Source organism: Phodopus roborovskii, unplaced genomic scaffold, assembly GCF_943737965.1.
Source record: "Phodopus roborovskii unplaced genomic scaffold, PHOROB, whole genome shotgun sequence".
Classification (NCBI taxonomy): domain Eukaryota; kingdom Metazoa; phylum Chordata; class Mammalia; order Rodentia; family Cricetidae; genus Phodopus; species Phodopus roborovskii.
In genome coordinates this window covers 514,405-772,899 of record NW_026126461.1, presented here as the reverse complement: position 1 = coordinate 772,899, position 258,495 = coordinate 514,405, and the positions used below count along the sequence as shown (strand labels likewise).

Below are 258,495 nucleotides of genomic sequence, written 5' to 3'. Positions count from 1 at the left end.
TAATGATGCAAAATGCTTGGAGAAATGTCTCCCAAGACCCAGCACACAACTGCCATACCCTGCTAGAATATGTAAAGTGCCAGCTACACACCAATTTGACTATAGGAGGCATTGTGTCTACATCTTAGTCAGTCTTGTCTGCTGTAACAAAATGCCACAGACTGAGGACCTTAAACAACACAAATTTACAGTTCCCAAAATTGTGAACTTTAAGATCAAGGCATTGGCAGATTGTCTGGTCAGGACCGACTTCCTATTTCTTGTCTTATCCTGATCGGACAGGAAAAGAGCTAATTAACGTTCTAGCTTCTCATAAAAATACCAATCCCGGGAAAGGGCCGCACTTGATGTGCCGAGTGTGTATCCCTGCAAGGGGTGGAGCTGAAGATGGCGTCCGCGGTGGCTTGCGGGCTGGCCTGGACAGCAGTCCGACCAGGGGGCTATCTGGAGTGGGCTGAGGGGGAAGAGAGGTGGTGATTTCTCCGTCGTACTGGGCAGCTCAGGTCGCAGCCTGGTATCGTCGAGGTCAGTCACCGTCACTCGCCATTTTGCCCAAGCCGGTGAAAATGTCCTTTGGTCTTCTTCATGTGTTCTCCATTATGATCCCCTTTCTCTATGTTGGGACACTCATTAGCAAGAACTTTGCTGCTGAGGATGGCGACGATGATGATTAACAGATCCTGGCGGAAGTTCAGAAAGGAGAAAGCACTAATAGATGAAGTGGTGGCACACTCAGCTCCTTCCCTATTGGCAAAAGGATCAGGGAAAGCCCCCAGCCTCATCTCCTCATGGTTTGTGACAACAGCCCAGAATCCTATGCATTGGGAGGTTCCCTCAAATGTGCTGTCCACAGAGCACTGGAAATAACAAGCAAGCAAATTATGAGTAACATAATAAATATGAGCTGTGTATGACTGAAAAAAAAAATACCAATCCCATTTTGAAGGCTTCACTCTTGTGGCCCAGTCACCTTTCAAAGGCCCCACTTTTGAAAGGTGACTGGTTTTCAGAATATGAATTCAGGAGGACATAAACCTGCAACCCACAGATCTGCTATGAATCCCTAACTCACTGATGAGTTACAGCGTTCTAGAGAGGTGCTCTCCAGACCTCCGTTTTGTTTTTCAAGACAGGGTTTCTCTGTGGCTTTGGAAGCTGTCCTGGAACTTTTGTAGACCATGCTGGCCTCAAACTCACAGAGATCTGCCTGACTGCCTCCTGAGTGCTGGGTTTAAAGGTATGTGCCACCCAGCAAGTTTTGACATTTTTTTAAGGTTTTTATTTTTATTATGTGTACAGTGAGCTGTCTGCATGTTTGCCTGCAGGACATAAGATCCCACTAGAGATGGTTGTAAGCAACCATGTGGTTGCTGGGAATTGAACTCAGAACCTCTGGAAGAGCAATGTTTTTAACCTATGAGCTATCTCTCCAGCCCTTTCCAGGCCTTCTTAACCCTGATTTCTAAGCACCAACTTCCTCTGCCCAGGATTCGGTGCTAACATCTACCCAGGCATAGAGATTCCCCAACCTCACTTTCCGAGTCACCACATTCTTAAACATTCTGCCATGAGATGGTCCTAGAAGTTGTCTTTTTCTCCTCACCCAACACCATTGCATCAAAGACAGGGAAATGAGCAGTTACTAAGCAACTTGGGATCAATAAAAAAAAAAAAAAAAAAAAGTGTTGCAACCTCAAAGATGAACCCAGGTGATAAAGGCAGGGTATGCGTATGAATGTGTGGGAGTAGGTGTGTAACAAACAGTGCAGTGACCAAAGCAAACACAGTAAGAACTTCAAGGAGATAAGGCAGAATAAGTCGATTCAACAGCATGACTTAATTGCTGTGTGTATGCCGATTTCATCACACAGGAAATGAAGGATCATGAAAGGAGTATGAAATAGGTTGAAAACTGAAAACATTCCAAGAAGCAAAGTAGAGGAGTGCTTGCTAGCCTGAAGGAATCTGGGAAGACCTCAGATCGTGAAGACCATATATGTGGTCCTGTGGGTAAACAATAAAGAAGTCTCAACATCTCCACCTGGTCCAGCGTCCACCCAGACCACTGTTTCCAACTGGAAGCCATACTCTGTATTCTGCTTTGTTCTTGCTTTATTTTACATGATTTTTTTCTAATGTTGGTTTCTCTTTTTCTTAACTTTTAGAATGTAAACCCTACTAAAACATTCCTTAAAAGAAAAGATTCTTGAATCTCATTGCTTTACTATCATGTTCTTTTTTTATATTACAGTTCCTGTGTAAAAGTTTGCTAGAGCCAGACGTTGGTGGTGCACACCTTTAGTGCCAGAACTCAGGAGGCAGAGGCAGGTGGATGTTTGTGATTTTGAGGCCAGCCCGGTCTACAGAGTGAGTTCCAGAACAGCCTCCAAAGCTACACAGAAAAACCCTGTTTCAAAAACAAAACAAAAACAAAAAAAGTTTGCTAGAGAGATGGCTCAGCTGTTAAGAGCACTGGCCGCTCTTCCAGAGGACCCAGGTTCTCAGCACTCAGAGTGTGTCTCACAACTGTCTGTAGCACCAGTGCCATGCGGATCTCACGCGCTCTTCTGACCTCTATGGGTACTGCATGAACATGCATGACATACATGCAGGCAAAATTACCCATGCACATAAGATTAAAAAAAAATAAAGTGAAAAGCAAATAAACATAATTTCCACCTTCTAACCATTTTAACTATCAACGTATCATATTTCTAATTGTGTGTGTGCGCGTGTGTGCGTGGGCGGGCGTGGGGGGCGGGGGGCGCGCGGGCGTGTGTGTGCATGCGTGTGTGTGCGTGTGTGTGCATGCGTGTGTGTGTGCGTGCGTGCGTGCGTGTGTGTGCGCGTGTGTGCGTGTGTGTGCGTGCGTGTGTGTGCGCGTGTGTGCGTGTGTGTGCGTGCGTGTGTGTGCGTGCGTGCGTGTGTGCGTGTGTGTGTGCGTGCGTGCATGCGTGTGTGTGTGTGTGTGTGTGTGTGTGTGGTGTAAGAGGAAAGTGTCAGGAGTTGGTTCTCTTCTTCCACTTTGTTGTTGAGACAAGAGTCTCTTACTTCTGAATGACACTTCATACTGTAAGTAGCTGACCTGAGAGCTGGTTAATGCTGTCTCACTCCCCACCTCATCGTAGGAGTATTAGGATTACAGATGTGCAGCTCTGCTGCTGGCTTTTTACATGGGTTTGCCAGGATAAAACTCAAATGGTCAGGCCCGCCCAGAAAGTACTTGTACCAACTGAACATAATTTTCCCATGATTTGTTAGGTATAGTGTTCTTTTTGACGGCCTCTTATTGCTTTTTGTTTTACTGCTTCTTAGTGTCCCCCTTCTTTTTGAATTTCATGTACAATACTTTAAATGTGGGTTTTTGAGGCCAGCCTGGGCTACACAGTGACACCTAGCCTCAACACAAAAAAAACCTCCATTCTCACCCTCTCTCAACATCCTGTTTTATCTTTCTCCTGCCTCTCTCTTACACATCTCTTTGGATCTGAATGTTCTCTTTCAATCACAGACGTGTCTCACCAGCTCCAAGTGGCACCTAGTAATTGTTACACTCGAAGGACAGAAGAATGATACAAAACTCCCAAACCTCAGAGTGCTAGTGAGCACTTCACTGCAGAGAAAGAGCCTCCTTAAACAAGATTTTACTTTTCTTCTATACTTTGCCACCACCAGATCTTGGCTCCATCTGGAGATAACTTAACAAAAGGAGCCTGTTGAGCTGCAGAGTCAGGCACAGCCACACAATCTAACAGCCCTTAAAGCAGGGGGAGTGAACTCCTGGGTTGCATCCAACTCCTCTATTTGCTCACTGGGAGCTACTTACTCACTGTGTTGTTCCAGACAAGTTACTCAATATCTCTGAGTCTCCATTTTCCTTCCCTGTAGAATGTGGATGATTAGAGAAAAACATCTCATAATCTTACTATAAAAGATTTAAAAGAGCTAATAGATGTAAAACATTTATAATAGTGCCTGGCACATAGTAAATCTATTGTTGTCATTTAATAAAAAGCTATTCTAAATGGTGGCCACTCTCAGGAGTGTAAAATGACTGTGTCTTACAGATGGTGGTCCTAACAACAGGGATAGTATTTATATTATGTAGCAGGTTTGCCACATAGTTTGCCAAACCTCTTTTGGTACTTCTAATAAACGGAACACCAGCTTTTTAGTGATCACATAACCTAGGAAGCCTTGTGGGGAGTGGGGGTAAGTGTGTGCCAGCAAGCATTTGTGTTGTGGTAGCTAAGAGGGAAAATGCAAATTAATACTGACTATGTCTCAACCCTTTAGAACTCTACACAGAAAACATTTGATTGTCCAAAATCAGCCTCTGAATTGGGTTAGGGGTCGAGTCAACTGAACCAGGGAAACAAACTCACCCAGTAGTATTATCACTCCTCAGAACTATAATGTCTTCTGTTTTGGATGTTTAAGACGGGGTTTATCTGTGTAACAGTCCTGGCCATCCTAGAATTCACTATGTAAACCAGGCTGGTCTGGAACTCACAGAGATCTGCCTGCCTCTGCCTCCCGAGTCCTGGGATTAAAGATGTGATGTGTGCCACCACCACCTGGCAGGACTATAATGTCTTAAGGATGAGGGTGTATATGAATATCCTTAGGGTAGGGGATGTAGCAGGAGCATAGATAGGAAGAAATGATAACTTCATTCAAAGTAGACTGACCTCTCCACAGATATTAACATCTTAGAGTAAAGAGCAGGATTATAATGTATAGGCATAACAAAACTATAATTATCATATAGTAAAATATCTTACTGGAGGCAGCTAGATAGCTCAGTGGGTTAAAGCACTTTCCACCAAGCTTGACAACCTGACTTTGATCATCTGGACCCACAAGTTATCCTCTGACATGCATGATGACACATGCATGCACTCCAGTGTACACACATGTTTGCATGCACACAAGTAATTTGGGTTTTTTTTTTTTAAGCTGAGAAAATTTTTCATAGCAAACCAAAATAATTTGATTGAGGAGCTTTTGTAGAAATAAGTTCTTTAAGTAAGTCTTCAAGTAAGACTTAAATCTATGTATGAGAGAAAATGCTTTTGAATTTTAAAAAAATGTATGAAAATGAACAAGGGATGTTTTAGTTTAGATAATTGAAGACCATGAGTAAAGCTCCATGAAATTAGGTTCAGAAATGTTACATTTGATCTCTAAATGAATCTCAAAAACAGCATCTATAAGAAACCCTGTACTAAGTTTAAAAGAAAGCCAAGAATTTTATGAAAATATCGGATAACACACTCATAACAATTATAAGATTACATGTAAATGGACTAAATTCTCCTACTTAAAAAAAAAACAGAATCACGGACTAAATTTAAAAACCAAATTCACATCTATGCATTTTATAAAATACATATTTCAGAAAAGGAGGGAGGGAATGAACACTTGGCTGGGATAAACTACACTTACACAAAAGCAAGCATCGCATGTTCTAGCTTGATTGAGGAAGCTACGTTCATCCCAGGGTTCCAGCACACCTCAGCATGCACAGGACACCAGAGGGAGGACCCTATATCAGCCAAACGTGCACGCGAAGCTGCCCCCAGCAGAGAATTCCTTCTTCAGTCAAAGCAGAAAGACGACCAAAGAAAACAGGTGACCGGGTGCTTTGTGCAGTAGGGAGATTGAAGGAAGGGGGTGCTCAAAGTGTACACCACTTGGCCAAAGGCATCCCTGCCCTGCAGGTTTTCAGCAGAAGCACCACCAACAGGGGAGGGTGCCGTTGGAGCATGTTGGCATCGCTTCCCAACAATACTCCATTCATGAGTCTCAAACAGGCTTTGCCCCAACTCCGCTCAGGAATCGCCAGCAAGTCCCCACACCTCCTGCCTTAGCTTCTTCCACTGCAGACAGCTATGGGCGAGTCGGCCCCATTGGAGAACAACCTAAGAAGAGAGCTTTCCCAAAAACTGACTCTCGTTATTTCAGTAAAAATGATGCCATTACACAAATTAATTCGCTTTGAAAACAAAGATATTCTTATTAGATAGCATCAAGACTCAGAGACATTCACCTTTTGTTAGACTACAACACAATAAAATTAGAAAGAAGACCAGAATGCCATGTGACAAGATGTAAATGGAAGAAAGTCTCCAGAAATGGCAGCAGACATACAGCCAAAGCTGTGTTGGAAAAACATATCTTTTCTTTTCTTTTTTTTTTTTTTTCTTTAAATTGGAAACAAGCTTGTTTTACATGTCAATCTCAGTTCCCTCACCCTCCCCTCTTCCCCTGTCTCCCCCTTCCCCCATCCCATCCTGTTTCTGCTCCCCAGGGAGGGTGAGGCCTTCTATGGGGAATCTTCAAAGTCTATCATATCATTTGGAGCAGGTACTAGGCCCTCCCCTGTATGTCTAGGCTGAGAGAGTATCCCTCTATGTGGAATGGGCTCCCAAAGTTCATTCGTATACTGGGGATAAATACTGAACCACTACCAGAAGCCTCATAGACTGCCCAATCTTCTTAACTAACAAGGAAAAAAAAATATTTATATCTTTCAATACTATAGTAACAAGAAAAAAGACAAAACAAAGGGATCTACATCTAAAAGACACAGGTTTAAAGGAAGAGTAATAGCTATACAGTCAAACAGATTAGAAAAGAGACTGTCTAATATGCAAAATGAGATTTAAAACTTTATTTCAGACAGCAGGAGCCCAGTGGCAACCGCCCTTAATCCTAGCACTTGTGAGACAGAGGCAGGCAGATCTCTGGTAGTTCAAGGCCAGCCTGGTCTCCATAGAGAGTTCTAAAACAGCCCAAACTGCATAGTGAGACCTTGTCTCAAAAACAAACAAACAAATAACAACACTTCATTACAGAGAGTTCCTGCTGCCTTGTGCAGTCCCTGTGAGTGGCCATGATATCCAGTTGGGTCTGCCCACCTAAGTCTGCAACTTTTCCTTTCCCTGTTTCCTGTCTCTTTCAGAGGCTGGCCAAACCCAAGTATGCTTTTCCAGTAGCTCAAGCTTCTTCCTGCTTTCTCTAGAGCTCCCCCACTGTTTGTCTGCCTTGTGGTTGACCTAAGCACCTGCCTAATTCCAATGGCATGGCATTTTTCCTTTCCTTCTCATTAAACTGACGAAGAAACTAAAAATACATGTTTATGTTTACCACGACCCACAATTAGCAGACAGCTAGTCTTGATTGACAGCTTTAGAATCACCTAGGAGACAAACCCCAAGGCATGTCTGTGAGGGGGTTTTCAGAGAGGTCTGGCTGAGGTGAGAAGAGTCATCTTGAATACAGATGGCACTATTCTACAGGCTGTGGTCTCCATCAGAATAAGACGTTGGAAGGAGTGGGGGAGAGAATTCATTTTTAAACACCAGTGCTATTGAACTGAACCTCATGTAGCAAAGTGGTGTCTGGCTTCCCTCTTCTTGCTTAGCTTGCATACTTTCCTTCGGGACACTTCAAGACATTTGCTCCTCATCTAGTACTCTTTGTATTGTATTAGAAAAACATTCTAATATCCTAGATACTGGGCTCTTTTCAAATATTTTCTCCCAATCTGTGGGTAGGCTTTTCACTATCTGTTTTGTTTGTTTGTTTTTAGTTTTTTTGAGACAGGAGTTCTCTGTGTAGCCCTGGCTGTCCTGGAACTCACTCTGTAGACCAGGCTGGCCTCAAACTCAGAGAGCTACCTGCCTCTGCCCCCTGAAAGCTGGAATTAAAGGTGTGCACCACCACAGCCCAGTAGCTTTTCACTATCGTAATAGTGTGGTTATATTTCTTTCTTCCTTTTTATTAATTCTTCTTCTTTTTTTTTTTAAGTTTTGGTGATACCTAAATTACCTGTTTTCTTGGGTTGTTTGTGTTTCAGTATCACACTGAAGAATCTGCTGCCAAATCCAAAGTCACGAAGATCTGTACCCACGTATCTCTTTTCAGGAGTTTGATGTCACAATTTTGGTTCTTGATTTAGAAGTGGGTAGATTTCTTTTTCTTTTTTAAATGTGCTATGAGGTTAAGGGTCCTGTCTTTAGCCTTTTACATGACATCTGGTTACCTAGAACTGCACATTGAAAAGATATTCCTTTTCCTATGAACTCGGAACCCTTGTTGATATCACTTGGCCATGGAGTTATTTGTTTCTTCGGCCTCTCCATTCTATCCCTCTGGTCCTGTCTGTCCACCCTTAAGCCAGTACCACACTACCATGATGACTGTAGTCTTACAGTAAGTGTGTAAATGGAGGAGTTTGTCTCCCATTGGACCGTATTTAAAGACTTTAAAAATAATCTCTAAGTTCAAAATTTCAACACATTTGCACCTGTGTGTCCACCGTGTAATTCTTTTTTAATGTGTTTATGTATTCATCCACAGTACAATTCTAAAGCATCAACTTGCACATCTGTTGTATGACAAAACTTTTCTTAGGAAGGTGCAATGCACACGTCTACTAACCCCAGATAGGGATCCCATGACAGACCAAAGCTGAACAAATGAGTTTTCTTGGCATTACCTACAGGAGTATGGGTGAGGGGTTAATTACAGGAGCAGAAATAACTGCATCACCAAAGCCCACCCTGCGTGTGTGACAGCGCACAAGGCTGGGAGCCTGGAGCTCACTGCACAGCCTGCAAGCAGCTCATCAGGTTGGACAGTGTCCTTTCCATGTGACTCTAGTCTAAACCCCTTCCAGAATCTTCTTTGTAGCTTGGCTTCACTTCATACTGTTAGACATATAGGAATTCCACATCTTTTGTTATCCTAAACAATACTTAATGAACATCCATGTAATAATCTTTCACAGGTATTTCATTATTTCCTTTAGAAATAATCACTTTTTCAAAAATTATACAATAGTTAAATAAACTTGTATATAGTAATTACATTCATATTTAGCACTTTGAGTGATGAGGTAATTATATCTGTATATTTTGTTAAACTTCATGTGTACCATTTGCATAGACAAACTGAGGTTTATTAGTCACAGAATATAAACATTTATACAGTAATTGACCTGTATCAAATATACATTGCACAAATTTAATACTGGTACAAAACACCACATTTGTGTCCAAACTTGGCACTATACTGTTTAAAACTACTTTAGTGACTGAAAATAATGGCTTTCAATAATGATTGAGAAGTTATGCTTTAATTGCATTTGGGATTTTTTTTTTAACTTTTTGATTCATTTTTATCTTATGTGCTTGGATATCTGCCTGAATGTGTCTGTCACCATGTGTGCCTGGTGCCTGCAGAGCCCAGAAAAGTGTGTCAGATGCCCTGCCACTGCAATTAAAACTTTAAACTGCCATGTGAGTGCTGGGATCCAAACCCAGGCTCTCTGCAAGAATAGCAAGTGTTCTTAACCACTGAGCCACCACCTCTCAAGCCCCTCTAATTGTATTTGTATGGTTACTACATACATTTTGACACCTGCATACTGAACATGTATTTTCTCCTGACTGTATCTATTCTTTCCATTATTGATACTTAGCTGTTTTCTAAGGCCTTCAATCCTAGAGTTGTTTTTTTTTTTTTTTCCTTCCAGAATGTCCTATTACAGCCAGGCATGGTGACAAAAACACTTGTAACTTCATCACTTGGGAGGTGGAAGCAGGAGGATCAGAAGCTCAAAGTCATCCTCAGCTGCATGAGTTCGAGGCCAATCTCGGATACATGAGAACTTGTCAAAAAAAAAAAAAAAAAGTGTCATGTTGCAAATTAAAACCACAATAAGATTACCTCATAGCTGTTACAATGCCGATTAGCACAAGGGCAATCGCAAAGGATTTGCAAGCATGTGGAGAAAAGAGAGCCCTAAAACATTGTTGTGGGAATGTAAATCAGTTCAGCCATTATGAAAAACCTGGAATTTTCTCAAAAAATTATACACTGATCTACACTATGATCCAGCAATTCCACTCCCGCATATCTATCCAAAGGAAATGAAATCAGTATGGCGAAGACATCTGCTTTCCCATGTTTACTGCAACGTTATTCACAACAGCCAAAATATGGAGCCAATATAAATGTCTATCATTGGAAAATGCATAAAGTAAATGGGGGGACAAGAGTATGAATGAACTTAGAAGGGACCTAAGACAAGGTCTGCTTTCCAGACATACCCCCAGTGACCCAATTCCTACCTGTCAGTCACTGCCTCCCAATTATCCCACTGTATTAAGAACCCATCAAGGAGTTAATCCATTGTCAAGGCCCTTCAAAGCCCCTTCCTGAAAGGTCCAGCCATGAACACTGCCTGAATCAGGGATTGAGCCTTCATCACAGAAGCCTTTTGCAGGGAGGGGCAGCTTCAGATCTAAACCGTAACGATGTGCTGAGCTGCCACACAGACTTAAAAAGAAGGGAATCTTCTTGCTTGTAGCAACATGCACACACTGAAAGGACGTGATGCCAGGTAAGAGAAAGACAGGCGCTGAAAGGCAAAGAGCCCCTGGCTTACTTACACAGGCATCTAAGAAAGCAGAAGTAGAAAGGCGTGGTGGCTACCAAGGACTGAGCCGGGGATAGATTAAAAAGATGTTTTCTCAAGAGAAACGATATTTCTATAGACCTTCAAGATATAAAGCCATCATTGAGGAAGCTAAAGCAGGACAATCAGGGGTCCAAGGTCAATCTCAACTACATAGTGAATTGCAGATCAGCCTAGGCTATAATGAGACCCTGTCTTGAAAAAAAACAATCAACAGATAGAAAGACTAAGTGTCACAAACCTGTTGGATACCACGGTGACTGCAGTAAATAGCAGATAAATGGCTAGGAGAATTTGCTTCAGATATTGTCATCTTAAAAGACGTATAGTTTTTCGAATCCCCCATGACAGCGCCCCTTACCAGCAGGAAGTAGTTTGGAAAGAACAACGCCCAAATTCCCAAATATTGTGTATAAATGTTTGTTTTTATTTAATTGGACTTTGTCATATAAAATAAATTTTAAAAAAAGAAAAAAAAGACGTATAGTTTGATTTAGTCCTTCTACAATGTGTATAATATTTATACCATAGGTTTCAGGCCATTTTTATTTTTGAATTAAAAATGAAATTCTTGAATGAAATGAAGTATCACATTAACCACTTTTCATTACCCTTGCTGTAATCAATTTCCTGCCCGTTTTGTGCTAATTTTTATTTTAATGCATGGAAAAGAAGGGGAAGCCAGAGAATCAGGCTGTGTGTAGAGCATTGCCTCTGAAAAATGGACACTGAAGCCAAACAGTTTTTGTCCTTCAAAAGTGGCCTCCAGGGCTGGGACATAGCTCAGTCAGTAAAGGGCTTAGCACATGCATGAGGATCTAAGTTTGCTCCTAAAGACCCACAGAAAAAAATCCAGCTGTGGTGACATATACTTGTAACCCCAGGGCTGGGGAAGCAGAGACAGGCTCCCTGAAGCTTGCTGGCAGGTCCCCATAGCCTAACTGGTGTGCCTCTCCAAAAATACAAGGACAGCTCCCAAGGAAGGACACCCAAGGTTGACCTGTGGCTTACACACACACACACACACACACACACACACACACACACACACACACACACACTCAAAGGCAGCTTTTGGCCATTTGTGAGCTACACAAGGTGTATCTGCAATCCCAGCACTCACAAGGCAGAGTAAAAAGATCTTGAATTCAAGGTTAGCCTGAGCTGCTTAGTAAGACCCCTTCGTGAAGAAGTGGGGGCGGGGGTGAAGGACGGGCTGTAGCTGTGTTGGGATGCCCTGGGTTAGACCTCCAGAATCACAGAAAAGGCAGGGGCAGGATGGGTAAAGGCAATCAAAACACACTGTACAAAGTTCTCAAAAAACTAATAAAATATTTTAAAATTTCAAAGAAGTTTCAGGGGTGGGGGAGAGATTATAGAGGTGTAGCTCAGTTAGCAGCATGCTTGCAAAAAACAAAAACAAAAAATTTTCTGGCTTCAATCCTCAGCACCATATTAAAGCAGGGCGCCATAGTGGCTTGCATCTGTAATTTCAGCACTCCAAAGATAGAGGCAGAAGGACCAGAAGTCTCAGGTCAGCCTGAGATACATAGGAGAATTTTTGTTTGTTTAAGTGACCTTTTATTCAGCTCGAGGGAAATTGTCTTCTTTGCTATGTTATACATTTAGTTTGAAAAGTAACATTCATTTGGTATGATATTCCTCAATTACTAACCTCCCTCCTACCCCTGCCAGCAACAATCAGTCCCCTCCCTAGTACCAGTTTCCTCCATCTCCTCATCCTCCAGCCATCCAATCAACATCTTCTTGGTGTTTGCTCAATGCGGCTCCAAGGTACAGTGGCTCAGAGAGGTTTGAATCTCACCTTGACCCCCTGACAGCCATGCTCGAGTCAAGTCTCAGACTCATCATCTAGGAGATGGGAACAGTGACAGGTGTACGCCCGGTCATCAGCAGAGGCTGGAGCGTTATGAGACCGTGGTGAAGCAGTCCAGGAAAGCCCGTCCTTAGGACATCTGTCATGTGTCTCTCTAGGGCCTGCATCTCTGCACATTTCTGCTTTGGATAAAGCTTCTTTTTCTTTCCTTCCTTCCTTTCTTTTTCTTTCTTTCTTTCTTCTTCTTTTTTTTTTTTTTTTTTTCCTGTTGTCCTAGATTCTAGAATGTCCAGTTTTAATTTCCTCTATTGCAAAGAGACCCATCCATAGAACTAACTTTTCAGGACACCCTGAGACAGAAGGCTAGGGCTTCCTGTTGTCACAAATTGTCAGAGAATTTTTGATCAAATACTCAAATGTCACATTCACCAAAGTCATCTGGTAAGAAGCAGTGAAAATGTAGATACCCCCTTGGCATTGTGGGTACCACCTCAACACTGTGGGTAACAGGCGTTCTGCCATGGAAGAACAGTGAAGACAATGAAGTCACAAACCTTTTTCAGGGGCCATCATTTTCAGTCAGTGAAGTACTAAAATTACAACACTAGGTGACATCTTCACCACCAGCCATGCTCCTATTTGCAGAAAAGAGAAAAACTTCCTGTCTAACGTAACTTTCCTAACAAAATATTCACTTTGGCTAGCCAGCACACTGAGAGGACACCTTCTGAGGGCTGGATGAGTTCTAGGAGGTGGCCAAGGCCAAATACATTTGGGTGAGTGACAGCCAGAGGCCAGGCTCTGATATTCCTGTTTTTGATTCGTCCTGCTTCCAGGAAGTTCCCCAATGTGAGGAGGCAATGCTGTCTTCAAAGTGTCAGGTCCAAATGGAGGCTGACTTCTAACTATCTCCTCGTTTGCCCAAATCTCGGGTTTCAGGAAGCCTGGAGCAGCTCCTGGTACTGGACGTAGGAGGGGTTTGGACATGCCCAGATGAACTGGACTAGCCAGGTCTCCAGAAGAAACAACGAGCTAACAACTAGTGGAACCCCACCTGCAAAGTACATACACGGTCCTGAGCCCCCAAGACAACCCTGGAGTAGCTTCCAGGGGCTCAGGTTCTCTCCTGAAGTGGCTGTGGGAGTCCTAAAGAGGAATCCCCCATTTCTTTACCACCAGGTCCTGTGACAGATGACAGTGGCCAGTGGGCAGGGAAGGCCAGATACATCAGGGAAGCCACCCACTGGCAGGCAGCCTGACTTCTCAGCACAAAGAATACCTTATTAATATGTTCGCATTTGCTCTCGACTTAAACAATGCTCTATTATTATTTTAAATCTGTATTCCAATCCAGATGATCCAGATCCCAGGGACCTGAATCTGCAGACCTGATTCATCTCTAAAACTCCTGATCTATTTCTTTACCAGTAACACTGTCAGTTTGATAACATGTTTTTTTTTTTTTGTATCTCCAAGGCTGTATATAGCTTAACATTTTTTTAATTGGTATGTATTTCTCATTCCCAAGAGAATTGAGGATCAGTTGTTTGTTGTTGTTGTTTTTCAGGAGTCATTAAGATGTAGAAATCCTGTTAAATTTATGCAGTACTTAGCAAGTGTTAGCATCCAGTGTTGGCATCTTTTATCAGGGTAAGCCTGCCAAGGGAGACACATGGCCCAGCTCTTTGTTGAGTCAAGGGTTCCTTTACATCTATTTGTGCTTTCATTTTTTTAACAGCTTTTTAATTTTTTTTTATTTGTTTATTTCATAAGAGTGCTTTGCCTGCATGTATGTCTGGGACCATGTGTTGCCTGTTGTCTTGGAGGTCAGAAGAGGGCATCAGATCACCTGAGCCTGGAGTTACAGATAATTGTAAGCCATCTTGTGGGTTCTAAGAATTGAACCCGAGTCCTCCGGAACAGCAATCAGTGTTCGTAGCTACGGAGCCATCTCTCTAGCCCCTGTGGTTTTATTTTTGACATTGATGTTGTTAATGGGACTTTTTAAATATATACTTAATGATGGGTTACTGTCATATAAGAGTGTGTGTGTGTGTATACAGGTCCTTGTGTGTGTAAGTGCACATGTGTGCTCATGCATGTGGAAGCCAGAGAACAATTTTGAAAGTCATCAGATACTATCGGCCTTTTTGTTGAGCACTGACTCTCACCGGCCTGGAACTTGTCAAGTGGGGTAGGTTGGTTAGCTAGCACATCCATCTGTCCCCACTCCCACCCCCGCCTCCCCAGCCCTAGAAAGGATTCTTTTTAACCTTTTAAGTTTATTTTTTTAAGTTTGTTTGTTTATAGGCAGGTGGTGGTGGCACATGCCTTTAATCTCAACTTTGTGATATGTATATTTCTCCTCTTGTTTAAGTATTTTGTTTATATAGCTCATTTTAAAATGGAATGTATAATTAAGTACAGATTATAAATAGTTACCTATAATAGTCAAAACTTATAGTTTGGTAGGTTAGTTAGGTTTTCTAGATATACAGAGATATATTTGAGATGGATAAATACTCTTCAAACCTTTCAAAGAATATGGCATTTAAAATGGTTTAGGGTTTTTCTTAACAGTGAGGCACTTGCTCCTGGCAACACCACCTGCGTCAGAAAGGAAGATGGACATCAAAGAAACTCATTAAGAAGTTTATTCCCAATATGGCAAGACTAGCCATTTGGGCAAGATACTGCTCTTATCTGGACTATTTGACTTTAAACTGTATAAACTGGACATGCAGGACCCACAGGAAAGTGACTGCTGATACAAGATGGACATTGCTACAGAGTTCCTGCTTCATGGAAGAGTCTGCCAGACATTCTACAAGACACAGAGAAAAGTGACTGACAAACTGCCAATACAGGTGGACAGTTTAAAGTTCCCTGCTTTGCTAAGGAGTCTGCCAGATACACTGTGGCTTATGGGCTGAAGATGGAACATTACAGAAGAACTTCGGGTGATTGACCAGGCAAGATGTCTCTGTTAATTCTAGAGTTTATACACTATCTTCTGTGGTCTTTGTTGGAGTTGAAGATAGATAGTTATAGTTACAGTTTTCCTTAGTTAGGATTAAAGATAAGTTACTATAAGACTTTAGACTCACAAAGGATAGATGATAGAATATTTTATTTAATTCCTGATAATGTTAATGAACTAAATATTGTTAACTATAGCTCTTATTTAATAACCATTTTTGTTATATGTAATTTTACTATGTTAAAGTTAAATCCCTCCTTTTTATTTAGACAGAAAAGAAGAGATGATGGGAGATGTCATTCTGTAAATATGTTTAGTTTGTTGGTCAATGAATAAAATGCTGTTGGCCTATAGGGAAGCAAGATAGGTGGGACTATTCTGGGAGATGTAGTAGAGAAGAGTCAAAATGTAGGACGTAAGAGGAGTAAGAGGTCTGGATCCTCTCTTGGGTAAGATAAGACCATGTGGAAACACTTAGATTGATAAAAAAAAATGAGTTAATATTTTAGACAGAGCTAGCCAATAAAAAGCGCTAGTAACTGGCCAAGAGATTCATAATTAATACAGTGTCTCTGCATGTTATTTGGGGCTGACATGAATGTGGGACCAGGCTGGCAGGAAAGTGCTCATAACAAGAATTTTTTGTGGGCCCAGCATGATGGTGCATGCCTTTAATCCCAGCATTTGAAAGTCAGAGGCTGGCTGATCTCTGAGTTTGAGGCCAGCTTGGTCTACCACAGGGGCCCAGTCCCACAGAGCACTCAAGAAACAGTTGGTACTGATCTAGATCCCCACTGCAGATCAACTTCTCCCTTGGTGGTTTCTTGGAGAGGAGGAAGGGGAGGTCGCCTTCATTCACTTTGTCACAGGCTGGAAAACAGTGCCACCTTTCCAGTCCCCACATGGTCAGAGCAGCAGAGTTACCATAGTGCCAGCTGGCTCCATGTTCATGAGATGGGTGGGCTCATCCCTAGGGCAGCTGAGGCCCCTAGACAGTGGTGTGGAGACCCCAGTGTTGACCCCAGCCTAGAGCCCTCTCAGGACTCCCATAAGTCTCTGCACTATTGATTCCCCACATACCTCCTCCCATGGATTCTCTCCATTCTCTGCCCTCCTTGACCATGTCCTGTGAGAGTCGAAAGGTCATGTCCAGAAACTCCTTTATTTTACTCTCAGCTTTCTGTCGCCGTCCCTTTTTAGTTGTCTTACTTTGGGAATAAGTCGTGCCACTGAATTTCCCTAATAAAGTCTTGAGTTGCCTCAGTCTTGAATTCAAACCCCCTTCTTTGGACTAAAAGATAAAACCAATCTCTCTAAGATAAGACAGCTAAAGGCTGAGACACATTTGACCTGACTTAGAAAAAAAAAAAAAAATAGAAACACGTGGCCTTTCCTCTGCCTTATTGCTCCAGAGCTAAGTTGGACTCTACTCAAGTTTGAATCTGAGAATAGTTGGGTCCTGCTGGGGTTTGAATGTGTTCCCCCAAAACATGTGCTAGAAACGTAATGTCTGTTGCAGCCATGTTGAGAGGTAGGGACCTAACAGGAGATTGGTAAATCATGGGGTTTCATCCTCATCTGGATTATTGACAATGACAAACGGCAAGTAAGGGTTAGGGACTTAGCTTCACCATAGAGCTCTTGCAAGTGTAAGAACGTAGGTTCAGTCCCCAACACTGTCAGAGAGTTATACGGAAAAACAACAAGCAAAAGGCTAGAAGAAAGCCATCAGAGGTTGCTCAGTGGGTGATGGTGCTTGCTGCCAAGGGAAATGACCAAAGGTCAGTCCCCTGGCCCACCTAATAGAAGAAGGGGACCAGATTCAACATGTTGTCCTCTAACCTCCACATAAGTGTTGTGGCACTTATACACACACACACACACACACACACACACACACACACACGTGTTCATACATGTATGTGTGTGTATATTCTCCTGCGTGTGTAGGGGGGATGCAGTTCTGAAAAGGATAAAGACTAGATCTCTCCCTCTCCCCTTACCCCCTCTTCCCTCTGCCTCTGTCTCTCCCTGTGTCTCTGTCTCTCTGTCTCTCTCTCCCCCCCCCCCTCCCCTGCTCCTCTCACCATCACAACAAGAGAACCTCATAACGAGCCTTTCAGTCTTCAACTTTCAAGATATGGACCAAAGACACAAAACAACCCTTTTTGTTTGTAAATTACAGAACTTGTGGTATTGATCACATAAAATTCACTGGTCTTCTATAGAGGGAACCAGTTGGATCCCATCCTTTCTTCTGTTGGATTTGCATTGTGGAGACTGGACCCCACCTTTGTATGGACCAGATGCTCATCCTCTTGACTCCAGCTCACAGACACTGGCTGCTAAGCACATTCCCTGACATATTCACTGCCAGGAACATGAGAGGACTCGGTAAATGGCCAAGGCCACTAACCCTGTGAGGAAAAGATGACTAAAAATCAATCTGTTTGGGTTGTTTTTTTAATCAGCCTCTGGATTTAACTTCCTTCAGTTAAATGAGTGGATGAATGAATCCTGAGCATTTAATGTGTCTGAGAGTGCAGTGCACATGTGACTTTAGCCTTGATTACTGGGAAGTCCATATTGTCTAAAATTGGGTGTTCAACTTTTTACTTGGAATTCTAAAAAGTGCCATGGTAGGTGATTAAGAGCACCTGCTTTCCACTTTGCCACGGTGAAAACTAAAGCTGGATTCCTACCTCACACCTAATAAATGCCAGATGGATTTGAAGTAAAGACATATATTACACATCAGCATGCACAAAATTAGTCCAGAAAAGGGCTAGAAAAAGTAAGGGTGTGTTTATTTAGCTTTGAGGGGTGAGAGGAAGGCTTTTTCTAAAAATGACTCCAAAGCTAGAAAACATTTAAAAATGATGGATTTGACTACATTAAAAATAGAAATTTCCATATGGCACTCACATATATTTAAAAGCCAAAGCAGAAACCGAGGGTGTTTTGACACGTGGGAGACCATGGAAACGATGTTCTTTGGTAGACGAATAAACCTTACAAACCAGTTAGAAAAACAAATACTCCAGTAGAAGATGGGTGGCAGACATTAACTGGTTATCAATCAAGATTGACAAGTGGCCAGTGGGGAGTATGTGAGTGCTCACTGGAAATCAAGGGACATTTTCTTTTAAGAAGAATGAGAGAAAAATGAACACACACACACACACACACACACACACACACACACACACACACAGGTTACCACCACCTCCACAAAACCTGTGGGAAGCTCTTTTATTAGATTAGTAAAGGTGAAAGGGTTCTCACACCATGTGTTGGGGGGATGCAAAGAAGGGACACTCACTCCATGCTGCTGGAGGAGGGCAAGGCCTTGGAAGGGGGCCAGGGAAAAGAGGCTGTCAAGCCATATCGAAAGCCTTTCATATGGAAAGGCTTAGGTACCCCACAAGGTTGAGGGGAGAGGGGCCACTCCACACCAGGCCCCCTAGACTATTTCCTCCAGAATACAGCCCTAGCCCCTCTTCTCAATTCCCCTAGAAGAACAAAGAGCATTCTTTCAAAAGTTCCTAGGACCATGGAGTTGATACAAAGTATGGCAAACATCAGGGTCCATTACAGTCACTGTAGAAAACTAGACACCCCCTCCCCAGTCTCCCATTTGGGAAATCTCTGTTTCCAAAAGACTGTTTCACTGCCTACCCCAGGCATCTCCTTAAGACCCAGTCTTTCCCAGCCTCCCTCATAAGCTTCAGAGATGGATTTCCACTACTCAGAAGGCCCTAGGTACCAATGAAACCCCTGACAGCTAGAATTGGGTTTCTTTCAGTCACTAGTTCAAGGACTCATGGTCAGGCACAAAGAAAATGATAGTAATGTTCATATCCTACAAATATTATAGGTTATATTCTCTGACCACAAGGCAATAAAATTAACTAGCCATTATAAGAGTTTAAATGAAAATAAAAATATGGCTTATTAAATTAAAATTAATTCTATAAAAGTTTATAAAGCGATAACATTTATATGGAAAAACAGCTTCCAGGAAAATTCTTAAGGCAAAATCAGGGGAAATTCCTGAAAGTCTATTGGATGTAAATAGCAATTGTCAAAACTTTATGGTAAAAAGGAGCTGTGGTAGCACACACCTGTAGTTCCAGCACTCTGGAGGCCTAGAGGCAGGAAGAGCAAAAATTCAAGGTCATCCTGGTCTACATAGCCAGTCTGAGGACAGTCAGAGTTTATAGGAGACCTTATTTAAAACAAAACAACAAAAAAGAAACAACTGCATGGCATATGTGGGCACATTCATTTGTTTAAGTTAAACACTTCATGAATCAAGTAACACTCAAATGATGAGAAAAATTTACCACTCCATTAACCTGGGAAATGAGTAATAGCGGGGAACAAACGGCAGATAAGGCTTTACTTTCCAGTTACCACAGAACATACCAGACAAGCTGAAGCTAAACACACCCGTGTACACACATTCACACGGCTATGTTTGTACAACTGCAACAGGAGAATATAGAAGTTGCATGCACGCATTCTGTGGAGACTGTGAGAACGAAGGATGAACCTCACAGCAGACCCTACCCAAGATATCACATTTCTGAGCTCAGTTCTCCTCTGTACGGTTTAAATGAAAATGTCAAACACACCAGAACTGAGGCCGCTTTGTGGCCCACACTTGGAGTCTCTGGAGTGAACTTGCCCTTCCAGAGGAGCAGACCAGACCAGACCTCTGTCCTCCAAGGAGAGATGCCCCCTGGGACAAAGATGTGAATGAAGTGACCATATAAGCTAGTAACAAAGGAGAACCACAGTAAGTGTAAGGGTATAATCTACACTTGACCTTTGTAAAATAGAACGGAAGAAAGTGTCACGGTAAGCGTGGATATAATTATTAAGGATTTTTTTTTTGAGAGAGAGAGAATATGAAGTTGGGTGTGTATGGAGGTAGGAAAGATCTGGGAGGACTTGGGGGAGAGTAAAGACTATGATAAAAATAAATTATGTGAAAATTTTTCTAAATAAAAATTAATTAGTTAAAAAAAGATTTAAAATCTGAGCCAAGTACAATATAATCTGATTTTCAACATATTTTTAAAAGTCTTTTGAAACCACAGAAGACAACTCTTAACTCCAGCCCTAACCAAAGTCCTGAACCCTAAATCCTAAACCCTATCTCTACTGAATACAAATAAAATGCATTAGGGAGTTGGAAAGAGGCCACGGCCACTAAATAGATACCTGGCCAGCCCCATTGGCCCTGCACTGTTAGTAACTTCTAAACCTGAGTCTCCTGCCAGCCACTCTCTCAACCAGAAAGTCCTTGAATGAACTGGTAGAGGACTTGCATATTTTGCTGTTAACTTTCACTCTATCTTGCACTATATATGATTTTGATAAAATATTCTCTATCCCTCCCAAAAGGGACTGACTTTGGAGTCAGCAAGAAGGATCAGTGAGTAAAAACACTTGCCTCAAACGCCTGACAAATGGGGATGGATTCTCAGCAGATCAACTCCTGAAAGTTGTCCTCTGATATACACACATGTGCCCTGGCATGCCCTGGCATGCACACAGCCCTATATGTGTACTGATAAAAACAAATAAAACCAAGTTTTCAAGAAAAGGATCAAGAATGTTCATCATTGGCCACATTGTCTCAGAGCTGGATTCCTTGGGCTCAACCTCAAATTTCCAAGCGTGCTAGTGTGAGTGTGGATGGGGGCCACAGGGCCAGGAGAAGCAGCTGTGTCAGGCTCCTGGCATGCAAAGCCTGAGTATGTCTTATCGCATGAGGTCATGTGAAAGGGCCAGGCCTCTAGGTCCCCGGCGAACGCTTGTCATTCTTTCCCTGTCACTACCCAGCTCTGGGCTTGTGCCCGTGAGCTTACTTCTGGGCAAGTCCTCTGAGAGTCAGTTGCCTGCTTTTTTCCCAGCCTCTCGGTCCTGTCCTGGGCCTACAAGATATAGGGCTGCTGGCGCCCACCTTTAGAGTTTTATACCAGAGAACTTGTGAGATGATTCTCCATCTTAGGGGTTTGAGCAGGTTCTCTGACCCCACCTTGCTTCTTCCGGAAACTGCTCAGCCACTGGGCCCAGGCAGACTCCTCCCAGACATAAGGCCCTGCCCTGTCTGAGACACTGTCTTCTTTCAGTAACTTTGGTCTTAATCCCAAATTCTGTGGCAAGGTTCTCCTCCAGAGTAGTGTCAGCCCAAGGAGGCGTTGAGGATGGAGATGAACGCTGAGACTCTACTCCTCTGAACCCTGTCAAGGTAGAAATAGAGGCTGTGACCTTGGATGGCCAGTGTTGAGAATGGTCTCTCCAAGTGGGTCTAAGTTGGGTCTTTCATTGACCTTGAGGCCCAGGAACCCCACAACTTGCCTGACTGGGAGTCCAAGGCAAGGCCAGCATTCCTGAAGTGGCACCTATGGCCTTGTAGTCTCAGAGCCTTACCCTGGCCCTTCTCCCATATCCAGGACTCTGGCCTGACACCCATTAACCCACAGTGGAAGGCTGCCTTCCTAATACCAGAGGCCAGATCTTAACACCCTCTATGGCCACAGCATTCCCAAAGAGCCTGGTCCTGTCCTTCCCAGACCTCCCAGAAGTCAAATAGGAAAGAATGGAAAGCAAGTCCCAGAGAAATGTGACAAGGGCCCCAGAATCCTGAGGTCCTCTCCCCATAAAACAGCCACTAGTGACAGAGGAGAGGAGCTGTGTCCGGTAATCTGCCAGGCCACACACCACATTCCCACTGGAGCTGCTCTGCACAAGGTGGAGACAGCTGTCCTCCAAGCAGATGTTCTAGAAGGACCATGGGCCTTGTTCCCTGTCCCATGATTGACTGGACATCAGCCAGCTTGCCAGCTAGGCCTAGATAGTAATGAGGCCCCAAGAACAACTGAGGGCAGATGAGGAAATTTGTTAGGACCTTCTCAGCCTCTTCTGCAAAATGGACCAGCTGGTGGCTTTGCCAGACTTTCCCACTGCAAGGGCAGAGGCTGCATCTTCCCTCCCAAGGCACAGCATAGTGCTACTCTCCAGTCACTGTGCATCTCCTAAGCACCCACAGACTTATAGCCACTTTGGGGACCTGTGCTTATTGAAATAGTTGTAACAGTCCCCCGAAAAGATGACAGAGTAAGAGAAGGAGGGCTCGGTGGTAACTAGGACTATATGACAATGACATGCTCAGAAAGCTACATCCCACTCCATTGAGTACCAAATGTATTTCTCCAGCAGGGGAGAGCCATATGGAAACCAACAGATGTGGTTTCCAGCGGAGCAAAGCGTAGGGACTCAGAAGAGCGTTCCTGTCCAGCCTGCCTGTCGCAGACATGGTCAGAAGCCAAAACCAATGGCTGCTCACCCTCCAAGTGGCTAACCTTGAAGATTCTCCACGAGTAGCCCCATCTGCCACCCCAGATTTTCCACTGGCCCCTCAGAGTCCACATTTCCTCCAGACTACTGCAAGGGGCAGGGCCAGCTCTACTGTATGCTCAGAGCATCTGCCACTGTCCCTGACACCTCAGCCACCACCCAGCTTCTGGGATTTCTTGGAGTGCCTCACTTGTCTTGATGTTTCTCTGAGCTCAGGGAAAGAATCAATCCAAAATGTAAGAGAGCTCTGAAGTTACAAATACTTGCTTCGTTGAATCACGCCTGTGAGTATATGTCACATTCATTTCACCCAACTCTCCAGGAACCAATTCAGGAAGCATCTCATTCTGGAGACAGCACTATTCTTTAAGTCATCCCTTGACCATAATTCAAAACATACTCTTTTAAAAACTGGCATGGCAGCCCAGACCCTGCCCCTGAAGGCTGCCCACATGACTCACTCTGTGGGTTCTGGGAAAAGGCCACACGGTCCCCCCTACTTCTGCTTCTCTGCGCATCATCACCTTTGCCCAGATACTCATCGCCGTGTGAAGAACAGGTGTTCTCCAGATGTTCCCACCTTTACGTGAGGGCCTGTGTAAGAACAAGAACTCTGGCAGATGCACTATCCCAAAGATGAAAAGTAGGGCTGAAAGTATGGCCCTCTGGGAACTGTTTGGGGCTATGAGTAAGCAACAGAAACTTACCTTGGGGGTGGAAACAGAAAAGAGATGTGTTGAAACAGTCAGGAGAGACAGACAGGAGCGCTTGGAAACGGCCCACCCACAGTGAGTCCACAATGCAACCCACAGAGTGGGCCCAAGGAGAACCACTATGTAGCCTTTAGTCACAATATTTATGAGAATATTTGCATTGATGACGATCTTAACACAAGAGAGCAGATGCTCCTGACATGTCCCCTTTGCCCCCAGGAACTGTTCTAGCAGAGTGACAGGCATTCTCTATGGGCTGGCTCCTCTAACAACACAACAGCTAATTGGAGACTATGGGTGAGACCGTCCTATTCCAGGTTACACACCCAAGCCTAGTCTTCGAGGACACCTGAGAAAACTGCCTCTTGGCACTCCAGCTACTCCAGATACTCCAGCAGGCCAAGATCCCAGGCAGCCAAGATCGAGAGCCAATCCACAGGACAGGGGAATAAAGACCCCAGTCAGCAGCTTTACAGGAAGTTCCAAGCCCCCCGAGCCTTGGCTTTCTCTTAGAATTGTTTCTGCATGGTAAAGGAGGCTACTGACTCAGGGGAAGGTCGCTTCTCCTTGCCAAGCCCACACTGGGACATAAGGCAGGGACAGGTTGTTATATAATGTTGCTCATTGGGCCCCAAAACAATTCACACAGTCACCATGGTGGTTTTTATGCACTTCAGATTTCGAAGTAGTTTCCAATCCCCATGAAGCCGGGATTGCAAGTATGTTTCTTCCATGAGCATAGTCATGTGTCTCTGGACAGTTCTAGTTCTAGAAACTGACCACTCACTGGGGGCAGTGCACAATCACATGGGGGAAATGTCTACAGAGAACTTTCCGGATTCGAAAACCTGGAGAAATGGTTCCCTCAAGCTAACTGTGGCCCTATGTCCTGGATAATCCATCTCATGATCTTATCTGTGAAGAGGCCAATTTAAGGGCCTTCCATAGACACTTGGGAGTCCCTTCTGTCCTCCCGAAGTAACTTCCCTTGAAGATTATGGCCTCCAGCAAGTCTGAAATATTGTCTCTAAGATCAGATAACATGAACCTTCCTGTGGGTCCAAACTCAGAAGGGGCCCTCACAGCAGCTGAAGAGCGTGGCTCACTGCTTGGAAAGCTGTACAGAACCAGCATTTAATCACAGCCTAGCCAAGGCAAGACCTCGTCCCCAGGGCAACGGCCTGGCGGCAGACCCACACATCTGGTGCAGCCTTCCCAGGGATGTTGGGGTGCTGAGCCTGGTTCTGCTGGGAAGGCCCATCTCACTCTCTGATCACTCTCTCAGGGGCTAGGCCTCAGCCCTGCCTCCCTCACCTGCCTGTTGGCAGCCAGATGAGGAGCGCTTATTCCCCTAGAAGAACTGAGCCTATCTGTAAGGACCTATCTTTTCTTTTTACAAGGAAAAAAAAAAAAAAAGATGGGTGGAGAGGGATAAAGTCTGACGTCATGGGCCTGCGTAGGACAGTGGGGTTGGAGGCCATCTGGAGCAGGTGCTGGCAGGGCCCCTGGGAAAGGGGAAGGAGGGCAGCTGCCTTGTCAGGTGGGGGTGTCCTAGGGTCAAAAAAGACTCAAATCTTTCCTGGAATTACTGGCCTACAAAGGATGCTTGATGACATTTTCTTGGCCTCCCACTCGTCTCCTAAAGGCCAGACCCGTAGGTGAGGGCCTCTTGGGGGAGGTGCCAGGTCCAAGGAGACCTAGCCAAGCCTCCGTGTCCCCCACGGCTGCACACTATCAAACAGTCCCATTCATCATGTTGGGCCCTGCCGCCTGGAAGAGTGCGTACGTGTGAGCGGTGACATTCAGATCCCCCATCTGCCTCAGCTGCTTCCTGCCGCTCAGCCAGATTCACTCTGCCCCCGTCCAGGAGGCAAGGACGGCCTTTTCCCAATTACAGGTGGTGAAACTGAAGGCCCTGCACAATGATGAGATTTGGCCAGGATCCTGCTGCAATTTCCCTGCCTGGCCTCCCCAACAACAGCTCACAGCCTGTTTAGTGTCCTCTCTGAGAAGTTATGCAGCTGGAAAGGGGCCCCGGGATGAAATAATTGCAGAGAAAACAGATGGGCTTCTCAGTGATCCTCCCTCCTCTGAGGGCCTGAGAATCCACCCGTTACCCCAGGGGCAGGGGGGGCATAGCTGCCAGTGGACCCTGCCTCCTCCTGTTCATGACAGGGCGGTCCTATCGCAGTGGCCCTCACACAGCTTCCCAGCAGCTTCCACCTCTGCAATAAGACCTCTTCAGCTTTCCACCCTTTCTGGACTGGACAGCAGCTATCCCAGGAAAGTCCTCTGTAATGGGCACATTTTCCCTTCCCCTTCTTGGAAAGGAAGAGGGGGGATTGGGGTCTTTATCCTTAGGTCCCTGCCCTTCAAAGAGCCAGGAGAGAGAGAAGGGTCTTGGCCACACCACCCTCATCCCTGAGTTTGAGGGTTAGCATCCTTCAGTGTTTATCTGACTTACTACTCCCTGGTCTATCTGCCCCGCCCCACAGTGGCCACTCTCTATCTGCCTTAGCCCCCTGGCTCCCCCAGGCTCACTTCCTCTCCCACCCCAAGTACACGGCGACTTTGTGGAGAAAACCCTCTGTCACATCTTGCACAGACGCTGCTTTGGACCCCAGAACTGCCTCTCTTCTGGGCCTGTTTCCACTGAGTACCCTACCTAAAGCCTTCTACCCTTCACTCACCACCGTTAGCCTCCTGTCCATCTCAGCGGCACAGGGCTGTCTATTCAAAAGCTTCTCATTTGATTGGGTTTTGTTGTTTGTTTGTTTGTTTCTTAGATGATAGTCCTAAGCCCTAGTCTTCCAATAAACCCAATCTATCTCCATCTTTTCCCTGTGTGGGATGCTCAGTTCTGACTTCTTCTCTGGGAATCCTGACCTGCTGGCTGAGATTGAGAGAAGCCCTCTGGCATCTCTAGCATCGTGTTTCCCAGCTGATAAAGCCGGTGTCTATTTTGTGTCATCTTCTTTGCTGAGATGGAACTCAGTGACTAATGAGCAGGCTAAAGGGCAGCCATGAAGGCATTTGAGACAGTTGTGAATAACAAATGATCAGATGCCCTACAAAACTGCTAACCCTCCTTGAGTCCCAAAGGTCTTTTCTACCTCCTTCGAGTCAAGAGGAATTGAGGACTTTTGTTTATTGGGAGCTTTTTTAAATTGTTAATTTGTGTATGAGTCTGTGTCTGTGTGGGGGTATGTGCACATGAGTACAGTTGCCCGCAGAGGTCAGAAGAAGGCAATGGATCCCCTGGAGTTAGAGTTAGAAGTGGTTGTGAGGTTCCCCCCCTCAGCCATGTGCTAGGGACCAACCTCAGGTCCTCTGCAAGAGCAATACATGGCCCTAACTGCTGAGTCATCTCTCCATCCCCTGGGGAAATTTTTAACACTGAGCAGCCAAGACTGTACCTGATCAGTTCATTCCAGCTGCTCAGTGGGCTGGCACACTGCTCCTCACCTACACCTGGCCCCTGGAGCCAAAGGAAGGAAAGATAGAAAGGGAGCCAAGACCCCAAATCTAGGCCCAGGAGAAGCCATGAGGGCAGGGAACCTTTGGTCTCTAAGCACTTATGTTCTCACCGCCCTGCCCTAAAGTCCCTGCAGTTTAGCTCTGCACTTCCTGTCCACGCAGTTCCTGCCCTAGCAAAGTGGAATACAGTGATAGCAATTGAGGCAACAGGGAATCCTAGCCCAAGGTTAACTCATCCAGGCTCTGCCCTAACTGACCACAGCTCAGGGACCAAGAGCTGCAAGCCATCTGGAGTCACTTGCAGGTCAGTGAAATGGCTTACTGTGCAAATGCGCTTTCCTCCAGGAAGCCTGAGTTCCATCCCCAGGCTTCCTCAGGGTGGAAGAAGAGAAGTGACTCCTGCAAACTGTCCTCTGACCTCCACATGCACACCAGAGTACACACACACACACACACACACACACACACACACACACGCACACACACACACACTTAAACATTTTCTATTGAAGAGATGGAGAGTGGAGTGCAGGATGTAGTCCCACATGAGACTGAGGGTATCCGTTTTACTGTTAGTCTCAAAACTCCTAGAGAAAACCTAGTTATCAAGCCATCACCAGATATGCCCAGGACATGCAAGACAGGGAAAAACAAACAAACAAAGAAACCACCTCTGTAGACATTAGAAAAGAGGTAGCTGTCAGGACTGAATGTCCCCAACCTACCCTTAATAAGGGACCTTATAAGTCGTAACTGCAATCTCCAAGTGTGGATGTCACCTCCCACCACTTAGTCAAGAGAAGTTCCACAGGCCAGCTGAAGACCTCACCCTAGACTTCCTTGCTCCCTTCCCTTTTCAAATGCAATAAGGCTGTCGTTTCATAAGTATTAACATGGAAAGGCCATGTGTGGGAGGAGCATGGACGTGGGCAGCCAATCTTCCAGGGCTGAAAGGACTTGGCGTTGATGTCTAGATCTTTCTCCAGGTGACAGATATGCTAACCCAAATCAGGTTTTACCATGAATCTTTTTCCTAAACGAAAGGCTGGAAGGAGCTTGTGGTCATGATTTGGGGACTTTGGAGTGTCATGATGGGAATGGACAAGGAAGAATGAGACAAACACCATGCCCTTGCTTCCTCTGTACCTTCCAGAACATTTGTCCTCCAGACCTATGGTGACCCAGCAGGTCTCACTGCCTCTACCCCTGTCCTTCTATAAAATACTAACTCTGGCTCCTGCCCTCCAAATCCCTCCCCAGGGTTCTTTTCCTTCTGGAGACCATAGGCACCCTGTGAATGTTCCTTTTCCTCTCTCAAGCTTGAGTCCTGTCCCTCAGAAGGAACACAGACTCCTGAACATCACTTGAATCCTGAGACTACAAATTCTCTAGCGGCTGCTAAGTTACAGAGCCCCCCCATCGTCTGAGGGACCAAGATTCCAGGCCAAGGAGAGAAATTGTATGCAGCAGGGATAAATGGCCTGGTCTCCATAGCAAGAAAACAATTCTCTGCAGTCTGAAACTCAAAGGCCATAATGACCTGTCAAGGCTTGGAGCCGGGCAAAACCCCAGTACTGCCTATAGTTTCCTATGGTGTTCAGGACACTAAAGTGGACATCCCCGCCTGCAGGCTGAGTCAGTACACCATTGAAGGAAGGACATCTGCCTCCTAGCCTCCCAATGCCCCCTTAAACACCCCTCCACACCCTCCTGGCTCATACACGTAGATTGATGACATCTTCGCTCTTGTGAGTACTGGTTGATACTGTAGGCTAACACTTCCCCTTTTCAGCTACAGCCGGCAAGCTCTCCCACTGGGAATCGCTAGACTCCATCCTCTGCCTTCCCAGTGTAAGAGCCTTGTGGGGAGGAGGTCAGCGCTTCAAACCACACTAGCACGAGCCAGGCTTTAGCGAAGAGTTAGGAAACAGGGCGGTCTACTTGGATTTCGGGCTGCACCAACTTTCTACCTGTGTAATTTTGCATAAGCGACATTTCTTCTAAGCCTTTGCACCTGCAAGAGTAGTACACATGCATACCAGGAACATGCATACCAGTGCGCGCAGTGAGGACCCAGTCGGTCGGTACACAGTGCACTGGACGCCTAGAAGCCCAGAGCGAGCGCATTCTACAAAAGGAGTTCCCTTGTGCGCGCCGCTTTGTGGCTCTGAGCGCAGCCCGCCGAGCCTCGGGATCCTTTGGAGGTGGGATGTGGGTGGGGGCAGAAGGGGGAGCCCCCGCGCCCCCCTCCCGGCCGTCGATTCGGCCGCGTGCGCTGTGCCATTGGCCCTGGCGGCCCGGTGGGCGGGAAGATGACATCAGCGGCAGGTTGGATTATAAAGGCACCAGCCGAGCCACGGACTCAGAGCGCACCCAGCCGGCGCCCTGCAGCAGTGGGACCTGCGCTCGCCTAGCCAGCCTGCTCCGCATCCGCCTGTCCGACTGCTCACCGGCCGTCCCGGCTGCAGACCGTCTGTACCCCTCGGCCCCATCGGCACCATGCACCTCTCCCAGCTGATCGCCTGTGCCCTGCTGCTCACGCTACTCTCACTCCGGCCCTCCGAAGCCAAGCCCGGGACGCCACCGAAGGTGGGTGCTCTTGCGGGGACGCTGGGCTTGTGAGGGGCGTGGGAGGATGCGGCGCGCAGGAGGGAGCAGAGAGCCCAGAAAGGCAGATCCCTCGGACTTGTGCCCTCAAAGCTAGGACTTCTCTGATTTATTCCTCGGCTTCGGGAGAATGCCATGCACGTCTCCCGTGCCCCAATGTGCCCAACAGGACAAGCGGCATAGGAAGGGCAAGCCCCCCACCCCCCAAAGGAGCAGGAGCAAGGACTGCGTGGCAGGTGGATGCCGGATTGGGCTGTCCCACAACTGTGGGGATGAGCTCACGGCTGGAGAGGGTCACGCCACTCTGAGGCTAGCAAAAGTCACCTGCGCCTCATCCGTGCACTCTTTCACCCGCCCACTCTTTTCTCGGACAGGTCCCGCGAACCCCTCCTGGGGGAGGAGCTGGCTGAGCCCCAGGCAGCCGGCGGCAATCAGAAAAAGGGTGACAAGACTCCAGGCGGCGGGGGGCGCCAATCTCAAGGGAGACCGATCGCGACTGCTCCGGGACCTGCGCGTAGACACCAAGTCCCGGGCTGCTTGGGCCCGCCTTCTGCACGAGCACCCTAACGCGCGCAAATACAAAGGCGGCAACAAGAAGGGCTTGTCCAAAGGCTGCTTTGGCCTCAAGCTGGACCGGATCGGCTCCATGAGCGGTCTGGGATGTTAGTGCAGCGACCCCTGGCGGCGGTGAGTAATACCATGGGACGTTCACAGATCGCCTCTCTCTGCACCAGGGAGAACCTATTACCACCTAGAGCAGGTTGTTTGGTCTCCTTGACCCTTGTGTTCTGTGACCTTCCCCCAACCAATCCGGGCATGGGATCAAGTGTAAGCTAAACAATTGCCTGTTACGTCACTTATCCCGTTTTACAGATTAAGAAAATGAAGTGGTCAGAGTACATGGGCAAGGTCAGGGATCGGGTTCAGCTTAAAGGGCCATCTGGCTTCCTCTAGAAAAGCAGAAACAGGCTTATGTAGGCCCAGTCCCCACACTGGACTACAGACCAGCTAGCAATGTTAGCCTCAACTCAGCCAACTGGGAAATTGTTAGAGAGATCCTGGGAGAAGACCAGGGAAAGGCGCTCTGTCAGCTCTGCAGGCAGCCAGGACATCAAGCGCCAAGACACCTTTCTGAGCCCTGAAGTGAAGCAGGCATGCAGCTGTGCCTGCTCCTCTGCCTGGGGCATTCTGAATCTTACCCCTGCTCTAAACCCAACTGTGGGCAAACTGGTCTATCCAGGGTCCTGATGCTGCAGCCCTGGGGCTCCCGAGATGAACCTTGGGGCTTGTGACCCTATTTCAAGAGAAGCAAAGAAACAAGCTAAGTCTTATTTCTTGCTCTAACTTCAAACTCAGTATATCCTAAATGAGTTCTTTACCAACCATGTCCCCCCATCCCTCCACTCAGCATGGAAACTTTCATCTTACCAACATCCCCATCTGAGGCTACTCTGTGACTTAACTACGAATCTCCTCATCTCCATCCCTGCTGATGTGAAAGACAGAGCCTCACTTAGATAACCGTTGACTACTGCTTCCTAGCTTTGGCTCTTACCAGCTGCCGTATCTTGTCTGTCTCACCTCAGGGGTGAGGAGGCTGCTCTCCCCAACCCAGGGGCCAGTGGCCAGATTTTCCCTACAGGAAACAGGGACATCTCCCCAGTGTGTAGCAAGAGCCCTTTTTCACAGCATGAGAGACCTTCACAGAAGAGCAGCACTTTATGAACTCGTTTTGTGTCCCATACTAATTTGTGAATAACTTAACAGACCCTCGAGAACCCACATCATACCCAGAAAGGAATAGTGAAATAATGAGCAGAGAAATACATGCCCCAGTTCACCAAGCGCCCTGGCTCTAGACCTCAGCGGGCACTCTTCTCTCTACGCCCAGTCTGGAGCAGGTCTCACACTTTGCCCCCGTTCTGCAGGCTGTCGGGATCTCTACTGTCCTTCGTTGAAGGAGAGAACTGACTCTGGTACCTGTGGGCAAGCCTTGAAGCTGCCATTGTGATGCTGTTTGCTCTCTTCTATATGAATACCTAAGAGATGAAGTCTGAGGACTTAGGTTTTCAGTTTTTGGTTCAAGTGCCAAGAATAGACTTTGGAGTTAGTGAACCTCTCAATGGATGAGTGCCTGGGATGAGCTTCTCTGAAGATGCCTTGGGTTTTAGTTTTGGGCATCTGTGGGCACAGGGTGGTGAGAAATGCTAAAGAGGGAAAAAGTCAAGACAATTAAGGTGTCTGCACCCCCTTTGACCAGGGGAGGTCGGCAGCATCCTACAAGCTATCTTGGCATAAATGAACAGCCTTAGCCTTCTCTATCCCATGCCCAGTGAGAGGGCAGCGAGATCACCCTTCCAAAGCTTGCATTCTCCTGGTGGAGCAGATCAGTGAGAACACCTGTCCTTAAGGAAGAGCTCAGGGCTTGTTCTTCATTCTGATAAAAACTGCCAAGCCTGTGACCACATCTCCAACTCAGAGGTTGACTTTGGCTCCAAGCACCATCATAATGACTGTCGCTGATGGTTATAGGTTTTGATTATACTATTGACAGAGACTCAGGTGTGGCCAAGGCCTCAACAGACACTTTGCCTCTGGGCCCCAAGAGCATCACACTTGAAACAGACAAATGAGTTAGGGAGAATTGCCCAGACCATTACAGCAAGGTCCCTTTGTGAATGCTGCCATTTAAGATGGTCCTGCATGTCTGCCTTTTTTTTTTTTTTTCAGAACACAGAGCACTTGCACAGCCAGTAATAGGGACTGGGTACAGTACTTAACACCTTACTGTCCTTCAAACCCACCAATCCAACATGGTTGTCCATTTGCCTGGGCTATTGTTAGACACTAGTTTGCCTGCTGCAGAAGCAGACCTTGAAGTAACCAGTTTCTGAGACAAAGCTAGCTAGGAAAGGAGGTGCTCTTTGCTGCTTGGAAGCTGTGACCCAGACACTGCCGGTGCTTAATGTGTGGCCTTTTGTTGAATCCCAGCGCCAGCTCTGAGAGGTGGCTATTATCCATTTTATGGGTGAGCTCAAAGCTACTCAGGGCCATCCAGGAAGTCAAATCCAAGCAAGGATTTGAGCCCAGAACAGGATACACACACACACACACACACACACACACACACACACACACACACACACACTGATATATTCTTTTCTCTGCACCTACATGGCCAGATGAAAGAAACTGCCTGGAGTTTTGTCTTATAGCAAAAATGAGCTGGGAAATGGCCCCACTATTCCTCACCCACTGCTGAGTGCAAAGCCTGTAGTTAGAGCTTGGGGCAGTAGGAGGTGGGGGCGGGCTGGCAGACATTATGGTTCTACCTGTGCTGGGCCAGCCAGTGCCAATCAAGGACGTGTAGATCAAAGGTACAAGCGCTATGCTTTGTGCTACTGTAAGAAATGGGGAAAGGTTCTAGAATGCCCCTGTGGGCTGGACTTTCTCAGTTGAGAGGTCAGAACTGAGTGTCCTGTGTCCACTTTGTGTTTCAGGATTGGGAACTGCTCCGAACACTGAGGTCATCCCTGGTCATCCGCCTCCAGCATCTGGAAACACCTCCAACGCAATGTGGCTTTTACATTTCTCTTTATTTTTTTCCTCCTGGTACTGGCAATACACAACACCAGCTGTTTTATTATTATTTGGGGAGGGGAGGGTATGATTTTATTGTTTGGGGTTTTTTTTTGAAAATGAAAAATAAAAAGTTATATATTATATATATATTATATACATGAAACACACACTCCTACACCGACTTGATGACAAGGGACAGTTTTTAAAGTGACTGACAAAACCAGCTGTAAAACATTGCTGTTTGTAAATTCACGTCATGCATAAATGTATTTATGTTGTAAAGCTATTTATATTGTTTATAAAGAGATATTTATAAAAATTTTATTTATGTAACTAAATGAAAGAAGCCAACCATTGTAATGTTTTTGTCCTAACTAGTTGAAAAAATAAAAAAAAAAAAAAAAAAAAAAAGCCATTCCATGAACATCTTGAAAATTGTCTTTATTTATTCATTGCTTTTTATTTCAAAAATTAGGCTGAGCAGAGAGAAAGAGAGAGAGAATGTGAAGACAAGTCATTTGCCTCCAAATAAATCTGTCAGTCAGATCCCCAACTGTGGAAATCCCTTGGGGAACCTGGTAAATGCAGATTCCTGCCCCTATCTATTTTTCGATCCACTGAAGGCAGTCTCTAGGGACTGGGCTGGCCATGTGGACCATAGCAGGATAACTAACTGCCAGGTCTGCCCAGCACCTGGGAAACTGATGTCAGAAGTTAAACTGAAGTTGGTCCCCAGTTCCATCCCTCCTGCTCCCTGCTGTGAGAAAAAAATGTTCTAAATTTGCCCTCTGTCTCAGCGGTGAAGTTTCTGTGTGCCCTGTGGGATTTTCAAATTGCCATCTATAAGCCTCTTTTATAGACTTGCTTCCAAGTCTTGGGTGGGCAGCCCCCGCCCCGTAAGGACTGCAGTGGCCAGATGGAACCTTAGGCCACACACCTCTCAGAATGAGCAGGAATGGCCAGATTTTACATGCACACTGTGAGGTGTGTTTTGTAGGGAAGCCTGTTAACAATCACAGCTCCAAAGCTTTGAGTGTGAAATTATGAATAATGATTTGGAATTCATGAATATAATTTAGATTAGAATCTCTTTTCCTGAAATCAGAAGGAAACTTTTAAATAATTCAGTGGTAATCTCACCACATCCTCCATTCAAAGACACAACTGTGCCAGCTTCCCTGATGTCTGACCCCTTAGAGGAAAGCAGAGCCATAAAGAGCCCCCCCACCTCACCAAAACCGAGTGTAGTGGCACACTCCTGTATGCCCAGCACTGGAGAAGCAAGAGAATTGTCACAAGACTGAGTCCAGCCTGGTGTACAGAATAAGTCCCTGGCCAGCCAGGCCTACGGAACAAGACCTGGGGGAAAGAATAAAAAAAATAAAAACCTTGGTGACATCACTTTACCAGGTGGATTGGGAATGTGTGTGGTCCTGTGTCATGGAATCAGCATGAGTTCCTAAGAGTTCCTAAGAGTTCCAGGAGACAATTGCCACTGGGGGGAAGGGCTGAAATACCTGGTAACACCTGGTCTTTCTATGGCCACCCAGGTCCATGACCTTGTTGACTCCTAGGTGGCCCCCCAGCAGCAGGTTCTCACAGATCTGGATGGCCAACACAATAAGATGCAACCCAGCTGAAGACAGCTGGAGCCCTTCCTATCTTCTCAATTTCCAGGACCCTAGGGGACATTCCCAATCCCCTCCTGGGGGGGGGTCAACTGACCAGTCATGGGTGTGGCTGCCTTCCTTCATCTGTCTCGCTCCCAAGTCTATGGCTAGAGACCCAGTACCAGTGTCAGGCAGGGTAAGGGTTGTAGTATCCAGACTGCACAAGTGCCTCAGCTTGCTGTGTAGGTGGGCACCTAAAGCCTGGTAAATAAGAATCTGGGAAACAATATGCTGATGGATGTTTATTCGGGGAGAAATCACTTACACTAGAAACAGATGACCGCCACAGGTTCCTGTCCCAAGGATGCTCTCTGTCTCCAACCAGGAAGTAAGCGAGAGAGCTGGGGTTCCAGACTCCAGACCTAGTCCCCCCATGTCACACCCACACCTGTCCCCTTGCCCCAATGGGTGTGGTCAGTGCAGCAGGTGGGGGTAAGGTAGATATCTCACTACAGGCACCCCTTAACAGAGGAGGCAGAGGCCAGAGCCTTGCCGGTGGCAAGAGATAGGCAGGAGGTCAGACTTTGGCTTTGGTGGTGATGGTTCAGATGCTTCTTCTCCAACCCAGACAGAAGGGGCCAGGAATTCTGTGATCCAGGGAATTACCGCTAGAGACAAAGGGGCCTTTTCAATGATCATCCTGGAGGCAGCCAGTAACTGAGGACAGATAAGTACTCATGAGTCATTGCTACAAACACTGTCCTCCTATGTTGCCTTCCTTCCATGTGTTATCCCCAAACAATAGGCAACGCCCACAGTTGGCAATATCAACCCTCATCAATGAGGCCAGACCCTCAACCTGTTGGCATGGGTCCTAGATGTTACTAGACAACTGTTGTCCTGTGATGGTTAATGTTGTCAACTTAGTGGGATCTGTTATAGAACTGCTTAGGAAATCAGCCGCTGGGCATGTCTGTAAAGGAGTTTCTAGATTGGTTACGTGAGGTGGGATAACCCACACACAGGCTGGGGCTCTAGATAGAATAAAACTGGTCTGAGCTGGTCTGATGGCTCCTTGGTTAAGAATGTGTATTATTCTTGCAGAGGACTAGAGTCTGATTCTCAACACCAATATCAGGGGGCTTTCCTGTGACTCCAGCTCCAGGGGAACCAACACCACTCTGGCACATGAACACACACAGACACATGCATGCACATACTAAGGGAGAAAGTGAGCTAGGAACCAACATTCATCTCTACTTCCTGACCGTTCCCTAAAGCCCGTGAGGGGCAGTGTGTGTAATCTGTAAGTCCAAATCAAACTTCTTCTCTCCTCTGGTATTTTGTCAGAACAAGGAAGTAGGTAACTAATGTAAACTTAAAGCCCTGGGTCTGCCTCCTTAGTAGCAACAGAGAAGTGCCATCCCTGGGAATTGTGCTAGAAACCAAGAATGGTTGACAAACATTCAGTAAGTAACTGGAAACGCTTGGAAGGCTCAGGTATTCCTTAGTGATATAGCCCAAGAGCTTGAAGCTTCCTATCCTCCTCCCTGGTTCCCAGCATTCCATCTCACGTTGCTTCTCACCCACATGGAAGAAGACAGTAACTGCCAGTATCTGGAGACATGGCCCCAGTGATGGGGCTGGCTGGAGTCCTGGTCCTCTGACCCTTGACAGTGTTAGACACCCCTGTGCAGGGCCAGTTGGGTGGGGTGATCCAAAGTGCAGCAGAGAAGCAGAAAGTTCTAGGTTCTAGAAGGTCTCAGGCCTCCTGGTTGTCCCAGAGGACACCCTCTGTAGAAGCTCTCAGGGTGTGAACATATAAGGCAAGTGAGGTATGGTGTTCATACATGCTTTCAGAACAGTCAAAGAATAGACCTTCAAAATCTATCTGCAGGTCCGGGAAAAAGGCAGGGCACCCACCACCAGAAAGAGCACTTGCTGCACAATGTCCAGCACCCAACTAAAAAGCCACTCATGACCTCACTCAGACTTGTAACTCTGTCCCTGCCAAGAACTGAGGCAGGAGGATCACTGGGGTTTGCTGACTACCAGTCTAGCTTCAGTTTCAGTGAAAGATCCTCACTGAACTTCATGACAGAGTGGAACACCTAACATCCTGTGGCCTCTGGTGCATACACACTCACACACACACACACACACACACACCAGTGCAAAGAAACCTAGACCAGAGTTTCAACAAATTTTGGAAACCCTTTGTTGAAGCCCTCAAATATGAAGGGAGTCAGGGTGCACAATGAAGATGTCATTCCCAAACCTGCCTGGTCCAGGGTGTACAGCTACCAAAGGCAGAAGCAGGATTGGGCCCAGAAACCTGACCTTGGGCTCCCAAAATATCCGGAGCAGAGACCCAGGCAATCAAACCCACTTGAGAGTGGAATTCTGAAAAGTGGAATTCGGTAGTACAGAGGCGTGGGTGTGATGAAATGCTAGAGATAGATATTTCTAGGTCCCCAGCCAAATGAGTGGTTCCCAGCACTTGCTTCGCACACCCTTCAGAGCAGGTGGTGGGAAAAGGAGCTGTCTGTGCTGGAGAGGTCACAGGCTGGGAGTGGGGGGGTGAAGATCAGCAGAGGCACAATGTCTAGACACAATCAGAGCCTTGAGAAGAGCTCCCAGTCAAAGCAATAGAGTAGCCCACACTCGAGTTTGAGAAAAGTATATTAGAAGGGAGAATTGGTCAGGGTGCATACCACTGTAACGGAACACCTGAGCAGTGTTTTGCTTTATAAAGCAGAGTTATACTCTATAAAGAGTAGAGATTTATTTAGCTCATTGTTCCAATCTGGAAAGTCCACGAACATAGCAATAGTATCTATCTGGGGCCTTCTTTCTTCATTGTGACATGACAGAGGATACCATATGGTGAGACAGACAGCAAGCTAACTCATGTCTCTCTTCCTCTTCCTCTTACTCCTCCCCCTGCCCCTCCTCCTCCCAGGGAGTGGAAGTTCTCACTGAGGCATTAGGTCCAGACATCAGAAACAGAGGCTGCAATGCATAACTAACAAAAGTCATTTAAGGAAGAGTTTGTTCTGGCTCATGGTTTGTGAGTACAGTCTGTCATGGCAGGGAAATTGTGGTACAGACCCCTGAAGCAGTGGGTCACACTGACCCTCAGACAGGAAGCGGAAGAGTGGAGAAGCTTCCTCTTTGTTCAGCGTTCCCGCCCCAACCAACGCAATTCAGTTGATCCCTCACAGGCACACGCAGAGGCCTCGCTAATCTAGATGATCCTTATGGCTATGCTTATCTCCTAGGTTGTCAAGCTGTCAATCAACATGGGCCATAACACTTAGCACCGGCTCTGTATTTTTATCTGTGTGCTTGGTTGAGCGTTTATTTCTGAGTGAGGCTGTATCCACATCAAGAATGTGGGCCTGTGGCAGCCTCACTCCCCTACCTCAGCTGGTCAGGGCTGGTTTCACTGTGGCTTCTTGTGTTGTTGTTCATGGCATGCGGTCTCAGTACTCACACCTCGTTTAACTACCCATTTCTGTTTTCATCCATTGTGTAACGGGATACTTTGAAAATAAAATTAATGCATATTTAGGGGAATTCTGCAAATATCTGATGAATTTTGCCTTTTGGATTATACGTCTCAATCTTTTTTCCATTAATTTTGGTCTACTGAAGACTCATAATGATGTTGGAAAAATAAACTCTAATTTTGAGATTTTTTTTATATTTTGACTTGTATTTTAATGTTAATGGTAATGAATATTTGATACTAACATGTGTTTTAGAAAGAATGTATGATGTTATGATATGGTAACAAACAATACCCAGTTCTCACAACCTGAAAACTGACAAAGATTTAAGCCTGGTACACACCTGTAATCCCAGAACTTGAGAGACTGAGGCAGGAGGATTACCACATGTTCAAGGCCAGCCTGGGCTACAAAGTGAATTCAAAGCCAACCTTGAATATATAACAACTCTGTCTGCAAACACAAAACAAACACCAAAATAAAGTAAGATTTGTGTCTTGTCTAAAGATCTGGTGACAGTCACTTCAGGGAGAATTCCTTTGTTTTGGGTTTCACACTCCTTAACCCTAACTCTCAGTTCAATTTTTTCAGACATGGACATTGTCAGATCTGTTTTATCTTACAATGTTTTGAGAGAAAGTCTCATGATGTAACTTTGGTTGGCTGCAACTGGATATGTAGACCAGGCTGGCCTCTAATTCATAGCTATCTACCTGCCTCTGCCTCCCAAGTGCTAGGATTGCCCAGCTATTTTGTCTTATCTTGTTTTGCTTTGTCAGGGTTTTGGAGGGTTGATTTGGAGTGATTTGGAGTGGTTGTTTGATTTGAGCCAGGGTCTCATGTAGCCGAGGCTAACCTCAAACTCACAAGGTCACCAAAGCTGACCTTGAACTCCTGATCGCCCTGCCTCCACCTCCCAAGCGCTAGAATTACCGATGCTTTTACAAACGTGTCTGTAAAGATTGAAGAAATTCTGACTTTCAGTGAGGAGGCCCTGACGGTTCAGATTTATTGTCATTGCTTAAGCTGATTTTCTCATTTAACTTTGGGAATCTTTTTCAAGCTTCCTTGTTTTCTTTCCTCCTTTTCTTTTCTTTCCCCCTTGGGTGACTGTGCCCGCTTTCATCTTCTACAATAGCTTGCAAAGCAGACGTCCTGTTCTTAGTTGTCAGTGGTTCCTTGATGGGCTTTGGGTTTTTTTTTGGGGGGGGGGGAGGAGGTTTGAGCCAGGGTTTCTCTGTGGCTTTGGAGGCTGTCCTGGAACTAGCTCTTGTAGACCAGGCTGGTCTCTAAGTCACAGAGATCCACCTGCCTCTGCCTCCCCAGTGCTGGGATTAAAGGCGTGCGCCACCACTGCCCAGCCAGGTTCATTGATGTTTTTGGTGAGATTTATTAAATCCATACTTATACTACTATCAAAGTCAAAATCACAGACAACTTCAGGCCCCCTCGGAAAGGAGATACAAATAAGGTTCTCAGGCGTCCTGTATTAAAAGTCAGAGAAGGCCCAGAAGAACTAGTCCGCACTTAAGGATCAAGGACCCTCTTGAGACTGGCCCATCCCATGGCATTGGCACTGTAGGACCCGACACTGTCTGAATTCTGTACATGAGTGAGGAGAGTCCTGGCAGGCTCACGGCAGTAATGATTCTGGACTCACAGCAACTGGAACCTCTGAGCCATTCAGCAGGAGAGCTACTACCTGGGGAATGTGGGGCCCCTTTACATGACTTTAGATAACTATACCTAAATCCTGGGTATATCCAGTCTTTCTCTGTTCCACCAGCCAGCTCCCAAATCACAACATGGAGACGACTTATTATGAAAGCTCGGCCTTAGCTTAGGCTTGTTTCTAACCAGCTCTTATAACTTAAATTAACCAATGTCTATTAGTTTACTTTCTGCCTTGTGCTTTTTTTTACCTCATCTCCACAGTGCCCATCCTGCTTGCTCTACATCTCATGGGATCTCCACCTTCTTCCTCCCAACGTTCTCTCTGCCCAGAAAATCCTGCCCAGCTATTGGCTGCTTAGCTTTTATAAAACCAATCACAGTGACATTTCTTCACACAGTGTAAAGGAATATTCCATAACACCTGGGCTCAAGTGTCCCCAGCAGTAGAAACATATATATTCATTAATTTATTTGCTTGCATTTATAGTAAAAATGCTTTCATAATAGTAAAATTACAAGATGCATATATGCATACAAAACACCTATGCATCTGTACCTACACCCACACCCTCCCCCACAGGCCCAGAAATTGTCCTGTAGACACATCTCATACCCTATGTGTGGCACACAGGGGGCTCTCAGTATCTGTATTACTCTCCTCATCACAGTGCCCAGATATCTGAGAAGCAACTGTAGAACAATTTCTCTTGGCTTGTGGATATAGGGGACACAGTCAGTCCCATCACGGTAGGAACACAGCAGCAGTTGGTTTTTCACATTGCAGTTGACCAAGAAGCAAAGTGTTCAGACAGAAGTGGAGCATTTGACCCTTACACCCCATCTACCCAAGACTCACTTCCTCCAGCTAGGCCCCATGTCCCAAGACAGCACCACCAGCTGGGTACCGAGTGTTCAAACACATGAGCCTCTGGGGATTTTTCATACTCAAAGCATAGCGGTGTCCTGTGAAACTCCTGTCAGGAGCTGACATCTCCCTCTCCCAGGATCCATGAAGACTGAGAAAGATGGGCTTTCTCGAGGCAAATGTTTACATCATTTTTTTTCCTTTTTCTTTCTTTCTTTCTTTCTTTCTTTTTTTTTTTTTTTTTTAGGCTAGAATTGGAGTGACACCTGGAAGAATGTTTGCCAGCAGTGACAGTTACTATCTCAAGAGCATACACTTAAGGTAACTACAACTTATTAATTTCCTGTATGTTTCGGGTAGGACCTATAACGTACATGCACACATACAAATATCCATAGCAGACTTGTTCATAATTAAAAAGTAGGAAAACTGTGCAATCATCAACTGATGAACACCTAAATAAAATGTGTGGCATTCATACAAAGGAACAGCTTTTGGCAATTAAAGAATCTAAGGACATGTTTTGTGTTACAGCACAGATAAACCTTAAGAGTATCTGGCTAAGTGAAAGGAGGCAGAATGAAGGGCTGTATGGTCTATAATTCAGTTTGCAGAAAAAGCTAGAATAGGCAAACCTGTGCAGAGCCCAGCAGCAGCAGGGAGGGGATGGTAAGGGTAGTAAGCAGGAAGGCTGCTAATGGATATGAAACTTCTTTTGTGGGTGGGTGGAGGAATGGAATGCAGCCTAAGTGTGACAATGGTGACATGTATGACACCAAGATGATATAGGTAAAAAGTTCACTGAGCACGGACACTTAAAGTGGGAAAAACACACAGAGTGTGACTTGTGCTGCAAATGAAGTCACAAATCTAGATCCAGTCTGAGCTGTGCCACATCTGGTCTAAAAGTGGGAGCTCCTAGCATCACCCCACTGGCCAGGAGACGCAGCCTCTGGGAGATGGTGCTATGTGATGCTCCCTCACGGAGCTGCTGCAATGACGACCTGAGAGCATTGGTCACTACAGCACCAACAAATGCACATCCCACCTCACTCCATCACCCATGTTTCTCAACTTCAAGCAAATGCTAAAACAATGGCACCCAAGTCACACACAACACACACACACACAGGGAGAGGGGGAAGACCATCTGTCATCCAGGAAGCCCGGGGAGCACCTCACTTCCAAACAAGACAAACCCACACACCTTCTTCCCTTTTCCTCTAGAGTGACAGTCGATGGCTCACAAGCCTCTCAGGGGACACTGGCCCTGTCTGCTGTCCTCCAGGAGGATACTGCAGTGGAGCCATCCATCCTCAGCTTTCTGAGGACCCAGGCCTGAGGCTGGGGCTGGGATGGCTCTGGTCTCACATGGCCCAGGCAGTCCTGCTGGACCAAGTCCAGGGTCTTTATACATACCTGTCCTGTTACTGGTCCCAGCCACTGGGCCTTCCGTCCAATCACATTAATCCCTTATACTGAGAGGTGGGAGATGTGGGTGGCAGTGGCAGACTACCCAGCCATCCCCTCCTTCCTCCTCAAGTCCTTATCTCTGTCCTTTGAAGTATCCTTAAACCTGCACAACAACCCCCAAAATTCTTCCTGCTTCTGCCAAGAAAAGGTCACACACTCCCCAATGCCTGTAAGCAGGCAGCTGGAAGAATAATTGTCTCCCAGGTGCAGAGCCAAGATGTCCCCCTCAACTCCAAAATGTTCCAGATTCCTCATGGCAAGACTGGGGTCTCATTTTCATGTTGCTGACTCAGTGGGCATCTTTAGTCACCGAGGATGAGCCAAAGGCTCCTGCTCTGATCCCTTCCCATAAGAATAGGGATGGCAGCATCACAGTGCTGTCATGGTCCTGGAGTGACTAGGGGGATTGGCTAACAGAAGGGACAGAGGGTCACATTCTGTTATCAGCAACTGAATCCATAGTGACTGCATCCCTAGAGATGGCCTCAGAGATGCCCAGGGCAGCAGGTAAGAAGTTTATATAGAAGCTGGGTGTTGGTGGCACACGCCTTTAATCCCAGCACTCGGGAGGCAGAGGCAGGCGAATCTCTGGGCTGTATGATAAAACTTTTCTAAAGAGAGAGAGTTGGGAGAGGGAGGGAGAAGAGGAAGAGGGAGGGAGGAGCTGGAAAGGGCCCTTCTCAGCCCTGGTTTTCCTTTTCTGCAGACTTCCAGTTCAAAAATAACGCAACTGCCTACGTATTATCTGCAATGTCAGAACCAAAGTTCTAAGACTGACTGCCCTGGTGCACAGCCTCCTCTGCCTCCTAACCACACCCCCACTCTGTTTCCTGCCTGTCTCTGAGACCTTTTGCCCTAAGGCCAACACCTGGAGATTGTGACGGGACAGATGTCCCAGCCTCTGAGCTGCAGTTTATCTATCATAGGACAGGGTGACAGGACCGTCATGAGGGGACAGGGGATCTTGTCAGTTGGCACACTCAGTAAGTAAAGAGAACAAGGTGTGTGGGGGCCTGCTCTGAGAGTGTGCTGAAGCCGGAATTGGGAAACAACGGTCACTCCCAGATTATACAGCTCCTTCAAGGCGTCTATGTCTCCGCATCGGAGTCTTCAGCAGGAAACCGGAAGCTATCTCTTGTACTTGCTCCCCCTCATCTAATGCAAACCGCCTGGTGCACTCAGCCTGTCTCTATGCATGCATGCCAGGTCTCTATGCAAGCTTGGCCGACCTCTGCTCAGGCCTCTTCTGTCTGTTCCCAGCCAACAGCAAGAGGCTCCTGGTGACTACCCCAGCCTCCCATATTGCTCCCTGCTTTCTCCACAGAGAAGCCGTGATCCCTCCAACCCACCACGGCCCCTCCCAACAAGAGCCTTTGCGTTTGTCGATTCCCCGGTCCCTCAGATACTGCCATGTCTTGGTAATGATCCAAGGGTGTCCCCAGCAGCAGGTGCTCTGGAAGGGCCCCTGTGTGGCAGTGTAAGAGGGGGCGGATCCTGCACCTGATACCGGAAGGTGATTGGTTCTTACAGGCCGCTGCTCCCGTAGGTGCTAGTTGCTTCTCTCTCTGAAGACAGCAAGCTGTTAAAGGGTGAGGCTACCCCTCGCGTGCAGCAGTCCCTTCCACATGCAGCCCTTTCCCTCTTCCGTCTCTGCCCTGCTATGTCCCAGCCAAAGGGTTCCTCATAAGAGGCTGAACAGGGGGGCCCAACTGATCCCAGATGTTTGGGCCCTGGAACTGTGAGTTTAAAAAGCAAATAAATAAACCCTTTTCGGTTGGGTGTGGTTTATGCCTGTAATCCCAGCTCTTGGGAGGCGAAGTCAAGAGGATCGAGCCTTTAAGGTCATCTTCGGCTCTGTGAGACTCTGTCTCAAATAAATGTAAACCTTTTCTTTTTTCATAAAGTGCAGTCTCGAGTGTTTTGCCACAGACTAATCCACCAACTTGTTCCGTTCACACCTCTATTCAGGTGCCTGTTCCTCAATCGGCATTTCGCAGCCATGCTATCTAGAGGTTGTCCTGGTATCACTCACTGTGGCTCTGGTTTCCCCTTGCTCTGTCTTCATCTATTCTGCTGTGGAAAAGGCAGGGTTTTGACCTGTTCACAATGAATGTTGAGCATCCAGGCCCCAGGGCATTTTAAATACCCAATAAAATGTGTGTTGAGTAAGTAAAGCACTGTGCTTACGGCCAAGTCTTCAATAACAGCAGAATTAAACTAAACAAACGTAGAATTTAATGGATGTGATTTTTAGTCATTTCTAAAAACTTGATCTGTCCTTTCACGAAACCCATATAAAATCCCCACAAAGTCCTGCAGGCAGGAATAAAGACCTGTGTAATCAGGGAGGTCCCTGGCAGGCTTGCCTAGGGTTCTATAAGCCTCCTCTGGGGTCTGAGTGTCTCAGACAAGAAAACTCAGGCGCAGGGAGGAGAGGATGCAATGAGTATTATCACCCTTTCCTCTCACTGAATCTGGAGCTCACCAATTTGGCCAGAGTGATTAGCCAGCAAGCCCCAGGGACCCTCCGGTCCCCACCTCTCCGCTGCTGGGATGACAGGCACGGGCTGTTGCCTGGCTTTTTTTTTTTTTTTTTTTTTTTTTAACATGGGTTCTCGGGGATTGAACTCAGACCCTCACACTTGTGAGAAGAGGGCTTTACCAATTGAACTATCTCTCCTGCCCAGAACGCACTTCTAGAGACGCACTCCGAGTATCTGTGTCCTAAAACAGCAAGAAGAAAGAAACCTAAAATTTCCTCCAACCTGCTGTTCAAACCTGAGTACCTCATACCCGACAGCCACACCTGTGGATGTCCTGATCCTCCTAGCTGTAAACATTTGCTGGGGCCTGACTCGCCCAACCACACCCAAGAGTCCACAACAACCTGCAGAAGTCAGCCATAAGAACTGCAAAATCCAGCAGAACTCTGTGACTAGCATTAAGTATGCATTTTAAGTTTTTATTTAGTCAAACTACTTATCACTGAGTGCCCAGTGAAATACTAACTGCAGCAGGAGTTGCTGGCGGATATAAGCTGATTCTCTGAAATGCAATTATAGTCTGACCAATAATTCTTTGCATGATGTAGGAAAAATATTTAGACTTTAATGTTATGTGAGATATTTACAATGTTTCCTGCTGTTATAACTCTGGTCTATTTATCAGAATAATCTTGACTATTACATGAGACAGGAATTATAAATTCAGAATAATGAAAGCTACACTGATTTTTTTTTTTAAGTCAATGGAGTGGTGTCTACTTTTGTCAAAATCCATCAAACTTACAACATGTCTAACACTTCCAGTAGGTACACTTGTATGTTAATTATACCTTATTTGACATTTTAAAGGGGAAGTGTTTGGAGGGAGCATGGGGCAGGGAAAGGAAGGAGTCTCTCAGGACAGCCAGGGGACCCTGCCCACAGTGGAAGGAAGCAGGGGTTGTCGGGGAAGGTGAAGGAAAGCGATGGACGCAGGGGAGCTACCTCCCATCTTTCACAGAGTCCTGACTTCTAATAGAGCACCATGCCTATTTCTGATTCCAATGCCAATGTTTTCGTTTTGTTTTGTTCATTTCTTTTCCATTCCAAACAAGTGCTGGCAAGTAGGTTCTACCTCCGTAGAAACATTCTGGCTCCACAGTTAGGCAAGGACTTGCCCAACATAGTCCAAACATGAGGGCATTTGTGAACTGGGACATTAGCAGTCCAGACACCTGTGACAGGCCTTTAAGGAAGCTGAACAGTGATGACAGGTGAAGCACAGCCAGATGGTGCCCTCTGGTGGTGAGGTGTCATGACTGCATGGAAGTACAAAAATGCAAGTCTGGTTTTCTAGAGCACATACTGCTTTTAAACTAATTTGTTGGGTCCCACCCTCTTTCTAATGTGGGCATTCTGAGATAGGCCTAAGAGAATTTTTTCAAACTTTCCAGTAACAGAGAGAAAAAGTTCCTAGAAGACTCTATTGCTGTCACTCCTTGAATAATCAATTCGGTGATGTAGACAGGCGCTGGTGTCTATCCTGACGCTAAACTGAATGCTGAGAAATCATTGAGCAATCATTTGCTACACCTCAACAGCAGCTTGGAGGTTTCTGGCCTGCTATTGTCTGTGTGTGTCACCCAAAATTCATGTGTTAGGAAGTGGGACCTTCGGGTGTCGTTCAGGCCATGAGAATTCTATCTCATGAATAGAATGACACCATTATAAAAGGATTTCCAGAGGAAGATTGGTCCCTTTTTGAGGACAGCTTTTTTCTCTGAAAGGATTTAATGTTCAAGGTACCATCTTGGAAATAGACTCTGCCATGACAATAAGTGTGGGACTCTGTCATGGCAATAAACCTACCACAGACTTGACCTGAGACTTCAGAACTGTGTAAACTGCGTAAAAATATATGGACACAGGTGTTTCATTATAGCAGCACAAAATGTGCTAAGCCACAGACTGCTCCCTGATGGGAGGTGAGCACTGGACATCTTTGCAATCCTACCCATAGAACTCAGCTCCTCACTCATTCCAAGTCCCCCTCATGCATACCCGCTTTGTCTACAGACATGCTACCATAACCCAGGGGCTCACAACCCCACAGAGCCCTGGGAAACATGTCAACAGATGAATACCGGACAGGCCTGGAAACCTGCAGCCTCTCCTTCAGGAGGGGTCCCATGGTTATGGGGCTTCTGAAACCTCTGTGGCTTCTAGAAACCAAGAAGTAATATCCACAATTGGAGAAATTGATCGCAGACCCCATCCAAGATCTGGGTCTCCAGTGTAGTTGAGTGATTGTGAACACCATCAGGCTCCCCAGCCATGTGCCAGATTCACCCTGCAGCCCCACCATGGCTTGGAGGCAGAAGACTGGCACCCAGAAATCTGTGTCCTGATCCTAAAATCTATGAACATATCACTTTCCATTATCAAATGCAAATCATTCCTCTTGGTTTCTTCAGTGTCTGGTGTGGCTTGCCCTCTTGTCCTTACTGGGTGTGGACCCTGCTCTACCGCAGTGGTCCAGGGTGTGAGCCTTTGACCTCCAACTACACACGTAGAGACACATGGGAAATGTCTGTGGGTATTACCAGTGTCAGTTAAATAAACAACTAACAAAAATAACTTGCCCTTATCTAGACAGACTTTTTCAAAAATTTGATGCTCAGTGAAAGGGAAGGGAGTTGGCATAGCAACTGTTCCAGCAGGAGGTGAGAACCCTCTTAGGAGGATGGCTGCCTTTGTAGAGAAAACTCACTTGGAAAATGTGAGGCTGGAGAACATGGGTAGCCGATGAATGAAAAAGGAGGGCATGACTGCTCCAAGGTGTGGTTGAGAAGGTTTACTGTAGCTATGAGGGAGTGCATAGGCAGAGGCATCTGGAAGAGTCCAGACTGAACTGGGATGTGGGGGGGGGTGAGGAAGAGGAGGAGCAAAGAGAGTAGATGAGAGTCATTAGAACCAATAATGCCGAAAGGGCTGGGTCATATAGGAACCAGAGGAGCTTCGGGAAGGGAAGCAAAGCCCGGAGGCTGGAGAGGTTTAGGGTAGGGGTGGAGTGTACCAAACAGGACGACTCTATGTCAGCCAGGTGTTGCTGAGGACTTGGTGGCCAGCATCCACGCTGATATGTTAATGGACACCTCAGTTAGCCCTTTGTCCTGGATTTCTTTGATACCTAACAACAGATACAAATGGGCTGGAAGGAGACAGTCATCTGACTAGCTAACTGGCTAGTGCTTCTGTCTGAGCTCATAGGGAAGATTCACCTTTCTCTAGAGAGATGGGGTGGATGAGGAGAGGGGAAACTGTGTTGCCAGGGAGGGAACAAAATGGCGGAGGCCAAGAGTCACCCGAAGGAGAAAACGTGATGTTAACACAGCGCACATCTAATAGTCAACTTGGAGTTGAAATTGCTGGGATGTAAGTCCCTCCACTTGCCTGGGTGGGCTTAGAGAAGGTGGGGTCGAGTCCTACACCTTGATCCCTGCTTGTAGAGCAGTGTCCACGCCCAACAGTGAGGGAAGGGCAAGCCATGCCAGACACCGAAAATCATGAGCAGCACCTGGAACCCCTCTGGGTGTGGAATGAAAAACCAGGCTGAGATTTTGTGTTTTTGAGACAAGGTCTTATATAGTCCACTAGTAATTTCTTTTCTCAGGGTTGTGACTAAATAGCTGACAGAAACAACTTACGGGAGAAAGGATCTGTTTTGGCTCACAGTTTGAAGGTGCTGGGGAAGGCATTGGCAGCAGGGACAGATGTCTGGTCACAGTGCAGACACAGGAAGTGGAGATGGATGAGTGTTGATGCTTAGCTCACATCCTCCCTGTTACTCAGTCTAGATAGAACTCCAGGTCATAGCATGGTGGACTCGATTACCATAATCTAGATAATCGCTCCAAGAAATACCAGGCAATCCTAGATCCCTTCATCAGCATTAAGAATCACAACTGGTTGGCTTCAAAACATATGAAGACCATGAATCCTGATTCTTCTGCCTCTAGCTCCTGAGTGCTGTGACTACAGGTATATGCTGCCATACTCAGCTCAAAAAAGATGGATACATGGCACCAGGGAGATGGCTCCGTGGGTAAGCCAAACCTCACCTGAGTTCAATTTCCCTGACTGACATGGTGAAGGAAGAGAGCCAAGATCTGAAAAAGTTGTTCTCTGACCTCCACAAGCATGCCGTGGTGCGCGCGCGTGTGTGCACACACACATACATTAAATATAATTTAAATGTTTATAAATGACATTGACACTTCCTGTACAGTGCACAAATGTTGAGGTCCCTACCACTTAATCTGCTCCATGGGACTTTGTCTCTTGAGTGCCAGAGTGACCCTCACTGGTCTGGGAGCCAGAAGGCACCATGTTCTTCGTCACCAGCCAGGGTTACAGGCACAGCTGGCATGGGATGATGTTGTGGAGCTAGGAGCACTGGCCTCCTTGAGCCTGCCATGGCCACCTGAGCAGCCCTCTTCATAAATCCCCAGGAGACTCAGGTCAGCCTCCAAAGTCCTAATAAGGAAGGTCCTCAGATATTCCCAGGCATTTTCAAGTGGGCTGTTCAAGACTGAATAAAAATAAAAAATAAAAATAAAAACTTTGGAACCAGAAGGTCTATCTAACTCCACAGAGGCCCAGACCACTGTCATATTTGTTTCTTAAAGCTCAGAGTCTTTGTGGCTGCCCTCCCCCAATACTTACTAATACCAAGTCAGCCCCTGAGCACAGGGTATGCTGTCCCACTGTGCTAAGGTAGATAGAGCTGCCCTAAACAATCTGAGGCATTTTCCTAAGAAGAGGAAAAAAATACAAACTTAGCCTCTAACAGACTACACTGACATACCTATAATCTTCAATTTAATTTTCAGGCAAAGATAGTGAACATCTTTGTGTACATTAAATCACAATGCATGTTTATTAAATTATCTGCTGGCTTATATCAAACATCGGCTGTACAGTCATATATCTGAGACTTCACCTAGCACAAACATTATTTTATTATGTGTCAAAATAAGATTAAGGGCTGGAGAGATGGCTCAGCAATTAAGCGGTGCACAGATACACATGCAGACAAAACACCCATACACATAAAATAAATTACCTTCAATTTTAAATTAAAATGATCTGCTCATCTCTTTGGCTGCCATGGTTAGTAAGTACCTGTCACATAGTAGGTATCTGTATTTGTTAAAAGAGGAAACTGTAGGCTATGTTAAATGTTGAAAGAGGAAATGTGATAGCTCAGTTAAGAGCACTTGCTGCTCTTACACAAGACCTGAGTTCAGTCCCCCCATAGACATAGCTCCAGGGAACCCAATACCCTCTTTTGGAATCTGTGAACACCTGAAGTCACACATGAAGTTACCACACACACACACACACACACACACACACACACACACACACACAGGCCACACTTAAAAATAATAAAATTACTAATTTCACAAAAAAACTTAACTATGATAATATACTATACCTGACAGCTTCCTTCAAAGTGAGTAATATAATGCAGCCATTTTGCATTGCTTTTAAACATCTAATATATGGATTCTGACTTACCTTAAATAGATTTAATGTTTAATTTAAAATAAGACTGTACTTTTACACAGGAAAAAACCCTGTCTTGGGGGTGGGGGAAGACTAGAGATTCTTACAGCATTAAATTTCTTTCCCTAGGATGACAGCATGACATATTAGCATTAATGAGTATGAAAATTTAGGACTAGTGGAAACTCATTGAAGAAGAAGCTGAGTTTATTGGTTGAAAGAAAGCCAAGATGTAGTAAACATTCAGCCAACTACATGTCAACCCCTGGTTTTGCCACATTCCATTTCCTTGACTGACTCTACAGACTTGTTCCTTGCAAAATCAAAAAGTAACACACCTTTCGCTGTCATGGAATTACTATGAAGATTAAGCAGGATCATAGATTATATCATTTTAATGTATTTTAGTTCATTTTCTGTTGCTGAGTAATTAACAAAGAATAGGTGTTTAAACCAGTGTAATTATGCATGCCTATAATCCCAGTACTCTGGAGGCTGGGGCTAGAAGATCACCTTAAAGATCACACCTTTAATCCAGCACTCAGGAGGCAGAGGCAGGCAGATCTCAGTGAGTTTGATGCCAGCCTAGTTTACAAATCAAGTTCCAGGACAGCCAGGACTCTGTTGCACAGAGAAACCCTGTCTCAAAACCTAAGGGAAAAAAAGATAGAAAACAATAGCAATAAAAATAAGAATAGAGTAGGGTGTTGGTGACCCTCTTAGTCTCAGTACTCGGGAGGCAGAAGCAGGCGGATCTCTGTGAGTTTGAAGCCAGCCTGGTCTACAAGAGTTCCAGGACAGCCTGAGCTGTTACACAGAGCGGGAGGGGGCGTTGGGGGTGGACAAGAATAGAAGTTCACTTAGCTCTTGGCCCTGAAGTCTTGGAAGTCTAAGATGATACCTGGGGCCCTTTCATGATTGGCACAACAGAGCAAGTACATGTTGATTCTGATCTCTCTCTTTTTTTGTTTTTATTTTCAAGTCAGAGTCTCACTATGGAGCTCTGTTAGAACTCACTCTGTAGACCAAGATGGCCTCAATCACATAAAGATCCACCTGCCTCTGCCTCCTAAGCATTGGGACAAAAAATGTACATGCTAGCACACCTGACCCTTCCTCTTCTTATGAAGTTACCGGTACCAACAGAGACCTCATTCTCATGAAATTGTCTAATCTTAACTATGTCCCAAAGGTGCTCTCCGAACGCCACTAACATGCAAACTAGAGGATTACGTTTGCAGCACTGGAGCTGAGGGCATGCAAACCATCACTGGGATCTGCTTTTTGCACGAATGTGGATATTCTCTTTTCCCCCTAGGTTTTTGATTGTTGATTTTAATGGAGGCAAGTTTATCACACACAACACACACACATAGGTCCGATGCTTAGAGGCCAGGTGCTGAGCAGATGGCTCAGCAGTTAGAGCTGCTCTTCCAGAGAACCCAAATTCAACTTCTTGCACCTGCATGGCACCTAACAACCACTGTTGACTCCAGTTCCGTGGGGATCTAACGCCCTCTCCTGGCTTCAGTGGGTACCAAGCATTTCCATGCTGCACAAACAAACATGCAGGCAAACACTCATACACACAAAATAAGAAGAACAGTAATAAAATCTGTGGCAGCCTAGGTCGGGACTACTCACCAGCTAACCGGAGGTGCAGGCAGACTGGCTACAAAGCTGTGTGGGGACTGTCATTGTGGTTGGAAAACCTACATTTTGACTTGGTTGGTGGCTACAGAAGAGTACAGCCTTTTAATGGATGGATCACTTTTCTAAAATAAATTGCGTCCATTTAAAATACGATAGCCCTCATCCTTACTTCATTGCTATCTCAAAAAAATTGCTTTCCTATCCTTACATTTTCCCAGGTGAAGTATAAAATATGTCTATTATTAATTTTTTATGATTTCACTGAGGGACTGAGAATGTAACTCAGGGATAGAACACTTGCCTAGCATTCAGGAAGTCCTAGATTCAATTCCTGACACCACAAAACAAACAAACAGGAGAGATGGCTCAGAGCTTAAGAGCATTGACTGCTCTTCCAGAGGTCCTGAGTTTAATTCCCAACACCCACGTGGTGGCTCACAACCATCTATAATGAGATCTGGCGCCCTCTTCTGGTGTGCAAATACACATGGGGCAGAACATTGTACATAATTAATTAACTAATTAATCTTTAAAAAAATAGAAAAACTACAGTGAGCTCTTGTTAGGAATTATAATGAATTTATGTTTGCTTTTGTTCAGGAAGGGCACTCCTACTGAATTGCCCAGGTTAGCCAGTTTGACTGTGGAAGCCAGGTGCTTTCTTAAAACAAGCATGATGCCCCTGCACCCACCCCTACCCCTGCCGGGTTAAGAAGTCTCCACCATTAACTTACATTTTAATTTCCTGGAAAAGGAAAACGGGTCTGCATCCAGGCTTGATAATATCCATGCCGTGCTATTGTGGCCACTTGCCAGCAGCATCAGCTGTAGCCAGAAGCTTGTTGAAAGATGCAAACTGGACTCCACCTCAGACATATTTGACCAGAATCTATACTTTCGCAGGCTCCTCAGTTGACTTTATGTAGTAAAATCCAAGGCACATAAAAGATAATTGTGTAATTAGTATCCTACTAACACAATGATCTCCCCCCCCCCTTTTTTGTTTGTTTGTTTGCTTTTTTGTTTTTTTTGTTTTTGTTTTTGTTTTTTTTTTTTGTTTTTTGTTTTTTTTTTTTTTTTTTTGTTTTTAGAGACAGGGTTTCTCAGTGGCTTTAGAGCCTGGTCTCGAACTCACAAGAGATCCGCCTGTCTCTGCCTCCTGAGTGCTAGGATTTAAGGCCTGCGCCACCACTGCATGGTGCGTCTCCCCATTTTTAACCACCTCTGCATTCCTGTAACCAGAGTCTGACTTAGTTCCCTGAGCCAGACTTGTCAATATTCTATTCAGGATATTTTCTCCAACACTCAATCTGTCTTCTTGTACTGACTCATCAGGTCTGAGTGTCGGGGAGGAAGAGCAGTTATTCCTCCATACCCCTTCCCAATCGAGTGTGTGTTTTCATGGTAAAATGTCACAAGATTTCATGGTTTATCAGTTTTTAATGAGTACTTTCTCTCATTCTATATGTTAATTCCCTGTTTACCAAAGCCTATTCATCAAGAATAAATGAATAAACAAACAAACAAACAAGCAAGCAAACTATTGGAAATAGTTCGTCACCATTTCACGCAGTTTTAACTATTGTAGCTTTATGAGGCACTTTAATGTTTATGGCCAAGATATTTTGGTGAATCCACTGAGCACCGTGAAGCTTTTCTTTCTAATGTTCATGTTCCCTACAGGCGCCTGGGAGAATGTCAGGAGACAATGACATCAGCTTGGAGAGGTTTCGGTGTGTGCCACTCAGATGACTGGCAGCCACTTGCTGTGTAGGTATGTGGGCCTCTACTCTGTCAGACCTGAAACACATTTACCTTCATAAATGCTTTTACCACATGCTGTGCAATCCTGAAAAGGAGCCTGGGATTCTGGGATCAACCCAGCCAAGAACACTCTGTCCCTTCTTCCGTCTTAATAACGAACCGCTGACTGCCTGCTAAAAGATGCACAATTTATTTTAAATATATGAATAGGATGATTGTTTAAAAAGAGTTCCAGCTGGTTAAATTTAGGTTTTTGCAATAAAACTCTCCTCCGGCACATTCTCTGGCTCTGGGCCCTGAAGGGCTGCAGGTCCTGCCTGCTGAACCCGTGGCTATGGTCTCTTAGCTTTCAGGTTTCCGGTGGTGGTTTTGACGGTCTGAGTTGGGGCGTCAGTAACAGCTTTGGCCTGGAGAGGGCTTCCTGCATTATTTGAGCAATCCAGTCTATGCTCTTCTTGCCAGTTAGGAAAAGTTTTAGTCAGTAAAATACTTGGAGCAGAACCTCTGGACAGAAAAGCAGGTGGCCTCTTTCCTTTACCATTATCAAACAAAAAGTCCCCCTAACTCCTCTGAATGCATTGTTCATCAGTTCTTGAAGGTCACCTGGCAGAACCCTGAGAGCCAGCGGGTGTCAAGACAGGACCCTCCTGGGCCTCCTTCAGGGGTCCTCAGATTCAGTTAAGGCGCTTGGCCCAAAGGCTGCCTGGCTTTTGCTTTTGTCTCTGCTGCCCTTTAAGTCTTGCTCCACTCCCTTCTGTCAACTTCTCTCCTGCCAGGAGCCATCCAGGTCTTGTTAACAAGAAGATGGACCAAAGAAGATGCTCAGATGTGGTCTGGGGATGGTACAGGGCAGGCAGGTCTTCGTGTTAGAAAGAGCCAAGTAAGAAGAAGGTAGGACTGAGCCAGACACCATTCAGAACCCAGGTGGAAGGGGAGGGACAGGAGGAGAGCATGAGCTTAAAGAACACCGGTGAGCTCTCTGTCTCTCTCGCCGGCAGCTTGTGTTGGGGAAGAAGGTGTGACTCAGCTAGTTGTCTCTGTGAAGTTTAGAACTTTGGTGGAGAAATGAGGTCAGTTTTAAGAGTGCCTGAAATCAGGGCTGGAGAAGTGGCTCATCAATTCAGAATACGTGTTGCTCTGGCAGAGACCCAGGTTCAATTCCCAGCACCCACAGGCTGGCTCACAACCATCTGTATGTAACTCCCTGTTCTGGCCTCTCTAGGAACCAGTACGCTTATGGTTTACATACATACATGCATCACATGTACATATGTATGTACATACATGTATACATATGTAAGCAAAGCACAAATACACATACAATAAAAACAAACAAATCTGAAAGAGCTTTTTAGAGGAGAGCCTGGAATGGAAGGCATGTCAAGGGAACGAGGAGGGAGAGGAAGCTGAAGGATGAATGGGGTGCAGGTGAAGGCAGAGCCCTCTCTGCAAAGCTGAGGAGGAATGGAATTAATAAAGCAGGCACTGGGGAAAGGGTGATTTAAGAGGTTTGGTAGATAACAATGTGTAGGATGTATGGAAGTGCATGAAGTCTCCTCAAGTTGATGTGAAGTTTTGTCCCAGTGAAACCATTAGAAGCTGCAAAATCGGTTAGCTGCATTCAATGTACCTAACCTTTGGACTATCCTGGCTTACCTACAGTGGTGCTCAAAATCACTGAGTATCAAATCCATCTAATAATCGATTGTGGACTATCTCATGCAACTTTCTGTACTGAGAGGGGAAACAGCACGCATACACTTACACGGCCTCGTGAAATGAGAAAACTGTAAGCACAGGTTTATGCAGACAGGGGCTATCTGTCTGCATAGGCAACCATCTGCATTGTACTATCCATCGTGACCATCCAGTTGAGCTTGAGAACACTGCATGAGTACCAGTCCTGCTGAGTCTTGCTGGGTGACAAACACGACAGTCTCAAAAGCAGACAGCAGCAGTCACCTCTACCACACTCGCAGGCACGCCTGCTGACTGGTGCCTCTCATCCAGGGACTACTGGCTACCAGGGCTGGTGTCTTCTCTTAGGGAACAGAGCTGGGGTGGGGGGGTGGGTGGCCGCACGTAAGTGGAGTTGGCAGAAGAGCATATGGTTCACTGTCATTTCTGTCCTTAGTCTAGGGGGGCAAAGCAAATCACAGGGCCTAGCCTGGCATCCAGGGCAAACACATGTCTTACTTCAAGGAAGGGCATGTCAGACTGCTGCCACCGGAATCACGTCTGTAACATTAGACGCCATCAGTTGATGACCACGAAACCCAAAAATCTCAGTTTATAGTTCACAAGGGGCAACATAGCATGAAACACTTCTGTTGGCCAGCGTCCTACACACTGATGGGTGCAATGATTCTTAACCAGGACTATGGGAATCACAGGGTTTCCTGAGAGCTGGCCCGGTTAACAAGAATCACAATACATGCCTGGCTGTGCTGGTGCACACTTTTAATCCCAGCACTCAGAAGACTGAGGCACGTGGATCTCTGTGGGTTCCAGGCTAGCCTGGTCTACAGAGAGAGTTTCAGCCAGGCATACACAAAGAAACCCTGTCTTGAAAAACCAAACCAGATCAAAACAAAGAAACAAACCAAAACACAAAAACAAAAAACACTTAAAAATTAAATAATTAAATAAATAAATAGTGGATAGATAAATAGAAGTCACTCTTAAAACACACACACACACACACAATACAGGGCCAGCAACATGAGTCATTGGTTTTCAGCCTTGCCATTGAGCTGATGATCTGAGTTTGGTACCTGAGATTCCTCCCATAAGTTGTCCTCTGACTCCACATGCATGCCATGATATACATGGGTGCGCATGTGCATGTTCTTTTGTGTGTGTGTGTGTGAGAGAGAGAGAGAGAGAGAGAGAGAGAGAGAGAGAGAGAGAGAGAGAAACTGGGGTGCACAAATGCTAAATGTAAGGAAAAAAATGCTTAATCAGAATACAAACAGAATTCTGTGACCTCTTCCTTATTTCACAGTCATTCATCTGGGCTCTATTAGTGGATCAGACACTATTTTGAACTAATAATGGTCTTCATTCAGATCTCCAGCTCACTGTCAGGGCTGTGAAACTGAACATCTCTCATAGTCTTCAGCCACAAACAAGACCCTGTTAACAGCCAGGGAGGGAGCCGACTTCTAAGACAAACAGAGGCCTATGGGAGGGCAAAATGTGGGTCAAGGTGAAGAACAAAGTGGGAAAAACTATGCCGTAACCCTTTCTATCCTGTCTCTCCACTCCTGGCATTTCAGAGTCCCAGGACAGCCGGGTACATGGAGTTTACGTCCTGGGCCCCAAGCACCCTATGGCAGTGCTAGTGGTCCATGTTGGGCTCTGAAGTTCCCTTTGACTTCTTCAGCATCAAAGATAGACTTCCTGATCTACTGCTTGCCAAAGGCAAGCAGTGGATAAAGGAAACCCCCCCCCAAAAGGTTACAAGAAAGGTTCTAAAAGGAGAATGACCGTCTAATGGCCATAGACCAACTAGTGCCCATGAAAAATGGGCAGAAGAACACTGTCCTAGTTAGTTTTAACTATCAACTCAACACATCCTAGAGACACCCAAGAAAGAAGTCTCAATGGTGATTACCCAGATCTGTCTACAGATTGATGTAGGAAGGCCCAGCCCACTGTGGGCAGCACCACTGGCTAAACATAAATGCATAAAAAGGCTATCCAAGCATGAGCTCACAAGGACACTAGTAAGTAGCATTCTCTATGGTTTCTGCTTTAAGTTCCTGCTTGAGACATACCTTGACTTACCTCGATGATGACATTCTAAAGACTGTGGGACTTTTAAAGTTGTATTGTGTTTAATGTTATGATAATAACATGAGCTCTTAAGGACAATGGGTTGAAAGCTTATTGCTTTTTTAGTATTCTTTGAGAATTGCATTCAGTGTGTTTTTATCATATTCTATCCCTTCCTTTGATTCCTCCCAGATCCTCCCTACCTCCTTAACTTCATGTTCTTTCTGTCTCTTTGTGGTGGTTTGAAAGAAAATGCCCTCCAGAGGAAATAGCACTATTAGGAAGTAGGGTCTTGCAGAGTAGCTGTGACCTTGCTGGAAGAAGTGTGTCACTGTGGAGGTGGGCTTTGAGGTTTCATATGCCCAAGACACCACCCAGTGTCACAACAGTCTACTTCCTGTGGCCTGCGAGTCAAGACAAAGGACTCTCAGCTCCTTCTCCAGCACCATGTCTGCCTGCACACCTCCATGTTGTACCATGATGATAATGGACTAAACCTCTGAAAATTTAAGCCACCACAATTAAATGTTTTTCCTTTATAAGAGTTGCTGTGGTCATGGTGTCTCTTCACAACAATAGAAACCCTAAGACATTCCTTGATAGCAAGAAAGGAAGGAAGGAAGGAAGGAAGGAAGGAAGAAAAAGAAAAAAAAAAACACTAAAAACCATAGAGCCCGATTTGTAATAGCCATCTACTCCTGAATATGATCCTGTCCTGCAGTATGGTTGACATACCCAGTGCCACGCAATTGAAGAAAATTGATTTTCCTCTTCAAGCAGGTATCATTTGTGAATAGCTTCTTGGCTAGGAACAATAGTTCAATGTCCCTACCCTGACTCCCCTCGATGGTGATCTGTAACCTGCAAGCTGATTCAAACCTTTCCTCTCCACTCTACTCTTACTCAGAGTCCCATCACAGCAACAGAGATGAAGCAAGGGCAATCATTGAAATGAGTGCAATGGAAGAAACCACAGTCCGCAGGACCACTGTGCTCCATGGTGCCTGGAGGGAGGCTAAGAGGCAAAGTGATGTGGCAACAGAGACATCTGCAAGACCATGACATTCCTATCCATGCCTTTCCCTGGAATGGCCAAAGCTGCTAAAGTTCTTTAATCCAAAATGTCGTGAAAATTCTCTCCTGTCTTACAACACTACAAATAAGCTGCATTTGCCCAGCAATTACCATATGCCGGTTCTGTTCCAAAAAACCAACTGTCTCACTTGATCCTGGCAAAACTCGTAGTGGGTGCTTCCTCACACAGGTTTTGTTTGTTATGTGTATGTTGTGGGGGGCTTGGGTGGTGTTTGTTAGTTTGTTTTGAGGCAGAATCTCACTCTGTGACCCAGGCCGGCCCTAAACTTGCAGCAAACCCTCCCATCTTCAGCTTCCAGCGCCGATATAACTGCCATGCCTGGCTTTGAAGTAGTCTCTATTCTTAACCCCATCTTACAGGCTCTGAACCACGCAGCAGGTAAGAATTAGAACGAGATGTCAAAGCCAGGTAGTCTTGGTTGGGATCCCACCCTTAAGTCCTTTTTCAAAACTCTCTGGAGGGACTTAGGACAAATACTTGGGAGTCTTAAACAAGCGAACGTGGGACTGTTTTTCAGGTGCTTGGAGCAGGAAGTAACTGTGAGAACAAGGAGGGGGAAGGGTACTAAAGAGGACAGTTTTTAAATACAGAAAGCAAAGAGGCAGAAGTCTTCCAGGCCCTGAGGATTCCTCCGAAGTGTGGGGGTGAGGTGGGTTTGGAGAGCTGCTAATGTCATCGCATTCCTACTGTAGCTCCTACCTGGCGAGGGCCTTGCATTTCCTGTGGGTTCTGGGATGGTTTGTATTCCATTCCAGGCTCATCTGTCATGTGGACTGGCCTGAGTGTGGGGCCAGGTGTACGGCCTGAGCACAGCTGACTCTCATTTGAGGGGCCTTCCGCCATTTTAGGGTGACTTCACTCCACTCCCTTAACTTCCTTGTGTGCAATCCATACCACTTGTCAAAACTCCAGGTGATAATTTATTGAGTCCACTTCATGCGCCATCCTGCCATGTGAGGGGTATTGCTGGTTTTCCGGATTGATAACTATTTCATGGGGGTGGGGGTGTTAGAAATATGTCTACTAAAGGGAAAATCAAAAATACTTTCTTGGGGGCTAGAGAGATGGCTCAAAGGGTAAGAGCACTGGCTGATCTTTCAGAGACCCTGAGTTCAATCCCCAGCAACTACACGGTGGCTCATAACTATCTATAATGGGACCTGATGCCCTCTTCTGGCAGGCATACATGCAGACAGAGTCCTTTTCATAATTCTGGCTACATTTGGACTTAGCCAAAGGATTCCTTTCCACCCTCCTGGGCCTCCCACTGCTACATTTGAAAGGCCAGTATATTATATGGGACTGAGGGCTAAGTAGTGGCTTTGGCATAACAGACCTGAATTTGAAACTTGCCTCTGACATTTAACAGCCTTATGACTTTGGGCAAAATAGGGGACAACACTGGACACTGTATTCCAGGAGCAGCAGGGAGTCTATTCTACGGGAAGGGCCACACCCTTTCTCAAAGAGGTAGCCTCTTTCCCAGTTTCTAGGTTCCATCCCACCCTTCCACAGTATCTAACTTCTGAAATTTCATGTGAAAGGAAAATGGAAAGTAGCTAAACCAATCAGAATATCTGAGGATTCCAAATATGGCAAAAAAAAAAAAAAAAAAAAAAATCAGGAGTGAATGCCATTGGATAGAAGGGTGGGCTAAGGTCCAATCACTAGCGAAAAGCTATGTCTCAGGTAGGCAGTAACAGAGCCTGGGATGAGATTCCCAGCTCGTCTTTATTTTGGGTTTGGTTTGGGGATTTTGTTGTTGTCTTAACTCAGAGCCCCACTATGTAGCTCTGGCTGTCATGGAATTCACTGTGTAGACTACGCTGGCCTTTAAATCAGAGCTCTGAGTGCTAGGATTAAAGGTGTGTGCCACCACCTGACTTCCCAGCTCATCTTTGACCAATAGCAGGACACCTGGTCGGTCCTAGGTCTTCCTTGAATCCAAAGCTCACTTCAGACGGCAGGTACCTGCCTTGCCTGTGCTTCTAATGCTACAGAACTCTTTTATCCTACTGTGAAAGATGGGTGACCCTTACCAAACATCATCATGAAAATTAACTCAAAATGGACCAAAGACAGAACACAAGGGCGCTTTGTAGAAAGGGACAACATCCAACTGTAGCTGGATCATTTTATCAACTGTAATTAGCACCATCCCAGGCATTTGGGGCAAGACCCCAAAGGTTAGCATTCATGAGCTTTTTGATAATTCCATTCTGCTACACAGGGGATATGACAACCACCCCCAGCTGTACCACACACTGGCATCTCCCCTTTAGCATGGCCTTCCATGCTAAATACGTTATCTTTTACTGTGACAGAATACTGGACTTTTCTGTTACCGGAGAAAGAGTGAAGGCATGGTGGCAGGAGCAGGATGCGAGGGGCTCACCTCTTGAGCCACACTCATGAAAACAGAGTTCACTGGGAATGGCATGAGGCTTTGAAACCATCCCGCCCCTGACATACTTCCTGTAACAAAGCCACACTTTCTAACAGCACCATCAACTGGGGTCCAAGTGTTCAAATGCCCAAGACTATGAAGGACATCCCATTCAAATCATCGTGCTAACAAAAAGCAGCTCAGGAGCCCAGGGTTTATTTTAGCTTACAGATCGGGGGTGTAGTCCATCATGATGGGACGGAATGATGGCAGGAGCAGGATGCAGCTGGTCTCACTGGTTCTGAAGTCGAGAAGGAGGGAGGAAAGAACACTAACTCAGCCTGCTTCTCCTTTTATGTTTGGTCTGGACTCCCAGCCCATGAAATGGTGCTGCTCACATTTAAGATGGATCATGACTGCTCAATTAATTCATCTACAAAATCCCTCACAGACACGTCCAGAGATTTGTTTCCATGGTGACTCGAAATCTTGCCACTTTGATCATCAAAATTAACTATTATATGTACCCTGGATGTTACGACAGCAAAATTGTGCTTGTCACTGAGCAGATGACAGAAGAACCCCCGATATGGCCAGGTGTGATGCTGCACATCTTCAGACCCCACACTCAGGAGGCAGGGACAGACGTATCACTGTGAGTTTAAGGCCAGCCCAGTCTACAGAGCAAGTTCCAGGCCAGCCAAGGCTTCACGGAGAAACTTGTCTCAAAGAGGAGAGAAGAGGGGAACCCAAAATAAGAGTGCAGACATGAGGTTATAGAATGTGTCACTTTGCTCCTTGCTGCAAACGCAGATGAACTGAACATCTGTGGAGGCAGGGAATCAGAAAGCAAACCTTAGTGTCACTGCCGAGTTAGGTTCATAAATCAAGCCACACCTCAAATGCATGCCCTCTTACAAGACCAGTGCATGGCCCTTTGTTCAGATACACTTTGAGGGTTTTGGACATTTTCGCTTTGAACTTGCTGTTTCTAAAATAACTTTTGTGAGAGAGATCCTAAGTCTCTTGATCTCACTGTAGAATTGAGGGGTTTGGAGCATGGTGTCCCACCCCAAAGCATATGCCTCTTTGGCATAGGATTATTTTCGAAATGGAGTCAGCATCACACCCACTCAGTCATTTAGCCTGGCTATCATAACTCACATTAGGGATACTGTGTAGAACAGGATGAACTCAAGCTCATAGACATCTGCCTGCCTCTGTCTCCTGAGTGCTATAGGCATGCACCCCCACACCTGGTCCCATTCGGGGCTATTCTGTCACAAACTATCCTACCTCCCATCTAGTCTCCTAAGGGAGTTGTCTTAGTGAAGAGTTCTATTGTGTGATAAAAACATAACTAACCAACTTGGGGTCATGTTTATTTCATTTTACAGCTGCAGTCCATCTTCTGGGAGAGTCAGAACAGGAACTCAGTGTAGGAACCTGGAGGCAGGAGTCATGCAGAAGCTGGCCTTTCTTCACAGTAAAGCAAAGGACCACCCAGGGACTCTAGCAGAGGAGTGTCGCTTACTAACTACTCCCCTGACTTGTTCCGCCTGCTTTCTTATGCTGTCCTGGACCCTCCTCTCAAAAGTAGCACCACCCCCCTGTATCATTCATCATTCAAGAAAATGCACCATACACTTGCCCATGGATCAATTTTGTGGGGACATTTTCTCAGGTGAGGTTCCCTCTTCTAAAATGACTCTAGCTTGTGTCAAGTTAACACAAAACTAGCCAGCACAGGAATCACTTATCTTTCCAAAAGGCCATGGGCTTTCCCATCCACGCCCTTCCCCCCACCCCCGCCCCACCCCCGCATTTCCCTTATAAGTTAGGTATGTAGATTCTATGGTCTCACAGCACCTGAGTTGCAGTCACTTGAGTTTCCTGTCTGTGTGCAGGTCCACCTGCTAATAACCTCTTGCTTGTCTTTCTCTCTTTAATCTATCTTCTGTTAAAATATATAACAACAACAAGCTAGATGGGTAGACAGGAAAGGATCTTTTCCTTCACAAGCTGTTTTCTCTTCAAGAACAATCTTCTTAAGTATTGGACTTCATTTCCCAGCCTTCTTTGCTGTTAAGTGCAGCCATGTGACTGAGTTGGAGCCAACAGAATGTGCCTGCTGTATGATATGTCTGGCACTTGAAAAATTCCTTGCTCTGTGTGTGCATGTGTTTATGTGTTTCTGTCTGTCTGAAAGCTTTGAAGTTGACATCAATAATATGTGTGATAAATAAGTCCTTTCCTAAAGCTGCCCAAGATATCTTAATTTTGCAAAGTACTGGAAGTTAACACCCAGCGCTAAGCTCATGAAGAGGAAGAGTGTGATCCCCTTTACCATCTGAACAAACAAGGAGCCATAGTGCTCCCTGGTGGGGGTGGGGTCTATAACAAGTTGACAACTTCTAGCATCTGGAAGTTCTTTCCTCTCATCAGGAGACTTCACACTGACATGGTCTCCAGATACATAGGGAGTGTGCTAACAGCTTTGTCTCTCCTGCTGTTGCTTCTCTATCACTACTGAAAACTCATCTTCGCAGCAATCTATGGGTGCCATGGTATTCCTCTGCTGGCCCTAGCCAAACCCAAGAATTCTCTTCATTTGGACTCCTAGGACTCTCTCTCCTAAGGTAGTCTCTATGGCTGTCCCAAACCCCACACCATCAAGGTGGCTGTGCCCCAGAACACTTAGCTTCAGCTGGGAGCAGCATGGTCCTTTCAACCAGGAGACCTTGGCCAGGGCCTTCTGGATGACCCTGCTGGTCTCCTGACCCAGGTCTCGGGGAGAAGGGGCTGAGGGTCTCTGTTCTTTCTTTCCAGGGGGCTCCAATTTCTTAGATCGAGATCTCTGTTCACCAGGGAGGCCAGCACCTGCTCTGCCTGGTCTACATTGACCCCCATCTGGAAAAAAGGAGCTGGCCTACCCTCTTCAATAAAACAAAGAGGCCACCCAGGGACTTTATGCAGAGCACAGATCTGCACCGAGATGTCCTTCTGCTGGCTTACTCTAAAGAGCAGCTGGGCGCTTTTTCTTCTCTATTAAAAACAATCACTGCAGATTACATCGAGTTGAGAGGAATAGATGATGAGCCCCTGGGAAGATATTAATTTCCATTTTGTTACAAAAACATACAAGCAGACTGCTGAGAATCCAGTCCTCTCATTTGCTTGTAAAACATATTTTGCATTAGTTCATTTCTTCTTCTAGAGTGTATTAATTTGCATTTGCTCCTTTTTAGAATTTAGCTAATGGCTTATTAATTTTTTTCAGTGCCTATAAGGGAGCATTCCCTTCAAATGAGCATAATATTAAACCCTATAGGCAGCCAAACCCCCCAAACCTTATGGGCCCAGCAGAAGCAGTGAGCCCACACTGGTCACCTACACCCCAGCCTAACTACTTCATTCTCAAGTGCTCTGGCCTGAGAGCAGACAAACCAAGAACTTACCTTTCTCTCCATCGGCATGGAATCTTGCAAAGAAATATGACTAAAGACTCGAGAGGGGGGGTAAAAAATACATGAGTAGTGTGACAACAGATGGATTGAAAAGCCCCCATGTAAGCCTCGTGGGGAGGGTCTCACTACTCTCTCCAGGCTCTGCCCTGCCTTCCCCATCAATTCCGGGTGCTGGGATGCATTCCTGATTTGAGCATTCTATTCTCTCCTCAAATACATCTGAGGAATTGGCTGGGGCAAGTACTCCAGTCTGAAATCCATGGCCAGTGGGTGGCCACAGGGCTGATAGCAGCCCATGCTCCAAAACCATTTACCCCCAGATAAATAAGAGATCTATAAGAACCTGGATGCCTAGCAGACCCTGCCCTCCCCATCCCTGTCACATACATCCCTCCTCTGCATAAAGGTCATTTCCTCCAGGTGCCTTTGATTAAGTTTATCAACTCGCTCTTTATCCATTTTGTTTAAATTTATTACTTCCCTTTTCTCCCTTCACTTGGTTTGTAGCTTAAAGGGAACAAAGTTCATCAAGCATGGACTTGATTTATTGTTTTCTCTTTTCTTCCCTCCCTAATGTAAGCCCTGGGAGCAATGAATCTCCTCTAAGTACTGCACTGGCAGCACCCCAGAGGTGGAGATGTGTCACTTTCGTGGCTGTGTTCTTAAAATATTCTGTGCAGTCCCGAGCGTCTTCCCTAATGAAAGGTTTGTTTAGGAAAGGATCCGCTCCACCCAGTGCAATGAGAAACTGCTGAAAACGAGGCAGGGCCAGGAGCAGCAGGAAGGAGCCACCACTGTCATTTGCTGAGACCAATTTCATACCATAATAATCAAACAAAAACACACTCATGTGATCTCATTAATTCAGAAGGCCGAGGCAGGAGGATCCTAAGTTTGAGACCAGCCAGGGCAACACAGTGAGACATCTCAAGAAAAATACTGATTAAAGTTTAAAGTGAATGCATACAAAATAAATATTCACAAATCAAGTCCTCTCCCCTTATGAATATTTAGAAGATAAAGAATGGTAGGAGGTTGAGGATATAGCTCAGTCACGGAGTGTTTGTTTAGTGTGCTTGAAGCCCTGCTTTCCATTCCCAGCACCCTAGAAACCAGCTGTAACTGTAACCCTGCCTGACTGTAACACCGGCACTAAGAAAATGGAGGCAGATCAGAAGTTCAAGGTCATCCTCCTATACACAAGGCTAGCCTGCGAAATGTGAGATCCGGATTTAAACAAACAAAATTGATGAAGCTTGTAGAGAAAGTTGTCTAATCCTGAAGCTCATCTGTAAAAATCCAAGGAGTTGTAATCCATGCTCACTCCAAGGGGAAGTGATGGAGGTCCGGGCTAGACTGGGGTTGCGGATATGGACGGCTGAGAAGAAGACAGGTAGAGGACAGCCACCACCCATAGCCTGTCTTTCTCTGAGATGTGGCTCTGGGCATTTCTCACTGGGCAGGACTTGAGAATATTCCAGCCACTCCGCAAGGGCTGGCTAGATACATGGCCTGATTGTAGGCGCAAATAGAACAAAGAAGCTGCCCTCCAGGCCACGGCAGGCAAGTCTTAGACAAGCAAGCACATGTGAGCAAAGGAGACCCTGTGGGGAAGACTAAAGCACCCTGGCAGGATGGAGGACGTGCTCCCTGCAGAGAGCTAAGTGGCAGAGGCCCCTCGGTGGGGCTAGTGTGGGGTCCTAACTGTGACTGCCTGGGTGGTAGGAACCTGGTCAGGAAGAAAGGGAAGGAGTCAGGCAGGGCTGTGTCCCACTCAGACACCACCCTACACCTTTGCAACCAATCCTCAGGCCTCCTTGATCAGATACAAAGTGACTGCAGAAGAATCTAGAAATGAAAACAGGACTGCATGAAGTTCTTGAGGAAACATAGGGGCACTGTGAGTAAGTGGGGAGTTGGGCTCTGAGCAGCTTGGGTCCAAGGCTAAAGGAGAAGTGGTGTGTGGAGAGGGGGCATGGGCCAAGGAGTGAGGAGGAGGCAAGACAGGGCTGTCCACAGTCAGGGATGGGCTTGCCAGGGTCTTCATACATCATACATCTCTGGGTCTGTGAACACCTTGTCTTTTCTCAGTTGGTTACCAAATGACCAACTTACCACACTTAGCCAGGACACTGGCTCCCCAAACACCATTTTATGAGTTGTCTCTTTAAACACTGTAAAATCTTCAGTTCTCACCAGTAATTTAAGATATGTTCAAACCGTTAAAAACTGGAAGGTCACTTCAGCCTTCTCCTGACATATACTCTTTATGTAACAGTATTCCAAATTTGTAAGGTCTCACAAAAGAACTTTTCAGTTGACACAGATTTCTCCTGAATTCTTTTCAAACCTGTTAGCATTTTTTCAGATTCTTTTCCAGTTTCTAGGAGTGACCAGCCTGATGAATTTAGCAAATGCACGAATGAGCCAGACTCCTGCTTCCTCTAGGTACAAAGCTGACAGGCAACCTGTATTTTAGGGAATGTTCTACAAGAATTTAAAAGCACGTTTGGTTTTGTCTTCAGATGGTATTTCAATGACTATTCAGTTTGCTTCTGTCCCACAGCTGGACGGAAGAGAAGAAAGAGGATGAAGAGCAATGATTCTGATGCAGGAGTGTGGGGTGGGATGTCAGCACGGAAGAAGACATGAGGCATCGGGGTCTGTGCACAAAGGCTGCCAGGAGAGGTAGATGTCAGCACAGGCCCACAAAGAAAGCAGAGTAGGGGCTGGAGAGATGGCTCAGAGGGTAAAGGTGGGACCCACCTCGTGGAAGGAGAGAAGTCACTCCCAAAAGTTGTCGTCTGACCTCTACATGCATGCTGTGGCATGTACACACACACACACACACACACACACACACACACACGTAAGAGGCTGGAGAGATGGCTCAGCAGTGAAGGGCTCTTGCAGAGGACCCAAGCTCAGTTCTCCAAACTCACATCAGACAGCTCACAACCGCCTACAACTCTAGCTCCAGGGGGTCTAACACTAATGTGCATATACCCATGTGCAGATACAGACACATACACATAATTTAAAATAATAAAAATGACTGGGTAGTAATGGCATGTGCCTTTAACCCCAGCACTCGGGAGGCAGAGGCAGGTGGATCTCTGTGAGTTCAAGGCCAGCCTGATCTACAAAGAGAGCTCCAAGACAGCCCGAGTTGTTATATGGAGAAACCCTGTCTCAAATAATAATAATAAATATTTAAAGTATTAACAAATAAATGTTAGAAAAAAGGAAGAAAGAGTGTCCCTGGAGAGTGGCCTCTAGCCAGGCAGCTGACCTGTCACCAGCTTCAGCACCCTCCGGAGAATCCTCATGTCTGTCTCTCTTCCTCAAGACTATGTTGTGACAAGAACCCCAAGAACATGCAATTAACTTGCTTGTTCATCTATCTCCTCCAGCGATATTACCTTGACTCTAACTGGGCATCTTCAGGATTATTTCCTTAGGACAGAATTTCTAGAAATTAGTGAACTAAAGAGTTAAAGTATCATGTCAAAATGGCTCCTGCTCTCCAAGGAAAAAGATGTTCTGGACTTATACCAGGAATGTTTGAGAGAGGCCATGGCTGTTCCCTCAATGCTCACTGAGCAATTGCTCAAATCCTCACAGGTCAATGTAATAATCTGTTTTCATTACTATGACAATGCAAAAATAAAAACCATAGCCGTCATACCAAAGGGAATAAGAGATAGCTTATTATGGAGCCAAATGAGAGTGAGCACAGCCTAGGAACAAAGATAAGTCACCCTATGTATTACAGTTGAACATAGTAATAGTTTCAAAAGGTTTCTTTCCTAACAAAACACAGAAAATCCTAAATCAAACCCCTTTTCAAATACATTGATGGGAATATCAGAGAGGTGGCTGCAGCAAAGTGGGAGAATGTGTGTTATAAGCCTCAAATGATGTCTAATGATGCTCTTGGCTTTGGGGTTGATAGAGCTAGGCCTCTCTTTGAACATTCCAAAAAGATTTACCCAATAGTCATAAGGATGCTAGTCAAGCGCGTGTGGAGAATGCATGACTATCTAACAGACTAATGACAGCCCAAGATGATTTGGCTCTAGACCCACAACATTCTTACTCTCTACAATCATTGAAGTTCTTTTTTAAGTATTTGCTTATTTTAATGTATACATGTGCTTGCATGTGTTTATGTGCACCATGTGTGATCAGGAACTTGAGTTATAGGAAGTTGGAAGCTGCCTGATGTAGGTGCTAGGAATTGAACCCAGGTCCTCTGAAAAAGCAGTAAGCACTCTTAACTACGGAGCCATCTCTCCAGCCCCAAGTCAGTTAGCCTTGTAAATTGTTTGATGTAGGAGCCCCCTTTTTTCTGGGAACTTCAGCCAACTATAAAATAAAATACTGACAGCCAGGCAGTGGTGGCACACACCTTTAATCCCAGCATTTGGGAGGCAGAGGCAGGCAGATCTCTGTGAGTTCGAGGCCAGCTTGGTCTACAGAGTGAGTTCCAGGATGTGCTCCAAAGCTACACAGAGAAACCCTGGCTCAAAAAAGAAGTAAATGAACAACAACAAAACAAACAAACAGACAACAAAAAAGCCACCTGACAGGACATAACTTTACAAAGCAAAGATGTTTATTTGGCTAATAGTTTTCGATGCTGAAAGTCCAAATAGCAGGTTTTTGCAAGTGCTCCCCACCCAACACCCCACATTACCCTTCAACACAACAGCCAAAAAACAGAGATATTGGGGTTCCACAGTGGCCCCCTCCTCCATACATAACTTTCACTAGACTCCATTTCGTTGGTTTGTTTTGTTTGTTTGTTTTTAGAGACAGTATCTTTTCTGTATAACCCTGGCTATCCTAGAACTCACTGTGTGACTAGGCTGGCCTCGAATTTACAGAGATCTGCCTGCCTGAGTTCTGGGATTAAAGGTGTGTGCCACCACCACCTGGCTTCTTCTTGTTGTCTTTTTTTTTTTTTTTTTAATGTTTTTAACCTAATGTGTATACATGTTTTACCCGCATGTATGTCTATGCAACGCCTTCAGAGGCCAGAAGGACGCTAGGAAATGGAGTTACAGGCAGTTGTGAACCACTATGTGGGTGCTGGGAATGGAATCTGGATCCTCTGGAAGAGCAGTCAATGCGTTTAACCACTGAGCCACCCCCTCCGGCCCCTGAACTATGTTCCATATAGGTTCCCACCGCCTCTGCATTGTCTTTCTGTGGACCCATCCCCAACACTTAGTCATAGCAATGTGACACTGATGTTCTCAGAAGAAGCTGCATCTCCATTGCTGCTGGGTCTTGGCTGAGTATGGTGATGGAGAGAGTATGTTTAATAGTGGCTACTCCTTGGTGGTTTCTCCTCTAACATCCATTCCCTTTGCCTGAATCCTAACTACTAGAGAAAGGCGACATCTAAATGGTTCAGGTGTTAACTGCTAAATAACCTTTCTTTAGATCTACGGAACTCAAAACATCTGGCATCCTCTGATGACGTCAGAATGTGAGTGTGTAACGCCCCTCCTTATTCTTCAGTTCTGAGTCAACTAACCCAGAGCAGGGAAATTGCTGTGAAATTTAACTTGGAGTAACTGAACAATCTAAAGTCTATGGCAACTACTTACCCCTGAGGTCAAGGTTAGTTGGAAACAGATGATAAAAATCGACATAGGCACTGAATGGCACATAACACACAGCATATGGTCTTCCTGTCCACAGCCCCCTGTACCTCCTCCCCCTCACTATAAAAGTCCTTTCATTGACCAATGTCCTTAAGATTGGTTGGGGGGAGTGGAGCAGATGCATTAGCTCCTCCATCTTCTTAGGATGCCAGCCCTGGGGTAAACCTGTTTTCTTCCTCACACCGCTCATCTTGACTTTTGAGCAAAGAGCAGACAGGCTATGTCCTTCCATAAAAGAATGTTACTTATTGGTCAAGAGCCACAACGATCCTAGTCTTTTGCCCTGTGATTGTCATCTACTTCTGCCTCTGGATCTGACCTGCCACCCTCGGGACTACTATTCAAACCTGCAGAATATATCACTAAGCTGGGAAGACCTCTGCTAACCTCTCAGCATGCGTCACTGAGCTAGCCTCTGCCAACTCCAAAGCAACAATGCCACATTGGAAACCTATAAAAAGATTTCCCCACCTATAACCCTGGTCAGTTAGGAGACTAAGACAGGAGGCTCTTGAGTTTGAGGTCAGCTTGGATAGCTAGACCCTACCCTGAGAAATAAAAAGCAAAGAGGAAAGCACAGGAGGGAGGAGGGAATGGAGGAGGCTAGGAGAGAAGGGAAGAGGGAGATGGTAAGAAAGGCTATAAAGCAATACATTTCCCAAAAACACTGGCGAGGGTTAGGGAGGGTTATGGCCTTTGATTTGTGGCTATAAAAGTTCACATAAGCTCCCCCCCATAGAGCATGTCATTCATGCTGGACCCATCAAAGAGAATACAGCTGCCTCCCTCCTCTGTCACGACCACACCATCTCACAGAAAAGAAGGCTTAGTAACGGCACACCTGGATGGACTCTGCCACAAGATATTGTCTGTTCCTCTGGCTCATTCCAATTCTAAAGAGAATCATTTTAGTCACTCTAGCTCATTCCAATTCCAAAGAGAATCATTTACAAGATATTATCTCTCTCTGGGGCTCATTCAAATTTCCAGAGAATCATTTACAAGCTAATTTCTGCCTCCTGAATCCATTCATCTTCCCTAAAATCATTTACTACTCCTCAAAATTACCTATAGTCTCCACCTTTCTCTGCCTTACAAAGAAAGTATTTATCCCCACTCGATTGTGCAGGCACCCACTGTCCTGTGATTTTCCCCTTGTGAGTTAAACACATTTGCATGACTTCTCTCCTGTCACGTTGTCTACTTTCAGTTCATATTATTAGCAGACCCTCAGAGGGTCAGTAATGGAAGACATTCACTGTATAGCCTTGGCTGGCCTGGAACACAGAGAGATCCATCCACCTGCCCCTACCTCTTGAGTGCTGGGATTAAAGGTATGCACCCACCAAGCCCAGCCTGTTTGATGACTCTACAGTCTCCCTTGGCACCAAAGAGAGACAGGTGTCTGTGCTAGTAAAAGAGTTTGATCAACAGGATAGAGTGAAGCTGAGGTTCTCTGAAGAAAACAATTTTTTTTTATTTATTTACCTATTTTAATTTTGTTTGTGTGCAGATGTGTGTGTATATATAAGGTGCATGCGCATGTGCGCATGAGTGTGCGTGTGTGTGCGCAGGTATGTGTGTATCCAGGGGTGTGCATGTGTATGCACTTGTGTATATGTAGCTGTGTGTGTATATGCAGGTGTGTATGTAGATAGGTGTATGCAGGTCTGTGAATACAGGTGTGTGTGTGTAGGTGTGTGTGTGTGTGTGTGTACGGGTATGCATGCCACACAGCAGTCAGAGGACAACTTTCAGGAGATGTCCTTTCCCTCCCCAAGGGTTCCCGAGGACTACCTGTGCAGCACATATTCTTACCTGCCAAGCCATCTTAGCAGGCCCAGCCACTCCATATAGAGCAGGGTACTTGGCCTGGGGATATGGCTCAGTTGGTAGAATACTCACTAGCATACACAATACCTAGAGTTTGATCCCCAGAACCATGTAAACTGGGAATGGTGGAACATGCCTGTAATCCCAGTGTTCAGAAGGTAGAGGCAGAAAATTCAAGGTCATCCTTAGTGAATTCAAGACCAGTGTCTAAGACTTAAGACTGTCTCAAAAACTGGTATGTTGGTGCAAGTGACTGTCCTCAGCCAATGAGTTCAAAAATCACTTGCAATATATCCAACCAGGTATGTTGGCTCCCACCTATAATTCCAGCATTCAGGGGAATGAGGCAAGAAAATATTGAGTTTGAGGCCAGCTACAGAGTGAGGAAAAAACAAACAAAACCATCTGTCTAAATCCCACATTGTTTTTGGCTTTGAAATGCTCTTAATGATTTAATGTGGAAATGAAATCATTTTAGAAAACAGTTTTTATCTGAGCAAGCACCAAAATTATAGGGTTTGATGGTTGCTAAGAGAATTGCTAGCTCTACTCCTGGACTGATAAGGAGTGTGTGTGTGTGTATGTGTGTGTGTGTGCGCGCGCGCGCGTGTGCATACTCATGCACGTGTGCATTCAGGTACATACACATGCACTTGATGGGGTAAAGGGGTTTAAGTAACCATTTCAGCATTGTTACTCATTACAAAACCATTTCATATTCACTGCCCCTCAAACAATGAGGAAAATACTCCAAAGCAGGTTTCCATCTTCATACTGACCCAAACTGAGAAACTGCCATCAACATCGGAGTGGAAAAATCTCAATATCCTCCAGTCCCAAGCAAGGCCTGATGGACCACCCCTGCCACCTCCCCCCCCCAGAGCAGATGTCGTGGTTTTGATGACACTCAAAGTATGTAGTCACCAAAAGACTGTAGAATGAAGGCCTGTAACAGCCCCAGCAACTGGGAAGCTGAATTCAAAGTCAGCCTGGGCTGGAATGAGATCCAGTCTCCCAATCAGCAATCAAACAACCTGTGGAGGAAAAGAAGGAAAGGACTGGCAAGGGGCTTTCAGAGGACCAGACTCCCAGAGAAGAGGCAACAGGGTCTTCTCAGCCCCAGACCTGTGGAGAGGCCTCCATCCACATCCCCCACGCTCTGCCCTACTCTGAAAGGGAAAGACCCCTTCCCACTCCCTAGTCTCACCTGCCTTCTGTTGTTATAGGGGACTGGAGGAAAAGCCTTGAACAACGCAGGAGAGAGGCCAGAGCACCTCAGCAGGAAACTTGGCCCCTAGGGTTGGGAGGCTGGGAGATTGGTGCTGGGAGGTGAACAGTCCAAGGGAGTTCTGCATTTCCAGAAGAAATGGATGCTCTAACTCACTATCCAAACACCCACTGTCCTAGTTAAGGTTACTATTGCTGTGATGAAACACCATGACCAAAGCAACTTGGGGAGGAAAGGGTTTATTGGGCCTACACTCTGTATCACTGCTCATCATCAAAGGAAGTCAGGGTAGGAACTCAAGCAGGAGCCGATGGAGAGGTAATGGAGGTATATTGCTAAGTAGCTTACTCTTGGATTTCTTTTAGGACTCAGGACCACTAGCCCAGGGATGACCCCACCCACAATGAGCTGGGCCCTCCCATATCAATCACTAATTAAGAAAATGCATTATTACAGGCTTGCCTATAGCCCAGTTTATGGAGATACTTTCTCAATTGGGGTTTCCTCCTCTCAGATGACTCTAGCCTGTGTCAAGCTGACATAAAATTAGCCAGCACACCTACTATGTGCCAGCAACATCTTGGTGTTTATGTAATAGGATAACTTTTTAAATGTATTCATTTTAATGTGTATGAGTGGTTTGCCTGCATGAAATGTGCACGTGTGCCTAGTGCCCACAGAGAGCAAAGGAGGGCACTGGATACCCTGGTACTGGATTTGCAGGAGGCTGGGACCCACCTTGTAGGTGCTGGAAAACAAACCCAGGTCTTCTGGAGGAGCAGCCAGTACTCTTAACCTCTGAGCCATCTCTTCAGCCCAAAGCTAACTTTTTTTTAGAGATGTCTCATATAGCCCAGGCTGGCCTCAAACTCTTTATACATATTCTTCTTTAAGTCGCTTTGGTCCGTTATTCTGCCACTGACAAGAATGGTAACTGCCTGAGGGAAGGAGGGCTCCAGCCCACACTCATGGCCCCCAGCACACAAAGCAGCAGCCCTCCCTGAAGTGCCAAAGCTCCGGGGCCCAGATGCACATACCCACACCTGCACCAAGTCCTGCCTTTGCTTCCACTGTGGGGCCTGAGTGTCAGGACTCATGGGGTCAGCTGGAAAAGAGGACCAGGGCCCAGCCCCAGCATTTGGGGAACTCAGCTGCCGTTCAGTGCTCGGCAGTGCCTGCCTCTGCTGCTCGTATTTGTGGGGCCATATGTCTTCTAGGAGCCATTAAAGAAAGCAAAATACCAGGTAATAAACTTTCAGGGTATCATTTAGTGACAAAGATGAGAGAGGTTTTTTTGATGACAGTGTGAAAGCGTAAGTAGAGTATTATACCCCTATATAAATTACGATTGAGGCCAGGTTAATTTTTCCTGGGGTTACATATGGCTGAGGAAAAGAGTGTTTGCATTTTTATGAGGTCATAGAGTGTCAGGACTGACTAATGTCTCTGAGTAAGCATCTCCTGCACAGACTTTAACCCTTTTCTAGATGCCTCTTGAAGACCACCCAGTAACTGTGAAGGCAGTTGCCGAAAACACACTTCCTAATGTGAGTGAGGACCTCTGGATGAGCCATGTGTCACAGAAAAAGTGATTACCCTCTTTGGGACTGGGGTACAGCTCAGCCAGCAGAGTGTCTACCTAGAATTCGTGAAGCTTTGCGTTAATCGCACACACTCAGAAATGGTGGCACACACCTCAACCGCTAGCTTTCCCAAGTCAGGAGCAGGAGATCAGCTCAAGTCAGTTTAACTACACAGTGAATTTGAGGCCAGCCTAAGCTACATGAATATTGTATCTCCTGTGAGAGTCCACATGCCCAGGCCAAACTCCTGTTGGAGTAGTTAATTATATCTGTATATCTGTATCTGTATTTGATGGCACACCCCACCGGTTGCAATAAAGCTTCCTCCAAACTCCCCAAGAATACAGAAGATGGGGAAAGACTGCCCTCCCAGAGTTACCAAACAGCACACATCTCACAGACCTAGCATGCATGGCTGCTGGGGTCTCTTACACTCTACTAGGTGCTCTGTGGACTGAACAATGTTTCCCCAAAGATCACATCCACCAGGAGGGCACTGGCCATGGACCACAGCAGGGCAGCGAAGGCTTACAGCCTCTGTAGTCCTCGCCCCTAGGAGAAAGCTGGCCCTGTATGGATTCTACACTGAGCCAATGTCATTAACTGTACATTCATTAGAATTCCTGTTCCAATTTCTTCATATAATCAGTTTATGGACTACTCTTCCAAATTCTAGGCAGCCACAGAGTAAGCAATTCACAGATTATGGGGTCAGGGTTGTCCCCAGTCCCTCGACAGTAATATTTCTCACCAAAACACTCAACTGTGTTAGCATTTAGTGATGCACTGACCTCATGGCCATGCTGGTCTTGCCAGCATTCACAGTGAAAGGCATGGAGTCATGGAGGTTTCCACATGAGTTCTGCAAAAAGTCTGGGAGGCCTTGCAATATACAATAGGTTGAAATCCTTGCAAAACCTCCTGAGGAGGCTATGAATGAAGCTGTGAGGGTAACAGCAAAGATGAAATAGTCTTCAGGGTATTTAGAAGAGAGGCACAGGGGCTGGAGAGATGGCTCAGAGGTTAAGAGCAATGATTGCTCTTCCAGAGGTCCAGAGTTCAATTCTAGCAACCACATGGTGGCTCACTACAATGAGATATGGTGCCCTCTTCTGGCCTGCAGACATACATGCAGACAGAAGAAGAGGCACCAAGGGGAGAAAGTCCAACAGAGAGCCACGAGGTTTAATAATGGCTGCTCATGCCTGTTGGAGCTGGCATCATAGCATGTTAGCCCAGTCATGGAGGGAGAGAACTCAAGGTTTGCCTCCTCAGTCTCAGTTGTGCACTGGAAGATTTCCTTGCTATCTATCACACTCTGTGCCACTGAAGCTTGAGAATACATACGTTATATTTTACAGGGACTCAGAGTGAAATCTGCCTTTAACCTCAGAAGAAACTTACAAGTTGGACTCCTGGACAAAGGTGGGACTATTAAGATTTGGGAGCTCCTTCAAATGCATAAAATGCATTTTGCATTGAGATGGTTCTGAGTCTTTGGGGGCCAACTGGAGGTTGTGACTTGAATAGGAAAAGTCCCCACAGGCTCATGTGTTGAATGCCTGGTCCCCAGGAGGAGGAGCCATTGAAAAGGTTCTGGAAATTTTATGAAATTTTGGGGCATAGTTGGAAGACGTGCCAGTAGGGGCACCTTTGAATGTGATATCCAGTCTCAAGTGACTTTGCTCTGCTTCCTGTCTGCCAAGAGCAAATGGCCTCTCCTTCGGCATGGTGCTTTGACTCACCACAGGCTCAGAACCAAAGGAGCCAAGAACCTTTGTTCTGTAACCTCTGGAACCATGAACAAAAACAAACTCCTTACTAATTTCTGTCCATTATTTTGCCACCACCAATCGGAAAGTAGCTGTGACATCAGTCTTACACATTTATCACACTGACCTGCTCAGTGTTGCCTTCTAGTGTTTTTAGAGTCAAGAAGCAGGACTCTTCCAACCATCTTCTTATTGCCAAGATTATTTGGGCTGTAATAGGCTCTTTGGGTTTCCATGTGAATTTCAAGGTCAGCCTGTCAATGTCTGCGAAGAAGACAACCCAGATTCTTGCAGGAACAGTACTAAATGTTTGGGAACTACTACAATCATAACAACATTAAATTGTTCCATCACTTGTTCAAATCTTTTACATATGGTAATATTATATAAAGAGTATGATCTGCAATTCTGGTTTTTCTTTTTTACTTTTATTTTATGGGTGTCTTCCTGCATGTTTATGCACCATGTGCATGCAGTACCCATGGAGGCCAGAAGAGGGCACTGGATTCCCCTGGAGTTACAGGTGGTTATGAGCCACCATGTGGGTACTAGAAATTAAACCTAGGTCTTCTGGAAGGACAGCCAGTGCTCTTAACAGCTGAGTCAACTCTCCAGCCCTCCTGTTTTACTTCTAAGCAATGTGATACTTTATTTTTGAGATGGACTCTCACTATGCAGCTGGTTGGTACTGCAGACATAGCTGAAACTTAAAAGATCTGCCTGTCTCTGCCTCCAAACTGCTGAAATAAACAGCATGTGGTACCATACCTAACTCTAAGAATTGTATTTTTTCTTATAACCTATTTCTTAATTTCATTATTTTCCTTTAAAAATGTATAGAAATGCAATTGTATGAATATGATCCTGCCTCAGTACTGAACTTTTTTGTTAATTCTATAGTATATCATAGTGGGGTATTTTGTTTTGTTTGATAGCATGGCAACAGAAGGACCATGAGAAGTTAGAAAAGCTTCCTTGAACCATCTACTTCTGAAATTCAAGAGAACTGATTTCATTTTTTAAAATGATGAATATAAATTCAAATCCCATTCAAAATGTCTATAAGATAAAGATCCCAATGCCAATTTTTTGAAATTATGAAGAACAAAAAGGCTGAGGTGTAGCTCAGTGGCAGAGATCTGTCTAGCAGGTGCCAGGCTACAGGTCCCATTTCCAGTACTATCAAAAATCTGGGCTGGGGATATAGCTCTGTGACAGACCAGTGGTTTAGCCTGCATGAGGCCCTAGATTCAAATTCTAGCACTGCAAAAAAAAATTAGCCTTACCAGATAAGACATGTAGTCCTAGGCCTTAGGAAGTAGAGAGGCAGGAGGATCAAGAGCTGGTTATCCTTAACATCTAACTTTGAAGCCAGCTTGGGCTACGTGAGAACCTGTGTCAAAATGTGTAGGGGCTGAGAGCATATAGTTTCCTATAGCCTGTAACCCAGGGCTGGGGGGAGGGGCAGAGACAGAAGAATCCAAGGGGCTTACTAGCTACCCATGCTAGCCAATCAGTAAGCTCCAAGTTCAGTGAGAACTCCTGTCTCAAAAAAAAAAAAAAATGAAATGTGGGGCTACTGAGATGACTCAGTGGTAAGGGCTCTTGCTGTCAAACTGACAACCTGGATTTGAAACCTGGACTCCACACAGTGGAGTCCTGCAAGTTGTCCCCTGATCTCCACAAGCACCCCCACACACACACACACATTTCAATAATAAATAAGATGGAGAAGCAAATGAGGAAGACAACTAAGGTCAACCTCAACCTCTGGCCTACACACACACACACACACACACACACACACACACACACACACACACACGTACATGCGCCCACCCTTGAGCACAGACAAATCTGGGTGTGGTGCACAGACTTGTAATCCCAATGCAGGTGAGAGGAGACAGGTGGTTTTCTGGGACTCCCTAGGATCCTAGCCTAATTGGTGAGTTCCAGAGCAATGAGAAACCTGTCTCAAGATAAGGTAGACAGGTGCTGGGGAATATTAGTTGGAGAAGTGTTATATTTGTTGATGCTATAGAATATTTAATGATACAAAGATGTGTTGTATTCTTTTATGTTGCATTTGTTTAACTCTGTGAAGCTCTGTTACTTTGTCTGTCTAAAACACCTGATTGATCTAATAAAGAGTTGAACAGCCAATAAGCTTTCCCAGGCCCTATGGAAATTCAAACCATAGAAAGTCAAAATAATGTTTTTATTCTTTACTCTTTGGGGGGTGGGACCACCGCCTCCGCTTCCAAATAAATACACAGAGACTTATTATTTTCTTATCAATGCTTAGCTTGGCTTATTTCTAGCCAGCTTTTCTCAAATTATCCCAGCTATCTTCTGCCTCTGGTTTTTTTTACCTTTCTATGTACCTTTATTATTCCATGAATTGCTGGCCCCTGATGTCCCCCTCTTCTTCTCCTTTTCTTGCTCCTCATCTTCTCTTCCCAGATTTCTCCTTTTTATTCTCTCGGCCCACCAGCCCCACCTGTCCTTTCTCCTGCACAGCTATTGGCCATTCGGCTCTTTATTAGACCAATCAGGTGTTTTAAACAGGCAAAGTAATACAGCTTCACTGAGTTAAACAAATGCAACATAAAAGAATGCAACACATCTTTGCATCATCAAAACAAATACTCCACAGCATAACCAAGTGTAACACATCTTTAACTAATATTCCACAAGGGATAGGTTTCCTGAGGAACAACACTACAGGTTGTCCTCTGGCCCCCATATGCACTTGCACACACACACACACACACACACACACACACACACACACGGACACAGACACATGGCAGGAGGTAATTACACATAACACATTGCTTGAGATCCATTCAGGAAAGAAAATTCATAAAGCAGGGAAAACTTTACTGCAATAAATTGCTAACTAAGGACTGGAGTGATGGGGGAATGGCTAGTAAGATTTCTGAAAATTGTAGGAAAAGTAGGGGGTAAGTGGAGATACCTCTACACCTATGGCTAAGACAGAGCCTAAGAAACAGTCTCCATGCTCCAAGATTAAGATCAAGACCTCAAAGCAGACTCAGGCCACAACTCATTGGGTGGTGAAGTTGGCTGATGTTTTTTTCAGCCTCCTGGGGGAGGGTGCTAAAGGCAACTGTTCACTGTGTGTGCTGCTAGCTGGCCACAGGGCACCGCTAAAGGGGACTACCACAGAAGCCCTACTTTGCAGGATGAATCAAAAGTCTGCTTTTCCATTCCAGTGTTCCTATAGCGCCCTCTACTGACAGAGTTGAATATCAGGCCTGCAGGCAAATAATTACTTTAATGAACACCAGATTTGCAGTTTTATATATAAGAGATTAACAACTGGTACATATATGTTATATTGAATATTCTAATGCCTGAGAAAATGACTCAAAATGAAAACACCAAGACATATTTTAGTAAATTTACTAGGTGAAAATTCTTTAAGTATCAAGAGGAGAAAGAGCAAGTAGCTTCCAAAGGAAAGGAGTAAGCAGATTCCTCGGCAGCATTGCTTTGCAGCAGAAGAAAGCAATAGAACATGTCTCAGGGAGCTTCTAGTCACTTCTGTTGCTGGGACAAATGCCATGACCAAAAGCAAACTGGGGGAGAAGGGGTTTACCTGGCTTACATCCAGGTCAGAATCCATTATGAAGGGAAGAACTGAGTACAAACCACAGTGTAATGCTGCTTACAAGCTTGTTCTCTGGATCATTCTCTTACAAAGACCAGGACCACTTGTCCAGAGATGGCACTGGCCACAGCAGCCTGGACTCCCCCACGTCAATCAACAGTCAAAACAATTCCCCCACAGACATGGCCACGGAACAATCTGACCTGTGCAATCCCTCAGTTGAGATCCCTTCTTCCCAAATGATGCTAGGTTTGTGTCAAGTTTATAGTAAATACTGACCAGCACAGCCAAGAAAAGTGGGGTCCAACTTTAGTCTCAGCACTCAGGAGGCAAAGGCATGTGGATCTTGGAGAGTTCAAACCTAGTCTCTACACTGAGTTCCAGACTATCCAAGGTAACACAATGAAACCATCTCAAAAGACAAAATTAATTAAATTAAATTAAATTAAAACTAATCAACTCGGGGAGTTGAATGTGAATGAAATATTTAATATCCAGGAAAATGGACTTTCACACAAACTGTTATCTATGTGTCAGGACTCAGACACCGTTTCTGTGATATCTTCCTGAAGAATGTATTAGAGATAAGCCTAAGGCTGCCAAAACCAGTAGTGTCATCAAGTGTTAGAGAACACTGAATACACAGGGACCTGTCCCAAAAGCATGAGGTGTTAAAAGTAAGAATGGCTTTGAGAATACTGCAGCCAAGCCATTAGTGGGCAGCCTACAAAATCCAGTGGAAATGCAAGCTCTAAGGTAGGCATGGGAAAGGAGAACTGTTATTGAGAGGAAAGATGTGTCTCTAAGCTGACAGAACGCAAGTGTGTCTAAGGAGGCACATTTGGGTGACAAGGCTATAAGGCAGGTGTGTTGGCTGGTCTTGATACTGGACTCACAAGCTAGAGTCATCTGAAGAGAGGGAAGGTCGATTGAGAAAATGCCTCCGTAAGATCCAGCTGTAGACATTTTCTTAATTAGAGATTGACAAGGGAGGGCCCAGCCTATTGTGGGTGGGGCCATCCCTGAGGCGGTGATCCTAAATTCCATAAGAAAGCAGGCTGAACAAGCCAGGGGAAGCAAGCCAGTAAGCAGAACCTCTCCCTGGCCTCTGCATTAGCTCCTGCCTCCAGGTTCCTGTCCTGATTGAGTTCCTGTCCTGGCTTCCAGCGTCAAGGAAGTGTAAGCTGTGCAATGATGAACAGTGTCAAGGAAGTGTAAGCTGAATAAGCCCTTTCCTCCCCACATGTGTTTGGTCATGGTGTTTCATAACGGCAATAGCAACCATAAGACAGCAGGAAAGTCACTTAGCACTTACAATTTCTTGGTATCACCAGAGCCCAGCAGGTCACCAGGCCAGCCATGATACACCAAGTTATACCAGCAAGTCCCTTGCCAGTAGCTCTGGCTGGGCTGGTGGGAAGGCAAGTGTAGATGAGAAGAAAATGTGCCACCATCCTGGGACTTGGGCAGTACCATGGTGACATGAGAAGTGACTTCCTGCTGAGGGATCTTGGATACCTCTGTGGACAGAATTCACCCCTCTGTCTGCCATTTACAGGGTTGGCCTTTCTTCTTTTAATTCCTTCTGTGTGTGCCACTGTGTGCACATGCAGGTCAGAGGACAATGTGTAGGAGTTGGTTCTCTCCTTCTACCACATGGGACTCAGGATGGAACTAAGGCTGTCTGACTTGGCAGCAAGTGCTTTTACCTGATGAGCCACCTCACTGGTCCCTTGACCTTTCAAAGTCAACTCTGTGGTCCTAAAGCACAGCACTGACTCCAATTCGGGAATTTAAACACTTATTCTAGATTTCTAAATCCAGGCTCAAAATTTGCCCAGAATGCATTGGTAAGCCTTAGGTTCCAGCCCATGTCATTATGGTATACTGCTGTCCTCTGCTGGCCATTTGTAGTACTTAAGACGAATTTTAAAAATAAACCTAATAGCAAAATGAATAAGTGAACAAGTCAACAAGAAATGCAATAGGGTATGTAAGTATATAATAGCACACATGTGTATGTATACACATATATGTCTATATATTTAAAGTTAATACTCATGGTGTGGCCATGTGTCTTAGTTATGGTTTCTATTGCTGTGAAGAGACACCATGACCACAGCAACTCTTTAGAAAGGAAAAGATTTAATTGGGGTGGTTTGCTTACAGTTCAGAGATTCAGTCCGTTATCATCATGGTGGGACATGGCAGTGTGCAGGCAGACATGGTGCTGGAGAAGGAGCTAAGAGTCCTACATCTTGCAGGCAACAGGAAGTGGTCTCAAACACTGGGCCATATCGTGAACATAGGAAACCTCAAAGCGCGCCTCCACTGTGACCTACTCCATCCAACAAGGCCACACCACCTAATAGTGCCACTCCCTTTGGGGACCATTTTCTTTCAAATCACCAGGAAGGTCACACAGGTTACAGCAGCTGAACAAGGTGCAAAGGGGGAGTAATTCTCCTCAGCAAGGTTGGATTTGTGGATAAGTGCTTGCCAGGTAAACCACAAAGGACGAGGCTGACAGAGCACAGTGCACACATGGGGCTTCAGCAATTCAGGCAGGAAGGGTTCTTGCTAAAATCGTTCATTGCTGTCCAGGACTAGGGCTCACTGTGTCAGGAGCACATCAAGACCACTGCGTTGGCGGGAAGAGTTTTTACTGAAAGGCAAGGTGCTTTGGGTTCAGACACATTGGGATTTTTATCATCTCAAGGAAGCATCCTTTAGTTTAGGATGTGCCATGAGACAGACGTGATAAACAAGGGGGGTATTGTCAAGGGTGCGTGCACGATTTGTGTGCCACAAGTGTCAGAGGACAATTTTATGGAGTCAGTTGTCTCCTGCCACATTACATGTTCCAGGGATTGAATTTAAGTTACCAGGCCCACATGGTAAGTGCATTTTTTACCTGCTGATCCATCCTGATGACCCATAAATGTTTTTTGTTTTGTTTTGTTTTGTTTTGTTTTTTCAAAGAAAAAAAAAACCATTTTCATTGGATTTTGGTAATAGGACTCAACTTGAAACTTTAAATTTTCTGTAAAATCGCCTAGTCAACTAAGGCTGGAAGGGGATGACTGAACCCTTGGTAACAAACAGGAGCAGGAGAGCCCAGAGCCCTCCTGAGGGTGCATCTCCCATGGTTTTTACTTTTTGTTGTTTGGTTTTGCAGAGCTGAACATCAAATCAGGGTGTTGCAGTCTATCAGTGAGCTACTTCTCTCCTCTGTTTCTTTTTTGAGACAAGGTCTCTCTCTTAGAACTCATTATGTAAACCAGGCTGGGTTCAAACTCACAGAGACCCACCTGCCACAGGGCACATGTGTTGGTCAGAGAACAATTTGAAGGAGTTGACACTAAGTGTGGGTCCCAGGATGGAACTCAGGCTATCTGGCTTGACAGCAGGCAGCTTTCCCTACCTTTAATTTCTTGGTCTCCTTATTTCATGAATAAATTATGATCCCCTTCCAGAAAACTGTCATGAATTTAAATTCATATTTAAACTAATAGTCCTAAGCTCTTGTGGTCCTCTTTGCTCATTTTGTTAATTGGTTTGGTAGGATTTTTTTTCTATATATTTAAAAAAAAAGGTTTGGGTTTATAATTTTGACTTTGCAGCTTACTTCTGCTCTATCATATATAATTTCTTTCCATCTGTTCTGCTGTTGTTTTAAGATTGTCTCACACTTGTAACCTAGTCTGGCCTGGAACTCACTCTGTAGCCCAGGCTATCCCTAAGCTAGTCTCCTGCTTCACTCTGAGTGCAGGGATTAGAAGCATCAACTACCACAGTTGGCTCCCATCTACTGTAATCTTACATAGTCTGACTTTCAGCTGTATTCCTAACAAATAGTAATGTGTACCCAAAAAAGGTGTTTAATTAGCCAACTTTCAAATGCTTGAAGTGGCAAGGGAGATAGGAAAAGGTTTAGTTGAAACATTAAGAATACAAGTCACTGGCTGGAGAGATGGCTCAATGGTTAGGAGCATTGACTACTCTTACAGAGGTCCTGAGTTCAATACCCAGCAACCACATGGTGGTTCACAACCATCTGTAATGAGATCTGGTGCCCTCTTCTGGCATGCAGGCAAGCATACAGGCAGAACACTACACAAATAAATAAATAAATAAATAAATCTTTTAAAAAAAAGAATACAAGTCAGTATGTCAAGTCAAATATAGTGTAAGGACACAATAGAATGAATCTCAAATTCTCCCAGCTAATGACTATCTATTATACTGTGTCTAAATTTTTGAAGACCTACACTTCAGTGAATGGGTTAAAATGGGACTTTTAAGGAGGCAAAAGTTCAGTGAGATCTTGAGGGTAGGACTCAGTCTGTACACAAAGAGAAAAGGTCCTGTGAGGACAGAGAAGACCTGAGGACAAGTGTCTGCACATGAAGGAGGCAGGCCTCAGGAGAAACCAACCCTGCCAACACACTGACCTTGGACTTGCAGCTCCAGAGCTGTGAGAAAATTAATTTCTGTTGTTTAAAACACATGGCCTGAAGTCTTTTGTTATGGCAACCAGAAGAAACTTGGATGGTGAACATCATTTATTGACAACAGATCTGGGAAATGGCCAACTGGCTGTGCTTTTCACACTGAATAGCCACAGATGGAGACTTGGGTATTAAAAGTGAAACTGACTGGGCACTGGTGGCATAGCTGTGTGTTGGTGGCACACGCCTTTAATCCCAGCACTCGGGAAGCAGAGGCAGCTGGATCTCTGTGAGTTCAAGGCCAGCTTGGTCTACACAGCTAGTTCCAGGGCAGGCTCCAAAGCTACAGAGAAACTCAGTCTCAGAAAACAAAAACAAAAAAAAAACAAAACAAAACAAAAAAAAAAAAACAGGGAGGGAGGGAGGGAGAGAGGGAGGGAGGGAAAAGTGAGACTGGAGCCACAGCAGTGAGTCACAATCTCACAACCTATGGAGAACACATAAAAAGCAAAATATGGTCACAACGGCTCCTAGCAAGCACATACGACTGGACTCCAAAGAAGATGCTTCTTGTCAGAGCTGGGATTTGTAATGTCCTCTCCACCTCAAAGGCATGTAGTTTGGTCCATGATGGGGGAGATACCAGGATGGGGGAAATGCTAGGAGATGGGACCTGACTGGCGGGGATCTTGTCCTAGGCCCCTTGCTCTCACTTTCTTCATAGTTGCCTACAAGTAAGCAATTCAGTTCCAGCATGATGCTCTACCCCACCAGCGTCCAGAAACAATGGAGACCAAGGACCATAGGTTATTTTGTCATTGCAACAGAAAGTAACTAACATCCCTGAAGAAATTTAGAGCAGGCAAAGAAACACAGGAAAGGCCTGGAGATGTTAGTGCTGTGAAAATTGAGAGAGCACCAGAGTAAGTGGGTTCACCAGTGCGAACTCACGTAAAGATTTAAAACTAAAAGGCTGACACTGTCAGAAAGCGGGAGGTCAATGGTACCCTGACCAAAAAGATGGGAGGAGGAGGAAAGAGGATGTGCAGAGGCAGGTGCAGTGAGGAGGAGGAGGATGTGCAGAGGCAGGTGCAGTGAGGAGGAGGAGGATGTGCAGAGGCAGGTGCAGTGAGGAGGAAGCAGAGACAGAAAAAGACAAGAGTCAAGAAGCCTAGTTGTTAAAATAGAAAAAGTTTGTGGCTAAAAAGGGACAATGGGTTCAGAAAGGATTTCCTGGGATTCTTTGTCACATATGGCCACTTGAAGATGGAATATGTAAAAATGCAAGAAATGGTGGGGTGGATTAAAAAAACGGCCCAGGGGTTGAAAATGAACCCATACAGAACCGCTCATCACAGTGAGAACAAAGGAGGCAGGCTACAGCTGCATTTACAGTTGGAAGAAAAGCTGGGTTTCCTAGCTAATGTTTCCTGCTTTCCCAACAAAGTAGAAGTCTTGTTATCCATTGACAATGAGACAAGTATGATAGAAAAAACCACTGTCACTGTCAGAAAATTGTGGAAAACAGGGCTGGAAAGATGACTCACCAATTAAAAGCACTGGCTGCTCTTCTAGAGGACCTGGGTTCAATTCCCAGTGAAACTTCTAAGAGCCTTAGGAAACAAGAACAAGCTGACTAACGGCACTGCATGATAGCGCAACAGCTCTGCAGACCTAGCCAAGGTTGAAGAGGATGGAGGGACGATGACCTCTGTTTTGGCTCATAGCAAGAAGAGCTGGAAAGAAAGCAAGGGTGAGCATGCTGGGTCTCAGGAGTGGGCCTCCCTCATCTTGCTGCTCCATGACTTACTCCATTGTCAGCTTCATTCTCAATCGAGGACAGCGATTTCTCTCATCTCTCACGGTAGGGGTCAATTTGAAAATGAACACTGCATTAGCTTTGCTAGTGTTGCAAGCTCAAGTCAAAGACAACCTACTTAATAAATACAAATGTATTCACTTATACCTGGGCATGGTGGTACACAACTACAACCCCAGTACTTGCACAGGAAGCTGAGGCAGGAGGGCGGTGAGTTAAGAAGCCAGCCTAGGCTACACAACAAGACCCTGTTTCAAAAAATCTACTTAATGAGGTAAAAAAATGGTAGATAGGCTTGCTGTTGCTGCAGCCAGCCAGTGGATGGTTGGTATGAGAAAATGGTATTATAATGCTGTAAGACTCATTAAGTTAATTAAAGATCATATGATATACAAGATGGAAGATATGAAAGAAGTTACAAAATTGCTTCCTGAAACCCTTTGTAATGACTGAAATGTTTCACATTAAGACAGCCCTGGGCCTGATCATGAAGTATCAGCTCTTGCCTAAGAAACACTGGATGAAATATGAGGAGGACAAATTCTACCTTAAGTCACATCTGAAAGTTATTTGGTAAAGAAAGGAGACAGAATGGGTGAAGGGCTAACTTTGTAGCTGAGGTCTGTGGATGCGCCTGGTGTTGGTGTATTTCTATGAACTCAGTTTAACCTGAACCACAACTGGAGAATGGTTTGCTCGGCAGATGTCTCACTCTAAATAAACTTACTTGTTAAAGCCACTAAATGCTCTAAGGGTGATATAAAGGGATATTCCAAACACAACTACAAGTTTCTAGTAAAAAGTTTATAAAGGAGACCAGCACTCGTGGCTATACTAAGAACCCTCAGAAGACGACGGTGCAACCAAATTGCCTAAAGGCTGCTATACCTGACACTCAAATACCTTAGGAAGAATGATGGGTCCAGTCCTTCAGTAAAACTCAAACAACTACTGTCTGCTTTAAAATAAAACTCTGGAGTCTCAGGCGGTTGTCAGTTAAAAGACAAGTCATCGGAGAATAACAAGCAAGACAGGGGCAGCACCAATGGTCAGCTGGAGGGCAGATTTTTAAACTGGAATGTCACACTAAGATAATGGTGGGACACATGAAGTTTAGCATCTGGAGTCCTCTTTTTTGTCACTTACCTCCAGGACCCTTTTGAGTTCCACTAATGTAAACTGAAGATAACAGCAATAACACTGTTACTGATCTCAAAAGATTGGAAAAGGACTGACTGGAAGTGGGGACGTTCTCTCAGAACTTTACCAGTGTATTGTCATCAGCATCACTTACAGGAAGCAGCAAGCTGGGAAGGTGATCCTTAGAGTGATAGACTGCCAAATCTGTGGCATACAAACCCCACTTCCTGCCCAGTGGCAGGGCAGCGGTGGTGGTGGTGAGTGCCTTTAATCCCAGAGGCAGGCGGATCTCTGAGTTCCAGGACAGCCTGGTCTACAGAGCGAGATCCATGACAGCCAAGGCTACACAGAGAAACCCTGTCAAAAAATGTTTTTAAGCCGGGCAACAGTGGTGCACAAGTTTAGTCCCAGCACTCAGGAGGCAGAGGCAGGCAGATCTCTGTGAGTTCAAGGCCAGCCTGGTCTACAAAGCGAGTTCCAGGACAGGTTCCAAAGCAATACAGAGAAACCTTGTCTCAAAAAAAAAAAAAGAAAAAAAAGTTTTAAAATTAAATTAAAAATAAACAAAACCCATTCCCCAATAGACCTGCCCAGTGGGGGCCAGGAGGAGGATGAATAGTAGCTTGCTAACAGTGTATCCTTGCCTGGGGTCTAGAAAAAGTAATGGGGAAAATAAATCTATGAAAAGCAAGGAGATGTTCTGCATCTCTTAGAGTTCTTGAGAAGTACATGTTTCCCAAAACTTGCTCAAAATATATTCCATTATAATACAAATACCCAAAAGGATCTGGTGGAGAAATCAGTGTGGATGGGTTTCATCCACAGGATGCATCCAAGACCTAAGTAATGAATTTCCAGTGAGGATATGGGATGCAGGGAGTGCCACATTTATTTAAGAATAGGACCACTCTCCTACAGAGATGTGATCTGGGGATTCACCAGATACACTTTAGGAATCAAACTTAACTTCTGGTTAGGCATAGTGTTATATCAGCACATGGACCAGCATAAAAAAGGAAAACAATACTTTTAACACTGGATCAATCCACTTTTTAACCATGCTACTAAAACAGAGTCATATTCTCTAAACCACCCAAATTACCGCTCTCCTAACCCACCCTTACAACCCCATAATCCACAGTCACGTATGCCAAATCTACACTTTTGTTCTTTTTTCTTTTTCTAAAATGTGCTTTTTCCTCAATGAAGTATAAATCAGTTCAGGGCCTCCACCTCCTCTTAGGAAAACAAAATGAAACACACACACACACTCACACACACACACACACACACACACACACACACACACACACACACATACACTTGAACCAGGTGAGAAATCCCCGGCGATTGGACTATAACAAATATTGACACAAAAGGAGAAAAAAGCATGTTGAAATGTATTAGAATCAACCTGTACAAAAAAAAAAAAAATTAAAATATAACCTGAAACTGTTCAAGTTCAGAAAGTCTAGTCAAGTCCTTTTCTCTGGCCAGGAGTATGATGTCATTAGAGGACTCAGGTCACCAGCCAAGGAGGGGGGGAAGGAAGGAGAAAGAAGCAGCAATGGTCATTCACCAGTCTGAGGGGCTTCGGCATCGCCATTCCTATCCCAAGGGCAGCCAGGAGGCATGAAAGATCTCAGGAGAGCAAATGTTGGCAGACAATCCCAGTGGGCAACTGGGCCTAAGTGCTGAGCAGTCAAAGACAGCAGGAGGAGTGGCCAGCTGAGGACAAGCCCGGAGAAACACCTTCTGCTACCCACAGACCCCAAGCACCCTCCACTTGTATCAGACACCAGAGGTTAGTCAGCCCAGTGCTCCCAACTTGATGAGAGATCCTGGCTGGGCTTAGGAGGCTGAAAACCCAAAGGTTTAGTAAACAGAGCCCAGCACCACATCCCTCCACAGCCTGAACTGGCGCTGCCAACAGGAGTAAGGCAGGAGAGGGAACACTGTGGCTACCTGACTAGACACTTGCACCATTGTGGGTACTGTGGTACATGGGGCTGGAGAAGCAAGGCCTCCTCTTCACTCAGAGAGAAGCCTCCTCCACAGTCATCCCTCAGGGCTGGATAAACTGCCTCCAGCTCAGAACCAGCCTGACAAAATGACACGGAGCAAAACAACGACTGGGAGGGAGGTAGCCCACACACAGAGACAGGAACCCCTGGAGGGAAGCTGGGCAGTGTCGGACCCTGTGAGGATGGCATCCGTTGAGCCCCTGAGTCTGAAGGGAACAACTAGGAAGGGAGGTGAAGGAGGAGGAGCAATCATTTTCCACAATGGTACCAATGGATGGGGAGGTACTGGTGAGGGTGGGCAGGTCTGGAACTCACTGCAGGTAGAGAGGGGAGGAATAGGCCCTGGGTGTCCCCTCCCCACCTGACCCAGGCCTGGTGAGTGCCAGCTGCCCCAGCCAGCCCTAGTGGCGGCTGGAGACCAGACCTTTCACTTTGGACATCTTCTTAGTGGGCTGCCTCTGCTCAGTATGAGGGGGACACTCTCGCTCAGCCAGCTGCTGTTCCATTTCCTGAGCTGAGGAGGATGCTGTTGCTTTGAGTGTCTTCTTGATGTTACTAACCTGGAAGGAGAAACAAAACTTGTGTGACCTGCCTATATACACCTGAAACTAACTCACCAAGTCCTGTTCTCACTATAAGGGCCACCCAGAGAAGCAGCTCAGATCCTCTGCAACACAATCTAAAATGATATTCAGAGAACCAGGGGAAGATAAACAGGCTGCTCATAGATGAGATGGAAATGAGTTCAGCAGAAACATGGGTGGAGCTAGGACCTGGGAAGCTGGCCCCAGAGGCTAGAAGAGGGCATCAGTTCCCCTGGAGCTGGAGTTACAGGGGGCTGTGAGTCACCCATGGTGCTGTGAACTAAACTTGAGTCCTCTGGAAGAACAACAAGCATCCTTACCTGCCGAGCCATCTCCCCAGTCCACTGTTTCTAGTTTAAGAATTAGTGTTTGGTACTAGTATAAACAGCCTTCTATTTACCTTCGCACACTGTGGGAACATCTTAGAGTATGCTTTCCAGATCAAAATGGATGCAAGTTACATAATGAATCAGTATTACTATGTAGGTTGACTCAAACCTGGGGTGTCTCAGATTTCAGTGCTTTTCAGGATTTGGGGATACATTTTACTGATGTTCAAAAGTTTTTTCAGATTGAGGCTGAAGAGATAGCTCAACAGGTAAGAGCACTTGTTGCTCTTGCAAAGGATCCTAGTCCAGTTCCCAGCGTCCACATCTGGCAACTCATAACCTCCCATAGTTGCAAGGGATCCGACAACCTCTTCTGGCCTCCTCAGGTACCCAAATACATGTGGTATACACTCATACAGACACACGATAGACACATAAATAAAAGTGAAATCTTTTTTAAATGTCTTTGGCCAGACATGATGGCACATGCCTTTAATCCTAATAATGGGGATATGAGGGTAGGCAGTTCTATGTGAGTTCAAGGCCAGCCTAATGTACATAGTGAATTCTAGGCTAGCCAGAACTACATAGTGAGACCATGTCTAAAAGATAGTCTTTTAATTAATAAAAATCACAACTCTGCTTTTTAAAAATCCACCTAATAGGCTAAGGCACATGTCAAGTAAAGTGCTCACTTCGCAAGCACAAAGACCTGAATTATTAACCCATACACAAAATACCAAGCATAATAGAAGACATTTACAATCCCAGTGCTCAGGTGGCAGAGACAGATCCCTGGTCCTCACTGACCAGTCAGCCTGGCCTTACTTGGAGATTTCCAGGCTAATGAGAGACTCAGTTTCCAAAAAAAAAAAGTAGGAGAGTACCCAGGAATGACACCTGAGGTGGTGTGCTGTGCACCTGTACCCACAAATATACACACAAAGGGAGAAAATGGGTGGCAGATAGAAAGACAATGACAACTAATGTTTCTGCCAGCAGTACTGGACTGAGTGTGGATACTCATGTCCAGGACTCAAGAATGGCTACCAGGCAGGTCTACCAGCTAAACCCATTTTAGCCTCAAAGACTTTAAGGTACCCAGTCGTCTGTACCATCATCTTTTGATCCCATTTGATAACAAGTACTCCCACATTTGTGTCTTCTTTGGCCTGAATCTTTCAGGTTTCCTTCCTCGGGGGACTGGTTTAGAGGCTACCTCTGTCCCACCCACACCTGGGAAACCTAGAGTTCATAGAGCTTTTCAAAGCACAGGCAGGCATCAGGAATTTCTCAGTGGGGCGCACCTGTTAACAAATTGTAGCCTGATAGTTTCAGAGATCAGAGACCAGAGACCCTAAAGACAAGAAAGAGACAAAAGAGCTCCCCAGGGGAGGAAATTGCTTTTTTTGGGTGTGTGGAAGGGGGGAGAGCTTGGGGCAGGTGTGGGAGATAGTTGTGTTGACAGGTAACTATAGTCCCAGTACTCCAGAGGCTAAGTCAGGAGGATAGGAAGCTTGAAGCCAGCCTGGAATGAATTTTAAAAAGCAAGCAAAAGCAAAAAAAGCAAACAGAAATCAAGCCCACAGAAAATGCTATGGAGATGTGAGCGATGGTGAGAATTGCTCTCTATTTGGTACCCAGGAGGCATGGATTTAGCACACTCTAACAACTTAACTCCTGAGGGATTTTCTACACAATAAAAAAATAGCACTTACTCTTGTTCTATTACCTATGTGAGGGGAACACAGCCTATTTTGTAAATATGCAACAATAGCTATATATTAACATTCCACAGAACACCATACACAGGCACATTCAAATATAAAGAAAAATAGATTCCAAAGGCAAATGTAATGAAGAGGGGCTTTGTGGTGTTGCCAGCCATGACTCTTCTCCCTCCAGATGCCTGCTCAGAGACACTGCAAGGCCTTGGAATGCTACTACTGTGTCATGTCTCCCCCAGGTACGCCGAACTATATTTAAATAATGTTATTTCTATAAAAGGCTAACAGGAGAGAATTCTTAGGCAGTTTGTCATAAGGTGACTGAACTCGGAGGGAGGCTCTAGGAAGCACAACTCACCAGAAATGTAATTTAAGGGCAAATGGAAAAAATATATCTCACCTACTCAGTTGAGAAAATGGTTATAACTCTGAGTCGAGCATAAGAGAAGCAACACCACAGGAGGTTATGACAGAATCCCCTTTGTTCTTTGTAGACATGAGTTCAGGTAAGGATGCCATAAGCTGAAGCATGGCTCAGCCAGGGGATGATAAGGGCCATCAACAAGGCTCCATGCTCTGCCCTCTGTCCTACATTGATCTACAAGTTTACTAGATAGCTAGTACTTATGGAGCCAGGATTTATCCCTAGTGCATCAAATGCTTTGTGGAGCCCATTCCCTATACCTTGCTCAGCCTAGATACAGAGGGGAGGGGCCTTGGTCCTGACTCAACACAATATGACAGACTTTGTTGACTCTCTGAGGAGGGAAAGATAGGAGGAAAGGAGGGAGGGGGAACTGGAATGGGTTTGTAAAATAAAATTTAAAAAATTAATTAATTTTTTTAAAAAAAATTAGTACTTAGGGCCAGGTAGTGGTGTCACATGCCTTTAATTCCAGCACTGGGGAAGCAGAAGTAGAAGCAGGCAGATCTCTGTGAGTTCTAGGCCAACCTAGTCTACAAAGCAAGTTCCAGGACAGCCAGGACTACACAAAAAAAACCCTGTTTAAAAAAAAAAAAAAAAAAAAAAAAAAAAAGAAAAGAAAAGCTAGTACTTTAATAGGTTATTTTAACTGGTATGAACTTGCCCTTTCCTCACATTTCTTTCAAATTTCAATATTTTTTAATAATTAATTTTATTTTATGTGTATGTGAGTGTGCCTGAGCGTACATCTGTGTACATGTGAGAGCCACGGAGGACAGAAGAAGGCATTGGGTCCCCTGGAACTAGAGTTTCAGGTGATGAGCTGCCATGTGGGTCCTGAGAGCCAAACCTAGGTCCTGCAAGGGCAGTGAATCCACTTAACTGCTGAGCCAGCTCTCCAGCTCTATCTATCCATCTTTAAAAGCACATCTCCAACATTTCTCTTCCTAGTAGCTGCAAAGTGTACGCACACTGGAGATTTACACTTCCTATAATCTCTGCTAAACCCCTACATTCCAGTACCAAACCCAAGGCATATTTAGGGGCTATTTGTTTCATTCACACAAAAGCACACGACAAAAACAAAAACACTGCACAGTAATATCCAGGCACACCCTAAAGAGAAGAACAAATGTCCCCTCTCTTTACCTCTGCCTCCACCTGCTGCTGAGTCCGGTGGTGGTTCTCTTTGTACTGGTTGGCTCTCAGAACTTGCTGTTCAATGCCCAACAGAACTGCCTCACAGCCATCACACCTGCAATGGAAACACCCCGGCATAAATGGCACTGAAGCCATAATGGCTGCCCCAGTCCCTTCCCTCCTTCCAGACAAGTTCACAGATACAGTGACTTGGGGCAGTTTCTTGGAATACAGCTCCAGTTTCCAGTCTTGGCAGCCCAGAAGAAACGGCTGTACAGACTAAGACTGAAGGAGGGACAAACTTTACAGGTAACACTGACTGCTCCCTCTCTACAACAGAAAAAATACATTTTCTAAAAGCATACTATTTCAGAGATTGCCTTTTGCTTCAGAATTTGAAGCTATTTTCTAGTAACCAACAACTTCTCACTTTTATTTTCCCACTTTTTCTTCAAAAATTTTAAAAACCGGTCTGGGCTTGGTGACACAACCCTTAATCCCAGCACTCAGGAAACAGAGGCAGAGGCAGACAGATTTCTGAGTTAAATTGGTCAACACCAACCAGGTCTACAAACTGAGATCCTTTCTCAGAAATAGTTTTACAAATGTAATATAATGAATATTCACATACTGCCTACTACTATTCATGTGGTCCAACATTTTCCCATATGTGTACTTATGTCTCAGGGTTTATAATTTACCTCTAACACTTGAATAGGAATTCTGAGAGTCTCTTTTAGTGGCTGAAGTGATAGCTCAATGGTTAGGACACTTGTTGCTCTTACAGAGGATCTAAGTTCAGTTCCCAGCATCCATGCACAAGCTCACAAGCATCCATTACTCCAGTTCCAGGGATCCAATCTGATGCCCTCTTCTGACCTCTGCAGGCATTAGATAAACGCACAGTGCACTTCTACACATGAAAGGAAGACACTTATAAAAATAAATGCATTCTTTTTTTTTTATTTTAGTCCTGAGACAGGGTTTCTCTGCATAGCTCTGGCTATTCTGGAACTCATTCTGTAGACAAGGCTGGCTTCCAACTCAGAGATCTGCCTGTCTCTACCTTCTGAGGAACTAAAGGCATGTACCACCAATAAATAAATCTTTAAAAAAAAAAAAAAAAAACCTGGGTGTGGCTGCACTTGGGAGGCAGAGACAGAGTTTAGGGCAAACCTTAAACTAGATTTAAACCACGTATCCCACAAACCTGGGATCCATAGTCCCAGGCAATGCTGGGCTACAGAACAAGTCCCTGCCACCCACTCCCCACCAAAAAATAAATAAATAAATAAAAACAAGTTTCCCTACCTCCCAGCATAAAGTTGTTCACTCTGCCTAATGACATACAGCATGCCTTGAGCCTATTTGGGACACTCTCCGCACTTTCAATAATGCTCTCTCCCTCAAAACTTCCTCATGGCTCCCTAAGAAGCTCTGGCTTCATAAGTTCCAAATCATTTAAATCCCACAGCAAATCCTTATAGAACATGTAATCACTTTTGCAAATATCAAATTCCACTGAAATAAGTCCCAGTTCTTTTCCTAAATTCATTTACTTTTTGGAGGCAGGGGATCAGCTGAAAACTAGATTCTCCAACTGGCCTCCAACTCATAATCCTTCTGCTTCAGGATGCTGAGGGCTGGGATTATAGGCATGGACTACCATACTCAGTTGCCTATTCTTTATATACTCAGACAATTGTCAAATAGTCTATGCATTTGTGTTCCAAATCACAAAGGCCCATTCACTGATATATCCCTTACAATGTCACCAGCTCTAACTAGCTTCACAAGTTACTGAAAAACACTAACTTCCTGAACTTACAAACTGAGTTTGTCTGGAAAGTACATACTTAGTGCCACACAGTTAGGATGCAGAGAGTCTACCACCTGCATCTCCACATGAATGGTTTATAGGCCACTGTTAAACAGCCCTGCTGCATTTAAAGTCAGTTTTATAACCCAGACACGAGGAAGGCTGGAATTATTCCTATGCCACACAGCTGTAGTTACAAATGCAACCCTACTCTCTGTCTCTGTATCCTATGGTCCCAGTTTTCCTGGCTGCCCACAAGGCCTACCACAAACCCTTGGCTGACTTCTGAAGGTCACAGTTTTGCAAAGAGAGGCACAAAGGGCATACTCGAAGCTTCCCTCCATCGCCCAGCCTCACCACTCATGCAAGGTCTTGACAATATTATTGATATCTTTCTTTCGGATGTCACGGCCAATGCAAAAATCCACTTCCAGGAGCTGATTTCGCTGATCCAGCTTGCCCTGGATGATGTCAGTGTAGACAGCTTCAATGATAAGGTCCTCTAGTTCCCGGAGATTCCTCATCTCCAGGTCCTTCAGCAGCACAGAGTAAGGGATACACTGTGGATAGGTCATACAACAGTTATAAAAACCACTTGACAAGCATGGAAAAAAACAAAACAAAAATATTCAAGTATTACCCACACAGGCAATAGCTGTCTCTCTGTGCTTAGGCGATGCAGGCAATATCTAAGACAACAGGAGGTGGATAAATAAGAACTGGAATCTGTGACACCCAAATAAGATCTTACAGCAACCAAGAAAACACCTTCCTAGTTCTCTATCATGGAATTTACCCAGCTCTCAACCTCCATATCCATACTCTGACAGATGCTAAACATGCCTTCCACAGGAAAGTATGTGCTACACTGCCACCTTATGGAGGCTTGAAGACTGCATAAAATGCTGAATGGTTGCAAGCCTCAAACAGATGCCAAACAAAACAAAACAAACAACAAACTGCACCCACACCAACAACACAAAATCTCAAACTCTTGCAACCAATATCAACTCTCCAATAACAGCCCTTCATACAAAGGAAAAAAAAAACAGTATCTAAATACTGAGATATCAGAACTAGTTTAGAAATAAAATGATTAAATAAGTAGAAACACAGCAATCATACCTAGAGGGTTTTTTTATGGACTAAAGCACACTCTCTAGGGATGGTGGATGGGTATCAAATGAAGGCTTCAAAAGAAGAAACTGGTCTTCCTACTGGTTAGCATGCTTGAGAAGCCCATGATAAGGAAAAGAAGGTACTTGCGCCCCCATCCACCAAGAAAATAGGGCAGGCTAGGCCACAAGTGTGGCCCAGCGGTAGAGCACAAGACAAACATGCTCAAGGCACAGAGTTCCAATTCCCGAGTTAATCTCTAGAACGAGAGAGGGAGGAAAGGACGAAAAGGCAGGAGGAGCCTCCCACCCAAAATACTAGGCTGACAACCAGAAATCCATGATTAGATCAGATACAATTATTTTAACAAGGAAAAGACAATCTAGGAACAAACACACAGCTCTTGATCATAAAGGAGAAAAGACACCTTGTCAAAGGCATATTCTCACAGAGACAGACACAGGTAAGGAAGAGGTAAGCCAAAACCAACTATAAACTAATAGAGTCTGGCCCTTCTCTGTTAAAAGCTGCAACGTACTGGCTGCAAGGTTTCTTCTAAATTGGCTGAGGCAGAAAACCTGCAGCTATGGTGTGGTGGAATTTGAAAGCATAGGGCCTAACGCTGGCATATGAAAACTAAATAAATAAAAATAAATTTAGTACATAAGGCAAAAAAAAAAAAATCCAATTAATGCAGTTTACCCTGACAATCCCAAAGAAAAACAGAATAGATATCTACCTTGCTAGGCAGGTACACACTTTTAATCCAAGCACTCAGGAGGCAGAGGCAAGTGGATCTCTTGAGTTCGAGGCCAGCCGGGTTTACAGAATAAATTCCAGAACAGTCAGGGCTACACAGTAAAACCCTGTCTCAAAAGAAAAAGGACTGGACTAGTGGTTGTGGCTCAGTAATAAAAAGTACTTGCCTAAGTACTTGCACAATCCTTGAGTTCAACCCCCAGTATCACAAAATAAGTAAAAATCTACTTAGCCAAACATAGCAAGCCTTTCCTTTAGCATGAGTGCAATGAATTTAGCACACTAGGAAATTCAAGAAGTTGTTAACTTGCTATAAGGCTTACTAAGGACTGGCATGGTGTGACACACCTGTAACCCATCACATGTGAGGCTGAGACAGGAAGATTGCCATGATTGTATGGTCAACCTGTGCTATATAATGAGGATAGCCTGGACCACACAGTGAGAGAGTAGGTAGCCCATTAATAAGAACAGTCAAAAAAAGATACTTGCTATAGATTTATCTTTTGAAAGCAGGCAAGCTGTGGGCTCCTGCTAATCTGGCAAAGTGCTTTACCTGCATGAAACCCATCACATGCCAGAACAGAGACCTGATGAATCAATCAATGAATGTTGGGTTTGCTTTTCCAAAACAGAATGAGGCGTGAACGTCCACAAATATTAGTTATTTTTTTTAATATTTATTTATTTGTTATGTATACACTGTTCTGTCTGTATGAATCCCTGTAGGCCAGAAGAGGGCACCAGATCTCATTACAGATGGTTATGAAGCATCATGTGGTTGCTGGGAATTGAACTCAGGACCTCTGGAAGAGCAGTCAGTGCTCTTAACCACAGAGCCATCTCACCAGTCCCTAGTTGTTACCTTTTTATCTGCCAAGTACATTTCATACATTTAGGATATGACTAGCTGCAGGTTCTTTCATTGATTTCAATAAGATACCTGAGCTGGGGTTCAGATAAGACAAGGAAAGTTTGGGACAATACCTTCATTCTTGATGCCAAACTCACGATGGTAAGATGTTTCAGCTTGTTCTGCTGAGCTGCACTCAGTTCTGGCAGGCTCTCCTTGTTGGCTGCTCAGTCCCACCCACCACAAAAATCAATATACAAAATAAAATTAGGACTTACTTTTATGATAAGCTCATCAACCCACACCACCACCACCACCAAATCTACTAGGTCACTGCCATGACTGTGCACTCACTCACTCACTCACTCACAGACACTCACTCGGCAGCCCCTACCTTCTCTGGGAGATCATACGCTCCCAGAGAGCAAAGACTCAGTCTCTACACAGGCGTTTAGTATGAAAGCCATGAACAAACAAAATGACATGATGAGCTATCTTAATGGAAGACTGTTGGTGCCCCTTGTGAAGCTCAATTAAGTTCAACAGACCTTCATTGAGCATGTTATGTGCAATGCACATATGTCTTACAGCGAATCGGGGAATCAAGGACGAATAAGACTCAGGGCTTTGTCCGGGGCTGCACCACAACTATGTGGAGTGGCATAACTCATAACCCTTAGATTTGTTTTGTTTTATTGTAGATCATTGTTGTTGTTGAGGAAAAAGGAGTTGAGACAGGGTTTTATGTAACATAGGCTGACCTGACACTCATTATGTAGTCAAGGATAACCTTGAATTCCTGATCCACCTGCTTTTGCCTCTGCCTTTAAGTGCTGGGATTACAGATGTAAGCCACCATGTCCAGCCTCAGTCTTACAATCGGATGTTGCAATAGCTACAAATGCAAAGTTAAAACTACCAGAAGAGATAGGTAGAGGGCAGAGAAGGCACAGAGGCTAAAAGAAGAAAAGAAAAAAGGAGACAGAGAAAGAACAAACAAATTTCATTTGGCAGGTACAAAAAAAAAACAAAAACAAAAACAAAAACAAAAAAAAAAAAACAAAAAGGTTTCATGGACCTTGAGGGATGAACAAAATTTTAGTAATTACATTAATGGTCATAGTTGCAGCTACACATGACAGTCACCATGGTCACATGGCATACAGTGCATGCCCAGATCCATTCATGCATGTGCACATGCAGCTCATCCTCATAGCCACTCCACAACCATAATTCTGGATTCCAAGACATTGAGTTTTGTTTTGTTTGGCTTTTGGTTTTTGGAGACAGGGTTTCTTCATGTAGTCCTGGCTATCTTGTAACTCACTCCATAGACCAGGCTAGACTTGAACTCAGAGATCCACCTGCCTCTGCCTCCTGAATGCAGGGATTAAAGGTGTGCACCATCAGCTGGGAAGGACAGATGGACAGGGAACATGGGACATGGAATGACATGCCTTTAATTCCAGTCAGAGGCAGGTGGATCTCTGAATTTAAGGCCAGCCTGGTCTACAGAACAAATTCCAGGGCAATCAGAGCTACACAAAGAAACCCTGCCTTGAAAAATAAAGCAAGGGGATGGAGCGATGGCTCAGTGGTTAAGAGTACTGGCTGCTCTTCCAGAGGTCCTGAGTTCAATTCCCAGAAACCACATGTTGGCTCACAACCATCCATAAGTAGATCTGATGCCCTCCTCTTCTGATCTGTAGGAGAACACTATATACATAATAAATAAATAAATCTTTAAAAAAAAAAAAAAAGACAAAATTACTCATTTTACAGGTAGGGAAATTGAGATCATTTAATCGACTAAAAGACACACAACTAGTAGAAGTGGAGCTAGAATCGAATGCAGGCAGTCTGGCTCCAGAATCTGTGCAATGCTGCCTCCTTAGACAGTGAGAAAATATACTCGTCAGAACAAAGAACAGGTCAGAGAAATGTCATGTACCCAGAAGCAGCACACTCTTCAATCAGACAGCAATACAGAGTAAGCAGAAGTGGTCAATGAGAAAGGAAGGAATGCCAAAGAGACAGGAGAGGGTCTCTTGAATAGCAGGCTACTTTCATACTCTCTCTGCCCAGGAGAGGGGAAGAAGAGGAGATGAAAGGAAAGGAAAACTAAGAAAGACAGAAAAAAAGGTAATTAGGAATAAAGGTAACATTTGGATATGCAAGTACCTCACTCCCAATTATTTAATGTTTCTTAATATTTTATTTACTATTATTGTGTGGGTGTGTATAATGTGTATGTGTGAGCACATCCATGCTACAGTGTACATGTGGGGATGAGAGAACAACTTTCCAGAGTCAGGGTTGAACAGAAGTTGTCAGCCTTGCACAGCAAGTGCTATCATCTACTGAAACATCTTGCCAGTCCACTCCCGATTTATGATTATAATAAAACCATTCAAGTGCCCTATCAGAGAAGCTTCTTCTTGCAATAGATGGTAATTAACACAGAGACCCACAGTTGGACAATGTGCAAAGGGAGAGAGACTTGAAAGCACTTGTCCCAAAGGGATTGTCTGCATCAGACTCTTCCCCCATCAAGGTACAGGGATCTATGCAGAAGAGGAGGTGGAAAGACTTTCAGAGTCAGAAGTGGTAGACTACTCCAAGGAAATGCTATCATCCAGACAGAACATGACTGATGTGCATATGAACTTACAAAGACCGACACAAAATCTGCACAGGTTCAAACCAGATGAAATCCAATACTGAGAGGGAAAACAGACACAAGGGCTCACACCTAAGTAACTGATGCCTGCTGGGAAAGGGAAAATGAGTTTTCTCCAATGGTCTGTCACTGAATATACCAACCGTACTCCAGGGCAGATTCCAAACCCAGAAGTAGGGAGGCAACACAAAATGGACTCCATGGTTTTTTTTTTAAGCTTTTTGCTTTGCTTTGTCTTATTTTTTTATCTTATTGTTTTTATGTTGGTTTTTATTTTTGTTTTTTTCTTTTTGAGAGAGATAGAGAGGAAAAAAACATGAAGTTGAGTGGATAGGGAGGTAGTGAGGATCTAGGAGGAGTTGGAGGGCAAAGAATATGATTAAAATATGTTGTATAAAAATTTTAACAAAAAAAATAAGTAAAGTAAAATAAAAACATCCAAATGGGCTAGGAATGTAGCTCAGTGGAATAGTGGTTTCCTATGAGACAGTAAAAATGAATGAAGAGATGATAGCACATATGTAAAATGAGAAATTGGGAGGCTAAGGCAGAAGAATCCAGAGTTTGAAGTCAGCAAGACTCAGACTTAAAAAAAAAAAAAAAAAAAATCAAATACCTTAAATATGGATTGGGCAAAGACCTGGGAAAGGCTGCATACATAGTCTAATTACACCTATATAACACGAAACAAGCAAAAGGGGAAAAAAATAAACACCTAGCATCATAATGCTAATGGTAACTTCATGGTATATATTGTTTTATTATTTTCCAAATTTTCTACAATATAGTAATCTTATTTTGGTAACATTCAAGTTTGGCATGGTAGTTCATCCTTATAATCTCAGCACTCAAGAGAATAAAGCAGGAAAGTTTTGAGGTCAAGACCATCCTATGTTATACATAACCCTATCTCAACAAAGAAAGCATAACAAGAATTTTTTTTAAAAATGTGTATGTATGTTTGTGTGTGTGTATGTGTGTGTGTGTGCGTGCTTGTATGCACATACCACAAGTGTGCATTGTAGAGGTCAGAGGACAACCTGCAGGGGTCAGTTCTTTCTACCATGTGGGTCCCAGAGATTGAACTCAAGGCATTAGTCAGTCAGGCTTCGTATGGAGTGCCTTTACCGGGTGAGCTATCTCACCAGCACCTCTCAAAAAACTTGATAACATTTAAAACCCTGGACTGCCAGGTATGATGAAGTATGCCTTTAGTTTCCTCACTCAAGAGGCAGAGTTAGGTGTATCTCTGTACAGTTCAAAGCCAGCCTGTTCCGTGTAGTGAGTTCTGTGCCAGTCAGGGCTACATAGTAAGATGTAAGAGTAAGAGGTCTCAAAAAATAAAATAAACCACTGGATTATTTTGCTGGTTGGGTGCCCCACAAACACTAGTTCTCAAGACACTGATCTAGGAAATAAAAAAGGGCTCTGTTCATAGATGCACACACACATAACCCCCATTTTATGCCTAGGAAATTAAAAGGTTATCAGGGAAATCCTTTTGTGAAGTTACCTTCAAAACACAGAAAACAGAGACACAGTCAAGTCAATAATTAGACCTACCTACTCTGCCCACACCCACACATTATAACTCAAACCTTAACTACCCTACAAACAGCTCAACAATTAAGACAATCTTAAAATCTTCTGAAGGATCTTAACCAACTCACCTATGTAATCTGGGTACGTTCCATAGGCAAACAGGTTCAGCAACTGCAAATATGCCGCATTAGCTCCTTCTGCAAGCTGAGGAAGGAAAAGAAAAGTTTACCACACAACAAATTTCCACTCATCACTACAATATCCTAATAGAAGACATGTGACCAAATGCCAAAGATATCATGGCCATTTCTTCTGTACTATTTGATTAGGTAGGGAGAAAAACTAAACAAGAGTATTTAAGTCCAAAAGTGACTCTTCTTCCTTCCTCAGGAAGACATTTTGCACAACACAGAAGTTGCTCATGTAGCTTCTTCCCTTTCTCCCTGCACCTATGCCAGCCACTCCACCACAAAGCTTCATGCACTAGAAGCAGTTCAAGTCTTCTCAGGATCTTCCCTGCCTTAAAAACAATACTGAAGGCTGAGAGAGTCTTGCCTAACATGCATATGGAGCTAGGTTCAATACATACTGCATAGCACATGCCTGTAATTCCTCACAGGTGGACACAGCAGTACCAGGAGTTCAACATCATTCTCAGCTACCTACTGAGTTCAAAGCCAGCCTAGATGACTTAAAAATGAGAACTTGTGTCTCAAATGGACAAACAAGAGTGTGGTGAACCTGTTTACATACCAACTTGGTATCCTTTTTGTTTGTTTTATTGTTGCTGTGTATGATGTGCATAAGATGTATATGTGTGGTCATGTATGCAGTGCACATGTGTACAATCACAGGACAACTTTGTGGAGTCCACTTTGTCCTCCCACTTTTATGAAGGTTCTGAGATTAAACTCAAGTCATCAGATTTATGTGGCACCTTTACCTACTGAGCCATCTTGCCAGCCCCCAACTTAGTACTGTGATACCACTGTCAATCAAATCTTAACAAACTCTATGGCTAGTTCCAAGTTTCATCACTAAATATGAACTATGAACCCTGGCAATATTAGCACAGTGTAAGTAAGGTGTGACAGAAAGGCTATACTGAAACAGAGTTATTTCCCTGAGTCAAATAAAAATGTTCATTAATTTATTTCACTTATGTTGGTGGCAAAATGACATCCACAGGGAAAATGCAAAGAGCAGTTGAGTCTCACAGGCCTGTAATCTCTGCTACTTGTAAAGCTAAAGGAAAGAGATCACAAGCTCAAAGCCAGCCTGAACTACAGGGTTGGGAAACTTAGCAAAACTCTGACTCAAAATAAAGTAAAAGGAAGGCTTGCACATAGTTCAGTAGCAGAGTACCTGCTTAGCATGTAGAATATTGTAGGTTCAATCCTCAGTAACATACACACCACCTCTTCCAACTCACCAAAGTCCATGAAGCAACACAAGAACAACACTATTCATTGTAACTATCTGAAAAAGAGTTCCAGTAATTGCATCCACAATTTCAGAATGCTGAAAAGCAATTAGCTTATCCCTGGCTCAAAACGGGAACAACAGAAACAGTAGGCAGATAAAGGTGATTTGCTAAGCCCCAGTAAGCACCAGTGTGAGTGCTAACATCCTTATAAACCTCAAGATGCTCTTTCAAGTCACCATAAACGTCCTCAAGTCTCAGGGTCAGAACAGAAGAGATTCAGTAAAAACCCTGAATCCAATCCCTACTTTTCAAAGCTAGCTGGAATAGACTATTTTCTCTAAGGCAGATACTCCAAAACTTCTCTGACTGGCTAAGTCTTGCCAGCTTGTTTGTTCATCATTTCTTCTTACCCAGTTTTCAACAGTCAAAAAAACAATTGCTTGGCATGTTCACTCAGGTTTTTCATGCATCTGAAGAAACACACTACAGCTGATCAGCTTTTCTATTGAAAAATGAGTCTAGCCAAGCACAGTAGCACTCTCATGTAATCCCAGCACATGGTAGGTGGAAGCAGGAGGAACAGGTTCAAGGCCAGCCTAGGAAACATGAGAGTCAGTCTCAAATTAAAAAAAAAAAAAAAAAAAAAAAAATGCCTAATTCCCAAATCATCCTCAGAGAATTATTGATCAAATCTTTACTGAAAGTCTACTATGTGTCAGGCTACATACTAAGCCCAAGCAAGCAATGGTGAGCACAAAAGACTTTACCCTCCCAGAACAAAAGTATAACAAGGAAGAGTTAAATAAAAATTTACAATTGAGCTGGGCAATGCTGGTGCAAGCCTTTAATCCCAGCACTCAGGGGGCAGAGGCAGGCAGATCTCTGTGAGTTCAAGGCCAGCCTGGTCTACAGGACAACCAGGACTTCATTGAGAAACTCTGTCTTGAAAAAAACAAAAACTAACCAAACAAAACACCCTTACAATTTACAAAATAAAAGTCAGTTTGGCTGGTAATGTGGCTCATTGGAACAGTGATTGCCTACCATGCAAGCATGAAGCCCTAGGTTCAATCCTCAGCACTAAATAAAACCATATGTGGTTATACACGCCTATGATCCCAGAACAGAAGGACTGGAAGTTCAACTCATCTTCAGCTAAGTTTAAGGCCACAACACAAACAAGATCCTGTAAGGAAAGGGAAGGAAAGGGAAGGGGAAAGGGGAAGGGGAAAGGGAAGGGGAAGGGGAAAGGGGAAAGGAAGGGGGAAGGGGAAAGGAAGGGGAAGGGGAAAGGAAGGGAAAGGGGAAAGGAAGGAAAGGGAAATGGAGGGAAAAGGGAAAGAAGAAAAGGGAAAGGGGGAAAGGGAAAGGGGAAAAAGGAAAGAGGAAAAAGGAAAGAGGAAAAAGGAAAGAGGAAAGGAAAGAAAATAAAATTAAGTGGCTGTTAGTATTCAGGCATCTGTACTGGCCTGTCCTTGGGGTTCTGACAGGATACGCCCTCAGCTGCAGACACTAAGCACCACCTGTGCACATTCACTATGTTTCCTTTTAAAAGGGTCCTGCCCACCTCCCATCCTCTCTCTTTCTCCTTCTCTCTGTTCTACTCTCTCCTACTGCTCCTGTCCCTGGAGGCCAGTCTCCCTCCCCTTTACCCTTCTTATGACCCCTTTCCCTAATAATAAAAAACAAACCCTCTGCTTAAACCCTGTCTCATGGCATCTTTCTCTCACATGCTGCTTTTCTTAAATGACAACAGTGGCTCCATTCCCATCTCTGGTCATCATAGGAGGAAGAGTCATGTGTGAGGTAGTCACATTAACTCTAGTTTCCCAATCAAGAGAAATAGGCAGACAAATAGTACTGAGCCCAATAACCTGAAAGCCCACATCTCAGGTTACAATTGGTTCTGACAATAAAGCTGACAATAGATGGCAACAGTGTCACGGTGGCCATGAAGGTAAACTACCTAACTAATGCCATCACATCCTATATGCAGACTACTACCACCAAGAACACCAGGAGCTACGTCCAGCTGCATCCAAACAAAACAAAAACAAACAAAACAAACAAAACAAAAAAACAAAAACAACTCATATCTAAAGTGAGAAGCACAAATTGTTTTGTTTGTTATTGTTTTTGTTTTGTTTTTATTTTTACCAGACAGGGTTTCTCTGTGTAGCTTTAGACCCTGTCCTTGAACTTGCTCTGTAGACCAGGTTGGCCTTGAACTCACAAAGAACAGAGATCCAAGTGCCTCTGCCTCCTGAGTGCTGGGATTAAAGGCGTGCACCACCTCAGCCTGGCTTTTTTTCCCCCCTAATGTTACCTTCTATGAAAAGTGGTCCCTTATCAATTTAGTTCCAGCCCCAACATCCATCATCAGTTTCACAACCTGGAGACCTCCGATCATTCTAATCTCTCCTGCTATTTCAGTTGCCAACTTCTTTCTTTCTTTCTTTGTATTATTTCATTTTTTATGTGCATTAGTGTTTTGCCTGCATGTATATCTGTGTGAGGGTATTAGACCCCCTAGACTTACGGGGCATTTGTGAGCTGCCAGGTCAGTGCTGGGAATTGAATCTGGGTCTTCTGGAAGAGCAGCCAGTGCCCTTAACCACTGAGCCATCTCTCCAACCGACTGCAACAACACCACTTGTGTCAAGACATTCACACTTTCTTACTATCCAAGTTTAAGGGAACACTGGATAAAAGAACTAAAATACCTTACCCTTAATCTCTCCACCAATTCCAATGAACACCAAACAAGTCCACAAGGTTTGATGCTAAAATTGGCTGGAAACCTGGAGAATCAGAAAAGTACAGCATAGAGAAGACAAACACTGAAAACTATTCTTACCTCCTGAACATTGGCCAACTCCAGCAATTCTCCAAACACATATACTCCAGGAGCCTCCAGCACCTGGCTTATGAGAGTGGTGAGGGCTGAGCCACTGGTACCTTTGGCTAATAAAATAAACTGCTCCAGGAGGTTGCTTGAGGGTTTCTGTTCACCTGCCATTCTCTGGTCTTGAGATCTGTCCAAAAGGAAAATGGGTCAGTCATTCTACCACCTTCTCCTGTCCAAAGTATGATTTTAATGCTGGATCAGACACAAGAACACTTTAGTTTCATAAACAGCCCCTGAATCTAGATACAATAACTACTTCATGAAATGGGCATACTTCACCACACTGGCATTAGAGATGTTTTGTCCTCAATCCTGAAGCTGTTCTGAAACACACCTTCTGAAAGATACTTTCCTACTTGTCCCCTCAGAAGCATCACCTTCTAAGTCTGTAAAGCTGACCAGGACACTGAGGAGTTTCTTTATATGTGTTTTGTATCTATCTCATTTCTAGGCTCTGGTTAAGAGTCAAAGAATACTGCCCATGCACAGAGACAATTTTTGTATCATTAGAATTCCACCTACAGGGGCTAGAGAGATGGCTCTGTGGTTAAGAGCACTAGCTGCCCTTCCATTGGACCTGGGTTCAATTCCCAGCATCCACATGGCAGCTCACATCTGTCTGTAAATCAGTTCCAGGGAATCTGACACCCTCACACCAATGCACATAAATTTAAACAGAAAAAAAAAAAAAAATCCCTGGCTGGGGAGATGGCTCAGAGGTTAAGAACACTGGCTGCTCCTCCAGAGGTCCTGAGTTCAATTCCCAGCAACCACATGGTATTGATGTGTAATGATGGCCTTCTGGTGTGTAGGAGTACATGCAAGCAGAACACTGTATACATAATAAATAATAAATCTTAAAATAAAAAAAATGGCCTTATAAAAAAAAAAAAAGAATCCCACCTACAGCTAGGCACGTATCAGAAACAAGAAGACAAGAGCCACACTTGATTTACTCAAAAACCTCATTTTAAGGGCTCCACATTAAATCAATATTTAACATACGGTACAATTTTTTTTTTAATTCTTTGATCTTACTGTTTGCTTTTTGGGGGCCATCCCCTCAGGCCCCAAACTGGACACGCAGAGAGAGAGAGAGAGACAGAGAGTGAGAGTTTTATAAATGTCTGGCCTTAAGTTGGCTTGTTTCTTGCCAGTTTTTCTTAAATTTAAATTATTCAATCTATCTTTTGCCTCTGGGCTTTTCCTTTCCTAAATCTGTATGCCTTCCTGTGTTTCTTACTCTGTGGCTTGCTAGGTGACTGGGTCCTGGAGTCCTCCCCCTCCTCTTGCTACTTCTTTTCTCCTCCCTTATTTCTCCTTCTATATATTCTTTCTGCCTGCCAGCCCCACCTATTCTTTCTCCTGCCTTACTATTGGCCATTCAGTTCTTTATTAGACCATCAGGTCTAACACGGCTTCACAGAGTTAAACAAATGCAGCATAAGCAAAACAAACACATCTTTACATCATTAAATGTTCCACAACATAAACAAAAGTAACACATCTTAAAATAATATTCTACCACAATACAAGGCACTGGGTTGCACAGCAATGGGGAAAAAGTCATTTCAACATGGGAAAATGGGAAAAATAATTACAAAATTAAACAATGATAATTCAGATCTAACTGGTAGGTAGTGGTGTACACCTTTAATCCCAGCACTCGGGAGGCAGAGGCAGTCGGGTCTCTCTGAGTTCCAGGCCAGCCTGGTCTACTGTGTGAGTTCTAGGACATCCAGGGCTGTTACACAGAGAAACATTGTCTCAAAGAAGGAAAAAAGGGAGGGAGGGAAGGAGGGAGAAAGGAAGGAGGAAAAAAAGGACAATTCAAATCTAGAAAATACATTGTTTAAGTCAGAAAATGCATCTTTTTGGCCTCCTGGGGACACAGACATTTTTTGGTTGTGAGGCTAGCCTTTAATGATTGAGCCACCTCTCCAGCCCAATAAAGACATTTTAAGAAACATGACTCCAGAACTTGTACAAAATTTTAATAACAGAATATGAAGAACAATGCAGATATTGTTTTTAATTAATTTATTTTATTTTAGCTACAAAAGCATTTTGTCTGCACATAAGAATGTGCATACCATGTTCTGTGTCTGGTCCACAGAAGCCAGAAGAGGGTATCAGATCCCCAAAGACTGGAGTTAACAGATGTTGTGAGGCCATCATGTGTGTGTTGGGAATCAAACTCAGGTCCTTTGGAAAAGCAGCCAGTATTTTTTTTTTCCCCCAAGACAGGATTTCTCTGGGTAGCCCTGGCTATCCTGGAACTCGGCCAGACCCGCCTGGAACTCAGAGATCCGCCTGCCTCAGCCTCCCGAGTGCTGGGATTAAAGGTGTGCGCCACCACTGCCTGGCCAGCCAGTGCTCTTAACAGCTGAGCCATCTCTTCAACCTCCAAAGCAGATATTGTATTGTCATGGTGAAGATATTAGGTTCAGAAGAATTCATCAATTGTGTAATATAAATATATTCTGTGTGTATGGACTCTAGAAGAATCCCACATGAGATTTGTTTTCCAGAAATGATACACACTGAAGAGTGTGACAAAATAAAAGAAAGTGGGTGTGTGTGAACGATGCAAAAAAAAGTCAAAGAAGAACCCTTTCAGGACATTGGGAAAAGTACGTTGCCTCACTTAGGGTTACTTAAGAAGATCCTGTCAGAAACAGAAAAACCGAAGTGCTAGAAAACAAAGAGTTCTGAGAAGAAAATAGGAAAGCTGAGGAATGGAAGAAGAAAACGCTAATGGGAGGAGAGGAAGACAGGAGAGAAGATGACTACGTAAGAAAATGAGAACAAAACCTGGTCCGCCCCGCCCTCGCCCCACCCCCAAGCAGACACAACTGAAAAGACTGATGGGACTCTCAGCCAAGAGACTAAGTGGAAGGCGCACAGTAGGAAAGGAGTTTGGGATGGGGAGAAACGTGGGTGCCTCTAAAGGATCTCAATCTCAAAAGCAGAGTCTGTGCGGATACCGTGGACGGAATAAGATGGTGATCAATGTTTTTCTTCTGAAGTGGGAGGCTCCTCGAGGAGGCGGATAGGGACCGAGTGGAGATAAATTCCCGTCTCGGGAAGACGCTATTCTGAAGCACCAAAAAGGGTCAAAGGAAACAGCCTCTACGAGAAGGGGCGCATCGAGGGCAGCTACCGCGTGGAAGATGACAGTCACAAGCTAGAGTGGACGTCAGTACCAGTGGGTTTGCTCCTAGCCACCAGCACACAGAGAGGACCTCCCGGCGTCCTGCACGGGGGCGGGGCGGAGTGGCCATCGGCTTTCTTGGCAAAGCCTGCGGGAAGGAAGCTGGAGGTCCAGCCAAGACCAGCGGAGCCTGCCCTCTTGCCGTCCCCTACCTGTCCGCGCCGACTCTCTGTCCTCTTCGCCGATGTCTCGGCCTCCCAGAGCCTGCCAGCAGGTTGTCAAGCTTCCATGATCAGCCGGGCGTCCGGCGCTTTTCTGTCTCCGCCGACCCGTCACCGGTGCTGTTCCCCCGGAAGCCTCCCACCGCTGCATTCGAGTTCCGCCTACACAATGTTCCCGCTCGGCTTTCACAATCTCCCACCTAGGATGAGGCTGAGGCTGGAGAAGAGGGTCCCTGCCCAGCTGCGGCCCCAGAATTGGAAGGAAAGGCAAGTAAAACAAAGAGTCTGAGGAGAAGAATGTGGCCTAGGGCTTATATAGTAGCTGTCATCATCACCACCCCGAGCCAAAAAGCACCCCTTTGGCTAAACTTTCTTTACAGGTGAGCCTTCAAGCAACTGCGGCTACCCTGGCGTTCTGATACACTATTAATGAACTAATTTTTTTTTCTATTTGACACATGTCCATATTTATCTTGCCAGGTTCTCATAAAACTATGACGTGTATAAAACAGTCTCATTTTCCGGTATGCTAAGGTCAACAGTTCAAGTCAGTAAGTGGCAATGTTGGAATCCAGCCTCACGAAACGAAAGACAATATTCTTAACCTCTATTCTGATAAGCATATGTAAGACTGGAGAGATGGTTTAGTGGTTAAGAGCTTTTGCTGCTGCAGAAGATTCAGGTGGGGTTCTCAGCACCTATATAAGAGCTTACACCCACATGGGAGCTTACACCCACCAGGAAGCCCACCCAGATCCAGAGAAATCCAACGCCCTCTTCTGGTCTCTTATGGACACTAGACATGCACACAGTACACATTCATACATGTAGGCAAAGCATGCACACATAAAGAACTTCAAATATCTGCTGTGCTCTAGCAGGGATTACAGGTTTTATTATGACAAAGACGAAGTACTGCCCTCAAAACGTCGTGTTCTATGAAGTGCCATGAGAAAGATTGAAAGCATAGAAAAGAATAGATTGGGAGAGAAAAACTAGATTTGGGGGAAGGGGTTGTTTGGTTTGTTTGTTTGGTTGGTTGGTTGGTTGATTGGTTTTGTTTGTGGTTAAAATATGGAAGAAGTCAGGCATAGTGGAGCATGGCTTTAATCCCAGTATTCAGAAGGCAGAGGCAGGCAGACCTCTCTAATGCCCCTTCTCTCAGTCTCATTTTGTTATTATTATTTTTACAATGTTCTTCTCTCATATTTTCCTATTAGAATTCTATTAACCATATACTCAGTGTTTCTTAACGTCAAAGAAAAGAGCAGTCTTTTTAAAAAAAAAACTTATTCTATTATATTAAATTAGTCATTTCTGGCTATAGGCAGTACTATAGTTATTGCCCGTCCTTCTGTTCCCTTACAATGTACTTAATAACTCTTTCTTTCTCTTAAAAAAAAAAAATGGGACTGGAGAGATCGTGCAGTAGTTAAGAGCTTTCATTGCTCTTGTAGAATACTCAATTTCAGTTCCCACCACACACATGACAGTTTGCAAACATCCATAACTCCAGTTCCAAAGGGATCTGACACCCTCTTCTGACCTCCAAGGAGACCAAGCACATGTATGGGGCATATACACATATGCAAGCAAAACACTCATATACATAAAAATAAATAATTTTGGCTATGAGCCTAGACTTCAATGGCTGAGCCATCTCTCCAGCCCACACATAAAATAAAATAAATCTAAAACATTGTTTTAAATCTGTACTGAGGACAGAATGTAGGTGAGTAATAAAGCTCTTGCCTAGCATAGGCAAGGTCCTGGGTTCAATCCCCAACACTGACATGACAACAAAAAGAGATAATTTATATTTCAAAACACATTAATAAGAAAATGAAGTCATGCCACAGACTTGGAAAAGATATTTGCAAAGTATATGTCACAAAAAGAAATCTGTAAGACTACATAAAGAACTACAAATCAGTAGAAAGACAAATGCCTAATTACAGAAAGTGGGCAAAAGCCTTAGGCACTTGGCAGAAAGACTATTCAAATAGGCAGTTAAGGTAGTCAGCATCAGAAAAATAGAAATGCACACTTTAATGAAATACCACATTTAGTCAGAGTGGCTAAAATTAAGACTTATGGCAAACACCCAGTGTCAACCAGAATGAACACCAACTAGAAGTTTCCTACATAGTGGGTGAAAGCCTCAGTTCTCAATCACTTTGGAAAACTGTCGATATCTACTACCACGGACCGCTCAAATATCTACAAGGTTAACAACGTTTTTCCTAAAATATATGCAACATGTCCACAAAAGGAAGCAAACGAGAACACTCACTTCAGAAAGTATTCCTGTCAATGATAAAATGCAGATGTCCATCAATTTTAGAAAAGGCAAACTCTGTAATTTATACATACAACTTACCAACTGGAAAAAAATGGTACAAACACAAAAATACAGATTAACAAGAAAGCCAGACATATAAAGATCTACATACAAATTCAAATACAGACAAAATATCTAACAGCCATAAAACCAGGAGAGTGGTTGATTATCTCCAGATATGAGGATGTAATACTGATTAGAAAGGGGCATAATGAGTGCTGGAAACGTTCTACATCTGGATTTAGGTGGTACTAATGGGTTTATATATCTTCTCTCACTGAATGTATGACTTATCTCAGTAACAAAGCTCAGCATAAAAAAAAAAAAAAAAAACTATCATGAGGGGAAAATCCTCATCCTTTAAGTCAGTACTTCTCAACCTGCCTAATGCTTCAACCTATTAATGCAGTTCATGCTGTAGTGACACCCAGCCATAACTTTATTTTCATTGCTATTTCATAACTACAATTTTTATAAAGCTTTTTTATAAAGCGCAATGTATTTTTGGAAATAGGTTGCTTAAGGGGTCATGACCCACAGGTTGAGAACCGCTGTTTTAAGTTAAAATGCCACTTCCACCATGAAATTTTAACAGCTGTTATAATCACTTCATCAGCATCTTTAAGTCATTCTCCACTTGATCTTCACCAAAAGTCCAAGAAGTAATCCTCTGCGGCATCCTCATGTCTTTTCTTTTATGCCATTTATTAGCTCCACCTTGAATCTTTTCATCTCCCTGAACAGTTAGGTATCTTCCAGATGACAGTGACACATATCTTTCACTTAACTCAGTACCTCAACCACCAAAGGGGGGGGAGGTTGCTGAATTACTTGAAAGGAAAAAAAAAATGGCTTCAAATGGGTATAGTGGGAACAGAAATAGGAAAGAAGGCCTAGGAAAGGACATAGCCATCTTTAAAGAAACAGAGATTAAATTAACTTTACCTACTTTCTGGAAAAATCATATTAAATGTCAACTTGAATGACAAAAAAAAAAAAAAGCAAATCAAAACAACAAGACCTATCTGGACTGAGGATATCACACTATCATACCATAGCTCCGTTCAGGTAATCCACCAAATAAATGCTTACCTATTCTCTGGGTGTTTCAATACTAGTTGGGAAAACCATTCATTAAGGAGAAAAACAATCACATTGCCATGATGCTAAAAATATCGCCTCCCTAGCTAGGGTAGTGCAAAGCGAGTATACTGCAGATCAGTAGACTTAAAGCCAAATTATAACTGTCTCAACTTGCTGTGATCTGTAGCCAGTCTCTCCGCCTCTCCGGTCCTCAGTTTCCCCATATTTAAAAACTAAAGGTAAAAAGTGATTGGGCTGGCAAATTCTTCTAAGTCTTCCTATACTGACATTGAGTGTACAATCCTTAGCTCTCCCAGCCCGAAGTTGAAACACAACATAAACCCTGCAAAACACGTAAAACTGCACCCCAGACTAATAAACCAGTACTTATTTGAGGAAGTCATTTTGTTCTATTATCTTTCAAGTCTTAATCCGTGGTTTTGATAGTTGTTTGCAGTCTTACCATGGTTTGCAGACTTCTGAGTTCCATGTAAACAGAAGTTAACTGTCGATGGGCTGTCATGTCCCCAGGGAGAATGAGGACCTTCCCGCCGGATACAAGTTACAGGATTCAGAAACGAACCCTACTGAAGGATTCCAAATTTGCGCACACTGCGCGGCACACTGGAGCCCAAGTTAGAAAGACTGAGCGCAGATTGTGCTGGGATTTGTAGTCCCTGGTTTCTAGTGGTGAGCTGGGATAGCGTACTCCCTGGGAGGCTGGGAAATGTAGTCTCTGCCACCTTGCACAGAGCAGTCTGCCATAGTCTCAGACCGCTAGTGTGCCCGGCGACGGGAGCCGGTTCCTCAAACCTCTGAAGATCTCAAGCCGCCGCTCCGCAGGGACAAACTCTAAGGCAACAACACGAATGAAAATTCTGTCCTCCGGGACTCCTCTGGGAGGGCCTTTCCCACTGACGCTCTTCGTCCCCGAGCGAAGCCGCTGAGCGTTGCTATTGGCTATTCGCGATGCCAATCGCCAAGGCTGGCTTGCCATTGGTTTCAGGGCGGGAGCTCCTGGACTAGAGGGAAGGAGAAGGGATCAGGAGCGGGAGCTGAGGGGAGGGAGAGGCCGGTTCGGGTCTGGCCGCTACCGCTGCTCGCCTCAGGTGTGCGGCCCGGCAGCAGCTCCGTCCTCGGTTCCTGGGTACCGTCTGCGAGGCCCCGCCGAGCCAGCGTGGGAGGGCCGCAGGCGGCAGGCGCCGCATCATGTCAGCCAAGGACGAGCGGGCCAGGGATATCCTGAGAGGCTTCAAACTGTATCCGCCCGGGAGCAGGGGCGGGGCCGGGGAGGACTTGGGAGGAGGCCGTGGCTTGCAGGAGCCGGGCAGTGGAGGGGGCGCCAGGTGGGCACCGGGCACGAAGGGCTGCGAGAGGGGGCCGGAAAGGAACGGCGTGCCGGGCCCCCCGGGAGGGACTGCGAACGGGAGGCGGGCACAGGGGCGCTCTGGGGGAGGAAGGGGACGTTGACGGAGCCTCCGGGGACAGGCGGAGGCGCCCCGGGACTGGCTGCGAGAGGTGTAGGCATCAAAAACCGGTGCCCTGTGGGGCTAGTCGGGGCCAGGAGGCTGGGAGGGGGCAGGGGTCCGCATGCAGAGGCCCAGGGGGTGCGTCGGGCTGGCCCCCTAGCCTGCCTGGAGCATATTTGGCGGGAAGCCCATGAGGGAGCAGGGGAAAGTGGCTCCAAGCAAGTGACCTTGTGTGGGATAACTGTACATGCTCTTGGGTACCCCAGCTCACTCCATCACCACCTCCACCCGTCCTGTTTCCACAACTTCTCCTCCTCACTTGTGGCTTCTTCTAGGGCTGGAGGAGTGGAAAGGTGGGGAAAGAGAAATCCAAGACCGACCCCACCTTAACACTTTCTTGGCCTGTGAAGCACTGGATGGTCCCTGTTCTCCTCAGCTCTCAAGTTCTCTTTCCAGCACGATGAGGAACATGAGCGTGTGTGAGAGATACCTTGAGGTACTTTGGTTTTGAACTGACTCCTGGCAAAACTATCTTTGTTCCTTGGCATTGTCGCAGTTAATGCTTTATTATGGGGGAGCTGTTCACAATTATTTGCGTTGAGGACACCGTGCCGTATAAGCAATCATTGCCTCGGCGGACTTGGTGTGGAATGCCTGTTATCCCAGTTCTTGGGCAAGAGAAGCAGGAGGATCAGAAATTCAGGTCATCCTTGGCTTCGTAGTTCGAGGCCAGCCTGAGATCCTGGAGACCCTCCTTCAAAAAGGAAGAAAAGTGAGGAGGCAGAGGAAGAGACCTAACAATTGCCTCATGCCTGTTGTAGTTAAAAGAGTGGCCTTTGCAACCTCTGTGTATAGTAAGGAAGGTTTGCAGTGTTAGTTTTGTTTTGAAGACAGGATCACAGTGTGTACCTCTGGCTGACCCAGAACTCAACATGTAGGCCAGGAAGGCCACCTTCCTCTCTGTCTCCGAAGTGGTGGAAGTGCTAGGATTCAGAGTGTGGGCCAACAGCTCTGGCTAGAAGCTTCGTGTTTGGTGGAATATTTGCCACCATAAAATGCAGATGGAGTATGTTGCATTTTTGCATTCGGCTGACCTTGATTTCTGCTTACATGCTTACATACAATATGGAATACTCATAAGTTCCTCCCTCGGTGCAATGTACCCGTCTCTTATTGAGCTCCTTCCTCCTTGAAGGTTTTGGAAGCACTGTTCTCTGAGCAACCTGTTGCATCTTCACAGGACCAGTTTCACCTCTTCCAATATTTCCAAGGATGGCCTGGCATGGTGGCGTGTGCTTTTAATCCCAGCACTCAGGAGACAGAGGCAGGCAGATCTCTGTGAGTTCAAGACCAACCTGGTCTACAGAGAGAGTTCCAAGAGGACAGCCAGGGATACACAGAGAAACCCCAACTAAAAAACAAACAAAAAAAAAAAAAAATAGGAAACCAAGGGTGATAGTAAAGTTTAGAATACTTGGCAGGCATGATAGATCATACATATAATCTCCACACTTGGTGACTGGAGTAGGAAATTGTCATGGGTTCAACACCAGTCTAGGCTATAGACTGAGAGACCCTAGACCCTAAGTCCAAAAAAGAAAAAGGACCAAAAAAAAAAAACCCACATTTTTAAGAGGGGTGGAGGAGTGGACTGGAAAGATAAACAAGGTCTTGAGTTTCCGTAGCACCAGGGAGAAAAAAGCAACACAGGAAGTCCTATGTGCAAAAATGAAAACTTTTCAAGTGCAAACTAATCTTCTGAGGTTTTGATGGTTTGCTCTTAAGGGCAAACAAGCTGAGTGTATCGAGAAGAAAAGAAACAGCTCCCTGTGGCTGGGAGGGGCCTGGAAAATGAGTTGTCCCTGCTATGCTTTTTAGAAACAGAAGGCTGCATCTCAGTACATATTGCCATTCATGATAAATGCTCAATGTTTTTAGATGTTACAGATACTTTTATAGCTCCATGGACGTTTCTGTTTGTCTTTATAATAAAACCCCTAATCAGATATGGATGGCTGAAGTGTTAGAAAAGCTATAGTATGCCGTCAATACCACCACACCCCACTCAGGCTTCTTGCTTTCTTCTTCTTTTTTTTTAAAGATAATTTTATGTTAGAAACAACTTGATATTTCGCCACCCTTTGTTGGAATTTGTTTTTTTCTGAACTGTTTTCAGATTGTTTTTGAAAAGGTTTTGTGCTTAATTACTTTTCTGTTGCTGTGATGAGACACTGTGACTGACAGAACTTAGAGAAGAAAGCGCATTGGGACACAGTTTCAGAAGGTTAGAGGCTACAGTTAGGCAGTCATGGTGGTAGAGCTTAGTCTGACCCCCAAACATTAGAAAACTAACTGGAAATGTTGAAGGTTTTTGACACCTCAAAGCCCACTCCCAGTAACACACCTCTTATAAGGCCACACCTCCAAACCCTCCCCAAACAGTTCCACAAACTAGTGGGCGACCAAACATTCAAATATGTGAGCTTGTGGAGGAATACCACATTGCTATTTTTTCCACGTTGCTGTTTAAGAAAAAGAAAGAACTACTATGTCCTCCCACCACCAACAGGAAAGCACCACTATGTCCCCCACCACCAACAGGAAAGGGGCATTATGTCCCCCACCACCAACAGGAAAGGTGCACTATGTCCCCCACCAACAGGAAAGGGGCACTATGTCCCCCACCACCAACAGGAAAGCACCACTATGTCCCCCACCAACAGGACTCAGTTTTGCACAGTTGTTTTTGTTTGTTTTGAAAATCTTGTTTCTTTGAAAAGAAAGTATATCTTTTTAAAAATTATATTCCTGCATCTCCAGCTCTCTGGGGAAAAAAATGTATCATAGTGGTTAAGTGCTCGGTGATAGTGACACATGCCTTAAAGCCCAGTGCTTAGGAGGCGGTGGGGTGGGGTAGGCAGATCTCTGAGTTGAGGCCAGTTTAGTTTACCTGATTTACATAGCAAATTCTAGACACCATCTCAAGAAAGAAAGAAAGAAAGAAAGAAAGAAAGAAAGAAAAAGAAAAGAAAAATGGAGAAGAGCTATACTGACCTGAGGAGCTTAACTGCCTGCCTTAGAATTCTAGTCTTATGTTCCTGAGCACTCTGGCCTCTTCTTAGGTAGAAAATAGGACTAACATAGTATCTGTCTCATAGGTCTCTTGTGAAATGAATTGATAGCTAAACATTTGGAAAAGCACCTGATACACATTGAGCCGTATGTCCTGGCAGTGTTTTTATCAATGAAGTTGCAAATCTCATATTTTTCAATTTTCTTCTCTTAACTATTTGTTAGTGTTTACCCATTTTATGGGTTTTTGTTTTTCTTGTCACTTTTTTGGGTGTTTATATATTTTTTTATACTAGCCTTTTGCCTAACATGTCTATGTACATATTCTGTCATAGTAAACCGCTTAAATCCTTGCCTGTGGTTTTGGTTTTGGGTTTTTGTTTCTACAACATTAGGGATAGAACCTAGAGTCAATGCTAGGTAAACACTCTGCCTTTCAAGGATATCCCCAGCTCTCCCTTTACTTAACTTGCCTGTTCATTTATTTATCCTTTGGCAAATTCATATGTGTATATAGAACACAATAGTCACATTCATCCCCACTTTCTCTTTTCTCCCTCCCATCAAGTCCTCACACCTTTCATGTCTTTTTGTTTTATTTTGCTGGTTGATTGGTTGGTTTTTTGAGACAGAATTTCTTTTTGTAGTTTTATAGACCAGGCTGGTGTCGAACTCACAGAGATCCACCTGCCTCTGCCTCCTGAGTGCTGGGATTAAAGGCATGCGCCACTACTACCTGGCCTTTTTGTTTTACCTTTATTTTTGCTTTGCGACCCACTCACTGAATTTAACCAGTGCTGTCCAGGGGGCATAGGTGTGGAGCCCTCCACTGGTCCACCAGTGTGTGAGTCACTGAAGACAATAACTTTTTCCCCAACAGCCCATTGTGTCTCCCTTAATCTTTTTTTAGACGTTTTACTTAGAGACAAAGTCACATTAAATTGCCCAGCCTGACTAACAAACCTTGAACTAGTGATCTTTGTTCTCAGCCTCTCATGAAGCTGTAATTCCAGACCTGTGCCACCATGCCTGGCTTCTCTCTCTCTCTCTCTCTCTCTCTCTCTCTCTCTCTCTCTCTCTCTCTCTCTCTCTCCCTCTCTCTCTCTCTCTCCCTCTCCCTCTCTTCCTTTTTTTTTCCAGAGTTCTTTTTAAGCTTTTTTTTTTTAATGTATCTATACTTACTTTCTAGTTGACTTTCGAATTTTTGTCTTATTTAGGAAGATCTCCCCATATAAATACTTTACCTTTTCTTAAAGTTTTCTATAGAGAGGGACAATTTTGAATCTTAACCCAATTTTTCAAGCTTTACAAAAGCAGAGATTTTTTTTTTAAGGTGCTGGTGATCTCTCTCATCCTAAGATTAATCAAATAACTTGTTTTCTTATTTTCAGTACTTAACCCTTTAACCCTCCTGAAATGTATTTATACTTGCAGTGTATGGTAGGAATAAGCTGTTTGGAAAGCTGGCTATCCCAGTAATACTTACTAGCTATGTAGACTACTCTTCCTCCATTGTTTTGGAACACTGTCTTTGGCAAGTAACAAACTTCCATAAGACATGGATTTCCTTTTAGAATATTGCTTCATTGGTTCATTTCTTGCCCCTTGTGTGTACATGCTTGGGATAAACCCCTAGTTTCACAGTATGGTTTAATATAGTTTCAGTGGGATTGTCATGACATGAGTATGTTTCTATAAAGTCATAAGATCCCAAATAAATATTTGTGTACCTTTTATTCACACATAAGTTAATTATTGATAGCCAATAAGCATGAATAATATTACAAAACTCAGCTGTAGCTAAGAGAATTCATGGAAGGTTTTGTATTTGTTATGTTACTTCAAAAATAACTTACCAGGATTTAATTTTCTTAGTATGTCTATCCCATCCCTCCTTACCTATTTTTAGCTCATATATACACACTAAGAGTCTTCTATTCCTTTATTAAAAGAATAACATTTCCTAATTGTAAATGAAAATTATGATTGGAATATTGGAGGGCACAAATGTGATTCTTCTGCATAGATTTTGGATTTGATCATTTTAAACAGCTGATAGAGTGTAAACCCCACTTTTCCCATTTATCATTTAACAGAGGTCTGTTGTTTGGCTTTTATGCACAAAGTACTCTACACTTAAAGGCTACAAAATGAATGAAAGGTTCCCCCCTTTATTTCCTTTTAGAAGGGATGTCTTTAACATGGTGTTATTACCTAGGCCTAGTGACTCAGAGACTAAAAAAGAAGCATTGGAAGTCTAAAACCTGCTAGGTGGTGGTGCACACCTGTAATCCCAGTGCTTGAGAGGCAGAGGCAGGCAGATCTCTGTGAATTTGAGGCCAGTCTGATTACAAAGTCAATTCCAGTAGAAAATTGTTTTGAAATATTACTACTGAGGTTTATCATATTCATAATTTCCAAAGATAGGTGCTGTCAATTGCTTCCCACCTCCGCCTCCCAAGTTCAGGGATTAAAAGACCATGCCCAACCAGGTTGTTTTTTTAACTTAGTTAATTATCTCCATTTGTTTATACTCTAGATATTAATACAATGTTGAGCTGGAATATGAATTAAGAAAATAAATGACTCAAAATAGATAAAGAATATATTGGATATATTAGAACAATGAATAAATGAAGACATATCCAAGCTTATTTAAACTGTCTTCTTATTGACCATTAACTACCTTGAACAACTTTGGAAGGATAGGAGCACTAATTTGCTTTCTTATGTGTGTATGTGGAGCCTCTATAGAGAGCACTTGATAACTATCAAATTTTTGTGTGTAACTGTTGTGCAAATAGAGCAAACTGTAAAATTGTGGGTTCAGACTTGCTACCTGCAGCCTCATGACCTTCAACAGAGCACTCATGTTCATCGTGCCCCAGTTTCCATAACTCATATTCTCAGGGGATTGTTACAAGAACTAGATGAAATTTAAATTTAACACAGTACCGAGCATATAATAAGTAATAAATATTAACAGCAGTTATTCAATCTATTAATAATTGTGAATAATAAGAGTAGTGAACTGGGAATGTAACTCGGTTATTGGAATGCTTGCCTAGCATTCATGAAGTTCTGGGTTTGACTTCCAGTACACAAAAACCAGGCATGATGGCACACGCCTATAAGTCTCAGCACTCAAGAGGTGAAGGCAGGAGGATCAGAAGTTCAAGGTCATCATCTCAGCTATATATTGAATTCAAGGTCAACGTGAGCTGCAAGACCCTATCTCAAAAAAGTAATACTAATATTAGCGCTAATATGACTATAAAGCTATCTAATCCTCTGAAATTTAAGTAATGTCTTTATACTACGGTTATACTTTGATCTGAGAAAATATAACTTTTCTCTTTTGGGTGTGAAGAAATAATTTTGTTAATGGGTGTTGTCTAAGCATACTATTCCAGTTGATGGAAGATTAGCTAAAATTAAAAAAAAAAAAAAATGATGCAGTTTGAACTTGTTTCTCTCAGAGTTTGGTCTTGAAGCTTCCTTGGCCTCTTATTACACTTTGGTCTTTGACTTTGCTTGCTTCCAGCCAAAAACAGTTGTTTTGGGCTGAGTAGTGCATCTCAGTGGTAAAGCATTTGTTTAGCCTATACAGGGTGCTGAGATCAATTCCAACCACCAAACAAAAACAGTCTTTGCTTCTTCCATATATTCACTAGACTTTCTTATTAAGTATAGTATACTATTAAGTAGATGTGGTAGGTCCCACTTGTCTAACTGAGAACTGCTACAAGTTCAAGCCAGCCTGGGCTACAGTGAGATAGTCTCAAGAATAAAAATAAAAGCCAGGCATGGTGGCACATGCCTTTAGTCCCAGCACTCAGAAGCAGAGGCAGGAGGATCTCATTAGTTCAAGGTTAGCATGGTCTACATAGCAAGTTCCAGGATTCTATAGAGAGATCCTGACTCAAAAAGAAAAGAAAGAAATAGTAGAACACTTCATTTCTCTTTAATGTTAATATTGTCCATGTCAGTGTTGCCTAAATAATTGCCTTGCAATTTAGAAATGATATTTGATTTCCTAAAATCATTTTTTAAATCAAAGAAAAATATCAACATATATATGTGTATATATACACACACATATATATACACATATACATAGGTGGTTGGAAGTCATGAAAAAAATTATTAAGGTATTTCACTATTTGTCTCATTTTCATGTAAAAGACAGAATTTTTGCCTAGAATTCTTAAAACCTACCAAATTCAAACAAAGTGACTGTAATTAATGACACAATTAGGTACATTACCAAGAGAAATTGTCTGCTTCTGACAGTGTGCTGTATTTTAGATAATAAAAGGAGATTTCACCCTAAAGAAAGGAGTTGAGTAATAAGTTGACTTATTTCCCATAAGACCTAATTGAACTAGTTGAGACACATGATATCATTTCCTATACCTCAGCCCTCAAACATTTGTTATCTAATTGTCTACTTTAGACAGTGAGATGGTTTATTATGACATGAACAGATGCCAGTTTGTCTCACTGATCTGAGATACAGGTTTTATTGTGCAAAACCTAGAATCTCATTTTTCTATCCGCATAGGTTTTTGACTTGGATATGTCACAAACAACTATGTACAAAGTCTATGAAATAAATATGTTGGGAGTATGACCATGTGTGTGACCATTAATAACAGAAGTTACAAAGATTAGAACCACCAAGGCAGCATGGACAAATTTATTGCTGTGGCCACCATACTTCTTATTCAGATCTCTCTCTCTTTTTTTTTTTAATTTAAAATTGAAACAAGCTTGTTTTACATGTCAATCCCAGTTCCCACATCCTCCTGTCCTCCCCTGTCTTCCCCACTAACCCCCATCCAATTCCCTTTCTGCTCCCCAGGGAGGCTGAGGCCTTCAAAACCATTTTTTTAATCTGTCAAATTCTTAGAGAGCAACCAAAACATACAACCCATACAACCAATGAAACTTACCACAGATTGTCTAATCATGGATTCTCTTTAGATTATGACCGGTAACTTACTTCCTCAGGCATTGTCTTATTTAGGATTTCTATTGCTATAATGAAACACCGTGACCAAAAGCAATTTGGAGAGGAAGGGATTTATTTCACTCACACTTCCATATTGAAAGAAAGCAGGGGAGAACCTGCAGGCAGGAGCTGGTGCAGAAGCCATGGAGGGGTGCTGCTTAAAGGTTTGATCCTCATGGCTTGCTCCGCCTGCTTTCTTACAGAACTCAGGACCACCAGACCAGAGATGGCACCACCCACAATAGGCTGGGTCTGCCCACATCAATCACTAATTAAGAAAATGCTCTACAGGCTTGCCTACAGCCCCATCTTATGTAGAAGTTTTCAGTTGGTGTCCCCTTCTCTCAGATGACTCAGAACTAGCTGTGACAGGCATGGATGCTGAGAAATTGTTAGTCATGATGAGTGAAATACAATGCTATCGACTGTGTTAAGATTGTGTGTGTGTATTCAAGTGTGCATGTGTGTGAATACAGGTGGAGGCCAATCCAAGGAGTTGATTCTCAGGCTTAGTCTGCCTTGTTTATTTGAGGCAGGATCTGGAACTCACCAGTTGGCCTAGGTTAGGTGGCCAGGAACCACCTGTTTTCCTTCTTCCCAGCACTTGGATTGCAAAGCCTATGCCATCATGCCCAGCTTTTTTGTGTGGATTACAGGATCAAACTTGGTTCTTACATGTTTGCCTGACAAGCACTTTACCAACTGAGCCATTTCCCCATCCCTAAGAATTCTTTTCTTGTCTTTTAAGATTATTTATATTTTATCTGCATGTGTGACTACATGAATGCATGTGCACCATGTGCATACTGGTACTCTCAGAGGCCAGAAGAGGATGTGCAATCCCCTAGAACTGGAGTTAGAGGCAGTTGTGAGCCACTTGATGTTGGTGCTAGGAACCAAGCCTGGGTCCTCTGCAAGAGCAGCTGTGTTCATAACTGCTGGGCCATCTCTCCAGTCCCCAGATTCATATTTCATTCAGAATTAGTCTTTTCTATTGTACTTACATCCTCTATGTTGTTTTTAGTTCTTCATCAGCTCTCAGCAAAGTTCAGCCTGGGATAAGAAAGAATTTTTTAACAATTAATTGACTAAAGGGGTAAAGAGATACTTCCCCAAAAGTACTTAAGCAGCAAATAGGTATATTTCTTTTAAAGATTTTTTTCGTGTGTGTGTGTGTGTGTGTGTGTGTGTGTGTGTGTGTGTGTGTGTAAGTACACCTAAATGTAGGAGCCTGTAGAGGTTAGAAGAGGATGTCACAACCCCTGCAACTGGAGTTAAAAGCAGCTGTGAGCTACTGTCTGGATTTTGACATTTGAACCATGATCCTTGGAAGAACAGTAAGCTCTTAGTCACCAAGCCATTTCTCCAGCCCCAAATGAGTATATTCTTGTTTGCACATTTTTTTAAAACATTTTAAACATTTTGTGGTCAAGAAATGGCTACTAACAGGAATGCAATTAGCAGCTTTGATCATGATGATATATAGGAGGTTGTTACTCAAATCTAATAAGCACAATATATGAGCCATTAGGTTTTACAGCAGAGTTGTAGTTGTGACAGATATCCTGTAACAGTGTGTAGTGACTATTTAGAAGACCATCTTCTATATAGCTCCAGTCACCTCCACTTCACTCTGGAATCTTGTCTTTAAACATCTATGAAAAGTATCATGGTGGGGCACACCTTTAATCCCAGTATTCGGGAGCCAGAAGCAGATGGATCTCTGAATTAGAGGCCAGCCTGGTCTACAGAGCTAGTTCCAGGACAGCCAGGGCTACAAAGAGAAACCCTGTCTCAAAACTCAAAAATAAAAATAAAAAAAGATTCCATTAATTATAGGTTGAGATGAGACTATAACAGACCATAACCTTTTGTTTTGTGTTCTTGAGATAACATCTCACTGTGTAACCCTGCCTGGCCTGGAACTTGCCATGTAGACCAGGTTGGACTCAAATTCACAAGTAGGTTTGAGTACTGAGACTTAAAGCATGTACCACCACCCCTACCTTTTCTATAATTTTCTCTCTCTTTTTTTTTTTTTTTTAATGTGATAAAGGCTAGAGTGATGACTCAATGGTTAAAAGTATTTATTGCTTTTGCAGAGGACCTGGGTTCAGTTCCCAGCACCCATGTGGTGGCTCACAAATCATCTGTAGCAATAATTCCTGGAAATGTGAACCTTCTGACCTTCACAGCCACCAGGCAGCATATGTGGTGCACATACACACATGCTAATGAAATACTCATACATATAAAATAAAAAAAAATATATATATATATATATATATTTAGTGTGCCATGTGGAAGATGAAGGGAAAGGGACCTAATACTATCATGGAACTAGAAGTAAGAGAAGTAAACCTTAATTGCTCTTGAGCTGTCTTCTACACCTACACAGAGTAAATGGAGAAGGTCTTTGTGTAGCCACTTGCTAACTTCTGCCTCATTTGTTTACAACTAACTGCAAGTGGCATGTCATCCGCTAAACCCAAGAAATGTAAAAATCATAAGTCTTCATGTCCATAGATTTCTTAACTGAGTGTGGCGTGCATCTATGTGATATCAGCACTTTGGAGTTAAAGGCAAAAGGATTGCCACAAGTTTGAGGCCAGCCTGGTCTATGCAACAAGTTCTGGGATATCTGGTGGTACATAATTAAAACTCTGTCTCAAAAAAAAAAAAAGCAAACAAAAAATGACCTCCAGGCTAGGGAGATGGCTCAGTTGGCTCAGCTGATAAAGTGCTTATCCTGCAAGCATACAGAAGTCCTAAATTCAGACCCCAGAGCCCATATAAAAGCCAGGTGCAGCCGCACACAGCTGTAATCCCTTCCCTGAGGAAGCAAAGACAAGAAGGTTCCTCAGGTTTACTGGCTAGCCATTCTGGCTAGTTAGTGAGCTCCAGAAGAGCTGCTCCAGAAGGTTCAGTGAGAGGCTGACTTTAAAAATAAGGAAAATTAACTAGGCAAAGTAGTGTGCCCCTTTGATCCCAGCACTTGGGAGGCAGAGGCAAGTGGATTTCTGTGAGTTCAGTGCCAGCCTAATTTACAAAGAATTCCAGGACAGCCAAGGCTACTTGGAAAAAAAATCCTGTCTCAAAAAATAAGATAAAGTGATTGAGAAATACAGTTAACATCAACCTCTAACCTCCCCAAAACTTGTACAAGGGAGAGGGGAAGAATAACAGAATGCAGTATGATGAGTGCATAGAATTATCATAAGTGCAGCTGGCACTCAAAATTACTACTGGGGGCGTTGTGGAAGGCTTCAGAATTGTCATCTAGATAGAATCTTGAAAGATAGGAGTAGGTGTTAAGGAGTTTAATCTTTCAGATACTGGGAAGTAACAGCAAAATGATGGCATGAACAGTTTAGAGGAGAATGCCAGAAGTGAGTTGGAGTCAAGCAAAGGAGCATAAAAATCAAAAGTCCTTGGAGTGATGGAAATTTCATTCAGTGACTGTTTGAGACTATACTGAGAGTGTGACAGCTTATACATCAGTAGTGATCTTCTTGAGACTAATATCTAAGGAAACAAGATTAACTATAATCTTCCAATATTAGAAGATGGGTAATAGAGGAAATAAGGTCAGCAAAAATACATTATTCAAGAAATCTGGTGACAGCAAAGTTTAGGAAGTAACTTGAATAAAGTTATCATGACTGGTGGGTGAATATATGTGAAGCTCAGTGGTGGAACACTAGACTAGCACACATGAAACCAGGGATTCCTTCTCCTGAAGAAATCAAGAGGATTCAGTAAAATAGTGAAAATCACCTTCTTATTTGTCCAGTTGTATGTTTATTGTTTGTTATCTGTAAGCACAGAGCATGGTTTTTAAAGTGGGATGGCTCAGCTCTTCAGATATATTGTGCTTACTGTTGTCATATTAGTCATTCAACTTTGCCTTCAAGTTTACAATTACTTTTGCAAATTTTTAAGTTTCATCTTTTAGGATGTTAAAAAAGCCAGACACTTGAAGATTCTCTTTAATGCTGTCTTAGACCTCAGAAAGATTCTTGTCATTAACCTGGGAAGTAATTGTCTTTTGCAGTGAAAACAGATGAACCCCCAATACTCTAAAAGAGCAGCCAGTATTCTTAACCTCTGAGCCATCTCTCCAGCCCCTCCTTTTATCTTTTTTAAGGGTTATACTTTAAGGAAATTGATTCCCCTCTCAGTACTTTAGCTCTTTTTAATTAGGTGAAGTTCAAGAATCCTTGAATATAGATTTTGATGGAATTCAAGTACATATTTCTGTGCTTCCAAATAATGTCAAGAATAGTAACCTTTGGGGAGCAAGCCCCTGAAAGGCATTTTCATCCCTTACATCAGGTGCTGGGGTGCAAACAAGGCAAAGTTAGTCTCTAAAAACCTTCCAAATGTTTCTCTTCTGGCTTGTCTGAAGCCAGCATCAGGGGCTCAAATGCAAATCAGTAGAATAGTGGACTCTAGAAAAAGAAAGGTTTGTTTCTTTGACTTTGCTAGTGAGAAGACTGTGTTATGTTTCAAGTGATGATCTCCTTCTCATTACTAAATTGCTTGCCTGCAGTTTCCCAAGCCAGTGTGGGTTTTGATTGTCTCTTTTCCAAACACAGTAGTGTTGCCAGCGCCAGAGTACTATTGCAGTGATAGCACTGCTTGTTACTGAATATTGAGTTTCAGGGATGCTAAAGCCTGGGTTCTCAGGAACCTGTTTATATGTCTCACCATGTCTCCTATAAATGGGAACACTGCTGAGAAATTATTTAGAAAAATTGGTTTAAATATGTGTCAGTTACCCAGGTATGGTGGCAGTGGTGCATGCCTTTATTCCCAACACTCAGGAGGCAGAGGCAGGTTAATCCCTGTGAGTTCGAAGCCAGCCTGGTCTACAAATCAAGTTCTAGAACAACCAGAGCTGTTACATAGAGAAACCCTGTCTCAAAAAATCAAAGTAAATAAATATGTCAATTAGAATTGGCTTTTAAGAATGTACTAAAAGATGGTCAGCAAGATAGCTTAGTAGTTTAAAACACTTGTTAGCAAGCCCAATCATCTGAGCTTGATCCCCAGGACCCACATGAAGGGAGGAAAGAATTGAATTCCACAGTTATTCTCTAATTCTACCTGTGTCCAGTGTGTGTGTGTGTGCACACATGCACACACACACACACACACACACACACACACACTGAATAAATTGAATTACATTTTAGAAATGGGTCTGTGACCAGCAGAGATGGCTTAGTGGTTAAGAGTACTGGCTGGCTGTGCGTTGGTGGCCCACGCCTTTAATTCCAGCACTCAGGAGGCAGAGGCAGGCTGATCTCTCTGAGTTTGAGGCCAGCCTGGTCTACAGAGCGAGTTCCAGGGCAGCTAGGGCTATCACACAGAGAAACCCTGTCTTGATAAAAAAAAAAAAAAAAAAAAAGAAGAAATGATAATTTAAAAATAAAATAAATGCTAAAAGAATATACTAAAGGGCCTGCCCTATGTAGCAAATCCTAGGGCAGAAACAGCACAAGGGCATTAACAGAGTAGGTATGAAAGCAAAGAAATTCAGGTGGAGAAAACACAACCAGAAATAGAAAAGCATTGCTATAATGAAAATGCTCAAGATGCCACCAAATAGAAGTCTCCTTTGTTCAATGCCACGCATTGCAGCTGCTCCCATCCCAAAGGAATGAGCAGGAAGGTTTCCTTCATGCCAGTGACCTTGATATGGAAGCCTCATACTGCTTTGGTCTGCAATGGCAGACATTAGCATAGATCATTATATGCTTAGTCAGCATTTTGCCTGAAAAAAATCTACTTACCTTAAAATTACTCAGAGCCCCATGCCCATATATAATTTACAAGTATTCTGCCAAGTCATGAATTCAGGCCTAAAGTAGAAAAGGCTTTTAAGGTCTGATGTGTTTTACCTACAATTCAGCTGACTTATTTAGGTTTCTCTTTAGAGACAGTGAGTGTTCAAGGTTTTTTTTTTTTTTTTTTTTTTTTTTTTTTAACTTTGTTTTAAGATTTTTCTAAATGATGTGTGTATGTATGCACATGTGTACAGGCACTCACAAAGGTCAGAGGCTCCTTAAAACTGGAGTTATGGGCAGTTTGAGCCTCCTGATGTGGGTGCTTAGAATTGAACTCTGGTCTTCTGCAGAGCAATATGCACTTTCTTTCTTTCTTCTGATTCTTAAAGATAGGGTTTCTCTATATAACTGCCCTAGCTGTCTTGAAACTCACTCTGTAGACCAAGCTGGCTTTGAACTCTACCTGCCTCTGCCTCCCGAGTGCTGGGAATAAAGGCATGCACCACCACTGCCCAGCTAAAGCAGTACACACTCTTAACTACTAAGGCATCTCTCCCATCCCTCCTTGGTTAATTAGTTTTTTGTGGTGCACCAGTATTATTTTTCCCTTCTACAACTTGATGGTCCCTGAGTAAGCCGCTGCCTGGTCTGCTTCTTAGACACTTTTTAGTAAGCCTTGCTTTCTGGTTGTTAATCTGAGGGAGAATTCCCATCAATCCTCTGATGTGCTCTCTGATGTTCACTTGTGGCTCACCACATATTTGAGTGTTATTGCATTGATTACTGAGAAGATGATGGATAAACCTAGGTGGAATTTGATTTATAAACTTAGATATACACAGCACACTGACACCTACTACAGTGCAGTTGGCCAGGGTCAGCAGATAACTAGGACAGCAATCTGGAGAATGGAGTGTGTGGGCTCACTGGCTTTCTCCAGTAAGCCTTTATTTTCTACCTTGACTTCTCCACCTCTGGTTAATAGCAGCTTATTAGCCTCCTGTTGTCTGTGATTTTTTTGTTCCACACCAAACTGTCAAACTGTCCTCTTTTTCACTGGTACTGGCTCCCTATTGTTATTGTCTCTTCTGTTGTCATCTTAACCTATTAGTTATTTGTTTAAAAACAAAAGAAGTCAGGCATGGTGGCACATGCCTTTAATCCCAGCACTTAGGAAACAGAGATAGGCAAGCCCTGTGAGTTTGAGGCCAGCCTGGTCAACATAGTAAGTTCCAGGACAGCCAAGGCTTCATAGAGAAACTGTCTCAAAAAAATAAAACTCTTCACCAGGCAGTGGTGGCTCATGCCTTTAATCCCAGAGCTCGGGAGTCAGAGACAAGTGGATCTCTGTGAGTTCAAAGCCAGCCTAGTCTACAGAGTGAGTTCCAGGACAGGCTCCAAAGCTACAGAGAAACCCTCTCTTGAAAAACAAAAATAAATAAATAAATAAAATTATCTTTATGGCCAACATGATGGTCAGCAGGTAAAGATACCTACTGCCAAGTCTGACTGTCTGAGTTCAGTCCCTGGGACCTGAATAGTGAATGGAAAGAATTGACTTTTCCATATTGTCCTTGATCTCCACATATATGCACACACACAAGCAAATAAATATTTTAGTTAATATTCTGTCAACATTCTTACAAAGCCTAAATCATATGTGTTCCTTAGATACTGGGATAGACTAGACTGACCTTGTCAAGAGCAGAGAAGTCTTACTTTTCCTATTGCCTAGAACAGTGCTACTTAAACTGTACTGCTAGAGAAGAATCTGATTTGTTTTTACTTCTTATCCTCCAAAAGCTGATGTTTCTGTCAAATGAATTATTAGAGAAGTAACATACAAAATAAAGGTGAAGATCTCCAATTATTCTTCTCAGTTGCCATTAATTTTTTTCTTTTCTTTTTTAAGACAGGGTTTCTCAGTGTAGCCTCTGCTATCCTGGAATCTCTAGACCAGGCTGGCCTTGAACTCACAGAGATCCTCCTGCCTCTGCCTCTCAGGCATGTGCTGCCCAGCACATTAATTTTTTTTTAATTATAATTTTATGTGTATGGAGTTTTTGCCCGAATGTGTGTCTGTGAACCATGTGCATGTCTGTTGCCCACAAAGGCCAGAAGACATCAGATCCCCTAGAGTTACAGTACAGTAAAACAAGTGGCCAGGGTTAGCAATGGAACAGACAGCGCTCTGGCTAATGGAGTGAACCTTCTGGAGAAAGCCACTGAGGCCAGGCTCTGCATCTACTCCGCCCAGAATAGTGTTTGTTCCAGTGTTCTATTGACCCTCACCACTTGTTTAACTTCGTGGAGATACAGATAGTTGTAAACCACCATGTGGGTGTTAGGAATCTTCTTGAAGAGCAGACTATGCTCTTAACTGTTGAGTCGTCTCTCCAGCACCCAATTTTTAATTTTTTTAAATTTATTTTTATTTTCAGTTTTATGTGGGTCTATACACATTCATGTGGTACCCATGGAAGCTGGAAGAGGGCATTGAATCCCCTAGAGCTGAAGTTACAGGTAATTTGTGCCACTTGATATGGGTACTGACTAGGAAACCAAATTCTGGTCCTCTGCAAGAGCAGCATGTGCTCTTAACCACTGAGCTGTCTCTAGCCCCTCCATTAAAAATGTAAATACCTGCCACGTCTGTAATCCTAGCACTCAAGATACAACAGCAGGGGGCTGCAATGAATTCAAGGTCAGACTGGTCAACATAGCACATTTCACGCTGACCAGGTCTACATAGTGAGACCCTAAATCCAAAAAAATAAAAATAAACACATTAGTGGCAAATGAATTCACAGACCAGCAACTACATTCTGAGTACACAGCCATGAAATCCCCACAGTTTGCACCTAGTACACAGTAACATCACTCTCTGTGTTCAGGAAATGAATGTGGGAATGAGATGAATGGCACGGTCACAGTATATGACCAGGTAGAACAGCTGAAAATGTAGAATTGGAGGAAATGATTGAGACTGCAGATTGCTATCCCGTGGGAAACTTTCTCATCACTTCTAGCAGCATCCCTTTGACTCTGTTAACAAAACAGATATATACAGTCTATCCCTGTATGGATTCCTGAGAAACAGTTTTGGTTTTGCAGTACTGTGAATGCAGAAAGAGCCCACTTGCTTATCTGAAGTAGCTCTCTGGAGTAGACCTATGATTGGCCAGGCTTGGTTTCAGGTATCGACCCCCTCTGAGAGACAGTACACGTCTCCATATGAAAGATGAACCATTCTGCCAGATGCTTTCCTCCTCAGATTGTCTGATCTCCTCTCTGTCTTCTCATAGCATTATCCAAACAGAGTAAGAGGTCTTTTTTTTCCCCAGAATCTTTGTTACAAGCAAACCTCTGTGTCAACTAAAGTAATTTCAGGTTACTTAAACATCAAACACAATAATGCTCAAAGGAGATCATTATTTTCAAATATTTACACTCAAATATTTAAGTACAGCTTTTAGTAAGGAAGTTTTGTTGTCATGAGTAGAATTTTGTTACCTGTGTGAATCTGTACAGCTTCAGTAATTTCATATTATTCTCTACTAAGCATATCCCAAGAGAATGACATTAGGAAGGATCAAAGGACCATTTCCATTGTATATTTAGGAGTCTGCTTGCATTTCTCACCATCAATTTTTCTAGCTCTGGTGACCTGTCTTTGCCAAGGGACCTAGCTAGGACCCTGCAGCTGCCACTCTCTTCCCTGGGGTATTTAGTATAGACAAACTTGTTTGTTTAAATGCTACCTGTTCTGTTTTTCAGCTGCAGTAAATTCTGTGCTATAGTTTCTCTCTCTGAGACAAATGGCTTGCGGGATAGCTGGTAGTGTCACAGAGATGCTAAGAGCATGGCCATTGGAATGGGGCAGTGAAAAGCCAACTTTAGATCTAAGCTCCTAAGTTAGTTAATGGAGTGTTTATTTAGCAGGAATGAAGCCCTGGGTTCAGTTCCCAGCACCACCTAAAACTTGGTATTGTGGGTTATGTAAATAATCAAAACACTTAAGAGGTAGGAGGCAAAAGAACCAGCAATTCAAGGCCAGCCTAAGCTGCATGAGATCCTGCCACCGATCGATGGATGGGTGGGTAGGTGGATGGATGGATGGATGGATGGATGGATGGATGGATGGATGGAACGATGAAGCTTTGCCACTAACTGGTTTTGAAACCTTTGACCTTTCATCCTAGGACCAAAAGTTGCTCATCAAAATAAGGATCATAATAATAATGCCTACTTCATAGGATTATAAGGATTCTTATAAATATGGAGAAAGCTTGTAGCATTTTAGCTGGCATAAAGTACCTATTAGCCATCCTTATACAGTAAATAGGAACTTGAAAGATATCTGTTTCTTCCATCTAAGAAATGTGTAGGATGGGTCACCTGATAACAGAATTTCTTCTCTTTTTCAGTTTCTTATGTTCATTAAAATGGAAATTTGCACTGGACATAGTGGTGCATACTTTTAATCCCAGCACTGGGAAGTCAGAGACAAGAACATCATCTCTATGAGATCAAGACAAGCTTGGTCTTCACAGTGAGTTTCAGGAAAGTTGAACAGAGAAACCCTGTCTGAAAAAGCAAAATCAAAAAAAACCCAGAAATTTGCTTAGGTGTGGCCCATTTGTTCAGGACAGTTTAATACCAAGTGCTAACCATGTTATGTAATTTCTCTGAATATTTTTTTCAGGACGGTTTTCTTAATTTATTCTTTTAGAAATTAGAAATCAGGCAGTGGTGGCACACACCTTTAATCCCAGCACTCAGAGAAAGAGGCAGGTAGATCTCTGAATTTGAGGCCAGCCTGGTCTACAGAGCAAATTTCAGGACAGCCAGGGCTACACAGAGAAACCTTGTCTCGAAAGAAGAGAAAAGAAAAGAAAGGAGGAAAGAAAGAAATATCTTCTGATAACTTGTGAGCATTTTTATACTGTTTGTTACTCTATAAATGATATGCCAAGCATTTCTAATTTCCAATGAAAAATCCAGGGAGTGAGCATTTTTCTTTTAGTCTGTTACAGCCTAGTGAAGTATATCTAGAAATTTAGAAATTCACAGAAGGGCATTGCCTGGAAGCTGCCAATTTAAGCTTCTGGGTGTTCTATGCACACAAAAAGAAGCATCTGGGCAAGTGGTTCAGTTTGTTGTTGGTTCCCAAAGCACTGCCAGGGAGACTTATACTCCTGGGTCTCTATGTCCTCAGGAGGGAATGATGAAGATGGCTGTTGGTTTGGCCCATCTTCACTTTATTAACTAACTGGACTGGTTCCCAGATACATTTCTAACAGGGAATAGGTTCCTACAGTACTCCTAGTAAGTATTTCTCTGTACTTTGCCATCTGTATAGCCAAGGGCTTGCTTTTTTTCTATGTTTTTAGATGCTTGATCATTGCCCCTCTCTGCACATCTGTCTTCTTCCCCATGCCAACTTGCCCTTCTTTGTACACACATGTACAAAACCCACAGTGGCTACTCTGCACGCTCCCTCAGAAAAATATGCCATTCTAAATTTTCCTGATCCCTTAAAATCTTCCTTCCTAGAAACATCTTTTATTCCATAGCCCCACTTTGTTCATTCACCATGACCTCCCTCCATGTCTGGTGATATAGTATATAGACTTCAGTAATTGCAATGATTGTCCTTTTGTTCTTTAAGATAACTTTCCTTCCAGAACCACACAGCCACTCAGAATTTGGCTTCTGGGCTATTAGCTTTATCCTCCCTTGGGAACTGGTTAGAAATAGAGAATCACAGTTCCTCGCTCAGACCCACTGAAACTGGTGATTTATGAGGATGAGAAATTAAGAAAGCCAGCCCTAGCTAAGCACAGTAGTATACCTACTACTGCTTGGAAGGCTGAGACAGGAGTATGACAGGTTCAAGCCATCCTGGAAAACTTAGGGAGATCCCTATCTCAAAATAAAGTATGGATAAGGATAAAGAATGGATAAAAGATGCTAGCTCAGTGGTAGAATGTGTGTGTGTGTATATGTGTGTGTGTATGTATATATGTATATATATATATATATATATATATATATATATATACATGTGTATGTATATATATATATGGCTTTGTTTTTCAAGATAGAGTTTCTCTGTGTATCCCTGGCTTGTACTAACCTTACTCTGTAGACCAGGCTGGCCTTGAACTCAGGAATCTGCCTGCATCTTGCTCCGAATGCTAGGATTAAAGGTGTGTGTACCACTACCATCCAACTAATACTTATTTTTATTGTATATGCCTGAGCGTGCGTGTGTGTGTGTGTGTGTGTGTGTGTGTGTGTGTGTAATATATATATTTATATGCGTGTGTGTGTGTGTGTGTGTGTGTGTATCATAAATGCAAGAGCCTGTTGAAGTGAGAAGAGGCATCAACTGAAGTCCTCAAGAGCAGTAAGTTATCTTAACCACTGAGCCATCTTTCCAGTCTCTACATGGAAAATCTTGAAAACCACTGATGCCTGATTTCTACCTCCAGAGACTGCAGTTTGATTGGTTTTAGTGAGGGGCTGATTGTAACAAGCAGCCAAGGTTGAGCCATTGATATTACCAAAATTTTTGAACAAGTCTCATGTGACCCAGGCTAGCTTCAGACAGGCTATGAACTAGAGATGTTCTTGTGCTCCTGATTTCTGCCTCAACTGCTGGGATTATAGGTATGCTGTACCACATCTAACAAAGGTGTTAAGTTTGGAAGGTTTTATTTTGTTTGTAATGCTAGGTATTGAACTTGGGGCTTCACACTTCCTAGGCAAGGACTGCTATACCTCTCTCTGAGCTATATCCCCAGCCTAGGTATTATTAAACACCTTTAGACTATCACCTGTGTGTCATTAGAGGGAATTCTGTTTCTAATTTTCCTTTCTAGGTCCTTAGTTTAATTAGAATTGTGTTCAAGGCCAGAAATACTTCACAATTTAAGTTCTAACATAGAAAGCTAGAAAATTCCAAGCTAAATATCTTGAAAACTTTGACAGTTTGTGATTGGCTGAACTGTGTGGTGATCCCGAACGTCAAAGTGACAGAGTGCTTGCCTAACTTGCAGAGGGTTCTGGCCTGAAATGACAAAAAGAATTCAAGATACCCTCTTTGGCAAACCTTTGGAAATAAGTGTCAGCCTCAAAAACACTGACCTACTGCCAGGTGTGGTGACACACACCTTTGATCCCAACACTCAGGAGGCAGAGGGAGGCAGATCTCTTAGTTTGAGGCCAGTCTGGTCTAAATATCAAGTCCCAGTACATCCAGGGCTACATAGAGAAGTGTTGCCTTGAAAAGCCATAATAAAAAATAAAGGAAACAATGATCTATTTATAAAGCCATTCTGAAATGAGCATGTAGCTCTGTGGCAGAGTATATAAGGCCCTGGTTCCACACTTCTCAGAAATGGACAGTCCCACAAAAGGTATTTGATTGTGTGTGCTTAAGTATGCATTATGCATATTGCGGGGCCTGCCACAGCATACTTGTGACAGTCAGTTCTCTCTGCCTTTTCACATGGGTTCTTGGGTTGTCAGACTTAGGCAGCAATCATCTTCACCCACTGAGATGTCTCACCAGCTCTCCAGCAAAACAGTGCCTTAGCCTCCTACGTGCCTGGTCCAGCACAGCTATCGCCCTTAGCTTACTCAGGGGAAAGTGTAAAAGTGGGTTTGAACATGTTCTCACTATGTAGCTGACTGGCCCAGAACTCATTATCCAAACTGGCCTTAAAGTCACATCAGTCCTGGCCAGGCAGTGGTGGCACATGCCTTTAATTCACTGCTCCGGAGGCAGAGGCATGAGATCTCTCTCTGGTCTACAGAATGAGTTCCAGGACAGCCAGAGCTGTTGTTACACTGAGAAACCCTGCTTGAGAAGAAAAAAAAAAAAATTCACTATAGACCTCTTGCCTCAGCCTCCCAAATGCTGAGATTACAGATATGAGCCACCATGTCTGGCTTTTTTTTTTTTTTAAGAAAGATCATACATTTCAATGCAGAGAGACTTCTGCAGTTGTACCTATTGTATAACATATGGACAAGATGTGAACTTGAGTAGTGCTTGGTCAGAATTTGTCTTTACCTGAAACTGTAGCCCTATCTACTTGGCTATCTTGTCCAGGTATGCAAATTGGAAAGAGAGGAGATACCTGGGTATGGCACAGGCCTGAAAGGTGATACAGGTTAGTGAGTGGATACTCAGCCTCAGGCATGTCTTAGACACTGATAGTTATCTTATCTCACAAGTCCTCCTCACAGGCAAGCCAAAGATGGTACTCTGTACAAGCCTCTTTCATAGATCAGGCTTCTCAGATCACTTTGTAATGGTTTCTCTGCCTGGAAGAGACTCTTAAGACCCATAGCAGATCATACCTTATTAATCATAGCCTGTCTTAGTCCTGAGCCCAACATTCATAATTGTTTAGTAAATGCTAGATGAATGAAATGCCCAATTAACCTTTAACAGCACAGCTTCGTCAGTTTCAAATCAGGATTAATACTACCTTTTTTCTCCTTTTTTTTTTTATTCTTATTTAAATTAAAAACAATCTTATTTTACATACCAGTCCCAGTTCCCTCTCCCTCCAGTCCTCCCATCCCCCCCACAACCTCCCCCCATCCATTCACTCCTCAGGGAAGGTGAGGCCTCCCATGGGGATCATGGAAGTCTGTTACCATTTGGGGCAGGACCTCCCCTTCCCTTTTGTATCTAGGCTGAGAGAGTATCCCTCCATAGGGAATGAGCTTCCAAAGTATACTAGGGATAAATACTGGTTTCACTGCCAGAGGCTCCATTGACTGCCCAGGCACCTGACACCTGTATAATATTAGCTTTTTTTTAATACAAAACATTGTTTTATAGCAGTTAGGGTTTAACAGCTGTAAAGTAGGTAAGTATTCTGGAATTCAGAGGGAAAAAATGGAAGAAAATTGTGAACTTTAAAATTCTATCAAACCTTTGATATTCTGTTTGGTTTTCAAGACAGAGTTTCTCTGTGTAGCCATGGCTGAGCTGGAACTCCTCTATAGCCCAGGCTGACCTCAGACTCAGAGATCTGCCTCCCAAGTGCAGGGGTTAAAGGTATACAACACATCCCTACTTGTTGTTTGTCTTTTTTTTTTTTTTCTTTTTTAAATATGCCTTGCTGGATGATGGTGGCAAAGGTCTTTAATCCAAACACTCCAGAGGCAGAGGGAGGCAGATCTCTGTGAGTTAGAAGCCAGCCTAGTCTACAAAGCTAATTCCAGGACAGCTAGGGCTGATACACAGAAAAACCCTGTCTCAAAAAACAAAAACAAATAAATAAATAAATAAATAAGACCCTGTCTCAAATAAACTAAAAGAAAAGAAACACAGGATATCAAAGTCCTGTTTATTTATTTCCCAGCCATTATTGTCTTATATTCATGAAACATTTAATTCTCATCACAAAAGAAATTTACTTTTTTATTGCTGTTATGGTGGTTTATTTTCTTTTGGCTGACTGTTTTGGAAGGGTTCAGAATTCAAATGTTTTAAGAGGTTTAGCTCAGAAACCATGTTTTTCCAAACTTTTTTCGAAGCTTGGAAATTTTAAGCGCCTAAACTGGGTGTGATGGTGTGTGTGTTTCATCCCAACACGATGGGGGCAGAAGCAGACAGACAGATCTCTGTAAATTCAAGGCCAGCCTGCTGCTATGCACAGCAAGTTCCCAGTCAGCCCAGTCAGAGTTACATAGTAAGACCCTGACTATGCTAGATATAGGTAGGTAGATAGATATAGATATAGACAGACAGGCAGGCTGACGCGATTGCTTATAAATATGTGTCTGTATGTCCTGTATGTTGATTTTTGACTAGAAATCGGTTTGTGAACATAGATATATTATCTAACAGTTTAGTTTCTTGTTCCTTTCATTTCAAAATGAATTCTTGGTACATGTAGTTATATTCTCTGCCCCAATTCAGATCAAGAAGAAATAGAGTGAAGACTGTCCTTCCCATGCCCTTTAAGGTTACTTTGGGGAGAGCTGGTCTCATTCATCCTCAAGAGGCTTGGCTCTAACAAAAGCTTATCCCTTTTGTCTCACAAAGCTGAAAGGATAAAGAGAGCTCTTTACTGATAGAAACTTGGGTTTCATTCTTGATACCGAGTAGCATTTCTGACCCTGAACTGATCTTTCTCGGAACAAAATGCAGGGCTTCCAGTATGCTTTCTTTCTGAAAGTCAGAGGCTAGTGGCACTCCCTGGAGGAATACCTGGGTTCTTATTGTCTAGGGAGTGATGTTGGAGCCAGAGCTGGTGACGGCGCTCAGCTCTCCCTGGGGAAATCTTGGAAGGGAAGAAAAAAGAACTGGCCCATTAGGGTTACCTGATACTAATTCATAGAAATCCTGGCACACTCTCAACCTTGCAATAAATCAACCCAAAGTATCACCTTCATCTTTGTCCTTCTACTTACTAGATTTTTAGTAGTAGGTAAAGTTGTAATATCTCCAAAACTTAATTTTCTCATTCAGAAATTAAAGCTAAAGGTAATAAAACCTAAAAGATTTTTGTGTTTGCAATTCATCTAGTGCAGGGTTTGGGGCAGCATCTGTTAAAGAGATAAAGTGTAAAGTATGAAACACATCTAGAATGTAGATGTTAAATTTTTAAATATTAGAGAAAAATAACTGTACAAGCTATTAGGGCAGCTTTGTGCCAGTACAGTGTAAATTCATGCTTTCTTGTTCCGGGTACTCTTTGTTTTTGTTTTGTACAGCTCAGTCCTGGGGCTTAAACTCAAGAACTAAGCAAGTGCTGTTACTGAACTACATCCCCAGGCTTTCATTAGTTTTACTACACAGAATCTTGTTAAATTTTTACAAAAGGCATGTAATTATGTATTACATTTTCAAGCTTAGGCAAACTAAGTGTCCAAAAGTTAAGGGACTGCAGAGGTGGCTCAGTGGTTAAGTGCATGTGTTGCTCTTGCAGAAGACTGGGTTTGTCTCAGCACCCACATGGTGGCTCACAACCATCCCTAACTCCAGTTCCAGGGAATCTGATGCATTCTTCTCACCAGGCACATGGTGCAAAGACACGTGCATGTGTAACAGTCAAAGCCATAAAATCTTTAAAGAAAATAAGTTAATTCCTGGAACTGGTGAGATTCTCAGTGGATAAAGGCACTTGCTAATAAAAAGGCTGGCAACCCAAGTTCAGTCCCTAAAGCCCTCACGAGGTAGAAGGAGAAAACTTTATAAAAATGTCCTCTGGCTCCCACATGTGTTCCCCCAGATACATATGATGGACTCACACAGTAATAATTTTTTTCAGACTATAAACTACTATTTTATTATATTTCTTCAGTTTATAATTTTGTATTATTTATTTTTTTGTCTTAATTTCAATATTGATGCCAGTTCCCTTTCCCTCCCTCCATCACTAATAGTTTTAATTTTTTTAAAAAGTCCCAAATCACAAAACTATTAAATGACAGAGCCATGATTGTCCCCAAAGCTAAGACTCCACATTTGCTGTATCTGATGGAGGAGAGGAAGTAGAGCTGAATGTAAAAGAATGCTGGGTACAAATGAGTAAAAAGAACAGAGGGTGAGAAACCCCCAGGAGGAAAGTATAAAAAGAATTAGGGCGCTCACGTGGTGAGAGAGACTGGTCAGTAGTTAGCCCTCTGGCTAGAACAGATGGTTTTTGAGCTGAGGTAGAAATAACCTAGTCAAAGGCATTACCTTCAGAATCTAACCCTGATGGAGAGAAAGGGACGGGGCGTGCACTGTAAGGTCTGAACAGTGAACTAGCATTAGATAAGTGATGATCAAGAAAGACAGCTCTGAGTCGATGGTGCTGCCTCACCTTTAATCCCAGCAGAGGCAGGTGGATCTCTATGAGTTTGAGGCCAGCTTGGTTTACAGAACAAGTCCCAGGACACACAGGGAAACACAGAGAAACCCTGTCTCAAAAAAAAGAAAAAAAAGAAAGAAAAAATCTGATGGCACTGAGTTGAAATGTAGACGGAAGGAATGAAGGAATAAAAGCAGTTCTTGCAGAAACCCAATAGTGATATGGGAATGTAACAACCGTTTCACTGGGAGAAATCCCAGGACCTGCGGTACTGTCTAGGAAGAAAAGTCACAGAGAGGTCATGCAACAGCCAGAGAGACAGTACGAACAGCAGGTTTGGCACCAAAATTGTACTCTCATATAGCAGTCCAGACACCTTGAGAACAGTCTATAAAATGATTGTCAATGCTCCCATCATAAATTTCCTGTACCCCCCAGCACCCAGCCCCTCCAAGCACAGTAATTTCTGATACTTCTTCCCCAAATCCACTGCCCAGCAGAACTTCCATTATAAGTTGGCCCCTGCCTCTCCTGCTCACATGTCCTGCTGCGCCTGCCCACCCTCACTGCAGCAGGTGAAAATGGCTAATGGTCATGCTATTCTTTCTTGTGTTAGTGTTCTTACAGTAAGAAATTTGACTTAACTTTGTTTTTAATTTACAGGTTTTCTGTTTTTATTTTCTGAAGTACTTTCAAAATTAAAATTACTTATTCAGGTGATACACAAATATGTTCTCCTTGGAAATTTTTAAACAGTATTTTCTTTTTTTTTCCCTGTAAATGGGTCTTTTTGCCTGTGTGTGTATGTCTGTGCTCCTCATGTGTTCCCGGTGCTCATGGAGGCCAAAAGAGGGTGTCCATCCCTTGGAACTGGAATTAAAGTTGGTTGTGAGTCACCATGTATGGGGCCTGGGAACCAAACTAGGTAGTTTACAAGAATAGCTAGTGCTCTTAACCTCTGAGCCCTCTTCTCCGGTTCCAAAATTCGTTGTTCTTTGTTTTTTGTAGGGTTTTTTGTTTGTTTGTTTTTTGAGACAAGGTCTCACTGTGTCACCCTGACTGGCCTAGAACTTGCTATGTAAACCAGGCTGGCCTTAAACTCACAGAGATCCAACTGTGCCTCTTGAGTGTTAGGAATAAAGGCATATGCCACCATACCTGGCATAATTTTTAAAATTACATTTGTGTGTGTATGTGTTACTTGAGCATGTGCTCAGGTGTCTGTGACAGGACATCCTTCTAGAGGTCAGAGGACCAATTTGTGGAGTTGGATCTCTCCTCCCACGTTTATGTGAGTTCTGGGGACCAAACTTTGGTTACCAGGCTTTCATAGCTAGCACCATTAGCCACAGAGCCATCTTCTGCAGTCCAGCTTTTGGTTTGTTGAGACATAATCTCCTTATGTAACCCAGGCTGGCCTAGAACATGTAATCCTTCTGCCTCATATTCTCCAGAGCTGGGATTTATAGGTTATGTGCTACAACATTCAGCAACTTTCATTCTCTCTCTCTCTCTCTCTCCATATGTGTATATATGTACATATACATACATACATACATACACACAGAGAACTTTTTTCCTGAGACAGGATTTCTCAGTGTAGACCAGGCTGGCCTTGAACTAACAGAGATCTTCTGCCTCTGCCTCCCAGGTGCTGGGATTAAAGACATATGCCACCATGCCTAGTTTAAAAGAAAAATAACTACTGTTTTACCTAGATAATATGTGCCCTATAATTGTCCCACAAGTTCATTCAGTGACCAGAGGTCACAGACTTGAAAACTCAGACTTGGCTTCCATAAGATGTTTTAAGTGAAACAGTGTTAAGTGAGGAGGGAAGGAGTTAGAAGTTGAGCAAAGCTAAGTGTGAAAGGAACTCTGTAGAAATCCCTGCCAAAGCCCGATCTACAGAATTTCCTTCTTCCCTTTCTCTTAGTGATACGTCCACGTTTGCCAAGTAGCTACCACCAGTTACAAGGCATATCGGATTGCTTGGATTATTCTGCTATTTGGCTTGCTCTGTTTCCAGGGGAAGAGCAGGAGAGGGAATCCACAGCCTCTGCTGTTGTTACCAATCAAAAGCAACCAGCTCCACAGCCCTCCCCTGTGACTCTGACTTAAGACAGAGGAAAATAATGGTGACAAATTGACAGAGGCCACGTCATTAAGTTACCATAGAACTTCGGGTTTGTTTTATCCTGGAAGTGGTTTCAAGTACAGATATTTTGTCTTGCTGCACAAGGAGGTACTGGGAGTAAGAGTGTGCTTATCATAAAAGGCACTCTGTAAGCCTTGATGCAGTTTAGATTCTATTGCTTGAAAAAGGAAAAAAAAAATGTAATCTATTGAAGAGATCAGATGGGGAAAAATAAACGTGGAAGGAAAAGGCTTGGTGGTGGTGGCACATACCTTTAACCCAGCACTCAGGAGGAAGAGGCAGGCAATCTGAGTTCAGGGCCAGCCTGGTCTACAGAGATAATTCCAGGAGAGCCAAGGCTATACAGAAGAACCCTGTCTTGAACAACACTTCTCCCCCCCCCCCCCCAAAAAAAAAAATAAAAAAGGTGTGGACAATTGTAGAGGTGTTTTTGGCTGAAGAATGCCTGAATACGCCACTTGTTTCTAAACTGCCAGGGATCAATCTCAAGACCTTTGCAGGTATTTTAGGATGACTCTGGCTATGATAAAATGCCATGCCCAAGCTAAACATGGTGGCATACGCCTTTAATCCCAGCACTTGGGAAGCCGTGGCAGGTGAATCCCTGAAGTTTGAGGCCAGCCTAGTCTATAGCCAAGGCTACAGAGGACCCTATCTTGAAAAAAAAAAAAAAAAGAAAAAAGCAATTTGGGGAGGAAAGAGTTTATTTGACCTACACTTGGATGACACAGTTTAGCATTGAAGGAAGGCAGGGTAGGACTTGAGGCAGAGGCCATGAAGGGATGCTGCTTACTGGCTTGCTCCTCATGGTTTACCCAGCTTGCTTTCTTATAGAACCTAGGACCACCTGCTCAAGGGTGAACCCACCTACAATGGGATGAGCCCTCCGAAATCAATCACTAATTAAGAAAATGCCCTACAGGGCTGTAGAGTTAGCCCAGTGGTTGAAAGATTGAAAGCACTTGTTGCTGTTAAGGAGGGCCCAGGTTCAATTCCCAGCACCCATATGGTAGTTCACAACCATCTGATCCAGGGATCTAATACCTTCTGACCTCTGTGGTACCAGGTACACATATGGTGCACATACATACATGCAGGCAAACACTCATGCACATAAGAACAAAGAAAATGCCCTACAGCTGGCCTACAACCCCATCTTATGGAAGCTCCTCCTTTCAGGTACCTCTAGCTTCAGTCAAAATAACATAAAAACTAGCTTGACATACAGGCACACCACTTATTACCTCCCCTTTCTTGTTGTCCCCAAGATCTCATATTAACGTTAACATCACCACAATATAAAACATTCCAACTCTTGGGAGTCACCAGGGATCTCAGAGCAATAACAATTTAAAAGTTTGGGGGTGGGCAGACAGAAGTGTGGCCCTCTGTCCTGCACAATAAAGTTCTGAAGCTCACTGCCCAAAAAAAAAAAAAAATTCAACTTTAAAAATTCAAACAGTTAAAAGTCCAAAGTTTTTTATAAAGATATTCAAAAATCTCTCTAAAACTAAAGTCTCTTTTAAGAGTTCAGAGTCTCTCATTTGGAGGCTCTTATTAAAATCATTAAAAATTATTAAAATCAAAATAAGTTAAACACTTTCATATTCCAAGAGAGAGGGACCAGGGCACAGTCACAAGCTGAACAAAGCAAAACCAACTCTCAACAGTGTCGATATAAACAGTTCCCATGTCTGCAAGTCACTCTTTTTGTGAGGGGGTTGGTTTGTTTTGTTTGTTTTTCAAGACGAGTGTCTCTGTGTAGCTTTGGAGCCTGTCCTGGAACTCACCCTATAGACCAGGCTGGCCTCGAACTCATAGAGATCTGCCTACCTCTGTCTCCTGAGTGCTGGAACTAAAGGTGTAGCACACACAGCATGTCTTCTAGGCTTCAGCTGGCCCCTTCCCACTGGTGCTGCTATTCTTGGTGGGCACCCATGGTATTGGTATCTCCAAAATGCTGGGGTCTCTGCTCTAACTGGACTGTACTTTCATCAATAGCCTCTCCTGGGCTCTATTCCAAGACCAGACCTCAACTTCTGTGTGTGACCACTTCAGTCCTGGGGTTTCAACTTCTACTAAGGCTTCACCTTCACCAGTGGCCTCTTAGAGTGCCAAACTTGAGGTGCTTTCTATGAATCCTTCATGCCTTCAAAACCAGTACCACTTGGGAGACTCTTACACATTACCAAGTTCAAATGTCAGCACAAGGTACAACCTTGGCCACTTCTGGAACACAGGTTCTATGTGTTGACCCTGAGGAAACCGTTTGCAGAAAATTTCACCTCAGTGATGGCTGGTCTCTTTCTTAATCACTACTAATTTCTCAGCACCTGCTGTCCAGCATCCATTGTCTCAGTAAAGCTAAGGTTTCACCTCAGTGGTACTAGTCTCTGAGCTTACTCAGCCCCCTCCCCACCAAATTGACCAGAACCTAGTAAAAGGCCTGCTAGAGTCTTTTTCCCCAAAGACAAGGTTTTGCTATGTAGCTTTGGAGCCTGTCCTAGAACTAGCTCTTGTAGACCAGGCTGGTGTCAAACTCACAGAGATCCACCTGCCTCTGCCTCCTAGGTGCTGGGATTAAAGGCATTCTTGTCTGTACTCTTCAGTAGATGAGAATGAGAAACAGGATGAAAATTAATATATGAGCAACAGAGAGAACCACAATAGGTTTTCTGGGAATCACAAGGAACTGAATGCATAAAACCACAACCAAACATGAAAATCACCTTTTAGTTACTTTTTTTAAAACTAGAGAAAAAGCAGGTATGTTGATATACGCTTAGTTCCTCAGCACTCAGGAGGCAGAGGCAGGATAGTTGTCACAAATTCAAGGCTAGCCTGGCCTACCTTGTTCTGGGCTAATCAGGACTGTACAACAAGAGCCTTTCATTCTCTACTTATTTTCCCCCCAACAAATAATAAGACAGTGTATGCTGTCTTAGAGAATGTGAAAATAATTGAAGTTATTTCCTCAGGGAGAGGGGTTTGGTTTATTTTCATTACTATTATTTTTAGCCATGTGTGTGTGAGAACGGGTTCCTGTTGGTGCCTAGAGCTGAAATCACAGGCAGATTTGAGTCTTCTCTTAGGTAGCTCTGGCTGTCCTGAAACTTAATATGTAGACCAGGCTGGCCTAACTCACAAAGATCCACCTGTTTCTTCTGGGATTGAAGGCATAGCCTGCCATGCTCAATGGCTTCTTTGGTGAGTTTTTGTTTGTTTGTTTTGGGGGTTTTTTGTTTGATTTGGTTTGGTTTGGTTTTTCGAGATGAGGTTTCTCTATGTAGCTCTGGGGCCTCTCCTGGCATTTGCTCTATAGACCAGGCTGACCTCAAATTCTAGAGATCCGCCTGCCTCTGCCTCCCAAGTGCTAGGATTAAAGGCATACACCACCACTGCCTGGCTCTTTGGAGAGTTTTTAATACTAAATAATTATAGTGTCCCACACTTACATCAAGTTCTATGATGTATAAATGCTTTTTTTTTTTTTTAAAGCATTTTGTGTAATGCTGTCCCAACCTTAAGACTCTGGTTTTATCTGCTGCTTGTATTTACTATTAAATACATAATACACTAAAATGGTATATTTAAAATGTAGTATATTTGAATACACTAAAACTAGGCTGGGTGAAGACCCCACACAGCTGTGTAGCAGGTGCTCTGCTCTAGTGCAATGATTATTTCTCTCTTGGCTTTTCCTTGTGACTGTACAATAATGTATCCTGTGGTCTCCATCTGTTCCTTCCTAACCCAAATAAAGGCCTAGATGTTTTATGCAGATATTTCTTTTTTTTTTTTAATTCTATATGTATAGGTCTTTTGCCTACATTTGTGTCTGTGTACTACTTGCATGCCCAGTGCCCACAGAGGCCAAAAGAAGGCATTCAGTCCCCTGGAACTGGAGTGACAGAGGATTAATGATCCCCAAGCCATCTCTCCAGCCCACCATTCCAAATACTTTTGTTTGGTTGGTTGGTTTGGTTTTTTGATTTTCAAGACCCGGGTTTCTCTGTATAGCCTTGGCTGTCCTGGAACTCACTCTATGGATCAAGATGGCCTCCCAAGTGCTGGAATTAAAGACTTGCACCAGCACCACCTGGCCATTTCAAATACTTTTAAGGAGATTGCTTACTATTGAAATTCTAGCTGGGTGTTGTTCATGCCTATAATCCCAGCACCTTGGAGACAGAGGTGGAAAGGTCATAGTTAAGTTTGAGGCCAGTCTGATTTACCTAGCAAGGATAACATACAATAAGTGACACAGTTTACATGATAAGTTACATGAAAATGTGAATATCTACCAGTTAAGGTTTTCTCAGGAGTTTAACAGTCCTATGCCCATTCCAAGAATCTTATCTGCCAAGAAAACCATATACTACTTAAATCTAATATACATAAACAAGAAATATGGAATTTCATCTGCAGACTTTCCAAGACTCCCTTTTTGTTCTCTTGTGTGCTGGCCCTGTCTCTCAATTCTGAGTGGGTGTTCTAGATGCATCTTCCCACTCCGTCCATTGCATCTTTATCACTCCCTGTGTGTACCATGTGTCTTTTCTCTTCCTTCTCTGACTTCCCCACTGTCTCTCTCTATTCTCTTCCTTTTTCCTAGTTTCTCATTCTTCCTTCTTCAACTGGCCCGTGAGGTTCTGGCATATGCAGTCAATCTGTTATAGAGAAATTTGATATTGACCATTTCCATTTAAAACTAAGACTCCTAGAACCAGTGTGTTCATCCCCAAATGCATCTAAGTGGCTGCTAGATGATACTGTAAGTTCTTTTAGCTCATTTCCTTCATTCTCATCTCTCAAAAAAATAGGCCTGGTCCTCCATTTCCCTGACTGGTTCCTCTGGTTTCTTCCAGTCCCCAAGCTCTCCGTATCCACTGCTACCTTCCTGCATCACTGCCTTTTACATTTCACCTGTAGCTCTTCCTCAACTAAATTCTCTTTTTAATTGTATGCATGAGTGTTGTTCTGCATGTATGTATGTGTACTACATGAGTCTAGGTGCCTGTAGAGGCCAAAGGAATGCCTTGGGTCACCCAGAATTGACATTTCAGATGTTTGTGAGCCACCATGTGGGTTCTGGGAAATGGAGTCCTCAGCAAGAGCAGGAAGTTCTCTTACCTAACCACTGAGTACCTGTCCAGCTCCACATAGACTCCTTAACACAAAAAGATTCATAAAACCTTCCCTTTAAGCTAAAATCCTCCCATTCTCTCATGTTATTTGCTATGTTATCTTTCTGGAGGCTCAGTACTTTGCAAGGTTTGATTTCGATCTGAAATTTATCATTTGGTTTTTTTTTTTAAAGATTTATTTATTTATTGCGTATGAAGGGTTCTGTCTGTATGTGTGCCTGCAGGCTAGAACAGGACACCAGATCTCATTATAAATGGTTGTGAGTCACAGGGTGGTTGCAGGAAATTGAACTCAGGACCTCTGGAAAAGCAGCCAATGCTCTTAACCTCTGAGCCATCTCTCCAGCCTGAAACATATCTTTTACTCTGGAACTTACTTAATTTTTTGTTCTTTTATATGTGTATGTATGTGTGTGTGAGCATGTGAATGCCACAGCTTACATCTGTTGATCAGAGGACAGCTCGTGGAAGTGGCTTCTTTTCCTTCCACCATGTGGGAATCCCAGGGATTGCACTCAGAGATCATCAGGCATAGTGGCAAGCACCTTCACCAGCCCTGAAGCTAATTTTAAAGCTGTTGGTGCTTTTACATGTGAGAGCATTTGACTTGGTCTGGTCCCAAATAAGAGAGCCCTAATACTGAGACATGCTCTCCTCTAAGGGGAGACTTCCAGTAGCAAAGGAATGTTCCTCTGCCCATCCTCCTTGCAAACACCAGGGAGCCTTTAAAAGAGAGATGACCTGGTTGACCCAGAGGGTGGTGTTTATAAATAGTACCCAACACCCCCTCCTTTAAAGCCTGTCTGCCTAATCCTCTCTCTAGATTGGAAGTGACTTGACCTTTGAGCCTTCAAACTTGGGTCATTTTTCCTCTGAAAATCCTGCTTAACAAAATGCTGTTGAAGCAAAAATGTTTTCTTTTTATTTCATAATTTTATGTGTATGGGTGTTTCACCTATATGCATATCTGTGTGACACTTACATGAAAGACTCACTGAAGTCAGAAGAGGGTATTGGATCCCTGGAACTGGAGTTAGAGACAGTTTAGAGCTGCCATATGGTGCTGGGAATTAAACCTGAGACTTCTAGAAAAGCAGCAAGTACTCTTAACTGCTAAGCAATCTCTCCAGCCCCAAAGCAAAAATGTTTTCAACCAGATGATCAGTCATTAGATCTTGTCTTTCATTTTTGAAAGCCAGCTTTTCTCGTTGTTTGGGGGAATTTTTGTTTGATTGATTTTTATTTTAGCTTGTTTTTGTTTTTGAGACAAGGCCTTCCTCACACTCAATCCTGCTTCAGCCTCCTGCATGCCTGGGAATCTGCTTGTTGGGGTAGGGGTGTGTGTGTGTGTGTGTGTGTGTGTGTGTGTGTGTGTGTGTGTGTGTGTTTGTGTTTGTGTGTATGTCTCAACTCTTAAGAATAAGCCCAGGGAACCCAGGACATTGAGAAGCTAGCCCTCCAGAGGCCCAGCCTGCCTTTCCACTCCTAAAGCCATAGAACTTGGAGCCTTAGTTACCTCCACTGCACCACCTTTGGATAGAACTCTCTTTTGTTATTTCTCTGGTTTCATTGTTATAGTAGATACAATCTAATACGCTTCTATGACTGTGGAATGAAACATTTGATATAGACACTGGCAGTTTTCCAGTTAGGGTACATGAAAGAAATGAAAATTGTTGAGTTAACCAAGAATTTTTTTTTGCATGTTTAAGTGTTTGCCTGCATGTATGTATGTGCACAATGTGTGTGTAGTGCCGTGGAGGCCAGAAAAGGGTGCCAGATTCCCTGGAACTGGGGTTGGAGGCAGTTGCGAGCCACCTGTAACTTCAGTTTTAAGACAACCGATGCCTTCTGGTCTGTCTGAGCACCGCACTTGTGTACACAGACCCACACAGAAGCACACACACAAGTACCCAATTAAAAGTAAGGTATACAAGAATTAACTCAGCCATTAAGAGCACAGGCTTCCTCTTACAGAGGACCTGAGTTCACATCAGGCAGCATACAACTACCTTTAACTCTAATCCCAGGGAGATAACCTCTGGCCTACATGGACACCCACACACAGACACAGAAACATACATAATTTTATTGATTTTGATTTTGGTTTTTCAAGACAGGGTTTCTCTGTGGTTTTGGAGGCTGTCCTGGAACTTGCTCTGTAAACCAGGCTGGACTCAAACTCACAGAGATCCACCTGCTTCTGTCTCCTGAGTGCTGGGACTAAAGGCGTGTCCCACCACCACCCAGCCATAATTTTATTTTTTGATATACATCATGCCCATCTTGCCTTTCCTCCAAACTCTCCCCAGTTGTACCTCCCCAGTTGCTCTCTTTCAAATTCATGACTTTTTTTTTTTTTTTTTTTTTTTTTTTTGACACGGTTTCTCTGTGTGGCCCTGGCTGTCCCGGAACTTGCTCTGTAGGTCAGGCTGGCCTTAAACTTAGAGATCCTCCTGCCTCTGCCTCTCAAGTGCTGGGATTACCACCCTGCTCAGCTGTCACTTTTTGTTAAGAATGTCTTTGCTGCCTGTGAATCAAGAATTATAGAGATACTTGCCATTTGTATTTGGGTTTATTTTTCTAATTTCCAGACAGTCTAGTGTGCATGTTGCTCTAGTGAGTATATAGGACACTACTGTAGCCGTTGCAAAGCAAGCCAGGTAATGACAGTCCTCTGAAAATCTGGAGCTTAAGGTATCTAGGCCATATCTGAGCTCAGAATGGGTTGACAGGGCAACAGTTCCACTTGTTCCCCATCTTAGAATAGAGAATCTTTCTCTTATATATACAGAGTTGGTAGGCAAATTTTTGGTACTTAACATTGTAAGCTATGATTTAAGTAGGAATATATACAGTGAAGTTACATTTAAATTCAGTTACTCAAAGGGTGGGAGTTTAGCTTAGTTGCAGAGTGTTGATTTAGCATGTGGAAAGCCGTGGATTCAGTCTCCTGCACGATTATTAGTTAATTCATTTCAAATGTGGAGCAGAGGAAGCGAACCAAATAGGTAAGGGTGAGTTCAGTGGCCAGAAACATTGGAGAACTGGTTAGGACCACACACCCAAAGAGGAAAGGCATGCATCACACAGGCTCCTGGCCTACTTAATAACCCTGGGCTGCTGGACAACCAAACTTGTCTTGTGTATCTTCTGTCACAGCAAACATAGACCTCCAGGTGCATGTCACCCTGTCACCCATGTGGTGCACAGCAGCTGTGCTGTGCAGGGCTCTCAGCTGACAAGTCAAACGAGAGTTCAGGAAGCATCTGCCTGAAAGGGCCACACAGAAAACTCCTCAAATGCTTTCTCAGTGCCAGTTTCAGGACCTCAGAAGTGAGGTCCCCAGTGTCCAGGCCTAGGCCGTGTGCTTGCCTCAGCTGCCCACGGCCTGGGGGGACAGAGATCTGCACCTGCCAGCTGCTGAGGTGCTGCACAGCCCCGCCTCCCCGAGGAGGGTGGTGACGGTGTTGTTGCTAACAGAGAAGGCACATGTGAACTCCCTCAGCTGCTCAGCCACTCTGCAGTGCTCCTTCACATCTTTACAGACCTCACTTCTCTGCTTCTGTAGCACTAATTTTCTTTGTCCACCATTTAAAAAAAAAAAAAAAGTTTTTCATTGAATTTTCCTGCTTTTGTGTTTTGTTTTGTTTTGTTTTGTTTTGTTTTGTTTGAGAAAGATAAAAGTCAGACTGGCCTCCTGCTTGCTAGGTAGCCCAAGCTGTCCTCACACTCAATAGGTAGACAAGGGTGACCTTGGACATCTGATTTCCCTCACAAGCACTGGGATTTTAGGTCTATGCCACCATGTCTGGCCCCTGTTCTGTTAATTCCTGTTATTAGATCTTTGACAATTCTCTATTTCTCATATCTTTTTTAATTCCGTTCATTTACATATTGTCTCTGTATGGGGGTGGGAATGCACTGTTGCCACGGCACAGGTAGGGAAATCAAGAGGACAGCTGCAGGAGTTAATCCTCACCTTCTACCATGTGTCCTAGGGATTGAATTTAGGTTTTTAGGCTTGGTGGCAAGCACCTTTACCCACTGAGCCATTCCTCCAGACCCCTTTTTGTGTCTTTATCCACCTATTTTGTAGCCTTTACTTTTTCTTCTTTTTTTTTTTTTTCCTTGAGTTTTCTTAAATTTTTCTTCCAACCTTAGCATTAGCTTTTCTTGACTCTGGCAAGACTTTTTTTCTAGTAGTCTTTTTTGGTTTTTCAAGACAGGTTTCTCTAAGAACAGTCCTGGCTGTCCTGGAACTCACTCTGTTGTTGTTCTCTGGATGTGTTATTACTATCTCACTTACTGTATCAAACACAGAACACAGAACACATAAATATTAATTGTGCATTGGTGGCGCATGCCTTTAATCCCAGTATGCAGGAGGCAGAGGCAGGTGAATCTCTGTGAGTTTGAGACCAGCCTGATCTACAAAAGCTAGTTCCAGGACAGCCTCCAAGCCACAAAAAAACTCTAGCTCGAAAAATCAAAAAAAAAAAAAACAAAACAAAAAAAAAAAAACAAAAAAAAAAACATAAATATTTAATTTAGAAGCCATTTTCTTACTAAGATTATTAGTTAACTAGCCTATAAATCATAGCAGCCATGAACCAAAGAAAATCACCAATACAAAATCTGTCATGTAAAACATTTGACATTTGGGTTATAGCATGTCTTTCTCATTTTTAAAGATTGTTAATATATCTGTTAATCTGTTATTTATGTGCATGTGTGTGGATCTGTATATGGATTCAGGTGCCCAAAGGGGCCAGAATAGGGGGGGCATTAGATCCCCCGGCACTGAAGTTACGGGCAGTTATGAACCGCCCCATGTGGATTCTAGGAACTGAACCCTGATATCTGCAAAAAGTAGCAAGCAGTTGGGGGTTATTTCAGTAGTAGATCACTTGCCTTTGGAGCACAAAGCCTTGGGTTCAGGCCTCAGCTCCTGGGGGGTGGGGGCAGGGACATAAAAATTTCAGCCATTAATCCTAGCACTCAAGATGCAGAGGCAAGCAAATCTCTGTGAGTTCAAGGCCAGCCTGGTCTCCTAAGTGAATTCCAGGATAACCAGTGGTACACAGACAAACAGTGTCTTAGGGGAAAAAAATAAACAATAAACAAACAAAAAAATTTTAAATAGCAGGTACTCATTTTTGGTTTTGTTTTTTAATGTGCAGTAATATTTTGCCATGGGAAGTTTTGGGTCCCCTGAAACTGGAGCTACAGACAGTTGTGAGCCACCATGTGGGTGCTGGGAGTTGAGCACTGGTCTTCTGGAAGAGCAGTCAGTGCTCTTAACCACTGAGCCATTCTCCAGTGCTATCTTTTGATTTTTTAATGTTCTTTTTTTTTTTTTTTTTAAGTTTGTATCTTCATCTGTTGTCCCTTTTTTCTCTTAATTGTTTTGGTCTGTCTTTCACAGTAAATGTCTTCTTGATTTCTGATGGTTCTTGCCTGGTGTGTGTGTGTGTGTGTGTGTGTGTGTGTGTGTGTGTGTGTATGCATGCACATGCATGCACGCACTCTAGAAAGTGCATGTATGCCACAACACTTTTACAGAGGTCAGAGTGGGAATTCATTCTACACTTCAGGCATGGGATCCAGAGATGGCACTCAAGTTGTCAGGCTCGTGCAACAAGCACTTTTACCTGCTGAACTATTTCACAATCCTTGGATGTCTTCTCACAATTAGAAGTAGGGCACTAAAATCTATTTGAGAGTCCCGTGCTGGTGAGTAAAACTTGCAGACTGTGATCTTCATGATGGGACTGTCTGTATGACTCAGTGCTTTCTCAGCACCCTGATTTCTGACCTCTTACTGTCTTTTACTGTTTTGGCTGATGAGATTCCTTTGATGCGTTTAGATTTTTTTTTTTTTTTCTAGCCCTTGCTTACAATTTCTAGCTGCTGCTCTCTTTGAATTTTTTTTTTCCTTCCCAATACTGGGAATTGAACCAGGACCTTGAAAATGCTATACAAGCTCTCTGCCACTGAGCTACACTGCAGTCCTTGTCTCTGAATTCTTAAGTAAGGTGATGTAGATAAAAATCTCTCTGGTGGTCTCTCCTCTCCTCTTTCTTTAGGTGTCTTCTGAACTCTCCTACATATACTTACCTGCTTTCATGGGAAATGTGACAGACTTGCTACAAAATAAACAGAGTTGATGGGAGCAGAGTAAGATCCTTCACTGCACCGTAGGAGTCACTCTCAGAGCCTTACTTTTCCTTAATCTTACTCGATCAGAAATTGGATGAATCTTCGGGATGCCGAAACAGGGAAGATACTCTGGCAAGGAACAGAAGACCTGTCTGTCCCTGGTGTGGAGCATGAAGGTACTTTGCAGCCCCTTGAATGCACAAGCTATGCCCAGTGCCAGGACAGACCCTGGCATCGGGGAGCTAAGTGAACCCACAGCCAGTAGACAGGTGAGCCATGCAGGCAAATAGAACACTTTTTGTTCCATTTTTACATTTCTTTCTCTCACTCCCCAAACCCACTTTAGCACTGGACCAAACCCGGATCTGGGTGTGATGACTCATACCTGTAATCCTAGCACTTTGCAGATTGAGACAGGAAGATGAAGAGTTGAAGGCCAGCCTCGGTTATATAGTCAATTCAAAGCCAATCTTGAACCAGATGAGACCTTGTCTCAGAAAAGAAAAGAAAAGCTATAAGCTAAGATTTCAACTTTTTCCAAAAGAAAATATTCATTTTTATCTCTCTGGAGAAAAAAAGGAAAAGGTAAAGGATTTCAGGGAATTGGAATATAGAAAAGGCCCCTGCACAGCCTGCTTAGAGAAAGGATACTCACAGCCTGAGCCTGCCAACAGCAGCTAGGTGAGGACTATGGAGACGCCAGATCTGGTGTTCCTTGGCAATGTGTCACATGTGTTGACCCATGAGGTCTCTGCCTTTAGCTGGAATATAATGCAGTTGCCAAGGCATTTAATGAAATTAAATAAACGTAACACGTTCTCAAGGCAACCAAAGGATTGCAACTCCCAGGAACCTAGAGCGTCATAGTCCTGTGGTTCTCATTTAGAAGGGTACCAATATCTTTCTCTCTCATCAGCCCGTGTGCCCAAGAAAATCCTCAAGTGCAAGGCAGTGTCTCGAGAACTGAACTTTTCTTCTGCAGAGCAAATGGAAAAATTCCGCCTGGAACAAAAAGTTTACTTCAAAGGGCAATGCCTAGAAGGTATTTTGCTACATGTGTGGCTGGAACCAGGGTGTAGGAGGATAGGGGCGAAAGGGAGATGCTTTGAGAATACTAATTTTATAACTAATAGAATTTCTATGTTCTGCAACACTGGGGAGCCCCAGTGAAAACAAACTAGACTGGACATAAAGGGGGCTTTGAGCTCTCTGACACTGGAAGTTTGGGTGCCTGTACCTGCTGTGGTATTACAATGTGGTCTTGGGAGAAGCAGCTATGATGGAGTGTAGTATAGAGCTGTACCTACACATCATAACTGTCACTACTAGGCACTCCCTGCACTGAGTAGTCAAAAAGGAAGAGAACATATAGGCACCATAAAGCTAAAATTCCAAAGGCCTTTCTATGTCTATTATAGTGCACATCCTGCTACTCCTAAGAAAATACTAACTAGCTGGGCAGTGGTGGCGCGTGCCCTGAATTCCAACACTCAGGAGGCAGGTGCAGGTGATTTCTGAGTTTGAGGCCAGCCTAGTCCATAGAACTAGTTCCAGAATAGAATAGCCAGGGCTACACCGTGAAACCCTGTCTTGGGGAAATAAAAAAAGAAGAAGCCTGTGGCACAAATCAGAAGATGGTCTGTGAAGGTCTGTGTCCTTTCGTGTGACTCTGGGTTAGGAGGGATAAGAAAGTCCTTTCATGATTCTGGGTAGGAAGAGCCCGCTCTAGAGGAGAGGGACAAATAGCCTACGGATCCCCATGCCCACAGATAGCACCTGCTCACTGGCTTTTCCTTCTTCCTTCAGAGTGGTTCTTCGAGTTTGGCTTTGTGATCCCTAACTCCACAAATACCTGGCAGTCCTTGATAGAAGCAGCACCTGAGTCCCAGATGATGCCCGCCAGTGTCCTAACGTGAGTGAGGTCTCAGGGAATTTCAAAGTGTGTCTTAAAACAGGCTTTCAGGCAGGTGGGACTCCTGGTCCTGTTCGCAAGCAGAGATCTAGAGAGAAGTGAGAGCAGAAGGATGTGCAGGGCCGTGTCAGGGCTATTGACTTTTTCCTGTGAAAAATAATAGGTTCAAAATCTTTAGACCACATTTTAAATTTCCAGTTCACCCTGATGACTTGTCTTGGGGTGATAATGGCTTTGGTTGGTTGGTTGGTTGGTTGGTTGGTTGGTTGGTTGGTTGGTTGGTTGGTTTGGGTTTTTTTGAAACAAGGTTTCTCTGTGTATCCCTGGCTGTCCTGAACTCACTTTGTAGACCAGGCTGGCCTCAAACTCAGAGAGATTTACCTGTCTGCCTCCCAAGTGTTGGGATTAAAGGTATGTGTGGCCACCACCAGGCTGGGTGATGTCTTACCTTGTTGAGCCTTACTTTCTCAGGTACAGTGAAGGTAAAAACTGAGACAGTACGGAAAGGAACCAGCACAAAACATGTCAAATCTAGCAATTTCAACCTCTCACTGAGTCTCTGTGCACTCTCAGGTCCCCTTACCACATCTCCAGAGTGTTCCATCTTAGAGGATGACATCTGGGCATAGGCTTCCAGAGGCTGACCTATGACTCCATAGCTGCTTCCCTTTGTGTTGTCAGAAGAGCTGCTAGTGGCAGGGGGCCTTTCAGCTGGCAAGAGTGCTTAGTGGGACACACCTGGTTCTCTGAGTTTGATCTCTGGAACCCAAGCCAGAAGAAGAAAATGGTCTCTAAAAGATGTCCTTTGACATGTGGTGTGTGCCACAGTACATGTGACACGTGTACCGTGGCACACACCATATGCTCCAGCACTAACACACATCATACATAGATACACAGTAATAATAATAAAATAAAAATCTAAAAACTTTGCCAGTAACTTCCCACTTAACATTTTCTCTTGGGGAAAGATCAAGTCTTTCAAATATTTCAGTAGGCCTGGGGAGGTAGCTCAGTGATCTAGAGCTTGCTCAACATGCGTGAGTTCTACACCCAGCACTGCCAAAAAGAAGTTTCAGTAGTAGTATTGTCTAGAAGTTTAGACCCACAAATAATTGTGTAACCCTAGGTCATCTGCCAGGAGAGCCTTCATGTAAGCCACAGCAAGTGTATGAAAGAGATATAGAGGAACTGGAGAGGTGGCTTAGAAGTTGAAAGTACTGAGTGCTCTGCCATAGAACCCAAGTTTGATTCCCAGCACCCACATGACAACTCTTAACTCTCTGTAGCTCCAATTCCATGTGATCTGATACCTTCTTACAGCCTCCAAAGGCACCAGAGACATGTATGTTGTACAAGTTTACATGTAAGCAAAACATCTATGCACATAAAATACAATAACTTTTTTGAGATAGGGGCTCTAATTAGCCCTGGCTGTCCTAGAACTTGGCTATATATAGACCAGGTTGGCCTTTAACTTAAGATCTACCTATCTCTGCCTCTTGAGTTCTGGAATAAAGGATATGTGCCACCAAACCAAGCCTTGAAATAAGTATTTTTTAAATTTTAAAACAAAATATTAAAATTTGTCAGAAGTGGTTTGGTATGGCAATAATATTCCATTTTATAAATAGAAGCACTGCCATTTATGGTTCAGTGGGAATGATTTTCCTGCCATGCACAAGGTTCTAGGATCACTCTCTGACACAGCCAGGAAAGGAAAAAGCAAACACAGTGGGCCACTCATATAATCATCTAACCCCATCCTCATTTAAGGCTCCTTGGTTGCAAACCACAGAAACAAACCCTGGGTAATCAACCTGAGTTAGACCACGCAGAAACCTCACAGCTTGGAAGAGACAAGGACAAGAATCTGTGATGTCTTCCTAAGGAGTAGCCCAAGGAGGGTGCTACTTAAGGGAGAGAATCTGATTGGCATGAATAGAATACTGTGACACCTCTTTGCAAGGTGAGAGAGGGGTCACTCAGCTGACCCAGAGACCAGAAAGGGGCATTGACCATAAAAGAAGAACAGGGTGCTACTACCCAAAGTCAGAAGAGTGCCACACGACAGGGAAGGGTACTCTAGCTGTCTGCTGCTACATGGGAAGTAAGATCCTCACTACAGGCTGCTTTAGTTAGCATGATAGGAAAAAATGCCTCTCTCAGGCCGGCCCAGGATCTGCAGCCATCCATTAATAATCCAGCCAGAGGTGTCCATGAGAGCTGTATGCAGAGCACTCTGCAAAGACAGTAGTGCACCAAGACAAAAGGCATGCTCTTATTTCTGACTTCTGTGCTTGATGGGAATAAAGCCGTCACATAAGTTAAACACTATGTAAGAATCTAATCCATATAAACAAAACTTTTTCATTTTGTTTTGCTTTGCTTTGCTTTTGTTGTTGTTGTTGTTGTTGTTGTTTTGAGATGGGGTCTCACTTTGCAGCCCTGGCTGGCCTGGAATTCACCATATAGATAGACCAGGTTGACCAGAACCTCACAGAGACCCACCTGCCTTTTCCTCCCTAGGGCTGGGATTAAAGGTATGCACCACCATGCCTGCTTTGTTCTCATTCTGAGATAGAACCTCACTATAGAGCCCAGACTAACCATGAACTCAGATCCTCCTGTCTCAGCCTTGTGAATACTGGGATTGTGGGTGCCCACCACCACACCTGACTCTGAATTATGATGGTCCAAACTAAGCTCTAGGTGGTACATGTGTATTGCATGGGAAATAAGATTCTGGGACACAATATAGACTGATGAATGTTTATTCAGGGAGAAATCACTTACACCAGAAACAGATGACGGCCACACACATACTCTGTTTCCGGCCAGGAAGTAAGAGAGCGAGCTGGGGTCTGGAACTCCAGACCTAGCCCCCACAGGTCACGTCCACACTTGTCCCCATGCCCCTGTGGGCGTGGTCAGTGCAACAGGTGTGGACAGGGTGGATATCTCACTACACATGTGCCCAGCCTGGAGAACCCAGATGGACACCGTCTGTGGATGCGGTGCCGTGGCCTGTGGACCTCACTTTCTTTGCCCTTCCGATTCTCTCCCACAGGGGCAATGTCATCATAGAGACAAAGTTCTTTGACGACGATCTCCTTGTGAGCACGTCCAGAGTGAGGCTTTTCTATGTCTGAGAGAAGAGCTGACATGCACTTGAAGAGCGTGAACGGGGCAGGGCAAGCTCTACTCTGCTCCACTGCTTTGTTTTGATACTCCAGCTGATTCCTTCAACACAGAACCCGCCTGTGGCGCCAGGAAACCAGCTCTGTACAGGTAGCCAGTTGGCTTTCTCTCCCAAAACCTCCATCTCCACTGACAAGACTACACTCCCAACCCCAGCCAAGGGCAGGGGACAAGCCTCACCTCCTTCCTGGTGCAAGCATGGGAACAAACCCATTCCAGGAACCACACTGCGTGGGTCACCTGCCCCGCCTCCTCTTGGGCCAAACAGGATTTCCTTGGCCTCTGGTTTTGAAAAAAAAAATTACCTTCCTGACCCACTTAGTTTTTTTCCTACCACCTCTATTTCATACATTCTCATACCTTTAACTTGTAAAATAGACGATGATATTATTATTACATAATGTAATTAAAGCATTAAAATATTCCTACAGTCTTCAGCATGGCCCTGCTTCCATCTCTTCTGGTGAATCTGTCTCCATGAAGGAAGAGATGTTTATCACACTGCAGGATTACAAACTGTCTTTCACTCCAGAAATAGATGGGTAGCTCTCAGTCCCAATGCCTGCTCTGCTGCCTCTAATAGTGCATGCCAGAAGAGTGAGCACGATGGGAACGCTGGGCTGGGGAAGGCTGAGAGGAAGCCAGTGTGGGAGAACACAGCCCCTTCTGCAGGGCTCTGGGGTCTGACACAGAAAACTAAAAGGAGTTCTTTGACAGGGACTCAACTCTGGGCCACAATAGCCTTTGCTGTCCTTTATAAAATATCAACAATTTCAAGTTGTCTGGCAACCAGAATGGTATACCCGAGGCCAGAGGGCACTACCTGGCTTTGTGGTGTAGCCTAGTCCCCAGGTCCCTCCTTCCTTCCAAGCCTGAGTCTCTTGGGTGAGGAGGGGGCACCAAAGATTCTGAGTGTGCCAGCGCTAACCTTCAGGGACACCTCTTGTCGCGCTACCTTGGAAAGCTTGTTTGTGTTTTTTTAGGCAGGGTCTCACGTAGCTCAGGCTGGTCTCAAGCTGACTATAGCTTCAAGGATGACCTTGAACTTCTGATCCTATCTTCACCTTCTCTGTAGTAGAATTACAGGTGTGTGGTACCACATACGGTTTACAGGGTTCTTAGGGTTTGAATCCCGGCTTTTGTGCATGCTAGACAAGCACTGTACCAGCTTAACTACATCCCTACCCAGAGAACCACTTTTTTTATATCCAAAACTAAATTAGAAAAAGTAAGGTGAGGCGCTGGGGATGTAGCTGGGTGTGGTGGACACACCTGTAATCCCAGCACTCCAGAGGGGGAGATGGGAAGATCAGGGGTTCAAGGCCAGCTCCAGCTACAGAGCATGTTTAATACTGCCCAGGTACATGAGACCTCACACACACACACACACACACACACACACACAGGTGGAGAAAAGATGACACCGAATGAAGGTTTCCTTTTGTCTTCTTGAAACGTCATCTCCTGTTTTCCTGAACCACATGTGCTCCCCAGAATCCCCTCAGGGAACGCCTACCAGTGCTGAACACACGACAGCAGAGAGTAAATACCTGAACGATGCTTCCCCAGGGTAGGTATGATGGCTCACCTATGCCTCGCCCTCCTCGCATCCAGCCAAAACATTCAGACTAGATCCTTTGCTAGCTTCTCTGAGAAAAATAGTCTCTCTTTGAAGCCACCTGTCTCTCTGAGGTAGAATACGCATGCTCAAAAAGCAGCTATCCGAAACAGCAGTGAGGACACAGCCATGCCACGAGGTTTGAGCCAATAGGACAGCAGGGTGCTGAGGGTTAGAGGAGAAGAGGGGCTAACACAGACCACAGACGAGCTCATGAGAACTGCAGGACTAGATCCCTAAGTCAGTCATCAGCATCAGCTTTTTTAACATACTATTTTTAATTATGTGTTTATGTGTGAGTATGTGCACACAAGTGCAGATGCCCACACAGGCCAGAGGTGCCAGATCCCCCTGCAGCCAGAGTTGCAGGCTTGATGGATGCTAGGAACAGAACTCTGCAAGAGCAGTCTTAACCTAGGAAGCCGCCTCCCAAGCCCCCAGACAGCTTAAGTAGGTTGGAATTGATACCCAGTCACCTGAAGGCCTGAGTTCTTTATGGATACTCTAAAACCTCTGGAACTTCATTAGAAGAAACGTGTAAACAAAGCCTGGCACAGGGTGTGGCCACTAGTTTTCAAAAATTGGTGGGTATTTGCTCAGGTCCCCAGAGAGTCTGATTGCAGACTATGTGGTATGACACCCTGCGCACAGAAGCACCTCAGGCTGGGGCTGTCCTCTGCTCAGCACTAGAGCTCCAGGTTCAATGCCCAGCACTGCAGGAAAAAGAAAGCATGCCGGTGACTGGTGTAGACAGTTGAAAGCTACATCCTAGTCCCACAGCCATTGAACCGCTAGAGACACATGGTGTACATGAAGACAGCCCCAGCCTGGCCCAGCTCTCTGTGCAGTGTGCTACTGTGCAGAGGCAGACCCACGTCTGTCCTTTGCAAACTGAGAGGAATAATTAGCTCGGGTCACTAAGGAGAGGAGGAAATCTCAGACCACACAGCCATGGGCAGATTTGAGTGAAAGAACAGTTCTCTTCAGAGGAAATTTGGCACAGCTTTGCTACATGTCATGCAGTAAACCCTCTCTCCTCTATCCCAGTTATGTTACTTGCCAATGTTTTGATCCCTTTAAAAACATTTGGGGGGTACTGTTTTTGTGTTTTGTTTGTACAGCAGTGTTTTAGAATGTCATTATGTAGACCAGGCTGGCCTCAAACTCACCATCCTCCTAACTCCGCCTCCCTCTTACTGGGGTTATACATGTGGTCACCACACCAGCTGAACATTGTTTGAATATTTATTTTGTGTGTGTGCACCAGTGTGGAAGTCAGAAGATGGCTTGAGTGAGCTGCTTATCTCCATCCACTATGTGGGTTCCAGGGATTGAACTTACATTGTTAGGCTTGGCAGCTACCACCTTTGAGGACCCCATGTGGTCTTTTGTGATGAGGGATGTACTAGGCACTGAGTTTGGCCTGCATGGGGAATGCCACACTCAGAGACCTTCTATCAGTAAGAGGCTGTGCTCTATCTATGTAGGACTGAGTTGACTAAACCCCTAAATATGAGGAGATATGAAAAATGGATTTCATAGGAAGGGAACTTGTAGAAAGAGATGTCCCTGAGGATTTTAAGATGCTAGGGATGGTCCTTATACACGCTAAGCTTGTGTTCAATTGTTGAATGACAGACAGCCCCCAACCCTAAATATATTTTTGAAAACAAGAGGTTCAGCCAGTTAGTAGTGGCACCCACAGAAGCAAGCAGATCTCTGTGAGTTCAAGGCCAGCCTGGTCTACAGAGCAAGTTTAAGGACAGCCAGAGATGTTACACAGAGAAACCCTGTCTTGGAAAGTGAAGGGAGAGAGGGAGGGAGGAAGGAAAGAAAAGGAAAGAAAAGGCTGGAGACATGGCTTAGCGGTTAAAATAGAGTAATACTCTTGCAAAGGAGCCAAATTCTCTTCCCAGCACCAGTACTGGCTGCCTCACCATTGCCTACAACTCAAACTCAGGGTATCTGATGCCTCTGAACTCCATAGGTATCTGCACTCACATACACAAAATTTTAAGACTAAGGGGACTGCAGAGATGGCTTGGCAGTTAAGAGCTCTTACTGCTTTTACAAAGAACCCCAGTTCCCAGCATTCACATGGCAGCTTGTAATTGTCTGTCACTCCAGTTCCAGAGGATCCCACACCTTCTTCTGACCTCCACAAGCACCAGGCACGGACATATATAGTGCGCATACATACATGCCGGCAAGATACTCATACAAAGAACTGTTTTTTAAAGAAGGGAGTGAGGGATGGATGGATGGATGGACAGACAGATGGAATAGAATGGAACCTTTGCTTACACTTTGCATCACCTCCCATTCCTGTCGCTCTATATTTCATGCTTTCTAGAAGTGTCTCACTCAACTCTCGTTGGCCTTCTTACTCCAAAGCCACTGTTGCCCCTCTGTCTCCCCCTAGTGGCTCCTTCCAGACTTGTTGCTTCTAGACTGCTCCTGACCCTTTGCCTTCCATGGAGAATCTTTTCTTGTTTTAAGAACCCCTGTCTGGGCACACTGCTCCTTGCTGCTTGATATCTTTTTGTTTCCCGTCCTCAGTGAGTTCTTTGACAATTTCATACATGCATGCACACACACACTGCAGTCTTCATTTGCTTCCTGCTCCCTTGACCCAGTTGTTTGATTTTATTTTGTTTTTTAAACTGTTGTGTGTCAAGAACATACCGTTTGACAATTCATTAAGCCCTAAACCCTGACTCATATTTCCTGAGCATGTCTTCAGGCCCTGAACAGTGGAGATACCTTGCTGGAAGAAGTGAGTCCCTCCCTCACCTCCCAGTAGATTCCAGTGGGGAGAGGGAGGAAGCAAAGAAGTAACTTCAAGTTCTGAGTCACACTTTAGGAAACAGAAAGAACCCTGTATCAGTGGCAGACCGGGCCCATAGGATTGATGGGTTCCCAGCAGGCAGCACACTGGAAGCCAGCTTTCCTTCCTTTCCCTTTGTAAAGTCTGGAAACTTGTCAGTAGTCGTAAGACTCTCTCTCTCTCTCTCTCTCTCTCTCTCTCTCTCTCTCTCTCTGTGTGTGTGTGTGTGTGTGTGTGTGTGTGTGTGTGTGCGCGCGTGCACCTGACTTGCCTCTGGACTAGAAAGAACTTAGTTGTGGTGGAGGGTAGCCACCACCAGGCTAAAAGGGAAAAGAAGGGAGTTGTGCAGAGGATGTCCTGAGAGGGCTTTGCCTTCCCACACTCAGATGGGAGGGTAGATGGACAGACACCTCCCTGTGGATGGGCTAGGACTAATATAAACATCATCTTCTCTGTCCCCCCAGCCCTTACTTTGGTCCCCCATAGCCAGCTGGTGACTAGGCACTGGCTGATCCCACCCATCCCATTCATACTGCAATGATAGCCAGAAAGGATATCCTAGATGCAGAACTGATCACCAGTCCCTTCTAGGGGGCCTTCCTGTGGCCTTAGCTGGAGGCAAAATTCTCTGCTTATTTTGTGAAGTTTACTTTTGGCCCTTGCCAGTGACCTAGTGGCTGTTTCAAAGCTCTCAAACCACAGAGCCAGGCATGGAGGCTGAGGCAGCCTGCCAGTGGCCATGCACGCCTCCAGTCCCAGCACTAGGAGGCAGAGGCAAGTGATCTCTGTAAACCTAAGGCTATCCTAGTCTACATACATAGCAAGTCCCAGGCCAGCCAGGGCTACAGAGGATGATCCTGTCTCAAACAAAACGAAAATTACTTTCTATAATTAATATGTATGTGTATAAGTGTGTGTGTGCCCGTAGAGGTAGGAGGGGCAGCCAGGTGTATGCATTTATGAGTGGCTGTCCTGGACTCAGAGATCCACCTGCCTCTGCCTCCCAAGTGCTGGGATTAGAGGCGTGTGCCACCACTGCCCGGCTTCTCTTGATATTTTTAAATGAGCTTCCCCTTACATTGGAGGGATGGCTCAGCAGTTAAGAGTACTTGTTGCTCTTGCAGAGGACTCAGGTTCAATTCCCAGCACCTATATGGGGGTTCACAACCATCCCTAACTCAAATTCTAGGGGATCTGATACCTTCTGGTCTCTTCAGGCACCAGACATGCATGTGATACACATATACACATTGAGGCAAAAAAACACACATAAATAAATCTAAAAAATTTTCAGAAGCAAACTTATGTGCGTGTAGTCCTAGAAAGGTACTGGCTGCCTGGACATTGGTGGAGCACACCTTTAATCCAAGCACTCTAGAACTAAAGTCATGTGGACCTCTGTAAGTTTAAGGCCAGCCTGATCTACAGAGGGAATTCCAGGACAGTCAAGGATACACAGGAAAACCCTGTCTTGTAAAAGAAAGAGCCAGGCATTGGTGGCACACACAGCACTCGGGAGGCAGAGGCAAGAGGATCTCTGTGAGTTCAAGGCCAGCCTGGTCTACAGAGCTAGTTCCAGAATGGCAGGGACTGCTACACAGAGAAACCCTGACTCAAGAAAAATAGAAACGAGAGGGGGAAAAAAGCCACCCAACAAATCAACCCAGTTCCTGAGTTATTTCTGTGCTGAGCCAGGATTGAGGGCATATAAAGCAATCTCTTAATGTTCCCGGCAAACACTCTTCTACCTGCTGAACAGTTCAGCATTCAGCCCTTTACTAATTGGTGACTGGGGAATAATTGTGTGGACATCTTTGGGTGTAGAGCCTGCCCCAGCAGTTCTGCTGTGTCTAAGATGGGTTCCTGGTAATGCCATTTCTTGGTAAAGAGTACATATATGGGGCCAATAGGATGGCTTAATAGGTAAACGTGCTTGCTGCCAAGCCTGATGACCTCAGTTCAGTCCATAGGACCAACTCTTACAAGTTGTCCTCTGACCTACACACACCTCCACGTGTGCACCCAAATACATGCCCACACACGAATAAAATACAGTTAAGGGCATGCGAATCTTTTCTGTTTTGTTGCTGTTTTATTTTTGAGATTAGGTATTACCACCACATAGCCCAGGACGGTTTAAAATTCCTAGTGATCCTCCTGCTTCAACCCCTTGTTGGTTCACAGTCGTGAACCACCCTTCCCAGTGTATTTTTTGGACCTTAATATAGAGGGTCAGACTGCTTCCCAGATAGGTGTCCACCAGTTCCCACCCTGTGCTGCCTCTCCTCCCGTGCTGGCAGCAGGTTACATCCCTGATCAAGGGCACACGAGCTACTCTCAGTACCACACACAACCCCAGACCGCCTGCGGCCACAGAAAAAAGCAGCCTAAGAAGGCTTCTAAGCTAGACTGTGGGACCAATTCCCAAAGGAATCCACCTCCTGCCTAAGTCAGCACATATCCCCTGAGTCCTGGTGAGGGTCTGTGTTTTGCAAGATCAGCTTTCTGGGGACACCAGTGTCCTTCAGTAAGTTAATAGGCTCTAGTGAAAAAAAAAATCCAGGTCAAATAAATTTAGAGAACTACATGTTAAGCCTTCTTGGAGACTCAGCACTCTCAGGTCTGTTAAAAGCCCACTGGGCCCTTTACAAGAAAAAAAAATAAACAAATAAAATAGCTTTTTCCTATCACTTCAACAAATGGCTCTCCCTTCCAGTTTCTCAAGTGTGTCTTCTTCTGGCAAAGACTTGCAACTGAGTTAGTTGAGGGATGAGGACACAAAGTGAGAATAAGGCTGTGAAGGCCAGTCACCAGAGTCACCAGAGGCTGAAGGAAAGGAAAGAAGGAGCTTTAGGCAGATTTCTGAGTTCAAGTCTAGCCTTGTCCCCATAACAAGTACCAGGCTAGCAAGGGCTATGTAGTGAGACCCTGTCTCAAAAAAATAGGAGGGGCAGTGGTGATGACTCGGGGGAACAGTGCCTGCTGCCAAGCCTGACAACCCAAGTTTGATCTAAAACACCCATGCAGCAGAAAGAGAAAGCGGATTCCTGCAGGTTGTCCTTTGGCTTCCATGTGAACACCATGGCAGATATGTGTCCATACACATGGATACACACATTAAACAAATAAGTAAATGTAATTGAAGAAGTAAAATAAGGGTGTGGGGAGATGACTCAGTTATGAAATTACAAGTACTTCCTGGTCTTCCACACGATCCCAGACCCCAGTTTGATTCCCAAGCACCCATGTCAGGTGACTCACAACTGTCTAAAACTCTGGTTCTGAGGTAATCTAATGCCACTGGCCTTCATTGGTACCTACACTCACATGTGTTTATCCACATATGAATACATACACAAACACATAGGTAAAAATACAAATAAATATCTTTAAAGGAAGAAAAAAAATAGTTGCTTAAAAATAGGTAAGTTGGGTCTGGAGAGATGGTCGGTGGTTAGAGCACTGGCTGCTCTTCCAGAGGGTAGGTTTGGATTCCCAGCACTCACTTCAGCATACAACCATCCGTAACTCCATGTCTTGAGGTGGGGGTGGGAAGGTCTGATGTCCACTTCTGGCTTGTGTAGGTACTACACACACATAGTGCATATACATACATGCAAACAAAATACCCATACACATAAAAATAATAAAGTAATATTTTAATGACAAAGAAATAGAATGGCTGAGCGATAGTGGCTTGTGCCTTTAATCTCAGCACTCACTCAGGAGACAGGCAGGCAGATCTCTATAAGTTCAAGGCCAGCCTATTCTACAGAGCAAATTCCAGGACAACCACTGTTGGCTACACAGGGAAACCTTGTCTTGAAAAAAACAAAAAATAATAAATAAAATGTAATTTTTGTTGTTTTTTTCACAACAGTTTCTCTGTGTAGCTCTGGCTGTCCTAGAACTTGATATGTAGATCATGCTGGCCTTGAAGTCAGAGTCCTGTCTGCCTCTGCCTCTGCCTCTGCCTCTGCCTCTGCCTCTGGAGTGCTGGGATTAAAAGAAGTGCACCACCACTGCCTGGCTATAATGAAGAAACTTTTAAGTTTAAAAAAAAAAAAAAGGGTACTGATTACAAATTCTTAGCCAGTAGCTCAGGCTTATTACTAACTAACTCTTACATTTTAAGTTAACCCACATTCCTTATTTATGCTCTACCACATGGCCATACCTTTATTAGCTTGGCACGTTCATCTCCTGCTCCCTCTGATCTGGTTGGTGACTCTTCTGACTCTGCCCTTCCTCATTCCATCATTCTCAGTTTGGCTTTCCTGTCTAACTTTATCCTGTTTAGCTATTGGCCAGTCAGCCTGCTTATTAAACCAGTCACAGCAACATATATTCATACAATGGACAGAAGAATTATTCTGAAGCACTAAGGCTCCCTCTGATTGGGTGTCTTGGGTCATGGGCCAACTCAGACCCACTCAGTGCAGCCAGGACCAAGTCTAATAATATCCTACCCCAGACCGGCTTAAGAGTTATATGAGGAACATTCTCCAGGAGGAAAAGGAAACACTCTATTTCAGGCAGTTATCACCAAAAGGATGGAGGATACAAATGTCTCCAGTGACCAGCTGGCACCCGTTGTTACTATGGAAGCAGCTTTGATGGCGAGCCTCTGGGCATGCATGCTTCCTTGCTTATGCTAAGAACGTCATGGGATCCATACCAGACACCAGCTGGCAGCATTTGCTCCAGGTCATGCTCTTATGGGCCATTCACCCAGCATGAGCAGTGGGCCAGATGGCTTTCAACTCTTTCTTTCAGCTATTTCCCAAGTTAGCCATCCATAACATCTACAGGCTCAAAGTTATGGTATCCAGAGAGGAAGTTCTCAGGTGACAGTCTGCCACCCTTCCGTGGGTGGCCCTATCCTTGTGACGAAGGCAAGCTGGTCATGATGTAACAACTGGCATACGCTTGCATCAGGGCTCAGCTGCTGAGTATGTCTGTCAGAGGAAGCTAGACCTGTGAGAGAAGCCCCAAATAAAGCTGGGCACAGGCCTTACATCTCCAGAAATCACTTTCCACCAAGAGGTCGGAAGCCTGAGGCAGGTAGGGATGGCCCATTTCTAGGTCAGGGACAGAGCTGGGTTGGCCCTGGGAGGGCACTGTGTACATAGTGCACCTGCAGTGAGCTGTCAATGGGCAGTAACTGCAGTGCTAGTCCCTGAGGACAGTCCAACACCTGTAACTCAGGGGAGGCCCTAGCAGCAGATGAGCCTTTTGGGGCCTTGGCTGTCTCTGAGGAGGCTTAGGGTCTCCCCTCCAGAAAAAGGACCAGGTCCTTGGAATGAAACATTAGTTGCCCTAAGGGGGTAACATAGGAAGTGACATTAACTTCACATTGACTAAGGTGCCAGCAAGAGAAGGAGGCACCTCCCCTGGGCCAGGCCCATTGAAAGGGCTCTTTCCTAGACCTAACAAATCTTGTGAGCCTCTGCAGCCCTGTGCCCACCAGAGGGCGCCCGTTGTTCAGAAATCTTCCAGTCCTTTCTAGGCATTGGTGATGTCAGCAGCAGGATCTTGGTGACCCTGAACCATTTGGAAAGGTCCCCAGGCAGTGGCTATGTGCTAGGCTTGGGACCAGGGAAAAGTATACTCCACGGAGGGAGGGTGGCAGTCCCTGGGACTTACCTGATGGAATAGGATGCAGAGAACTAGGAAGTCAGCAAGCCTCAAGCTATTGTCCCCATCTTCCAGAAGGCAAGATTGATGCCCCAGCAAGACTCACCTACTGGCTCCCTATTAGCATGACTGTCAGGCCAGTGTTTCCCACATATTGACTGCAGCCTCGGGGAACAGGTTTAGCGGCTGCCAGCTAGCTCCATGCCCAGCTGTGGATCACACAGCCCTTCAGACATGCTTTAGAGACCTCCCTCCCCTTCCTGGACTCTGGGGGGGTTTGGGAACATCACAAGATTGACCAACTGCCCTAGGATGAGCTTGGATTTCTTTCCTGGAAAAAGCAGCATAGATGACGAGTAGGTAGGTCAACAGGGTTCAACAGAAGCCCTGACCTGAGATATATTCATGCTCAGTGGTGCTGAACAGGCCAGCCAATGAGCAGGGCTTTTACAGCTACAGCAAAGTTCTGTTGGCCTCAAGGTAAGACAGCCGCATGTGCACAGGGGTGGGAGACTACACAAGTAGTACAGAACAGAGGCAGGTGCTGGGTCTCTCCTGCTGCCGTGTGAACCCATCTCTCCCCCTGGACACTCTTAACCTAACCATTCCTATCTCCCAGTATTTCCTCTGTGCACTGCTTCCTTGCGTCCAAATTTCCCTATCTCCCCGACTCGGTTCCCTTTATACTTAACTGGAGTACAAGGCGAGTCACTAAAGAATCTTGTTAAGACAGGGTTTCTGTGTGTAACCGTTTTGGAAATTGCTTTCGTAAACCAGGCTTGCCTCCCAGTCCTGGGATTAGAGTGAGCCACCACACCCAGCCAAGAATTTTAAATGAATGCCCTGGCTTGCTACTTGCTCCTCTGAACACATCTTTCTGGACCAGATGACTCCTTAGAGCAAATGGAGGACCCCTGAAGGTCAGCTGCATAGAGGGCCCACATAGAGGACCCACAATGCTTCCTCCCATTGGAAGCTGGATTCCAGGAACTGAGGTATTATCTTTGGGGGTCAGTGATCTGAGCCCAGACCTTTTCTCAACTAGCTATGTAACTGAGTGGTTAAGTCTCAAAAGCTGTGGTCAATGTTCTTCTTTGAGGGTTTAGTCAGTGTCCATCCAGTCACCCACTGCAAACTAGAAACTAGGGAAGCTCATCCCCCAGCCTTTAGCAGCCACCTTGAAGAGTTGAGGTATTCCACATGCCAAGCAGTTGTGCTCAAACTCAATCTGACATGGCACCCCCTAGTCTTCTCACCCAAGTCGGAAAAAGAAATCACCATCTCCTCCAGTGCCCTCCTTCAAACGCAGTATGTAAATAAAGTGCTAGCCAGTCTGTATCAGTCCCATAAGGTCAGACACTTTAGGGCCTAAAGGCTTACCTGACAAATAGCATGAACCACCACTAGGGGGAATCCACCTAACAGCACTTATTACAAGCCCAGGAAGAACTTGGCACAGGCTCTTGGCCTGTTCCATTAACAAGGGCTCCACATCTGGCACCCAGTGACCTAAGTGCAATTCCCAGGAGGAGACGTTGGTACCATGAGTAAGACTGACCCAACAAAATCTCCGCAAAGCCCTGTCAGTTAGCTTTATCCAGATCTTCCACCATAACTTTAAAAAAATACAGGTTAACATTTAACCGATTTTATACTTCTCAGTGAATTCCAATACCACCCTCTCCCCTGAAAATACATGGTAAACTGGCTGTGGTATACAACTCAGGTGATGCTCAAGTCACTCAGGAGGTTCAGGGGATGGGAGATATAGGAAGCCAAGTCTCACAAGAACTAGTATAGACGGAAAAATGAGGCTTGAGACACCATTGTTAGAACAACTCAGCAAAATAAAATTCCGGTTTATTGTTGGACATTGTTTCACACATACATCAAACAGGCCAAAAAAAAAAAAAATAAAACAGCAACTTCATAGACAAAAAAAGGAAGGAAAAAAAAGAAACCTTTTATCTTTGGCCTTTTTAACCATCTCATACAAACCAACTACTTATAGTACAGCTAGGTACATACACAAAAAAAAGTTACTGGAATGCTCGGAATAAGATTGTTTTTTTGTTGTCGTTTTTGTTTTTTTTTTACAAGGTTTTTTTTTTCTCCTTTTGAGATTATAATGAACATGGTCACACCACAAGTAAGGTCAGTAAGTAGGACAGATCGCTCTGAAGGCTGGTTTGGTCACCCGTTATCATTAAAAATGGCTGACCCCCTAACAATATGTACAAAAATATAAAATGTAAATAAAAAATACAAACAAATTTTCCTTTTAAAGTATTTTTAAGAAAAAAAGCAGGGCCTTGGAAGTTTTGGTTCTTTCCTCCCCTGTTGCAAATTCATGTTGTGGTTTTGGTGGGGTGGCAGAGAGCGCATGTCATCTGTGGGTGGCACTGCCCGCTATGGGCGGGCGGGGCCTGCTCCTCTACTCGAAGGTGACCACGTTTAAATTCTGAGACGGGAAGTGGAGGGTGAATAGGTCACGGTGGCCTTAAGTTTAGCTTTTCCTTTCTGCTGTCTAGTCATCCTCATCAGTCTTCTGCTTCTTGGTGTCAACGTCATCATCCTGTACAGAAAACAGTTTTATCAGCCCTGTCACTGCAGCTCCAAAGAAAGCAAGACTAGTCCAGAATTCCATGCCCCTCCCAATCTCACAAGAAGTAAAGCAGGGGTGATGGGATATCCCACTCAGAATCACTGCTGCCCAAACAGAAAGCCAGAACCAGCCTCAAGCTTTTGTACATCAGGAAAAATCTCACATCCCAAACCAGCAAGGCCTACCTCATCATCTTCAGCTACCCGCTTGCCCGTAGGAGCCTCAGCTTCCTCATCTTCATCTCCATCCTCTTCCTCACCTAGAGAATGAATCAAGAGCGACATTAACCATTGTCCTCCAACCACAGCCATCATCACTGGCCCTGACCTGTCTGTGCAACCTGCCAAAGTGGTCAGGCCAGGAAACAGATCAAATGAGGGAACTGTCCAGAAGAGGGCGGGATACTGGACTAAAATAAAAATTCAGCCTTGCCCCTTTCCAGTACACTACTGTTGAATGTGGTCCACTTGCCCAGAACCCAACCTCTTCTTACAGAAAAGGCCAAGGTAGGAATCTGAGGAAATAAGACTACTCACCATCACCTTCTTCCTCCTCCTCCTCTTCCTCCCCACCTTCTTCCTCTTCTTCATCTACCTCATTGTCAGCCTCCTGCTCCCCGTTTTCCTCATTCTGCTTGACAGAAAAGACACCTGACATTAGCCACTTCCAAAGCAGGACTGCATGTCTAATTCACCTTGCCTTCACCAAGAGAAAATGCGCACACCATACAGCTAACCATGCCACCTCCCAAATTTTGGGAGGTTTAACAAGAATCTGCCTGATGCTCCAACACCATTCAGCACTGAGTTAAGTAGAGAGCAGAAGCAGAAGGCTCTAGCGGGGTGGGCACTCACAGCATTCCCATTGGCTGGTGCGTCTCTTCCATTCTCTGCCTCCTCCACAACTTCCTTCTTCTCCTTCAAGTCCTTCAGAAGGAAGAGGAAACCCGTTAGACTTCGGAATAAACAAGGCCAGCCAAGGTGCTGAGGGAATGAGGTGAAGTTGGTCCATGACTACTGTTGGGAGTCATGGCTACCCTGGGGAATGTCAGAAGGATGGGTCATAGTAGATAACCTAAGGCCCGCGGTCCATCTATGATTTCCATCTTCTAGACAGAATCAATTCAAATGCCGATTCAAGCTTCCCAGCTACCATATGGTACCACAGCCACAAACCCGACAGGCCGGGCAGACAGGCTAGGGAACTGTCGCCCTCACCTGCACGCCCTTCGCTGCCTGTTTCCAGCTAGAGGGAGCTCCACCCCTCAGAAACCCTTCTTGGAAGGCGGTGGCTCTGTGCCGTGCCATAAATAAATAAGGTAGTGGAGGGAGGAGCCTGTCGATGGTGGGGCACTCGGCTCAGGGATGGATGTGAGAATCCGGATAGGGAGGAGGCACCACGGCCGCTGAAGGCCAAGACTTGTCCAGACCGCACGTCCCAGCAGCCCAAGTTCGACATAGGGACCTCCCGGCCTCCATGGCCCAGAACGTATAAGCTGGCACTCTGGGAACTGTAGCTTTTTGGAGCCACACCGATGGGTAACTTTTTCCACTCGTGAGGCTGACTTGACCACCCACCCAGGAACAGGTACAAGGTGAGGCCAGGCCGCGCTCCAGGCCTGCCTCACCTGTCGCGTTGGAGGGTTCGCACCCACCAGAAGAACCCAGCCTAGGACCCCAAGGCGCCCGCTCCCGCCCCCTGGCGGCCAAAGCCCGGGGGAGTGAGTGGGGGCGGGGTGGCAAGGGCGCGCAGGCGCACAACACTCACCCAGCTAACTACGCGCGCGAGCCTCGGCACGCACCGCGCGCAAAGAGCACGTGGCCCCGGGGCGCCCGAGTGCACCCCGGGCTTGAGACCCGCGCTCGTCTAGGCGAGCGCGGACTGCAAGCTGGAGAGCGAGCTACGTGACGCCCCCTGTGGCCGCCACGGCGAGGGTCGCCATGCGGCTTCCGCCTCCAGTTTTGGCGCGCAAAGTCCCGCGGGAAGCCACGGGGGACTGGGAGCTCCCCAGCTCCGCGGCTCGAGACCGTCGGGGGCGCACTCCCCGGGGCGACACGTCGGGCCTCAGGGGAATTCACCTTAGACAAACTCCCGCCGAGGCCCGCGTGGGGGAGGGTGGCAGCCGGGCGGGCCGGTCACTCCACAGGGGCGGCCGGGCGACGCTCCAGGAGCGCGCGCTCCGGGTCGCCCGTGGAGGCGGAGATGCCGGGGTCAGGCTCGAGAGACACGGCGGTGACTCGCACGAGCCTCCAGAGCAGAAGCGGGCGCGAACACCGGGATGTCTGAAAGGCCGGCCGGCCGCGGCCGCCTCCAGGGCCCGCGCCGAGGGCGGAGACGCTGCGAGCGCGGGCTGCTCGGCCGCCGGGGACGCGGCGCCGCACGCTAGCCGCTCCGCCGTGCGGCCGCTTCACTTTCCGTTTCCTCCCCCTCGGGCGCGTGGGCTCGCCGCCCGGGCCCACGCTCTCACCGCCGGCGGCTGACCGCAGCGGAGCGGGCCGCCGCCGCGAGGGACCACCCTCCGCGGCCACCCGGGGCTGAGGCGAGGAGCCTCCCGCGGCGCGCCGCCCCACCCGCGCCATTCCGGGTCGGCCCGGACGACACACGCCGCCGGGCCGCTCCAAGGCGCGAACCCGGGCGCCTAACAAAGAGCAGCGCGGCCCCCCGAGCCCGCCGGCGCCGCATACGCGCCCCCCACACTTCCGACCGCCGACGCGCCGGAGTTTCAAAGTTATTTCCGTGCGCCGCGGCCCCGCGACCCCCCGCCCGGCCCCGCTACTCCCCGCTGCCGCTCGCACGCGTCGCAAACAAGTTTCGAGGGTGCGCGGGCTGCGCCTCCGCGTCGTCCTGCTCCCCCCCCCGCGCCCGGTTCCGCGTCGACCCCCAGGCCATTGGCCCGCTCCCGACGGCGGCACGAATGCCCGCGCCGCGCCCCCTCCCCCGCACACAAAGAGTAGGTGTCCGGGGCCACCGCGCTGCGGGAAGGTGGCGGGGTCCTCCCGGGAAGCCGTCACGTCACGGCGGCCTCTGCCCAACCCGGCCGCCACGCGCCCGGCACCGCGCGGACCCCGAGGGGGCGGGCGGCGTCCAGCCTCACCTTAGTGGTGATCTCGGAGCTGGTGTCCACGGCCGCGTCTGACATGGTGGGGCACGCCGGTGATCCGCTGCAGCGAGGGAGGAGAGAAACGGGAGTTCGAGGACTCTGGCGAGAAAGCTGCCGGAGTCCGCCGCGGAGGAGGAGGAGGCGGGCGGGAGGCGAAGGTGGCTGCAGCGAGCGCGGAGCAGGACCCGGGAACAATGCAAAGATGGCTTTTCAGAGCAGCCAGTGGGGGACTCACGCGGCGCCCGAAGCTTTAATATAGATTAGTGGGCGGTGCTCAACCACCCTAGTCGCAACGCGATTGGCTGGGCGCAGGGAGCGGGCGTCCTCCCATTGGCCCGATCCCGAACAATGGGCAAGTGAGCTTAAAGCGGCAGTGCCTCAGCTCGGCGCGCGCTGCGCAGCGCCCCGCCGCACTGTCATTCAGCCGCTTGCATTTGTTGCGTCTCGGCTTGGCCGAGGAGGGGGCTCGTGGGCGCGCGCTCTCCCACGCGCGCTCCCGCGGCGGCTGTTTTGCTAAGGCTCTGACGCAGACGACCAAAGCGCGGCAAAGCAGCCCGCCCAGCCCCCGTCCTCCCCCTCCCTCGCGCCTGCTCGGAAGGGGGGGCGGGGAGGGGAGCAGCAGGCTGCCCGCGAGGGAGGGGGAGGGGAGGGCGAGTGCTGGGCGGCGCTTGCCCCGGGCGGTGCCCCGCGTGGCTCCCGCGCCCACGGCCGGCCCGCACCCTCGACCAAGAATTGTCACAGTGCAAGTGGGCGTGAATCCACCGGGGACAGACACTCCCGCCCCGTCCTCTTTTTTCCCGCCGCCTCGAGGTCACCAGGCAGTGACACACACACACATCCCGCCGTCCAGGGACACACTGGGGGACAAATGTGAGGAGGGACTTGACGCCCGGTGCGACATTCTGCCCTCGAGCGGGACAGCCCCGCGGGCCTCGCCGCATGGCGGTGTCGGCGCCTCAGGGGCTCCGGTCCCCGTCCGCTGGGAGAGGGCACTCCCGTTGCGACAGCCCTGACCATTTTCCAGAGCCCCGCCCGGCCATCGAGTTTACCCCTTTCCCTTACGCCGGGTGCGCCACTGAGGGAAAGTAGCCTCGAAGGCCGTTAGGGCTAGTCCCTGCGGGGCGCCTTCAAACTTGAGGAACCACGCGGGGCTTTGAGAAAAGAAGACCCATAAAGATGCCACACTCAAGATGGCGATGGGCTCGGCAAGCGTGGCGTGACGTGGCGACCCGGCTCACGGGGACACCTTAAAAACGCTAGGTGACTCCTTCTTTATCCCAACTGCAGCTGGCTGTCGAACTGAGGGATTTGTTTGTGAGAGACAAGACTAGGGTGACGGTAAACGGGCCCCGAGACGCGACCTTCGCCACACACAAGATGGCGGCGGCGAGCGTCCGGCCGTGTGCGGCCAGAAGGGGGCGCCCGACACGGAAGGCGGGACTTCGGCGAACCCCGCGCGCACTGGCTGAGAGTGGCGGGCGAACACAAAGTTGACGCTTTGCGCCCCGCCATTGGCCGCCCCTGCCGCCTGTCTCCTGAGGGGCCGTGGGTCGGGCGTGGGGAAATCCCGGAGTTGGGAATGGGGCGGGCGGGCGGATGGACGCCGGGTTCCGTGCAGCTCTGAGGTCGAGGCGAGGAGACCGAATTGCCCTTTTCGGGTCCCTTGGGCGCTTGCGCCCATCCCCAGCGGGAGGCCCCGAGCCCGAGGAGAGCGGGCCAGCGCGCGGTGTGGAGGAACCGCTGCAGTTGGACCCGGGGTCGCCCTCACGCCGCACGTGGCCGGCCCCGTCCCCGCGCGCACGTGCCAGCCGCGCCAGCCTGTTTGGGTGTCGGCGGGGCTTTTCCTTTAAGGAGAATGCCTTGCCGCCGCCCTTTGGCCCGCTCCCAGGCCCCTTGTCCAGTGGTCGCCCTGCCCCGGGGCCCCTCGCGGGTGTCTCCTGGGAGCACGCTAGCGGCTGGGACGGGCCCTCTCCCCGAGTCGCTGCCTCGGCGCGCTGCGTTCCACAGGCCGACCCTGAGTCGGAACTCTGCCCCACCCCCGCCAGCTGCCTCTACTCGGACAGGGACCTGGGGCCACTGCCCACAAACTGAGCCCGGCCTAGGAGCTGTGGAGGGCCTGGGCTTCGTGGTCCACAAGAAAGGAGAGTGCCTTCTTCCTACCCGGGCTTATCCTTATGCTCCTGTCACTCTCCGGGGCTTTGTTTCCTCTACAAAACCCAGGTGTTCGAAGAGCGCCGCCTAGGTCACAAGTGCCAAGCCTTAGCAATTGTGGCTTCTGAGTTCACGCCTGAACAGTAGAGCAGGTTCTGGGTTGGGGAAGCTGAGGGTGGTGGGGTGGCCATCCCTGAGAAGCTGGATGAGTATGAGCTCCCCTCCAAGAACCGCTCTATCTGTTCTTGTGCCCGTGCTCCAGAAGCCACCTAAACTCAAGCGCCATGTCTGCCACCCTCTGTGTTCAATGACAGTGAGTGTTCAGCTCGTGCAATTAGAAAAACAAACCCGGAGGTTCTAGAAAGGGACCGAGTAAACCCGGGTGGGAGCTCTGGCTATGCCAGTATGGTTGAGAAGATCCCCGGGACTGGAGTCACCTCTGGGCCAAACTGCTGCAGTTACTGAGGCAATGGAGGGCCAGCCCTTTCCTCCCGTCACGGTTGTTCTGCCCCTCCAGCTTTCCTTCCTGTCTCTTCACTTGCACTCATCCATGCTTCTTGAGCCTTTGGAGGCTCCAGAGGACGTAAGGGACTTCCGTGCTGTTGCCCAAGTCTCTCAAAACAAGCTGGGGAACTCTAGGTCAGTTCAGACAGCCCCGCGGTGTTGGGGGCCTGCCTTAAAGCTGTTCTGTGTTAGGTGGCCCAGATCGCCTCAGGCAAGTTCACTTTTAGGGAATTTTCCTAGGCACACCTCTTGTTGCTTTATACATTCCCCAGCAGGCCTGACTCATTTTTATTGTAACCTACGTGGCCCTGTAGGTGCTTAGCCCGCAGCCTAGGCTTTCTCCTAAGCCATTTCCAACATATGTATACCTTATTGATTATCTCACATTTCTGCCTGATACCCAGAACATGACATCAACTACGTTTTTTTTTTTTTTTTTTTTTTTTTTTTTTTTGGGGAACTGGCTCAGATTTGGGGACTGCCAAAATGGTGCCCAGGATAAAGGTGCTACCCAGCCTGAGCACGTGATCTCAATCGCTAGGGTCCACATGGCTGAAGCAGAGAACCAACTCCCATAAGCCTCCACTGACCTCCATGTGTGTTCCCTTTCCTCAAATAGATACATGTAGCTTTTTTGTTTGGTTGGTTTCATTTTTCAAGAAAATTTTCTCTATGTAGTCCTGACCAGTAGATTCGACTAGCCTTGAATTTAGAATTCCACCTGCCTCTGCCTCCTCCTACTGTGATTAAAGGGGTGTACCACCATGCCTGGCCATATACATATAATTTTTTAAATTAAAATTATATTTGGATTAAAGCTGCACAAATTCAGGCCCAGCCTTGCTGTTTGCTGGTTGTGTAAAATGAGGTGAGCCACTTCCTCACCTCCAAACCTAGGCATGGCATCACAGTTCCTATTGGGAACTGTGTCACTAGATATTCAGAAAGAGCTGAGAACAGAGTCCAACACACTCAGGAAAACAGGCTTTCAGGATACCGCCTTCCATCTGCTATCTGTATGAGTTGGTTTGCAGGACTCTGGCAAAAAGGAACAACGTCTTCAGCGGATTTTTCTCATGTTCAGTGGCAAACGAGGACGATGTCTTCACTGGGTTTCTAAAGCCTGTGATTTAGTGCCCAGCACGGCTGGCAGTGCCTCTGGCCCCGAGGAATGATGGAGTCTGGGAGGTAGCCACAGTGGAACAGGCCTCAAAAACTCCCGCCTTGCCGCCCTTCAAAACGCCTGGAGTTTCAGGCTGTGGTTTCCTTGCTCAGGCATCAGGGCCTGGGGAGCTGCCAGCTGCCTTTCAACCCTCCCGCCTCGCCAGCGGCACGATTGTGTAAGAGCACTGCCCCCCAACACACACACACACACACACACACACACACACACACACACAGTGGCTGCTCTCTCTAGCAGGCCTGGACCTGCCCGCCCTCACTGTCCTCCCTGGGGAGCTGGGCTCCAGGCTGCTGTACTCACAGGTCTGGCCACCCTGGGAAGCTCCTAACCATCAGGGGGAGGGTGGGGAATGCCTTTTGACATTTGAGGCCTCCTCTCAAAACCAGTGCCAAAGCCTGCAGAGCCTGGGTGCTGGCGGGAGCCTAGTGAGGTAAGGAAGCTGGAGTAGGTGAGTATGCAGAGGCAGGAACCATAACTCCTAGGTACAAGAGCGCTGTCCTGCAGACTTCCCATACAAGTGCCCCCTGCAGAGACCCAGGAATCTTATGCCTGCCTTGTGCCATTTCCCGGCCTCCTTCCCTGCATCCCAGCTCCCAGTACCTATTTGCATAGCTGAGTTTGTGGGTGTTTTTTGCTTAAGCTCTGGTTACATTGGTGAGTGGGTGGGCCCAGACTCACCTCAGGATAGCACAGGAAGATGCTGGGGAGCTGGCAGGCACCTGGGTAACCACCTTGGAAGGCCTGTGAGCCACTGCATCCCACAAAGTAAGTTCCCAAGGGACCTTAAATTCAGCAGAGGCTCTCCACACTTTGGCCTTCCTGCTATGCTGCCCAACTTGGGAGCACAGCAGGAGCCCCCAAAACAAGGGGGAGGCTATTGAAGTCACAGGGAGGAGCCAGAGCCATGGAGATGAGACACTCAGGCTCCTCAGAACAGTCAGACCTTCCAGGCATGTTCTCTGATTTTTGTTTTGTTTTGTTTTTTGTTTTTCCAGACAGGGTTTCTCTGTGGCTTTTGGAGGCTGTCCTGGAACTAACTCTTGTACACCAGGCTGGTCTCTAAGTCACAGAGATCTGCCTGTCTCTGCCTCCCTAGTGCTGGAACTAATAGCATGTGCCACCAACGCCCAGCTGATGTCCTCTGATTTTCACAGGGACAAAAATTTAGAAGTGTATGCACCATGCATGAAAAGCTCTTGCTATCCCCACGCCTGAATCATCTGAACCATGTTGTCCTACCATTCCTTAGCGCTCTCTGGCCTCGGAAGCTGTGGCAGCTAGGCCCTGAATTGTGACCATTTACTGGCCCTTTGCATCAGCTTTCACTTTGGTTGTGGGACTTTGTGTGAAGCTGATATGTAAGGTTACCTCAAAAACACCAACGGATGGTTGCTGTGCGCATGGCTTCTCATAATCCATACTTGGCTAAACAATACAGTCTATTTCATAGGGAGAGAGCCCCGTGGCATACCAACTCTGCTGCCTGCTCAGAACCCCATGGCTCTGAAGCTCAAAATCTTTGACCAAGATATGTTTTTGAGGTCCCCAAAGAATTAAAGATCAACCTCCTTGTTAAAATTTTCAGGATGAGTGGGCACAGTGCTACACACCTTTAATCTTAGCACTCAGGGGGCAGAAGCAAACTATGAGTTTGAGGCCAGCCTGATCTGCATAACAAGTTGTAGGCCATCCAGAAACACGTAGTAAGAGCCTGTCTTAAAAAATATTCTTCTGTTCAGGCAGTGGTGGCCCATGCCTTTGATCCCAGCACTCAAGAGGCAGAGGCAGGCAGGTATCTGTGAGTTCGAGGCCAGCCTGGACTACAGAGTGAGTTTCAGGAAAGCCAAGGCTACACAGAGAAACCCTGTCTCAAAAAACAAAAAAACAAACAAAAAAAAATTGTTTTTTCTTTTCAGGGTGATAAGGTATGTTCCAGAACTTTTTGTTTTTTTACACAAGTCACACTATGCTCAATATGACTGAGTCTGGGAACTGGAGAAACGCTTCAGCTGTTAGGACTACTGGCTGCTCTGGACATTGTAGTACACACCTTTAATCACAGCAATCTGGAGGCAGAGGCAAGTGGATTTGCAGAGTTCAAGTCCGGCCTGATTTACAGAGAGAGTTCCAGGACAACCAGAGCTACCAAGAGAAAAACCTGTCTCAAAAAACCAAAAAAAAAAGAGCCTGACTGCTCTTTTAGAGGACAGGAATTTGATTCCTGGCTCCTACATGATAGCTCACAAAAATCTGTAACTCCAGTCCCAGGACATCTGACACCATTTTCTGGCTTCTGGTACACAGATATAGATGCAGACAAAACACCCATACACATAAAAATAAATAAAAATCATTTAAATAAAAAAAGGAAAAAAAAAAAGACTGAATCTGGATAAGGGACATCCATGACAGGAGTAAATATGTTCTGAAAACCTACATAGTAAGTCCCAGGCCAGCCAGGGCTACATAGTGAGACCCTGTCTTTAAAAAGGAAAAAAAATGTTAAAAGACAAAGGGGTGGAGGAGATGCCTGCTCTGCAGGCATGGGAATCAAAACTCAGATTCCCAGCACCCACACAGAAGATGGGCAAGGCAGTACCAGACAGAGACCACAGATCCCTCGGGCTCACTGGCCAGCCACCCTGGCCTAATCAGTGAGTTCAGTGACAGACCCTATCTCATAAACAAAATGGAGATTTATTAGAGAGAAGACACCAGTGTCAACTTCTGGCCTCCAGGAATACACAGTCACACTATACACACATACACAGTACACCACAGAGATGGGTGGTGTTCATCTTAGAACCCTAGTTTAGTTACTTAATAGAAATCAGCTCCCTGGGAAACTCACCTGGCCAGACTCCTCAGGGCTCTCCCGGCCCAGCCCCAGCCTCCTCCTTGTGCCTCCACTCTGGGCCAGCAGGGGGACTGGAGGACTCATTTCCAGGCTCTGTTGACCAAGATTCTAAGCAGATCCCTGTCCTCTGCCACCAGGTTCCCTGCTGAAATGCAAGGGGATCCCTGGCACTGACAGCCACGTTAGCAACCTGTAGGCACAGTGTACTGGGGACAGAGGATGGGTCTGGTTCCTGTTCTCCACTAAGTTTCATCAAGAATCGATCATTGCGGGGGGTGGGGGGGGGTGTTCTGTGAATAAAGTGCTTGTCGTGCAAACCTAAGGACAAGAGTGACACATCACTCATGTCAATGTTGGGTGGGGATGGCTGCCTGCCTGCCTGCCTGAAGTCCCAGCTCGAGAGAGGCAGAGACGGGATGTCTGAAGCAAACTGCTATTTAGACCAGCAAGAGACCCTGCCTCCTAAAGTGAAGAGTGATTGAGGAAAATACCTGATATCCAACCTCTGGCCTCTACACATGTACACGTGTGTGTACTTACACACCTGTGAATACTCCCCCCCACACGCCCAAAAAAGGAAATGATTATTCAGACTGAAGATGTAACTTGTCGGTAAGACCATCTAGCATGCTTAAAGCCCTGGGTTCAATACCTGGGATCATCCTCATCACAAGTTCTAGCCCAGCACCATAGTTCACGCCTATATTTCTAGCACTCGAGAAGAGGTGGGGTGGCGCATTACCAATGTTTCCAGGACAGGTCTATGGCCACACCACCCTGAACGCACCAGATCTCATTTGATCTTGGAAGCTAAGCAGGGTCGGGCCTGGTTAGTACTTAGATGGGAGAAATGCAGGACAGCCTGGACTACAGGGTGGGACCATCTCCACAAGAAAGGGGAGGGGGATAAATTTCCAGTGCTCTGAATAAGAAAGGGGATTAGTTAGGCTTGATATTCAACTTAGACCCCTCCCCCAGGGTGCTGAGAACTGAGTTCTGGACCAGTAAGAAAAGAAATAACCATAAGAGGAAAAAATGGGGCTTTGAGACGATTTAGCAGGTAAGGCCCTTGTCACCAAACCAGACAAGATTAAGTCTGGTCCTTAGGACCAATGTAGTAGAAAGAGAGAGCTGACACCTGCAAAGTGTCCCCTGAGTGCACATGCACTGTTAGAACACACAATAAATAAATAAGATAAAAGGGAAATGACATCCTACAATTCTGCAGTGAACCTCTACAGTCAGGGCACATGGGAAAGAGTTTCTGGGTAGAGAATGGAGGCCTAGTAAGTGTGATGGCATACCGTCTATAATCTCAGCACTGCCGAGACTAAGAAGGAGGGTCATCACAAGTTCAAGACCAGCCTGGGCTACACAGCAGGGAGGAAAGGGGAGGAGAGAAAAGCTGGGGGATGGAAGGACAGCCATGGTCAGAACCAGTCTAATGTCACCATTTCCTTTACACTGCCTTCTAAGTGACTGGGACTGTGGCTCACACCAGCCCTGAAAAGACAAGAAACCAGATCAAACCTAGGTGGCCTCGAGAGCTTTGGAGGCTGCCCTGGATCTTGCTCAGTAGACCAGTTTGACCTAGAAGTCACAGAGATCTACCTGCCTCTACCTCCCAAGTTCTGGGATTAAAGGTGTGCGCCACCACCACCCAGCCCAGGGCACTTTCTTATTGTCACCAAAAGCATACCAGAAACATTCTACTACCCAGGGATGCTGGCACATGCATATAATCCCATCACTCGGGAACCGGAGGTCATAGGACGATAAAAGTTCAAAGCTAGCTAGCCTTGACTACATAGCAAGTGCTAGGCCAGCCTGGGCTGTCACAACCTGTCTCAAAAAGGAAAGAGAAGAAAAAAGGAAGCTTACTAAGAAACAAATGTACACAAGACGGTCCCTTGGGGAATTCCATGGCATCAGGAAACAGTGGGCAGCATCCACCACAAGTTGTCCAGGCTAGCTAAATTGCACTCTGACATGGTGCACACTCCCTTAATCTCAGCACTTGGAAAGCAGCAGCAGCAGCAGGGGGCTCTTTGAGTTCAAAGCCATTCTGATCTACACAGCAAGCTCCAGGACAGCCAGCAGTATGTAGACCCTCTCTCAAACAAACAAAAGCCTAAGCCATACTTATTTCTTCACAGACCCTCTGGGTCTTATGACCACTTAATGGCATTTCAGTGTCCTGTGTCAGAGACCCAGCCTTGAGCTGCAGCTCCAGGCCCTGGGACACGCCACCCTCCCACGGCCACCCGCCACCCAACACCCCCACACACCCTACCCTTCCTTCCTCCCTTGTCCTTTACGTCTTTTGATAAACTTTAGAGTCTAGTCTAAGTTAATAAAAGTGGTCATTAACCAAACTGGAGCCCTTTATACCTAAGCAGCTTCTCACAGGTTATAACGCTCTGGCTGGGAGCCAATCTGGAGAGGTGGGGACCATTTCAGGGAAGAGAAAATGTAGCTGTCAGAGGACACTGGTTGGGATGAAGATGGGTCATCCCATGCCCTCAGCCACCCAGCACCCCAAAACTGTCATTCCCAACATTCCCCTGCCTGAGTGCATGGAGTTCGGGACTTCTAACCCTTTTTCCCTTCTGGGCTACCCCTCTTCTATCCATTCCCTCCCCTCCCCTGCCCTCCCCTCCCCACTCCCACACTTGCTATCTGTATGTGCATGTGCGTCATCGTCGTGTGTCCTAAGCCCAGAGTTGGTGCATGCTAAGTGAGCATTCTATCCTCTCTTCCTTCTCACAGTTCTCTTGCCATCTGGGGGACTTTCCAAAAGGCTGTAAAGTTCACTATTTAAGAGTGGTTGAAAATCAGGAGCCAGGCAAGTTGGCTCATGCCTGTAATCCCAGCATTTGAGAGACTGAGGCACCAGGGCTGCCAAAAATTTGAGGCCAGACTAGATTACATAGTGTATTCCAGGTCAGTCCAGAGTCCAGAGTGAGAACATATCAAAAAAAAAAAAAAAGCCCTCCTCAATAGCCCCCTTCCTTTCTCCCACACAGAAACACATGCATCGCATCTATACCAAGTAGATAGTGTTTGGCTCTTCATCAGACAAAAGCAATGTCCCTGGACCCAGCTGTGGTGGCTCAGAAGGCACAGGCAGACGGAGGATTCCTGAGAGTTTGAGGCCAGCTAGGCTACCCACATAATGAACCTGGACCAGTGAAGGATCCCTGTCTCTAAAAAAATAATCCTTGAGCTGTCAGCAAGCCACAGAAGCTTGAAGCATGGGACATCCAATAGTGTCCCTGGCCATTTCCTGGGGCTGTCAATCTGAATATTCCATGGCAAGACCTAAGTGACCACGCAGAGAACCTGTAGGTGGGAGGCAGAGGCTGCAGGAGAAGAAGTTCAAGGCCATCTTCAGCTACATCTGAAGTTCAATTTCACAGCCAACCTGGGATACATAAAACCTTACTGAAAAATAAATAAATACATGCTAGCAAAATGACCCAGTGAGTAAAGTGCAAGCATGATGACGCAGGTTCAAGTCCTGGAACCCATGACGGAAGGAGAAAACAAACTCCCGAGAGCAATCTTCTGACCTGCGCATGTACACCTTGCCATGGTGTACTGGATGGTGGCCTCATGCACAAACGAACTAACAAACAAGTAACCTATTACTTAGCCCAGTACCCTTTGCTTCTAGAACAAGCTCCTTGGAGAAGGATGTAGACATGTGGGGCTTGCATATTCCGGTGCAACACAGAAAAGATACACAGACACACACACACACACACACATGCTATGAAACCCAGCTGCCCTTGAAGCCTACAGCCTTTGCGTGCCGCTGAGCTCCTGGAAATGGGTGCACCAGCTGGGCCCAGGTGAGCATGATCATGGACAAGGTGGGAGAGAGCAAAACAGCTCTGCAGAGCATCATGGAGAACAGTTGGCTTTTCTGGGAGCCCTGTCACATCTGGAAAACCAAGGACCACAATGAGTAATCAATGGCAATGACCCTTCTTAACATTCAGATCTCAGGACAGTTGCTTTTATTTCTTTCTTTCTGTTTTGCTTTTGGTTTTTGTTTGTTTGCTTTGTTTTGTTGAGATAGGGTCTCATTCTGTTAGCTAGGTTGGTCTTCAACTCATGGCAATCCTGCCTCTGCCTTCTAACACCCACAACACCCAGCCCATGAGGATGGCTTTTCAAGAAACTGTGGCCCTGTGATTGGTTCTAGTAACGATGAGGTCATTTCACACTGCCCTGGTGCTTCTAGCTCTGCCTTAGGTCCCCTCCCAGCGGTCTTCAGTCATCTCTGGGCCCTGAGCCAGGCCTCATCAGATGCTGGACATGTTGGCCCCCTGAGCTTTCTCCCCAAATTCCCACCCAGAACACTCTCCTTAGGAATGCTTCATGCGTGCACACATGGGTGTTATTCCCACTTCTGTTCTCTGTGTACCCAGACTGCTTTGTTGCTTGTGAAGTGCCCAGGGGGCCAAGGTCTGCTTGCTGGAGATGAATGAAGCCTGTGATGGCAAAGTCACTGGCCAGAGGGACGAGAGAAGAGCCGAGTGTCACAACCCATAACCCTGGGAAATAGAGTTGGGGACCCCAGCCCTGACCGCTCACCTGTGGGCTCCCCATAATTGAAGGAATTTGCAGAGTGTCTGCTGGAGATGAGGGTCAGGTCCCCTTTGGGCCCAGAGAGCTCAGACAGGGTAGGCACACAGGGCCACACCCATCTCCCCAGCTCTTCTCTGGAGTAGGTGCCTGCTGGTTCCCCAACGTAGTCTGAGCTGTAGATGAACATTGTTAGTACATGCGTGTAATACAGAGCACACACTCTAAGTCACACTCCAAGCCCTCCTCTAACTTTTTTTTTTTTTTTTTTTTTTTTGAGACACATTCTCACTATGTAGACGAGGTTGGGATCCAGGAACTGACAGAGATCCCCTTGCCTCTGCCTCCTGAGCGCTGGGACTATTAAAGGTATAAAGGTATACACCAATAAATTTAGCTTTCTGAGGGGGAGGGGTTGATTTGGTTTTGTTTTTTTCATTTTCTTTTCTCTCTCTCTCTCTCTTTTCTTCTTCTTTTTGGTTTTTTGAGTCAGGGTTTCTCTGAATTGCTTTGGAGCCTATCCTGGCGCTCGCTCTGTAGACCAGGCTGGCCTCGAACTCATAGAGATCCACCGGCCTCTGTCTCCTGTGCTGGGATGAAAGGCATTTACCACCTCTGCCAGACTTTTTTTTTATTCTTTGAAAGCCTCAAAGTAACCCACAATCAGCTGTTTGGTCAGTGCTTGGGAACCAGGAAGGAACTTGGACTTGTCCCGCTGCTAGGGTGAAGAGGTAAAGACAGATAGCAAGGGATCCTGGGAATGGGGAAGCTGCAGGGCAGGGAGGCTCAGAAGCCTCTGGTGCCCAAACATCTGGATCCTCAGAGAAGAGGCAAAGAGGGACGTTAAGCTCAGTATACCAGGGACCCTGTACCCCTGAGCCCCAAAGATGAACGGTACTTCTCAGAGGTCACCTGAGTGCTCAGAGCTCAGTCTGTGCCCCTCTGTACACCGTGTGGCCCTTCGGGACAGCGCTCTCTCTCTCATACTGGGTGAGTGAGGCACAGGAAAGGGACTCTGCATAATATATACATGAATGGTTATTTCAGAAAGTTAAAAAAAAATTAGAAGATCCAGGCACAATGGAATATACCTATAGCCCCTATCCAGAAGACAAGAGGACCACCAGAACCCAGTTTTCAAAAAGCAAAAATTAAATCCAGGCCTAGTGGTACTGGTTCGTAATCTCGAATCTAGCTGCTGGGGAAGTGAAGGTGATCAGATTGGAAGCTGAAGGTCTGCTCTGGCTACAGCGTAAGTTCAAGACTGGGGAACAGAAGAGACTCAGGGACTCTGAAAGTGAAAAGTGGACAGGGCTGCTGTGTGACCTGACTGTGCGCGTGCGTGTGTCTGCGTGTGCATCTGTGCGCGTGCATGTGGGGGGAGGGGCACACACGCAAAGGCCAGAGAGGACACGCCCTGCGCTTCTCACGCTTCTCACCCTTTGCCTCCTCCCCGGGGAGGCAAGGTCTCTCACCAAGGCTGGAGGCTGGCTGGAGTTGCAGGCTTGTGGGAAGCTGCACCCAGCTTTTTGTGTGTTCAGATTCAAACTCAGGTCCCTCACACTGGTACAGAAATCACTCTTCCCCACTGAGCCTCCTTTCCAGCCCTCTCCTCTCCTTCCCTTTCTGTAAAGGTGGGACCAGAACAGGAAGGAAGCACTTTATAAACTAAACAGAGCTGCAGATGCTGTGTATTAGGATGAAGCCATTTGAGACCAATTACAGAACAACGCATCAAGGATTATAGAACAATGCAAGGGAAATTGCACACATGTGTAGGGGTGACCCCCCCTCCCCGCACAAAGAACCCTGCCCTGTTCTCTGCATCAGGAAAGGGACCCCAGGATCAGCTGGGGAAAGGGGGACAAGTCCAACAGCTTTTGGACAAGGGCCCAAGTTTAGAATTCAGGTCTGCAGGCCCAGATAGTGGATGCTTTCCACTCTGTGGATGCAGGAGCCAGCTTTCTAGCTGAAGATGTTGAGACATAAATTGTGTGAGCTGATGAAGAAATGCCAGCTGCTGTGGTGGAACGCCCTCATTCATTCATTCATTCATTCATTCACTATATCATCACTTTCTGTTACTGAGCACAGGCCTTCTGCGAGTAAATGAAAATGAGGGCAGGCAATGCTAGGGCTCACCTTTAATCCCAGCACTCAGGAGGCAGAGGCAGGAGGATGTCTGTGAACAGAACAGTGGACCAGTGGTCTACAGAGCGAGTTCCAGGACAGCCAGAGCTACACAAATCAACCCTGTCTCCAAACGAAAAGAAAGAAAGAAAGGAAGGAATGAAGAAAGGAAGGAAGGAAGGAAGGAAGGAAGGAAGGAAGGAAGGAAGGAAGGAAGAGAGGAAGGGGATTTGCTGAGGTAGTATGATGAGCCTCTAAGTGTTTAGCATGGGGAATCACAAGGTTACCTTTAGAGGATGCCAGGGCCAGAGACCAGGTCCCAGAAGCAGCCCCAGCAGCCTTATTTTTCATCAAGGTCAGTTACTAGGTCCCAGGGCCGGAGGATCCAGAAGGAAGGGAAGAGCATAAACGGCCTCCCTCGGCCCCTTTAAATGCTAAAAGACTGAAGAGGCCAAGGGTTGGAAGCCAGCAGGTTGGGGATTGAGGTGAGTGTGGGCATGTAGTGGGCATTTGGGAGGGACTGACAGATGGAAGCAAGTAGCCTGACTGACAGACGGCTGGGGGCAGGTGGATGGGCAGCCAGGGCTGTCCTGTTGCCCAGTGCCAGCCAGGCCAGTGGGCTAGGGGTGGGGACATAGCTGGCCCCTGGCAGAGGTTGTGGCGAATGAATCACTGGCAATGCCAGGAGCCTACAGGCCTTCATCCTGTGCTCCCTAAGGACCAGCTAATTCACTTGGTGAGGGGCTGGGCAGCTAATGAAGACAGCAGCTGGCAGCTGCCCCACACTGCTGAATCTCACACACAACTGAGCAGCGGGTGAGGGGCTTGGTGGGAAGCTTGCAGATCCCCTGCAACAGACTTGGCCACGTCACTGTCTGCTCTTGGAGAGGCAGAAGGACCTTGAGAGAAAGCGAGATCTCCCTGTGATTGACAGAGCTGGGGAAAAGAGGAAGAGATATACCATCCTGGGCTGCAAAGGTCTTGGTTGGGAGAGGACAGCTGGGGGGGGGGGGGGCACGGGTACCCTGGTGGGAGGAGGAAGAGGAACTTTAAACAAAGAAATCCAAACTATCCAGGCCCTCTCTGATACTGGCTGTCTGCTGCTGTCACGAGTAAGGCATTCCTAGCACAGATCTTCATTGATTCCTCTCACATATTGGGGTGTAGTGGTCACATGCTGTGTGAGTTTCTGCTTGGCCCACCTGCCCCAAATCCTCCACCAGAGGAGGAGTCAACTAGAGACAGTTCCCAACTTCTGTCTATCAGGGACCTAGGCCAGGGTGCCGCATGGCCCTCAAGGCCTCCTGAAAGACAGAAGCAGTTTGCTCAGCACTTAACAGTCCCTCCCAGGGGAGAGGGACTGTGTGGTCCTGCTGGGAATAAAGAGCGGGTGATGGGTGGCTCTTCGTTATTATTTGGCTGCCGCTCTGCTTCTGGATATGTTCCACAGTCCCCCAGGTTCATTTCCCGAGCTGAACGTGACTGGGCAGAGCCAGGAGGACTCTGGTCGGGCGGTCCTCAGGCACGGTTGCCTCCTCCTGGGACCTGGGGAACAAAGGGGAACTAGCTTGGGAGGGCAGGTGGCAAGCACGTGCTCTCCCAGCTGTGGCTGGGCCTGGTAGGAAGGGGACTTGAGCGCCCTCTGCCGATCTGGGTGCTCCTGAAGGGAGGAAGTGGCAGGTTAGGGTTGAAGCAGCCACACCTTTTCAGCAAGGAAGGGCTGGCTGGGTGCTCCACAGTGAGTCTGCCTGTATGTCTGGGAAGGTGTGCCTGCCTGTGGCTGGGTCTCTGCAGGTAGATGTGGGGATGCCTCTGTGGTGTGTATGGTGTGGTGTGTATGGTAGGCCTGTGTGTGCATGACTGCCTCTGTATATGCAAATCTGTGTATTTGATGACCATGTATGCCTGCAGTGTGTGCACTGTATTTACTGTTAACCTATGTGTCTGCTCCTATTCTTGTCTGAGTGTGCATGTGTTACATGCATGGTCTATCTGAGTGAGTACACATCTCTTTGAGTGTGCATGTCCATGCTCACCCTGTCCACTTGGGTTGGCCCTGGGCTGGGCATGACTAGAGGCTCCAGGGTTTTCTGGGGAGGTTGCAGAGCAGGCAGTGGAGAGAGCCTGGGAGGGGCGGCACTATCCATGCTTTCTCAAGTTCATTCAGGGTCTGGTGGGAAAAGGGAGGAAGCTGAACGTGGTGGCCCACGCTTTTTAATCCCAGCACATGAGAGGCAAGGGCAGGGAGATCTCTGTGAGTTGGAGGACAGCCTGGTCTACATAGCGAGTTCTAGAACAGCCAGAGCTACATGGTGAGACCTTGCCCCCCCCCCAAAAAAAAAAGCTGGAGAGAAGGCTCAGTGGTTGAGAGTACTGGCTGCTGCTCTTCCAGAGGACCAACACCCTCACACAGACACGCATGCAGGCAAAACACCAATACATATAAAATGAAAATAAATCATTAACTATTTTTTTAAAGAAAGAGGGAGAAAACTATCGACCTGTTGCCCATCCCTTACCCAAGAGCCCTTTCATCCCTCTGCACAGGTATCATGCAGATTCATGACCTTGCTGGAACCCATGAGGTTCTAAGGCTCCCTGCAAGCACCCAGAATGTCTCCTGAGGGGAAGCCAGCCTGAGCAGAGGCTCGAGAGGCAGGAAAAGCCTGGAACAGTAGACAAGTAGACTGAGGAAGTAGGGACCTCTGGGGATCAGCACACGAAGAACAGAGAGTAAGAGGACTGTGATCTTGGGGGTCAGGTCCAGAGCTGGGTAGCAAGGCCAGAGCCAGGCAGTATGGAATTGGGGGTATGGACAAGGCTTTGGGACTTTGTTTGCTTTAGGAGACAGGGCTACTCTGGAAGTAGTCCGGTTGACCTCAAATGCTCCATCCTCCTGCCTCAGCCTCCTATGCAAGTGCAAGAATGATAGGCCTGTGGTGGGAGGGGCGACTCAGTGGTTAAGAGCACTGGCTGCTCTTCCAGAGGACTCAGGTTTGATTCCCAGCACCCATGGCAGCTCACAACTGTCTGTAACTGTAGTTCCAGGGGATCCAACATCCTCACGCACGCATTCATGCAGGCAAAACGCCAATGCATATAAAATAAAAATAAAAATAACAAAATAAATGGCAGGCATATACCACTAAGATCCACTTTCCTATTGGGTACCCTGCCTGCCTCTGTCATACACAAACCCCTAAATCCTGAAATGCCAGGAGATGAGTGTGAACCCAGACAAATATACCTGAGTCCTGGAACCTTCCCACTGATGGCCCGGGGGCTTGTCCAAGGCCCACTGTTGATCATGCCTGCCAGCTGCAACAGCCTCTGGGTGCCTCTTATGCCATCAATGCCTCCTCTGTGGACTTGGGAGGTTGGCCTGAGAAAGGGCCTGGGCCTGGGCCAGCCTAGTCCTCTCACCGGGTGGCACCAGACTGGCCTCTCCTTTGGCTCGAGCCTCAGGCTCTTCGTGGTAATCTGCAGCCTAGGGCCCAGTGCCCTTGAAGGTCCCTACTCACGGAACTGAGCCCAGGGAAGATTTCTCTGAATATACTTCCATTCTAGCTCAGCAAAAGTGGGCCATGTCTGTGCACACCTGCCCAGGAGGAAAGTAGAGTGTGGCTTTTCTGAACTAGCAGAACGTCAGCTCCTGGCTCCACCCAACTAGGAGGTTCTAAAGGTGGCCTGCTCCTGCTCTGACACCCTTGTTCTTGTCCCCCTTCCACACTTGCTAAGGCCAAGGCCTTCCTTCCACCACCTGGAGCCAGGGTGTGCTTACCACAGTTCCCTAGCCCAGAAAGAGGAGTAAGCAAAGGTGTCCACAACCAACAACAGTGTCCTGTTACCCTATCCAAACCTCCCAACAAACTGGGGAACAGGGAATCAAGTCCTGTGACTGCGCCATAGCTATTGTCAACCTCTGCCCTGTCCATCGACTCTCCATGCATGGTCCACCGTCTTCAATGGCTCCTATTAACTCCCGGGTAAACTGCCCACTCATGGAGGTATTCAAGGCCCCTCAGTTGCCTAGCTTCATGTTTCCTCCTCTTCCCCGTCCTCTTCCCTCTCTGTGAACCCCTCTTTTTATTTATTTATTTGAGTTTCCTGTCACTCAAGCTGGCCTCAAAACTTACCATGTAGCTTGAATTCCTAACCCTCCTCTTTGCCTCTTGACAACTGGGATTAGAGTACAGGCATGCACCGCCAAGGACAGTTTACGTGGCGCTTGGACCCCGCTAAGGGCCTTGTGCAAGCATTCTACCACCTGAACTACACCTGCAGTCGTCCCTTTCTCCTGCTTTAACCCCCCTGAATTCCCCATCCCACTCATCGCCTCCCAAGCCTTTGCCCAGCTTCCCCACCCCCGGGCTCCCTTCTGCCCTTGTGTACACCCAATGTGCTCTGCTCTGCCAGGGTCCCTGTTCCTCCCGATGCGGTGGCCTCCCTGCTGCTCCCCACAACGCTGGGCTCTGGCTCTTTAGGGATGAGAACAGAAGCCTGAAGCCCAGAGTCCTACACACTGCTGCAGTCCAGGCTGCCCCTCTCCTGGAGCAGGTGCTGGCTCAGAGCTTCAGGATCCAAGGGAACAGACAGTGGGGTGCTAAGGGGCTCATAGGGAGCTGCCCGTCCCTCCTGGCGCCAGCAGCTCCTAACCCCAAGGGGCTTTGCCAAGCCAGCACATGTGACAGCAGGAATGCACACGCCTGTGTACATGCATTGCCTGCAGGAACACATGCTCATGGCACACTCAGCCTGTCCGCTGTGCCCTCCAGCCCGCATGGCAGTAACGGCTGTGGGCATGAGACAGATCTTTACCCATGAGGTATGCCATCAGGACAGGCAGACCCTGAGGGCCAGTGAATACTGGCACAGAGCGGGGCTCCAAGGCAGTCCCTTCCAGGACTATCCACGTGCAGGTGGCCAATGGCAGTGTGGTTCCTATTCCTTATTTCCCAGGCCCCTCTGGACTTCCTTTGCTTGTTTTATCTGTGCCCTCACCAACAGTCACCCTGGGGCCTCCCTGGCATTACTGTCAGCTTAGGTGTTAACAGGAACCTCCTGACCCCCGGTTCTGCCCCTTTGCTTCTAGACAAGGCCCTGACAGAAGGAAGCCTTTTCTGGGCCTTCTCTCTGGGGACTGCTCTCTTCCTCCCTGTCCAAGGATGTGACATTTTGCTTTTGCAAGCTCAAGGACCCTGTGCTCCACTAGGCAGAGGCCTTTCTTTATTCCTTTGGGCAAGTGACACTTCAACTACAGAACCCCATCACCAATCACCCAGCCCCAGGCTTCCAGCACTCTGTTCTGGGAAGATTCATGCACTGGGCAGTACAGACCAGAGCAGGAGGGCCAGCAGAGGGCCAGTCATGCTCTGGACAGCCTCTTGAGCTGGCAGCAGCCCCAGCCGAGCATTCACCCTGTCCCTCCCCCTACCCTTCACTCATAATCAACTTAGGGCTTGTGTACAAGCAGCAGCTGGCCTTTTTTAACCTCTCCATGCTCCATGCCCCTCCCGGAAATGCTTCCCAACAGGCTCCTCCAATGCCCCACCACCACCAAGGTGATTTAGACACTAGAGTCATGGGAAATCCTTGGGAGGGAGGGGAGGCAGTTCTTGGTCTTAAGTTTGCCTCCAATTTGGTGATATTAATCCATCTGGGACACTGTAAGAACCAGAGAGGGCTAGGAAGCAAAGCCAAGTTACAAGGTGGGCACAGGCATGAAGTGGGCATACCTCACCCATCCTTATGCCTGTTTGCAAGAGCCAGTGTCCTGCCCTGCCTTAGTTGTCCTGACTGTCCTCACTGCCTAACACAGTTGTAAGAGGGCAGGTGATCACTCAGCTCGTCCCTAGACCCCTGGCAAAGGCTTCAACAAAGCCAATTCTGTCTGCCTGGGGTTAGGACAGGAAGGCAGGCAGGGCTGGAAGGGACCGTCCCAGTTGTCAACGCCCAGATGCTGTGGCTGGGTGAACAGGAGCTTCAGCAGACACAGGAGTCAGGAGATGTGGAGGCACACACCTTTTATCCCAGCACTTGGGAGGCAGAGCTCAAAGATCGAGACCAGCTTGGTCTACAGAGCAAGTTCCAGGACAGCCAGGGCTACACAGAGAAACCCTGTCTCAAAAACAAAACAAAGAAAATGAAGTTGACAACACTGTGATCGGTTCCATTTTACAGATGAGAAAACTGCGGCTCCAGTTCTGCCAGTGAGAGCACCTCTGCTCAGTGTCAGGAGGAACCAAAGGCCTTCCAGTGCTGTGTTGGAGATTAAGTTGGGGGTTGAGGTTTGGCAACCCTAGGAGCCGCCACTGTGGGTGGGCCCTGCCATGAGCTGGGATCTCTATGCCATAGGGCACCTGAGGGGGGCCATTGTTAGGGATACCCCAGACTCTCGGACAAAAGGAGACCGAGGCACCTGCGGCTTCCAGGAACGTCACAGGATACGCCCCAAAGTCAGCCAGGAGTTCGCAGGCGAGTGGACACAAAAGCTGAGTATCAGGGGAAACCCCGCGCATTGGCAGCGCCGCTGGGAGGACGAGGAAGGAAAGGTGGAGCCAGCGCTGGACTTCTGCCCAGGTCTCGTGCTTCTCGGTGCCCACCTCAGGCCAAAGCCCGCCTCCCAGAGCGCTTTGTCCCGACCCTCCAGAGCCACTCGGGGCAGAAGAGGCTGAGTGTGCTAGGCCACGAGCAAGCGGTCTGAGGGCAAAGCCAGGGGGCCCCCTAGCGGGACCTGCACACGCGTGCACATGGCCGGGTCCGCGCGGGCGGAAGCCGTTAAGGCCGGAGACCCGCGGCGGCCACCGGGCCAGCGGGAACAAAGGACGCGGCGGGCGGGAGGGGCTGGCCGAGCGGTGATTGGCGGCTGGTAGGGAGTCCGGGCCGAGCCACGATTGGTTGCAGCCTCGACACCATCCCCGCCCCTCGAGGCCAAAATCTGAGCTCGCAGCAATCCCCCCCCCCGCCCCCGCAGAGCCCCGGTGGGGACCTGCTCCGCGGGCGGCCGTCTGCACCCGCGAGGGCGCCTGCCCAGGCTTTGGCCGGCGGTCTGCCTCCCTGTGGAGCCTGAAGGGCAGTGCACAGAACTGCTCCGCCCTCCGCCCGGCTGCACCGCACTAGGGGGGCATCGGGGCTTGTGTAGGGGACCCCGGACACCGCCTCCTGGGGAGGCTCGACGGCCACTTTAGTGCCAGGGTACACGTGTGAAAGGGGTTGGATTCCAAGGAGCCGTCCCGAGGGTGGTGGCTGGACTGGGAGAAGGGCGAGAGAACAGGGATCACTTAAGGAGGGAGGGCCAGGGAAGATCGAGGACGCGGAGGAGGCCACAGGCTTCATGAAAGTCAAGTCAGGGAGAACTCACTGGAGGGCTGGAGCCCCGCAGCTCCGAGAACAGTATTGGGGCTCCACCCCAGAAGCACAGCCAGGTTTGAGGCATAAGGAGGAGCGAACTGGGCTCATTACTAGCCAGGTCACAGCATGGTGGTTAAAAACGTGCAGAGGGGCCTTTCTCAACCAGGTTCCCCTTTCCCAGATGCTTGAGAGGTGAGAGGGGTGGGGCTCGGGGCCGGGCCACCAATCACAGCTTCCGCTGCACTTTGAATCTGGGTTGGCGGGCGCGGGCTGCGGGCCGCCAGGTGTGCTGGGGCCCTCTTTGTCCCCTCTTTGTCTGCCCAGGCACGTCCCATCCCACCCCCACCCTTCCAAAGCCCCAGGGCCCTGTCCCACTGACTCCCCTGTCTCCGGGTACTCCTACCTACCCCACCCCACCTCCGGTAGGAAACTAAAGCTGGATTCAGGTCGGGGTTCCTTGCAAGGCTGGTGAGTGAACCAGTCTAGATTCCAGCCTTGCACAGGGATCATAATCCACTAGAGACCGGTAGTTGCTCCGAAGCTGGCCACCACCACCAAGGGTGGCGGTGCAGGGGTAGATGTCGGTGGGGGGAGGTACTTTGTATCATAAATCCTTGAAGAAGGCCGTGAGACTGACAAATTTGTGAGGCAGATTCCCCAGGACTGACTTAGTGAAATTAGGGAACTGACTTTCAGCAACTATCCTCTAAACTCCACACGGTCTCTGGTGTGTGTGTGTTGTGTAAATATTTATATATATAAAAAGAAACGTTTAAACCCCAGGAGAGGGCTATCCTATGCATAAGATCTGTGTGCCTATGTGACACACAAGACTCTTAAGGTTCTGTGGCTCTTCTGTATGAGTGAGCATGAGATAATATGGGCTTGTGTTCCAGGCTGCTGTGAAGATTAAGTAGGAGCCTAAGGAGGAAGCTTTGTTAGAGGAAAGCCTGCATGTATTCATGCATGAAGTATGTTATCAGAGCCCAGATGCATGCTAGGGGCCAGAGCCCAGCAGCCACCCTGTGTGGGCCTCCGAGCCTGGCCCATCCCAGAGCTAGGCCTTATCAGAGGGGCCAGTTAAATCCTCAGCCAAGTCCCTTGAAGCCCTGACCCCCTCAACCCTAACAGAAGGAAGCCAGAATTTGGGTTCCTGTTCTCACGCTGTTTCCAAGTGTCTAGGTTAGGTAGGGCAGAGGGAATAGGGGATCTTTAGCCCTGGGGGTGTTTGGCTCCACTCCCAGATAGAGGACAAGCCTACAGGCTGCACACTCCATGCCCCTACACCACACCCAGCCCTCTTCCTCCTCCCTACTCCAAGCTCTGGCAGAAACACCCTCCAGGGCCTCCCATTTGCCTTCCTGTGCCTCCCAAATCTGTCTTCTTCCAGGTACCCTGTAATTGCTGTTCAACTATGTCATGAGCTAACCATTCCTCCATCACTGCCTGGCCCACCTTGTAGCCAGGATGAAATGAAAACTAGATCTTGTCCCTTCTCTGATAAAAATGCTCTAGAACTATGTCCTGGGTGCACTCCTGTTGTCCCAGAACTTAGGAGGTAGAGACCAGGAAGTAGTTCAGGGCCATCCTTGAAACCAGCATGGACTACAGAAGACTATTAAAAAAAAAATTAAAGTCACAAATCTTCCAACCCCTCCAATCTGTAGGTGTGTGCTTCCTTCTGTGTTCCAGTGCCTGTGACAAAATTGGGATTAGTGCATATTTAGAAATGGTCTGGTGGAGTTAAGGTTTTTTGTTTGTTTTTTTGACAGGAGGCTGGGTTGACCAGATTTTCCAGTGCTCACCCGCCCCCTGGTGGTCATCACGAGCCTTCCAGGCCCTAACAATCTTAAGAATGAGATGGCAGAAGATAGCCTCAGGTCTAGGGAAGGTAGGAGGATCCCAGAGCTGTGGCCCTATAGGAACTTGGAGTAGGGCTTTTGTTACAAGAAGCAGTAGCCCCTTCTCACAGAGATCCCTTTTACAGTGTGTGTGTGTGTGTGTGTGTGAGAGAGAGAGAGAGAGAGAGAGAAAGAGAGAGAGAGAGCACATGAGCACATGCACACGCGCGCACATACACCCATATGTACTTGTTAGTGTGAACTGTTCCCAGTGCTCAGGAGGCCAAGTGTTCAACTGTGTCTGCACGGAACAGATGGCAGCACCAGATTCTGCCTTGGGAAGATGTTCATGTGGGTGGAGCTGTGTGCGATCAAGCCGGCATTCATGTGTCTGTCCCCAGCCTGGGAGACTGTTACCAGGAATGCTGAGGTTCAGTCTTCCAGTAAGCCAAATGCAGGCTGCAAGCCTGTCACTGGAATAGATCCAATTGTCATTGGTTCTAGGTGTCTGTGGTCTAGAAGGAGCAACACCTAAGTCCTAAATCTTCTTGGGCACATCCTGCTGGTGCAAGAAGGAGGCTGGCTTTCTCCCTCCCTTCCCCTCACAGAACATGGTTCATGTGTTCTGTTCCTGTGACCGGCCTGTCACTGTTTACAGTCTGTTCTTCCTGAGCACCTATTGGGCACACTCCCAGGGTAAGGAATTCAAGTCCTATGTCCTTAGTTATGAGTTTACACATCTGCCCAATCTTCTGGTTATTTTGTCTTTCTGTGATTGATCTTAGGCGGCCATGAAAGTAAGGGAGGGTGAGCCAGGTTCTGGGAGTGGTGTGATGTAGACAAGGAGTCCAGCTGCGTTTAGTCTGTTGCCTCACTTGCTAGGCAGGGGAAATCTGAGCACACACCTCCTGGAGGTTGAGCTAGGTGTGGTGGCACAGTGGTAATCCCAGCCCTTGAGAGACTGGGGTAGGAGGATCGTGAGTCCATGGCCAGCCTGGGTTACAAAGTGAATTCCAGGCCAGGTAAGCCTAGGCTACAGCATGTGACCCTATTTTTAAAACAGAGAAGGAAGAGCTCAGGCTGATGTTGCAGACCAGTAATCCTAGCTACTTTTGAATCTGTGGCAGGAGTGTTAGGAGTATTGAAAGTTCAAGGCCTACCTGGACTATAGAGACCCTGTCTCAAAGAAGGGGAGGGGGCGGATGGCAGGGGTGACACACCTTTAATCCCAGCACTCAGGACGCAGATGCAGGCAGATATCTGTGAGCCCAGGGACAGCCTAGTCTGGTGTACAAAGCGAGATCCAGAATAGCCAGGGCTACATAGAGGAACTCTGTCTCAAAAAAGCAAAAACAAAAACAAAAAAACAAAAAACAAAAACAAAAGAAAGAAAGAAAGAGTCTTAGGTTGAATGTGACCATTCTGGAATACTTTTAGCTTCTCACAGGGCTCTGTCCTGTGCTTTCCATCCCTATGTTTCTGTGTCCTGTAATCATTGCCACATATAAAACCATTCCCTGCATCTTTAGGGACTGCCAGCAGCTTGCCTAGTCTAAGAATAATGTACTCACTCCTGAGATGCTGCCTCGTCTGCTTGGTGTAGACACAGACTTGATATCCTAATATCCAAATTGAAACTCCTGTCATGTCCTGGGGAGTGAAGGGCCTCAAGTGTGAAGCAAGCTCTCTCCAGCTTCAGCCTTGGCACTTTGGCCACCTGGGGGAGCCCTCCGTCCCTTTCAGTCAGAGGAGTGGGAGGGGGGTGTGTGGAAACAGGATTCCATCTGTTGTCAGCCCCCACCCTTAGAACACATGATTCTGAACAAAGACACCTAGGGTGGACTAGGGCTGGGGAGGGTGACTTTCTTAGGAGCTGTGGCATCAGAAAGAACATGCACCAGGCACCTCAAAATGTGTCGACCCGTTGCTCAGGACTCAAAAGCGGGGCCCCCAGATTTCTGAAGCCCTGGGAAGCTCTGAGCTCGGCTTGGTTCTTTGACCTTGTACTTCCACTAAGGGGTGGAAGAACACTAGATCCTGTGTCAGAAGAAAAGGGTGGTAGGTAGGCAGAGACCCACGGTTACATGAAGGTCTGGGTTTGGTCCACATCAGCGTGGACCCGGTGCACAGGCCTACAGTCTTAGCGTTTGGGAAGTGGTGGCGGAAAATCAGAAGTTTAAGGGCATCCTCAGCTACATAGTGGGTACGAGGTCAGCTTGGAATACGTGAGACCCTGTCTCAAACAAAACAAGAGATGGTTCAGTGGTTAAGAGTACTGGCTGCTTTTAAGAGGTCCTGACCTCCATTCCCAGCACCCACGGTGGCAGCTCACAACTAAGTGTCTGTAATTCTAGTTCCAGGACATCTGACACCCTTACAGACATACATGCAGCCAAAGCACCAATGCACATTTTAAAAAAAGATTCAGGGAGGGACTGGTGAAATGGCTCAGTGGTTAAGAGCATCAGCTGCTCTTCCAGAGGTCCTGAGTTCAATTCCCAGCAACCACATGGTGGCTCACAGCCATCTATAATGGGATTTGACACCCTCTTCTGACATGTAGATGTACATACAAGTACAGAAAATAGATAAAACTTAAAAAAAAAAAAAGACTCAGGGGGAGGAGGAAGGGCTAAACATGTGCCACAGGGCTTGCCTAGTGTGTACAAGTTCCTGGGTCCCATCCCAAATACCCTTTTAAAAGAAGAAGAAGAGGATATGACACAGGTGTCCCAAGAATGGAGAGCAAGTAGGGATCGTGGCTTGACGTCGCCTTCAAGGGGGTGGCTATGAGGATGCTGAGGCAAGTGGGTGGCACCTCATATTACTCAAGGATCTGGAAGCCTGCAGACTGACATCAGGCAGCAGATAGCCTGGGGGTTAGAGTCGATTGCCCTTGAGCGGGGATGATAGAGGTGGGAGCCAAGCTCAACAGCTCAACAGCCCAGCCCTGCTGGGAGGGGTCTGTTACAACTGCCTTCTCCATTGGGTGTCCTGAGAACTGTGTGCAGGATAGACTCAGGAGTGACAGACTAAAGGGACCTCGTTCGTGGTTCAGGGATGTAGTCCTGCCTTGCTCAGGTCTGCCTTCTTCCCTTCTTCCGTGGAGCCTTGTCCCACCTGCTCACACACACTCCCAGGTTTCTACCGAGGGTCTCTTCTCAGAGCTCTGAAGCCATCTCTTCCTCCATCAGCTTGGTAAGGAGCTTGCTCTGTAAGCACAGAACAAAGGTGGTGCTGCTGGCTGGCACTTGGGAGCCCCTCGCCTGGCCCAGTTTGCCCCTGAAGCTGGGGAAGCAGATGGCTTCCCTGGCTGCTCTGCAGCAAACCCCAGGGGAGCCCCTTGCCCCTCCTCTCAGGCCCCCCACGCCCTTGGTCTTCCTCCTGACCCGTTAGGAAGCAGTGAGCTGAAAGAGAAAACATCTGGGACTCCCCAGGGCCTCAGTGGCCCAGCTGCTTGCCTGCCTGCCCTAATGCTGGTGTCACCCTGCGGAGCATCTTTAGCACAGACTCCTAAGCTTGGTATTTCCTGGGGTAGGGGCATAGAACTAGCCTTCGACTGCCCTGCCTGAATCTGATGTTCCCATTAGAGAAGATGCCAGCCAGCTCCCTCCCCGTAAAGCCACTCCCCACACTGAAAAGCTTTCTCTCAGGCTCTGGGAGACTGCCCGGATGGTAGTCTATAGGGTGATACGGAACCCATGTGAATTTCAGTGAGCAGGGGATTGGCCTGAAGCCAAGGGAGTAGAGAGAATAGACCCATTCCCTGAAGGTCGGTGCCGCTGAGCCTCTCCAGGAGCCCAGCCCATGACTGCCTGAGGACACTCTGATGTCAGGTCATTGGACACTTGTTTGGACATCTGGGTGTGGCTGGACTTTGTCAGAAAAGGAACCCACACTGATTTACATATGAGGCTACATTTGCATTTCACACCCAGGTTCTCAACTTGACATTCCCACCCAACCCAGCTCAGACGCCTGCTCTTTCAGAATGGGAAAAGTTATACTGTCATAGCTGGGACCCATTAGCACAGTGAATTGCCTGAGGTAACCCAAGCAGCTAGGACCGGAGCCTGACCTTGGCTTTGGGAGTCCCATAAGGGGCCCTTTCTGAACCCAGGTGGCCCGCCTCTTGGGAGTGCAGGTGCTGGGGAGTCAGAGAGTCCAGCATCCCTCTATCTGCACGAAGCTCCCTGAGCAAGCTGGGGAAAGACAGTGACAACTGCAAAGACAGCAGAGGGAACTTGTCTCCAGATCTGGGGACCAGGGTATGGAGCCTGTAATCTAGGTGTGGGCTAGGCTTTAGGTAACACATGTGGTCCTCTGTGACTGCTGAGTTGGTGTCTCCCAGAACTGGAATGAGCTAGCCACCCTCCCCCAGGGCAGACTTTGCCCCGAAGGGGCATTGGAGGGAGCCTAGGAACCAGGAAGGCTGTCCTCCAGGGCCTCTCTTCAAAGCCTTCTCTGTTGCCCCGCACTGACTTGTTGGTTTCTGGGGTTTCTGCTGGCAGTGATCTTACTTACCACGCAGTCATTGATGCTCTACTCTCCCCAACCCCTCATCTCCACACCTTGAGACATGCCTTCCTCCCAGGACCCTGCCTGAGGCTCCCACTTACACCAGGCCTGGACCGGGTTTTCCAGGGAGGGCAGCTTCTTTGGCCAAAGGTCTCAGGTCCCTCTCAGGGGGACTTTGTACACTTGTCCTTGGCCACAGATTCAAGTTATCCTGTGGTTCTTGGGTCTGTTCAAGAAAGCTTTAGGGTCTAAACTACGATCGGTGAACCAGAGTGGCACATGAAATGAACTTGAAACTGCAGAGGAAACGAGTCCCAGGCCGGGTGTGATGGTTACCAACCACTGGTGGAGGTTGTTCCTCTCCTCCTAGCTTTCAGGAGTCAGTCACAGCCACCTGGAGCCAAGTGTTCACAGCTACACCAAACCCGAGTAACTAGTTGGGAGGGCAACCACTGCTCTGAAAGGCCTGGTACCCTAAGGGGCCTCCAACAGCCAAGGTTAGGAACCTACTGATTATCCAATTATGGGTCATAGCTTGGGAGCTAGGAAGAACCCTTAAGCTAGGTCTTGCTTGCTGAGGAGATCAGGCAAGAACACACGCTGGCTTTCTTTGCCCTCAACTAGAATCTTAGGCCCTTTACAGGGTCTCCCTAGAAAAACCTGGGGCTGCCCATTCCAGGCCTCCTGAGATGCCCTGAGAGTATGACAGCTCTTGGTTGAGACTGAAAGGTCACAGAGTATGCTATTGAATACCTATAATTCCAGCACCTAGGAGATGGCTTGAGGCCATCCTCTACTACATAACAATCAAGTCTGAGGTCAACCTAGACTAAATGAAAGTGTCTCCAAAAAAAAAAAAAAAAAAGTGGTGGTGGTGAGGTGTGGTGACACTGGTGGTATAGTGACACACCCCTTAAATCCTAGCAACAGGAGGCAAGGCCAGCAGATCACACACAGAGTTCAAGGCCAGTTTAGTCTACATAGTGACTTATAGGCCAGCTGTTTACATAAATACACAAGGGCTGGAGAGGAGGCTGGGAAGTCAAGAGCACTTACCGCTCTTGTGGAAGACCTAGGTTCAGGTACTTGTTCCTACACACGTGACTCAAAACTACCTGTAACTCCATTTCCAAGGTTTCGTATGCCTTCTGATCTTAGAGGGCGCCTGAACACACATGGTGCTCATAAACTCATAATAATACATGTACACAGGGCTGGAGAGATGGCTCAGTGGTTGAGAGCACTGACCACTCTTCCAGAGGACCCTGGTTCAATTCCTAGCACCCACATGGTAGCTCACAACTATCTGTAACTCAAGTTCCAGTGGATCTGACTCCCTCATACAGACATACATGCAGACCAAACACCAATGCACATGAAATAAAAATAAAATACATATACACATAAAATAAATCTTAAGCTAGGCAATGGTGGAGCACGCCTTTAATCCCAGCACTCAGGAGGCAGAGGCAGGCGGATCTCTGTGAGTTCGAGACCAGTCTGGTCTACAAGAGCTAGATCCAGGACAGGCTCCAAAACAATACAGAGAAACCCTGTCTCAAAAAACAAACAAACAAACACAACAACAACAAAACCCAACCCATCCAGTTCTGGGGCATCTGATGCCCTCTTCTGATTTCCTGCAGCACCAGGAATGCACACAGTGCACAATCATAACTGCAGACACACTTCCATGCACATAAAAATGGTAATCTTTTTTAAAAAATTTAATTCAGGCACAATGGCAGATGTCTTTAATCCCGGCATTAAAGGCAAGGCAGCCATATCTCTGAGTTCCAGGCCAGCTGGGTCTAAATAGTGAGGCCCTATCTCAAAATATAAAGAAGGGGAATCCTGAAATTGTAGTCTGTCCACTGGTACACTGGACCTGTGTATTGTGCAAAGGTGGCTACTGAAGTCTTATTATTAATAGGACATTTTTCTTCAACTCCTAGTTTGGTGTGAATTTAAAAAAAGAAATAAAAGGAGGACTGCTAAGAGGGTAAGGTTTTTATTGCAGATATAAGGGCTAGCACAGGCAGGCAGAGGCATTTAGTCCAGAGTCAGCATGGCGGACATGGCAGGACTACCAGGCTGTGTGAGAAGGGGAAGTAGGGCCGAAGCCTAGATGCCAGGAGAGCTGGAACCAAAAGCAAGAGATGGCCAAGAAACTGAAAGGACCAGATTATATAAAGAAGAGAAGCCAAGGGGAGGAGCCCAGCCCAATCTCTGGACTGGAGAGTTTGGGGTGGGGTTGGGGTATGCCAGCCAGGATGAGAGATGGCTGGGAGAACCTGGAGGCCAGGCCCACTGTATATGTAAAACAGGCAGCTCAGTTTGAGCTCTAACACAGTGCCCCATGAATATGTCGATTTCAAAGTGCTGGTCGTGTCCATCCTCAAAGATCTGGGTGAAACTAGCTGGGCCAGGCCCAGGGAAAGCTCAGGCAGTAGGTGGCTTTTCAGTGTCATGGAGTAGGAACAGTGTTTACGGGAAAGCAGGAGGGATGGGAATCCCTGGGGTGTTGGTGGGGAGGGCCAGACAGAGCCCAGCTTAGGTACCAGCCTGGCAGGATGGAGGGCAAAAGCTTCCTGGACCTGGATCATGTTTCTGCTGCAGTTTCAAATGATACTCCCTAAGATCAAACCAGGTGGAAAGGCTCAGAGAGGAGCTTCTCCTGAAAGCCCTGCTTAAAAAGGACTTAGGGGCGGGGCTGAGGATACAGTTTAGTGCCATGGATTCTGTGCCAAAACAGAAGTAGACCAACCCCCCCCCCCTTTCCTCGTCCTAACCTCCACCAAAAGAAAGAAAATACTAGGCTGGAGATCAATCCAGCCGGTAGAGTGCATGCAACAGTCTTATAGGTTTCAAGCCCAATATCATATTAGGCATGGTGGCACATATCTGTAACATCTGTAATTTCAGAACTTAAAAGATACACACAGGAGGGTCATAAGTTCAAACTCATCCTCAACTATATAGTGAATACAGGGTGGGGTACGTGCAACCCAGTCTCAAATAAATAAATGTTTGTTTGTTTGTTTGTTTGTTTGTTTTTCAAGACAGGCTTTCTCTGTGTAGCCTTCCCTGGCTGTCCTGGAACTTGCTCTGTAGACCAGGCTGACCTAAACTCACAGAGATCCTCCGACATCTGCCTCCTAAGGGCTGGGATTAAAGATATACCCCTTCACTGTCAGATGATAAATAAAATTTTTAAAAGTTAGATGTAGCAAGACTTTAGTGTCAGCACTAGGGATGGAAGGTGGGGCAGGTGGACCTTTGTGAGTTCAAGGCCAGCCTGGTCTAAATAAGAGTTCTGGGGAAGGGGGAAATCCCTCAGTAACTTGTGAAATTGAATACTTCGTTGAAACGCTATATTGCCCAGCGAGTTGCGTTGGGCAACTGGTGGGGGAGGGGACAGTAAAAACCAGACCTGCGATGGAAGATAAAGGAAGACCAAAGTGCCAGGGCATCTACCAGGCTCTGGGCTGCTCCGGGGGCCCAGGGAGCCTGAGGTGGGCAGTCCCTCCCTGTGGGATGGCAGTGCTGCCAGCCTTTGACTTTGGTATAAGGCAGCTGCGGGCCAGAGAGGCAGCAGGAACAGAAACAACCACATTTCCATTCACACAGCCCTCAACTTCCTACCCCAGGGCTGCCCGCTCAAGAGTCACCTTGTGTCCCCACAGTGGCCAAAAATAGCTCCCAAGGCTCTTGAAAAGGAGGGTTCTGTACTGGGTCGAGTGCCATAGGGCTGAAAGGGCATGGAGACCTAGCAGCCCCTTCCTGGGCTTTTCCCCATGCAGGACTTGTGATGCCTGGCCGACCTGCAGCCTCAGGAACACTCCCACCAACACAGGGAGAAGTTGGGGTCACAGCCAAGTAGTGACAACTTCTTCCTGGAGCCGCATGTGAGGGCTCTAAGAAACAAAAGGAAAGGCTGCTGTGTCTGCAGATAGGGAAGAGGGCTTGATGGGCAGGGCCGCTGTTTCTGTGAGCCAAGGTCACTACAACCATCCAGGGTATGTGCTATATAGTCCTTCTCAGGCCCCTGGGTGCAGCCCTCGCTCTCCAAGGCACCACAAAAGGCAATGTTTGTATCTGGCCAGCAGCCTCTGGACACTGGATTGACTACTCCCTCCCTCCCTCCTTCCTGGCTAAGGAGGTTGGACCTGGGAGGAGTCACCCAGATGCCTGGGTAGAGAGGTCAGCCCAGCCTCAGGAAGGCCAGGAGGGAGGAACAGAAGCCTGTGTGGAGCTCTTCCGGTTGCTTCTTTTGAAGAGCCAGCCTCAGAAAACCTACCTCAGTTCACATTCATGACAAATTGCTTGGTGACAGGGCCAAGGACCTCCAAGCAGCCACCCCAGGTTATGGTGACATGGAAAGCTGTTCCCTGAGGAAATCCCCCATCCAGCCACACGCAGCCTCCAGAGGCAGAGAGCAATGGTTACTTCTCAGGGTTGTCATTGATGCATCTCACTGCTAGCTACAGCTTAGGGAAATATTTAATAAGCTGCCTTCTGGTGGGTGAGGCCAGTCTCCCTCAGGCTGCCTTCCTTCCGGAGTTTTCCATTAAATTATTTACTCTCTCTCTCTGCAGGCACAAGGCAGCATTCATGTTTCAGGGAACAGTCTCACTATGGGGCCCTTTCTTCCTTATATGTGGAAGTCAGAAGCAGCCACGGTGGCACCTTGTAGGTTTCTGTGGTTTACTTCTAGGGGCCAGAGACACTCCTGGCAGGGATTTCCTGGGCATGGACCCCAGCTCCAGGCAGCAGCTGGGGGAAGGGGAAAGGCTTACTCTGCTGGAGGGCCCACAGAGGGTAATATAACCCAGGCTTTTAAGGGAAGCATGAAACCTAATTTTGTGACTTGAGACAGGGAGAAAATAGTGAGACCACCTAACCTACTTCCCATCGGCCTTTTATTTCTTTGAAATTCTATGTAGTCTTTTATTTACTTATGTGGCTTTTTTACATTTCTTATTTATTTATTTCTAGACAGGGTTTCTCTGTGTAGCTTTGGAGCCTGTCCTGGAACTAGCTCCGTAGACCAGGCTGGTCTTGAACTCACAGAGGTCCACCTGCCTTTCCTCCCAAGTGCTGGGACTAAAGGCATGTGCCACCAACACCCAGCTGTGGCATTTTAACTTTTTGAAATACTATGTACTCTTGGCTGTCCTGAAACTTGCTATGAAAACCAATCTGACCTCAAATTCACAGAGATGCACCTTCCTTTGTCCACCATTAAAGGTGTGAGTCACCACACCAACCTTCCCACTGGACTTCTAAGTCAGGCTTCATACTTGGCTTTCTGGGGCCCCAGCCTATGCCCCCATTGGTGGACTTGACAGCATGCCTGAATGACATGGGGACCATTGCCAGCTGGAAGAATGCTAGACTGACAATACTCACCTCCCAGAGCTGCCCAGATGTGCTGAGATGGACTACTCAGTAGTCTACTCCCACCCTTATGGACAGCTGTGGTAACTTCCTTGCACTATGACCTCATGAGGGCTCCCAGCTTATGTGCTGGGGTAGTATGGTCCCCACAATATATTGCCTACCCCACAATATAAGCAGTGGAGCATGCCCAGACCTGGGGTCTGAGTCCCACTGAGTCACTCTATTTATGGGGAAGGGACATGACAAACATTCACACACCACACCACCATATTTTGTTTGTTTTCTCAATATAGAGCCTTGGCTGGCCTAGAACTCAGGGATCTGTTTGCCTCTGGGATTATTTTATAATCTTTTGGTTTTGTTGGGACAGGTTTTCTCTCTGTAGCCCTGATAGTCCTGGAACTAGCCCTGTAGACCATGTTGGCTTCAAGAAATGTGCCTGTCTCTGCCTCCCAAGTGCAGGGATTAAAGGGGTGCACCCAGCCTACCCCTCCATGTCCTAACTAAGGAAGTCAAAGGCCAGTGTAGCTAAGACCTGCACTCTTGGCTAATGTTTTTTCTAAGGCAGATAATCCATCACTTCAGCCTATGTGGGAAACAGTGAAATCCTGTCTCAGAACAGACCTTGGGTCATGTTGTCTCAGGCAGGTGAGCTGCCTTATACCTGAGACCCCAAGTATAAGGCAGCTCTCTTGCCTTGGGTAAGAGAATTGTCGAGAGTTCAAGGCCAGTTACATGGTAAGGTCCAGAACAGTCTATGCTACCAGATGAGTTGAAAAAGGACAAAAACAAAACAAAGTACTTTGGTAACAGGAAAGGATCCTTCAATAGGTGAGACGGAAAAGGGAGAAGGGAGAGAGAAATCCCTGAAAGACGGCTTGTAGGGTAAGCTGTGTCCATAACTGACATTCTAAGTTCAGTCTCTTAGCCCCACCAGTCAGATGGAGAACCAAAACCTGCAAGCTCTGCTAAATTCTACATAGACACACAATAAATAAATATAATTAAAGAGAAAAAAGGGGAGCCAGGGGTGGAGATGGCTCAGTGTTTACACCACTTATTATTTGTACAGAGGACCCAGATTCAGATGTCCAGACCCACATGGCGACACACACAGTTCCAGGGGATCTCATGCCTTCTTCTGGCCTCCACAAACACTGGGCATGCAAGAGATGCACTTACCTACACGCAAGCAAAACATACATTACATATAAAATAACCTAAATTCAGGAGACACCATTTCAGATAGAGTGACTGACAGAGCTTACAATGATCCCTTTGTCTCTGAGACCTATTCCCACAGGCGCTCCAAGATATACTAGGGATATTTGTGAAGGTCCTCAATTAGAAGTTATGTGAGCCGGGCAATGTGGCACACGCTTTTAGTCCCAGCACTCAGGAGGCAGAGGCAGGCAGATCTCTGGTTCGAGACCTGCCTGGTCTATACGAGCTAGTTCCAGGACAGTCTCCAAAGCCACAGAGAAACCCTGTCTCAAAAAACAAACAAACAAAGTTACGTGAAAAAACAGACAAACGTGGTGGGTAGTACAGGAGGCAGAGGCAGACAGATCTCCTGAATTTGAGGACAGCCTGGTCTACACATTGAGTCCCAGAACAGACAAACCAAACTAAAAGTTATGTGGAAAGAGATGCATGTTTGAAAAGGAAACAGACTTCTTTCTTTCTTTCTTCTTTCCTGTGGCAGGGGTGGGATGGATGGGTGCTAACTGGCTCTCTGCACATTGTCTTGGTTGTCCTGGAACTTTCAGAGATCTGCCTGTCTCTGCTTCCCAAGTGCTAGAATTAAAGGCATTTGTCTCCATGCTCAGCCAGGAAACAAAATTTGTATGTTGCTCCAGTAGGTCCCAAATCCTGGGCTCACAGGGGCCATCAGCTTTCTGGGTAGCTAAGATTAGCATCCACCATACCAGGTTTAGGCTCAGGCTGAGAAGTTGTTTGATATTTTTGAAATAGGTTCACTTTTTTTTTTCTTTTTTAAGACAGGGTTTCTCTGTAGCCCTGACTGCATCTTGGAACTCACTCTGTAGACCAGGCTGGCCTTAAACTCACAGAGATCCTCCTGCCTCAGTCTCCTGAGTGCTGGAATTAAAGGCAAGGGCCACCATACCCACCCACCCAATCATTCTCTTAGGCTAGCTATTGTTAGGTTTATTTTGGACTGTTTCCTAGGTGTGAGGTAACTCAGCACTTGGGAAGTGGAGACAGGACAATCACAAGTTCCATGTCACTCTTGGTTATACAAAGACTAGATTACCTGTGAATGTATTTTTAAGAGAGAACACGGTTCCTTAAATGCAGTATGGGAATGGAATCCATAACTGACTACAGAGAAAGTCAGAGGCATGTCGCATCTCAAGAGCCCAGAGCTACTTACTGCTCCTCCAGAGGGAGGCTGGTCTGGGAGGAACTCAAATCTCATCTGCCCTCTTGAGACTTCTCCTCTGGGGATGCCACAAACAGGTCTCCTTTCTCCACAAAACCTCCTCTCCTACTGCTCCCTCTGCTGGGACTCCCTTAGATTCTTTCAATCTAACTAAAAGATTGGGAGAGAAGTCCTCCCTCCTGACGGGATGACAGGATGAGGCCAGGCAACACTGGTCTCAGTTACATCTTCCTCCAGGATACTTTTCCTGACCTTATAAGGGAGCCCACCTCCTTCCCAGGGACATTATGACACCTTTAATTGCCTTTTTACCCATGGGCCACTCTCCAAGTCACTGTATGCCCCTTGTGCAAATGCTTTGCCCAAAAGAGAAACTTAAATGTAAAGTTGAAAGTAGAGACTGGAGTGGTGGTACACACTCTTTAATGTCAGTACTTATGAGACAGAGGCGGGTGGTCTCTGTTGAGACCCTGTCTCAAAAAATAAAATAGAATCGCAGGGGTATGGGAGGCAGATGGATGGGGTTTGCAGTATAAACTCGTCAGGAACAATGGAGTCTGTGCTACAAAAGGGACTTTTTGCCCCAGACACAGAATAGAGAGGCAGGGCTTGAATTGGTAGCGCTCCCTGAGCCTCGCAAACAACGGATTCATGAGTTCAGACCACCATTCAGATATCTATCAACAGCCAGGATGTGCAAACACAATTGTAAACACATTTAGGTCCAATACACCCTCCAAACTAATGCACACGGTAAATAGAAGCCCACTGAGTTCCTACACTCAGAAGAGGGCAAAGACGACTTTGGGTGTGCAGGTTAGGGGAGTGCAGGCTCCTGAGCTTGAACACACGGGAAGGCGCACGCTGGGGCTCTGCACACAGCATGCTGTGCACGCACCGGCTGGCACGCAGGTCCATCCCCAAAGCGACACAGGCGCCCACTTCCCTCGTACTTGGGCGCCGAGCACAGCGGCAGAGCCCGCGCGGCCCCAGCACCACGGCCTTTGTTGTATCGGCTTCCGGGCGTCCATCACACGAAGGCCGCGCACATCGGCCCGGGAAAGGCGCCGGAGCGCGAAATGGCGGGCAGGGGCGGGGCAAGAGGAGAGGGACGGGCGCCCATCGCAGCTATGGGCGGGGGGTGCCTGCTTCTGCGCAGGCGTGCGGGTGACACGCCCCCTCCCTTTGCGCAGGCGCCCCGCTCGGCGCGCGTTCCCGCGTTCCCCGAGGCGCGCTGGGACACAAAGGGCTAAAGGGAAAGCACGGAGCGCGGCCGAGGCCTGTGGAGCGGCTTCAGGTCCTGCGCCACCTGGAGCGGATTCGCCGCGCGGGAGCCGGGCTCGCCGGAACCGCGAGCTTGGTCCCTCCCTCCACTTCCTCCCCTTTCACCTCCTTTCGCTCTTCTAACGGCCTCGCGGGACGCAGCGTGTGCACAGGGCGCAGGCGCGGAGCGCGCTGGCAGGATGGGAAAACTCCATCTTCTCTCGCGCGCCCTAATGGCTCGGCTGGGATTTTTCCAGCCCGTGGGGACGCATTCGCCCGCGGGATAGCCAGCCCATCGTTCTCCCTTTCCTCATTTTCTACCCTTCCCTATCCCCTTGATTTTCAAGATGATAGTTTAACCCTAAAGTGTCTACCCCGAGCTGTGAGTTTTTCATGGATAACAAAAAAAAAAAAAAAAAAAAACATCGCGGTTACCAAACTGACCCAGCCTTTTGCAAGGTGCTATTTCTGATTGGGAATGTCTTTGAGAAAAAAAAAAAGTTTTCTGTTAAAAGAGACTTAAATTGAAAGGGGGCGGGGACAAGCCATTTTAAAATGTCTTTTAACCATAAAACCTGTTCGCGTTCTTTCTGGCAGTGCAGGCAAGAGATTCAGGAGCTCAGGGTCAGTCAACCTTTGGTTACAGAAATGCTTTAAAAAGGAAAGAACAGGTCTGGAGAAAGATGGCCCAGTGGTTAAAAGCACTTGTTGCTATGCAGAGGACCTGATTTCAATTCTCAGCTCCTACAGGATGGCTCACAATTAATTACCTGATACTAGTTTCAGGGGCTCCGAGGCTCCCTTCTGTTCAATATCCGTAGGCGTCAGGCAAGAAAGTGGTGCATAGATAGATACATGCACGGGCAAAACACCCATGCATGTTAAAAAAAAAAAAAAAAAAAAAAAAAAAAAAGTCTTTAAAAGTTAAAATTAGCTGGTGTGGTGATTTCTGCCTTAATCCAAATACTCAGGAAACAGATCAGGTCTCTAAACCCCAGGCTAGCTAGGCCTAAGTGGTGACAACTTGGCTTAAAATAAATAAAAGTTACTTTAGTCAGGCATTCCAGTACCCCAGCACTCAGGAGGCCGAAACAGGCAGGTCTCGATGAGTTCAAAGCCAGCTTGGTCTATATAGCATGCTCTACCCAAAAAAATTAGAAAAAATTAGAGGTTCAGGGAGATGGGCACACATGCTACCAAGCTTGATAACCTGAATTCCAGCTTGTAGACCCGTATGTTGGAAGGAGTTTAGTCCACCAAGTAATCCTCTGGCTTCCATGGGTATGCTGTTGCAACACACAAAAGCACACACACAAGTAAATAAATGTGACGAGAAATAAAAACAAGCACACATTCCTAGTACAGAATGTTGAAAGAAGTCATGATAGCTAATAGTCACTAACATGCATGCCAGGCCCCAACTTAACTGCTTTGTTTATAACTTGGTAAAGGTGGAAACAATGAGCCAGATAACTCAAGTACAGGTAAATAGCAGTAGGTACTTAAAAGGCAGAGGTGGCCTGTGCCTTTAATCCCAGTACTTGGGTGGCAGAGGCAGGCTGATCTCTGTGAGAGTTGGAGTCTACAGAGTTCTAAGACAGCCAAGGCTACACAAGAAAACCCTACCTTGAAAAAAAAAAAAAAGGCAGTAAATGGAAAAAAAAATCACTAAACTCACTTTCAAACAACTGCCATTTAGTAAGCAGACATGACTGCTACCTTAGGGAAATCTTGCTTTGTTTCACATGCAAACTGGATTAGTTGTGATTGGTCATATGGATGCTAGCCAACTCTGTTAGGGTCAGGGAAGAGCTGGCAGACTACAGGAATTCACTCTCTGGAAGCAGTTAGTTTATTCTGGGCAATTAGGAGAATGTCCTAGAAGTCTCCTTGTAGAATATCAGCCGGCATCTTGTGATTTACCTGATCACCTAACTCTAGGGAATGAAGACCCTCCTGACCCCAGCCCAGCCCACTGGGACTCAGTAGTCAATAGTCTGTAACACATTTGCAATTAATAAATTTAAATTGTTTAAATCCCACCCCCACCCCAACAAAACAGGATATCACTCACTATATAGCTCTGTTGAAGCTGAAATTTGCTACTACATAGACCAGGCTGGTAGATATCTGCCAATCTTTTTCTGTTGCCCTGGCTGGCCTGGAACTCACTCTGTAGTCTGGTCTCAAATTTACAGAGATCCACCTGCCTCTGCCTCCCTAGTGCTAGAACTAAAGGAATGGGCCACCACTGCCCGGCCACTGTATGCTTTTATGTCTCTTCTTCTTCTCCTTCTTTTTTAGAGCTTAAATGAGTTTATTTAAAGGGGGAGTGAGGGAGAAGGGAAGAGACATAGAAGCACCCCGGGAACAGAAGAGGGGGGAATAGCTGCTGGTCAACCGAAAGCAGGAGCCTTCTTTTTTAATGAAACTGAGAAAGGGTCTTCCCAAGTAGCCCTGGTTATCCTGTAACTTATTCTGTAGACCAGGCTGCCCTTGAACTCTGAAATCTGCCTGCCTCTGTTTCCTGAGTGCTAGAATCAAAGGTGTGCACCACCACATCTGGTCTTGAACTCACTGTGTATTGGAGGCTGATTTTAAAATTCTGATCCTCCCCCTTCTAAGTGCTGGGATCACAGGCCTTTACCACCAGGCCTGCTTTATCTGGTGCTAGGGATCAAGCCTTCGGACTTTATGTGTGCTAGGCAGGCACTAACAACTTCGATACCCCAATCCAGTCCTGATTTAATGGCATTTTGGTTCATTAACATTTATCTTTATGTTAAGTTTGCCTTCCCTATTCTGGTACAGAAGAAAGGAAAGCTCCCTTAAAAAAGAGTTGTTTTTTTTTTTTTTTTTTAAATGCCAGACTCTCTATAGCTCAACTAGATGGGGGAGGCATACCCAATGAATAGAAACTATATTGCAAGGACCTGGGGAAACTGGTTTTATGAGCAGGTTGGGAAATTCAGGCTTGTCTAGGCAGCTGTGGCACTTCTTGAGAGGGGAGGGGAGGGGAGGGAGGGCTAGCAGGGCCCCTTTGTAGTTCCAGGCTTGGATAAAAAGGCTTGCTCTGAGGGTGGGGAAGAGAGGAGGTTTACATCAGCAGCTAGTGAGCCTGTCACCAACCCCTGTCCCTCTTAGCTGTAGTGACGAGGATTCAGTGGTACAGTCTCCTCTGGCAGCTATGTTTTGTTTATTAGGCTTTGTTGCTGTGTTTTCTTGTTTTGTTTTGGTTTTTACTGGGAGACAGGGTTTCTCTGTATAACCCTGGCTGTCCTGGAACTTGAACTTGCTCTGTAGACCAGGTTGGTTCAGAGATTCACCAGCCTGGGCTTCCCAGAATGCTAGGATTAAAGGGTGGTAAATGACCCACTGACTGGCTCAAACTGTGTGTTCATGCTCACCCATGGTTCTAGGTCTCCGGTATGTGGGGGTCAGAGGACAACTTGCAGGGGTTAGTTCTCTCCTTCTATGCCACGTGGTCCTGAAAATGCAATTCAGGGCCTAGATTTAGCAGTAGGAGCCTGAACTTGCTGAGAAGAGAGTACGTGTGCTCCTGTGTGTGTACCAGGGTAAGTGCTTATGGAGGCCAGAGGTCAGTGTCAGCTTTCACTGTCACCTCACGTTTGAGATAGGGTCCCTCACTGATCCTGAGGTTAACCCTTTCCAGCCATACTGTGTGGGTTTCCCCTCCTCTGCCTCCCCAACAGTAGGATTCCAGGCATATGCTTTTGTCATGGGTCCCACATATTCAGACTCAGGTCCTCATTCATGCTGGCCCAGCATCGACTAGGTCATTCCTCCTTCCCCTGGGCCTTAGTTAATAAATGTTGTTTTGTTTTGTTTTTTGAGACAGGGTTTTACCATATAGCCCAGGTCTGGCTGGCCTAGAATTTTTTTCTGCCTGCCTCTGCCTGCCGTGTGGTGGCACTAAAGGTGTATGCCACCAACGCCTGGCTGTCCTAGAATTTTAAATGTGTCTGCTTCTTCCTCTTATATGCTAGGATTACAGGTCTAGGTAACCAGATAACCATGCCTTACTGGGTAGCCACAGTCTAATGGTCATTGACAGGTCAATTTGAAGGGTCACATTATGAGTTGTTTTTTTTTTTAAGATTTATTTATTATGCATATAGTCTTCTGCTGGCATATATGCATGCACACCAGAAGGGGGCACAGAAGCTCTCACAATATCACTATAGATGGTTGTGAGCCACCATGTGGTTGCTGGGAATTGAACTCAGAACCTATGTAAGAGCAGCCAGTGCTCTTAACCTCTGAGCCATCTCTCCAGACCCAAGATTATGAGTTCTTAATTGAATATTTTAGGCATAAACTCCCTAGTGAGGCCTATGGGCCCCACATTTTCCATCAACAGGTAGTTAAAAATGTCTTCTTCAGAGCACACAGTGGTGACACACACCTTAAATCCCAGCACTCATAAAGTAGAGGCAGGAAGATCTTTGTGAGTTTGAGGCCAGCCTGGTCTACAGACTGAGCTCCAGGACAGACAGGGCTATTATACAGAGAAACCTTGTTTTGAAAAAGCAAAAAATAAAAAATAAAAAAAAGCAATGTAGTCTCTGCCCCCTCTTCAACCCACTGAACCACCTTACATTTAACAAAAGCCTTGGCATTTTGTATCCAGTTATCACTGAATTAAATGCACTGAACATGTGGCCTGGAGGAGGGTAGGCTTCAGTCCTGGGGCCTTAGCAGTTCAGGGTGGGCCAACCTTAATCCAGCGCTTTGTGCATGATGTAGGATTCCCTTAAGTGGACAGAGCAAGGCCTACAGGCCAGCCCCGCTGTCCTGGACACTTTGTCCTGGCTGGAAAGAAGCCTGGCTGAGTATGCATTGATGGGTGCTCTAACCTGGGCCCCCAGGCCCTTGGGTGACAAAAGAATTCAAGAGTGGCTGGCTGGGACCTTCCTCCAGGTATCCTGGGTCATTTCACTTTAAGACACTGACCTTGGTCTCTGCAATCCAAAAACCTCCCAGGGACCTCTTATCTTTCAGATTGCTTCATTTGATAATGGTCAAGAACACTGTGGTGATTGCCTTTAATCCCAGCACTTGGGAGACAGAGGAAGGTGAATCTTTGTGAGTTCAAGGCCAGCCTGATCTACAGATGGAGTTCCAGGACAGCCAGGACTACACAGAGAAACTCTGTCTTGAAAAAATAATCAAATCAAAACAAAATATATTAAAGAGCATTAAACCATGTGTGTGTGTTCGTGCCACACACACATGATAGGTGGAACTCGGGTTAATCCGGCTTGCCCAGCAAGTACTATGACCCTGGACCTCCTCACTAGCCTCCTTTTTCTTTTGTCACAGGATGTCACTATGCAGCCCAGGCCACCCTTGAACTCCTAATTTTCCTGCCCCAGTCTAGTCTCCCTAGTGCTGAGAGTACAGGTATACAGCACCATGCCCAACCTATTGCGACACTTTTAACACACAAAGAAATAGGAAAAAAACAGTCAAGTAACCCAGGGTGCCACCAACGCCCGGTGCCAAGACTGTATTTTTCACTTAGTAGCAATTACATAAAGAATGCTCTTAAGGGTGAGAGCTAAAGTTATATTTTAAGTTTAAATTGCTGTGCTTAAGTAACCTTAAGTAAAACAAAAATGCCTCTAACTGAGCTGGGCATTGGTGGCACATGCCTTTAATCCCAGCACTCGGGAGGCAGAGGCAGGCAGATCTCTGTGAGTTCGAGCCCAGCCTAGTCTACAGTTCCAGGACAGGCTCCAAAGCAATGTAGAGAAACCCTGTCTCGGGAAAAAAAAGAAAAAAAAAAGCCTCTAACCTTTAAGCCCCAGTTGCCCAAGGACAGATAACTTCCTGGAATACTGAGAACTATTGCTCATGAAAGATAACAAGCCACCTGTTTTTCACTTCTGTAAACAAAGCTGGTTGCCCCAACTGCACAGGCAATGCTTGCTTACCCCTAAGTGGGAGGTGGGTAAGCAGGAAGTATATCAGGACAGTTTGTGTGAAGCCAGGAAGTATACACAGGACTAATTTACTGGGTGACCATTCTCTGGGAACCTTGAGTATGGACCTGGCCAGTGTCCATTGTCCTGGTCAGTAATTTAAAAACGTTTGCTTCAAATTTAGCTAAGAAATTATGGTAGAGGTCTTATCATCAACTGGTGGGATTAACGTTAAGGGTCACCTTGATCTTCAGACAACAAAAGGAAGGTGGGAGGGAGTGTAGCTCAGGTGGTAAGGCACCTGTTCAGCATGTGGGGCACCCTGGGCTGGACTCCCAGTTAAGATGGCTGCACAATCAAGAGTTCCAGCATTTAATTCCAGAACGCACAAAACAGCCTGGCCCCCTACAACATTCTTACTACAAATATACCCTCTTCTGGCCTCCATGCACTGCACTGGGGTGTGTGTGTGTGTGTGTGTGTGTGTGTGTGTGTGTGTGTTTTCATGCAGACACACACAATCTAGGAAAAAAAGAATAAAGGCATGGTGGCATAGGTTATAATTCTATGTGAGTAGGAAAATTAGAGTTTCAGGCCATCTCAAGGACATAATAAATTCAAAGTCAAATTCAAGGTTAGCCTGGACTATATGGCATATATGTTGGTGCAAGCTTGTAATTCTAGCACGCTAGAGGGCGAGAATAGGGACTGACAAGAGTGTGAAGCCAGCACAGGCTACCGTCTAGGGTCTGTGAAAACGCTAAGGTCTAAGAAAAAATTTGGCTGAAATTTATGATAGCCCTTAATAATCTGATGCCTGTTTATCAGTCATAAGTGGGATTAGAGAACACACACACACATCACTAACCCTGACATATGCTAACAGTGTCCATTTACATTTGTTCTTTCACTTAGCAAAATCCAAGGAGTTTCAGTTCTCCTCCCGTGCCATTCCAGATAGCTTCAAAGACCTTCACTCAGACCACCCGGTTAGAAAGGGGTGGGGCTAAGTGCATGGGGCGGGGCGGCAGGAGGGAATGGCAGACTGAACTGTCCCAAAGGCTCTTTACCAGAAACCATCTGGCTGTCTAGAGCAAGTGAAGTCAACAAGCCCACTCTGGCAAGGAGACAGCCCAAAATGTATGAGCGTCCACGAATGCAGTGAAGCGGACATTACACGGGCACAGCATGGACGGACATGCGGACAGGGTTCAAGCTTAACGGTGACCTGCCTGGGCTTAGGGAATTTTATTTATCTTTTAAAATTTTTCATAGACCAGGAATAGGTGCATGCTTTTAATCCTAGCACTCAGGAGACAGAGAATTTTATTTATCTTTTAAAATTTTTCATAGACCAGGAATAGGTGCATGCTTTTAATCCCAGCAGCACTCAGGAGACAGAGGCAGGTGAGTTTCAGGCCAGTCAGAGCTAGATAATGTGGTCCTGTCTCAAAAAGAAAAGAAAAGAAAAAAAAAAAAAAAGAGAAATCCATCAATCTATTTATTTATTTATTGGATTGGGAGGCAGTTCTCACTTGATAGCCCTGGCTGACCTGGAACTCACTTAGTCGACCAGTCTGGCCTTGAATTCAGCTGATCTTGAACTCACGAAGAACTCACAAAGACGTGTCAGTCTCAGCCTCCCAAGTACAGTGATTAAAGGCATGTGTGCCAGCACACCCATCAGGAAAACTATAGGTTCTCTAACTCCTGCCTTTACCTCCCCAGCGACTATGCTCCATTTCCTTAGTTTCCTCCTCCATAACATAGGGTGGCCTAAGGATTAATGAGTCACACTGCCGTGGCTGCCTACAGTGCACCCCCCCCCCCCAGGGAGGGCAGTTCCTCAAATAAAGACAGGAAGAAAGTGCAAAGGTTGTGAAAGGGATAGAGGTGGGAGGGAAGTTTTTCTGGAAGCCTGCAGAGGGTGTGTGTTCTTTTTAAATGCAAGGAGAACATTTGCAAGGACTCACTCTTTCCTACTGAAGGAGGTCACAGCAGGTGGTGGAAGAGGGCCCTCCAGCAGTTGAAGTTGAATAGATGCCTTACATTTGTTTATGCTGTGGAATATGGGTTTCATGATGCAAAAATATGTTGCATTCCTTTATGTTGCATGTGTTTAACTCTGTGAAGCCGTGTTATTTTGCCTGTCTAAAACACCTGATTGGTTTAATAAAGAGCTGAATGGTCAGTAGCTAGGCAGGAGAAAGGCGGGGCTGGCAGGCAGAGAGAATAAATGGGAGGGGAAAAGAGGGGTAAGAAAAGAGAGAGGGCATTAGGGGTCAGCCACCAACTACACAGCCAGCACTGTAAGGATTCAGGCATTACGCTGGCCTGCCCCTGTCACCTGGCAGAATGCATGCAGGCAGTACTCTGGTCAGCCCAGGGTTCTATGAGTCTGCCGGCAGGTGTAAAGTGTAAAGGGCCCCTTTAAAAGTCAGACCCCTGCCCATTTAGCGCTCTCCCTCTCTCTCTCTCCCTCCCTCCCCCTCTCTCTGTCTCTCTCCCTCTCTCCCTCCCCCTCCCGCTCCCGCTGCCTCTGTGTCTCTGTCCCCCTCCCCGTCCCTCCCCTTTCTAAATAAACTTCTCACTTGAGCTCTGTCTGTCTGGCATGTTTGTCCCTCCGCCTCGGTCACCCTCAACTACTATGGAACCTGCTATGCTCTCCCACGTGGTCCCTTTAGGTTGGGACCCCTACTTGGGGTACCACAACCCCCTTTCTCTAGCTTTATCATATCATTCAAACAAAAGAACCCGTTGGGGCTGGGACTCAGATTCAAACCGAGGCAAAAGAACAACAGCCACCCTGGAAGAAGAAAGGTATATAGAACAGAGAAAGACGAAAGCCCAGAGGTAAAGGGTAGCTGGGATAATTTAAGAAAATCTGGCAGAAAACTGGCAAAGCTAAGGCTGAACATTCATGAGAAAAAAAAATAAGATTCAATGTGTTTATTTGGGAGCTGGTGGCTTCCCAACAGCCAAGAGTAAAAGAAGAAAATAAATAAACTACACACACACACACACACACACTAAAAGAAAGAAAGTCGGCCAAATGCCCTGTATTTTTTGAGCGTGGTGACACAGGCATGTAATCTCAGCAGTTGGGAAGCAGGAGGACTGCTGAATTTTGGTTTGTTTGTTTTCCAGACCAGCTCTCTGCTGGACTTTGCTGTGTAAACCAGGCTGTTCTTGAACTTGAGAGATCTTCCTGCCTGGGCCTCCGGATAAGAGCTATATAGCAAAAACCAAGCCCTCCGGGACACAAGGCTTGGGAAGTGGGCTCATCGTTAACATCCAAAGCTTTTTCTCAAACGTAGTCTCTAAACCTGTTACAGCAAGCAAAAGCAGAGAGAGCCATAGCACTGTTCTGCGGGGCTGCACTCCTACAAAACCCAGCTCTTGTCTGCCTGGGCTCCACAGGAGGGGCCCCCTGCTGCAGGAGCAGGCAGAGGACTGGGATCTGCTTTGAGCCTCAACAGAGGTCCCTTCCAGCCTTTGCTCCTTTTACTAGGGAACCTCGCAGTAAATTGGGTGTGGTGGCCCAAACCTATAACCCCAACACTACAAAGAAGGAGGCTGAAGGAGCAAGAGTTCAAGGGCCCCTTCCACCACTTTGTCAGTCTGGGTGGGTGGGGGTGGGGGCAGGGGATCTGATACCCTCTTCTGGTCTCTGTGAACACCAGGCAAGCACAGAGGTTTGTGCAGGCACTCACCCATACTCGTAAAAATAACACATTTTTAAAAAAGTCTTTTTCTATCAAACACCATATTTATGTTTAAGTGGTGGTACCCACCTTTAATTCCAGCACTTGGGAGGCAGAAGCAGGCAGATCTGTGAGTTTGGGACCAGCCTGGTCTACGGAGTGAGTTTGAGGCCAGCCAAGTCTATACAGAAACCTGTCTCAATAAACAATAAAACTAGCCCCCCCCACCTGCCATAAAAACAAAACAACTTTCATTTAAGACAAAGAATTCAAAAGGCCTTTATGTAAGCAAACATTTTACCTGGGCAGGGCTTAAAACATTTTCATAAAAGTCTTATAAAGTGGGTTATAAAAAAGATTTGAATTCCTTGTCAGATCCCCTGGAACTGGAGTTATAGATGGTTGTGAGCTGCCATATGGATGCTTAGAATCGAACCCACATCTTCCAAAAGGGCTGAGCCATCTCCAGTCCAATCAATAAGAGTGACCAGCCAGGCAGTGGTGGCACACACCTTTAATCCCAGCACTCAGGAGGCAGAGGCAGGCAGATTTCTGTGGGTACAGGCCAGCATGGTCTACAGAGTGAGTTCCAGGACAGCCAAGGCTAACCAGAGGAACCCTGTCTCAAAATAAACAAACAAACAAATAAACAAATGCCAAATTTGAGCTACCTTTATTTCAGCTTCTTGCCATTCCCTCCCCGCTTTGGTACCTCACTCAGCTTCCTTGTGACTGTTAGTTGAAGCCCCCAACTTCACCAACCCAAAGGCTAAGTAAGAATATTGCCGCATAGTACCCGAGGCCTATAACAGAGATGCTCCCAATTTACTGTAGCCTGCTCTATAAAGTGGGGTTTTCTGTGCACCAGATAGACGAAGTGAGGACATGATTGCTCCAAGGTATGGTTGAGGGAAGGTTTTTGCTGTAGACGAGGGGGAGTACAGCCAGAGGCATCGTGAAGAGTCCTGAGCAAGGAAACATGGCCAGCGGGCCAAAAGAAAAGGAGGCCAGGAGAAGGGAAAGACAGCCAAGGGCCTGGCCAACACAGCAGGGATATAGAGGCTGTAGGAGCTGGAAACGTTGAGACTAGAGTGGGGAGAAGAGCCGGCTGTCAGGGTAGACTCTGTGACAGGTGCTTATGATGCCACAGAGCCTGGGCCCAGGGAGAGCTCCGGGTTTGCTAATAGGCACCACAGGTAGCCATTTGTGTATTTGAATCTCACACCTACCCGATGTTCCCACCAATGTAATGTATTTTTATTTTCAATTCGAGATGTTTTTATTTTTATGTGTTTTGTCTACAAACACGTGCGGGAAGTTAGAGCATTAGATCCCCTGACTGGAGTTACCAATCACTGTATGAAGAGACTCTAGCCAGCTCGAGCATGGCCTTGCCCTTCTCCCCCAATCCCTGTGCCTTAATTTAAAAAAAAAAAAGAAAAGTTAGTTTAGATTCCTAAAGCTAGCCCCCAAGGTCCATTCTCTTATTTGGCCACTCACTTCCCCCTCCTGAGCCTGACTCCCAAGGTCCAGCTATCAAAGTTTTGAAGTCAAGCAACCAAAAGCCCCCTTTGGTTCACCTAATTAACATGCCCAATTCAAATTAACCACCTCATCCTAACAAGGTGTTTCCCCTCCTATGTTTATAAGCCACTGTTGGTTTCCTATGGACCACATCTGTCTCCTGTCTTTCCAGAGGCAGCCCTTTATGACTAGTATCCCTTCCCCCCCCTCCCTTGTTCCCTTCCACTTCCCCCTCCTCTTCTGTGTCCTGTCTGTCTCTATTTCTTATTTCCTGCCCTTTGTCCCTCTGGAGTACATACTTGGTCTCTACATTGTACACCTCCATGTGAGTACTGGGAATTGAACAACAAGTGCTCTTAATCACTGAGCCATCTCGCTGGCCCCTCACCCAAAGTACTTCCAAAGTCCTTCCATGCTGCTTTTTTTCCTGTTACTGTATTCACCAAGAAAGTGTTAGCACAATGAAACATGGTACTTGGGTCCTGAATAGCGCCTGGCCCGTGGCCACTCAGATTTGGCACCAGATTAAACTCTCTCCAATTCCTTTTGAGGTAAGAGGTATGTCCTTGCTCTGACACCTGCAACTCAGACTGTAGCTGTGTCTTGTCTTGATCTTTGTGCCTCAACCTCCCAGGTGCTGGGGTTAGAGGCCTACACCAATGCCTGATTGAATGCACGGCCTCCTGCAGCCTAGACTGAGCTGGTCTCTGGCAGCAACTAGTTTCCTTATTTACCAATACTGACTTTCAAATTACTCTACACTTAGGAGTGGTTTCCTCGTATTTAAATGTATTTTCATTTTCTCTCCTCCTAACCCCATACTCCCCTAATAATTCTCTGTGTAACAGCCCTGGCTGTCCTGGAACTCACTCTGTTCGAGGCTAGCCTCGAACTCACAGAGACCCACCCCCCTCAGCCTCCCAAGTGCTGGGATTAAAGGCATGCACCACCAACCCCTGGCCAAGGTCTTTCTTTTAAAGGGATCCTTTGCACCTGCGAGCAGATTAGTACTCATGGAACCCTGGGGTGACCAGAGTACTGCCTGAGTACATCCTGCCAGGTGACAGGGGCAGGCCAGCATAGTGCCTGAATACCAACAGAGAAACCCTGTCTTTAAAAAAAAAGTAAAAAATAAGGAAAGAAAATGAATTATGGAGACCTAAGGGCTCATGCAAAGCCGTAGCAAGCAAGTGCTATCTTTTGAGCTCATCCACAGGCCAATGGTTAAAAGTTTTTGGAAGCTCTGCTTTTAAATGAGGGAAACTCAGGGGAGAAATGGTTCATCGTGAGATATTTTGGATCTGGGGTGGGGATAAGGCTTGCCCCAGGTTCAAACCTTAGTGAGAAATGGGGGGGGGGAGGAGTAGGGAGACTATGAAGAGGTTTGATAGAAACTGCCTAGGCAAGGCTGGCCTGGAGAGGTGTGGGTGTAGGAGGCAGTTCTAGAATCTCCCAGAGGTGTGCATGGCACCACACCCTCATCTGTTTTGTTTTTCTGAGACATCTCCCTCTGGAGGCCAGTCTGGCCTGGTCCCTGCCACAGTCCTTCCTACGTAGTCTCCCCAGTGCCCGGACTCCGGGCATGAAACTACCGTGCTCAGCGCTTGGTGCTTTTCCTCTCTGGATTTCCCGACTCCCACCCCATCTTGTTAGAGTGACTGACTCTCTGCAAATGTACGATGAACAAATGTTAATCAGTGAAGTGAGTAGAGTGTGTGTACTGGGGTCGGGCTTGGAAGCGTGTGAAGGTGATGGGGGTTTCTGTCTGTGAGCTCTTCGCTGTTGCTTTTCTCTCTACTTATACCGGTTGGCTCCAGGGCCAGGCCAGGGCAGAGCCCGGAATAGAAGAGCTAAATTTATCCTGGGAGCCCGGGCGTGGCTGCCTCTCAGGCCGCCCGGCCTGGATGGAGGCGGTGCTCGGCGGCTGCCGGAGCTGGTTTCCTCCCTAGGAAATGAGGTCTCACCGCTGCGGTGCACGAGCTCCGGGCTGGAATTTTCCCGCAGCGCCGCCCTGCTAGGAGGGACCAGGAGGGATCTACCCTAGCCCGATGAGCCCCCCAGGGAGATGCCTGAAACCCAGAGCATGCCCCATTACCTGAACCCCAGTTTTCACACCTGCGCCTTAAAATTGAAAAAAATAATTTTTTTTTTAAAACTTAAGTAAAAGTGCCATAGCGAACTTCTTCCAGCATGTCAGTCCCAGGGATCGAACTTATGTGGTCAGGCATGGTGTGGTAAGCGCCGTTAACTGCCACTAAACCATCTCACTGGGCCCACCCCCTCCTTTTTCCCCCTCATTGCTGAATATCGAACCTAGGATAGATTTGCCAGCACTGAACTCTACCGCCAGGCTATTTATTTGAGATAGGATCTCATGTAACCCATTCTGGCCAAGGCTGACCTTAAAATAAAAATGGGGCTCTGATGAGATGGTTCAGTGGTTAAGAGCACTCTTAACTGCTCTTCCAGAGGACCCAGGTTCGAATCTTAGCACCCACATGACAACTCACAGTTATCGGTAACTCCAGTTCCCGGAGATCCGACGCCCTCTTCTGGCCTCTTTGGGCACTGGATGCAAAATGTACATTAAATAATTACAGGTATACATAAACAACAACAACAAAAATCTACGAAGAACAAATCTCCAAGAGATCTGGAAAGTTTTGTGACAATTTCAGATGGTGCTTTCATTGTCCAAAGCTTTAAAATCCCTAAAAACAGGACAAAGACCACCAAACTAGTGTGGAGGCAAAGGAAAACCTCCTCAGTCAAATTCAAAAGAAGGTTAGACTGTACTCCTCAGCCAGACATCCCTGTGAGAATAAGTTCTTTTCGCTAATGTCGGTCGCAGGCAGGGGCTGACTAGGGTCCTCCACAGTCCAAGTCCCAGGTTCAGGGAAGGCTGGCCTCAAGGTCAAATGGAAACTTCCAGTTCTAGCGACAGCATCCTGAGGTAGCAGTGTGGTTGAACCTGAGCTCAGCATTCTGAGACTAGGAAACAGAGCTGTCACAGGCTGCAGGTGTGGTTCAGTCGTAGTGTGCATGCCTAGCATGCACAAGACCTTGGCTTTCCTCCTTAGTACTGGGAAAAGATGAGCATGTTATCTCATGAGGGCATCGTCAGCTAGAGACACCGGCAAATCAGGCAGTGCATGGGCTACTGAACTCAGGAGAACATCAGGGGACACACCCAGGCCCAGACACAATTTGTTGCCTGGAAATACATCAGGGATGACACACTCTCACTGTTTGGGCCCAGGCAGAGTCACGGGAGGCAGCTGGCAAATGTACTCCCTGACTGTGCACTTGTCCACTGGGAAAAACCTCCCAGACACAGGTCACGAGCAGCTGGGTTGCTAAAGAGCCCACTTACCACACCCAGACTCGGACATTGTCCACACAAAGTCCCCACCCACCGACGCTTGGTCTCGCACACACATTTCTGAGTGGCCAGTCTAGACTCCTTGCCTCCTCTTGTTTCCTTTTGGAAAACCTTCAGCTTTTCCATTTTAATCAGGCAGTGACACATGGTCTATTTCTGTCACTTCTGAGTACTAGCCAAGGATTGTTCTTTTAAAATGCCCACAGTAAGTAACCAATAATGCTTCTGACCTTTGCTCTAAAATTTTACTATGCTAAAACCCAACACACTGTTGGAATGCTTAGAGGGCAGTTTTGGTTTTGTTTGTGTGAGTTAAAGTCTCGCTTCATCATCCTGGCCGTCTGGAATTCACTGGCTGTCTCTTGCCTGCTGGGATCACAGGTGTACCACCTTGTCCGTTCTTATGCAGTGTTTGCCATCAAACCCAGAATCCATGTGTGCAAAACAGGGACTCTGCTAACTGAGATACACACCCAGTTCTCCTTTTATTATGATTTTTTTTTTTTTTTTTTTGACACAGGGTTTCAGTATGCAAGCTCTGGCCGGCTTTGAACTTGCTCTGTAGACCAGGCTAGCCCAGAACTCACACACATATCTACCTCCCTTTGCCTCCCAAGTGCTGGGATTAAAGTCCTGTACCACCACACCAGTTTAGCCCCCACCTACTTTTTTTTTTTTTTTTTTTTTTTAATAGACAGGGTCTCACTGTGTACCCCTGCCTGGCTTGGGACTCAATGAATATACCAAACTGGCCTTGAACTTAAAGAGATCCACCTGCCTCTGCGTAGGGAGAGGAGGAAACCCTGAGTGGGTAAAATCCTGAGTGAGGGTGTATTGTTGACATGGCAGGACCATGAGAAGGAACAAAGCTTTTACCCAGGCTGAAGAGGGGTGTCAGAGCTGTCCTGAAGGGTCTGAGTGGGGGTGACCAGCGTACACAGCTGGTAACTAACAGCCGCTTGTCCCTCCATCAGATGCTTCCAGAGACCTTCCACTGAGACTGGCCACCTCCTCCTGCTGAGCTGGACCTAACCGAACACAGGTCTCTCTTCAGGGAAGGAGTAGGTGTGCTCGAGGTGACTCTGCCACCGTGGTGCACACTGACACCTGATCGCAACTTTGCTGTTTGTCTGGCCTTTCCCTCACCACCCCTACTCAGAGTTCCAGGACCCATGGCTCGCTGGGCCAGGTACCTCTGCCTCCCCAGGGAGAAGGCTGGATTAAAGGCGTGGGTCATGCTTGGCAATTTTAAATATTAATAAAGGGTACTCGACGTATGTTTGGGGTTGAGAAACAGACAAGCTCATCAATTTTAGAATATTTTTTAAATGACCTGGGCTAGAGATGGCTCACTGGTCAGGAACCTGGCTTTGATTCCCATCACACATGTGGTAGCTTACAACTGTCTGGAATGCCTGTACCAGGAGATCTGAGGGTGTCTTCTGGGCTCTGCAGACACCAGGCACACATGCACAGACATAGATACAGGTGAATGTAACGAGTACGGTTTTTCTGCCTGCCGCTGCCTGGTCGTGTCCTGCCGCCGCGCTAGCCCCAAATAACACACTGAGACTCTGTATTTGATACAATACTGTTGGCCCAGTTACTTGTTTCTTATCGGCAGCTCTGCCTTAATTATTAACCCATTTCTGATGATCTTGTATTTCTCTTCCGGGGCCGGCGGCTACTGCTTTCTTCAGACTCTCCATCTTGACTCCTCCTTACTACTTTCTATTTCCTCCTTGTCTCCTGTCCCTCCTCTCTTCCTTTCCTATTGGCCAACAGTGCTTTATTATTAACTAGTATGAGAAACTTACAGAATGACATCTCCCATCATGGTGGGTAAAGGTATGGTTTTGATGGAATATAAGTAGATTAGCCTATTTCCTTGAGAATTTGAGTATGAATGAGATAGTATTTTACAGCTTACATTGTTATGTATTCCTATGTGGTGCTATGTAAATTAAGTTTATATTTTGTTATATTGTGTTAAATGTTTCCACTTATAATATTTATGCACATTATTTTTTACCATATTCTATGTATGTATCTTTTCTTGTGTTCAAGACATTTTGTATATTGATACAATTTGGGATATTTATCTTGCTGCCCTTTATAGTTCTACCTCTTGTCTTGACACTTATACTCTACCTCTATTTTAGGGATTTACTGTAGGTATATGTAAATAGTTATTTGTTTAAGTATTTGTTCCTGCTTTACTCAGGAAAGTTTTAATCAGTCTTTTAGCTAAGTTCCGAATATTATAGATTATCTTCACTCACATTTCCTGTACCTATGAGATTAGTCAGATATAGATGCTTAATCTTCAATCCTTCATAGCATGCAGACATGGCATTTAATGTTTTAATATTAGTACTCCATTGACATGAGCACTGTTGCTCCTGACAGCCCGTGCTTTTCCCGAAATATGTTGGACACTGTTGTTGCTCCTGCTGGAGTTCAATCTCGCCTCAGCTAATGGCCTGTTGGGCATAGAATAGCCCCCACCTTGACCACTGATTTGGACATGCGTCCTATGTGCTTGCAGGAGACAATATGAGACTGCTTGCCTTGCCAAGTCAGGGTGACAGCCATTCTATTTCCCTGCTGTTGTTGTGGTCTGTCGTTCTCTTGGCCTTAGCCAAATCTGGGTGTACCACGTCGCTGTGGACCTAGGGTGACTGTTCAGGTGGCTTGCTGTTTCTGTCCTTGCTGCACCGTTTTGGTGTTGTCCATCCGCATTTCCTGTCTACTCTAGTATTGTTATTTTCCTTCTCAGGTCTTGATGAGGTTGAAGATTAAACTATCACAACTATTTTCTCTCTTCCTAGTTAGATATATTAGGTACTAGACTTACGTTTTCCAGCTTAGGACAACTCTATTGTAAACTCCATTATGCCCTCACCCTGGCTAGATTGTAGGTCATTTTGTTCTCGATTTTCCTTTTCTTAGAGCACACTTGTTATTCACTGTTAAGCCTAAATCTTTTCTTTAGACTAAAGGGGTTGTAGTGGGTGTCCTTCTGTGCACTGACCACGCCCATTGGGGGTGGGCGGTGGGCGGGGTGACCTGAGGGGAGGTCGGAGGGGGCCAGAGGCGCTCTCTTTCTGGCGTGACTCGGACAGGAGGGTCGGGTTTTTCCTGGTGTTCATCTGTCTAGGTTGTAAGTTATTTCTCCCTGAATAAACATCTATTCGGCCTATTTGTTTATCCTGACCCTTATTTACCGCAATAGGTGAAACACCTATATGCAAAAATGTATAAATGACAGTAAAGGTCTCATTATTATGGCATACTTCCAAGGAGAAGGGAAGACGGGAAAGAAGGGAGAGAATGTAGAGGAAGGCAGGGAGGAGGCAGGTTTTCTCACTGATTACTTCAAGTAAACGGAAAAGGAACTTTATTACAATGAGCATCCTCATTTTAATTTTATTCAGTGTATGTTCATGAAGTGAGTGAGTGAGTGAGTGCAGGCATGTGCTCTGGTGCTTGTGTGGAGGTCAAAGGGCAACTTTTGTTTGTTTGTTTTTGAGACAGGGTTTCTCTGTAGCTTTGGAGCCTGTCCTGGAGCTCACTTTGTAGACAAGGTTGGCCTCAAACTCACAGATCCGGTGGCCCGTCTCTGTCCTGAGTGCTGGGATTAAAGGTGCTTGACACCACTGCCCGCCTTCAGAGGGAAATTTTTGAGAATCTTTCCATCATGGATTCCTGAGATTGGACAAGGAAGCACCTTTACCCCGTGAGCCATCTCTCAGCCCTGTTTATTTAGATTTTGAGATGGGGTCTTCTGTATTCCAGAATGGGCTGTAAACCACTACGTAGCTAAGAGTGACCTTGAATGGTGGACCCTCCTGCCTTCATCCCTTTCAAGCGCTGAGGTTACAGCTGTATACCATCATACCCAGTTTGTGCAGTGCTGGTGATCAAGCCCAGGGCCTTGTTCTTGGTGCTTGGAAGGCCCTCTGCCACCTGAACCAGACCCCTTCTGTGAAGGCGAGCTGACACTTGACAATTCACTGAACCTACTGCTCCAACCCACCCACCCCTCTCCCCCAGACAGGGTTTCTCTGTGGCTTTGGAGCCTGTCCCAGAGCTAGTTCTGTAGACCAGGTTGGCCTGGAACTTACAGACATCCGCCTGCCTCTGCCTCCCAAGTGCTGGGATTAAGGGTGGGTGCTCCCACCACCCGGCATTCCACTCCTCTTAATGTCCACGTTTCCTAAGGTTGCCCAGGCCTTCCCTACTTCCTCTGCGCAAGAGAGAGCTTTGTGTTCAGTCAGCCACAGAGCAAATCTAGACTAGCTGATCCTGACTCAGGGTTCCATTGTCCCTTTCTGTCCCCTCCCTTAACAGCTTTCACTGTGCATGGCCTCTGGAACCAGGTCTAGAACGGAAGGCATAGGAAGGTATAAAGGCTCTCTCAAAATCTTTAGTGTAGGGTAAAAATTTAAGCTCTCTTCCTGAGCTTGAGAACCCACCAATACCAGAGCCTGTCCCATGCTCAGGACTTGAAATCCTACCAGTCCCCACCCTGGAAAACTCCTCCCTCAAGAAACTCTATATAAGCCTTAACTCCCAAGACACTCCATGAGCCTGTCTCCTGCTCAGTTGTTTGCTGCTCCCAGCCCCCAGCAGAGGCAACCACCCTCTTGTGTCTTTCCTGATAAATTTCTTGTGTGAGGTTTTTTGTGCAGTGTGACTGTGTGGTATCCCTTGGCTCCTGACAGGTTCTTTTTAAAAAATGAATAAAACTCCCAGCACTCGGGAGGCAGAGGAGGCAGGTAGACCTCTGTGACTTAGAGCAAGTGCCAGGACAGGCTCCAAAGCTACACGGAGAAACCCTGCCAAACAAAACAAAACAAACAACTAAAGAGGATAAACCAAAAGCCCAAGAACAATTTCTTTATGTTTAAAAGAAAAGTTCCAGGGTAGACAAGCTATAAATCCCAGTAGCTGCCAAGAGGAGAGAAGGAAAAAGTTAAGCTAACATGGAGGGCTACCAGCCATATGGCAGGCAAACATGGTGGAGAGGGAATGTTAGAGAAAAAGGAAGGAAGCCCTCAGTACCTGTGGCGGTGGTCTGAAGGAGGTATATCCTCCATCTATAAACTCATATTTGTACACTTGACTCTAGTTGGTAGTACTGTTTGGGAAGGTTGTGAGACCTTTGGAAATGGAGTCTTGGAGGGGGAAGCATGTCACTGGGGTCTGGCTTTGGGTAGCCTTGCTCTATGTCTTAGTTATTTTTCCAGCGGCGGGTGGAAAAAGCTACTCCTTACACCCAGGCCCCCAAAAAATCCCTGGTCAGAAGCCCCTACACAGACCCTGAATGGTTCAGCCCCAAGCCCCAAGCCAGTAAAAGAAAACACACCCTGGATTTGGGACCCGAGCCAGCAGAAGAGACACTTTGTCCCTGAGTCTAGAGCCAGGGAAAAACACTCTCACTCCAAAACTAGCGCCAAAAGAACGCATTTAGCCCCTAAATTCTGGACATGTAAAAGAAATTCACCTAGGCCCTAGAATTGGAGCCAAAATACCAAAAAGAACCACAGAAAGAAACACAGTTTGGCCCTAGAATCCGAGCCATCTCTGCCCCTGACTCAAAACTAGCCAATCCCTGAGCTAGAAAAACTGACCAATCCCAGGGCAGCAGGCCTGGCATTTTCCCCCCCACCCCTGGTTTGGAATCGATTCAGGCTGGGGATTCCCCTAGACTAAGAATTCCTGCCACTTCATAGGAGCAGCCAATCACCATCCAGAGGGCTTGGAATTTCCCCCAGGGCAGCCAATCAGCTCAGTCCAGGTTTGAGCCAATCCCAAAGCTGTAACTATGCAGTTTTGGAGGTCTTGAGCCAATCACAAGCCTGTTGCTAGGCAGGGTTGGAGTTCCCCCAAGCTCCTCCCTCCTGCTTGGCTACTATATAAACTCCCTTCCCTCAGTGTTCTCAGTCTCTCCTGCTCTGCCCCTACCATCCACACTACCACCCCCCCTTTGTGTGAGGAACAAGTGCTCTAAACTGCAGAGCCATTACTTAAGTGCCCCTATTTTATCTTGAAGGAGAGGACAGCACAGGGGATGTTAGCATGAGTGACTCTATTATGGGGTGTTTTGTTTTGAGATGGGGTCTCTTTACATGGGCCTAGGTGTTCTAGAATTCACTATGTAGACCAGGCTGACCTCACCTGCATCTGCCTCCAAGTGTTGGGATTAAAAACGTGCACCACCATGCCTGGATGGGTTGATTTTGAATTTTAGTTTAGTTTATGTGCATTGGTGTATGGCCTGCATACCTCTGTGAGGATGTTGGATTATCTGGAACTGGAGTTATAGACACTTATGAGCTTCCATGTAGGTGCTGGGAATTGAACTTGGGTCCTCTGGAAGAGCATCCAGTGTTCTTAACAGCTGAGCCATCTTTCTAGCTACTGGTTTGTTTTTTAAGTTGTATATTTGTGTGCCTTGTGTGAGTGTAAGCCTCAAGAGTGCAGGTGCCTGAGGAGGCCAGAAGAGTGTGTCCAAATCCCCTGGAGCTGGAGTTATAGTTGGCTATATGCTGCCTGCCTGATGTGGGTTGTGGGAATGAACCTGGGTTCTCTGGAAGAAGGAACCACTCTTAACTCCTGAGCCATCTCTCAAGCTCCTTCCATTTGATTTTTGTTTCTTTTATTTAGGGTTTGTTTCTTTTTCTTTTTCTTTTTCTTTTTCTTTTCTTTTCTTTCTTTCTTTCTTTTTTTGTTTTGTTATTTTGTTTTCTAAAATATATTTGTCTTGTCTTTGCTGGACTGTGGTGTGGTGTCTTTAATCCCAGAATGTGGGAGGCAGAGGTGGATAGATTTCTGAGATTGAGGCTAGCCTGATCTTCAGAGCAAGTTCAAGAATAGCCAATCTACACAGAAAAAACCTGTCTCAAAACAAAAACAAACAAACAAACAAACAGAAAACCCCACAAAACACACACACACATAAAAGTCTTAGTATTAGTTGTGTGTGTGTGTGTGTGTGTGTGTGAATGCATATGTGTATGTCGGTGCAGATATGCAGGTCAGAGGACAATTTGTTGTTGATACTCCTTTCTTTCCACTGTGTGGGTCTTAGGGATCTAACTAAGCCCATCAAGCTTGACATTTAGCACCTTTACCAGTCCCAGATAGCATCTTGCTATGCTTGCGAGCCTGGAACTTCCTGTGTGGGGCAGGTTGGCCTTAAACTTGAAATGAGTTTCCTACTTCTGCCTCCTGGGCAGTGGAGTTACAGGAAAATCCCATAACACTGGAACCCTCTGCTCTTTTAGCCTTGTCTCTAAGGTGCAGAACCTTAGTTTCAAACAACAGTCCACTATAAGGCTTGTTTTGTTTTGTTTTTTGAGACAAGGTTTCTCTGTGTAACAGCCCTAGCTGTCCAGGAACTAGCTCTATAGATTAGGCTAGCCTTGAACACACTGAGATCTGCCTACCTCTGCCTCCCAAGTTCTGGGATTAAAGGCATGTGCCACCACTACCTAGCAAGGTTTTATTGAAAAAGTAAATGCTGAGATGTCCTGGTGGAGTGGTGGGTGAGGCCTGGCATTCTCTCCACATGGTAACCCCTCATCCTTAAAGTCCCTGCCTGTTCTCCTGACCTGCAATCTGCATTTTGATAGACATCTTCCCCTCCCTGCTTCCATACTTCTCTTGCAGATGCCCTCACCCAGTGAAATTCTAATCCTGCTCTCTCTGCAGTGGATACATCCTGCTTAAACCCTGTCTGGGTAATTCAAGCTCAAATACCCCAAAGATAGACTTGGACATGTTGAGAGCTTTAGCTTCCCATCTCAGAGTCCAGGCCCCTCTGACTTAGGGAACTGATTCCCCCTCTCCCAGCACTGGGACAGACCTTTTGCAGTGTTCCCTGTTTGCCTGGAGCCTGGCTCCCAAGGGAAGAAAACAATTGCCTTGGTCTCTTTCCTGAGTTCCCAATAATTAAACTCATATGGCAGGAAGAGGAATTGAAGCTTGTCGGCACACTATTGTCCTCTAATTTGAGTCCTATAGAGAATCATGCACAAACAGTGCTGTTCTGGGCCCCAGAAAACTGTTGTGATTTATTGTGTTCTCCAAGCCCACTGAATCCCCTAAAAATCATTACTATGGGAAAAAAAAAATCCAATAACAACAAAAAACCACATTACCATAGGCTGGGGAGATGGCTTAACAGGTTGTGTAAATTTTCTCCCAAACTAATTAAGGGAGTGCTAAAGAAAGATTCAGGGGTGAACAACAGAGCCCCTGAACAGGACCAGGTAGGTGCACAAGCCCCTCCTCTGCTAATCTTATATAATTAGTAAGGACCATCCAAGATGCTTAGAAGGGAGAGACCAGCTGAGCTGTCTGGAAGGATGCTCTGCCTCCTACTGCCTGCAGAGCCTGCAGTGAGCTTCAGGGTTCCAGGGAAGATGCTGGGACATAGGCTTAAGCCAACAAGAAGTTTTTAGTAGCCAGCCTTCCACTACACTGAGTGTTGGGGATCCCAGTGTATCCTCGAGCCTTTCAGCCTTTCTCAGAGTAAGCTTTAAGCTAAAAAACCATGATATGGGTTGACATATTTCAGTTAACAAGAACAGTTAGCCAGAAGCAGAACTACAGAAGCCAAAAAGCAAGGTTAGTCCATTTAGAGACTTTCCCAGAACTATGGACTTTGATGGGTTAGTTCTTTATTTTCACGTTGGCAGGTGGCATTCTCCATGTGTGAGTTATGGCCTGGATGGCATCTCCATCACGAAGTCAGATATACTAAGGTCTGCCATGTTCTAGCCTGTTCCCATGCTGGAATTTGGATGATGCAGCTGCCTTTGAGTCTTCCATGTTTTTCTAAGAAGCCCCTACCTACACTCCTTTCATTTAACCCCAGTAACACCTATTGGTTACCCATGTTGGACTGGGATGGTGGTATGCTTCATGTGCTCTATCATCTGTTCCCTACCTAGGGTGAGTAGACTTTGTACTCAAGAGTAGTATCACATGAATACCTGCCCCAAAGCCTGATGGCTAGAGCCCCATCTGCAGGACCTGTGGAGTGGAAGGAAAGAACCAAGTCCTCTGACCGCCACACACATGCTGTGGTTCATATACCCCCACACGCCCAACCATCCTCATATACAACAAATAAAATGTAGAGGAAATTGAATATTTTCCAGATCATTTACATTCCACTTTTCCTCCAGGAGTCCGTTAGATCAGTTTCTGTATCACTCTAAATTGATGGGTACCACACTTGTGCTGTGTAACCTGGCTGTCTTGGAATTAACTCTGTAGACCAGGCTGGCCTTGAACTCACAGAGACCTGCCTGCCTCTGCCTCCTGAGTACTGGGATTAAAGGTGTGTGCCACCATGTGCTGCCCCTCTACCTCCTGAATGCTGGGATATGCAAGTATGTACCACTATGACAGTTTATGAGGTGCTGTGCAAGACAAGTTGTGTTAGTCAGGGTTCTCTAGAGAGAGAGAGACAAAAAGGATTTATTAGAATAACTATAAGGCTGTGGTCCAGTGAATTCAACAACGATTGGTTGTCAGTGGAAAGTCCAAAAATCCAGTAGTTGCATGAGGCTGGATGTCTCAGCGGGGTTTTAGTGTACGCTGGAAGTTTGCTCTAATGCCAGTGAAGGAATGGACTTGCTAGTGAGAAGAGAGCAAGTAGGCAAAGAGCAAAAGCTTCTTTTTCCATGTCATTACACAGGTTTCCAGAGGAAGGTGTGCCCAGATTAGAGGTGGGTTTCCCAGCTCTAATGATCTGCTTTAAGGGTGTGTTATCCTACCTCAAAGACCTGGATTAGAAGTGGATCTTCCCACTTCAAATTAAGCAAAAATCCCTCACAGTGTGACCTCCATTTTTGAGTTTTAGTTATTTCCAGATGTAGTCAAGTTAAACAACCAAGAATAGTCATCACACAAATGTTCTACTGACTGAGGTACGTCCCTAAGCCCTATTTTTTAAAATTGTGTGTGTGTGTGCATGTGCGCTCATCCCAGAGCTCAGTCTTCACTCAGATACCATCTGGCCTTATTTTTTGAGACAGAGTCTCTCACTAGGACAGTGGTTCTCAATCTGTGGGTTGTGGGGGCGGGGTCAAACAACCCTTTCACAAGGGTCATGTATCAGATATTCTGCATATCTGATTATTAACAGTATGATTTATAATGGTAGCAAAATAACAGCTATGAAGTTACAATTAAAATAATTTTATGGTTGGGGTCACCATAACATAAGGGACCGTATTAAAGAGTCAGCATTAGGAAGGTTGAGAACCACTCCTCTAGGACCTAGGGCTTTATGACTCAGCTAGAGTGGTTGTCCAGTGAACTCCAGAGAGCTTTCCTTTCTCTGCCAGTGTAGAGTAGGGATTACAAGCCACCACACTCAGCTATTAATGAGGATACTGGGAACCAAACTCAAGTCCTGTGCTTATATCAAAATCCTTTACTGAATAAGCTATCTCTCTAGCCCTATGTTGTTGTTGTTTGTTTGTTTGTTTCTTTTGAAAAAAAAAAAGATCTTGACATGTAGCCCAGGTTGGTCTTGAACTCAGAATAATTTTTCTGCCTCAACCTACTGAGTGTTGGGATTAAAATGGATGATACCATGCTTGATCCCTTTAATTTGACAAGCAGTGTGTGAATACATCCTTGTTGAACAATAATTAAGGTTGTCCAAGTGGAGAGAGACCTGCTCTGTCTTCCCCTTCTCAGAACCCATACCACACTGTCCTTGTGTTAGGACTTTTATTGCTATGAAGAGACACCATGACCATGGCAACCTTTATAATGAAAACATTCAACTGTGGTGGCTCACTTACAGTTTCAGAGGCTCAGTCTATTATCATCATGGTGGGGAGCAGGCAGACCTTACGCTACATCTTGACCAGAAGGCAACAGGAAGTTGACTGAGACACTGGATGGTATCCTGAGCATAGGAAATCTCAAAGCCGGCATCCACAGTAACACACTTCCTCCAACAAGACCATACCCACTCCAACAAAGCCACACCTCCTAATAGTGCCACTCCCTATGACCTTATGGGGGCCAATTACATGCAAGTCCTGAAACTCCATAGTCCTGAACAGGTTTGGTGTCTTGCCAAACTCTGGACTGCATTCCTGTCAGTTTCTAGATTTGGAAAGGAAAGAATCATCTTCCCTCCAGCCTAAAATTCTTTGCTCTTGTGTTATCATGGGCTCTACAGTCCTCAGGCCCAGCTGTGGCCTTGACTTCCCCTTCCCTGTGTAGCACCAGCGCTACCATCCGTTCCATGAATCATGCAAATGCCTAGAGATTGAAATAAGAGACAAGACACCGGGTCATTCGTTCACGTTCAATGGCTATGTCGGAATGCTGAATGCCCTTCATTGAGGGATGGAGTGGGCTTATATACAGACTTACAGCACAGTGAAAATAACAGGATTTTCAGGCTTAGCTCCTCCCCCCAGGTGCGTGTTAGCAGGAAGAGGACCACTGACAACTCCCCGGGGCAGGAAGAGCACCAGTAGCAGCTCCGGGGCAAGAAGTTCCAGCCAACAGCTTCAGGCTTGCTCAAGGTGTCTCGGGGTCCATGCAGGGCCCTACACCCCTGCTTTTTTTCCTTCCCATAGCCTTTCACCAGTGTCACATGTGTGAACATGTTGTCTCTGTTTAGGTTTCTGTTGCTGTGCTGAAACACCATCGCCAAACCAACTTGGGAAAGAAAGGAGTTATTGGACTCACACTTCAGTGCCTGTTTCTTATCCAAGGAGGACAAGACAGGAACTCAGAACAGGGCGGGAACCTGGAGGCAGGAGCTGATGCTGTTTCCTAGCTTGCTCCATACAGGTTAATCAAGCTACTTTCTTATAGAATCCAGGACCACCAGCTCAGGGATGGTACCACCCACAATGGGCTGGGCCCTTCTGAGCCCTCCCACATCAGTCACTAATTAAGAAAATGCCCCATAGGCATTTCTGCAGCTGGATCTTATGGAGGCATTTTCTCAACGGAGGTTCCCTGTCTGAAGAGACACCATGACCATAGCTACCCTTTTTTTTTTTTGAGACAAGGTTTCTCTGTATTGCTTTGGAGCTTGTCCTAGGACCAGCTGTGTAGACCAGGCTGGCCTCATACTCACAGAAATCATCCTGCCTCTGCCTCTGAAGTGCTGGGATTAATGGTGTGTGCCACCAATGCCTGGCTCCATAGCTACTCTTATAAATAAAACATTTATTTGAATTGGTGGCTTAAGAGTTTCAGAGGTTCAGTCCAATATCATCATGGCGGGGAGCATGGTGGTGTGCAGGCAGACACCTTGGTTTGCAGGTAAGGAAGTCAATTGAGATCCTGGGCAGTATCCCAAGCATAGGAAACCTCAAGGCCTGCCCCCACGGTGACACACTTCCTCCAACAAAGCCACACCTCCTAATAGTGCCACTCTCTATGAGTTTATTATGTCCAATTGCATTCAAACTACAACACTTCCTTCTCTCAGATGACTCTAGTTTGTGTTAACAAAACTGGCCAACACACATGTGGTCACAAATAAGCCCGTGAAAGCACATGTACACACAGAGGCTGGCATGCACACTTATATAACATAGTATTTTCTTAAGGGCAGATTCCACACCTATAAAGGGATTCTGCTGAACACAGCAACTGTTTCTGGACTCCCTCTCATTATTGTGTCTCCCCCCCCCCCCAAATAGCTGCAGCAAGCAGTATGTCTCTTCCTACAGCCCTCTAGTTGTGGTCCTGAGCTAGCATCTACCACTAGGAGTAAGTGGATGCTTATACTTTGCCTTCTAAAATTCTTATTATTAGACCGTGTGTGTTTATGACGTGTGTGGGCACACAGGTGGAGATCAGAAGCCAGTGCTTTCCTTACATCTTTATGTGGTTTCCAAGGATTGAACTCAGATTGCCAGGGTGGCATGGTTAGTGTTGTTACCTTCTGAGCCTTTTACATTTTTCTTTCTTCCATATGATACAGGGTCTCATGTCGCCCAGGCTGGCCTAGAACTCTTTGTAGGAGAGGATATCCTTGAATTCCCGATTTTCTTGCCTTCACTTCCAAAGCACTGCTTCCTTTTCTGTTTTGTTTAATTTGAAGCCAAATCTCAAGTACTCAAGGCTGACCTAAATTTTCTATTAAGACTATCAAGTTATATCCCAGAACTTGGGAGGCAGAGGCAGGTGGATCTGTGAATTCAAGTCCAGCCTGGTCAAGAGCTAGTTCCAGGACAGGCTCCAAAACAATACAGAGAAACCTTGTCTCAAAAAACAAACAGACAAACAAAATATGTACTTTTATTATTTTAAAGAGAGAAAGAAGCCAGAATGGTGGTGAATGTTTTAATCACAGCACTTGGAGATAGAAGCAGGCAGATTTCTGTTAAGTTCCAGGCCAGCCAGGTCAACATAGTAAATTCAAAGCCAGCCGGGTCTCTCTATAGCTTTGGAGCCTGTGCTGGAACTTACTCAGTAGACCAGGCTGGCCTCTCGAACTCATAGAGATCCACCCGCCTCTGCCTCCCAAGAGCTGGGATTAAAGGCATGCCCTGGCCTACTCTCTTAAGGCCAATCAGAGTTACAAAGAGAGACTATACCTCAAATAAGCAGAGAGAGAGAGGGTGTACAGGATGTCCTCAGAATCCAGAGGCCTCAGATCCCTTGGAGCTGGAGTTACAGGTGGTTGTGAGTCACTCAATGTGGGTGCTCAGAACTGAACTTGAGTCCTCTGCCAGAGTAGTATGTGCCCTTAACTGCTGAGCCGTCTGTCCAGTCCCTTATTTTTTATTTTTAATTCTGTGTGTGTGTGTGTGTATGAGTTACAGGTGTTTTGGAGGACAGAAATATTGGATACCCTAGGGCTGGGCTTACAGGTACTTGTGAGACACCCAGCATGAGTGCTGAGCTCTGAATATGGGTCCTCTGTAAGAGTGCCCGGTGTTCTTAACCACCAAACCACCTCTCCATCCATGTTTCTACACTCCATAGTCTTGTTTTGAAACTCTGCCCTGACAGAATCGTGCCTTTCACCCTTCTCCAATCTGTCCTTTAACAAACAGACCTAGGCTTTTGCAATTACCCTAGGTAATTGCTGAGACATGATGATCCTATTTGCTCACGCTCATGGCAGAACAGAACGCCTGTAGGAGCCGATAGAGTTCGTTTCGTAGCTTATTTTGCGGAGACGGGCCGTTTTCTAACAGCCCCCTCCCCTTTTCCTACAGAAAAAAGAAAAATGTCTCAGAAAATACCCTGGCACTTGCTCTCTTGAACACCCAATGCACAGCCTTGGTAATCTGGAAACATTAGAAGACCTGCATCCTTGTGAGGCTTTGCTAAGTCCTGCCAAGCTGCCTTCTCCCAGCAACCGCTTTTGAGAGAACTCATTTTGCTGGGCATGCTAGCACAGGCAGGTGGAGGATCAGGAGTTCAAATCCAGCTTCAGCTATAGTAACTTTGAGGCCAGACTGGGCTACATGCAACTTTATCTCAACGAACAAACAAAGAAGCCAACAGGATTGTACTCCTTCCCCATTTCTGCTCAACCTCACAACATCCAGTATTTTCAGACTTAAGACTTTTATTTCACTTTTTCCTTTTCTTCTTTTTCTTTTTCTTCTTCTTCTCCTCCTTCTTTTTTTTATTAAGCAGGGTTTCTCTGTGTAGCCCTGGAACTCACTTTGTAAAGCAGGCTGGCCTTAAACCCACAGAGATTGGTCTTTGCCTTCGAGTGCTGGGATTAGAGGCATGCACCACCACTGGGCTCCATTTTTAGTTTTGTTGATACAGAATCTTACTATGTAGTCTATGATAGGCTTAAGCTCTCAATCCTCCCTCAGCCTTTTAGTCCTGGCATTACAGAAGTACCTCACAAAGTCAAAATTGAAATTTATTATTTTTTAGAGCTTGTTCTTATGCTTTACTAAATATTTATGCCATGGGGATCTTTTCTCCATCTTGATGCTGAATGGCAAGTCCACCTCATGCTTATGTGCCACAGGTCTCTTACTGACCCCAGACTGCCCCATCCCCACTCAGTTTCACTGTCCCCTGTAGTGAGATAGTCCTTCTGTGGCACTGACCACGCCCATTGGGGGGTGGAGCGATGGGTGGAAGTGACCTGTGGAAGGAGGTCGGAGAGAGAGCCGGGAAAAGCTCTCTTGCTGGCGTGACTCGGACAGGAGAGCATCGGGTTGAATTTCCTGGTGTTCATCTGTCTAGGTTGTAAGTTATTTCTCCCTGAATAAAGATCTATTCGGCCTATTTGTTTATCCTGATCCTTCTTTAACCGCGATAGTCCTCAGTCTCAGAGCCCTACTATATTGGGACTGAAGCCCTCTGTTCCTCCACAGAATGCTTTGGAACAGGCCATGTTTTCCCCATGGGAACAGCAACATTTTCTGAGTAACTGCCTTTTTGCCTAAATATATGTGACAGGTCTACCCTGATGGCCCTGGAAGTGTTCTGAAATCTTCCTGCCAAGGAGCTCAAAGTTCTATCTTGGGGCAAAAATAGGGACAAGTCAAAAGACTTCTCTATCTTCCCAGGGCTTTATTTCCAGTGTGCCTTTGATATCTGCTTGGGTGGTTTTCGTTGAGACAAGGTCTCCAATAGCCCAGGCTGGCCTTGAAGTCCTGATATTTTGTGCCTGCACAGCCTGGGACCAAGAATCTGTGGAGGGTGTCGGGATTAACAATACAGGACTCTTGCTTGATGTTAAGAAGGCTCTTTATTTTGCTCAGAGGGCTGGCTTTTATACCCCGGGCCCAGATGGAAGAGGAGGAGGGCGATTAGTCATCTCTGGTTTCAAGGACTCAGGGGACTGTCCCAGGGTTCTGGAAACCAAAGGAACATTTTGCCTTAGTAAACATGTTTTTCTCTGTGGTTACAGCTGCCTGCCCTGAGGGCAGTGGGGAGAAGTGAATTCTTAGCCAAGGTCTTAATTCCCACAATTCCCCCTTTTTTATTTTCTATGAGGGGCCCTTGTCTTAGTTTGTGTAGGGTGTGCCATCCCTTACCCATCCTCAGGGGACCTTGCAACCCCTGCCTTAGGCTGGGGAGGGGGGGCTTTCCTACAAATTGCCTGTCATAGGTGATCCTCATTTCTGCAGCATCTGTAACCAGACCTCATGACTGCCGGGAGAGCCATGGGCCAGACTGAGCAACACTTGTCTATGTAACTGTTCTTTTTGTGAAAAGGTCTGTTGGAACTTGTATAGTGCAAGAATCCCTGCCCCGGCTGCTACCAGTCCCAAGACCCCTAGAGATGATGTGCTACCCCAAGGCCGTATCCAACCTCCAATCTTGGCCATGGCATTCCACCAGCCTTCTGCTGAAATAGGAGTAACTCGAGTCTTATTGACCTCTACTATCTGGTGAGTCAAAACATTAGTAAAATTTACAAAAGAATTCCAAGTATACATTGAGGCGGTTGACCTCTACAAAGACATTTTGCACCTCAAATAAGGTAATACAAGAGGAATGATAAAAGTGTGAGCAGGAGGCCTGCTGCACCAACCATAATACATTGACTTGTTCTTGAAGTAAGGCAGTTTGCTGATTTAAGTTAAGGAGTCCAAACTGAATATGAGCATTCAGGCATTTTGCGTAGTCAGAGCTTTGCTGACTCTGCCCGTCAGCTAATTGATAGTCTCTGCATTGGCAGCGGACTGAGCAACAGCAATCTCTGCAACAGTGGCAGCAGTCGCCAACAGGGCAATGGCAGTATTGATGGCAGTGGTGATACCAAGGTCTCTTGGATGGTAGATGATAATTTCTTCTCCCCCCCATGTCGGTCTTCCACCACCATGGGGGCGAGGGCAGGAACTTGAATTACCAGGGCACCGGTAGTTTCTGGAAGAACAATTGAGAGATTCTCCCTCCCCCCCCAGGACCCATTAAAGGTCACCCACATAAAGGGTAGCAAGACGTCACGTCTACCTTGGCCAACAAGGAAACACAACCATGACACTTCTTCAAGCAGTTTATTCAGGAACCTTGTACATCAGCTTCTGCCTCCCCAAGCCCCAGCAAGCCCTTAAATGTGCGCTCACTGCCCAATCAGCTCATGCCACCTGGCTATCCCGGATAGGCCACAGAAGGAGGAAGCACACCAGATCCATCAAGCACTTCCAAATAAGGCTTGTTTACAGCTAAGCTCGGACTACCTGGCATCCAGCCAGGTGCCATCTTGGGGCTGTGGCTTCCCACAGTAAGACACAAACCAGGCTGACCACCGAGAAATTTCCCCCAACAGATGTGTTAACCCTCAAGGAGTCCTCAAAAGCCTGTGACTGGTTCCAAATGGCCGTGGCATTAAACGCGGTTCCCTGTTGTAGATCAAGGGGATGGACATCTGTACAGGCCCGTGGCCCACAAAGAAACATCCCTGAAAATGTTGGGGTTACTACTGCTTGGCTCGGGTTTCTAAGATGGAACTCAAACCCATTGTCTTAGGAATTCTTATGGAGAGAGCGATGTCCAAACCACCACAAAGACCCTTTTCCCTTCAATCGCCATGGCTCTTGTGATGCTGTGTCCCCAAGGCAGGGGCCTATGCAAGTCATAGTTTCTGAGGAGCTCCCAGCATAGGGGCCCGGGTCTAGGAGGCAATGTGGTATTATTTCCCTGTTCCTGCTGGAAGTTTATAGGGTATAGGACATTTCTAAGACCCAAGCAATTGCTCATACTGGCATTGGGGTAAAAATCAGCAATGGAAGCATTACTCAAAACTATGTATGGCCCCAAGAATGACCCATTGGGCAATTGGAAAGCATTAAGCACCTTCTGGAAGCAAAGCTTCCCTGTGTCAGGAAGGTCAAATTACTCAGTAACGAAGTTTCCAGTGGCACGTTGCCAGCCGGTAGTCCCAGGGAAATGATTGGTGGAAAAGAAAGAGGGAAACAGGGAGCTCTCCTGACTAACTGGAATGGGGGGGGGCACACGTTCCTCACAAGGCCCAAACTGTCCATCCCTCGATGGGCCGGAGATTCCAATAAAGCAGGACTAGATTCCCAATCAGGATCCACAGGGTGAACATGTTGTTCTGGTATCTAAATAGTTTTCTCTGTTCCTGGGGAAAAAACACAAATAGCCCCCTCGGACCCTAGCCAATGGGGGGGTGCTATTGTCCTGTAATTATGTCCTTCCATCTGACCCATCCCAATGTTTGAAAGGGTTTGTTCCAATGTCTGTCCATGGCAGACAAGTTATTTTTATCTATAGTCAAAAAAATTAAATTATAAAGTATGGTAGATAATTGAGATTTGGGGGAGGTCCTATACTCCCCATTTTTTATCTTATTAAAATATTGTTTAAGGGTGTCATGAGTGTGTTCCATGATGGCTTGTCTCATAGAGTCGTGTGGGAATAAAGCAAGGCTGGCCCTGGGAAGATAGAGAAGTCTTTAGACTTGTCCCTATTTTTGCCCCAAGATAGAGCTTTGAGCTCCTTGGCAGGAAGACTTCAGAACACTTCCGGGTCTCTTAGGACTGGTGATATTATTTGGAGAGCATTCCCTACAGAAATGTCCCTCCTTCCCACAGCCAAAACATGTCCTTGTTCCTGCCCCCATGGCTGGATTTTCCCTTTCCCTCTGGGGGTCTAATAGCGGTGACCAGTATTTGCCCCTGGATGAAGTTGCCATCAATGTCTCTGCAAATGCGAATGTAATCATTTAGACTTTTATTATGGTGAGAACGAAGGGCCTCCTTACAATATTGGTTAGCATTTTTAAAGGCCATCTTTTGGGAAATTTAAGTAAGCTCTCTTCTCCCCACCCAGATGTAGAACTTCTGTGCAAACAAGGTTGAACAAACAAGGTTGTTTTCAAAACTTTCCGGCGTAGGTGTGCCTTGACTCCAGGTGTGGGTGGCACATGACTTCCTCCTATGCTTACCCATCCCCTGGCTTGGGTATATAAGCCCATTACTCTCTGTAATAAATGGTGGCGGCAGCAGCTTCTTCTTAACTTATGGTGGTCTGCTAAGTGTTTCAATCCTGACACCCTCCACCAAGCTCAGTACTCTGGCTGTGCTAGCGCGGCAGCCATCTGTTTGATCATAGACATTGCAGGACCAAATCCTCTAAAAATCCTCTCTGCCACCTGGGTAAGATGATCTACAAACTCATGGAAGGATTCAGAAGCCCCTTGAATAATTTTGGACAATTGGTCCCCTCCTTCTTTAGAGGGCAGTGTCTTCCAGGTGCCAAGGGCTGCTGTGGCTACCTGGGCATAAACAGTAATATCATATTGCATCTGCTGTTGGATGGTGGCATATTGGCTGCTCCCTGTGAGCATGTCAAGATTTCTCTGGGGTTGTCCTGCCTGTGCATTTCTCTGGGCTATTTGGGAACATCTCTCTTGAAATTATCCTCGCCAAATCAAGTAATCCCCCCAGAAAAAGCCACTGGGCAAAGCTGTTGCCAATCGCTGAGTGTCAGATTGAGAACCATAAAGGACTCCACCAAAGAACATTGAAAGGAGCTTGAGACCTGTAATTCAGGGTGGCCTCCTTAAGTTGTTTTATTTCTTTGAATCTAAGAGGATCGTGACTGTGGATAACCTGCCCAGGGTTTTTTGGTTCTGGGATTTCCATAACAGGGGCCACTATGGAGCAGCATTGGACTCCTCCCCTAGGTCCCCCTTCAGGGCCCAGGAGGGACTGAGCCATGGGGTAGGAGGGGTCTCACTGTTCTGACTATGGAGGGGGACTCTTTGCCCTTTTTGTCCGATTTCTGATTCTGGCCTTCCTCAGTTCCTTTTTAAGAGCTGCCATCTCGGTGAGCAATTGTTCTTCCTCTGACTCTGAGTCGGGATCTGAATTACTTTCATTTATATCTGACAAGGATGAATATAGGTGGCTTTCGGGAGGGCGCCTCTCCTTGGGCCGCGCTCCAGGGTCTTATGAAAGGCCCTGTTCTCCCCTGGAGATACAGTCTTTCTCTGATCTGCACAGGCACCCGGCAGCTTCTTGGATACCCTCTTGGGCTCATCTTCCTCACTTTCTGACTCAGAACATAGTGATTGCCAAGTCTCCATCTCCTGTATCTTTTAAAACTTCTTTACTAGCTTGTACCACCTGTATCAGGTGGACCTTATCTGTTAGAAGTGCATCCTTTACCAGACTCCATAAGGAGAAGGTGGGGAGGGGAAAGTCTGGACCCACTGCGGCACCAGCCCCAAACAACACGCTGAGACTCTGTATTAGATATAATTATGTTGGCCAGGTACATGTTTCTTATTGGCTAGCTCTGTCTTAATTATTAACCCATTTCTATTAATCTAAGTATTTCCACGTGGTCTCATCTTACCACAGAGTGGGCCCGGACCTCTGTTCTCCTCTCTCTCTCTACATGCTGACTCCTCCTTACTTCCTCGAATCCTCCTTGTCTCCTAGTCCCGCCTATATTGCTTTCCTATTGGCCAACAGTGCTTTATTCATTAACCAGTATGAGAAACATATTTACAAAATGACATCTCCTATCAGCCCCTCTTTCTCTAGCAATTTCTGTAGGTTGAGTTGGGCCTCCACCCAATCTGGCACATTTAAACCTCTGCGCGTTATGAACCAAGGACTAGCCTGTTGAATGGATTTTTAAAAGCCTTCGAGAGTTTTTGTCTTTACTGCAGTTCCCTGTTCCTCTAGGAGTTCCTTTAATTGAAATTCTAATTCAACTTTTCCGGGTGAATTCCCCATCTCTCTTTTTGCTATTTACCCCAATATGTCCCAGCCGGCACAAGGGACGACCCTGTCCACTTACCTGGCTTTCAGGTCTCAGTGGGACCTCCAATTGCTGCGCCGGCATGGCCTGGTACAAAGAATCTGCAGAGGGTGTCGGGATTAACAACACAGGACTCTTGCTTGATGTTAAGAAGGCTCTTATTTTGCTCAGAGGGCTGGCTTTTATACTCTGGCACCAGATAGAAGAGGAGAAGTCTTCTCAGGTTTCAAGGATCGGTTAGGGCTTTCTCAGGGGACTGGCCCAGGGTTCTGGGAACCAAAGGAACATTTTGCCTTAGTAAACATGTTTTTCTCTGTGGTTACAGCTGCCTTCCCTCAGGGCAGCAGGGGGAAGTGAATTCTTAGCCAAAGTCTTAATTCCCACACTGATTCTCCTGTTTCTGTCTCCAAAATACTGGAAATACAAGAGTGTGCTGCCACATCTGGCTCCGAGTAGATTTCTTAGCCATCTGATTCTGGTTAGAGAGTCTCTTGAATTTTGTGTTTATCTTTAGCTAAGTATTTTGTATATTTCCAGGTACACACACACTATGGATGTTTCCCCAGCGGTTACTCCTGGAAGAGATGAAGTCTGGGGACTCATTTCTTTTGGGGACTCATCCCCAACTGATGGTGGACTCATCCACAAGTTTCTGACACTTTAGGAATGATCAGTACGAAGCAAGAAGTTTTTTGTTTTAAAAATTCACTTTCTGAGCCGGGCAGTAGTGGCATATTGCCTTTAGTCCCGGTACTCAAGAGGCAGAGGCAGGTGGATGTCTGTGAGTTTGAGCTCAAGCCTGGTCTACAGAGCTAGTTCTAGGACAGACTACAAAGCTACACAGAGAAACCTGTCTCAACAAAAACAAACAAAACAAACAAACAAAATTAAATTTCTTTAAAAATAGTTTTTATCTTTATTTTTGTGTACATGGATGTTTTGCCTTCATATGTATCTATGTACTGTGCTTGATACCCAACTAAACTACAAGAGGGAATTGGAACCCCTGGAACTGGAATTATAGATGGTTTTATGAGCTGGTATATGAGTGCTGGGTATCGAACCTGAATTCTTTCATAGAGTGGTCAGTGCTCTTAACAGCTGAGCCATTATGTTATTTATTTAATTATTTGGTGTTTTGAGACAGGGTTTTGGAGCCTGTCCTGGAACTCAATCTGTAGACCAGGCTGGCCTTGAACTCACAGAGATCCACCCGCCTCTGCCTCACAAATGCTGGTATTAAAGGCATGCACCACCACTGCCCAGTGCTCCAGCTCTATTTGTGTTGTTTTTGTTTTTGAGACCTGGTCTGACCTGGGACTCAGTATGTAGTCAAAACTGATCTTCTTTTTTTATACATGTGTTCTGTCTGCATGTATGCCTGCAGACCAGAAGAGGACACCAGATGTCATTACAGATGGTTGTGAGCCACCATGTGGTTGATGAGGATTGAACTTAGGACCTCTGCAGAGTGTAGGGCCCTGCATGGACCCCTGAGGCACCTTGAGCTAGCCTGAAGCTGTTGGCCAGAACTCTTTGCCCCAAGCCTTTTGTTGGTATTCTTCCCATGACAACACACCTTGTGACACACACCCCGTGACACACACCCCGTGACAACACAGGGAGGAGCTAAGCCTAAAAATTCCTGTAATTTTCCACTGTGCTATAAGTTGGTATTTAAGCCCGTTCTTGCCCCTCAATAAACAGCATTGGCATTTGGTGTTCCGACTTTGCCATTGAACGAACGACCTGCTGTCTTGTCTTTATTTCAATCTCTAGGCCTTCGCCCGATTCGTGAAAGAGATGGTAGCGCGGGTGCTACAGCAGAGTAGCTAAAGCTCTTAACCACTGAGCCATTTCTCCAGCCCCTTTCCAAACTGATCTTAACTCACTGAGATTTGCCTCTTCCTCTGGAGTGTGACGGTTACAGGCATGGACAAGTAAACCCCACGGTTTGTTTGTCTTCTGAGATTGGGTCTCTAGAGGACCAGGCTGGCCTTGAATTTGACAGGCTTTGAACTTCAGATCCTCTAGCCTCCTCCTCCCAAGGGCTGGGATTATGAGATATACTGCCTTATTTGATGAGTTTTTCCCCTTCCTGGCACAATATTTTAAATCTCAGGCAAAGGCACAAGTGCTGTGATTACAGGCATGCTCCCCTACACCCAGTTCACTAAGCTTGTTTTTACTTGTTTTTTGGGGGGTGTTTTGAGACAGTCCTGTGTAGTCCTGGCTGTCCTGGAACTCTCTTTGGAGACCAGGCTAGCCTCAAGTTTAGAGATCTGCCTGCTTCTGCCTCCAGAGTGCTGGGATTAAATGCATATTCTACCACCATCCTGAAAGCTCTTTTGTTGATTATTATTTTTTAGATGTGTGTGCTATTTTGTCTGTATGTATGTCTGTGTGCACTACTTGTGTGCCTAGTACTGTGTAGCATCTTCCAGGAGGAACAGGTGGCTTTGGTACCTGTCTTTCATTACACTAGCTCTTTGGCTCTAGGTCAGGTAGGTACAGCTTCAGCAGCAAGATAGAGATTTCGTTGTTCACTGTGTTCGGTTGTGTCTACTGATCTGTGAGTGACATCGGTGGCCATAGAGTCTTACCACCCGGGGCTGCACTGACCTCAACTCCACAGTCATTTAGCTCTGATGGGAGTAGTTATACTGATAAAAGGAAAGTCCTGGGTCCCCTTTGGGTTCTTGGTCCCATTGATAAGATCATTTAAGGATGGACTCAAATGGAGCTGAGTGGTGGTGGCACACGCCTTTAATCCCAGCATTTGGGAGGCAGAGGCAGGCGGATCTCTGTGGATTCCAGGTCAGCCTGGTCTACAGAGCTACACAGATAAATGGAAAAAGGAAAAGAAAAAGAGAGAAAGAATGGAGTCAAATGGAAGCACAAGGGCAGTTTTATTAGAACTTTTAAGAACCCCGGGGCCAGCAGTGAACTTCAGCAGCTGCAGGGAGGCGAACAGAGAAGGAAAAACAGTTATGGCACTGGACAAGAAGGCACCAAGCAGGGAGGGAGACTTTTGGGAAGGAGTGAGAAAGTCTAAAACACTGGCGGATGGGGTAGAGAGGAGCCCAAAGTGTTAAAGCGCCCTTAGAAAAGAGATACAGAGAGAGAAAACAAAAAACAAAGTTCTATGGGCGGGCAGACTCACAGCCCTGCGTGGGTGTGGCCTGTGCGCTCCTGCACTAGCTGTGGGATTCTGGGAGGAAAGATACGGTGAAGCTCATTATTCCACCTGTCTCTGTAGCGTGGCTTGAGGTAAGCCAGCCTTCCTAGGGGTGGTCCCTTGGCCAAGTGATTGAACCAGCCCAACTGGAATGTTAGCTCTCCACCCAGGTCAGAGATTCTATTTTGTCACCAGGAGCTTTTTCTACTCTAACAATGCCAGGGAAACTGGCAAAACAACACCAAAAATAGTTACCTGGGCAGAAGAGAACGGAAGAGAGGGTGATTTAGGGTGATTTACAGTTTTGCAGGCCATTCTATTAGTTGTGTGAGTTTTAGATTTTTTTTTTTTTTTTTATCGTAATGATTTTTCCAAGAGAGCTTTCTGGACATGGTGGCACACACATTTAATCGTTTAGCACCTGGGAAGCAGAAGCAGGCCTGGTCTTCACGGCTAGCCTGAGTTACACTGAGACCCTGTCCCAAAAGCATTAAAAGAAGATACTTTCAGCTGGGCCTGATGGCAGACGCCCATCATCCTGGCTTGCTTGGTAGGTTGAGGCAGAAGTGTAACCAAGCTGGGCTTGGTTACCTTTATGTTAATGAGACTGTGTAAACGTAAAAACAGGGGTTGCTCATTGGTTAGGAGGGTCTGATGCTCTTCCAAGGGACCTGGATTTAATTCTTAGCATCTGCATGGTGGCTTACTCTAGTCCCAGGGTATCCAACAGTGCCTAGATATACATTAAGGCAAAAATGCCCATGCATATACAATAAAAGTTTTAGAAAAAAAAAGATAAACAGTCTGGGATGTGGCTCAGCAGGCTGCTTACCTGGCAAATTTGAAAATTCCAGGTTCAATGCTCCCACTGAGAAAAATGTTTTTTTTTTTCCTCTCTTCTGTTTCCCCTCTCCCTCCTCCCTCTCTCCTTCCTTCCCTTGCTTCAGCATAATCACTCCCCATCTGCTAGAAACTGCTAGAAACTGCCAGACCCTGGAGAGGAGTGATTCATTAGCCCCATGAGCTGTGTCCTGTGCTGGAGCTAAAGGCCCCCAAGGAAACAGAAACCCAGCAGTCCTTCTAGAATATCCTGCCAAGTCCGAGAGGGTGAATGAAGCTTCACCCTTAGCCTACAGGTCAGGTCAAAGTTGTAGGCACCAAATTTCAAGAATCAAATAGAAAAGTGAGTGTACAGGGTTTCACTGAATCTGGGACACTCTAGATTCCAGATTGAGGAGGGTGGCATCTCCCTCCAACCCCCCCCCATGATATTTCTCTGAAGCTTAAATGAAAAGGGGAAAGCAAAAGGCATGGAGGAACAGACTTCCTTCACCCCCGGGAGCAGGCTCCCACCAGCCCTAAGGGAGAGGCTATGAACTGATGTAAACAAGTTCCAGAGAAGGGAGCAAAATGCCCGGTATTCCAGGCACCTCATCAGGTGTGAGAGAGGCCTGGAGGCATTCTTTCTGCCTTGATGCTGGGTGGGGGTTTTCCAGGGGAGGGTTTCTAGTACCTTGGAAATTCTGAGCAGAGATAGGTGAAGGCCACAGGTGCAGGGATGAGGGTGAACAGAAAACCCTTCCAAGAAGCAGCCAATGAGGACTTAGTGTAAGCCTGGAAAATCTCCAGAGCAAGGAAACTGCCCACCACGCTGACCACTGGGGCCTACGTTTGCCTTTGATGGCCAGGAAGTGGTGATGGGGACTGCAGTGGGCTATTCCCATGGCAATAGATGGATGCCAGTCCAGGCCCTTGAACACTGCCAAACTCCCTGACAACCTGGGCACCACCAACCGTCACCGAACAGCCTATGCAATCAGCCCCAGGCACTGGGGGACGGATTGCACAGTTCTGGCCAATAAAGGCCTGTAGGGTGTTCCTTGGGTCACTTGCTTTGTAACTTGTTGCAAAAGTCCTTCAAAGTTCAGACAAATTAGATGCTGCAATCTGCCATCTCTGGTACAGGATGTTCCCCTCTCTGCCTCACTTCAGAGAGCTGACTACTTAAGTCCTCATGTGTCCCCACTGCTGGATCCCAGTGGCCCCCAAAAACCTCTGCTCAGCATAGGTAAACCAAGTCAGTCAGCTGACTTCCATGTTAGACACAAACAGAGCTCCTGTAGACATCGGTAAATCGGACGCCCAGGCAATTTAGGGGCATTTGCTTATTTGTGTTTTTGTAGTGATTCGGGGCTGTTTTTAAATTTGTATATTTCCAAACACCTGCCAGGAAGCCTTGAACTCACCTGTGTTGAAAAGGAGGACAAGGAGATCTGGCCCTGTATGTCTGTGAAGTCATCACTGGACTGTTGGCCTCCAAGAAGCATGCTACTTTGTGTTATGTCTGAAACTCTTACCTAACGGGAGACAGGGCTCTTAGTAGGTGCTCAGTAGGAACATAATGGAAAATGACTGGCCTTATGTAGATATTTGGGAATTTAAGGAGGAAGTGTTTAGCTTTGCTAAGGAATCCAGAGAAGAGGAAGCAGGTCTTTGGAATGTAGAAATCAATGACAAAGAATGGAGAAGAGCTTGGGGGAAGACATGGCTTGCAGGCAGGCAGGCAGCTGGCCCCCCACCCCCCCCCCCACCCCGGGCCAAGAAAAAGGCTGGAGTCCAGCGGTTGTGGGTTGTGATGCATGCCTTTAATCCCAGCATTCAGAGAGATTTGTGACCTAGAGGCCAGCTACATCTACAGAGTGAGTTCCAGGGCAGCCAGGGCTACACAGAGAAGAAACCTTATCTCGAGAAACAAAACAAACTAACGAAGAAGAAAAAAGGAGGAGGAAGAAGGAGAAGGTGGCTGCCACAGTAGGTAGCCTGGAAGAGGAGAGAGCTCATGGTATAGTGGATAGGGATCTGTACACCCTCTCTCCCTCCTTCCCCTATTCCATCCCTCCCTCCCTCTCTCCCATTTGACCCTTTCATACTAATCCATGCAGCACATTCCATTTCCTAGGAGGGGCTGGTTCCATCATCAGAAATGTGAATTTCCTTTTGTCCATAGTTAAAGCACACTCATCTTGTCTGCTGAGCTCCCCAGGTGCTGGGTCTATCCACTAACGGCCTATGGGTGTTTTACCTCATAGGTCCTGAGCTAGCTTCCTGTCGATGAATACCAATATTCTCACAAGCATGTCAAGTTAAACAATATATGTAGTGCATCATAGTTTGTCAAAGAAATCTGGGATAGGGTGGGCTGAGAAGCTAGATGGTTAAAAGTACTTTGTGCTCTTGCAGAGGACCCAGGTTCAATTCCCAGAACACACATGGTGGCTCATAAACACCTGTAACTCTAGTTCCAGGGGAGTCCAGTGACCTCCACAGGTACCAGTCATGCACATGGTACACATATGTACACACAGGCAAAACCCCTACATGTAAAATAAATATATCTGAAAATAAATAAATAAATAAAAGAAGAGGAGGAGGAAAGAAAATAAATCTGGGTGGAATATTTTGCAAGGCTACAATTAAAGTATGGCTGAAGTCCTAGCTAAAGATCCACTGGGGAAAGAGAAGTTTCTAAGCTCGGGGCAGCACAGGCAGAATTCCATACAAGCTTTTATGCTCTTGTTTTCTTTCTCCCCGGCCCCCTTGATTCCTTTGAGATAGGGTCTTTCTACATTGCTCTGGCTGTCCTAGAACTGGATGTGTAGACCAGCTTGGCTTCAGACTCACGGAGATCTGATGGGATATGTCATTCTGTAATTATGTCTCTTATCGGTTAATGAATAAAGAATAAAGTACTGTTGGCCAATAGGAAAGCAAGGTAGGCAGGACTAGGAGACGAGGAGAGAGGAAGTAGTAGGGAGGGGATTCAAGATGGAGGACGGAGAGGGAACACCAGCCCCTCTCTCCGGTAAGATAAGACCATGTGGAAGTATTTACATTAATAGAAATTTAAGACAGAGCTAGCCGATAAGAAACAAGTAACTGGCCAACAGCATTTATATCTAATACAGTGTCTCTGTGTGTTATTTGGGGCTGGCACGGTGGTGGGACCAGACCGGCAGGGAAAAACTACCCTTAACAGAGATCCGCCTGCCTCTGCCTCCCAAGTGCTAGGATAAAAGGTGATCAACACCTGGCTGTAACCTTCTTTTTCTAAACCCTGCACCCTGGGCCTGTTTCTTGTCTAGGGTTAGCTTTAACTATTTTAAGACAGGCTCCCATTTAGCTATCCTTGGGTTCACTGTAGGCATGGATGACCCTGAATTCCTGAATTTGCCTTGTCTTCCCAAGTGCTGGGATTATTGGTGTTTGCCACACGGGCTGTTCTTGTATTTCCCACAGGGCCTTCTTCTCACAGGGGCAATTTGTTTCTTATGAAACCAGCAGGGATGGAGGTAGCCTAGCAAAATGATCTTTGTAGTCTAACTAGTAACACAATCACCTTTGTGATATTCTTATTAGTTAACAAGTCCTAGGTCCCTTCTAGACATGGGAGGGGTCTATACAAAAGCTGGAAGAGACCAAAAGGATTTGGGGCACACTTAAAGTTGGTGTCCTCAAAGGTCCTCATTAGATACTAGATGACTGGGAACTGTAATGTTCCTTCTTGCAGTTGAAGGATGCCCGTTACAAAGATGTACATGTCGTCTCCAGTGAGGTGAGGTACAACTCAACAATTATAAAAAGAAACTGCAAAGGATCCACATTATGTCTGGAAGGACATGGAATGTCCATCAACAACTCAACTATTTGAATCTCATAAATTTCTGGGTTGATAGTTCTAATTAGAATAAAAAGCCACAAAGCAAATTAACGGCCACAAAATGGGAACTGGGTGGGACAACATTGTTATGAAGGCATCTCCTCTGTAACCCAGGGCATACACAGGTAGTGCCTTCCTCTCAATTTGCACATCAGCTATGGACATTAACTCCCCACTGGTTTTAGGAGTACATATGAGTTGACAAGTGTGGGATCAGAGAATGGGCTCTGCTGCCAGACTGCCTGGGCCACATCAAGCTTAACTCCTGTTTTAAAAACTTATTTATAGTGGGGTGGTGGCTCACACCTTTAATCTCATCACTGGGGAGTCAGAGGCAGGCAGATCTCTGTGAGTTCAAGGCCAGCCCGGTCTACAGAGTGAGTTTCAGGACAGACAGGGCCACACAGAGAAACCCTGTCTCTAAAAACCAAAACCAACATTCTTTATATACTTTATTACCATATGTGGCAGTCAGACAAGTCTCAGGACCAGGTCAGGAGCTATGAATTCAGGTGGTTAGGCCTGTGCAGGCCTCTGTTTAGTGAGCCATCTTATCTGCTTAAATTTAGTTCCTTACTGTGTGGCTAAGTTGCCTAACTTCTCATGACTCCCTTCTCTCATCTCTAACAGGGAGGTGAGAACGGGCCTAGTTGTGCATGGTAGAGCAGGGTTCTAATCTCAGATACCCTCCAGGCAGACACTGGAGGTTAGAGAATTCAAGACCTGCCTGGCTGCAAAGACCCTAGCACAGACCCCAAACCAATAAATAACAAGATCTTCGCCTGAGGAGTTAAGAGGTAAATGATGGGACAGAACTAAGGACAAAGGGCAGCAAGCAGGATGCCAGTGGTACAATCGCTCCACTTCACACACAAACCCGCCTGAGATGTTTGCTTCCTTGGGTGAATTCAGCCTGTGTCCCTCTCTTCCCATCAAGGCAGTCTCTAGGCAGAACAGAAGAGGTCACTAAGTGTAGGCTCTCAAGGAGCCAAGGAGCTAGATGCCATGGTCTAGAGAAAACTGGGCGTGCCTAAGAAGGCCTTGCGTGTCCAGTTCCTACAGGTGGTGGCACTGAATGAGGACAAAGTGGGACCTGATGTAGGGCAGCTCACATTCCTTTAGGGCAAGGGCTGGCCTTAGCCAGAGCCCTCCCTCAGTTCACAAAGGATGTGGGAGTTAGCCTGTGGGCAGGAGGGAATCCAGCTGTGTGGGAACAAGACTTTCCCACTTCAGGATGGGTGGGTGAGAGTATTTAGCCTCTGGAAGCAAACAGAAGAAGGATCCAGAAGGGAGGGATCCCTAGATACAGCCACTCCAAAGAGCTGACAAAGTTGGAACTTGGACGAAATGAGCTTTCATAATAGCGTGGTGGCTGTTTGGTGTTTGTCTTAAAGCTTTATTTTTATTTTATGTGCACTGATGTTTTGCCTGTGTGTGTGAAGGCATCAGATCCTCTGGAACTGGGGTTACAGGCTGTTGTGAGCTGCCATGTGAGTGCTCTGATATCTCTGGTTGTCCTGGTACTCACTTTGTAGACCAAGTCTGGCCTTGAACCTCCAGAGATCCTCTAGCCTTGCCTTAGTGTGGGGATTAAGGCCCCCACGCCCTCTCTTTACTGTTCCCGAAAGAAAGTAATCCATAGGGTGCTGATGTAGTGAGGGGTGGTGCAGAGACCAGCCAGGACCCACAGAGCTGACTCCTCCTACCCTGTACAGCGGGCGGTTCCAGACTTCCTGACCTCAGGCCTACGGAGGCAGCCTCCTGCAGGCAGCTGGAAGGGTGTCTGCCCCGAACTGTCCCTTCCCCGGGCAGGCGCCCACTTAATCCAGGCCTCTTCTCTTTGCAGACACCTTCAAACTGCTCCCCAGCCTGGAGGCTGCACTATGAACCTCTCTAGAAAACAAAAAGCCTTAAAATCCACCAACGTAACTAGTGTAATAGCAAGGACGGTAAGGTCACGGGGCATACACACTGAATCCACCTTAGTGTGGGCAGGAACGAGCCATGAAATCAATTCAGAGTACAGTAGGGACCGGACGACCGTATGCTTGCCTAAGGTTAATGGCCGGAGTCTGCCTTTACTGTCCACCGACCTTTTTTCCATCACTCCAATCACTCCATGTCGGCTCCCTTTTTCCTGTCATCCCTAGGGTCTCGGAGATCACAAGAGTATGCCCGGTCCGTTTCCCACCCACGAGCTGCGTCCACATCGCGGACACACCACGGTCTCCCTGGCGTGCCCTGCGAGCACTCGGATTCCTCCACCGTCGGTGGGCATAACCCCCTCGGGGGCTGCCACGCACTGCCCTTCCCTTCCCTGAGGCAGGCGCTCCCCCCACCCCCACCTCTGGGAGTCCTTGCAACCTCCCCGAGGGAATGTAGCGCGGCCAGCGTCGTAGCGCAATACAGAGGCGCGCGGGTCACGGTGACCGCCAACTTCATGCTCAATCATGGGGCTGAGGCCACAAGCCCTGGGGACAGGGGCAGGGGCAGGGGTGGGGGGCGCAGAGCTATGCATCTGCAGAGAGTTCCGCTCTCGGAGAGGGAACCTGGGGAGAGGGAAGCTGGAGCTCCGAGGCAGCTTCTCCATGCTCCAGTTGAGCCCTGGAAAAACCCGGGCGCGCGGGCAGGCCAGGGACGGCGGGAACAAAGGCGGCCGGGGCCGGATGCAGTCATGGAAAAACCCATCGGGGCGCCGGCGCGGGGGCGGCGCGCCTGGCAGCAGCAGCATCTACCCGGCCGTTCGGGCGGGGCCGCTCCCTGCCAGAACCACCACGAGGTCCCGGGAGCGGGAAAAGTGCGGGACAAGTGCGGGACGGGTCACTAGTCCCCGGAGTCACCACGCTCCCGGTGCCCGTAAACACCGCGGGCTCGCGATCGTGCACCCGGCTGGTACATGCGAAGTCTTGCACATGGCCCCTTGGCTCATGGATGAAGGTGCAGCCGCCGGTCGTAGCGACCACGTAGGGGGAGGCGCGCACGGACCCCACTCTGGCGCGACGCGCCCGCACACGCTCCAGTATGCACATGATCACTTACACGCACGTGCGCCCAGACACGCGAGCTGCTTACAACTCCCAGGGCAGAAGGAGGGAAACAGTTGGACAGAAAGGGGAGGAAATGAAATAGAGGCTCGTTAGGGCGGGCCCCCAAGGCTAGACACTGGAACCTCAGAGGAGCGGGAGGCGGCGGTTGGGGAGGCTTTGAAGAAGCCACTTTTTTAGGGCAGCCCCCACATTTTACAGGTGCTGGCTCCGGGCCTCCCACGGCCGGACGTGCCTGGTTCCCGCCTCCCTCCGGGCTAGAGTTTCCCTCTCGTGCCGGCCGCTGCCCAGCCTAGTCTCGTCTCGTAAATTTGGCTGCAGATCTGGAGAGGCGGCGTCCCGACTTTTTTCTTTTTTAATTCCTGTAGAAAAGGAAAGTGTTAGTGCTAGATGGACCCACTGACTCCCAAGTCTTTTCCAGTCTGAAAATTTCTTTTTTATTTTTATGAAGGAGAAACTGAGCTTGGTGGTGAGAAGTGGCACAGACTCGCCTTCGTTCATATACATCCCCATGTTTATTTGTGCGGCTGCCTGTATGGCGTGGGGACAAAGCCTGGCCTGGGAAGGGTGCGCTGCTGGCAGGGAGGGGCTGAGAAGAAGAGTTGTAGAACTGCTCATGGCTACGGTGGTCTAGAGCCTACTTCTGGGAGCAGAAAAGCCCAAAAGCCCAGGCTCTCCCTAGGTCAGACAGCCGATATGGGTAGTGGGTGGGTGGATGGGGGTGTGGCTCCTGGCAGGCAGAGGATAAAGAAGCAGGAAAACATTTAATCAAAAAACAACTGGAAGGAAGCGGAGTGGGGGTGGGGGAGCTAGAGGCAGGCGGATTTGAGTTCGAGGCCAGCCTGGTCTACCTAGTGAATTTCGGGACAGCCAGGGA

General features: G+C 46.1%; 4 protein-coding genes across 6 annotated transcripts; 2 read left to right on the top strand and 2 right to left on the bottom strand.

The window, feature by feature from the left end:
* The first annotated feature begins 29,173 nt into the window (after positions 1-29,173).
* On the top strand, positions 29,174-33,197 carry Nppc (natriuretic peptide C). Its single transcript, XM_051190684.1, is given in 5 exon segments — positions 29,174-29,456; positions 29,849-29,866; positions 29,868-29,933; positions 29,935-30,161; positions 32,975-33,197. Coding segments are annotated over 4 exon segments (381 nt in total). The 5' UTR covers positions 29,174-29,366; the 3' UTR covers positions 30,142-30,161; positions 32,975-33,197.
* A 55,707-nt stretch (positions 33,198-88,904) lies between these two features.
* Cops7b (COP9 signalosome subunit 7B) lies at positions 88,905-110,440 on the bottom strand. The gene is given in 8 exon segments (XM_051190709.1): positions 88,905-90,109; positions 93,763-93,868; positions 95,930-96,132; positions 98,435-98,523; positions 102,651-102,726; positions 106,806-106,983; positions 110,223-110,239; positions 110,242-110,440. Coding segments are annotated over 8 exon segments (969 nt in total). The 5' UTR covers positions 110,383-110,440; the 3' UTR covers positions 88,905-89,950.
* Positions 110,441-114,126: 3,686 nt separating this feature from the next.
* Positions 114,127-251,309, top strand: Pde6d (phosphodiesterase 6D). 2 transcript variants are annotated; one of them, XM_051190711.1, is made up of 6 exons: positions 114,128-114,914; positions 154,385-154,473; positions 155,214-155,339; positions 156,104-156,209; positions 159,280-159,355; positions 251,296-251,309. In XM_051190711.1, exons 1-6 carry the CDS (start codon positions 114,865-114,867, stop codon positions 251,299-251,301), a joined length of 453 nt encoding a protein of 150 aa, XP_051046668.1. In that variant the 5' UTR covers positions 114,128-114,864; the 3' UTR covers positions 251,302-251,309. The 2 variants fall into 2 exon arrangements, with proteins under 2 accessions (XP_051046667.1, XP_051046668.1); XM_051190710.1 differs by lacking the exon at positions 251,296-251,309 and having other exon boundaries at positions 114,127-114,914; positions 159,280-159,843.
* On the bottom strand, positions 171,319-175,437 carry Ptma (prothymosin alpha). Of its 2 annotated transcripts, none has more exons than XM_051190712.1 (5): positions 175,192-175,437; positions 172,952-173,023; positions 172,634-172,730; positions 172,283-172,356; positions 171,319-172,067 (listed from the first exon to the last, which is right to left on the bottom strand). In XM_051190712.1, exons 1-5 carry the CDS (start codon positions 175,234-175,236, stop codon positions 172,020-172,022), a joined length of 336 nt encoding a protein of 111 aa, XP_051046669.1. In that variant the 5' UTR covers positions 175,237-175,437; the 3' UTR covers positions 171,319-172,019. The 2 variants fall into 2 exon arrangements, with proteins under 2 accessions (XP_051046669.1, XP_051046670.1); XM_051190713.1 differs by having other exon boundaries at positions 172,634-172,727.
* Positions 251,310-258,495: the final 7,186 nt, after the last annotated feature.

Coding starts and splice junctions, on each gene's coding strand:
- Ptma (XM_051190712.1), bottom strand. CDS start 175,236: ATGTCAGACGCGGCCGTGGACACCAGCTCCGAGATCACCACTAAG. Junction 173,024..175,191: donor GCTCCGAGATCACCACTAAG/GTGAGGCTGGAC, acceptor TTCCTTCTGAAG/GACTTGAAGGAGAAGAAGGA. Junction 172,357..172,633: donor GGAGGAGGAAGAAGGTGATG/GTGAGTAGTCTT, acceptor TTCATTCTCTAG/GTGAGGAAGAGGATGGAGAT.
- Pde6d (XM_051190711.1), top strand. CDS start 114,865: ATGTCAGCCAAGGACGAGCGGGCCAGGGATATCCTGAGAGGCTTCAAA. Junction 155,340..156,103: donor CAAAGGGCAATGCCTAGAAG/GTATTTTGCTAC, acceptor TTCTTCCTTCAG/AGTGGTTCTTCGAGTTTGGC. Junction 156,210..159,279: donor ATGCCCGCCAGTGTCCTAAC/GTGAGTGAGGTC, acceptor TCTCTCCCACAG/GGGCAATGTCATCATAGAGA.